Source organism: Mytilus galloprovincialis, chromosome 5, assembly GCF_965363235.1.
Source record: "Mytilus galloprovincialis chromosome 5, xbMytGall1.hap1.1, whole genome shotgun sequence".
Taxonomy (NCBI): domain Eukaryota; kingdom Metazoa; phylum Mollusca; class Bivalvia; order Mytilida; family Mytilidae; genus Mytilus; species Mytilus galloprovincialis.
Genome location: NC_134842.1, coordinates 82,626,714 through 82,871,288, shown reverse-complemented (window position 1 = coordinate 82,871,288; position 244,575 = coordinate 82,626,714). Strand labels below are relative to the sequence as shown.

The 244,575-nt window shown below is 32.3% G+C and overlaps 3 protein-coding genes and 2 long non-coding RNA genes across 14 annotated transcripts; 3 read left to right on the top strand and 2 right to left on the bottom strand.

Moving 5' to 3' along the window:
* The first annotated feature begins 14,097 nt into the window (after positions 1-14,097).
* Positions 14,098-28,494, top strand: LOC143076529 (uncharacterized). Of its 5 annotated transcripts, none has more exons than XM_076252355.1 (5): positions 14,098-14,272; positions 17,460-17,517; positions 20,237-21,600; positions 27,214-27,336; positions 27,949-28,494. In XM_076252355.1, exons 3-5 carry the CDS (start codon positions 20,256-20,258, stop codon positions 28,122-28,124), a joined length of 1,644 nt encoding a protein of 547 aa, XP_076108470.1. In that variant the 5' UTR covers positions 14,098-14,272; positions 17,460-17,517; positions 20,237-20,255; the 3' UTR covers positions 28,125-28,494. The 5 variants fall into 5 exon arrangements, with proteins under 5 accessions (XP_076108470.1, XP_076108467.1, XP_076108472.1 ...); XM_076252352.1 differs by having other exon boundaries at positions 17,454-17,517; XM_076252354.1 differs by lacking the exon at positions 14,098-14,272 and adding an exon at positions 15,310-15,374 and having other exon boundaries at positions 17,454-17,517.
* An 80,866-nt stretch (positions 28,495-109,360) lies between these two features.
* Positions 109,361-153,968, bottom strand: LOC143076527 (GPN-loop GTPase 1-like). Its single transcript, XM_076252351.1, has 12 exons — positions 153,804-153,968; positions 146,463-146,556; positions 143,953-143,992; positions 140,477-140,543; positions 139,581-139,618; positions 138,894-138,972; positions 138,086-138,226; positions 137,189-137,335; positions 136,353-136,435; positions 135,387-135,493; positions 133,281-133,367; positions 109,361-109,529 (listed from the first exon to the last, which is right to left on the bottom strand). Exons 1-12 carry the CDS (start codon positions 153,930-153,932, stop codon positions 109,408-109,410), a joined length of 1,134 nt encoding a protein of 377 aa, XP_076108466.1. The 5' UTR covers positions 153,933-153,968; the 3' UTR covers positions 109,361-109,407.
* LOC143076528 (uncharacterized) lies at positions 120,333-122,932 on the top strand. The gene is made up of 3 exons (XR_012978682.1): positions 120,333-120,788; positions 122,159-122,273; positions 122,763-122,932. It is a non-coding gene; the product is annotated as an uncharacterized LOC143076528 (long non-coding RNA).
* Positions 129,000-131,617, bottom strand: LOC143076526 (uncharacterized). The gene is made up of 2 exons (XR_012978681.1): positions 131,507-131,617; positions 129,000-129,969 (listed from the first exon to the last, which is right to left on the bottom strand). It is a non-coding gene; the product is annotated as an uncharacterized LOC143076526 (long non-coding RNA).
* Positions 153,969-154,111: 143 nt separating the features above from the next.
* On the top strand, positions 154,112-235,199 carry LOC143076525 (serine/threonine-protein kinase 36-like). 6 transcript variants are annotated; one of them, XM_076252344.1, is made up of 36 exons: positions 154,112-154,233; positions 169,828-169,927; positions 170,643-170,783; positions 172,765-172,842; positions 177,998-178,177; positions 179,079-179,146; positions 179,533-179,759; positions 180,792-180,952; positions 182,119-182,142; positions 183,379-183,558; positions 184,089-184,109; positions 192,953-193,138; positions 193,879-194,099; positions 195,542-195,641; positions 201,279-201,376; positions 202,244-202,349; positions 203,056-203,206; positions 206,094-206,111; positions 209,185-209,315; positions 209,864-209,971; positions 211,181-211,279; positions 212,457-212,551; positions 213,529-213,592; positions 214,555-214,665; positions 219,842-219,916; positions 221,083-221,310; positions 223,444-223,547; positions 224,148-224,261; positions 224,884-225,043; positions 225,378-225,516; positions 225,771-225,894; positions 229,035-229,095; positions 229,780-229,909; positions 232,470-232,542; positions 233,011-233,107; positions 234,238-235,199. In XM_076252344.1, the coding sequence occupies exons 2-36, from the start codon at positions 169,844-169,846 to the stop codon at positions 234,424-234,426; spliced, it is 4,146 nt and encodes a 1,381-aa protein (XP_076108459.1). In that variant the 5' UTR covers positions 154,112-154,233; positions 169,828-169,843; the 3' UTR covers positions 234,427-235,199. The 6 variants fall into 6 exon arrangements, with proteins under 6 accessions (XP_076108459.1, XP_076108463.1, XP_076108462.1 ...); XM_076252348.1 differs by lacking the exon at positions 182,119-182,142; XM_076252347.1 differs by lacking the exon at positions 184,089-184,109.
* The last annotated feature ends 9,376 nt before the right edge of the window (positions 235,200-244,575 follow it).

Below are 244,575 nucleotides of genomic sequence, written 5' to 3'. Positions count from 1 at the left end.
GTTTTGTACTAGTTTTGGATAATTGATATAGATTAGATGTCTTCAAAAACCCTACTTCCGGTAAAATCCAAGATGGCGGACATTGTACTAAAATAAGCTTATTTTTAGGAAGGGTAATTGAAATGTGTTTTAAAGTATTGCTACTATCATTATATTGCGCAGGAACCTTTCTTTGGTGCTTTTCATGGATACAATGTATAAAACATATGTCTTTAAAACCCCTACTTCCGGTTATATTCAATATGGTGGACATAGAATGTTGATAATTTTTCATTTTAATGTTCAACTTTTTTCTCAATTTAGAGAAAATGTATTTTTTAGCTGGTCATTTAACTTTTGGCTTTGAGTCATCCTCAAAACTACTAATTCTATTCAGCTTAGTATGTTTAAATACAAAGCTATCACTTCCGGTAAAAAAAACCCAATATGGCGTAAATTAAAAAGATGAGTCCTCAATCCATTCCTTCGATGTGGAGTTTTTGAAAAGATTGATTAAACCAAAATAAAATCACTAAAGTTCTTAAACATCTTAAGAATGACTAATTTATGGCCCCAAATACATGTTTATTCACAATCGGAGAGCTTATTTTCCAAATTTACAAAGATCGCGGTTACTAGTGTTTCTTACATCTATAATGTACAAGCTCCTGATAAGATGAAGAGGTCTCACAAAGAGTTGTCCAAAAGGGTTCTCATGTATCATATTTTTCCCTTTGCCATTCATAAGCGTTTGGACTAGTTAGCATAGGAACCAATACCAAGCTTGTTACTCATTCGCACTCGCCATGGTATATTGCACGTTTTACTTGTTGAAAAAGACTAGACCGAGTCGTGGGAATAGCCTCAATAAGTATTTCCTCTTCTAAAAAACACATGTTTTCTGGCTTCGTTAACCCCATTTGATAAGTTTGTTCGATCTTACAACAAAACCACGTATCGTTCTATCAATGACATTGTCAAATCCATATCTGGTGATGTTGGCTGATCAATCATCATTCTGAATGATAGAGTCACATCTTCAAACACCATCCATGTCACCAACGCAGTTCCTTTTCCAGCAAACGTGTAATCTCTCAATGCCTAGTGTATTTTAAAGGTCATTGATAGAAATATATCTGAAGCTTTTTCAACTTCCAAATTCAATCCAAAGATTGTCTGCCCCTATGTCACTGATTAGCGAAACAGCAATGACAGCAACATCAGTATCGACTGTTCGAGTCATGTTTCACTGCATCAGACACATGCATCTTGATTCAAGTGTCAGCCTCTTCATGTGAACATGGTGCTAAGCTTGAAACATCATCATGTGGTGGATAACACAGAACATCCTGAGCAACTGTTACTACAACTACCTTTTCCTCAACATCTATTGAGCAAGCGAATGAAAACATAAAAGTTCTTTCTTATTGTCGTCATTTCTCAGAAAACTTTGCCTATTTTGAGGATTTTAGTTTTGACTCTGGATTCGTCTGTGTATTCCCTTTTTCTAAAATGTAGCTCTTGCTTCTTATAACAAATGCTCAGGATATTCTATCTTATCAACCTCGTGATGTATTTCACCATGTTCACATTAAGAGGCTGACAATAGAATCATGGTGCATGTGTCTGATGCAATGAAACACGAACTTGTACGAGTCATAATTCGAATAGTCGTTACTGATGATGCTGTCATAACTGTTTCGCTATTCCGTGACAGGGGTAGACGAACTATGGATTGTGTTTGGAGGGCAACAAGCTTTGGATAAATATATATCAAAGACCTTTCAAATGCAACTGGTAATGAGTGATTACACACACTTATTGTGATCCATGTCTTTAACGGTTGTGATATGGTTCTCTGATGGCTTGCAAAGGAAAAAAGACTGCGTGGAAAACATTGATGGCAATTGAAGATGTGACTTTAACATAAAGAATGATGATTGATTAGCCCAAATCATCGAGGTTAAACTGTAAGATCGCACAAACTTATCAGATGGGGTTAACATTGTTAACGAATCAAGAAAATAGCTATTTGCGCAAAAGGGAAGACTAATTGAGGGTATTCCATCAACTTGGTCTAGTCTTTTCCAGCATGTAAAACGTGCAGTATACTAAGGCAAGTGTTTAGGGGGACGAGCTTGGAATTGGCTCTTATGCTACCCAGTTCAGGCGCTAATGGATGGCAAAGGGACAAAGAGGATCGCTTTTAAATAACTCTTTCTAAGGCCCCATGATTTTGTCAGAAGCTTGTACATTATGGATGTACTGGGGAATGCGGTTCAATGCCAAAACATGCTACATCCTAAGCATCAGAAACAAAAGCCATAAAATCTACAGTTTGAATTGACACATACTACAACAAGTCAAGCATAACCCGTACCTAGGCCTACAAATTTCGGAAGACCTCAAATGGACTATCCACATATTAAACGTGGCAAAGAAAGCAAATTCAACACTAGGCTTTCAAGGAAGAAACTTGTAATACTGCCCACAAGATTGCAAAAAACAGCTTACATCTAGCCCGTCAGATCAACGATGGAATATGGAGTCATAGTACGGGACCCCTACACGGTAACAAACATGAATAAGCTACAAAGGATACAACGTCAAGGGGCAAGATTTATCACCATAGATTACAAGTCAAAAGAGGACGGGTGTGTCTCCAATATGCTTGCCCAACTGGAACTGCAAGACCTCAAGATAATTGCAAGACGAACAAGCTAGAAGTTGATATTTATGTACAAAGTGATTTAGAGGCTGATGCACGCTATTGAACCAGACGAATTTCTATAAAAGCACGTCCTGAGAAAAACATAACTGCCAAGAAGTTCGAAGAATGGAGAGGGTCAATCTGCTCCTACGCCTCGTCAATAAATCGGCGGCGCTCTCTCAAACCGTCATATTAAAGCCAGAATTGGTTTCGACAAAGTATTCATACAGATACAGGATCAGAGAATGTCGCGGTCGTCGTAAATGTGGTAAATCGGGTCTCCCGTGCACTGCTTTGTATGCACGTGGTGGTCACTGTGAATAAATATGTATTTTAAGCCGAATAGTAGTAATTTGAAAAATGTTTAAGTACTTTAGTAATTTTGTTTTTTTTAATCAATCTATATAAAACTCTTAATCAAAGATATGGATTGAGGACTCATTTTTAAAATTTACGCCATATTTTTTTTTTACCGGAAGTTTTATTTGAAAATTTACTACAGAATAACATTAGTGGTTTTGAGGATAACTAGAAGCCAAAAGTTTAATGACAAGCAAAAAAAAAAACCCAACAAAAAACATTATCTTTACATTTTGAAAAAAAGTTGAATATTAAAATAGAAAATTGATATTTCTATGTCCGCCATTTTGGATATTACCGGAAGTAAGGTTTTTAAAGAGATATGTCTTATACATTGTATCTATGAGAAGTACAAAAAAAGGTTCCTGCACAATGTTATGATAGTAGCAATACATTAAAACACATTTCAACTACCCTCCCTAAAAATAAGTTTATTCTAGTACTATGGCCGCCATGTTGGATTTTACCGGAAGTAGGGTTTTTGAAGACATCTTATCTATATCATATATCCAAAAGTAGTATATAACAAAGGTTGGTACCAAATATTATGTTAGTAGAATGATACTAACACCTTTTCACATACTAGCCGTCGATATTGGGCTGATTTAAGTATGATGTCCGCCATTTTGGATTTGACCGGAAGTGAGTTATTCATTTCAAATGCCTCCCTATCTGAAATAAAAGAGTAATAGTTGAGGAAGGTATATGCCAAATTTCATGCTTGTAGCAGGATGTGCACAATTCGTCTGAAATATGCTTGTAGCCGCCGGACTATCCGTCTGATTGACCAGAGAAAATATATGATGTACATGTATGAGTGTATGTGTGTAATTTTATTCTATGTTGTAAAAAGAAATTTTGTATATCTAGTCAAACTGGTATTCAGGGCTTTTGTGTATTTTATTTCGTGTTTGTCTCACTATATGTTAATGTCCCTTCTATGAAAATATACAACTTTGATTTATTTACACATAAAAATGCATAATTACATCAGTTTCATTGCTCAGTTCTATCCTTGTTTCCACACCAAAAATATTCAAATATGGCATATGCTTTTTATTAATCTGTTAATTTTTCAACGTTGTGTTTTTTTTCGGTAACGGATTTGTCTAGCTTGCAATACATCTTGTTATGGAAAGCAGTAAAGAAACGGGCAATACAATTCGATGTGGCTAGGACAATAAACACAATGATGATATATCTTTGATTGTTTTTTTTAAATCTTGTTTTTATATTCTAATTGATACCTCCATTCATATATTGTAATCTCGTGAAATCCTGACCCGTATATTTCATGGAAAAATCATAAACCATTCATATATTCCTCGGTTTTTACTTGATTTTAAATGATAAAACAGCATTTAAACAAAAATCTAATCAAAAGATGAAAATTATTGGACCATTGAGATATTACCTTGGTGAAATCTCAACCCATTGATATATTTGATGTGTCAAAAAAGAGACCCATTCCAGCGGCACATCTGTATATATCTTCATATAGGAAGAGACCCCCCCCCCCACCGTGCAGGATATCTGTCTTACGATCATGACTGTGTCATACACATTGTGATAAAACAAGTTAAGAACAATACAATTTGAACGTGTTCTGAAATTCCGACTAGCAAAACACCACATAATTCAAACTCTTTCTTCGTGAAAACAATAATAGATTGACAACCTTGAAGATACAACAACCAAACGACAGAAAATGACAAAATAAAGTCTAGAAGGCAAATCATAGTGGTAACTGTTTGCTTTTATAGTGATTAAGAATTTAGATATGACACAATGCGTACGGCTTTATCCATATTTTTGACATTTTTACCTATTATGTCTGTTTGTTTTTCTGACACATTGTTGTCAATATATTGGAATTTTATGCGACCGTCATACAAGTGAAGGGTTTAGAAATCCATACTTCTAGTTTCAATCCACCATTTTGTACATAAGAAAATGCCTTTACCAAGTCAGGAATATGACAGTTGTTAACGATTCGTTAAATGTGTGTTTTAAAGCTTTACTTTTTGCTATTTTATTTTGGAGTCATGGGACTTTCCATTTTAAATTTTCCTCGGAGTACAGTATTTTTGTTATTTTACTTTTTATACAGCACTTTTCCTTTTATTAATCCTTACTAAGCCGTCTGATATTTGTCGGGAAAAGAATGTAAATCAACCATGAAATTCCTAGCATTTTGAAAGTCAGATTTGTCAAGAGAGTAGATCATCTCCCAATTACATTTTACCCTTATGGCTGTCATATTTGAAGGCCATGGAGTGATTGAAGAAGCTCAAATGGCCATTTAATGTTACTTAATCTTTAATATTCTATTCCGTGATGTGTTTTATATAGGTTTGTTTGTCTTTCGATTTTGTTTGTTTGCAATTTCGTTGTCAGTTTATTTTTAATTTTTTTTTTTATCAATTTTGTATGTCCCTTTGGTGACTTTTGCCTCTCTTTTAATGACCATCGTAGCTTATTACTTTAATACTGAGGTACCGCAACCAACCAAATTTTCCCCACAAAACTGCAGGGGGAGAGGGGGCTGGTCCACTGGACTGCCCAATAATCCTCCTCTGACAACATATGTAGATAGTGAATGTGGGCGCGTATTCTGCTGGATATGATATGACGAAGAAGGACAAACATGTTGTCTTTCAGGGTTGTTTCGTGTTGGTTCAATTCAGTAATTCAACTTCACCATTACAACCGAACGAAGCTGTTCATTGCATCGCCTGTTCTGTTGACTAGAGAACATCATTTGGTGAATTTGGCTCGCACGCCCCCGTTACATGAACCCATATTCCCAAATACATGTAAAACCTCGCCTGCTCTCAGAACTCGCCCATGATTTCTGTTGGTGCTCAATTAACAACAACTTGGAGTAGAGAAATTTTTGTGAAGGATAATTAGTTTGTCCCCCTCACCAGCCCCCCCCCCCCCCCTTATGTGAACTCGCGAAATCGCATTTAAAAATAAAAAATTGACAGTACTGTTATGGAATAGTAACGACATGTAAGATTTTACCGAAGATCAATTGACTAACCCACAAGAATTATTGGGTAAGAACTGACGCGCTTTAAGAATAATTTATACCTATATTTTTCATATCATCAAATTAAAAAAAATAGAACCCATATTTTTCTATTTTTTATGTTTTTGCCGATTGTTTTCTATTCTGTAAACCTGTAAACCCCATTCGTATTCTCTCACCACCTTTTATTTAAGAATTGAATGCTTCTACATTTTATTTGTAACTTCATTGGGGTGTAAAAGTGTTGACCGAAGTACATTTTGTATGAAGCGCTTCATTCTAAAAATGTGAGCACGGTCAACGCTTTTAAAACCCTATGAAGTTACAAAAAGAAGCATTCAATACTTATAATTATAGTTTTTAGCTATGTTCATGAAAACACGAATTTCATAATTGTTTTATTTAATTCACCTGTGCCCTTTATTGTGGGACCACGTGTTATCATGAATGATAAGTTTTATTGACTAATGCAATTGCTTATGGTATAACACGTGATGTGTAGTTAGCCCATCAGAATAAAGTATTATAATGAAACATACATCTAATGTAATCATTGATATATCAATAATTGCATGACCGTGACTATTACAGTAATTGGTCGTGTTTTCGTACGTTGTACAATACTGATTATAAATATTACCGTCAAATTCGTTTCGTTCACGCAATCCTTAAAATAAAGAATCGGCACATATATTTGAAATAAAATGGCGTGAACAAAATGTTTGTCAACTGAGGATAAAAGTGATGGTTTAAGAACATTATTTTAAACTATTAATGCGGTAAGAAGTTACTTTCATTCATATTTAGGTTGTTCCTAATAGTTTTATTTGTTTTGGCAGTGGATTATTAATTATTTTTTTGGCTACGAGAAAATGGATGGTTGTTATAAGACGCTGAGGTTCAACATTGATAGTAAAAAAAAATATCCGATAAAAAACGTTGAATGTAAATGATATGAACCCGCAGAGTCTTATACTATAGGACTAACTGTAACCTGAACATGATGACACTGTTCGAACTACAGTTTTTGTTGATTATTAATACTGATCAAAGCAAAACACAAAATGCTTTTAAACTTTATTCAAATATAGCATGTTATACTTTGCTGGACTCTATGTTAGTGTAACAGTGTAATGCTTACACCCAAAAGTAAATTATTTATCAGTGAAAAACGAGAAAATATGTTTGCTTCTGTCTTCAAGTATTACCTCGTGATCAAGTTACAGTCAAAGAGTGTTAAAGTCATTGATGTAAAATTTATACTGCACTCGTTCTATTTGAGCAGTCAAAAATTAAATGCATTGAGTCATATACAGTCACTGACCTGATATCACTTTTCCTCATGAATATTTAAATAGAAATTTACGAAATTATAATTAATTATTCATAAGACCTATCCAACCTGTTCTTGTTTCCAATGTATACAACGACTAAAACTTATGGCTTTTGCAATTGAAAAAAAAACATATTTCACTTCTTAATATTTTTGGTTTGCCAACTATAGATAAAATAAAATAAATAATCTTTATTTCAAGAGGATGATCCCATTAGTTAAAACTAATCTTCCTGAGAGTCCTCAAAATAATAATAACATATTTATAAGTACATAGAGTATTATAAAGTTATATTATACACAATATACAATTGTATTTAAATAATAATGAAAAAAGCATATTAATTTGCACAATTGATGAAAAATTTGTAACATTTTGTTTTAAAAGATACAAGTGTATTACCCATTTTTATTTCATTTGGTAAACTGTTCCATATTTGAGAACCTGAATATGTAAATGTTATCTTTAAAAAATTTGTTTTTGGTTTTGGAAGATTTAATAGTTTTTCATCAGCTGAACGTAAGTTATAATTTTGATTATCAGTAAAATGAAAATTTTCTTGTAAATAGTTAGGAACCATACCATTTAATGATTTAAATACAAGTATTGCCTTTTGGTATTGAATGCGTTTTTCCACATTTAACCAGTGTAAACTATTAAACAATAAACTGGATGATGTCAATATGTCAGCTGCTACTATAACCCTAGCAGATTTCTTTAATAACTTATTAAGTTTATTTATTCCACTTTCACAACAACTTCCCCATACATTGCAACAATATAAGCATTAAAATAGATAATACGTATATGCATAGGTAAATATTTTCTTATCTTTTGTAATAAATTGATTCTGTTTGATATAGTACATGACATTTTATCTATCTGCTGATTCCAATTTAGGTTTTTGTCAATATATAAACCAAGAAGTTTTTCACAATCTATATTTTCTATTTGTTCATTTGAAATATTGATATCTAAACTGTTTCCAGTTGAACAAAGCCTTTGTTTTGAACCAATAATTATTGATTTACACTTTTTGGCATTTAATTTCATACAATTTTGCGAACACCAGTTTTCAATTACATGAATATCATTTTGAAGGTTAGAAGTTAACTGAAGTAAATTATTACCTTTACAATGTAATGTAGAATCATCTGCATATAAATCTATTAATGAATGTTCTATATTAAGTGGTAAATCATTGATATATAAAATAAATAACAGAGGGCCCAGGATAGAACCTTGTGGTACCCCAGTTTTTATGCATTTAGTATTAGACATGACGTTATTGACCTTAACTTGTTGGCTTTGTTCAAACAAGTATGACTTAAACTAGTCTAGTGTACAATTTGAAACATTATAATATTCAAGTTTTTTCAATAAAATTATATGATTAACCAGATCAAAAGCTTTCTTTAAATCTAAAAATATAACTCCGTTTTTCTCTCCATTATCTATATTTTGCTAACCATTCATCTACTTATTTAGTAAGACCAGTAGTACACGAATGTTTAGGTCTGAAACCTGACTGTGTAGTATTAAGAAGGTCATTACTATTTAAAAATATATACAAACTATTAGCTATATGTCGTTCTATGATTTTTGAGAGACAAGGCAAAACTGCTATTGGTCTATAATTATCAGGATTACCATCTTCGCTAGCCAAGGGTTACGATCCACTCCCGTGAAGAGAGCGGGAGTGGATCGTAACTCTTGGCTAGAGAAGATGCAGGATTACAGGCATCGCCACTTTTAAAAATTGGACAAACGCTTGCAGTTTTAAAAATACTTGGAAATTTACCACTTTTGATGCTTAGATTAAATATATATGTCAAGGCTGGTGCAATGACATCGCTGCACATACTCAAAATATTTGGTCCGACATCATCTAAACCAGTTGCTTTAGACTTGTCAAGTTTTTTTTAAATACATGTTAACATCTAAAATACTCATTTCTGGTATAATGAATTTTTCACTACCCGTTTGTAACTTTGATTTTACAAATTTATTGAGTGCATCAAAATTGGCACCATCATCATTATTACAGTTTTTATTACATAATTTGTTATCAACTATACTTTCAGCAATATTTGTGAAATGCACATTAAATGTATTTGCTATATCAACATCATTTTGAATTACACTATTTTTATATTTTAAATGCGTGATATTATTATGTACTTTTTTAGGATTTAGACTTTTGACATACTTCCAAATAGTTTTACTATCTTTACAATTTGAAATAGCATTGTGGAAATATTTTTTCTTTGCCTGTTCTACTAAAAATGTAACCTTATTACGCCAAGTTTTATAATTATATATATCACCAATTCTTTGAAAATAATCTCTTTGGTGTCTAGCGCTATTTATATCAGAAGTCCACCACTCTGGTTGTTGGGTATTTTTCACCCTTTTAATTTTCTTAGGAGCATGTTTGTCTCGGGTGCTCAGAAATAAATTATACCAATAATTAGCTGATTCATCAACATCTCCAATCAATCGATTCAATGAGATAAAAAGGAGTATTTGTTAAATTTTCAATAAATTTATTTTTATCAAATTGTTTGAATAATCTATATTCTATGGACAAATGCTCAATTTTTGATATTTTGGTGTTAAGTTTTCTTGTTACGCAAACACTGACAGCATAACTAGGCACCTTTACTTCTATAATATGGTCTACATCGGTCGTATATACATGGTCTATGGTAGTTGCACATTTATCTGTTACTCGTGTCGGTTTATGTACAATTTGTTGTAAACCATACAAATTAATACAGTCCTTCCATTTTTGATTTCCGACAACTGTAGATTTATATGTGAAAAGTTTATATTAAAATCTCCTAAGAGGATAATTTCTTTATTTTCTGCAGACGCTTTATCTATTTCTTTTTTCAGCTAAATCAATCCAAGATTGAAATGAACTCGGTGGACGATAAAAAATGCCTATTAAAATAGAGTTTGTGTTTGGAAATTTAATTTCAATCCATAAAGATTCAATACTACGTATTTCTAAGGCAGCAACCATTTGATTTTCGGGGGAGGGGGGGAGGGGCTATGGTTTTTTTTGGAAAAAAAAGTTTGTTTCCAGTTTTTGGAGAAAAAAATAATTTGTTTTTGTTTCTGAGAAAAAAAAAATGACTTGTCGCGAAAAAAATAGATTGTTTTTCGCCGCTAAAAATTTGTCCAGAAAAAAAAAACCATAGCCCCCCCCCCCCCCCCCAGAAAATCAAATGGTTGCTGCCTAAATCGATTCTTCTCTGTATGGTTAATTTTTGGTCAAAAATGGTTAAAGGGGATGATAACAGGATTGCTAAAATACTATACAAATACGTGTTCTTGAAAAATTCGGACAACCAATTTAGGTCAGATTGGTTGAAATGCATTAAAGATATATTAGATAAATGTGGATACAGCAATATATGGTTGTCACAAGGAAATTTTAATTCTAAGTGGTTGGGTATTAGTTTAAAACAAAAGTTATTTGATCAGTTTCAACAGAAATGGAGAGCTGATATTGACTGTTCGCCAAAAGGTTTGGCCTACAAATTGTATAAACAAAATTTTGAATTTGAGGAATATCTGAATATTTTAAATGATAAAGATAGAATAACATATTGTAGATTTCGTACGGGTAACCATAAGTTACCCATCGAAACTGGTAGATGGAATAAGATTGAGCGAAACCTTAGATATTGTAACTTATGTCATTGTAACGAGATTGGTGATGAATTTCATTACACTTTGCAGTGTAGTTCTTTGGCAAATTTTCGAGCACAATATTTGGATACTTTTTTCTTGCACAGATGTAACATACTAAAATTTGAAAAACTATTTCAGTTAAAAATTAAAAATAAGTTGAAAAAGCTGTGCAAATTTATCAGGGTTATAACTTTTCAAGTGAGTCTTCCTGGTTAATCACCACTCTTCTTTACTATACTGTTTATCATGTATTATTTGATATTTTCATCTCATCTTGTCATGTGTGTTTGTGTTATGTTATATGACTTTTGATGAACTTCTTTGTACCATTGTATCTTTATGGTGTTTAAGAAATAAAAAAGAATCTTGAATCTTGATGACATACACTATGACGTATGTACGCAATCACACCTCCGCCATAATTAATAGCGTTTCTATCTTTTCTTTCTATTTTGTAACCTTCAATTTGTAATGTTTCGGTACCAATTTCATCATTTAAAAATGTTTCTACCATACCAAATATATCAAATAATTGTTCAGATTTTAATAGAAATGTTATTTCTTTAATTTTTTATTGTAAATGTTGAATATTTAAACAACCTAGTTTAAACCCTTTTTTAAACAACCAACTTGCTTCATTATTTCTACTTTTATTTACAGAACTAGGTGTTTTACTTTGACTCTTTCTATGTCTCTTTTTAGATTTTCTCCAATTATTATTATTACTGATGTTTTTATTATCAATGTGTATATTACTGTTGTTTTTATTATCAATGTCATTATGTTTTATGCTTATTGTTGATATTTCAGTTCATTCTCAAACAAATTCGTCCCCCATCGAATGTGGGTTTCAACAGGTAATGTACATTTCATTGTGTTGTTTATTTCTCCGCCTGCATGATATGAGGCCTTTTTATAAAAGGGGAAATTTTCCCAATAATTAAATCAAACACATTAACCATAATTGAAAATGTTTTTTTTTAGATTGCAGTATAAAGACAATAATAATGCATTGACTTGACGTATCAACGATATAAGGATTCGGCCCGAAACGGGGAAAAAGCTTGGCACAGCCTCGCATTTCCCTGTTTCTAAGCCTCATCCTTATATCGTTGATATGTCAAGTCAATGCAGTATTATTGTCTATATATTACCCCTAGACACAAGGATTGATATAAAAAGATAAATCCTTGCTAGACAATATGTAAATATTAACTGGAAAAAAATAAATCCATCTGTCAAGGACATTACTGAATAAAAGGCTTCGCTGAGCGCAGCAGAGGTGGAACTCGGAACAGTTGGGCCAAATGTGGACACAATATTCCAAGCTTTATACTGTCTGAATTTGGATTGTTATCAAATTTTTGACATAGGTTTCTGACACAAAACAAATATCAAGATCTTACAAATCTATTGCGCAATACTGTGGAATTACAGATTTCTTTTTGAAACTTTATAAAAATTTTGAGAAAAATAGAACCCCTTAAAAACATTTGAACCCCCAAAACATTTTGAATCCCTCCTTCGAGCAATTACCCCCACACTCTATCCATGCCTGTCCTTTGTAGTATGGAACCTTGTAGTACAATTTCAGAGAGATCCATACACTTAAACACAAGTTATTATCTGAAAACGATTTTGGCCCTTTTCTGGCCCTAATTCCTGCATGAATTGGACAATAACCCCCACACTCAATCCCAGCCTTCCTTTTGTGATATGGAACCGTGTGGTATAATATCAGATAGATCCATACTCTAACATACAAGTTATTGTCCAGAAACTACAAAAAATGCTTGTTTTTGGCTCCTTTTAGGTCCTTAATTCCTAAACTGTTGGCACCATAACCCCACATACTTGTACAGAAGTTATTATCCTGAAAGTAGAAAAATGGTTGTTTTGGGCCCATAATTCCTAAACGGTTAGAACCATTATCCCAAAAATCAATCCAAACCTTCCTTTTTTGGTATTGAACCTTCTTATTAAATTTCAAAGAGATCCATTCACGCAAACTAAAGTTATTGTCCGGAAACCAATGTGTCTTTGGACGACGCAGATGACGACATCATACCATTATACGATCCCAAATTTCCTTTTGCGGTCGTATAAAAATGACAGACATATATTTTCTTAATTTTAAAAAAATCGTCACTTTTTTAAATTGTTTTATGAAAGCTTTACAAAATAATTAATGTCTGAAAAAACCCCATCCAGACTGTATCTAAATGGTAAACATAAAAGATCATAAAACATAAATGAATCCATTTATCAGTAAAGGTGGAGAAAATGAAATATGATATTTTTGAGATTTTGATTTTGATTTGATCATGTGAAGAACAAATACATTTTTGCAAGTTATCTTTCCACGAAGGTTTAACAAAGACGTTGGTGTCTAAAACACTGTTATCTCAGACTTTCTGCCAAAAACAAACAAATATCATCAACATATTGAAAATTGAACAATCAAATTTAGCTAGACTATTTAACTTTTATGATGACGACACGGACGCTGACGCAGACGAAGACAGCTGAATGTAAGACCGTTATGTTCCTTCCTGGATTATCGTAGCAAGTTCTACAATAAAACACTTATATAAAGTTTTCAATTGTGTTAAGCCTGCTTGAATCTAAAGCAAAATGATAATACTAAAAAGATGACATTGTATATTGTAACCTTTATGATGATAATTTTATCTCAATCACGCCTTCGAACATAGTTTTTAAAGGTAAATAACGACAGTCATACCGACTTACGGATAGTATTATACACGCACTGGTAAAATAGTGTAAGATTTTAAAGTACTGATAGAACTTTAGATAACTTTTCAATACCTTCAATAGGTATAGTGCTTTATAAATTACAATTTGATAGATAATTTGTGTATTCAGTTTGCCATTTAAACTCATTATCACTATGTTATAACAGTAAAACTAATATACATGTTAACAACCTGTAGTGTATGTAATGTAAGTGTTACTATTCTGTTTATTTATACGGGATAATTTTGTGACAAACTAAATATTAAAAAAATCCTGTTGCCGATTAGATTCACCTTAAAGTTTCGGTAAATATACTGATACGAATGTTTGTCTTGAGAGGGATATGTTCAGTGGCCAGATAAAATACAGATAAAAAGAGACGTGTGAATTCTTAAGGTAAGTCGGGTTATTTTGTATTCGAGGACAAGAACATGATTACTATATTGCAAGTTTTTTTTATTTTGATTGGAAATCAGGGCGGATCCATTGGACAGATCCAGCAATTTTAAAAGGAAGGTCTCTACCCAGTATAAAAGGGGGAGGGGTTTAAACAATATGTCCCCCAAAAAATGAGGGGGTTCTAACCTGCGGACCGCCCCATGGATCCGCCACTGAAAAAGGATGCTACCGTGGTTTTTAAGGCAGATCTTTGACATTTACGACAGTCAAGTTCTTGTACACTTTTTCTTTACTCGGATGAGTCTATAGGTTCACTTGTGTAGCAAAGAGGACTGGAGGCGCGGTGACCCAGTGGTCGAAGACATTCATATTCATTGACCCAAGACAAGACTGTCTACTTTGAGGTTTTGAGTTGGAATCCCGCTCTTAGAGAGGTTTGTTCGACTTGAATCATAATTGACAAACATTGCCAGATTTTCTGCTGAAGGTCTTTCCTTGTAAACGGACATTCCGGTTTTCTACACCAATAAGGATTGTCGCTATGATATAACAAAAGAAAAAGCTGAAAGTGTCGTTAAACACCAAATAATTGTTGATAGCATGTGCAAATCTTTTAAACATCTTTTGGTTTTGAACGTTTTTGCTTGTTTTTACTTATTGAATGTTGTATTTAAAGTCAGAAACCTGATGTTTAGTGGTTGTCGTTTGTTGATGTGGTTCATACATGTTTCTGTTTTTTTTTTACATAGGTTAGACCATTGGTTTTTCTGATTGAATGGTTTTACAATACTCAATTATGTGCCCTTTATAGCTTGCCTTAAGCCCATTTGATCCAATGCTCATTGTTGAAGACCGTAGTGTACTAGGCTATAATGGTTTACTTTTTCAAATTATAACTTGGATAGAGAGTTGTCTATTTGGCATTCATTATGACTCATATTACATCTTCTTCTGTCTTTTTATCATAATTCGATCATTGGGTATAATTATCTTTCCTGATCTATATGCTCTGAATTTATGTGTGTGTTTTGTAGTACAAAAAGATGTAGTATGATTGCAAGTTAGAACATTTAACAGCATAGTTCAAAATGTCGTAGATGTAAGTAACAATAGATCCTCATGCACCTTTTTAAAATGAACATCATCCATATGGTAAAGTGAGCACTAAAAGACTCAAACAAAACAAAATGATAAACAATTCAAATGACAAAACTATAGCAGCCTGTTATAAAAACAATAAAAGAACACAATACGACAGACACAACCTACACACCACTAAATTACTGGCTGCTTACGAAACATCAGCAATCGTTTCATTTTTAAATTCTTTTCATAAAGTGATGTTTATCTCAAGTACAAATAAAGTTTACTATGGTTGTTTACTTTTCAAACCTTTTACGTTTTTTTATTGGGTAGTTTCTGTCAATGATTCAGTATCAAACGTCTCAGTGTATCATAGGTTAACACTGTATTCATGATAGACGACTTGTTGAAAACCATGTCAGCAATCCGATATCTACCATGTCAGAAGTAAAGACAAATATTTGGCTAAATGTCCGAAGAGTTTTTATAATTGTGTCAGAGAATTGGCACGAGGAGCTCAACTGTCTCTCCCACACCTTGAGACGTGTTAAAAGTTGTACAAAAACCCGCAAGATATTGATCTACAAATTAAGACATATAATTACAAATGGTTTGATTTATCTCATATCTTTCGTCCTTATGTATGATTTGGTTGTACACGTAGTTTAATTTAAGCGTGGATTTTTTTTTACGATTTCTTATCATTGATAATAGCGTTGTGATTTACTAAGACGATAATTAAAAAAAAAACATGAACTTTTTCATTTTGTGAGATGCAAATTGGTGGTGTTTTTTTTAATAAAAAAAAAAGTATATTTGGTTTTATCTTGATAGATAATCACATACAAGTATTGTTTGTGGGTCTAATGTATTGATATTATTTGTCATTCTATGTTGTTAGGTTACCCTCTTTTAGAGGTAAGCACACATTGTCCTTCCCCACCACAAAATAAAAAAAATGTTAATCAGGTTAGAGAACGACAATTTAACTTTAAATAAAGGAGAAAAGAAGAGTATGTTTTTTTTCGTACCACGCAAGCATCAAATATTTATTAACAAAAAAAAAATAACATCATATTAAAAGGAAAAAACTTTCAACCAAAAAAATATTTTGCCCTTCCTGCTGATAATTTATTTTTAATCAAAAGAAGAAAAAATAAACAAGAAAGTTTCCATAGTATACGAATACCTCACTCGCACTATCATATCTATCTTCAGTGGACCGTAAAATTGGGATCAAATCTCTAATTTGCCATCAAAATTAGAAAGATCATATCATAGGAAACATGTGTACTAAGTTTATCGGACTTCAACTTCATCAAAAACTACCTTGATCAAAACATTTAACCTGTAGCGGGACAGAAGGACAAACGAACGAACGGACGTACAGACCGAAAAACATAATGCCTCTAGGTGTGGCCGACCAAAGCCAAACAACAAACACCCCTTTCTTAGAGGTTAATTGCTTTTCCCTTACCTTTTCAAAACAGTTGTCAAAAGTATTGATTGATAGTTTTTGTATAATAAAAATCTATTTCATAATGTTTTCACGGTAAATGTGAACTGGGTATAGTTACTACCTGTTAATGTGCAAATAACAGCAGGTACAAAGCCATGAATAGATTTAAACTATCGACGTATCTATAAATCTTTATAGCAATTGATTTGATAATTTTGTTCTATTCAATATTTATTTTACAAAAAAGAAACTCTCATTCAAACACAATTTATCTATATAGGATTACCATACTTTAGAGTAGACATTTTCAATGGCAGATTCTAATAAAATAGGCATTATCGATGAATATTTCATTCATTGCATGACTTTAAAGATTTCAAAATCTCCAGGTGAACGTATGGCAAAGTCTATTCCTGTAATTGCAGAAAATTTTCAACATGTAACTAGCGTACTTTAATTAACACAACTTCAATAGACTGTGTATAGGCACTTCAGTAGTATTTAAATTCGATAAGTATTTATTTTTCGGCTTTTTGAAATTGACTGTAGTTAAACAAGTAAGCTACCAGAGTACAGGAATATTGACATTAGTAAGATTGTACACTGGTAAGTACAATACAAATATTCTAATTATAGTTTCAGCAATTTATAAGTTTTCACCACACGGAACACATAGTGTAGAAGTCAAAGTACATTGTCAGTAAGTTATTAAGTTAATTACTAGTATATGATTAGACTTGTACACATTTATCCACATTTAATTACTATAGTTTTAGTTCTTTTCAAAATCTGTATAAAAATAAGGATATTTGGTATAAATGCCAATGAGAAAATTATTCATCAGAGACCAAATGAAATAACAGTAAAGGAGCTACCATTTGATTTTTATGGGTGTGGGGGGGGGGGGGCTTTTTTTTTTTAGTTTATCCTGACTTTTTTTACCTAAATTGTCGTCCTGACTTTTTTTTTTGCAAGTGTCTCATCCTGCTTTTTTTTTTCCTCAAAACTCCTGTCCTGCCAATTTTTTTCAAATTTCATCCTAGCCCCCCGCCCCCCCCCCCCCATAAAAATCAAATGGTAGCTCCCTAAATATAGGTTTCCGTATTCGGTCTGCAACAATCAGCAAAACCCATACCACATAGTCCGCTATTTATAAAAGATCTCGTTTATTATATGGTTACAATTGTAACAAGTTTGTTTTTCTACGCATTGTTAAAATGTTGCCAAGGAGAGCACGTGCATTCCTATATAAACATAAGAAGATGTGGTATGAGTGCCAAATGCCGTGAGACAACTCTTCATCCAAGTTACATTTGGTAAAAGTAAACAATTATAAGTCAAACTACAGCCTTCAACACGGAGCCTTGGCTCACGCCAATTAGCACGCTATAAAGGGCTCCAAAAATGTATGTTTTATTTATAACGAAAATAAAATCTAAATTTTTGAATGCCTCGGCCAAATTTAAATTTACATAGTCGCAGATAACAATACAGTATTTTTCATAATATTCTAGAAACGGTATTATAATGTAATTATTGGTTCAAATGATTTAAGGCTAGTTTTAATTTGTCAAATATCAACGTGAGGAAGCGCTTGTCAATACTTAAGAAAAATCAAACTGAACATAGAGGATTAAGCATGGTTATATTATATGCCATTAACTAGGTGTTCTTTTATGTGCTACCCTTCAGGAAAGTTTCATGGTAGAACTTGTTTATTTGTACACGGACAGAAGCAAAACAACTCTATCGAAGGCTATATTGCTTCTTGCTTCTCCACAAAATATAAAGTATGATCTAGATGGTGTTTACAGAAGAGAGAATAGTGAGCAAAACGTGTGTTAATTGCAAAAAAGGGGGAAAAGGAGGGAAAATGGCAAAATTTAAAAGAACAGAGAATTATAGGGTGCTAATATGTATTATCTATAATAATATTTCTAAGGAATAAAGAAAAATGGTACAAAATTTATATAAAAAAACTAAATAAAGGATACGTCTTACACTCTCATAAATATTTAATTTTCAATCTTAGCTACGGTTAATTCAAAAGACACAAATCGATTTTTCCTTTTCCAATTACAGAGAGTAAATGTCGATAATAATGAAGTCTTGTACGACTTAACAAGAAAGTGTAGCGGATAAAGATCTGAAATAAAACATTGTGCATTTTGATGGTTAGTGATGATACAATCTTATTAATATGTATACAGTTGAAATCTTAAATTTTCAAACGGTATGAAATACACCTTTAAGAGTACAATAAATGAAGATAGAAGCATCAATAGAATAAATTTAAAAGTTTAAGTGAAGTTCTCATTAAGTGCGTCAGTATTATACATGAGGGTCAGTATGGGGGGAGGTCTACATTTCTGTATTCTATCATTTTATGGGCTGGTTTTCTCCATTCTTTATGTATTTTGCCTGTTATTCTGTGTTCTTTATACTGAAGCCTCAATTATTCTCTAGTCTGTTTTATCTAGACCCTCATATGTCATTGTCATATTGCCAATGCAATCTATTCAAAAGAAAATACATATTTTTACCGAACTTTCTATATATCCTGTCAAATATAGATTTAATTATTCGTCTGGCGTACATGTATATACAAAATTTAGTCCTGGTATCTATGATGAGTTTATTTATGCCGATTTCTTTTTCTTCTGTCTTTGCTTGAGGGTAACAAGACTTAATGGTTCCAATTAACATTTATAAACAGTTAATTCACAGAAAATGAACATATCAACACCTTCACATGTCAACACATAAGTGCTGACCATTGCAATGGTGACAACCGAGGGAACGAACGTCCATAAAACAATAACAGCAACCAAGGAAACCTGTTTCATAGCTGGTAATTTGCTGGAATCATTTACTACCCCTCAATTTAAAATTTCTGAGGTAATGTAAGGGAAATATTTTTTTTCCATAAATATCTTATCACATTCCCGTCCTCCATTTCCCCGATGTGACCTACATAATTAGACCTACCACTGGGTTCGATCTTAGGGAGCCTGATATTCTTACCTTTCCGGAGCACCCGAAGTCACCCACTATTTTTGGTGGGTTCGTGTCGCTCATCATTTGGTTTTGTATGTTGTGTCTTGAACACGGTTGTTTGTCTCTTGGTCTTTTGTTGCCATGTTGTTGTCAGTTTATTTTATACTTTTATACTCCCCCATGGTGTTTCGTCTGTGTATACAGTATGAGCCAAAAAAATGCTAAAATCAATCCACCAAGGATAATGTATATTATTATCTATGCAACTAACTTATAAATAGTAAACATGTATTACATAGCCATCCACTTAATTCCGACTTTGGTAGATAGTTGTCTAATTGGCAATCATACCTCATCTTCTTACTTTTTTTTATGACAATGTTAACAAATAAACATGTGATACTATGATTACAATGTTACAGATGTCATAGATGATAAATAATGCCGTTAAGGAAAGAGGAAACGATCATAGAGAGCAAGGGATTCATTCGGTATCAGAAGGGACCAGTTTCGTTAGAGTCAGAGAGACGCAAAGCTATAATTCTGGTGGAGGAAGTAGAGAAAATTGTCAGCCATTTTAAAAACAAGTGGTTGAAAGACGCAACAGACGACCATGTTGATTCGTGGATTGACCTTATTGCACTCGCTAAAGAGCATGCCGGGATGCCAAAGTGTAAAACTGTTGAGGAGTTTGGACAAGAACTGACTAAAATCCGAAAACATGAAGCCATGTCTGAAAATAAAATATTATTAAATGATATGTTGAAAATTGCAGAAAGAGCTAAAATGTTTGATGGAATGATTCCAGATATTCACAATAAATTACAAAGGGCATTTGAAAGGGTATCAAAGTATTGTATTAGTTTTTCGTTAGAAGCTGAAAATCAGGACATTAGAGCAATTCAGGATTATGAAAATAATATACTGAAATGGGAAGAGGATATTCCAAATGGGTTAGCAGAAGTTAACAGAAAATACCATGATTACTTGGAAGCAAAGAACATTTCAATGGAAGCTTATATAGAGACGTATGGAAATATACTTCATAATATGACTTACACACTGGAATCTCTTCCAAAAATTTGTGAGCCTATGAGAGACTGGGTGCTAGCAGACGAAACTTATCCAAGAAAAATTATGCAGGAAATTAGAAAAATTGAGAAGAAAAAAGAAGAAGTTTCCGAATCACATCGGAGACAGTTTAACCGGAAGAATGAAGATAGTTCCCGTGTTCAGAGAACGATTTATAATTCGAAGAAAGTCAAGGACCAGTTACAAAATGCAATGTATGAACGTAAACAATGTCGTAAAAGGGAAATGGCGGTACAAGACAATATTGATATCATCCAAGAGGACATGGATGAAAAAAAGAAAGAGTTAGATGAAACTCTTAAGCAATTTAGTAACAGAAAATCAAATTCTCCTACATTATTTGACGTTTTATCTACGAAAGTTGATACTTTGCACGACGAAATACAAACATTGGAAAATCAGATGAAAGTTCATAGAAGGAACATGAGTAGAATGAAAGAAGATCGTCTTAGAGTTCAAAAAGATATTCATACATGTAAGAAAGTGCACGAAAAAACTTTAAAAGATACCCAGAAAGTATATGAAGTACTCGAACGAGAGGAACTCAATGCTAAACGTTTGGCAGACCAAGACGCAGTGTTAGCAGCGAGAATCAAAGCTGCTTATCGAGTAAGACAGATAAAACTTCATCCTTTGACAGTGAAAAAAATTTACCTCGGCGGATATGTGCCAGGTCAAATGAATGGAGTTACAGGTAGGTTAGAGCTAATTTTTCTAATGCATGTAAAGTAGGAATTTGGTTAGCTTGCTTGCGTTGTTTGTATATTGTACCATTGTAATTGGGATGACGTCTAATCAAATTTAAATATAATTATACAGATCTACTATTATACCTTTCTATGTTGTTTACAGGTGTCTATCTAAATACAATGCTTGACCAAACGTTTATACAAACAAAGCAAGCAAGCCAATCAATATTCTACCCTACAAGCATTAGGAAATTAGCTTTAATGATATATGTTAACAATATGTCTGTAAGATGACCGAATCCAATAGGCGCCAACATGAATCTTCGCCGTTCTTTGGCAAAGAATTAGTGATTTTGGTGATTTTTATTCTGATATTTGCCTGAGGAAAGATTATCGGTCGGTCATTTCATTTTAAAAATGTAAACTTATTGTGGTTTTCGATACTTGTAATGATCAGTAAGATATATATGTCCACGTGTTATATACCACTTGTGTTTTGCTTGTTGTCCGGAAAATCAGATTTATTATATATTATTTATTTACTAAAAAGGGTTAAAAAATATTTCGCTAAAATGGGCTTTGGCAATTTTAATTTTCGCTAAAATGGGTTAAAATTCTGGCACTCAAACGGGTTCTACTTTGGCGCTCAACCCTCTTATTTTTTATGCTAAAATGTCCTATCAATGCGCTCAAATGTCCTCCGCCGGTGTTATCATAATTACATCTAGATGTTAGGGGACAAAACGGCCGGGTCATTTTGACGGAAACTAGTAACTTAAGATTAGAACGAATTAGAGTTTGATATATGTACGGACAAAACATTTATTTATTAGAATGTTGGTATTTATATTTCCCTATTTTATTGGTTATGGTTGTTGGGTTTCTGAATGGTTGACATGATATACCCGATCCTATTACTCCTGTGGTTGGGAGAGTTATGCATCTCAAACTAAGTATTTGCAGCGACCTCTACAATGTTGATATATGTAATATGGTAATAAGCTAGAAATAGGCGAGAATTAACTTTTCACGAAAATGCATTTTATTCATACATGTTTTGTTGAACTCAGGACTTATTCGTACTAATAAGTGAAAAAAGGGACCCTCATGGGGGGGTCCTAGTAATCACATAATCACCATTTTTTTGCCAATATAATCACATAATCATTAAATATTTGCTTATCTTTAGTAATCAAATAATCATAAACTAAAAATACAGTCCTAGGTAATCAAATAATCATGAAATATTTGGCTTAATACTCAAATAATCATTAAAAAAACGGCCAAGTAATCACATAATCAAAAACCCCATGAGGGCCCTCAAAAAAGGGACCAAGATTAAATTCGACAGCTTTACACGGTATTATATTACACAAAAAAATGAATAAAATATTTTAATTGATTAAAAAAATTAATCGTGCTTTAATACAGAATTATTATGATTTAAATATTCAACATTGAAATAATTGTAAGGACAACTTCTTTCCAACAAAAAGCGGCCTTCAGTATTTTAAATTTTAAAACCATTTCAGATTTTTAATGAAGTATAATTTAAAGTAAATTTGCTTTGACGCAATTTCATGTTTTTTTCTATTTGCTAATAATCGAAAAAGTGTTATAATCTTTGAATATACTTTCTTTAACAAAAGAGCATTTTAGTAGACGAACTTATTATTTGTGATTGTGTATAAAGCAGTTGAGAAGTAAAATTTTTAAATTACAAAAAATGCACCTGAGGAGATACTTAGCAATAACAAATATTTTAACACATTATCATATTATTTCCATTACTAAAACAAATATTTCCATTTCACTTTCCTAAAGGTTTAATACACTCGTTTATGTAAAGTTTAAATTATAATAAAATATTTCCATAAAGAATTTTATTTCAAACAGTTAATAAGTTATATACATGATAAATCGTTCATATATGTGCGTGTTAAAATGTTATTTTCATTTTTTGGTCAAGTTGAAATATATAATTTTTTGGACAGTATCCAGGTTCGTTATTTATATAACAAATATTAAACTATCTATAGATGTATCATATGAAGGTGTTATCTTTACCCCCAGTGGCGAACTGCTACCCGAATAAGAAACAAATAAAGAATGTTACCTGTTACACCTGTAATAAACATTTTAAATTTTACGTTCTAGCTGTATGTATAAAGTTTAAAAAGAAATATTTTTGACGACATCATATTGGTATGAAATTTATTAAAGTGTTTCTTCTTAAAATTTCACTTGTATCCTTGTTCCAGCATATGTTTAAGAATTAAATGCTTCTTTTTGCTATTTTATTTATGTGTTAGTCATGAATGTGGAAATTTATTGAGAAATACAATCTGATATTGGAATACCACGCGATTGCTTTCAGCCAATCAAAAGTACAGATTATAATGACACGAACATTCATGTAATAAAATAATATCATAATGCTGGACTTCAATCGGGTGAAATTATTTCATTCTGTGAATTCGACACATTCAGCTTTTTTCGTTTAAATTGTTTTACATTTGTCATATTAGGGTTTCGTTTGCTTTTTTTAATGGGTTTTGATCACTGTTGAAGGTTATAAAGTGACCTATAGCTGTCAACATCTACGTCATTAGTTCTCTGGGGATGGTTATCTCATTGGTAATTTGGTGATCATACCTTACGTGTATTATATGTTGTATGTACATCGCGGTTTTTCACACCTTGTCAACTTTCTGTTGTTTTGTGGATTTTTCCTATTGTTAACTTTCTGTTGCTTAGTTGATTGTAATTAGTGATCTCTCTGTTATTGTATCATTTAATCGTCTTTGTTTCATAATAGGTGTTTCCTATCCAATTTTTGTGTGTGAGGTTGATTAAAAAGGATAAGTTACTCCAAAAAAGTTGATTTTATTTTTAAAATTGGTATGGTGCAAATGATAAATTGTCAAAATGATATGAAAATCGCATCTCTCATATGTGAATCGAACGGAGCAGCACAATTTAGTACTTTCAAAACCCCAGAGCCCCTTTCAACATTGAGAAGTGCTTATATATTTGTGGCCTAGCTTTCTTTAAATTTTTTGTAAAGTCTTACATGCTTCGTTTACATACGAGTTCAGTAAGGCGCATATCTATTATATGTATATGTATATAAATATTTTTTTATTCCTTGACCATAGACCAATCAGAATTCAAATGGTCTCAAAAATTAATGGAAGAAACAAGCTATAAAATTTATTTCTAAATATAAAAGTATTGTGTCGTTTATGGAACCCTACATGCTTTCCTCTTGAACAACAGATATTGAGAATGCTCGAGAATCAAAATTGTAATAAAAAATGATTTTTAGTCCCAAACGACTAAGTGTTTTTTTTTTTTTTAGATTACGCGATCTTTATAAATAGCCTAAGAATGACTACATGCGTAATATTGAACCGAACAACCACATTGTTTGCACACTAGCCTTCTCGCTATTTCATGACAATCGAATCAATACTCAGTATAGAAAGTTATTCATACCTTCATTAAACTTTGTTGATATAAATACTGTATACAGATGGTTCCTTGCTGGTGTGTACTGTTTGTACTGTTATAAATCAAATACAATAATGATAAGCGCAAACGGAGAGGACAAACACACTTGTCATATAATATTCTAATTATCATCTAATAAATGTTTGTATATATAAAAAAAATAAAGAAAGATGTGGTATGATTGCCAATGAGACAACTCACCACAAGAGGCCAAATGACACAGAAATAAACAGCTAAAGCTGAGGGATTTAGATAATTTAATGAATATGCATCGTTTTGTAACTGTATTGTGGTGTAAAGATGTTGACCATAGCTTGTTATACGTTTACCGGAATTTAAAGAAAATTCTCTGTTACGAGCAATATTTTCTGTGTCAAATTTAGCAAGGGGTGTTCTTCATTTATACTATTTCGAAAATTCGAAAATTCGAAAAACTGTTGAGTTACCATAAAATGCCAATTTTCTACCCCAAAAAAAAGCTGAGGCACCATACATGTATGTGTTTTGCAGTTTCAATTATACCCAAAGGTGTTAATAATTCAGAATTCGACATTTTTTTTTTCAATGGATCTTTGATAGCTTAAACGCAGGACCAAAAATGTTACCATTGTCGTCTATGTAAATAATTACTTCCTTGTAACCGTATGAAAGGATATAATCATATGTCAAAATGATGTTCTTTTTCATGTTTATAGGTTTATCTTATAAATAAAGAACACCATTCTGACAAATGATCATATCAGCTATATCCGATTATCATGTTCTTTAATAATAAGATTACATAAAAAATTCTTACGATTCTGCAATTTTTGACAGACCGAAGCCTTCCAAAAACTATATTTTATTTCCATATAAAATGCAACGTCAACTACTGCCCGTGCTATCTGTGATGTTAATTAGTGCATAGAAATAAAATGAAAGTTTCGAATTATCTCGTCATTTCATGTTTGCAGCATACACATGTAATTTTTTGTGATATCCTATTTGAGATTGTCATATAAGGTTGTGTATACGGTAAACGTGAAAAATAGCTTTGGTCAACACCTGCATGCATATTCAAAAACAGGTTTTTCGATTGAACTTGAAATAAATCATTTGTCTCGAGAAAAAAAACCAAAAAAACAATGCCTCTCAAAATCTAGCAATTGTAGTCAGAAATACACAACGCAAAATGTTACGATCTATATGTGTCAACTAAAATTATTATCTTAAAAGTAATAACATAAACGGTACCAATTGTACTGCACCAGATACGCATTTCTACCATTAATGTTTCTTCAGTGATGTTAGAGGCCAAACTATTTGAAAATCTTATTCTTATTCATAAATCCAAACAGAACAAAAAGTAACATAGCCAAAATCATGGTATCTTGACCATTAATCATTGTTTTTAGTACATCATATGTTTACAGAGGAGTATTGTTGTTAGTACATCATATGTTTACAGAGGAGTTTGCTATTAGTTGTTGGTGTGATTTGTTATATTAGTCAATATGTTTGTCTATTCCCGTCATCTTTTTTATGCCCCATCTACGATAGTAGAGGGGCATTATCTTTTCTGGTCTGTTGGTCCGTTCGTCTGTTCGTCCGTCCGTCCGTTCGTTTGTTCGTCCGTCCGTCCGTCCGTCCGTCCGTTCGTTTGTTCATCTGTCCCGCTTCAGGTTGAAGTGTTTGGTCAAGATAGGTGTTGATGTAGTTAAAGTCCAATCAACTTGAAACTTAGTACACATGTTCCCTATGCTATGATCTTTCTAATTTTAATGCCAAATTAGAGTTTTTACCCCAATTTCACGGTTCACTGAACATAGAAATGATAGTGCGAGTGGGGCATCTGTGTACTTTGGACACATTCTTATTTTATAATATTTAGAAAAAAACGTTAAACGAAGTTTCCTTTTTAACATGTCTAAAAGCTACTATATACGTGATACATAATAATTTTTCATCATGGAGTTTAGAATGTCATATTTATCAATCAAGATGGCGGCCTTAGACCTATGACTCTAAATTTAGCCAATCAAAACAGTTTGTTACATGAAGATTGCATTATATTAGTTTATATTTTCAAAACATATTTGACACAACCATAACATTGTTGATTACAGATCATTTGGCTGAAGCCCTAAGGGTAACAGCAGCAGAAGTGGGTAAAAATTGGACGACACTTTACCGGAAGTTGCCATTTAATCCACCACGTGACAAGTCAAATCTTGACTATGACATTGAAGGTAATGGTTTGTAGAGGGAAATATAAATCTTTGCTTTGATAAATTGTTTATCTTTTGAAATATCTTGCATTATTTTTTTTTTTTAGTTTATTGATATAACAAAAAGACATATATATGCAGTGTCATGTATTAAGCAACAATATAGAGCTTTCCAACATCGATATCGTAAATTATTACCCGCGACTGAGTCCCAATGTGAAGCTTTTTGGCGAGTCAGCATACATTTGTACTTACTGTTGTCATGTGTTTGCAAAATTCATAAGATTTGTTGTCCTTCCTGAGGTAAACATAGCTGTTACTCCGATGATAAATACCCATCTATAAGATTATAACTATAATCTGAGCAAGTTGATATGGAATTTTAGAAGAAAGACAATACCTTAGATTAGCAAATCCATTAAAACAGTATCTGTTGAAATGCACATTGTAATTCTCCGAAGTGTATAAAGTGCTGTAAATTGTTTTTAAAGGGAATTCTACTAAGTAAATTTATTCATCTTCCCGCTCACAAGATACTAGTATCTCTATGAAGAGGAGTAAAGAGAGTAAAATAAATTGACTGATGCATACTTGAAGATTTAAGATTTTGATTATATTTTATTTTATTTATAGCAATTGACTGGACCCGATCGACAAACACAGAGTACAAAGACCTAGCCTACAAAGGCCTTGAGAAATGGAGAAAACTTAGCAACAAAGCCTCTACAAACGCCCTTATCAGGACCTTAAATAGTATGAAAAAACAGTCAATAGCTCAACAGTTACAAAGAACTGTCATTATAACATGACAAAAAGACATAATGTCAATGTTAATACGATGTGCTTTATTATACTTTATATCTTAAATAGTATGGAAAAACAGTCAATAGCTCAACAGCTACACAGAACTGTTATTATAACATGACAAAAAGTCATAGGGTCTTGTTAACACCATTTGCTTTATTATACTATATATTTATAATCACTGTTCAGCTACTTACCCAGACCTATTGTTTGAAGCATTGCTTTAACCACTGTTTTACATTTGTAATTAAAAAAAACCAGGCGTCTTTCATATACCGGTAGACATGTATCCATAGTTTCGACTAAATACTATGTATATTATGCTATTAACCATGTACCAACAGTTATATTACATAAAGTTGTGTTTATCCATAACTCACTTGATTTGCCATTAATTGTATTGTGTGTTACAAAATTATAGAAAACTACTCATACTTATTTCAATATAAAATACGTACACAATCCTTCTTTGATAATATTTAGCCACATTCCCGCTCTCTCCCCCCTCGTTTTGGACTCTCGTCAAATACGACTTACCACAAGATCTCTTTTATGAAATGAACAAGTCGACTAGTACCATTAGTTAAGTAGGAATAGTTTATAAATGCAAACAATACAATTGAGCTGACTTTACATTATATAATATATCATCGATAAAGTGGATTTGGGAGTTTAATGGTACATAGTGCTAGGTTCGATTTCATTCTACTTGTAAAATGTTATACTTGTCACGTGGTTAAAAAGTGGGACAAAAGATACAAGAAAGACATTCAAACTCATAAGTTGAAAATAAACTGACAACGGCATGGCTAAAATCATGCCAGAAGTCTGTTATAAATAAACTGATAACGGCATGGCTAAAATCATGCCAAAAGTCTGTTATAGATAAACTGACAACGGCATGGCTAAATCATGCCAAAAGTCTGTTATAGATAAACTGACAACGGCATGGCTAAAATCATGCCAAAAGTCTGTTATAAATAAACTGACAACGGCATGGCTAAAATCATGCCAAAAGTCTGTTATAACATACACTCATCATAGATACCAGGACCAAATTTTGTTTATACGCCAGACGCGCGTTTCGTCTACAAAACATACACTCGAAATGTCTTCATAATGCAACAAAAACTCGATAGATACAATAAGTACATTCAAACTCAGAAGTCGAGAATAAACTGACAACGCCATGGCTAAAAAAGAAAAAAAATAACAATATACAAAACACAACATAGAAAAGAATGAGAAACACGAAACCCACCAAAAACCGGGGGTGATCTCAGGTGCTCCAGAAGGGTAGGTAGATCCTGCTCCGCAAATGACATTCATCGTGTTGCTTTTGAAGTATAAACCGGGTCACATTCGGGGGAAAAGGCCGGGATTGTGTTATTGATGATTGAAACATATTCTTCTTCATCGGTGAAACAGATAATCCATACTGGTCAACCGTGATCATCCGTGAAAGAAATTATTTCAACTTTATCACTTGGATTGATTGATTGTTGGTTGCTTAACGTCCAGTGGCACATCACTTGGAAGTCTTGTTAAATAGCTTTATTTTGAGCAGGAACAGAGCAATCAAGTAAATCATGAGACACATAGTATGGCACTGCATCGTATGGCGCTGCATTGTATTGCGCTGCATTCCCTCATCGTATCATCGTATTGCGCTGTATTCCCTCATCGTATCATCGTATTGCGCTGCATTCCTGCACCGCTGGCCCTGCTTAAAGGTTGCTATAAGGAATTGAAAACATTAAAGAAACGTCAACACATGAAGTATATATCTCCCTCATGATACTATATTCAAAAGCTTCCGTTTCGTTTCATGATTTTTTTTTAGAGAGTTGCTACTTTCAAAGAAGTAATGTACCAGAGATTCATTTGATTAAACTGAAAAATCACCATAAATTTCATGATTTGGTTGACCATTATGGAATATCTTTATCCCAATGACCACGGATATATTTCAATTTCCGTAGCAAAAATCTTGTGCTCTTTCCTACTTTTAAACAATAACTGAATGCGACTAATCACATGTTTGTTTAGGCCATGATAAAAACTATAGGTACCACTAGTGGACTAGGGTTTGCTTATCCTACCGAATCAAACTTCTATTCTTGGAGGGGTTCTTGTTTCGGATTCTTGTTTCGGATTCTTCATCGTTCGGTGTAGTGTTTTGTAGACTTTTATTTGCCATGACACGTTCTGTTTATATGATTATGGGATTGGAAAATCTGCTGCAGCAGGATAATTCGGACTCCATTAACAAAACGGAGTGATCCTTACATAAAATAAGATGCTGCAGGATTATTCGAACTCCACTAAAACGTGTGTAATCCTTACTGGAAACCGGATGTTGTAAGTTTATTCGGACTCCATTAAAACGTGTGTAATCCTTACAGGAAACCGGATGCTGTAAATTTATTCGGACTCCATTAAAACGTGTGTGATCCTCTCAGAAAATCTGCTGCAGCAGCAATATTATTAAGTAGAACGAATGAAATCTGAACTTCATTAACTGAACGTTGTGTCTATGCTTAAAATCACAAGGAACTATTGATTCGCATGTCGTGTACTGCATACATAGCAGGGGACGCTTAAATAATCAACGTACCCGGTCGCACCCCATTTTGAATTGATTTGATCACTCAGGTTTTGTGGTTATCTGAATTTGTATATTCAAAATTGTTTTTCGAGATTTAAGCTTTTGTTGATTTTAATCATAAATAGTCATATCAATTGGCTCGAAAAAAAGGAAGGATTTCATCGTGCCCGTAGTTGTACAAAACATTTTTTAAAAGAATTGAGTTTTCAATAACGAAAAGATCAGTCGACATTCAGCCTACGTCAGTGTCTTGTTTATTAAAAAGCTAGGACACTTTAAGACTTTATTAAGGTGAATCATTGGTATATATTTCCTCAGACAGAATTTTCTCATACTTTAATAGAATGATGATTTTACTATGCTTTATTCAAAAATATTTAAAAGATATTGGTCACCGTGCTATGTTTCAAGCTACAACACGTGCAAAGTTGTTCAAATTTGTATAGATTGTTCATGAATAAACTCACATTTGTGAATAAAAAGAAATCTATGAAATCATGGAGATAGAATTTTGAAATAAAATACTAGAAGATAGGTTTTATAACATGCTTTATGCTATATATGGTTGGGTTTTTTTTCGTTCCATTTTCACGAGTATGACCTACTGAATTAGACTATTTACCAGATTTGTTATAACGAGCAACACGAAGGGTGCCACATGTGGAGCAGTAATTTATTTAACATAATTGTTTTATTAGACAGTATATTGATTTTTTTTTCTAGGTTCTACAAAAGAATTGGATAACATACAAACTGTTTTTGTTTATGTTAATTACTACAAGGTCAAAATTTGTAAGATGTATATTATATAAATTGAATCTAAATCTTAAGACAAATCTGCTACACTTTTATAAAATAAATTATGAACTCTATCATTACATAAGTTTGTACATTGTCAAGGTCACGCATTTATAAAAGGAAAACCCGCAGAAAATCATCACTCCGAAATGGCTTCATGACAAGTAGAATTGTCTCCCTTTAAGGAAGAAATCAATTTCAATAAAAAATCATGAAAATATTATACTACAATTACTCAATGCAGAAATATAGTTACATAAAAAGAAAACAAAATTAATATTTTTGATTTAAAATAAATTATCAAAATGAAGAAATAACTAACCAACAACCAAGTATATAACATTATTACCAGTGTTAAAGGACATCTAGTCCTTTTTTCTTAAAAAAAGTTAACCGAAAGTTATCATGACCTTGTTGATAAATATTCTGCATCAACTTCCCAGATAAAACGTGATGATCTTCAAGAATAATTAAAGGTACTGGCGTTATTGGTCATTTAAATTACGTGTTATAGTGTTCTTTTATTTGTCTTTATAAGTAGTTACCATTCCTGTTAGACCTTTTTGGTAATATCCCTTTGGCGATGCTCGGTACCTAAAGATCTCATCATTATGTTCAATTTTGCTTCTCTTCCATTTGCCTATTTGACATTTTGTTTTTTCTTTTATTGACATATTTGTTTGTTTGTATGGTTATTAAGATAATAACACAATGTTGACTGCTGTACCCTAATTTTTGACATTTTTACCTATTATGTCGGTTTCTTCTGTTCACACATCGTTGTCAATATAATGGATTTTTGTGCGACTGTCACACAAGTGAGAGTCTTTAAACCCTGGTTTTAGCCACTATTTTCTATATCAGGATATTTCTGTAACAAGTCAGGAATATGACAGGTTTTTTTCCATTCGTTTGAAGTGTTTAAAATTTAATTTTTCCATTTGATAAAGGCATTTCCGATTTGAATTTTTCTTAGAGTGCGTTTTTTCTCCTCGTTATTTTACCTTTTACTTTTTAATCCTTAAGTTCTGAAATATGACTTACTAGGAAAATCGAATTAACTGCCACTGACTTCCTCATCCGTTTTCTAATCAACCACAACTATACTTAATCAGTATCAAACAGCTGCTTTGATTAATGTCATGATTAGAAAATTCCATCTTGGGACATATCGTGACAGTTCTCTCATAGAACTGTATAGGTATAATGTTATGTAACGTAAATATTTGCATGAACGTTTGGTGGTTTTTAGTTATGTTTAGTATTTTACAATTATTTTTATTAATAAATAAATATGGTCAATTTTAAATCATACATACCTCCACTGAAAAATATAAATAATGTTTTGTTGTTGAATGTATGCCATAATATATCTAAATAGCAGCAAAGATTTCAAAGACGGAATTAAAATACATTTGGATGTTTAAGAACATGTTCAATTTTATGCTAAGTATACCATTAGCAAAATGAAATGGATACTTATCAATTGGTTAGTCTATACGTTAAATATGTATGTCAATAATATCTGAAATAAATGGTCATCATTATCTATAACATGATATATACATTAGTTCAACCTATCTTATCACTTTAATAATTATTGAAATTTAAATTATTCAACATTCAAGGAATATCCCAGAAATCGATTAAATCATCCTACTTTGATGTCTACATTTTATAATTGCTGAATGAAATAAAATGACTTAACACCGAATAAGTGACGTTATACATCTGTGTTGTTCTTGTTGGTATCGATGTCTATCATCTCGAAATCCTTTGGTTTTTTTTGCCATGTCATTGTCAGTTTTTTTTTTTTTGCCATGTCATAGTCAGTTTGGTTTTTTTGCCATGTCATAGTCAGTTTTTTTTTGCCATGTCATTGTCAGTTTGGTTTTTTGCCATGTCATTGTCAGTTTTTTTTGCCATGTCATAGTCATTTTTTTTTATTGCAATGTCATTGTCAGTTTGTTTTATTGCCATGTCATTGTCAGTTTTTTTTGCCATATCATTGTCAGTTTTTTTTTGCCATATCATTGCCAGTTTTTTTTGCCATATCATTGTCAGTTTTATTTGCCATGTCATTGTCAGTTTTTTTTGCCAATTCATTGTCAGTTTTTTTTGCCATGTCATAGTCAGTTTTTTTATTGCCATGTCATTGACAGTTTTTTTGCCATGTCATCGTCAGTTTGTTTTATTGCCATGTCATTGTCAGTTTTTTTGCCATGTCATTGTCAGTTTGTTTTATTGCCATGTCATTGTCAGTTTTTTTTTACCATATTATTGTCAGTTTTTTTTGCCATATCATTGTCAGTTTTTTTTGCCATGTCATTTGTCAGTTTGTTTTATTGCCATGTCATTGTAAGTTTTTTTTTGCCATGTCATAGTCAGTTTTTTTTATTCCCATGTCATTGTCAGTTTGTTTTATTGCCATGTCATTGTCAGTTTTTTTTGCCATATCATTGTCAGTTTTTTTTTGCCATGTCATAGTCAGTTTTTTTTATTCCCATGTCATTGTCAGTTTGTTTTATTGCCATGTCATTGTCAGTTTTTTTTGCCATATCATTGTCAGTTTTTTTTTTGCCATATCATTGCCAGTTTTTTTTGCCATATCATTGCCAGTTTTTTTTGCAATATCATTGTCATTGTTTTTTGCAATGTCATTGTCAGTTTTTTTTTGCCATGTCATAGTCATTTTTTTTATTGCCATTTCATTGTCATTTTTTTGCCATGTCATCGTCAGTTTTTTTTTTTGCCATATCATTGTCAGTTTGTTTCTTTTGTCATATCATTGTCAGTTGTTTTTTTTGCCATATCATTGTCAGTTTTTTTTGCCATGTCATTGTCAGTTTTTTTTGCCATGTCATTGTCAGTTTGTTTTATTGCCATGTCATTGTCAGTTTTTTTTACCATATTATTGTCAGTTTTTTGGCCATATCATTGTCAGTTTTTTTTGCCATGTCATTGTCAGTTTTTTTTGTCATATCATTGTCATTTTTTTCCATATCATTGTCAGTTTTTTTTGCTATATCATTGTCAGTTTTTTATGCCATATCATTGTCAGTTTTTATTTTCATGTCATTGTCAGTTTTTTTTATTGTTATGTCATTGTCAGTTTTTTTTTGCCATGTCATAGTCAGTTTTTTTGCCATATCATTGTCAGTTTTTTTTTGCCATGTCATGTCATTGTTAGTTTTTTTTGCCATCTCATGTCATTATCAGTTTTGTTTGCCATGTCATTGTCAGTTTTTTTTGCCATGTCATAGTCAGTTTTTTTTTGCCATATCATTGTCAGTTTGTTTTTTTTGCCATATTATTGTCAGGTCTTTTTTGCCATGTCATTGTCAGTTTTTTTTGCCATATCATTGTCAGTTTTTTTTTTTGCCATGTCATTGTCAGTTTTTTTTCGATTTACGCTTCTCTTTTCTAATGCACCACTTTTTAATTGAAAAAAATATTTCCATATCTCTATTATTTTTAAGTGTCTCGAATGTTTGAATCACAAGCTTATTTTATACACTGATTACTAATAATATTTAAACTAAAATGAATCGAAAGAAAATATTCAAACCCTGCTATTTCTAATAATGTCAGGTTCCAAATAATGTCTAAGTATTATCCAGTATTCATAAAGGTCATTTTCTTCTTGGAATGTGTTAATTTCGTTGAATTAAAGTTCTCGATAAAGTATGTTTTAAAAAACTTTTATAACAGAGTGCAATATTTGTTGGACCGAATAAATAAAAAACGATATTCTGGAAAATGACACCCCTATTGTTGTACAGCAGAAATAAAGGAAAGAATAGCGGATAACTTTAGGCAACAACATTTAACTAATGTTCAAATCTCCTCAATCTATAAAGATGATGCAAATCGAGTTAAGGTGGTACCTAACACTACAGGGAGACAACTCTGTAAAATCAGCAGAATGTTTTAATGACGTTGTGTTCTCAAAGGAATATTAAGCTTCTCAATGATCAAAACAAGTTTTTGTCAAACTGCTATATAACCAGTGTATTTTTTCTGATTAAACGGTTGGTTCAAATTTTTTGAAATTTTTATATTTTTGTCAAAGGTTCAAAGTAAATACTTTATCAAAATTTTAAGAAAATTAAACGAGCCAAATTAATTTAAGTAAAGGTGTTAGGTACCACCTTAAGGTAAAATCTTCTGCGGGATGCGTATGCACACCAGTGGAGACAGGATTGGGTGAGTCAACAGGGTAAAAAGTAAAAAACAATTGTGAAAAAATTCAAAACGGAAAGTCCCTAATCAAATGGGAAAATCAAAAGCTCAAACACATCAAACGAATGGATTACAAATGTAAGCATGTCCTGCTATGGGAATCGTAAGATCTACTGCTGGATGCCTATGTATACACGCCAGGAGAAACTCGACCGGAAGAGTCGATAGGGTAAGCATTCCCTGCTATACGTACAAAACTCGGCATGAGAATTCACACTCATTCAAAATTTCACAGTCGGGAGAATGACACAAGAGGTAAAATTACAGATATACGACTCTTCTTGTATCGTAAGGTCTAAGACCGCGAAAATATATCGCCATGGAATTGACACAGAGACATCGTATCATTAACGATCAATGATGATGATCGTTTAACGATCGGCATTTTTAACTCATCATGTTTTTCTTCTCACGACAGCATTCTTTATATCAAGTTCACTGGCATATAGGAGATACAAGCACAAACTGCAATGTGAGTTTTTGAGTTACAGGATATCATCAATATATCTAAAAATGAAATGAAAGACCTTTGTAAGCTGTTTTTTTGTTGTCTAACGCGGGTTGTTTTCTGTGTTATCTATTGTTTCTATGTGCATGTATTTTTGTATATCCTTATACACCTATTCTGTTCTACCAGTGTGTTATTTGGTTCTAATACACCTTATCGCTATTTGTCCGCCATTACTGGACATCGCAAAGGTCCATGTAAAATTTTGACGCCACAATGGAAAAGTGATTGTTGTATAACGTCAAAAATTCAACTGGCGCAGATTCTCCGGTCAAGCGGAACAAATCTCCAAATAACGATAAGGTGTATGGTTTGCCTGTCTTTGTTTGATTGTTAGTATGTAGTTAATAATCTCATTATTGCACTGTCGATAAAATTATTGCAAATTAAATCATGATTATTGTTTGTTAAACGTCCAGTGTCAAAAAAAAATATGTAAATTCAGGGACAAGAACAAGTTATTGAACTAACTAGAAATACAATTTGCAGGTTCTGCAACAAAGGTGGACCAGAATGAACATCAGAATCTTGGACTGACACTGGAAAGTTATATTAAATAGAGGAAGAAATTAAATGCACTAAACGACTTACTCAGTGTAGAAACATAATTGTTGTGAGATGCCAATTAGGGATAAAAAATGTTGCAAGAGCAGATGTTCTTAAACTTAAGTCACTTTTGAAATTAGTTATCAAAGGTACCAGGATTATAATTTAATACGGCAGACGCGTGTTCCGTCTACATAAGACTAATCAGTGATTCTCAGGCCGAAATAGTTATAAAGCCAAAAAAGTACAAAGTTGAAGAGCATTGAGGACCAAAAATTCAGAAACGTTTGGCCAAATACGGCTTATAATCTGTTCCTGGGAAAAGAAAATCCTTAGTTTTTCGAAAAATTCAAAGTTTTGTAACAGTCTGGATGTTTATTAAAGTGACCATATAATTGATATACATGTCAACACGGAAGTGCTGACTACTGTTAATTATACCTTATTATCACATAATTATTAATGAGGTATATGAATATGATGAATTAACCAACAATATTGACTATAATAATTAACGGATGCTCCTACAATATATTTTTTTTTATGAAATACTAATTGATGATATAATTACAAGGATTAATCCGACACTGAAAAACATATACAATAGCATCATTCAATTATAATGATATATTGCAAACGTCATGGGTCATATATTCAACCCATTATAGCATTCTAACCAATTAAAATATTGGAAATACGGTTAGCATTGACTGATCACTTTGGATTCGAAAAATTTATACAGTGGACAATCTTGATTGTAAAGGAAACACACAAAATGAGGTAAAATAGATTATTTGATCCTTGAGCTAAAACAAACGAAGACATTTCATTGAAACGCTACAGTAATGACTAAACGTGTTGTTTGAATCAACAGGAATAAGGTAAGAAATTAAAGGTAACTTAAAATTTAAATGAATATATGTAACTTAGATGGAAATGTTAAAATAATGAAACATTATATCGCAGAGGACAATGATCAGAATACTTCAGTTTGAGGCCACATTATAATGTATTTGCATCTCATGAAGAAAGGAGTTAATAAGACGAAAGTACGTTTCCGATGTTGAAAAAAAAAATAAATAAAAAAATGCTACACTAAATAAAATCATTCTTCGTCAGAGTATTGTCTTGTAAAACTATTTATTATCAATTTCGTTTCTTTTATTTGACTAAATATAACTCAAAATTAATGAGATTCGATGCCTACTTACGCGTATAAAATGGCATACATGTATTTATATTTTCTGTTTCAACTTGCTTTTTGAGTGCGCGCATTAATTACTAAAAAAATCCAGATTTTATGGAAAAAATTATAAATTTACATACTGAACTATTTACATAATTGTACTGTCATTCAATACGATATAAAAAAAAAAATAAATCACCAGACGCCAAAAAAAAAAAGATGGAAATCTATTACACCTGACAAAATCAAACAACAGGAACAAAAAAAAAAATGTCATATACTTAAAATGGTGAGGCATTTTCCGAAGACAAATAGCCTGGTTGTATAGCTATCTAAACCACCCTCTTATATGATGGATGTTTTTTTTTTATAAAAACGAGGCAATACTAGATGAACATTAAAACTTATAAGTCGAAAATAAAGTGACAACACCATGGCTAAAAAAGAAAAACAGACAAACAGACAAACAGTCTTACACAAAACACAACATAGAAAACTAAAGACTGGTCTTAACGAACACGCAAATGTGTTCAAAGACAACAATAACCAGGTAAAAGTATTCCCAGATCATTTTATATTAGCAATGGCATTTCGAAATACCTCTGTTGTTCGAATGTTAGTCTCCATGTTAGAGGGTATCACCAGTCTAATGACCATTACTCTAGTAATGACATGAAACTACGGATACGGTGTTACCTAAATTGCTATTACACAATGTTGGAAATTATTTTAAATTAAGAAATATATCTCCCTCATGAAAAGCTCTGTACCCGTGAGCGAATTTGGCTATATTTGTTGTCTTCTTTGGTTTTAGCAGCTCTTTGTTTTTGAATTTTCAAATATTTTGGATCGAGCATCACTGAAGTTAATTCTTGTCTACATGCGAATCTGTTGCAGTAAAATTGATGCCGTCAATATAATCAGACCTAAAATAAATTGATATTAATCATAACTCGTTAGATTACTGTTCCGTTAATATTACATTATCAATAAAGGCAACAGTAGTACATTACTGTTAAAATGCCATTAATCGAATGAGAGAAAACAAATCCGCGTTACAAACTAAAACCAAGGGAAGCACATCAACTATAAGAGGAAAACAAAGGAACTACAGGAACACTGAAGTGCAGCAAAAACAAACGCCAACATACATAGAAACGAACTATTTGATAACAACTGCCATATTCCTGACTTGGTACAGTACATTTGAAGAATAGATTTGAACCTGGTTTTATGGCTAGCCAAACCTTCCCCTTATATGGCATTGACGCTAAGTGACAGAAATACAGCACAAACATACACAAGAACACTCATTACAGAGAAACGGACAAACACATAATATAAAAGTGGACACAACATGCAAACCGAAGAATAACAACGAACATATTCCATCAACGACAGAGAGCACAGGACAACACAAACAAGGACACACTTATCAATTAATTTTACAATACCAGACCAAACAAATTATCATTACAATGACGAAATTGAAAAGGCTATTTTATAATTATTTGGACTATAAACGATAAGACATAGCACATTATCCGACTGAAACCACAACAGAAACATCAAAAGTCAATACATGAATGTTGGATGTATAAAATACAGAGACACGTCGTATAGCAATGCAAATTAACACTCGGTAAAACAGACACATTCGGGAAAAGGTCACATTCGGTACTTAGCAGACAAAAGTAGAATATGAAAATACTGAAAATATGGACGAGAATCTCAAATCATAGAAAAACAAATAATCTGTTCACTTTATACTATATCATATTGCATAACAATACTTATTAGATCATATAAGATATAGTTTGTTTAATGTTTTACCAGAAATAGATATATAAATCTAATTATTTTTACGACTTGGAAACTATTAGAGGACATATAACTATATATATAAAATCAGATTAAATCCACCTTTTTCTACATAAGGAAATGCATGTACCAAGTCAGGAATATGACAGTTGTTTTCAATTCGTTTAATGCGTTGAGCTTTTGATTTTTCCATTTAGTAAAGGACTTCCGTTTATAAGTTTTCTTGGGGTTCGATATTTCTGTTATCTTACTTTTTTATAAGTAACAACGACAATGTATATAATACTAACCCCACTCAACCACAGCTATCTTTTAATTGTCGTAGTCACAATCCCGATCTCTTTTCCTTCCTTGTGACATCAATGATTTAGACTTATAACCCAAGTTGTTCTCAAGAATAGAGACAAAATGGTTGCAACATATAGAGCAGGATATGTTTACCATTCCGGATCACCACAGGTTCTATTTTGCGTTCGTGATGCTCATACTTTAGTTTTATATAACGCGTTTTGAAAACTGTTTTCTTAGTCATATTTATCTTTTGTTTTTGTTTTTGAAGGATAATATTGACAGAAAGAGAACAAACAGATGTAAGGAACACTGGTCTATAGAAAGTATCTAATGAAAATGCAAAAACATATTCATTTTAACTTATTGCGGAAATGACCATATGATGTGACAAATAAAGCAACAAACTAAATTATCTGAAAGCAATCAATATTAAAGATAAAACAGAAGGGAGAGGGTATAGACACAAAATATTTATAATAAACTATAAAATTGAAAGTAAGTTAAAAACATCTTGAAGACATTGAAACATAAAGATGAATAAGATGAAAATATGTTTATTACAAAATAATTGTAATTCAAAATAGTTTCATAACCAAGGTATTAACAAACAATTAAGGTTAGTTTGAAGCAGCATCACAAAGCCCTTTGTAAGCGGTGTTTTGGATCTTTTAGACATCTACTCCTTACTTTCAGAAAATTTGAATAAGAGTATGTTTAACACGACATCGCGTGCGTTTTTGTAAAACATATTTTCCCGTATGACTAATAAAACAAATATGATTTGCTTATAAAACAATCATTTGTTCACGTGACTAATAAAACAAATATGATTTGTTTATAAAACAATCATTTGTTCACGTGACTAATAAAACAAATATGATTTGTTTATAGAACAATCATTTGTTCACGTGACTAATAAAACAAATATGATTTGCTTATAAAACAATCATTTGTTCACGTGACTAATAAAACAAATATGATTTGTTTATAAAACAATCATTTGTTCACGTGACTAATAAAACAAATATGATTTGCTTATAAAACAATCATTTGTTCACGTGACTAATAAAACAAATATGATTTGCTTATAAAACAATCATTTGTTCACGTTATTGTTATTTGTATTCGTTATGATTGATTTTTTTAAAAGAATACTCTATATTGTTTTAAGCATAACAGTGACTCGTATTTGCTCGATGTAGACAGTCATTATATTTGTAGCTTATTACAGGGGTACTTTTATTTGACAGTTTAAGACATTTGTAAATGCTAGTTGTAACACGATTTCTTTTCCATTATATGGTTTGTTCTGTTTCAGACAGTGACTGTTTCTAGTTAAAATCTAAAATGCACTAACCTGGAACCAAAAAAACTTTGAAGAAGAAGAAAGTCCTCTTTGAAGATGTCAACGATTCAGTTTAATTCAACTGTTAACACGTTAGCAAATATAACATTAAATGTAGCTGAAAACAGAACAGGAGTTTTTGTAATCGCCATAATAGAAGCTGTCATTATAATTCTACTCAACGTTTTATTACTTGGATTATGTATAAAAGTACCAATACAAAATCGGAATCAGCTGCACATAATTTATACTTTCCTTGCAGCATCTGATCTGATAAATGGAATTTATCTTCTGCCGATTTCTGCTACATTCTTCTGTGTCCAAACCAACATATTTAGATACTACTACGTGTGTTTATCTATTATGACAATGAATTCAGTTGGAACTTTAACCACTGGATATTTGCTGTTGTTACTGACGGCAATTAAATGTTTTTCGATAGTCTATCCTCTTAAAAGTCTGCTGTACATTACGCGTAGAGCTGCAATCTGTCTTTCGGCTGCAACTTATATTTTTTCCTATGTCATCATCATAATTTCATCAATAGTTTGGGGCAGCGGAACAGTTACGTTTATGCTCGAGGAAGAGTGCGATATCAAAATGGCATATCGCGATAATCACAAACAATTTTTAACTTTGGCATATGCACTAAGTGGAGGTTTTGTAGCGGGAGTTTTGGTGTTAAATTCGATTATTTTAATAAAGATTGCAAAACGGACCAGGATTGGAGTTCAGGAAAACAGCAATAGTACAGATATCACATCAGTCGGATTCCGACGGTCCAATAAACCGTCTGAAGAAAACCGAACATTTCCAATAAATGAAGTTCCAAATACGACAGACTTAACTGGAAGAATTCCACTGAAAAATAGTTCGGGAAAGCCATCAGCTACGAAAGCATGTTGGCAGAAAGAGGCTCGTAAATATGATTTTAGGAAATCTAAGAATTTTAAGGCATATTTGACGGTCCTAATGCATGTAGGAATCTATTTGTTAAATGGATTTCCTTTTTTCATAATTTCAGTTAACAAGAACCTGAAAGTTACCTTTTACGATAATGACAGAAACGTTAGATTTGGATGTAATTTACTCTTGTTCCTGACATCGCTTACAAATCCTATTCTGACAATACTCAGAGTTCCTGGGTTCAACAAAACTCTGCGGCAAATACTCAGTAAAATCTTTAAACCAAAACAGTAGTTAATACAATATTATTTTCGTTTTTGAGAAGTGAATATCAGTTTTTCAAAAGTCAATAAAACCCCATATTTACCGAAACAAAAGACAGTAATTGTTTTATTCCATATTCCGAGAAAAGAAAATGTATTTAATGACAAACATATACTAAAACAAATTTTACACGAAACATTTTACCATAACGTTGCATGTAAAAGCGCGTGACGTTTAGCATGGTGAATAATACTTTCTCAGGTGAATATGCTTTTTTATTCAAAATCCAATTCATATAGAGAAACCTACCAAAATAATTTCAATATAGAATAAATATTTATATTCAAATAGCATGAGTTATGCATGAATTCAAAGCGTGGCATACTAACCATATATGTATACTAATATAAGCACTTTTCGAGTTAGTCACTGGTCAATATAATATCAGGAAGGGCCGACGATGAGAGTCGCCGCTACAGGTACTTGTAACTTTATTTATTCTTTTAGTCATGTTTAAATGTTAAATTAAAGTAAAGATATTTTGGTATTTCAAATATAGAATTGAGTTAGGCTTGAAAGCCGCATTTTGGTATATTAGGAAATGTCAGAATAAAGCTCCGTTACATGCAAATATTTCGGTTATGCATATTGTTCATATTTATTGGAACACATTGTAAACTTGGTTTACAATTTATATATTTACAGATTCATATAATAAAGTATTATAACTGGACGACTCGTTTAATGCAGAAAATGGCCCACAATTAATACCACGTCTTAAGTCTTTGTGGTTTCTGGTGACTTTATCTTCACCCAGTTAGGAGAAGATTGGTGTCCCATTTTTCCTGCGACATATAGATATAAGAAGATGTGGTATGAGTTTCAATGAGACAATTCTCCATCCAAGTCACAATTTGTAAAAGTAAACCAGTATAGGTCAAAGTACGGTCTTCAACACGGGGCATTGGCTCACACCGAACAGCAAGGTATAAAGGGCCGACAAATGATTAGTGGAAAACCAACGGTCTAATCTATATAAAAAACGAGAAACGAGAAACACTTATGAACCACATCAACAAACGACAACCACTGAACATCAGGTTCCTCACTTAGGACAGGTGCAAACAAATGCAGCAGGTTTACACGTTTTAATAGGTACCAACATTCACCCTTACCTGAAACAATAGTGTAACATCACAACATAGAAAGACAAATAGAAGTCAGAAAATAAGCCAATTAAAACTTAATGAAATTAAGTACATAAAACGTAAAATTATGTATGATCCAATGACATGGAGGGAAATAACTACAGATTAAATATATGGAGGCGTTGTTCGAGTGCCAAAAAGACAAATATCAACCAAAGAATACTAGAAAAGGATACAGAATATAGAGTGTAAATGAAACAAAAAGGTAATATAGACTAAACGGACCAGAATGTGTAAAACGGAGATGTGTATGTTGATCCGATAAATCAAATAAAGACAAAAACAAGGATATTAACTACAGTGTAGGTTAAGGATGTTATATGATAGTCTATGAGACAGCTATCCACCATAGGCACAAAACAAGTATGTAGAATGAGGAGAGGTGGTATGATGATCAATAAAACAACGATCCAACAAGACCAAATGCAATAATGCAAAAAAAACAACGGGTACCGTATGATCATGCCAAATGATTTAAACCCAAACCGTATAGTAAGATATACAGGCTTCGAGATTAGAATTTGAAACATTTCAAAACAGAAAACCATTGGCATTAACATACTAAAAATCAGCGAAGGCAGACAGAAACCAACGACAACTGCTAGTTAGCAGGATCCTAACTTGGCATTAAACATATAAAGAATATGACTTGTTTCATATGCTTGTTCAAAAAAGCTCTCGAATATACCTTAAAACAAATCGTTAAAGGGGCACTAGCTACGAGATACATATAAAATTTTGATTATGTTTCTTTTTGTTCAATCATTAATGAAAGTGAAATAGTGAAATAATAATTAAGAAACATTGATGATGAATTATTCACTTGCAAGTCCCTCATTGTATCCATATTCATGAGAACTTCAATTTAACCCCTTAGCTAGAGATTAATAATTCTGCGTGTTGAGTTATTCAAAGGGAAAGAATGTCAACATTGAAAGTGAAACAAAGGTAAATCAATTAATTGACTGATTCGATCCACAAAACATCATTCTTATACAGGTAAAAACGATGATTAACAAATATTTTAATCTATAATATGAAATTAAACAGACCTAGAAAAATCCAATTACACGAGTCCACTTTCTATTAATATCTATATTTATGTTTATATCACTTATGTGACCATCGGAGGTCCTCGGAGGTCAACTCGATAGTTAATAAGATGGCGTCTAGACTAAATATACTCGAAACGAAGTTACATAATCTCGAGCCCATGCCCTGAAAATTGTTTACTTTTTTTATTCTTTGGATAAATGTTATTCATTGTTATAAATCAAAAATGAGAATTTCAGTCAAATCGGTTAACATGAAGTTGACAGCTAGTGCCCCTTTAAAATAAGTTGTAAAGAGCTTGACTTAACCGATCAATTTTAAAATAAAAGTAAAAAGATGTAATGTTACCTGTGGAACAATTATCATTCTAAACAATGTAGACGGTAGACATCTTAGGTCATCGAATGACCTTCAACAATGAGCAAAAACCTTAATGCATAGTTTTGATTTTTCTACCCTGTATACCACATTGCCTCACATTCTCATTAAGAAAAAGTTCACACATCTAATTAAATGGGCATTTGAAAAGTCAGAATGTGAATATATATGTTCAAACTCTTTTAGGTCATTTTTTAGTAGCAATAAACAAAAAAACTATGTCAATTGGACATGCTTTGATACTATATATGCCCTTGAATTTTTACTAGATAACATTTTTGTTCGCTTTAGGGATTCCGTATATCGTCAGATTATCGGAATTCCAATGGGGATTAACTGTGCACCACTTATGGCGGACCTGTTTTTGTATTGCTATGAGTTACAATTTATGACAAAAATAAGCAAAGACCCATCGAAACAACATCTGATAAACAAATTTAATAATACTTTTAGATATTTGGATGATATTTTGGCTCTCAATAATGACGACTTCAGTATGTATATTAAAGAAATTTATCCTGTTGAACTTACTTTAAATAAAGCTTATACTAACAATGACCACTGCCCTTTCCTTGATCTTGATATCTATATCATTAACGGAAAGCTAAATCCTAAAATTTATGATAAAAGAGATAATTTTTCAATTCCTATCGCTAATTATCCATTTTTAGATGGTGACGTTCCCTTGTCACCATCTTACGGTGTTTATATATCTCAACTTGTACTATTCGCTCGTGTATGTAACAATGTTTTAGATTTTAACGAGAGAAATTTATGTATTACTGAAAAATTATTACACCAGGGTTTTCGATATCACAAACTAGTCAAAACTTTTACTAAATTTTATCATCGGTATAAGGACATCGTAAATATAGCTCAACATGCAGACTTCTTATACATTCAGGTATTTCACATTCATTTTTTTATGGAAATATTCTTTATAAAGCACAAAGGTGTCAGTATTCACCTCAAAAACTAACAAAACCTTTGAATAGACTTATTAAGAAGGGATACAGTTACAATACTGTTATCAGGTCATTAAAGATTGCATATTTTGGCGTTAATATTGATTCACTTATAGGGTCTTTGCATCGGAACTAAACACATATATTCAAAAACCAGTTGTTGGCATGACACGGGTTATGTTCTTCTCATATATGTTATGATGGTATGATACTAAGCCCCTAACGGGAAGGATTGTGCCTGATGTTCATATGATGAAATCATAATCTTTCAGTCAGTTTAATTGAAGTCTGGAGCTGGCATGTCAGTTAACTGCTAGTAGTCTTTTGTTGTTTATGTATTATTGTCATTTTGTTTATTTTCTTTGGTTACATCTTCTGACATCAGACTAGGACTTCTCTTGAACTGAATTTTAATGTGCGTATTGTTATGCGTTTACTTTTCTACATTGGCTAGAGGTATAGGGGGAGGGTTGAGATCTCACAAACATGTTTAACCCCGCCGCATTTTTACGCCTGTCCCAAGTCAGGAGCCTCTGGCCTTTGTTAGTTTTGTATTTTTAATTTTAGTTTCTTGTGTACAATTTGGAAGTTAGTATGGCGTTCATTATCACTGAACTAGCATATATTTGTTATGGGGCCAGTTGAAGGACGCCTCCGGGTGTGGGAATTTCTCGCTACATTGAAGACCTGTTGGTGACCTTCTGCTGTTGGTTTTTTCTATGGTCGGGTTGTTGTCTCTTTGGCACATTCCCAATTTCCATTTTCAATTTTATAATCTATAAAAGGTTTAACATACATTTAACCAGTTTAATTCATACAATTGATACGCTGGTTAATTTTAATATATAAGTGAACAGGCTTCAGTTAAGCCTTCCAATTGATATTTTATAGTATGTTTTTTCTATGTTGTGATATTATACTATTGTTTCAGAAAAGGGAGAAGGTTTGGTACCATTAAAACGTTTAATCCCGCTGCAAATGCTTGCACCTGTCCTAAGTCAGGAATCTGATGTACAGTAATTGTCGTCTGTTTATGTAGTTCATACGTGTTTCTCGTTTTTATATGGATTAGACCGTTGGTTGTCCCGTTTGAATGGTTTTACACTAGTAATTTTTGGGATTCTGTTCGGTGTTAGTCAAGGCTCCGTGTCGGCCGTACCTTGACCTATAATGGTTTACTTTTATAATTTGTTACTTGGATGGAGATTTGTCTCATTGGCACTCATACCACATCTTCCAATATCTAATTACCTTTCTTTGATTAAAATTAGCATCATGGGAGTAAGCCAGCCATAGTTACTTCAATAATTATTTAACCAATTAATTATTCACAATCCTAGTAATGCCCAGAATTCTTATCACACTTTTATCCTTGTTTGATTACGTAGCTAATCATTGTGCGAATAATATAATGAGATAATTCTATAAATTATGTACTGGCTTTATGTTTCCGAAATAAGAGCTAACCTTTTCTGAATCTATTATACTCACGATAACAATGGCGAAAGAGTAATCGGTTAATGACAAACATTATGCTAATAATGCAAATGATATCAGTTGACGTTACCTTCTTATGTGTGTTTTAACTTTTATAGCTATAATTCTCTATGGTGTCGATGAATTGTTGAATTTGGAGGTAGACTTTTTCAACATATTTTATGCAAACAGTTGGGAACGTACTGTGAAGCTCTCCTTGCCGACCTCTTATTCTTTATGAGTCGATTTCCTTCAGATACTTGTCAACTATAAGAAGATCAAGGAAGCCAGATCATCTAATTTCACAACCAGATAAATTGATGATGTTCTTTCCATTAACAATCAAAACTTTTCTTATTTGGTTAAATTAATATACCCCCAGACAACATGACACAGTTTCCTCCTCTCCATTTGTAGACTTATACCTCGAGTTTGACATAAGCGGTCTTAAATTCTCCCTCGCCCTGCTCGTCCGAATTTAAAGTATTTAATCTCTAAATTCAATAGGCTATAAACAAAACAAACACAGATATAGGATTAGTTGCTCGCAGTAACATCCGCAGTAACATATCATTTTCTCTTGCGCTACAATATTTTATTTTACTTTCTTGTACATATTTCTTCGATTCAAACCACTGACATATAAATCCATTACATATAACATTGTTTCTCATTCGCATATTTCTTTTTCCTCGGTTAATACCGCCAACGCCTGTACGTATGTAATAAACATAGCAGCAACTGTCAATATACCAATGTGACCAACTTCAATTCTACGCAACTGCGAGCAACTTCGATAATATTACATTTAAATGCCAAACTTTATATAGTACCATTAAATTCCACCCGTAGAAACCGCCAAAACTTTCCTCGTGCATTATACACCCGACATCAAACTCTATAAATAGTACATACTGTTGCAGAACTAGTTATACTAGTCCCCATCTATAAATAATAACCACTAATAGCAAACGGGAAAACACCAATTTCAAACGAAATAAAATATATATCTCGGTACCAGAATCTATAATAAACAAAACAATTTTAAGTTTGAAATTATAAATTTCCCCAACCTTAGCAGCAATTAACCAACTTCACCTGCATCGGTATTCAAGAGCTTACAGCTGCTTCTCATACTTTGTAAAACGTCATCAGTGTCTCAATAGAAAGTTAATAAACCCGGGTTATGTCAAAGAACGTCTCGTCCATTTAGAAAATAAAGTTCATCGGAAGAAACCAAGAACTTGTTGGTAAGTATTTCGTATAAACTTCACCAATATCACTTGATGGTCTTGAAGTGTAGACTTCAAGTACTGATGTTGTTAATTATCTTAAATATGTGTAATTGTGTTTTTTTATTTGTCTTTTTCTCTATCAATACCGAGCCACGCCTAAAAGATATTACTGAAAATGTACTAAACATTAAAGGTTTAAAATATACATACATGCCATTTTGTTAATACTTGTTCACATAGTTGTTTGTTTTTAGTAATTCAGATTATAACACCATGTTGACTGTTATACTCCAATGTTGACCGCTATACTCCAATGTTGACTGCTATACTCCAATGTTGACTGCTTTACTCCAATGTTGACTGCTATACTCCAATGTTGACTGCTGTACTCCAATGTTGACTGCTGTACTCCAATGTTGACTGCTATACTCCAATGTTGACTGCTATACTCCAATGTTGACTGCTATACTCCAATGTTGACTGCTATACTCCAATGTTGACTGCTATACTCCAATGTTGACTGCTATACTCCAATGTTGACTGCTATACTCCAATGTTGACTGCTATACTCCAATGTTGACTGCTATACTCCAATGTTGACTGCTATACTCCAATTTTTGACATTTTTACCTATCGTCTGTTTGTTTTGCTCATACATTGTTGTCAGTATCATGGAATTTTGTGCAACTTTCATACAAGTGAGAGGTCAAGTAAGCTTTAAAACCATGTTTAAAACACCATTTACTGCAAATTTTGTGCGACTTTCATACAAGTGAGAGGTTTAGCTAATTATAAGACCAGGTTTAATCCACCATTTTCCACATAAAGAATGCCTCGGGAATATGACAGATGTTTTCTATCGTTTGATGTGTTTGGCCTTTTGATTTTGCCATTTGTTAAGGGAATTTCCGGTTTGAAATTTTGCTTGGTATTTTCAATCTCGGTTTATTTCTGAAATTTATTCTTATATACCTTTGATTTTTTAACCCTATATGCTAATATTGCCTATGTAAATTTTAAAATTGTTTGTATGCACATTGAACGACAAATATATGTGACGTATACAATTTCCTGACGTTAGACACACAAATCAATGAATCTGTTTGCAGATAGATGTTTTTGTGTACTGTTAAATTGTTCCTTTTAAAATTGTTATACGATGATGACTGATGTATCCATATTTTGACTATTTTATTTATTGTGTCTGTTTAGTTAACGCATCAATATAAATATAACAGAATTTGATGAGCCTGTCATCAAAGTGAGAGGGTTAGCGCTATAAAACCAGGTTTAATCCACCCTTTTCTACATTTGAAAATGCCTGTACCAAGTCAGGAATATGACAGTTCTTGTCCATTCGTTTTTGATGCGTTTTAATGTATTTCAGTTGTTTCCTGTAATTAGTTAATACTTCAGTTTTATCATGTACATCTTTTGAATATTCATTTTATAACATTTACTGTTTGCAAAAGTATAAATTATTCTAAATTATAGGGATTTTCTGGTAACTAACAGAAAACCCTTGCCGTTTTTGGCACAACCTTTTTGATCTTTTGGTCCTCGATGCTGTTCCACTTTGTACTCGTTTCGGCTTTCAAACTTTTGTATCTGGGCGTCATACGTAGGTCTTGTGTGGACAAAATACACTTCTGGCGTATTAAAATTTTGAACTTGTTGCCTTTTGTTGGCTGTTGTTCGTGTGATTCTTTGTCAATTGTGTTCTCCAATTTATTTATATTGTAGTCCTGTGTTGTCATTTTGATGTTATATTTCACATGGCCATAAAGTGCGAGGTTTGGCATGCCACAAAACCAGGTTCAACCCACCATTTTTTCCCTTTAAAAATGCCCTGTACCAAGTCAGGAATATGGCCATTGTTATATTATAGTTCGTTTCTGTGTGTATTACATTATAACGTTGTGTCGTTTGTTTTCTCTTATTTTTGAGTGTAAATTCACATTGCGATAAGACGTGTCACGGTACTTGTCTATCCCAAATTCATGTATTTGGTTTTGATGTTATATATATATGTTATATTTGTTATTCTCGTGGGATTTTGTCTATGTGTGTTACATTTTAGTGTTATGTCGTTGTTCTCCTCTTATATTTAATGCGTTTCCCTCGGTTTTAGTTTGTTACCCCGATTTTGCTTTTTGTCCATGGATTTATGAGTTTTGAACAGCGGTATACTACTGTTGCCTTTATTTGTTATTTGATTTTGCCATGTTATTATGGACTTTCCGAATTGAATTTCATCTAAGTTCAGTATTTTTGTGATTTTACTTTTTGTTATTACTTTTTCCTAACAGCAGACATTTCCACTTACCTGTCTTTTCAAACCCGTGTTTACTTTTTCAATAGAAAATGAAACTGTATTTTTGCAAAGAGGAATTCAAGAATAATGGTTTGGATGCAATCAATAAAGGCAACAGTAGTATACCGCTGTTCAAAACTCATAAATCCATGGACAAAAAACAAAATCGGGGTAACAAATTAACAGCAAACATTGTAAAGAAAACAAGACGTAGTCAATAAAACATGTCTTTTTCGATACCTAAAGTAAACCCAAAGTTAATTCAAAACCCCTGTCCTGCCTTTTTATCAAATTTCATCCTAGCCCCCCCCCCCCCTAAAAATCAAATGGTAGCTCCCTCATTCTATAAAAATAAATTCATGAACAGGATTGACATAGAACTGAAAGAGCTTCTTTGTAAACAAATTAAAATGAACAAAATTCTTCAAGAACAAGTCCGGAGCACCTGAGATCACCCGCAGTTTTTGATGGGGTTCGTGTTGTTAGTCTTTAGTTTTCTATGTTGTGTCTTTTTCTTTTGTAGCCATGGCGTTGTCAGTTTATTGTCAATCTATGAGTTTGACTGTCCCTCTGGTATCTTTCGCTCCTCTTTTAAACATAGCATGTCCGTTGAAGCAGGTAATATGAATTAATGTTGAAAAAAGTAAATACAGAATGGAAAGTGGTTCTTTATTGACGAGTTTCTTATAAACAGAATTTATAAAATAATCTTTATGAACACGATACGCTCAAATAAATACAATATATGTTTTGGAGTTAAGTGTGACGTCCATTTTCACTGAACTAGTACACAATTTTGTTTTGGGCCAGCTGAGGACCACCTCTAGGTGCGGGATTTTCTCGCTGCGTTGAAGACCCATTGGTGGGTCTGATTTTTGGTCGGGTTGTTGTCTCCTTGACATATTTCCCATTTCCATTCTCAATTTTAAAAATAGCATACCGCAGCAAAAGGCAAAAATAGAAAGAAGCTCTTCATTCGCCATATGTTTAGACAGAATTAAACACATACTTCATGAACACTTAAAATAAAGTTAAACATTTAAACAGAAGTTGGACATATTAATGTTTAATGACAATTTAAAGATTCCAACTGACTTTGCAAAGTTGACTATATATAATAAACGTATTTCCATTTGTATGCAAACTTGTCCACCATTACTTGAAATTACCTAATTTCCACTAAAACGGACATAAAAATTTAAAGATTTGACGTCAAAATTAAAATGTGATTTGCCTGACTTTCAAATGTCATTCGTAACCAACCTGATGTCATTCGGAGATAAAGTTCATCTTAATACCAAAACTGTAAATACGTGTATATGGTGCCTGTAAAAACGTTTAGTCCCACTGCGTTTGTTTGCAACTGTCCTAAGTCCGGAACCCTTCTGTTGTTATGAGTTTGCCGTTTGTAGATGTGGATCATAAGTGTTCCTCGTTTTAAGTTTTTATATAGATTAGGACGTTATTTTTCCTGTTTGAATGGTTTCGCACTTGTCATTTTGGTGTTCCTTATTGTTTTCTGTTCGGTGTGAGCATAGGCTCCGTGTTGACGACAGTACTTTGACCTATCTGAATTACGTTTTACAAAGTGTGACTTTGATTGTCTCATTGGCACTCATACCACATCTTCTTATATGTATAATTTGACTATTTCATTTCTGGTCCTAATTGGATATATAGCTGCGTTCCGTTCTGCGTTTGATCAAACAGAGGATTTAAAAATCTAATCCCAACGGCCATATCTTTCTACTAAAATTTCCGAACACGCAGATGGACCCGCACTTGGCAAATTCACGTGTCGTTCTGACGTCACCAAGATGACTATAAGTCCAGTTAACCTTTGTGAAAAGTTAAAACACACTATTGAGGCAAGGTTTTGTATAGTAAGAAGGATTCGAATCTCATGGACTTTTGTATAGACTGTATTATAATATCTTATGCAGCGCGAGATTCCGATATCGTAAGTGGTAGTGGCGAGTAGCGAACTCTCGCCGCGTAAGAGACAACGATAAACCACGAGATTCCAATCCTTCTTACTATACAAATCCTTGATTTAGGGCAGAATTGTCATCATCGATAGGTACGTTTATTAACACACTCGTTGGATTATGTAGTCTAAACGAAGGTAATTGTTTCCATCGGAAACAAACATTTATCTGAAGTAATTCCTAGCGTATGTAGATATATTTACTTTTTTATAAGAGAAAACAGAAAAGATAGAAATAATTATTTCCTATGACAATGCATTAAGGGATCCAATTTAAATTCAATGAAAGTATTAGCAATGCATTTTGTTTTGTATATAATCACGACTTCCTTCGCTGTAGAAAACATATTTATAAAGAGAATCGTGGTTTTTAAAAATAAGAATCGTCAAACCAATCAGATTTCCAAGACTTCTACTGGTTCTCAAACACAAAACAGATGTGAATAATCAATAACTTTGAAACATAAAGCGTAAATTTTGTATACAGTTTCTTTTTAAAGTTTTATACTAGGACGACTACTTTATAAACATATCTTGAAATCAACATAAAATTAGATAAGATATTTATCGAACGATGATTGCGATTAAATTGAATTCAACCGAGGACGACTTTTCTACTAATACAACAGTGAATTTAATTACAAACAGGACTGGGCTTTTTGTAACAGCTGTATTGGAAGCTTTTCTTATTATTATTTTTAATTTACTACTTCTTGGATTATGTGCTATTATACCGGCACAAGCCCGAAATCAGCTGCACATATTTTATACTTTTCTTGCTGCATCGGACCTCCTAAACGGCATTTACCTTCTGCTACTCTCTGCTTCATTTTATTTTGTAAATACCAGCCTATTCCAATACTACAATGTATGTTTTTCTGTCGTGGTAATGACTTCCACTGGACTATCGACCACTGGATATCTTCTGCTGTTATTGACCGCTATGAAGTGTTTTTCGATCGTTTGTCCACTTAAAAGTCTACGGTTTATTACGCGCAACTCTGCAATATGTCTATCCTCTGTAGTTTGGAGTTTTTCATATGTTGTTAATGTTGTTCCTTCAATAGCCTGGGCTAGAAAAAAATCCTTTTTTCTAAACGAAGAATGTGGTGTTAAAATGGTATATCATGATAAAGTTAAACAGTTTGTAAATTTAGGATATGCGCTAAGTGGTATTTTTGTGGCTGGAGTTGTATTGTTCAATTCATTCATACTAGTAAAAATAACTAAAAGGAATGAAGTAGGAGTCCAAGAAAATTCTAAGAGTAATACAGATATTGAAATGCGTCGGTATGGGAAATCCACCAAAGATACATCAGGAAAAAATAAAATCCAAGATATTAAATCCGTAAAACAGCATGTAAAGGAAAATATTTATCTAAAAGATGGAAATAAGTACGATTTCAAGAAATCGAAGAATTTTAAAGCATATCTGACTGTTTTGATGCACGTAGGAATATACACGATATGTGGATTTCCTTTTTTGTTGATTGTAGCGAATAGGGACCTTCACAAATATTATTATGATGATAGAAGTGTAAGGTTAGGCTGCATATTGTTTTTGTATCTCACATCGCTTATTAACCCTATTCTGACAGTTCTTAGGATCCCAATATTCAAGAAATCTCTGTGGAAATTATGTCGTAAATATGTAACCAAAGCCAGGTCATAAAGCACTATTTCCGATGTTTTGGTCTTGAAATACATAATGCTTGTGATTTCATTACAATGCATTATAATAGTTATCTAAATGAAGATTTAGTTATTGTTAAAGAAGTTACTAATGATTCACTGTTTTGATCATTTCACTAATAATTACATTGCATGTATGTTCCGTTATGATATGTTATTTTGATAGGCAATCTCGCGTCCTTCTGAAATGACAAGAAGAGAAAATGTCTTGATATGTTCTAAAAAAAAAAACAGTCAATCAAAGTGCATCGTATATTAATCTTAATTTGTATATGTGATTAGAGTTAACACATCAAGAAAAACCTTGAGATGGTGTAATGAACTTCGAAAACACGAACCAGATGAGTTCAAAGACATCTTCTACTTAGCAAGCATAACCGTCCATGCAAATTATAAGAGCTAAAATTGACACAATATGAAAAAGGACACATTTGGATGGATCAAACGATTAAATTCATGTCTAGAAACACGAGTATTAGCTCTGTTCTTTATTGTTAGTAATGTATATTAACGGCTAGATGGATACAATAAGGAAGAATATCAAAGTAGCAAAGCCTTTAAAAAAATCAGTTGATCTGGAGATTATTAAACAGCCTAAATGAAAGAACTGATTTATAATAGAATTAAGAACATTTTTTTTCCAAACGGTTATTGATGTGTAAACTGGGACGATTAACTCACAAACTGAAGAAAACTATTCATGATCTATCGTAGGTGTATCGAAGAATTTTTTTCTACAGAAATAATAAGAATTCAATGTTAAAAATAAGGTTAACACAAGTTTGTTCAGTCCAACTTAAAATAGACAACCAAAACCAATGGAATATATGAATGCAGACTAGCTCTCTTGCGTACGGATAAAACATATAAAGCGGTTGCTTATCCTAGCCGAAGTCGTGTTCAGTAATGTACTTGTTTACCAGAAAATTCAAATTTCGAGGTAATTCGATGCATTTTGTGAATCTAACAAACATTTTCGTAGAAATGAAACCTTGTTTCTGTTAGTTCATGTTTGTATGGAATTTATTCTCTCGATTTAAATTTAATATGTATAAAACATTTTGAGCACTTTGAGACACTTGTAATAATAATTATACGGGCTGCAAGTGTGGCTGGATGACTCAAAGCACTACAATTTATATCAACTTATCACCACTGCATTTGGAGTTGTAGACTATCGCCGATCATTGGCAAATAATAATGTTAGTGATATTTTGTCATTTAATGGCCAAGGTTATTGGTATCGCCCACTCACATGTTTTGTTTTGTGAATACGTCTCTAATGCTGTTACTCATTTTATTTTTCTTGCAAATAAAATATTTTTCAACAGAACTCCAATATTTTGTCAATCGATAACGTTTACATGAATAAAGGTCACTGTAGTATACCGCTGTTTAAAAATCATATGAACAGTTCAAAACTTGGTTTATTTTTATATTTTACTATATTTGTGATAAATATTGCTTGCATTGAAATCTTTTTATCAATTCAAAATTATATATCCCTGTAATTTGTTGTCAATATTGGGTTTTTTTTTCAGGCAATACACTATGTTGCAAAAAGAAGGTTACGGTATGATAAGAAGTGTTTTAATGTAATAATCAAAATTTTAAAGCATACATTTTGAAAATCGGATGCAATAAACTCATCATAGATAACAGAATTAAAATTGGTACACCAGTCGAGCGTTTCGTCTATTAAAGACTCATCAGTAAAGCTCAAATAAAAAAAGTTAAAAATGCAAACTAAATGCTGTTGTTTTTTTTCTATGGTAGGGTTGTTGTCTCTTTGGCACATTCCCCATTTCCATTCTCAATTTTATTATAAACTAAAGTACGAAGTTGAACAGAAATCTTTTAACCTATTTTTTTCTTCGCAGATCATATTTATTTGGTTATGGAAGGAAATACTTCCTATTTTATTTGGACAGCAACGATAAACGGTCCAAAAAGATATACAAGGGTTCAAATCAGATCTTCCTCAAAAGACTGGTGTCTCTAAAACATGTCATGATCTGGATCGCACCGAGTCTAGAAACGTAGGGATATTTAACAGGAATTATAAAAAATCTGTAATCAATATCTTATTCCACAAAATGTATACTTTTATTAATTGAGTTTTATGACTGCTTTGTTTCAAGCGCCACTGATGAGTCTGATTAAGACGAAATGCGGGTATTGTGATACTTAATTTAAAGCCTGGTACTGTTAATAAGTCTTTGTAACCCCAGCTGGGACGGACGATGTCACTGTGGATAGAATAATAGTCGCCTTCAAGGGATTCACCGGCCCAGTATTCATTACTTCTACACTGACATAAAAATATCATAAATAATGTCTAATTAAAAAAATATACTGTTTACAAAATTGAAAAACAGTTGAAACATTATTAGATTTCCAATCCAGGCGTGGATTACTAAAGGCAGATTGGCCAAAACATTTTGGAATTTGGGATTCCAATGGTCTTCAATTGCTGAATTTGTTTAAGTTTTCAACTCTTGTGATTTTATAGCCACTACTGATTCTCATGTAGACGAAACTCGCACCTAGTGTATTAGATTAATATATTTGATTGTGGGCGTCCGATGCGGTGTTATTGATTTACCTTCACCATGAAAACTAAACAAAAAATAAGATAACCTAGCATGCATTACTACTGGAATACATAAGAAATTTTGACTGAAAGGAATATTAAATGAAAAGCCAAATATTCAATGCGTCAATTTTGCATGATTGAGTTGAACCTTAGTTTCTTGATAATTCCTTAATAAGTGAAAGAAGAATTTCAAAAATTGTATGCTATAAATCATTTCACAATGTTTCAGTGTAATCGGAAAACTGACTACTGATTCGATTATGATATCGAGCTGCAACCCACGATCGGTTGCAGACGTTGGCGATGCCCACGTTAGACAATGACTAGAACATAGCTACTTGCCTGGGAATACTCGCTTTAACTCCACTTATAAAATTAGACACAAGTCCTATGCAGTAGTTAACAATTTATTGATTCAGGATGGAATACATGTACTTTAACAAATGAGCGGATGCTGTTAGTGCGAATGCTTAACTCCCACTGAAGTAAGAACTTCAGAAAACATATTTAAATCAAGAATTTACAGGTTACAATTTCATAATAGAAATGAGATTACCGAATGACAATGAAATAATACAATTAGCACTTAGAGGACTATCAAAAGAATATTACAAAACGAGCTTTAGGTTGAATAGCACTATCAAAAGAATATTACAAAACGAAAACTTAAGAACTATGTAAAGCTAAGACTTTATCACAAGTATTATCTTGAAACAAATTTCGACTTCGTGAACATATATTGACACTTAACTGTTACTAAGAACACAAAAAGCTTTTAAAAGAAAAATCGTTACATGATAAAAAAATTACTTGGACGGACAAATATTGTAAATAAAATGATTTCGATAAAATAATAGTAAGTTTGACAATATAATGAGAATGCATGACCAAAAGTCAGTGTAAGTCCAAAGATATCAGATTTTAGAAAACTAATCTTTTTTAAATAGTTCCAACTATTCAATTTTAGAAGACACGGCTAAATCCTTTTATCTTTAGAAACAGAAACCCGTTTTTACTTACATTTCAAACAGAACGAACAGTCGTTCCTCTTTTGAAAATCGTTTTTAATATCATGTTACTTTTAGGCAACACCTGATGATGTTTGATTAAATTCTTAACAATTGATAAAGATTTTTTTAACCTTTTGATGAGTTCTTTATTAAAATGTGTTTTATGTACACATATCATAAGTATGATGATAAAGACAAAAGGATCAGTTGTTGATATTTGATTTCATCTGACGTACGTTCCACATCAAACGTGACATTTAACTTCACGCTACGAATTATTATCATCGCTTCTGGTTATTTCAATACATTAATAAAGAGTTTGTATTTTCTAAGATTATCTTCACGCTACGAATTATTATCATCGCTTCTGGTTATTTCAATACATTAATAAAGAGTTTGTATTTTCTAAGATTATTTTCACGCAACGAATTATTATCATCGCTTCTGGTTATTTCAATACATTAATAAAGAGTTTTTATTTTCTAAGATTATCTTGTTTTCACCCTTTTTTATGCTTATGATCATCTTCAAAGGTATAGTAAACATAACATTGGCTAGTACGTTTTACAGTGTATGAATAACTAAATTGGTGTATATACAAAATTTAGTCCTGGTATCTATGATGAGTTTATTCACAACCACTGGGTCGATGCCACTGCTGGTGGAGATGTATTTCCCCGAGGGTATCACCAGCCCAGTAGTCAGCACTTTTGTGCTGACATGAATTATCATTGATATGGTTATATTTATAAATTAACTGTTTACAAAATTTTGAATTTTTGAAATACTAAGGCTTTTCTACCTCAGGCATAGATTACCTTAGCTGTATTTGGCAAATGTTTTTAGGAATTTTGGTCCTCAATGCTCTTCAACTTTGTACTTTATTTGGCCTTTTTAACTTTTTTGGATTCGAGCGTCACTGATGAGTCTTTTGTAGACGAAACGCGCGTCTGGCATATATACAAAATTTAGTCCTGGTATCTATGATGAGTTTATTTAATTATATTGTAACTAAAATTGAGAATGGAAATGGGGAATGTGTCAAATAGACAACAACCAGACCAAAGAGCAGAAAACAGCCGTAGGCTCGTTTTCAACAGAGCGAGAAAATCCTGCACACGAAGGCTGGCACCTAAACAAAAATGTGTACTAGTTCAGTTATAATGGACGTCATACTAAACTCCGAAATATATGAATGAACTAAAATTAAAAATCATACAAGAATAACAAAGGCCAGAGACTCCTGACTTGGGACATTTCTGACTTGGAAAAAAAACAGTATTTTAAGGAATTGTTAGTAATTCTCTCAGGAGGACAAAACATATTCAGTAAAAAGTGTGTAGATAGATAAAAATACGTTTTTACACAAGTTTAATTGAGGAAAGTATTTTGTCAATACTAGATTATGATTTAGAAGGTCCAGAATAAGTAACGTAAGAACTGAAAGCAACTGCAATACACTGTACATTAAAAATACATATATACCTTAGAAAAATTATCAGTACAGTCAATGAGTCATGTCAAGAAGAATACAAGATTAACCTTTCTTGGACCATAATTATTGTTAGTCGTTGTTTTTGTTAGTAAATGGTAGATGATATAAAAGCTTAGTTTTATAAGGCTGCAATGTGTTGATTCACAAAGAATCTAAATTGCATTTACGTTGTTGAATCATCAATTGTTTAAAAAAAATAAATGGTACCATAAGTACACGGATTCTAGATTATTAAGAGAAAAAGAAACACATGATAGTGTCTGTGTATTGGAAGGAAACACATTGCACAGAGGAATAATATTTAATCATTGATGGGTTTAGTTCCTTAAATTTAACAAGGAAAAAAGTGAGACTGATATGAAACATCAGATTGAATTTCAGTTTTGGTAAAATAAACCTTGAAACAAGGGATACCATTATTAGAAGACATATTTCGTTAAAACTTAGTACATTATTTTTTACAGCGCAAGTGAAGGTATACACCTTTGTTCAATCTATAACCCTCCCCCTCTAACTCATCATCAAACAATCTATAACCCTCCCCCTTATAACTCATCATCAAACAATCTATATCATTGTCAGTTTTTTTTTGTCATGTCATTGTCAGTTTGTTTTCGATTTACGCTTCTCTTTTCTAATACACCACTCTTTAATTGAAAAATATATTTCCATATCTTTATTATTTTTAAGTGTCTCGAATGTTTGAATCACAAGCATATTTCATACACTGATTACTAATAATATTTAAACTAAAATGAATAGAAAGAAAATATCCAAAACCCTGCTATTTCTAATAACCAGCTATGTCAGGTTCCAAATAATGTCTAAGTATTCTGCAGTATTCATAAAGGTCATATTCTTCTTGGAATGTGTTAATTTCGTTGAATTAAAGTTCTTGATAAAGTATGTTTTAAAAAACTTTTATAACAGAGTGCAATATTTGTTGGACCGAATAAATAAAAAGAGATTCTGGAAAATGAAACTCCTATTGTTGTACAGCAGATTTAAAGGAAAGAATAGCGGATAACTTTAGGCAGCAACATTTAACTAATGTTCAAATCTCCTCAATCGATGAAGATGATGCAAATCGAGGAAAGGTAAAATCTTCTGCGGGATGCGTATGCACACAAGGGGAGACAGGATTGGGTGAGTCAACAGGGTAAAAAGTACAAAACAACCGTGAAAAAATTCAAAACGGAAAGTCTCTAATCAAATGGGAAAATCAAAAGCTCAAACACATCAAACGAATGGATAACAACTGTAAGCATGTCCGTCTATGTGAATCGTAAGATCTTCTGCTGGATGCGTATGTATACACGCCAGGAGAGACTCGAACGGATGAGTCGATAAAGTAAGCATCACCTGCTATACGTGGAACACTCAGAATGCGAATCCACACTCATTCAAAATTTCACAGTCACAGTCGGGAGAATGACACAAGAGGTAAAATTACAGATATACGACTCTTCTTGTATCGTAAGGTCTAAGACAGTGAAAATATATCGCCATGGAGTTGGGACACAGAGACATCGTGTCATTACCGATCCATGTTGATGATCGTTTAACGATCGGCATGTTTAACTCATCATGTTTTTCTTCTTACGACAGCATTCTTTATATCAAGTTCACTGGCATATAGGAGAAACAAGCACAAACTGCAATGTGAGTTTTTGAGTTACAGGATATCATCAATTTATCTAAAAATGAAATGAAAGACCTTTGTAAGCTGTTTTTTTTATGTCTAACGCGGGTTGTTTTCTGTGTTATCTATTGTTTCTATGTGCATGTATTTTTGTATATCCTTATACCTATTCTGTTCTACCAGTGTGTTATTTGGTTCTAATACACCTTATCTCTATTTGTTCGCCATTACTGGACATCGCAAAGGTCCCCGTAAAATGTTGACGCCACAATGGAAAAGTGATTGTTGTATAACGTCAAAAATTCAACTGGCGCAGAGTCTCCGGTCAAGCGGAACAAATCTCCAAATAACGATAAGGTGTATGGTTTGCCTGTCTTTGTTTGATTGTTAGTATTTAGTTAATAATCTCATTCTTGCACTGTCGATAAAATTATTGCAAATTAAATCATGATTATTGTTTGTTAAACGTCCAGTGTCAAATATTTAATGTAAATTCAGGGACAAGAACAAGTTTGCAGGTTCTGCAACATAGGTGGACCAGAATGAACACCATAATCTTGTACTGAAAGTTATATTAAATAGAGGCAGAAATTAAATGCACTAAATGACTTACTCAGTGTAGAAACATAATTGTTGTGAGATACCAATTAGGAATCAGAAATGTTGCAAGAGCAGATGTCCATAAACTATTCACTTTTGAAACAATATAATCACATAATGTATTATGAGGTATATAAATATAATGAATAAAGCAATCAATAGTAACTATAATACTTAATAAATGCTTCTACGACATTTATTTTATGAAATACTAATTGATGATATAATTACAATTATTAATCCGAAACTGACAGAGACATATAATATCATCATACAATTATAATGATATCTTGCAAACGTCATGGGTAATATTGTGTTTTTATATTATAATATATTCCACTGATTATAGCATCCTAACCAATTAAAATATTGGAAATACGGTTAGCATTGAATGATCACTTTAGATTCGATAAAATTTATACAGTGGACGATCTTGATGTAAAGGAAACACACACAATGAAGTAAAATAGATAATTTTATCCTTAAGCTAAATTAAACGAACACATTTCATTGAAAAGTTACAGTAATGACTAAAAGTGTTGTTTAAATCAACAGGAATAAGGTAAGAAATTAAAGATAACTTAAAATTTGAACGAATATGTAACTTAAATGGATATGTTAAAATAATGAAACATTATATCGCAAAGGACAATAATTAGAATACTTCAGTTTGAGGCCACATTATAATGTATTTGCATCGCATGAAAAAGGAGTAAATGAGACGATAGTAGTTGTCCGATGTTGAAAAATAAATAAATAAATAAATGCTACACTAAATAAAATCATTCTTCGTCAGAGTATTGTCTTGTAAAACTTGTTATTAAAAATTAGTTTTCTTTTATTTGACTAAAATTAACTCAAAATTAATGATATGCGATGCCTACATACGCGTATAGAATGGCATACATGTATTTATATTTTCTGTTTCAACTTGCTTTTTGAGTGCGCGTATTAATTACTAAAAAAATCCAGATTTTATGGAAAAAATTATAAATGTACATACTGAAATACATACATGATTGTACTGTCATTCAATACGATATTATAAAAATAGTATTGACAAAAACACCGGACGCCAAAAAAAAAGAAGAAAAAAATGGAAAAAAGAAGGAAGTCCATTAAATCTGACAAAATCAAACGCTCGACTATATCAAACAACAGAAACAAATAGAAAACAAATGTCATATACTGAACTATATCAAACAACAGGAACAAACAGAAAACAAATGTCATATATTTAACTATATCAAACAACAGGAACAAACAGAAAACAAATGTCATTTACTTAACTATATCAAACAACAGGAACAAACAGAAAACAAATGTCACATACTTAACTATATCAAACAACAGGAACAAACAGAAAACAAATGTCATATACTGAACTATATCAAACAACAGGAACAAACAGAAAACAAATGTCATATACTTAACTATATCAAACAACAGGAACAAACAGAAAACAAATGTCATATACTGAACTATATCAAACAACAGGAACAAACAGAAAACAAATGTCATATACTGAACTATATCAAACAACAGGAACAAACAGAAAACAAATGTCATATACTGAACTATATCAAAAAACAGGAACAAACAGAAAACAAATGTCATATACTGAACTATATCAAACAACAGGAACAAACAGAAAACAAATGTCATATACTGAACTATATCAAACAACAGGAACAAACAGAAAACAAATATCATATACTGAACTATATCAAACAACAGGAACAAACAGAAAACAAATGTCATATACTGAACTATATCAAACAACAGGAACAAACAGAAAACAAATGCCATATACTGAACTATATCAAACAACAGGAACAAACAGAAAACAAATGTCACATACTTAACTATATCAAACAACAGGAACAAAGAGAAAATAAATGTCATATACTTAACTATATCAAACAACAGGAAAATAAACTGACAACACCATGGCTAAAAAAGAAAAACAGACAATCAATCTTACACAAAACACAACATACAAAACTAAAGACTGAGCAACACCACCCCATCAAAAACTGGGGGATGATCTCATGTGATACGAAAGGTAAATATATGTTGATAGTTTCGTTGTTTTCATAAAACATATGATCGTTTTCGTCATCTCCGTATATATCTTTTATCTGCATAAAGCTGGTTCATAACACTTCAGGGAGATAACAGCTGAACGTTTTAATCACGTTCAATTGTTACAGGAAAAATTAAGCTTCGAAATGATCAAAATTAGTGTTTGTCAAACTGCTATAAATCCAATGAAAATTTTCCGATTAAGTGTGTTGTTCAAGTTTTTTTAAATGTTTATATTTTTGTCAAAGAGTCAAAGTACATATATTTTGTCAAACTTTATAAAAATTAAACGAGCCAAATTAAATTTAGTCAAGGTGTTTTTTACACCATTACATCTACTGAAAGTTGGCACATTGTCAATCGTTTAAATATGACAAGTCATGGCTAAAAAAAGACCTATAGACTAACATCAATACACAAAACACAACATAGAAAACTAAAGACTGGGCAACACGAACACGCAGATGTGTTCAAAGACGGTAATAACCAGGTAAAAGTTTTCCCAGTTCATTTTATATTAGCAATGATATTTCGAAATACCTCTGTTGGTTGACTGTTAGTCCCGAGGTTAGAGGGTATCACAAGTCCAATGACCAGTAATCTAGTAATGACATGAAAATACGGATACGGTGTTATCTAAATTTGCTATTACACAATTTTGGAAATTATTTTAAATTAAGAAATATTTCTCCCTCATGAAAAGCGCTGTACCTGTGAGCGAATTTAGCTATATGTGTTGTCTTCTCTGGTTTTAGGAGGTCTTTGTTTTTGAATTTTCAAATATTTTGGATCGAGCATCACTGAAAATAATTATTGTCTACATGCGAATCTGTTGCAGTAAAATTTGTACCGTCAATGTAATCAGACCAAAAATAAATTGATATTAATCATAACTCGATAGATTAATGTTTCATTAATATTACATTATCAATAAAGGCAACAGTAGTATACTACTGTTCAAATGTAATTAATCGATTGAGAGAAAACAAATCCGCGTTACAAACTAAAACCACCAAGGGAAGCACATCAACTATAAGAGAAAAACAAAGGAACAACAGGAACACAGAAGTGCAGCAAAAACAAACGCCAACATACATAGAAACGAACTATTTGAAAACAACTGCTATATTCCTGACTTGGTACAGTACATTTGAAGAATAGATTTGAACCTGGTTTTATGGCTAGCCAAACCTCCCCCTTATATGGCATTGACGCTAAGTGAAAGAACTACAGTACAAACACACACAAGAACACTCATTACAGAGAAACGGACAACCACATAATATAAAACTGAAGAACAGCAAGGAACATATTCCATCAAGGACAGAAAGCACAGGACAACACAAACAGTGACACACTTATCTAACGAATATGTTATCTTGAACTTTAGACAATTATTTTCACAATACCAGACCAAACAAATTATCATGTCAATGACGGAATTGAAATGGCTTTTTTATAATTATTTGGACTACAAACGATAAGACATAACACATTATCCAACTGAAACCACAACAGAAACATCAAAAGTCAATACATGAATGTTGGATGTATAAAATACAGAGACACGTCGTAAATCAATGCAAATTCACACTCGGTAAAACAGACACATTCAGGAATAGGTCACATACATTACTTAGCAGACAAAAGTAGAATATGAAAATACTGAAAATATGGACGAAATCTCAAATGATAGAAAAACAAATGATCTGTTCACTTTATACTATATCATAATGGATAAGAATACTTATTAGATCTTATAAGATATAGTGTATTTAATGTTTGATCAGAAATAAATATATAAATCTAAATATTTTTACGACTGTAACACAAGTGAGAGCTTAAACTAGCTATGCATAAAGGAAACAGTAGTATACCGCTGTTCAAGTCAGAAATAAATTGAGAGAAAATAAATCCGGGTTACAAACAAAAACCGAGGGAAACACATTAACTATAAGAGGACATATAACTATATATAAAATCAGATTAAATCCACTTTTTTCTACAAAAGGAAATACATGTACCAAGTCAGGAATATGACAGTTGTTTTCAATTCGTTTGATGCGTTGAGCTTTTGATTTTTCCATTTAGTAAAGGACTTCCGTTTAGAAGTTTTCTTGGAGTTCGATATTTCTGTTATCTTACTTTTTCTAAGTGACAACGACACTGTATATAATACTTACCCCACTCAACCACAGCTATCTTTCAATAGTCGTAGTCACAATTCCGATCTCTCTCCCTTGTGACATCACTGATTTAGACTTATAACCCAAGTTGTTCTCAAGAATGGAGACAAAATGGTTGCAACATATAGAGCAGGATATGCTTACCATTCCGGATCACCACAGGTTCTATTTTGTGTACGTGATGCTCATACTTTAGTTTTATATAACGCATTTTGAAGACTGTTTTTAAGTCATAATTATCTTGTTTGTTTGTTTTTGAAGGATAACATTAACAGATATAAGCAACACTGGTCAAACTATAGAAAGTATCTAATGAAAATGCAAAAACATAATCATAATAACTTATTGCGGAAATGACCATATGATGTGACAAATAAAGCAACAAACTAAATTACATAAAAGCAATCAATATTAAAGATAAAACAGAAGGGAAAGACTATAGAAACAAAAGATTTACAATAAACTATAAAATTGAAAGTAAGTTAAAAAAAAATATTGAAGACATTGAGACCTACAGATGAATAAGATGAACATGTGTTTATTACAAAATAATTGTAATTGAAAAATAGTTTCATAACCAAGGTATTAACAAACAATTAAGGTTAGTTTGAAGCAGCATCACAAAGCCCTTTGTAAGCGGTGTTTTGGATCTTTTGGACATCTACTCCTTACTTTCAGAAAATTTGAATAAGAGTATGTTTAACACAACATCGCGTGCGCTTTTGTAAAACATATTTTCCCGTATGACTAATAAAACAAATATGATTTGCTTATAAAACAATCATTTGTTCACGTGACTAATAAAACAAATATGATTTGCTTATAAAACAATCATTTGTTCACGTGACTAATAAAACAAATATGATTTGCTTATAAAACAATCATTTGTTCACGTGACTAATAAAACAAATATGATTTGCTTATAAAACAATCATTTGTTCACGTGACTAATAAAACAAATATGATTTGTTTATAAAACAATCATTTGTTCACGTGACTAATAAAACAAATATGATTTGTTTATAAAACAATCATTTGTTCACGTGACTAATAAAACAAATATTATTTGTTTATAAAACAATTATTTGTTCACGTGACTAATAAAACAAATATGATTTGCTTATTAAACAATCATTTGTTCACGTGACTAATAAAACAAATATGATTTGTTTATAAAACAATCATTTGTTCACGTGACTAATAAAACAAATATGATTTGTTTATAAAACAATCATTTGTTCACGTGACTAATAAAACAAATATGATTTGTTTATAAAACAATTATTTGTTCACGTGACTAATGAAACAAATATGATTTGCTTATAAAACAATCATTTGTTCACGTGACTAATAAAACAAATATGATTTGTTTATAAAACAATCATTTGTTCACGTGACTAATAAAACAAATATGATTTGTTTATAAAACAATCATTTGTTCACGTGACTAATAAAACAAATATGATTTGTTTATAAAACAATCATTTGTTCACGTGACTAATAAAACAAATATAATTTGTTTATAAAACAATTATTTGTTCACGTGACTAATAAAACAAATATGATTTGTTTATAAAACAATTATTTGTTCACGTTATTGTTATTTGTATTCGTTATGATACTCTTTATTGTTTTAAGCATAACAGTGACTCGTATTTACTCGATGTAGACAGTCATTATATTTATAGCTTATTACAGGGGTACTTTTATTTGACAGTTTAAGACATTAGTTAATGCTAGTTGTAACACGATTTCCTTTCCATTATATGGTTTGTTCTGTTTCAGACAGTGACGGTTTCTAGTTAAAATCTAAAATGCACTAACCTGGAACCAAAAAAACTTTGAAGAAGAAGAAAGTCCTCTTTGAAGATGTCAACGATTCAGTTTAATTCAACTGTTAACACGTTAGCAAATATAACATTAAATGTAGCTGAAAACAGAACAGGAGTTTTTGTAATCGCCATAATAGAAGCTGTCATTATAATTCTACTGAACGTTTTATTACTTGGATTATGTATAAAAGTACCAATACAAAATCGGAATCAGCTGCACATAACTTATACTTTCCTTGCAGCATCTGATCTGATAAATGGAATTTATCTTCTGCCGATTTCTGCTACATTCTTCTGTGTCCAAACCAACATATTTAGATACTACTACGTGTGTTTATCTATTATGACAATGAATTCAGTTGGAACTTTAACCACTGGATATTTGCTGTTGTTACTGACGGCGATTAAATGTTTTTCGATAGTCTATCCTCTTAAAAGTCTGCGGTACATTACGCGTAGAGCTGCAATCTGTCTTTCGGCTGCAACTTATATTTTTTCCTATGTCATCATCATAATTTCATCAATAGTTTGGGGCAGCGGAACAGTTACGTTTATGCTCGAGGAAGAGTGCGATATCAAAATGGCATATCGCGATAATCACAAACAATTTTTAACTTTGGCATATGCACTAAGTGGAGGTTTTGTAGCGGGAGTTTTGGTGTTAAATTCGATTATTTTAATAAAGATTGCAAAACGGACCAGGATTGGAGTTCAGGAAAACAGCAATAGTACAGATATCACATCAGTCGGATTCCGACGGTCCAATAAACCGTCTGAAGAAAACCGAACATTTCCAATAGATGAAGTTCCAAATACGACAGACTTAACTGGAAGAAATTCACTGAAAAATAGTTCTGGAAAGCCATCAGCTACGAAAGCATGTTGGCAGAAAGAGGCTCGTAAATATGATTTTAGGAAATCTAAGAATTTTAAGGCATATTTGACGGTCCTAATGCATGTAGGAATCTATTTGTTAAATGGATTTCCTTTTTTCATAATTTCAGTTAACAAGAACCTAAAAGTTACCTTTTACGATAATGACAGAAACGTTAGATTTGGATGTAATTTACTCTTGTTCCTGACATCGCTTACAAATCCCATTCTGACAATACTCAGAGTTCCTGGGTTCAACAAAACTCTGCGGCAAATACTCAGTAAAATCTTTAGGCCAAAACAGTAGTTAATACAATATTGTTTTCGTTTTTGAGAATTAATATTCTCAAAAACGAAAATGATGACATGTTGAAATTTTTAATATACGAGGACTTCATGCGATCTCTGTTTCGTGTGACTCTTCTTGTCGATGGACCTGTTATGTTTTAGATATACTATTATCAAGTTAAGCATATTGTTATCTGTCTGTTTAACACCGACATGTTGACTACTGGGCTGGTGATACCCTCGGGGACGAAACGTCCACCAGCAGTGGCATCGACCCAGTGGTGTAAATAGTTATCAAAGGTACCAGGATTATAATTTAGTACGCCAAACGCGCGTTTCGTCTACATAAGACCAAAACGTTATGATTGGTTAAGAACGTCATAAACAAGGGAAATTCGATCAATGACGTAACGTTATTTTCATTTTTGGGTACGAACAATTGAATTACCCATAATACCTTAGTTTCTGAAACGGCCAATTGTAAATGTTGGAGCTGTTGTATGTTTTATTTCAAGATATTTAATGCTATAATTTTTTGATACAAGGTAAGTATTTCAATTAATTCAAAGTTTATATGTCACCGGATATATGTATCAATTTTGTTCCATTTATTAAACATATTATGTTATTTGTGTTTCAGTGTTATATGTTCCACATTCATATCATATTCATATTTCATATTCATGTGTCTTAAAGATTGACGACAAATGTTTTGCGCTGCGTACTTTGAAACAAACTATAGCTTTGTATGCTTTGTTTGGCTTTACATACTGAATATTTCAATTAGTACAATAGAAAGTTATTTATTTAAATGATATATATTTATATTCAAATGGCATGAGTTATGCATGAATTCAAGGCGCGGCATACTAACCGTATATGTATACTAATATAAGCACTTTTCGAGTTAGTCACTGGTCAATATAATACCAGGAAGGGCCGACGATGAGAGTCGCCGCGACAGGTACTTGTAACTTTATTTATTCTTTTAGTCATGTTTAAATGTTAAATTAAAGTAAAGATATTTTGGTATTTCAAATATAGAATTCAGTTAGGCTTGAAAGCCGCATTTTGGTATATTAGGAAATGTCAGAATAAAGCTCCGTTACATGCGAATATTTCGGTTATGCATATTGTTCATATTTATTGGAACACATTGTAAACTTGGTTTACAATTTATATATTTACAGATTCATATAATAAAGTATTATAACTTGGACGACTCGTTTAATGCAGAAAATGGCCCACAATTAATACCACGTCTTAAGTCTTTGTGGTTTCTGGTGTATTTATCTTCACCCAGTTAGGAGAAAGATTGGTGTCCTATTTTTCCTGCGACATCTAGATATAAGTAGATGTGGTATGAGTTTCAATGAGACAATTCTCCATCCAAGTCACAATTTGTAAAAGTAAACCAGTATAGGTCAAAGTACGGTCTTCAACACGGGGCATTGGCTCACACCGAACAGCAAGGTATAAAGGGCCGACAAATGATTAGTGGAAAACCAACAGTCTAATCTATATAAAAAACGAGAAACGAGAAACACTTATGAACCACATCAACAAACGACAACCACTGAACATCAGGTTCCTCACTTAGGACAGGTGCAAACAAATACAGCAGGTTTACACGTTTTAATAGGTACCAACATTCACCCTTACCTGAAACAATAGTGTAACATCACAACATAGAAAGACAAATAGAAGTCAGAAAATAAGCCAATTAAAACTTAATGAAATTAAGTACATAAAGCCTTAAATTATGTATGATCCAATGACATGGAGGGAAATAACTACAAATTAAATATATGGAGGCGTTGTTCGAGTGCCAAAAAGACAAATATCAACCAAAGAATACTAGAAAAGGATATAGAATATAGAGTGTAAATGAAACAAAAAGGTATTATAGACTAAACGGACCAGAATGTGTAAAACGGAGATGTGTATGTTGATCCGATAAATCAAATAAAGACAAAAACAAGGATATTAACTACAGTGTAGGTTAAGGATGTTATATGATAGTCTATGAGACAGCTATCCACCATAGACACAAAAACAAGTATGTAGAATGAGGAGAGGTGGTATGATGATCAATAAAACAACGATCCAACAAGACCAAATGCAATAATGCAAAAAAAAAACTACGGGTACCGTATGATCATGCCAAATGATTTAAACCTAAACCGTGTAGTAAGATATACAGGCTTCGAGATAAGAATTTGAAACATTTCAAAACAGAAAACCATTGGCATTAACATACTAAAAATCAGCGAAGGCAGACAAAAACCAACGACAACTGCTAGTTAGCAGGATCCTAACTTGGCAATAGACATATAAAGAATACGACTTGTTTCATATGCTTGTTCAAAAAAGCTCTCGAATATACCTTAAAACAAATCGTTACAGGGGCACTAGCTACGAGATACATATAAAATTTTGATTATTTTATATCGGAACTAAACACATTTATTCAAAAACCAGTTGTTGGCATGACACGGGTTATGTTCTTCTCATATATGTTATGATGGTATGATACTAAACCCCTAACGGGAAGGATTGTGCCTGATGTTCATATGATGAAATCATAATCTTTCAGTCAGTTTAATTGAAGTCTGGAGCTGGCATGTCAGTTAACTGCTAGTAGTCTGTTGTTATTTATGTATTATTGTCATTTTGTTTATTTTCTTTGGTTACATCTTCTGACATCAGACTCGGACTTCTCTTGAACTGAATTTTAATGTGCGTATTGTTATGCGTTTACTTTTCTACATTGGCTAGAGGTATAGGGGGAGGGTTGAGATCTCACAAACATGTTTAACCCCGCCGCATTTTTACGCCTGTCCCAAGTCAAGAGCCTCTGGCCTTTGTTAGTCTTGTATTTTTAATTTTAGTTTCTTGTGTACAATTTGGAAATTAGTATGGCGTTCATTATCACTGAATTAGCAAATATTTGTTATGGGGCCAGTTTAAGGACGCCTCCGGGTGTTTCTCGCTACATTGAAGACCTGTTGGTGACCTTCTGCTGTTGTTTTTTTCTATGGTCGGGTTGTTGTCTCTTTGGCACATTCCCCATTTCCATTCTCAATTTTATAATCTATAAAAGGTTTAACATACATTTAACCAGTTTAATTCATACAATTGATACGCTGGTTAATTTTAATATATAAGTGAACAGGCTTCAGTTAAGCCTTCCAATTGATATTTTATAGTATCTATGTTGTGATATTATACTATTGTTTCAGAAAAGGGAGAAGGTTTGGTACAATTAAAACGTTTAATCCCGCTGCAAATGTTTGCACCTGTCCTAAGTCAGGAATCTGATGTACAGTAATTGTCGTCTGTTTATGTAGTTCATACGTGTTTCTCGTTTCTCGTTTTTATATAGATTAGACCGTTGGTTGTCCCGTTTGAATGGTTTTACACTAGTAATTTTTGGGGTCCTTTATAGCTTACTGTTCGGTGTTAGCCAAGGCTCCGTGTCGGCCGTACCTTGACCTATAATGGTTTACTTTTATAAATTGTGACTTGGATGGAGATTTGTCTCATTGGCACTCATACCACATCTTCCAATATCTAATTACATTTCTTTGATCAAAATTAGCATCATGGGAGTAAGCCAGCCATAGTTACTTCAATAATTATTTAATCAATTAATTATTCACAATCCTAGTAATGCCCAGAATTCTTATTACACTTTTATCCTTGTTTGATTACGTAGCTAATCATTGTGCGAATAATATAATGAGATAATTCTATAAATTATGTACTAGCTTTATGTTTCCGAAATAAGAGCTAACCTTCTCTGAATCTATTATACTCACGATAAGAATGGCGAAAGAGTAATCGGTTAATGACAAACATTATGCTAATAATGCAAATGATATCAGTTGACGTTACCTTCTTATGTGTGTTTTAACTTTTATAGCTATAATTCTCTATGGTGTCGATGAATTGTTGAATTTGGAGGTAGACTTTTTCAACATATTTTATGCAAACAGTTGGGAACGTACTGTGAACCTCTCCTTGCCGACCTCTTATTCTTTATGAGTCGATTTCCTTCAGATACTTGTCAACTATAAGAAGATCAAGGAAGCCAGATCATCTAATTTCACAACCAGATAAATTGATGATGTTCTTTCCATTAACAATCAAAACTTTTCTTATTTGGTTCAATTAATATACCCCCAGACAACATGACACAGTTTCCTCCTCTCCATTTGTAGACTTATACCTCGTGTTTGACATAAGCGGTCTTAAATTCTCCCTCGCCCTGCTCGTCCGAATTTAAAGTATTTAATCTCTAAATTCAATAGGCTATAAACAAAACAAACACAGATATAGGATTAGTTGCTCGCAGTAACATCCGCAGTAACATATCATTTTCTCTTGCGCTACAATATTTTATTTTACTTTCTTGTACATATTTCTTCGATTCAAACCACTGACATATAAATCCATTACATATAACATTGTTTCTCATTCGCATATTTCTTTTTCCTCGGTTAATACCGCCAACGCCTGTACGTATGTAATAAACATAGCAGCAACTGTCAATATACCAATGTGACCAACTTCAATTCTACGCAACTGCGAGCAACTTCGATAATATTACATTTAAATGCCAAACTTTATATAGTACCATTAAATTCCACCCGTAGAAACCGCCAAAACTTTCCTCGTGCATTATACACCCGACATCAAACTCTATAAATAGTACATACTGTTGCAGAACTAGTTATACTAGTCCCCATCTATAAATAATAACCACTAATAGCAAACGGGAAAACACCAATTTCAAACGAAATAAAATATATATCTCGGTACCAGAATCTATAATAAACAAAACAATTTTAAGTTTGAAATTATAAATTTCCCCAACCTTAGCAGCAATTAACCAACTTCACCTGCATCGGTATTCAAGAGCTTGCAGCTGCTTCTCATACTTTGTAAAACGTCATCAGTGTCTCAATAGAAAGTTAATAAACCCGGGTTATGTCAAAGAAAAGAGGGACGAAAGATACCAAAGGGACAGTCAAACTCATAAATCTAAAACAAACTGACAACGCCATGGCTAAAAATAAAAAAGACAAACAGAAAAACAATAGTACACACGACACAACATAGAAAACTAAAGAATAAACAACACGAACCCCACCAAAAACTAGGGGTGATCTCAGGTGCTCCGGAAGGGTAAGCAGATCCTGCTCCACATGTGGCACCCGTCGTGTTGCTTAAGTGATTACAAATCCGGTAAATAGTCTAATTCGGTAGGTCATATTCATGAAAGGGAAGGGGATTGTAGTTACGACGTAAGGAACATATCCGATATCATTTGTGAAACGGTTATTCCATAACGGTCAACCAACTCGTGATGGCGTCCGTAAAATTTACGAAGGGATGATTTCAACTTCACCATTTGGAACTCTTGGTTTAATAGCTTCCTTGTGAGCAGCAAACCTCTATCAAGAAAATCATGATAGGAAATGCAAGCACGGGAATATCGTATCAATTGGGAGATATATACCCCGTATGCAGGTGCTGCTGGAATGTTGCTACTTAGAAATGGAAAGTTCACAATTGGAAAGCTGAAATCATCCCTTTTGTCGTAAAGTTTTGTTTTCAACCGACCCTCATTGTCAATTTCTAGATGTAAGTCAAGATATGAAGCCGACTTAACTGTATCTGTAGTATCCTTTATCTCTAGTTCGATTGGATAGATGCGTTCCACATAGTCACCAAATTTTGAATTGTTTAGTGAAAGAACATCATCTATATAGCGGAAAGTAGAGTTAAAGGATATTGCTAACTTCTTATCTTTCTTCCTAAGAAGTTCCTGCATGAAGTCAGCCTCATAATAATAAAGAAACAAGTCGGCGAGTAGAGGGGCACAGTTTGTTCCCATTGGAATGCCGACAGTCTGTTGAAAAACACGTCCTCCGAACGTAACAAATATGTTGTCAATCAAGAAATCAAGCATCTTGATAATATCAGTTTCAGAGAATTTTTTGTTTGAATCAGAGTGATTCTTTACAAAGTAGGATTTATCCCTCCCTAAGACAAGATACTTGTATCTACGTTGGCCATTCTTTTTTATGAAGCAAAGTAATATCAACTCTTTCAATTTGTCTTTTAGTTTGGAATGTGGAATACTTGTGTACAGGGTAGAAAAGTCAAATGTTTTAATACTGTTACAAGATGAAAGAGAGTTAGATTGTATGTACTCTAAAAGATCTTTTGAATTTTTAAGTATCCACATCTGATTCACGCCACCTCTAGAATAGGCAGTTTCACAATAACTTTGAAGCCCGTCTTTGATTGCTGATAAAATAGATGTTAATAATTTAGAAAGAGGTTTCGTGGAGCACTTGGAAGACCCAGCAATATACCGTTGTTTGTAAGGACACTTATGTAGTTTAGGTATCCAATACAGTGATGGAAGATCCAGTTCTTCATCTTTGGTTGAAATTCCAAAGGAACATAGAACAGACCTATGATTATCCAGGATTTCCTCTTTGGTAAGTGTCGTGAGGGTATATGTTGAGTTACCAAGTGAATTGTCAATACCTAATTCGTTTATCAAGCAGTTGATGTAGTGACTTTTACACACAAAAACGATGTTATTTGGGGCTTTATCTGCGGGGACAACAACATATTTGTCATGGAGGTCGGATAGGTGTTTTGCAACATTTGGGTCTTTAAAGATTGACGTAGCATGGGCATTGATGGACCCATTCAGTTTCTTAATTCTGATTTGTATCAACGACCTCACTGCCTTAATCCATTCGGAAAGAGTGTCTACGTCTTCCTTCTCGCGCTTAGCCCATTGCCTGGCATAATCCTCGACTGAATCCATCAAAATTTTAAAGTTGTATTTCCAATTGATGGATTTAGGCTCACAATATTTGGGACCTTTCGATAACACATTTCGTAGAGAAGTGTTATTAACAATGTTAAGGTCACCGGTAATAACGTGGCCAGCAGGATTATATGTGAATTTGGAACTAGCACAAGTGCAATCAGGAGGTTTAGACTTGAAGTCGTCAATATCGAGATCCTGCAAAACGCGTTTGTAATTGAAAATTTTAGTTGCAATAGGTTTGGTATAGGTATAAGAAATTATTGGTACAGAACGGTCTTTGAAATAAGGAGGTATTTTCGATTGCACTAATTTATGATGAAGGATATTGCCTAGGTTGACGCCATCGAGACCTTTGTTGGCAAAGGAAAGATTAAGAAAAGATCTTTTCTCTTTTTCATCTTTTCCAATGCGAACTGGCTTGAAAAGTCTGTGACTTGCAATATCCGAAATTATAGCTTCAAGTTTGTATTGGTTTGAATGAGGGTTTGTAACAGTGGATTCCAAACATAAATTGAACAGAGAATGAAGTTTCGAAAGGGGTAATGCATAAAGTTTCGTGCGAATGTGATGAATACCTAACGGCTTTTGTATGAATGGCAGCAAGTCATTAATAGAGACATCATGCAGAGAAGGTGATGTATAATGACGATGACCATGACTGCGTCTACGTCGAGGAGTCGAGTTGAAAATATTCATCACATTCACCGAGTTACACGAAGGACTAGATAGAATACCTATACCATCAATTTTGTCATTGCAGCCATAAGGTGTTGCAGTTCCCAATTGTCTAATCCAGTAGTCTTCTTTTTGTCTACGGAGAGTCGTTGAAAGATTAGGATTGTTAGAGCTATGGTATATCTTTTCGATAATGCGAACTGTCATGGAAACGATGGAATGATCGGGCTGATTGAAATGCTGGTATAGAATGTCGTTAGCATTAAGGTTAATGTCTGATCTATGACCGCACATACGTTTGTTAAGCCTTCCTTTCGTTTCACCGACGTATACCAATCCGCAAAGGTTGCACTCTAATCCGTAGACGACATTTATCGATTTACAATTCAGATCATCGTAACTTCTGGTAAAATATGACTTCTTGGTCAAATTGCTAGTGAATTCAGCATCTGTAATTAAAATAGCACAAGTTTTGCAGCCTTTGGTCTCACATTTTGAAATGCGACAGTGTTGTACTGTGTCATCAAACACCAAAATGTCTTTAAGGAGAACTGAACATGGCTGTATATGTGTAATATTGCTATTGTCACTAGGACGATGATCTGAATGAGTCGTGTTTGAGATATTTGTCATGTCTGGTGATGAGGGGACACCTGCCGTATCAGACGACACCGTGTCCATGGTGACGTCTGTTTCGGACCTTTTTATACTGGGCGACGTCCGAGCCAGTTTCCTGTTTAATCTTCGTAAGTTCATGCAATTGTAGTTTTGCTACTGGGCGGATGATGTCCTCGGGGACAAAATGTCCACCAGCAGAGACATCGACCCAGTGGTAATAAAAGAGGGACGAAAGATACCAAAGGGACAGTCAAACTCATAAATCTAAAACAAACTGACAACGCCATGGCTAAAAATAAAAAAGACAAACAGAAAAACAATAGTACACACGACACAACATAGAAAACTAAAGAATAAACAACACGAACCCCACCAAAAACTAGGGGTGATCTCAGGTGCTCCGGAAGGGTAAGCAGATCCTGCTCCACATGTGGCACCCGTCGTGTTGCTTAAGTGATTACAAATCCGGTAAATAGTCTAATTCGGTAGGTCATATTCATGAAAGGGAAGGGGATTGTAGTTACGACGTAAGGAACATATCCGATATCATTTGTGAAACGGTTATTCCATAACGGTCAACCAACTCGTGATGGCGTCCGTAAAATTTACGAAGGGATGATTTCAACTTCACCATTTGGAACTCTTGGTTTAATAGCTTCCTTGTGAGCAGCAAACCTCTATCAAGAAAATCATGATAGGAAATGCAAGCACGGGAATATCGTATCAATTGGGAGATATATACCCCGTATGCAGGTCTCGTCCATTTAGAAAATAAAGTTCATCGGAAGAAACCAAGAACTTGTTGGTAAGTATTTCGTATAAACTTCACCAATATCACTTGATGGTCTTGAAGTGTAAACTTTAAGTACTGATGTTGTTAATTATCTGAAATATGTGTAATTGTGTTTTTTTTATTTGTCTTTTTCTCTATCAATACCGAGCCATGCCTAAAAGATACTACTGAAAATGTACTAAACATTAAAGATTTAAAATATACATACATGCCATTTTGTTAATACTTGTTCACATAGTTGTTTGTTTTTAGTGATTCAGATTCATAACACATGCAATGGCAGTACCTTTCCAATTACTATTTATGTGTTGCGTCTAAATTTAAGTTGTAACACTTTATAGTGACTGAAAAGGGTATAAAAATTCATCAGATGAGAAAATGCTGAAAACACCTAGAAACAGCACCGCCACCAGATCATTATGTATTGCATCTTATAAAAAGAAACAAACTGAGATTTGGATAGTTTCACTTTAAGGTAAAAATATTTATTTCTTTTGAAATGAACTTACAAAAATATTGTAACACTCGATTCAAAATTTGATAAATTCATGAAGGAAAAAGAAATGCAAGACAAAGAAAATAAAGGTAACTAGATTAACACGAAATATTAGGTATATTAGCTTTATTTTCACACAAATCATATATGACGTTTTTTTCACGTATGAGTTAAATCTCGGAAACTTCATTATAACGATTTATGTTTTGAAATATTGTTTATGTATGTAGCTAATTAATAAAGATACTATTACGTGTATTTCTGTATTGGCCTTGTTATTGGTCCTCGGCCAGCTGTATTGGCCTTAGGCTTCGCCTCAGGCCAATACAGCAAGCCTCGGACCAATAACAAGGCCAATACAGAAATACTTACGTAATAATATCATAATGTTGACTGCTATACTCCAATGTTGACTGCTATACTCCAATGTTGACTGCTATACTCCAATGTTGACTGCTATACTCCAATGTTGACTGCTATACTCCAATGTTGACTGCTATACTCCAATGTTGACTGCTATACTCCAATGTTGACTGCTATACTCCAATGTTGACTGCTATACTCCAATGTTGACTGCTATACTCCAATGTTGACTGCTATACTCCAATGTTGACTGCTATACTCCAATGTTGACTGCTGTACTCCAATGTTGACTGCTATACTCCAATGTTGACTGCTATACTCCAATGTTGACTGCTATACTCCAATGTTGACTGCTGTACTCCAATGTTGACTGCTATACTCCAATGTTGACTGCTATACTCCAATGTTGACTGCTATACTCCAATGTTGACTGCTATACTCCAATGTTGACTGCTATACTCCAATGTTGACTGCTATACTCCAATGTTGACTGCTATACTCCAATGTTGACTGCTATACTCCAATGTTGACTGCTATACTCCAATGTTGACTGCTGTACTCCAATGTTGACTGCTATACTCCAATGTTGACTGCTATACTCCAATGTTGACTGCTATACTCCAATGTTGACTGCTCTACTCCAGTTTTTGACATTTTTACCTATCGTCTGTTTGTTATGCTCACACATTGTTTTCAGTATCATGGAATTTTGTGCAACTTTCATACAAGTGAGAGGTCAAGTAAGCTTTAAAACCATGTTTAAACCACCATTTACTGCACATTTTGTGCGACTTTCATACAAGTGAGAGGTTTAGCTAACTATAAGACCTGGTTTAATCCACCATTTTCCACATAAGGAATGCCTCGGAAATATGACACTTGTTTTCTATCGTTTGATATGTTTTGGCTTTTAATTTTGCCATTTGTTAAGGGAATTTCCGGTTTGAATTTTTGCTTGGTATTTTTGTTATTTTACTTTTTCCTAACAGCAGACATTTCAACTTACCTGTCTTTTCAAACCCGTGTTTACTTTTTTAATAGAAAACTAAACTGTATTTTTGCAAAGAGGAATTCAAGAATAATGGTTTGGATGCAATCAATATTAACATCAAACATAGTAAGGAAAACAAGACTTAGACAATAAAACATGTCTTTTTCGATACCTTCAGTAAACCCAAACTCATTTCATCATTTGGTTCTGATAAGGTCTTGTACTGGGTCTGCTTCATGGGTACAAAATTAAGTCATCTAGATGTAAATAATTAGTACCCATTGTCATATATTTATAGGAACAGATTAATCAAACTGTAGAAACACCTAGCTTCGCTGTAGATTTGTCTTGAATTCCTCCTATCTTTTCTGTTGTTTTTCGTGTTTCGTACATAAAATTTATTGTTCCAGTTTTGTACATTTGGGCCCGTATGCATAAAACCACTTAAGTTAAAAAATGCAATCGTATTACTAATTTATCGTTGGACATGTAGCGAAACTAATAATTATTTAAGTAGCTTTATGCATACGGGCTCTTTACAATACTTTTGTATTTCCATTGACTAACCATGGAAACATCAATAAGTGAGCTACCGTTTGAATTTTAGGGTTGGGAGGGGGTTGAGGGGGGGTGTGTGTGCTAGGATGAAAAATTTTGTCCTGCATTTATTTGGGTTGTAATCTCTGTCCTGCCCTTTTTATTTTTCACTCTGTTCGGTCCTGCCTTTTTTTTTTAGTTTATCTCATCCTTTTTTTTTTAATTCAAAACCCCTATCCTGCCTTTTTATTAACTTTCATCCTAGCCCCCCCCCCTAAAAATCAAATGGTAGCTCCCTAATTCTATAATTCTATAAAAATAAATTCGTGAACAGGATTAACATAGAACTGAAAGAGCTTCTCTGTGAACAAAATTCTTCAAGAACAAGTCCGGAGCACCTGAGATCACCCACAGTTTTTGGTGGGGTTCGTGTTGCTTAGTCTTTAGTTTTTTATGTTGTGTCTTGTGTCTAAACAGAATTTATAAAATAATCTTTATGAACACGATACGCTCAAATAAATACAATATATGTTTTAGAGTTTAGTGTGACGTCCATTTTCACTGAACTAGTACACAATTTTGTTTAGGGCAAGCTTAGAACCACCTCTGGGTGCAGGATTTTCTAGCTGCGTTGAAGACCCATTGGTGGCTGTTGTCTGCTTTTTGGTAAGGTTGTTGTCTCCTTGACATATTCCCCATTTCCATTCTCAATTTAAACAATGGTATACCGCAGCAAAAGGCCAAAACAGATAGAAGTTCTTCATTTACCATATGCTTAGACAGAATTAAACACATACTTCATGAACACTTAAAATAAAGTTAAACATTGAAACAGAAGTCGAACATTTTAATGTTTAATGACAATTTCAAGATTCCAACTGACTTTGCAAAGTTGACTATATATAATTAACGTATTTACATTTGTATGCAAACTTGTCCACCATTACTTGAAATCACCTAATTTCCAGTAAAACTGACAGAAAAATTTTAAAATTTGACGTCAAATTTAAAATGTGATTTGCCTGACGTTCAAATGTCATTCGTAGAAGACCTGATGTCATTCGGAGATAATGTTCATCTTAATACCAAAACTGTAAATACGTGTATATGGTGCCTGTTAAAACGTTAAGTCCCACTGCAGTTGTTTGCAACTGTCCTAAGTCCGGAACCTGCCTGTTGATCAGTGTTTGCCGTTTGTAGATATGGTTCATAAGTGTTCCTCGTATTTAGTTTTTATATAGATTAGGCCGTTATTGTTCCTGTTTGAATGGTTTCGCACTAGTCATTTTGGTGTTCCTTATTGTTTTCTGTTCGGTGTGAACGTAGGCTCCGTGTTGACGACAGTACTTTGACCTATACTGAATTACGTTTTACAAAGTGTGACTTTGATTGTCTCATTGGCACTCTTATCACATCTTCTTATATGTATAATTTGACTATTTCATTTCTGGTCCTAATTGGATATATAGCTGCGTTCCGTTCTGCGTTTGATCAAACAGAGGATTTAAAAATCTAATCCCAACGGCCATATCTTTCTACTAAAATTTCCGAACACGCAGATGGACCCGCACTCGGCAAATTCACGTGTCGTTCTGACGGCACCAAGATGACTATAAGTCCAGTTAACCTTTGTGAAAAGTTAAAACACACTATTGAGGCAAGGTTTTGTATAGTAAGAAGGATTCGAATCTCGTGGACTTTTGTATAGACTGTATTATAATATCTTATGCAGTGCGAGATTCCGATATCGTAAGTGGTAGTGGCGAGTAGCAAACTCTCGCCGCGTAAGAGACAACGATAAACCACGAGATTCCAATCCTTCTTACTATACAAATCCTTGATTTAGGGCAGAATTGTCATCATCGATAGGTACGTTTATTAACACACTCGTTGGATTATGTAGTCTAAACGAAGGTAATTGTTTCCATCGGAAACAAACATTTATCTGAAGTAATTCCTAGCGTATGTAGATATATTTACTTTTTTATAAGAGAAAACAGAAAAGATAGAAATAATTATTTCCTATGACAATGCATTAAGGGATCCAATTTAAATTCAATGAAAGTATTAGCAATGCATTTTGTTTTGTATATAATCACGACTTCCTTCGCTCTAGAAAACATATTTATAAAGAGAATCGTGGTTTTTAAAAATAAGAATCGTCAAACCAATCAGATTTCCAAGACTTCTACTGGTTCTCAAACACGAAACAGATGTGAATAATCAATAACTTTGAAACATAAAGCGTAAAATTTGTATACAGTTTCATTTTAAAAGTTTTATACTAGGACGACTACTTTATAAACATATCTTGAAATCAACATCAAATTAGATAAGATATTTATCGAACGATGATTGCGATTAAATTGAATTCAACCGAGGACGACTTTTCTACTAATACAACAGTGAATTTAATTACAAACAGGACTGGGCTTTTTGTAACAGCTGTATTGGAAGCTTTTCTTATCATTATTTTTAATTTACTACTTCTTGGATTATGTGCTATTATACCGGCACAAGCCCGAAATCAGCTGCACATATTTTATACTTTTCTTGCTGCATCGGACCTCCTAAACGGCATTTACCTTCTGCTACTCTCTGCTTCATTTTATTTTGTAAATACCAGCCTATTCCAATACTACAATGTATGTTTTTCTGTCGTGGTAATGACTTCCACTGGACTATCGACCACTGGATATCTTCTGCTGTTATTGACCGCTATGAAGTGTTTTTCGATCGTGTGTCCACTTAAAAGTCTACGGTTTATTACGCGCAACTCTGCAATATGTCTATCTACTGTAGTTTGGAGTTTTTCATATGTTGTTAATGTTGTTCCTTCAATAGTCTGGGCTAGAAAAAAGTCCCTTTTTCTAAACGAAGAATGTGGTGTTAAAATGGTATATCACGATAAAGTTAAACAGTTTGTAAATTTAGGATATGCGCTAAGTGGTATTTTTGTGGCTGGAGTTGTAATGTTCAATTCATTCATACTAGTAAAAATAACTAAAAGGAATGAAGTAGGAGTCCAAGAAAATTCTAAGAGTAACACAGATATTGGAATGCGTCGGTATGGGAAATCCTCCAAAGATACATCAGGAAAGAATCAAATCCAAGATATTAAATCCGTAAAACCGCATGTAAAGGAAAATATTTACCTAAAAGATGGAATTAAGTACGATTTCAAGAAATCGAAGAATTTTAAAGCATATCTGACTGTTTTGATGCACGTAGGAATATACACGATATGTGGATTTCCTTTTTTGTTGATTGTAGCGAATAGGGACCTTCACAAATATTATTATGATGATAGAAGTGTAAGGTTAGGCTGCATATTGTTTCTGTACCTCACATCGCTTATTAACCCTATTCTGACAGTTCTTAGGATCCCAATATTCAAGAAATCTCTGTGGAAATTATGTCGTAAATATGTAACCAAAGCCAGGTCATGAAGGACTTTTTCCGATGTTTTGGTCGTGAAATACATAATGCGTGTGATTTCATTACAATGTATTATAATTGTTATATATATGAATATTTAGTTATTGTTAAAGAAGTTACTAATGATTCACTGTTTTGATCATTTCACTAATAATTACATTGCATGTATGTTCCATTATGATATGTTATTTTGATAGGCAATCTCGCGTCCTTCTGAAATGACAAGAAGAGAAAATGTCTTGATATGTTTAAAAAAAAACAGTCAATCAAAGTGCATCGTATATTAATGTTAATTTGTATATGTGATTAGAGTTAACTCATCAAGAAAAACCTTGAGATGGTGTAATGAACTTCGAAAGCATGAACCGGATGAGTTCAAAGACATCTTTTACTTCGCAAGCATAACCGTCCATGCAAATTCAAAGAGCGAAAATTGACACAATATAAAAAAGGACAAATTTGGATGGATCAAACGATTAAATTCATGTCTAGAAACACGAGTATTAGCTCTGTTCTTTATTGTTAGTAATGTATATTAACGGCTAGATGGATACAATAAGAAAGAATATCAAAGTAGCAAAGCATTTAAAAAAATCAGTTGATCTGGAGATTATTAAACAGCCTAAATGAAAGAACTGATTTATAATAGAATTAAGAACATTGTTTTTCCAAACGGTTATTGATGTGTAAACTGGGGCGATTAACTCACAAACTGAAGAAAACTATTCATGATCTATCGTAGGTGTATCGAAGAATTTTTTTCTACAGAAATAATAAGAATTCAATGTTAAAAATAAGGTTAACACAAGTTTGTTCAGCCCAACTTAAGATAGACAACCAAAAACCAATGGAATACATGAATGCAGTCTAGCTCTCTTGCGTACGGATAAAACATATAAAACGGTTGCTTATCCTAGCCGAAGTCGTGCTCAGTAATGTACTTTGTACCAGAAAATTCAAATTTCGAGGTAATTCGATGCATTTTGTGAATCTGACAAACATTTTCGTAGAAATGAAACATTGTTTCTGTTAGTTCATGTTTGTATGGAATTTATTCTCTCGATTTAAATCTAATATGTATAAAACATTTTGAGCACTTTGAGACACTTGTATTAATAATTATACGGACTGCAAGTGTGGCTGGATGACTCAAAGCACTACAAATTATAGCAACTTATCACCACTGCATTTGGAGTTGTAGACTATCGCCGATCATTGGCAAATAATAATGTTAGTGATATTTTGTCATTTAATGCCAAGGTTATTGGTATCGCCCACTTACATGTTTTGTTTTGTGAATACGTCTCTAATGCTGTTCATTTTTTTCTTGCAAATAAAATATTTTTCAACAGAACTCCAATATTCTGTCAATCGTTAACGTTTACATGAATAAAGGCAACTGTAGTATACCGCTGTTTAAAAATCATATGAACAGTTCAAAACTTGGTTTATTTTTTTATATTTTACTATATTTGTGATAAATATTGCTTGAATTGAAATCTTTTTATCAATTCAAAATTATATATCCCTGTTATTTGTTGTCAATATTGGTTTTTGCAATACACTATGTTGCAAAAAGAAGGTTACTGTATGATAAGAGGTGTTTTAATGTAATAATCAAAATTTTAAAGCATACATTTTGAAAGTCGGATGCAATAAACTCATCATAGATAACAGAATTAAAATTGGTACACCAGTCGAGCGTTTCGTCTATTAAAGACTCATCAGTAAAGCTCAAATAAAAAAAGTTAAAAATGCAAACTAAAGTACGAAGTTGAACAGAAATCTGTTAACCTATTTTTTTCTTCGCAGATCATATTTATTTGGTTATGGAAGGAAATACTTCATATTTTATTGGACAGCAACGATAAACGGTCCAAAAAGATATACAAGGGTTCAATAGTTATCAAAAGTACCAGGATTATAATATTATACGCCAGACGTGCGTTTCGTCTACATAAGACTCATCAGTGACGCTCAGATCAAAATAGTTAAAAAGCCAAACAAATACAAAGTTGAAGAGCATTGAGGACCCAAAATTCCCAGATCTTCCTCAAAAGACTGGTGTCTCTAAAACATGTCATCATCTGGATTGCACCGAGTCTAGAAACGTAGGGATATTTAAGAGGAATTATAAAAAATCTGTAATCAATATCTTATTCCACAAAATGTATACTTTTATTAATTGAGTTTTAAAACTGCCTTGTTTCGAGCGCCACTGATGAGTCTGATTAAGACGAAATGCGTGTATTGTGATACTTAATTTAAAGCCTGGTACTGTTAATAAGTCTTTGTAACCCCAGCTGGGACGGACGATGTCATTGTGGATAGAATAATATTCGCCTTCAAGGGTTTCACCAGCCCAGTATTCATTACTTCTACACTGACATAAAAATATCATACATAATGTCATATTAAAAAAATATACTGTTTACAAAATTGAAAAATAGTTGAAACATTATTAGATTTCCAATCCAGGCGTGGATTAGTAAAGGCAGATTGGCCAAAACATTTTGGAATTTGGGATTCCAATGGTCTTTAATTGCTGAATTTGTTTAGGTTTTCAACTCTTGTGATTCTATAGTCACTACTGATTCTCATGTAGACGAAACTCTCACCTAGTGTATTAGATTAATATATTTGATTGTGGGCGTCCGATGCGGTGTTATTGATTTACCTTCACCATGAAAACTAAACAAAAAATAAGATAATCTATCATGCATTACTACTGGAATACATAAGAAATTTTGACTGAAAGGGATATTAAATGAAAAGCCAAATATTCAATGCGTCAATTTTGCAGGATTGAGTTGAACCTTAGTTTCTTGATAATTTCTTAATTAGTGAAAGAAGAATTTCAAAAATTGTATGCTATAAATCATTTCACAATGTTTCAGTGTAATCGGAAAATTGACTACTGATTTGATTATGATAACGAGCTGCAACCCACGATCGGTTGCAGACGTTGGCGATGCCCACGTTAGACAATGACTATAACCTAGCTACTTGCCTGGGAATACTCGCTTTAACTCCACTTATAAAACTAGACACAAGTCCTATGCAGTAGTTAACAATTTATTGATTCAGGATGGAATACATGTACTTTTACAAATGAGTGGATGTTGTTAGTGCGAATGCTTGACTCTCACTGAAGTAAGAACTTCAAAAAACATATTTAAATCAAGAATTTACAGGTTACAATTTCATAATAGAAATGAGATTACTGAATGACAATGAAATAATACAATTAGCACTTAGCGGATTATCAAAAGATTATTAAAAAATAGGTCGCTTGAACTTTAGGATGAATAGCGCTAATATTTGAAATGACTAAAAGATTAATTAATCTTAAAATAAGAAAACTTTAGAACTGTGTAACGCTAAAACTTTATCTATTATATATCAAAAGTATTATCTTGAAACAAATTTCCGACTTTGTGAATATATACTGATACTTAGAACACAAAAAGCTTTATACAAAAAAATCGTTACATGGTAATTAAATTACTTGGACGGATAAATATTGTAAATAAAATGATTTCCATGAAATAATAATTAGTTTGACAATATAATGACAATTTATGACCAAGAAGTTTGTCAGTGAAAGTCCAAAGAAATCAGATTTTAGAAAACTAATCTTTTTTAAATAGTTTCAACTGTTCGATTTTAGAAGACACGGCTAAATACTTTTATCTTTAGACACCGTTTTTACTTACATTTCAAACAGAACAAACAGTCGTTCCTCTTTTGAAAATCATTTGTAATATTATGTTAATTTTAAGAAACACCTGATGTTGTTTGTTTGAATTCTGAATCAATGCTAAAGATGTCTTAAGCTCTTTAAAAAATTCTATAATAAAATTCATATTTTGCAAACATATCAAAAGTATGATGATGAAGACAAAAGGATCAGTTGTTGATATTTGATTTCATCTGACGTACGTTCCATATCAAACATGACATTTAACTTCACGCTACGAATTATTATCATCGCTTCTGGTTATTTCAATACATTAACAAAGAGTTTGTATTTTCTAAGATTATCTTCACGCTACGAATTATTATCATCGCTTCTGGTTATTTCAATACATTAATAAAGAGTTTGTATTTTCTAAGATTATCTTGTTTTCACCCTTTTTTATGCTTTTGATCATCTTCAAAGGTATAGTCAACATAACATTGGCTAGTACGTTTTACTGTTCATGAATAATTAAATTTAATTATATTGTAACTAAAATTGAGAATGGAAATGGGGAATGTGTCAAAAAGACAACAACCAGACCAAAGAGCAAAAAACAGCCGAAAGGCCACCAATGGGTTTTCAACACAGCGAAAAAATCCTGCACACGGAGGCTAAAAATGTATACTAGTTCAGTGATAATGGACGTCATACTAAACTCCGAAATATATAAATGAACTAAATTTAAAAATCATACAAGACTAACAAAGGCCAGAGGCTTCTGACTTGAAAAAAACAGGTTTTTTAAGTAATTGTTAGTAAACTCTCAGGAGGACAAAACATATTCAGTGACAATTAGTAGATATATAATAATACTTTTTTACTAAAGTTAAAATGAGGAAAGTATTTTGTCAACACTAGATTATGATTTAGAAGGTCCAGAATAAGTAACGTAAGAACTGAAAGCAACTGCAATACACTGCAATACACTGTACATTAAAACTACATATATACCTTGAAAAATTATCAGTACAGTCAATGAGTCATGTCAAGAAGAATACAAGAGTTATCTTTCTTGGGGCATTATTAATGTTTGTCTTTGATTTTTTGGATAGTTATTGGTAGATGATATAAAAGCTTAGTTTTATAAGGCTGCAATGTGTTGATTGCATTTACGTTGTTGAATCATCAATTGTTTTAAAAAATAAATGGTACCATAAATACACGGATTCTAGATTATTAAGAGAAAAAGAAACACAGGATAGTGTTTGTGTATTGGAAACACATTGTACACAGGAAAAATATTTAATCATTGATTGGTTTAGTTCCTTAAATTTATCAAGGAAAAAAATGATTCTGATATGAAACATCAGATTGAATTTCAGTTTTGATAAAATAAACCTTGAAACAAGGGATAACATTATTAGAAGACACATTTCGTTAAAACATATTTTTTACGGCGCAAGTGAAGGTATACACCTTTGTTCAATCTATAACCCTCCCCCTTCTTACTCATCAAACAATCTATAACCCTCTCCCCCTCTAACTCATTATCAAACAATCTCTAGATGAGGAATCGTTGTTCTTTGAGAAAAAGATACAGAAAAACATTTAAAGTTGAAATTGCAATTTACTCAAAATGATTGTGTGTTTATTGTTTCAGAAAATGTATCATAAAGTACATGACCGATTTGGTAACCTTTCTGGTCATGGTCAGATTTCTATATTAATTAAGATTCAATGTAATATAAAAATAGATAAACGTAGCACTCAGATGTCTCTTATAGTTATACTGGAAAAAAAAGGCTACTGCATCATTTCAGGAAGCATTATCAACACGCATTATAAAGCTAAAAAGAATTAATGTTTTTAAACTGATAAGCATGCTGATAACAAACACATACTTGTGTATTCTTTTAAACTATGCTGGAACTCATATATCTCTTTTTAATTGCTTTCGTGTTTGAATTGTTTTGTACTAGTCATTTTGAGGCTGCCATATGTGAAGCAGGATCTGCTAACCCTGCTGGACGACCTGAGATCAAGTTTCTGGTGGGTTCGTGTTACTTAGGTGTTTTTTTTTCTATGTTATATTTGTGTACTATTGTTTGTCTGTCTGTTTCTTTTTTAACCATGGCATTGTCAGTTTATTTTCGAGTTCCCACTAGTATCTTTCGCCCCTCTTTTATAGCTTTCTGTTCGGTATGAGCCAGGGCTCTGAGTTGAAGGCCGTACTTTGACCTATTATTGTTTACTGTTTACACCCTGTGACTTGGATGGAGAGTTGTCTCATTGGCATTCCAACCATATTTTCATATTTGTACATATGCATAACCTAAGCGGATCATACAACTTTAAACCGAGTAAAAGCATAAGCAATTACCACTTCTTCTGGACCACATCCGGTGTTTTTTTTTGTCACAATCAGCATCTCTACAGTGATGCTCGAGTCAGGATATTTAAAACTAAAAAATCTTTCACTAATTTTGAAGAGCTGATCAAACCAAAAGGGGCCTAAAAAGTAGCCAAATAAAGAAATTCAGCTATATATAGAAGGTTAGGTTCGTCTATCAAAAGCGAATCTATAGAAAATAACAGCCAATCCAACATCGGAGATAATAAGATTTCCTCTACCATGTCTACGTTATACATGTTATATCCATCTATTCTCCAAGTTAATATGCAAATCCTTAGCTGGGGTGTTACCTAGCTTATATCCATTCTTCGTTCGGAATAAAATCTATTGTTGCAAAATTGCCTGAAGAAATAAACGTGAATAACAAGTTCAGGTCTGCAAGATGCAAGAAAAAGTATAACGTTGTTTTCTCGCCATTTAAGGGAATTTATCAAGAGATAAGAAATATCGTGGATTCAACTACGAGTTGGAAGTAAAAACTATTTACAAAAAGTACTGCGCCAAGGTCAGCAAAGCCGTCCTATAAAATACACGTCCATAAAACGGCAGTTCAACAGCAACTTAGACACAACAATCAACATATTACAAGATCTTTGTATCCAATATAAGACGAATTATCCGTTGACCAACTGCCGAGCGTTCGTGGGCCTAACCTTTTCTTATGTTGTGCTTTTACACCCTTGGATAAATAATACGCTAATCAATAGTTTGAAGCAAAAATCAAAAGTTTCCTTTGCTAAACTGTATAGTTTTATATGAGCAATGCATACTATCATATCTTCCTGTACTGGTAATAATTATATATATATATATATATGAAATCAGCTTTGAAAATATTGCTGTAGAAATTATCACTTTTACATTAAAGTAAGGAGAACGGGTGCCTCTTTTTGTTGACTTGTATTCAGCTAACTTTCAGTAATTGGGATTTTTTGAAACACGTATATTTTGTAATTTATGTTTTGTTTTGGGTACTTATTATATTGTTATGTTTTGAGTTTAATTATTCAATTATAAAAAAAAACTAGTTTAACTCAATTTGATAAAAATTCGTCGCTTATGTAAGCTTTGAATAGTTTCAATTTGGGGTCATGTTCGTTTTACTTTTATGCAAATGTTTCTTAATTTGTCGGTACTTATAACCTCTTGCCTTTCAAATATTTAAATATTCAAATAGAGTGTTCCTGTACAAGGTTAATACAGGAAAGCGCTTCAGGCGGTAGTTCGATACTGCTGCTGGTGAGCTATTAGTCTATGATGGTATGATTACCTCAGTAGTCGGTATTTTTATTAGCTCAGTAAACGGTTCTTTTATTAACTCAGTAAACGGTTCTTTTATTAGCTCAGTAGCTGGTTCTTTTATTATCCCAGTAGTCGGTACTTTTATTAGTTCAGTAAACGGTACTTTTATTAGTTCAGTAGTCGGTACTTTTATTAGCTCAGTAGTTGGTACTTTTATTAGCTTAGTAGTCGGTACTTGTATTATCTCAGTAGTCGGTACTTTTATTAGTTCAGTAGTCGGTATTTTTATTAGCTCAGTAGTCGGTACTTGTATAAGCTCAGTAGTCGGTACTTGTATTAGTTCAGTAGTCGATACTTGTATTAACTTAGTAGACGGTACTTTTCTTAGCTCAGTAGTCGGTACTTGTATTAGCTCAGTAGTCCGTTTTATTATTAGCTCAGTAGTCGGTACTATTATTAGCTCAGTAGTTGGTACTTGTATTAGCTCAGTAGTCCGTTTTATTATTAGCTCAGTAGTCGGTACTATTATTAGCTCAGTAGTCGGTACTAATATAAGCTCAGTAGTCGGTACTTGTATCAGCTCAGAAGTCGGTACATTTACTAGCTCAGTAGTCGGTACTTTTACTAGCTCAGTAGTCGATACTGTTATTAGCTCAGTAGTCGGTACTTGTATTAGCTCAGTAGTTCGTTTTATTATTAGCTCAGTAGTCGGTACTATTATTAGCTTAGTAGTCGGTACTTGTATTATCTCATTAGTCGGTACTTTTATTAGTTCAGTAGTCGGTACTTTTATTAGCTCAGTAGTCGGTACTTGTATACGCTCAGTAGTCGGTACTTGTATTAGTTCAGTAGTCGGTACTTGTATTAACTTAGTAGACGGTACTTTTACTAGCTCAGTAGTCGGTACTATTATTAGCTCAGTAGTCGGTACTATTATTAGCTCCGTAGTCGGTACTATTATTAGCTCAGTAGTCGGTACTTGTATAAGCTCAGTAGTCGATACTTTTATTAACTCTGTAAACAGAACTTTTATTAGCTCAGTAATCGGTACTTCGGTACTGACATAATACATAACGTACCTTTCTTAAACTGCACATCCGTTTATAAATTTATAAATCATAAAGAAACTAAGGTTTTAATTCCTTCAGGATAAGTTGAACTTAGACGGAATTGGCTTTCATAGCTTGTTTCCTTTTATCCTTGTGCTTAGGTACTTTTAACTCTTTGACTTAAAAAAATTAGGCTTCGGGCATTCCTAATTGATGTAGATCCAGAAAAATGCTTTGGATGCATTTAACTTTAAAGTGTTATTTTATGATTTTTTAATGCTTTTTGATATCTGAAGAATTTGGGCTTGATCGTAGATCTTTTGTTGTTTTTAATAAAATTACAACTTTCACAGACTCGATCGGCAACGTTTTTGAAATTGAGATATTGCAATGACACATTCTATTGTTACAGACTGGATATATTGCCTTCTGTGTCTGTTTTGGTTATTTTTCTCTTTGGTTTACTCACTCATTATCTACTCGTATTCATAAGTGAATGAATTTTAAAAAAAACATATCAGATTTAAAAATATAAGATGGTAACCAGGATAACCAGGAAGACAACAAAGCAACTTACCCAAGTAATGACCGTAATATTTTTTTCTCTATCTATGAAGAAATAATATAAAAATGTGGTAAAAGAGTGCACCACATTTTTGAGGTTATTTCATATAAATGAATTCTAAATTCCATTTTTAAGGAGTAGATCATGAAAAACGTTAATGAAATCACGGTCAAATGACAAAATTAAATATATATGAGCTGATGGACAAAACACTTTAAGCAAATAAAATTATTGCGGAATAGACGATTAACATTTCATATCAGGTTAAGTACGTTGAGCCTGCTCTCAGTTACTACGAGCGTTCGTTGATATGATTTTATTTGTTTTGTTTTACATGTTCTTTGTGTGTGTGTGTGTGTGTGTGTGTGTGTGTGTGTGTATGTGTGTGTATGTGTGTGTGTGTATATGTGTGTGTGTGTGTGTGTGTGTGGGTGTGTGTGTGTGGGTGTGTGTGTGTGTGTGTGTGTGTGTGTGTGTTGGTGTGTGTGTTTATTAATCAAATCACTTCAATTTATATGAGATTAGTTTTATTATATGTTTCTTATGTACCTTTTGATATTCCATTATAATTGGAGCGAAGACGGTTCAATGACTAGTTTTTACTCACAACGTGTTCATGTCCCAAGTCACGAACCTCATCATTGCTTATAGTAGTACATATTTATATTGGCTATTTATAACTCAACATATTGTACTCCATGACTTCATGTTGTTCTCTTGATATCATTTGTTGTCTGTAGCTACATGTAATTCAAATGCCGACTCTGGCTATATAAAACTTGACATACTTGTAATGTGTAGACACTTTACAACATATTGGTCTCCACATACTATTCGTTTTTGTGTCGTTAGGTTGTTGTCTCATTAACGTATTCTCAAATGGCTAATGTATATCATAATAACTTCTAATTACTACATGCAATTAAATTTAAAAGAAAAAAAAACCGCATGTCAAAAACCTTCAAATTATGATCCGTGGAATTTAAAAAATAGACACACAGTTTCGTGTACACTTAACAGCGTCAGAAAAGTTTTTTTCTTCTCAAACAGTATATTTTATAATCTACAACAATTTAATAATTGAGGATCAAGATTCCCTTTTGTGTGGTTTTACACTAGTCATTTTTGGAGCTCTTTATTGCTTACTGTTCGGTGTGAGCCAAGGCTCCGTGTTGAAGGCCGTAGTTTGACCTATAATAGTTTTTCTATTACAAATTATGACTTTGATGGAGAGAGATGGCATTGTCAATTTGTTATCGACTTATTGGTTTGAATATCTCTTAGGTATCTCTCGCCTTTCTTTTAATTAGATAAACAAAATTTGTGTTTTGTACATGCAATACTGTGAGTGCAGTTCCTAATTTCGCTATAACAAACTAAATGAAATCTGTGCAAGTAGTCATCATGCTCATTGTATAATTCAAAATAGAGAAGAATATATTTGATTTTTATACATGTTATAATAAATTGAGGAAACATGATTTTTTCCGCTTCAAATCAGTAAAAAAGATTCATTTTTTAATAACAATGGATATGTAAGAAAATATTATTTATTAATTTACGAATTTGTATTTACAAATTTAATTCGTGTTTTGAAATCTTGAACAGTCGTATTATAAAAGACAAAGAAGTAAAATAGAATTAGATAATTCGAAATTGGTTGTTTTGTGTTAACGTTGTTTCATTCTTAACAAATTTTATTTGTCCGAATAACGGCATCCAAATAAGGTTTACTGATCAGTAGGCGTTGGATCTTTAGTTTCTAAACAATGTACAAGTTTATCAAAGGATAATATGCAATATAAAATTAACATTGTATGGTGGCCGGTTAAGGCCATTTCGCCCTTCATATTTTATAGGGCGAAAACGCGTAAACGCGAAAAAGCAAAATATTTTTTCTTTCCGATTTCGCGTTTTCGACTTCGCGTTTTTTCGTTTTCGACCTATAGAATATGAAGGGCGAAAACGCAAAAACACGAAAACGCGAAATGGCCTTAACCGACCACCATAACAGTGTGCTAAAACATGTCATTACCGAATTTTGTATTGAAAAGAAACGAACATTGAAATTCATAATCGTTTTGTTTTGAAGAAATAACTCTACTTAATAACCATAGAATTTGTTTTATAACAATCTACATGGGTTGTCATAAGACTTAGTCTTTGAGCTCTTATATTCGAGTTTGTTAGTTTAGAGTTTCACAAAAGGTCTCCCATTTAGTAAAGAGGTTTATTGAGTCAGATGGTTTTTTTTCTTTACTAAACAAATTACTGATTGAAAATTTGGGAATTGAGGTTTGAGTGGTCATAAAACTGTTTTAACTGTACCACACTTGAAGTGCCTGTCCAAAGTAAAATAAAAACTTTCATAGTTTTTCTCTTGCTTCAATGAACAAAAAATATGTTTGAATTTAATAAGAATGAGTAATTACTTGAGATGCCGTGTTTCAAATAAAATGTTGCCTACGTTATAAAGATTAAAGTCCAATAACTTTGGTATGAATTTTTAGTAATGTCAAAATAGAATTAAAATCGAATTAAAATGGAGCTCAATTTTAGAAGTTGTTACATAGACAATTCATGTAACTGAATGATAGCAAACTACAGTTTACCAAACATATGCAGGGAATGACGATCCCGGACTAACAAGTTGAGGCACGGACAGTTGGGCAACTATACCATACTATGGCTTACGTCGATGAGCATATATAAATTGAACGAAGTATATATTAAAAAAAATCAAATTAAAGTGGTATAGTATTCTTCTTACCAGCACACTTGGTACAATTAAAAACCTGATAATAAATTGTTCAAATAATGCCTTCGAAAATAGTGGAATAAATTACTTTTGGAGTGTCAAGAACTCGTTGGAAGTACTTGATAAATTGCATGCTTATATTGGTGATTTTGAATCTGTTCAAAGTTTTGATTTTTCTACCCTGTATACCACATTGCCTCACATTCTCATTAAGAAAAAATTCACACACCTAATTAAATGGGCATTAAAAAAATCAGAATGTGAATATATATGTTCAAACTCTTTTAGGTCATTTTTTAGTAGCAATAAACAAAAAAACTATGTTAATTGGACATACTTTGATACTATATATGCCCTTGAATTTTTACTAGATAAAATTGTTGTTCGCTTTGGGGATTCCGTATATCGTCAGATTATCGGAATTCCAATGGGGACTAACTGTGCACCACTTATTGCGGACCTGTTTTTGTATTGTTATGAGTTACAATTTATGACAAAAATAAGCAAAGACCCATCGAAACAACATCTGATAAACAAATTTAATAATACTTTTAGATATTTAGATGATATTTTGGCTCTCAATAATGACGACTTCAGTATGTATATTAATGAAATTTATCCTGTTGAACTTACTTTAAATAAAGCTAATACTAACAATGACCACTGCCCTTTTCTCGATCTTGATATCTATATCACTAATGGAAAGCTGAATACTAAAATTTATGATAAAAGGGATGATTTTTCATTTCCTATCGTTAATTATCCGTTTTTAGATGGTGACGTTCCCTTGTCACCATCTTACGGTGTTTATATATCTCAACTTATACGATTCGCTCGTGTATGTAACAATGTTTTAGATTTTAACGAGATAAATTTATGTATTACTGAAAAATTATCACACCAGGGTTTTCATTATCGCAAACTAGTCAAAACATTTACTAAATTGTATCATCGGTATAAAGACATCATTCGTAAATATAGTTCAACATGCAGACTTCTAATACGTTCAGGTATTTCACATCCAATTTTTTATGGAAATATTCTTTATATAGCACAAAGGTGTCAGTATTCACCTCAGAAACTTACAAAACATTTGAATAGACTTATTAAGAAGGGATATAATCACGATACTGTTGTCAAGTCATTAAATATTGCATATTTTGGCGTTAATATTGAGTCACTGATAAGGTCTTTGCATCGAAACTAAACACATTTATTCTAAAAACAGTTGTTGGCATGACACGGGTTATGTTCTTCTCATATATTTTATGATGGTATGATACTAAACCCCTAACGGGAAGGATTGTGCCTGATGTTCATATGATGAAATCATAATCTTTCAGTCAGTTTAATTGAAGTCTGGAGCTGGCATGTCAGTTAACTGCTAGTAGTCTGTTGTTATTTATGTATTATTGTCATTTTGTTTATTTTCTTTGGTTACATCTTCTGACATCAGACTCGGACTTCTCTTGAACTGAATTTTAATGTATGTGCGTATTGTTATACGTTTACTTTTCTACATTGGTTAGAGGTATAGGGGGAGGGTTGAGATCTCACAAACATGTTTAACCCCGCCGCATTTTTGCGCCTGTCCCAAGTCAGGAGCCTCTGGCCTTTGATAGTCTTGTATTATTTTAATTTAGTTTCTTGTGTACAATTTGGAAATTAGTATGGCGTTCATTATCACTGGACTAGTATATATTTGTTCAGGGGCCAGCTGAAGGACGCCTCCGGGTGCGGGAATTTCTCGCTACATTGAAGACTTGTTGGTGACCCTCTGCTGTTGTTTTTTATTTGGTCGGGTTGTTGTCTCTTTGACACATTCCCCATTTTCATTCTCAATTTTATTATCGTCCAGAATATGAAAGAAACATTTGTCAAAAAAAACAAATAACAATAAAACAATTCATTTAAAAAAACACAATACAAATAAAATTCAGTTTTCTGAAAATGTAAAAGGCTAGGTATTATATAATCCCAGGGGCGGATCCATCCATTTAAAAAAAAGGGGGGGGGGTTTCCAACTATATTTCCCCATTCAAATTCATTGATCGTCCAAAAAAGGGGGGTTCCAACCCCCGGAACCCGCCCCCTCTGGATCCGCCACTGTAACCACATGTGTGGGGGGATTGTGTGATTCCAAGAACCGTTTGTGATCATCAACCAAATATACCACAATATAAAAGCTTTGACTGATAGATTAACATTGCGTAGTGGGCAGATGGTTTCTCATTGTACTATTGATAAACATTTGAATCGATTTTAGTAGGCACGGCTAAATCATTTTAACTTTTGAAACGGAAACCAGTTTTTACTTATATTTCAAACAGAACGAACATTCGTTCCTGTTTTGAAAATCATTTGTAATATTATGTTAGAAACACCTGATGTTGTTTGTTTGAATTCTAAATAAAAGCTAAAGATTTCTTAAGCTTTTCAAGAAATTGTACAATAAAATTCACATTTTGCAAACATATCAAAAGTATGATGAAGAAGACAAAAGGATCAGTTGTGGATATTTGATTTCATCTGACGTACGTTCCACATCAAACATGACATTTAACTTTACACTACGATTTATAAGAGTCACTTCTGGTCAATTAAATACATTAATTAAGAGTTTCCATTTTCTAAGAATATTTAGTTTTCACCATTTTTATGCGATATATAACGACTATCTGCAAAGGTATAAATCAACATAGCATCGACTAGTACGTCTTACAGTGAATGGATTATTAGAAAACAGCAAATGTGGTGCATTTGTAGATGCTCCAGCGGCGACGTTATCTCTTTCCAAATCAGTAGTTAAAAGATATAGTTCATAGTCTAACGTTTTCATACAGACACCTTATATTTCATCCCATTCCATTTGACATATGCTCATCGACCCTGTCCATCTTTTCATGGTTCAGTAACTACGGAAAATGTTTTTTTTTTTCGTAATTAACAGTAATCGTCTCGATTTTTATCAGTGAAAGAGTGGTGGAAGATACGAAAGGGATATTTTAACTCATATGTGGAAGACATAATATATACATTTATATCTGTTATTGGATGGATCTAATGTCATTGTATATTGGATGGATCTAATGTCATTGTATATTGGATGCATCTAATGTCATTGTATATTGGATGGATCTAATGTCATTGTATATTGGATGGATCTAATGTCATTGTATATTGGATGGATCTAATGTCATTGTATATTGGATGGATCTAATGTCATTGTATATTGATTGGATCTTATGTCATTGTATATTGGATGGATCTAATGTCATTGTATATTGGATGGATCTAATGTCATTGTATTTTGGATGGATCTAATGTCACTGTATATTGAATGGATCTAATGTCATTGTATATTGGATGGATCTAATGGATCTAATGTCATTGTATATTGGATGGATCTCATGTCATTGTATATTGGATGATCTCATGTCATTGTATATTGGATGGATCTAATGTCATTGTATATTGGATGGATCTAATGTCATTGTATATTGGATGGATCTTATGTCATTGTATATTGGATGGATCTAATGTCATTGTATATTGGATGGATCTAATGTCATTGTATATTGGATGGATCTAATGTCATTGTATATTGGATGGATCTAATGTCATTGTATATTGGATGGATCTAATGTCATTGTATATTGGATGGATCTAATGTCATTGTATATTGGATGGATCTAATGTCATTGTATATTGCTGATGTAAATTGAATACCAAGATTTAAAGTATGAAATGTGTGATACAATTAACAAGTACAATTGGAAGGTGATTCTCATAGCTAATCAAAGTTTCGTATATGTTTATCAGTATTAGTTGTTTTTGCCATATGGTTGAAATTTGAAAATTTAATCATGTCTGTACTGATTCATTTTGCGATTGATGCAATTTATAAGTAATTGCTAGTAATTTTCAGAAAGGAAGACGAATTAATTTCAGTAAACATTTTGTAGAAAGATTGTAATACGATTTTATAATAGTTAAATTGGGGAAAGTATTTTGTCATAATAGATAATGATTTAGAAGTTCCATGAAATTAATGTAGGAACACAAAACAAATGAAATACACTGTACATTAAACATACATATATACCTTGAAAAATTATCAGTTTAGTCAATGAGAAATGTGAAGAAAAATACAAGAGTTATCTTACTTGGAGCATTATTATTGTTTGTATTTGTTTTTGTTATCCAATGGTAGATGATATAAAAGCTTAGTTTTGTGATGCTGAAATTTGTTATATACGTTGTTGTAAAATAAATCATTTTAAAAGTAAACGGTACAATAAATACAAGGATTCTAGATTGGTTAGAGAAAGAAAAAACACAGGACAGTGTATGTGTACTAAAACCACATTGTACCCAGGAATAATCTTTAAATATTGACGGGTGTAGTTCGTTAAATTTATCGAGGAAAAAAATGGGCAAAAATATTAAAAATCATTTTGAATTTAAGGTTTGGTAGAATTAAACTTGAAACAAAGAACACCATTATAAGAACACAAAACCAATTACTTTATTTGGTTAAAACTAAGTAGAACATTATTTTTAGGGCGCACTTGAAGAGTATTTACCTTTGTTAAATTTACAACCCGTCCTCTAATTCATCATGAACCAATCTCTAGATGAGGAATCGCTGTCCTTTAAGAAAAAGATTCTGAGAAATAGTCTAAAGTTGAAAATGCAACGTTGGCGGAGGTTGAACTCTATAAATTGTGATGAACAACAAGATTTTATTGAAGACGATTAAAGAAACGACTTGAATCAGATTGTCATAGATTTGATCCTGATTTGAATATACCATTCGTTTTAGACTGGACAAAACTCTCTCATCTTGAGGTAATTATTCATTAAATATATGTATACAAACACGTCATGGAATTCTGAATGTGCAAACCACCGGAGATTCCATTAGCCGATTAACATGTTTTTCTATAAATGTTTCTAAAGTTATTGTATTTGAAAATCTGTTATCAAATATTTCCTATTTTTTAAAGTGCATAACCTATTTGGTACCTTCTGAACATTGTCAAATTTCTATATAATTGGAGATACATTGTAATATAAAAGTAGTTACATATAGCACTCAGATATCTCTTAAAAGCTATAGATGCAAAAAAAAATGTTACTGCATCGTTGCAGGAAGCATTATCAGCACACATTATTAAACTGAAAATAATTGAGTTTTTAAAAAAAAAATAACCATGGTGATATTGATAATATGATCGAAGATTTTAATTGTATGTTCTATAAAGCTATGCTTGAAATCATTCATCTCTTTGTATGATTTTTCCCCTAATCATTGTATGTATGCATGGCCTAGGAGTACTGTAAACCAACTTATTTTCGCGGATACTTTATTTCGCGTTTTACCCTTTCTAGCCCACTTCGCGGCAATTTAATTTCGCGTTTTGTAATTTACCGAATGTAGTTTAATAATGAAAGATCCAAGCTTTACATATTCGCGACGATTTAAATTCGCGTTATTTTTCTACTCGCGAAAGTCGCGTAAATAAATCTCTCGCGTTTGTTTACAGTATCATGCAACTCAAAACCGTGTGATATCATTGACAAGAATATTTGAACATTAAAAACCATTTAAAAATTTTGAAGAGCTGTTAAAACCAAAAGGGGCCTATAGTATAGCCAAATCTGGGAAAGGATTCACAGCTGCATAAGGAAGGTTCGTCTAGCAAAAGCAACTTAATGTACCTCTATTCTCCGAGTTAACCAACTTTAATGATCGGAATGAATTTTCCACACATGAAAAGCCAGATACAAGTTCATAATATTCAGACTATGAACTAGAAGTAAAGCCAATCATGACAAGTGACTTAGACCAGAGTCCTCTAAACACTCCATTATCACAAGGGCATCAAAAGTCTCCAAGAGGCATGTGCACAGAAATTATGGCAGAGATTTGACGAGAGGTATGGTGCACCAGAAATGTAGTCGACAAGAGAAAGTCATGTACATCTCTTTACGTCAAGGCGTGTTTGACGTATACTGAAATAATATTTGATACATCATCTCCTTTCAGATTCTATTAGTTTTATATTTTTATGCTTCATGTTGATATATTACCTAGAAATGAAGTATATTGGTCAAGTGCAATACCTGTCTAAAGGGTCATAATAGCGTAGGCGTGTTTAAATAATTAACGAACAAAGCTTCGTGCTACGACATATGTTAAAATTTGAAATTTATTTGTTTTTTTGTTTACTCATTTTTTAATAAAAATTTAATTCATGAAATGTACTTAAGATAAAAGAAAGTCTGACACATCCTTCAACTTTCCTTTTACTGAAAGCCCTTTACAACAGACTTTTTCAATAGCAATTATTCTCCAACCTCTGAAATAGTTTAATTCTGCCCTTCCACGAAATAGTTAACTAGATTTCTGTCTTTTAAAATACAACTGTCATGCACGAATCATTATGATTTTATGTGGATAATTTCATAGCGCATCATCACTACTATCGCTTCCAGTTTCATGATTGAATAAATTAGGGAGATAATTTTTACGAAGTAGAATCGTGACTGTAACCACTGCCACATTCTATATGGGTCATTATAAAAAAACATGCATATTTCGATGAGGGAAATTTCGGGATAATGATGTCATTGTTTTAAAAATCAAAATGTGTCTTGCTGTTCTATAATATGATAGCAACTATATTCAGAAATATGCAATAGGAAAAATAAAAAGTTCCTTCAATTTTAACAATTTTAGTTCATCCTTTGATAGAATCCTGTCAATGGTGTTACCAATATAAAAACATGCATTTGGTTATTAAAAAATATTTTTAAATACTTAAACAACTGTACCAATTTGTTGTTCAGGTTTAAATCACTACTTATTGACATTATTTTGTATAGGTATTCATTCTATTTAAACATAAATTTCATAATAAATTGTCGTAAAAAAAACTTGGCTGTCCTAATTATGGCCGTTGTTAATATAAAAGAATACACAAAATTGAATATAGGTTAAAAGTGTAAAACTGAATGATTAGATAATGCCTAATCCTTCGTAAACGGCCTAAAAACTTTCATTTGATAATAAAAAATAAAAATTATTGCATTTTTATATAGTAACACCATTGACCCTTCAGTAACTACAATGACACAAAAGTATCACCATTGACAACAAATTTCAAATCTTGCTTTGATTAAGTTGTGAACATAAAACAAAGAACACTAAGCAAAAGAAAAAGAAAAAAAGAATAATTCTTAGGCTGAAAAATTCGAAATTATATAAAATAACATCAATAACTAAAAATGTCTATAGTGTTACTAAATAGTGTCATTGGTGTTACCAGCATACACCAGTTTGTGAAAACTTGGTATATGTAATTCATTACAATCAGGCGCGGATCCAGAGGGGGGGGGGGGGGGTTCCGGGGGTTGGAACCCCCCCTTTTTTTTCATAAAATCTAAACAAACAGCTAACTTTAAAGTTTTAACAAAAATAATCTAAAAATGTTGTTTTGGGGCATTTTGTAAGTTGAAACAGAGGTTATATGACTTTGAAGATAAAAAGTTGTAGAGTGCCTTTTGATTAATTTTTTGTAAAAGTACTTTTCAACAAAGGGCATTGAAAATGTACTTTTTCAACATAAACAAATTAAAAAACTTATTTATTGAAATGTGGATTATTTCTTGATTGCAAAAATATATATTCACTTCTAAAAAAAATTTAAATGACTAAAATCAAGGATTTGTATAGTAAGACACATGCACTATACAAATCCTTGCTAAAATAGACATACTGATTGATGGGGAATAACCCAATAAACAATGGTTTGCTATAGAAATTAAAACTTTTAAGATTTGAAAACTGTTTCAAGCCAATTCCTGATAAAAAAAAATGTGAACTAATATAAATTGTTGATTAATTATAGATGAATACTGGAAATTTATCAAGTAAATTATAGGCCTTACTTGAATACCTTTTATATATATTCATATTTTTATTAAGAGATCTTGTTAATCCTTAATTAATCATTTATCTTTCAGATATAATTTACAGAATCACTTTAAGTAATGTAGATCAAAAGTAATAGGCAATAAATAAATCATCCTTATATATATATCAAACATCTAATATATACATTTGTGTATTCAATAATGAGGTCAAATATTTGTTTATTGAGAAGTATATTGTACACTGTATATTGCATTGGGTCTGTATAATTGGGCGTATGACATTTGCGCCGATTTTGAAAATTTTCATTCTTTCATTTGCGCCAATTTCATTTTTTCATTTGCGCCGATTTTATATTTTTTCCTAATTGAATTTACAGGTAAGTTACAGGTAAAATCATACTTTTACATTGACTGATCACAGAGTATAAAGACAAATCAAGTGACATTGCAATTGGTAAATGGCTATCCAAATGTTTCGGGTAACCGTTCCTTTTCCTAAATGAAATCGATGACTGCTTCACATTTCACATTGTCTGACACTCCTTCTGATGACAAATGTCATACATTCTTAGACAACGTACAAGTACACATTCCATAACGGTCACCCAATTCGTGATGGGGTCCATAAAATTAACAAAGGGATGATTTCAACTTCACCATTTGGAACTCTTGGTTTAATAGCTTCCTTGTGAGGAAATGCGATCTCTAGAAATGCCCCAACCAGTAAGTATGCCAGACAAAGAAAAGATGGCCTTTGTTATCGACAATTACGCCAAATATAGAAGAGACGAAATCATAAGAAAGGAATATATTAGATGTGTTGCCTATACATACTCGGCAAGAGCAGATTTATGATTTGAATGTATTTCGTTTTTATGGATTTGAATGCTGTACATATATTTTTAATTCGTCATTTTAGCATAAACAAAGTGCTTTTATCTTAGGTTTTTACTTCTCGATTTTAAGCAGGAGACAACAGTTATATACATGTTATGATTGAAAATTCATAACATATGTACAACTGGCTAACAGAAGAGGTCTTTAATGATAAATGTAAATAACATTACTGGGATGGAGAGTTGTCTCATCTTCTTATATCATTTCACCTGTAATTTACCTGTTATTTACCTGTAAAAAAATTGGCGCAAATGAAAAAAAAAATTGGCGCAAATGAAAGAAAAAATCGGCGCAAATGAAATGCAGATCGGCGCAAATGCAAAACGCCGGTATAATTATGTAAGACTTAGGTTGATAGGTAATGTGGTCAATTTGATTGACAGTTTAGGAGGTGGGGCATTGTAATTAAAGGTCCACCTTGTCTCTGATTGTTTAGTGGTAATGACAGTTGTCAATCATTCTACTATTGTATCAATACTCAATTAGTTAATCAAACTAATTAATAAACAGTCTGCAAATGAACACACCTTAATGACATACATTCTTAAATGAACTGCTCCAATAATATATTCATTTTTCAGTTTATATAAGCATGGAAGTATTATATTGACAGGAACTCCAACAAACCGACTTCAAACGTTTATAGTGCGATGCCGCAAAATCGTTAAGTATCTGTTAATTAATTTGACATCTTTCAATTAGTTGTATCGATGCATGGGTTCAACGACGTTTTCGGGATACTCGTAATTACGGAATTTACCGAAGTAACCGGATGTATATGTTACAGTGAATTTGTATAATCAGTGATTATGTAGAATCCCTGAAATTTTCAGGGATTATGTAGAATCACTGGCCAGTTTAGGGATTATATATAATCACTAAAATTTTCAGGGATTATGTATAATCACTAGAAAAAAAGTCAGGGATTATACATAATAACTGAAATAGAGAAATAGTTTTAATTTATAAAGAAAATGAATAAAAGTCAAATAATTTATGCTATAAATGATCATAATAAAACAGCATTACACTGTATGAACATAAACTGTAAAATGTTAAGCACAAAATATCAAAATGATAACCCATTTTTTTTAAATGTTAGGCACAATATATTAAAATAAAGGGTGCTATAAACAGTTTCGTATAAAAAACTAGGGGTTATTCCCCAACTAAAAATAGACATGGAGGGAAGTCCCTTTTTATCAACATAATTGGTGAAAAAGTATCATGTTTTTTGTATTTGGTTGTAAAGATATGTTAATTAACTTCAATTAAAGCAGGTTGAATGATTAAAATAACAAATTATACTAAATATACATGTTTTGAGGGGAGACAACACTGTAAACAGTCTGTTTTTTTGGCAGTGAAAATTGAAAACTTATTTACAGCCACTGTAGCCCTTTTCGGAGCAGGCGGACGTACCCTGAAGCATGATTTTTTTGAAAGACCAGGTAAAAATCTATGAAATTCATACAATTTTGATTATGAAAAATGTGCAGGTATCATGTCTTCAGGGGTGTGCACATGACCTGATTTCAGGTTTTTTAAGCTTAAATTAGGCAATGTTTTTCCCAGTTTCTCTGGATAAAACTTTTTTATTCTATTAAAAGTACACTTTTTTTTATTCCATTATAAACTAGAAAACATTCTGATTCCAGTGATATCTAGTTTTATACAAGTATCTTTATTAATCAGTCCACCACTTAGGGTCACTTATACATGGTCCCTCAAAATATGACGTCATAGAAAAAACCTGTTGATTGCACCCAAATGCCTCTCATCTGTTATTACCACAATATCCACATTTTAGAAACCATTTTCATTGACATATCGAATCAGATTTTATGACCAGCTTAAGAGAAATAAAGTTCAGTAAAACATCTGTAGGTACCCCCAAAAAGGGAATTAGCAACACCGATGTGGTTCAAGCAAAAAACCATGTTTTTTGGCCAGGCGATATCCTTTTTCAGACTTTTGGTGAACAATTATCATTAAGTTTTTTGGTATCCCCTTTCCTTTTTTACCCTGTGGAATCATGTTAAGAGAATATTACACCAAATGCCAGCTTCCTCTAAACTTTTGTTCTAATTGTCAATCCTTAGTTTTTCTATACATTTAGATGCGTAAGTTCTCTCTGTTTAAATTTCTTGTTCATTTGAACAAACCCCCCCCCACCCCCCCACCCAAAAAAAAAACCAACCAGATGTTCCATAATCAACAAATAAACAAACAATACATGTAAAGTTATCGCTTTAAAGTGAATCTTGATAATATTAATTTTGAAAGTGTTCAACTTTATCTCTAAACCTTCAGTTGGTTGTATCTTTAAGATCATCCTCTGTGTTAAAAAGCAAAATTATTTCATCTACAAGGAATATGAAAGTATGATTTACGTGTGTCTAATCCATTTTGCTTTAAGTCAGCAAATAAAATATGTTTAAACTAAACTATGAAAGTAAAAATGATGATTAGTCTATATGTATTATTTTTTTTTATCAAACAAAGGATCCTTAAATTATTCATAATCCCTGAAAAAAATATTAGGGAATTTGTAGAATAATTATTAAAATGTTCAGTGATTATGTAAAATCACTGGTCATTTTCAGGGATTATACATAATTACTAATGATTTTAGTGATTCTACATATTCCCTGAAAAATCAGGGATTCTACATAATCCCTGATTATACAAATTCACTGTAACATATACATAAATGTCAAGGATATGACATTTAACGACCATGCCAATATTTGACAGTTGACAATTTATAGTTTTTAGGTTTTCTATGTTAATAAACTATCAACATTTACAAATATTTCACTAATCAATATGGACATGCACGATTTTGATGATGAAGAATTTGAAAAAATTATCGGAGAAGAAATTGAAGAGTTTTATTGCTTTTGTAAATCTGAAACATGTTCAATAGAAAAGATGATTCCGTGTGAAGGACCCGACTGCAAAACAAAATTTTTCCACCACAGTTTCGCCATATCAGTTTACTGAAAAAAAAGTAATGCTATTCTTCATTTGATTCAGTTGTAGTAAAAAATTAACCATCCCCCTTTTGCACTACCAATGTGAAACAAAATCCTTACTGACAACTAACTGATTAATTTCAAACAGATGCCATATGATCCCCCCCCCCCCCCCAAAAAAAAAAACAGAAAAAAAAACATAATCGTTTGCATGGACATCATTTTCAATCGCAAATATCTATTTATTCTTTATATTCGCTTATTTGTTTCTCTGTTATTTGTTTTGTGCATAATCAGGCCAATAGATTTTTTTTCATATATGAAATGGATTTGCTATAATATGTTTAAGGCTGTAAGGTGACCTATAGTTGAAAACTTCTGTTTCATTTGATCTCTTCTGGAGAGTAGTCTTATTGGCAATCATATCTTCTTATTTTTATATTGAATTATAATAAATGTCTTGTGTAAGGAAACAAATAGTTGTAATCTGCATGTATAATTGAGGTTTACTGCTAACAAATCACTTGTTGAATTGTTTACTGAAAGTCCGGTGTCAAATGTTTCATTCATTTCAACAAAAAGAAAATTTTATAAATTTCCCAAAGCAAATCCGTCAGACGCCAGAGCAATCTCGGACCAGGTTGAATTTAAAAAAAAAGCAGGTGTACATGTAATCTGTGTTTTAACTTGATACATACTAGAGACAATCACGGGCGTATAATTATCCACCTCTTAGTGCTTAAAACAATTTCTATAAATATGTTAAGTTACATTTTACGATCGAGAAACTATTAATATTTGTGTTACACTCGATTAAAATTTACAATCTTTAACTTAAAATTTGAGTTATCAGGCGCCATCAGGCACACTACACGGACATCAAATTATTTTTTGCAAACACTCTACTTCAGAGTCATGTAATCTGCATAATCCGATATTTTCCGATTTCCTAGTTCTAGTGATAAAAACATATTAGACAAAACTAAAAATAATCTTATCTTCTTTCCAAATGCAGTTATTTTTCTTTTGTCATTCTGTTAAATATGGACCGATTTTTACGATTGTTTCAGCTGTAGTCTTTTATTATTGAATAGAAACAGGTGTCGTTATTCATGTAGCGATTCGCAATTAGCCACGGGAGTTTCCGTGTTTATTTGCATTGGTAGGTAGATTAGCCCCTCGATAACAGATCACGTGATAAGATCAGTTTCTGTAAACTACACACGCGAGGGCGGCATCGCAGATACCCCACAAAGGAGTTATCACATACTTGACATACTGAGTCGGAACCTTTTATTTTCCTAAAGAAATCAGTGGGGTGCGAATGTGCTAATTTTTCGTTGGAGTTCCTGTCAATATAATACTTCCATGATATAATTGAATACATTTAGTAACAGTAGCTAACCTGTCGTGTTGTTAGGGAGGCCGGTGCCTTAGTAAAGATTTAGAATAAGTTCTAATCTTTCCAAAAACCTAGCAGTATTTGCAAAAATTTATCAGTAAAATTATATCCCACTAGTGTTCAACAAATTCTTTGATTTTATACATAAAAGTAAGTTTTATTTATGTTTTTTCATCTTTATTTTGAGAAATGTCTGTTTTTGTATCACATTTCTGCTGCTGCCTGTCTTTTTGTGCTTGTAGAAATCTTTTAAATGAATGGTACTCTGCTTTTTCTTCTTCATCTAAAAAAAATAAATAAAAGTTGTCAATATGTTGGATTCATATCAGTTCCAAAACCAGAAAACTCTTTCATTGTACATTGCATTTAACATCACTTAATTTTTTTATAGGCAAACTGGATTCCTGCATCTTTGAACTGAAAAGTAAATTGTGCTCACTGGACACACTAGTAGCACGATTTCAGTCTGAAACGGTCATTTTGGTCTGATCACATCTTGATTGACTGGATTTACCGCTAGAAAAAATCGTCAAGATATTTCAGATAGTTAAGTCGCCGTTCAGATCGATAGCCTCATCAGGTAAATCAGTTCGTTAAGGCGTGTCAAGACGGAAAAGACTGAATCGTCTAGCGGGTTGTTTAGACCCGTTAAGACCGTGTCAGACCAAAACAGACCATGGATACAAAAGAACGTTCAAAATTTTCAGACCCTGTTTTGATCCGTTCAGTATACCGGTTTGATACCACGAGTTGCGCCCCTTCTACTCGATAATGCATTTTAGATTAATATATGTATATATGTATTTTATTATTAGAATTTGAAGTATATTTTGATTAATTAAAAAAAAAAAAATTAAATCTTGTGTTAATTCTTTATTTCTTTTCTTGTTTTGTTAAAAACTAATAAATTATTCTTCTATATATATATGTTGTTTATTTTTTAATAAATGTTAGTTTATATAAATATATATTGATAGTTAAATGCAAGGACGTACGTTAATTGTATACACACCAGAATGTATGCCATAAATTTAACCTTGAAATGTTGTGAACACCGGTAAAAATGTTTTTTTGTATTTGAAGATTAGTAACGGAAAATCCTAAACGTAACCTAAAAAAATTAAGGAGATGTGGTATGATTGCCAATGAGACAATCCACAGAAATGCAGCGGAGGCAAATTAACACAGTCATGCATATTTTTGTTTTATGCATGACAGTTTCTTTAATTCGTTTTCTGTTGATATATGTCCTAGTTTACCGTTGAAGCTGTTGCTTTTTTGGTATGTTTATTTTTTTTTGTGCGAGTTACTCTATTAAAGTTGGAAAAAAATATTCCCGACATTCGGAAATTCGAAAAAAGACTTCCCGGATCCCGAAACCTGATCATATACTGCAGTCAGTCTCTGTCGGGACGGTGTTAAAATATCACCGTATACAAATTTTCATTCAAACAATATATCCTTATAATATTTATTTTCTTATCCATATAATATGTATATAGTACTTTGTATATACTTTGTATATATATATATATATATATATACAACTCGTCTATATATATATGGCGTTGATTTGAAATAAAATCTGTTTTAGTTAAAACGGTCGAGTTCAATGGCACGTGCTAGTAATCAACCGGGTCAACAGGTAACAAAATCAATGATCCATAACGTAAGAAAGTACATGCCTATTATATTTTACAATTACTCTCATCATCATTCTTGATAAAAAGGTCTAAACTTTAATAAAGAATGAATGAACACGTATTAGTGATGTCTGACCTTCAGTTTTTAATATAAATTAATGCTTATGTTTTTTTTTTATATTGAGCAAAGTAACGAATGTGAATCTATTAAACGTTAAAGATTCTTACAATATCATATACCAAAAGACCATGCAAAATATTTGAGCGCCGCATGTAAAACCATTAAAAAAACATGTACTGTTAGGAAGTTTGTTTAGTATTCAAAAGAAACGTTTCGCTTCTCTATATAGTTTAGAGAGTATTCCTTTAAATTGTGTCAGTTATATAAAGTAGTGTGTATTTGTATTCTATTTATTCATCTAAATGTATCATTATAATATACATTTTGTATTTCACAACTATATATACTATAAGTTGTAGTGTGATTGATTGTTGTTTAAAGTCCAGTGGCAAATACTTCATGCATGTTCAGGACCAGCTGTAAGTTTATGACATGTATGGAACTCACCGGTGTAGTTTTCACGTGTTATAATAGATAAAAGAATAATTAATTTTTAAGATATCGAAACATGAAGGAGGCAAGGCGCATGGATTACCCGCACTTATCAGTTCTTTTCTCTTTTTTGTCTTAAAAAAAAAAAAAAAAACGATTTTTTTTTTATATGTTTATATAATTTACGATAACTGTGGTGTATACGTGCTGTCAGACGAAAGATACATATGTGCCCTCTAAATATCTTTTTTTACTATGGATTGTTTGCTTTCGTATTGACGTTTAACACACAACTTTAATTACTGACTGGATGTATGTAGAAATTCAAACGTACTGGAGAATGAAGGATGCAAATCCAAGCTTTGAATTAAAATGGTCATTAAATTTGCCACACAAATAAAAGAACAAGTGTAAGTGTTGGAATGACATATACAATATATCAACATGTGCATTGACGGAGAATTTAATTTTGATTTTACTTTGGTAACTGGACAAAATTGAAGAGAGGCAGCCCAATCTTTTCTCCTTCTTGTTACGAGTACAAATAGATTTTATTTGCTTTATAGACATCGAATAGAATTCAGGGCATAACATTACGGAATATGATCTTCAAAATATACTATTTAATACCAATAACATGTAACAAATACATTGTTTTTATATATATATATATATATATAAAAGTAATTTTTGATCATCAGTGCAAGCAGTAGCGTTTGTTTGATTTTAAAACACGAATCGATCTATACTATTTAAAATTACAATACGCAAGCTGAAACCGTACCAAGTGATTATTATTTTTGCACACGACATCTAGGCTGTCGTCCCACCTCTAACCGTAGACGGTTCTCTTGGTGGGGATATTGTGCATTCAACCGTGGATATGATAAAATATATCTGTAATAAACAAAATTGTAATGTTTTGATTGTGTAATGTCTTAATTTTTAAGGTTACGCGGGTTCGGTATTAAGCGGGACAATTGGTATGAACACATTTCGATATACGTGTAAATTATATTAAAAGAAGCTTTCAAACGCAGTTATTTTCGAGGATATTTAAAGATACAAATAAAAAAATCCTTTTTATGTTTTTGAATCAGGCTTTTAATTTCCATTCCTAATTATATATCATTGTAGAAAAAATTTATTTTATACATTTAAAGTACATGTAATTCTTTATGCTAGCTAGTCCATGTATAAAATTGCATAAATCACAAAAACACATTCGGGAATAGCAAGAAAGTTTACCAAAAAAGTAGTGGGAACTTTACTGTTTTTTTTATCATATATATTTCTGATAGTTTTCCCGACCTATTCACCTATTTTCAAACTTGAAAAGGGACCTCTTTCAGCGGCACGAGCCTGGAACATGTACACATGACAGTTGTAAGTAACAGCTATATAAATATACAAGAGAAGATGTGGTATGATTGCGAATGAGACAACTGTCCACAAGAGACCAAAATTACACTGACATTAACAACTATATGTCACCGTACGGCCGTCAACAATGAGCAAAGCACATACCGCATAGTCAGCTATAAAATGCATTTCAAAGATACTATAATTAGAATAAAAGGTTAACGTACTTACAAAATATGTCATCTTAAAGAATGTGATTTCACAAATAAATTATTTTCAAATTCGCAGTCCAAGTCAACCTAAAATCGGTTACACACATTTTTAATGTTATAAATCCATTCCAAGAATATCATTTTAAACACACACTAGCTTGCCTTTTCATTAATTTGAATAATACAAATTCAGCTAAATTTTGTTTATTCCCATCAACAGAGAAATCTCACACTCATCCCAGACGTTAATAATACTCATGCACTTCAATTTTGTTAAACAATTTATTGATACGGATGACAACGCTTTAACATACGGTTACATTAAGGTTAAAAAAAATGTGAACTTGTTTTTAATTGAATTCAAAGATAGATTAAACGGTAGCTTTAGGAAGCAACCATTTGATTTTCTGGGGGTGGAAAAATGTTTGGAAAAAAAATCCCCCCCCCCCCCCAAGAAAATCAAATGGTTGCTGCCTTAATAGTGAAATGAACTATTTTTTTGAAGACTCGCCTAAATGTATGTTGCATAGATGTATTAGATCATGCTGTAAATTATATTTATAAAACCATTTATTTGTAAATACCGCATAAATCAGTCTGTTCACTGTTTGAATATAGAAACTTGTCGATTTTATAATATTGAGAGATATCCGAGATTTTGTAATATGGTGTGATAAACAAGTAATTGAAGATGAATATCATTTTATTTTAGTATGTGAAAAGTATAATGAACTTCGAAAGAAATTTATCAAACCATATTGTTGGAGAAAACCGTCGAATCTTAAACTTTTTAGACGATCAATGCATTTGAAAGGGGGCATATATATACAGTTGGAACTCGCCCCTTTTTTATGCTCGGTTGGGACCCCCTTTTAAAGTGGTTGGGTTCTCACCAGTATCTGTTCAATCCGATTTCAATTATTTCGTAAAATACGTTTTTTGACAGACATTACCTTTATCTGATTATCATAATATTCCCAGTTTAAGGAAAAGAAAAGACATTTTTTCTATATATTTTTTTACAAAGTTGCTAATGGTTTAATTATGTCGTAATTTGCTAGGTCAGTGTCGGATTCCGGGCGACATAGCGTACACTTTCCTTTTAATTTTTAGCGTTATTAATATCGTAATTTTTGTATCCTTGCTATCCTTAAATGTCCGTACAGTGTATAGTAAGATCTTTTTTCCACACATGGACATTTCATTAGTATAGAAAGTTCGCTATAGTGTTCCATCATGGTCTTAGTGCAGTTTCGAGAGCTTATAGTGCACCGAGGCGGCCTAGGTTATTTTTAGACGCACCGTAAAGTCCTAGTCACACCATTGCAACAACGTCCTGTTTTGATAAATTTGTTAAAATGCTGGGACCATGATACTAATAGTATAATATTTCCCTTTTAAGCAGGCTTAATTTTCATATTATATTTCCATATTATAGTTTTGGCCTGAATCTACTGATTTATATCACACCTGCTATAATTTTCAACGATCGAAATAAAAAAAAATGGTACGTGAAATATTTCTACGGAACACTTGCATTTTTGTCTAAAAAAATCACTGCTCCCGTATTATTTAGTCTTGTTGCGGTTTAGGCTTTTTATTCTGTATAGGTTTCTTTCTATAACAAAAATCTGTGTGTTGACTCTTAATGTTTTGATTGATATGTGTCGTTGGGTTGATGTCGTATTAATGTATACCTTTAAAATTGTTTTCAAAACCAAATGATTGATTGGGTATAGAAATATTCACATCTCCCGTTCGACAGTATATCTTTGCTAAAATTGGGTGCGGACGTTTGGTTGTTCGGTTGTATAAATAAGCAGCCGCATTTGGTCGAGAAAAAAAATAGTCTATGCATGGTGTAGTGAGAGTTTCGCGCTATCTATACGTTAAAAAAAAGTGAACAAATCGTTGAAGGGATATACGAACTTTGATTGAAATTTCTAAAAAACGAAAAAGGTCACCTGAATCTCCAAGTAAGCCAGTCGCATGGTTGTCAACTTGAATTTAACACTTTAGAAGAAACGAAACGGCCAAAATAAGTTTAGTCTTATTATAAATTGTTGCCAACTTTTTCGTCCGTTTTTGCTTTTATGACAACTTTACCAGATATATATATATAAAGATTTGACAGTAATTGTTTCACCAAAACGAGCTCAACTACATGTCGTTGTTTTACGCTTCAACATAAATGCATATGTATGTATACAATGGAGACTGTTTTCTGTTCTACTGCCCTGGTCCTAGATTGGCTGTATACAATCTAACCCCCGACATTTTTTAGGTCAGTGTCGGATTCCGGGCGACATAGCGTACACTTTCCTTTTAATTTTTAGCGTTATTAATATCGTAATTTTTGTATCCTTGCTATCCTTGCTAAATCTTCTACTGTATATCACAGCTAGTGAATAAGTCTAAATGTCCGTACAGTGTATAGTAAGATCTTTTTTCCACACATGGACATTTCATTAGTATAGAAAGTTCGCTATAGTGTTCCATCATGGTCTTAGTGCAGTTTCGAGAGCTTATAGTGCACCGAGGCGGCCTAGGTTATTTTTAGACGCACCGTAAAGTCCTAGTCACACCATTGCAACAACGTCCTGTTTTGATAAATTTGTTAAAATGCTGGGACCATGATACTAATAGTATAATATTTCCCTTTTAAATAGTAATTGTTATGAATGATAATATTTTACATGTATGCTGTCTAATTTTTTAAATAGTTATTTGGTTAATATGGTGTCTCGTAAGTCATTTTTGGACAGGATATTTTTGTTTTATAGTGTATGTATATTCTGCACGAATAATTTTTATCGCTATCATTATAAAAAACTAGACCATGTGAATCGTATGAGATCGACAAGACAGCTGATTGGATAAATGGGATGAATTGTTACGCCTACATAAAACTGATATCCAATCGAATGCCAGCAGACACCTGTCAGTAAAAACAAATTGTAAGCGTGGATGGTTAGAGATTTATTTGTGTATTCGATATTTGAAAAATAAGTTAGATAGTCACTATTCGTTTTCCCTTTTTTCAGCCGGATTTCAATAACTGTTTTTACACTTTCTTAATTAACAGAAAGGTATTTAAATAGAAGCGCATCACATGTAACAGAGATTTACAAGCATTTAATATAGCGACTTGTGTTTTCCGGAACGTCCTATTTTCAATTATTCACAGACTTTTGCAATAATAGTAAACCTTTATTTTTTACCTTCAAAAACTGCTCAAACTTTTATTCTCAGACTAGACAGCATGAAAGACATAAACACTTTTATAAGTCAGTGTACACACGGTGTTTTCCAAACTTGGTAATTTCTTCGCCCAGGGATATGAATTTGACATTAAAAGTCCCTCAAAGCTTTACAATACCCGGTCGTGTCATTTCCGTATATTGTAGATGGAACGAGTGATATACATACACCAGACATGCATGTTCCCTTACAGGTAAATTTTACCTTTTTGGAGGACTCCTAAGTGGGGATGCTTTGCATGTGTGCTAATCTAAAAAAAATCCAATCTTTTATTTTTCTAAACTGCGTTACATGCAAATGCGAAATAATTAGTGTTGTTTGTTCAGTCCAATTTATTTATAAATATTAATTTATTCTTTTGAATAAAAAAAACTACGCATGTAAACTTCAATGAATACAATAGTATTTAATACTAGTAGCCTAAATGTAAAACAATGCAGCAAGATTTGAGGTTGAAGCGGCTCGATCAAAACGTGAATAGATGAGAAATTGTCATCATTCTTCTAATTAATTACAAAGTATTTTGTGAGAACAAATACTTATATTTTAGTGATGGTGATTCATTGTTGTTTGCCTCAGTCACCTCCAGTGGCAAATATTTCATTCGTGTTCATAACGAGAACACAAGTTTTAAATATAATAGGAAGCACTTCAAATAGTCGTTCGACAATAAGATTAAAAGTAAACTTGAAATACGGTAACCACTGAATAATGAGAGAAGATTTAATAAGGATAGAAATTTAGCCTTGCAACAGCTCGCTACAGTGGGACCACTAACATCATTGAGGAAGAGTTTTCAATTTGCAGAGAGCGATGGTCCTCTCAATCTACTCTGATGTCGGCCATCTCTATTCATACGTGTAGATACCAACATCACATAACGGTATCTAATTTAGATAAGATCATGACTTTAAAATCGCATTAGTAACGGTGATTATTCTGTTAAACTGTATTGTTTATTATGCTCGAGTTTTTGGTATGACCATGGAAGTATTATATTGACGTCAATATAATACTTCCATGGTATGACTATGCGACCTCTCTACTGGTTGGTCTCGTGAGAATAAGTTCACCTCAACAGCGAGAGGACTTTAGTCCGAATCCCAAACGGGTCTAACAAAGAGTTTTTTTCTTTCTTTCGAACTGTTAGCTTGTGAACTTACACGTTAAAAATCCATCTCAGTGTGTCGGTCTAGTACAAAGCAGGCTTAATTTTCATATTATATTTCCATATTATAGTTTTGGCCTGAATCTACTGATTTATATCACACCTGCTATAATTTTCAACGATCGAAATAAAAAAAAATGGTACGTGAAATATTTCTACGGAACACTTGCATTTTTGTCTAAAAAAAATCACTGCTCCCGTATTTTTTAGTCTTGTTGCGGTTTAGGCTTTTTATTCTGTATAGGTTTCTTTCTATAACAAAAATCTGTGTGTTGACCCTTAATGTTTTGATTGATATGTGTCGTTGGGTTGATGTCGTATTAATGTATACCTTTAAAATTGTTTTCAAAACCAAATGATTGATTGGGTATAGAAATATTCACATCTCCCGTTCGACAGTATATCTTTGCTAAAATTGGGTGCGGACGTTTGGTTGTTCGGTTGTATAAATAAGCAGCCGCATTTGGTCGAAAAAAAAATAGTCTATGCATGGTGTAGTGAGAGTTTCGCGCTATCTATACGTTAAAAAAAAGTGAACAAATCGTTGAAGGGATATACGAACTTTGATTGAAATTTCTAAAAAACGAAAAAGGTCACCTGAATCTCCAAGTAAGCCAGTCGCATGGTTGTCAACTTGAATTTAACACTTTAGAAGAAACGAAACGGCCAAAATAAGTTTAGTCTTATTATAAATTGTTGCCAACTTTTTTGTCCGTTTTTGCTTTTATGACAACTTTACCAGATATATATATATAAAGATTTGACAGTAATTGTTTCACCAAAACGAGCTCAACTACATGTCGTTGTTTTACGCTTCAACATAAATGCATATGTATGTATACAATGGAGACTGTTTTCTGTTCTACTGCCCTGGTCCTAGATTGGCTGTATACAATCTAACCCCTGACATGGACTACTTTATTAAATGTTTACAAACAAATAAATGCAAAGAGAAAGATTCGGAAAGAAATTCTAAAATTTACACTAAAAAATAAAATACACAAAAATGGAAACAGTTTTAGACAATTATCATTTGAGAACTATATATAATTAGCATGCATCACTAAATGAAACTGATAAATTGATTGCTCCCTTAATGTCCAGTGGCAAATATATCACGCATATTCATGACCAGATGCGAAATGGATCGACCTGAAGCAAATGATTGATACATCACCAAGACAGTGAGTTCGCTGAGGTAAAACGTATGCCGTCAGGGGCGGATCCAGGATTTTGGAAAGGGGGGGCGAAGATTTAAAAGATCGCCGAGCGGAGCGAGGCGAAAAATTTTTGGGACTCTTTTTGGGCTAAAAAACATAAAATAAGTGCTTGGGGCATGTATATTTTATAGTTGCTGTAAAGTGTAAGGATTTGACATTTTTTATGCTGTATTCTCCCTATTAATTGTCTATCATAAAATGATAGTATAAATCCAAAGCTATGTACTGATATATTTGATGTAGGACTTGTCAGTAAAAAATTCGACTCAATTTACAATACGACCGACACGAGTTAAAAAAGACAAACAAGCAGTTTTTATCCAAATGTTTGATTGATATGTTTCACCCAACATAACATAGAGAACCGAAGTGAGGGGTTCCAAATCCACAAAAGATAACGAAAGTGTCTGAAATGACAACGAAGTTAGAATGACGGTCCACAAATGGAGACATAAAGGTCACACCCAGTAGGCAGGTTACAGTCTGGTCTTGAAAAAGTATGCAATATATATCAGTCCGGTGAAACAGACATTCCAGTAAGACATGCAAACCCCGGCCAAAAAAAAAATACGTCCGTTTTTATTGATCATGTTCATTTCATGCTTAATAATTTTGTCGGAAATTTTCGTTTTTAATAAGAAAAAAGTGGATAAGATTATTGTTTTCAATCCAGATACGGCCAGAATTTTTGTTTTAGGCAAGAATCAGAGTCAATTTTTTCTCTCTCAAATATCTCAGAATGCCTCCTCAAATCAAATGATTTCGTACCTGAGACTTGAAATTTTTCTAGAGCTAATACTAAAATTGAGAATGGAAATTGGGAATGTGTCAAAGAGACAACAACCCGACCATAGAAAAAACAACAGCAGAAGGTCACAAACAGGTCTTCAATGTAGCGAGAAATTCCCGCACCCGGAGGCGTCCTTCCGTGGCCCTTAAACAAATATATACTAGTTCAGTGATAATGAACGCCATGCTAATTTCCAAATTGTACACAAGAAACTAAAAATAAAATAATACAAGAATAACAGAGGCCAGAGGCTCCTGACTTGGAACAGGCGCAAAAATGCGGCGGGTGACTGGGGATCATTATTCAACTTTTTTATTCATAAAATAAGCTGGGGCATTTGGGGTTAAACATGTTTTCGTAGGTAAATAATTTTGTGGAACTTTTTTTTCATGAAAGTGTAATAGTCTATAGAGTATTTAAGAGGCAATGCCAGAGAAAACCAGGCAGAAGTTAGAAATTTTGTTCAACAACCTTTTTGAGATAAATGTGCTTTTGTATTGTATCCACCTTGTTTTGTTGGGAAATGACATTTTTAAAAGTCATATTGGGTTATTATGTATAAAAAAATGAATTTGATTTTTCACTAAATTTGACTGCTTATATAGGGAAATAGGGGTATTAATTTCTCAACAAAAACAGCCTACAATATAACAATTGATATATATTCTAAAAGATGACCATGAATACAGCAGGAAATGATAATAACATCTTTGGTATCTGTTGATATGTAAATGTTCTAATGCAGTAAACTGTCAGGAAACAGCAGTTTATTTTCGACTTTTTGGTGTTTAGACATACCAAAAGTGATGCTCTTCAATTTAAAAACCAATAAAGGTTGTAATCAGCTGGTAATGTTTTGACAGTAAAATGAACTTCTGTTGTATGTTTTTATACATAATTGAACATTTTGATAAGATTTAATAAAACTACATAATTTTGTGGTGTTGGGAAACTTATTTCCCTCACCAGGAGATTGTTGCATACATGTACGGGTGATCACTTCCAGACAGAGGCAGTTACAAATTCTGTACGGGAATGAGGATTATTTATAAGACTGAAATTATTGTATTATTTGCTGGAAATGTGGAATATGAGGAATTTAAAGCCATCCGTGAGTAGTTTTTGATGATTCAGCTGGACAAATGCTGGAAATCATACAGTTTTCTCCCACCTTAAAACAGTACATGGTATATCATGGACACCAAAAGCAAAGAAAGATCTAAATGCCATAATTTTGGGCATCTTGAAAACTGGAAAGGCGTATCACTTTGAAGCAGATGATAGTTATAGTGTATAAAAGAATTCTTTGCAACAGTTATACCAGTTGGAACAGGTAATAGTTTAAATTATGGAAGTTTAAAATTACTTCTCGGATAAATCATGTGGCCTGTTCAATAATTTTAATAAATCCCCCCTCTCCCCCATATTTTTAGTTACAATGTGAAATTATTCTCTGCAAATGTATGATCTGTGCTGAAAGCAATTTTATACAATTTTATTCATCATGTTCAAGCATTATTTGAATAGGATAATAATTTAAAATAAAAAAAAATAAAACTATCAGACTCAAAAGTTACAAAAAAAAAAGAAGATTTGGTTATGATCATGATGATTACCAATGAGAAAATCACATGTGCAACTATCCTCCATATACACAGCAGACCATACATGTCTGTCACCTTATTTATTATGCTTATCATTAATATGTACATGTCAGTAATGTATGTTCATGTGCCAAAATGAATGTACATGTAAGCAAAATGCAACTACAAATGAATACATTTGCATGTACATGTAGAATAGATAAATGTATAAAAAGATGTGGTATGAGTGTCAATGATACAACTCTCCATCCAATTCACAATTTATAAAAGTAAAGACAATCCTACAGTTATCAGGATAGTCATATATATGTTTATGTCAGATATACATGTAAACAGTAAGCTTAATTAGTTAAAAATCAGGAACGTCAAATTTAAATTTTCTGTAATTTTGATTGCTACATATACAGTGTACCTATATTTTATGACATATGAAAGACACACATATATTGAAAAGTGGTTATCATGCTTGCATATATATTTATTTATAAAAATAAAACATGTATATCAAATCTTAAGATAATTAGATTCTTAATCCACTATTTAGATGGGATCTTTTGGGACGGCAATACCTTTGTTTCATAAATTTGTTGTTTATTGTCCTTCGTGTCCTTAGAAACTAAATCTAGACATATGATTTATACATGATACAATTGCAAGGATTTCAAACTTTTAACATTTAGTTCAAAACTGAAAAAAAAATTTAAAAATAGCTCATTTTGAGATCTTGTCATTATAATTTAGATACATTTGTACATGTACATGTGTGATCCTGAAGCGCATAGCATATAAGGTTAATTTGACTCAAATATATCAAGTAAACTTGTTTAGTAATAAGTTAATCACAATTTACCGTTCTGCTTTAAAGTGTTCATTTAGATCATTTCATACATTAACCTGTCCATTTAAAAATAGAATTATAAATCATACTAAAAGTCTTGTAACTTTGAATGTTTTAATGTAGTAAGATGCTAACAGCTCATTATATATTTTCCACTGGTTCTTAAGATAAGAAAATAACTAATTTGATTTTAAATACAATTTTCCAAATTCAATTCAAAGAATAATTGATCACCTTATAATCTGTTATTTCTTCAAACAGATAAAAGATACATCAGATGACAGACTTACATATAGAGGAGCCTATAGCTATAATTAGAGAAATGGATCAACTTGATTTTGAAGTTAACCTACTGCATTAATATGAAAATTCAAAAGTGAGTACCAGTATCTCTTAAAGTACATTTTTTACATGTTTATCTTTATTTAGATAAAGTACCGTATGAGATAAAGTATGTGAAATCTTAAATCCTGTAAATATACTAGACATTACATCAGTACATAATGTAAATCAGAATAAGAATGCATAACAAATGAATTGTTAAACATTTTAAGATGACCAGTGTCAGCTTAATTTAAGAACAAATTAAAACACAGATAACACACACATAAAAATTAATGAGACCAAGTATTTATTTTCCAGATATGCAAGAAGGGTTTTAATCTCTCACTACAAATGTATATGAAGTCCTGAATGTGAAATCTTCTAAAAAATTATATTCAACTTCAAATATGTGTACTTGAATACATGTATATAATATTAAAACTCATCTTATTTAATATAATTAATTTAAAACATTTTCAAGCAAAAAACTGATGTATAAATGTATACATATGTAGCTTGACTATTCCTTCATTTTTTTCAGGTGACTGAGCTTAAAGAAAAGCACACATGAAACTGTAACCAGTTTGGGAGACTCAAAGTGACCAACAAAACATTTCAATACCTATTAAGTTTTTTAGCTCACCTGGCCCAAAGGGCCCGCCAAGTGAGCTTTTCTCATCACTTGGCGTCCGTCGTCGTCCGTCGTCTGTAAACTTTTACAAAAATCTTCTCCTCTGAAACTACTGTGCCAAATTTAACCAAACTAAGCCACAATCATCATTGGGGTATCTAGTTTAAAAATTGTGTCCGATGTCCCGTCATATCAACCAAGATGGCCGCAACGGCTAAAAATAGAACATAGGGGTAAAATGCAGTTTTTGGCTTATAACTCAAAAACCAAAGCATTTAGAGCAAATCTGACAAAGGGTTAAATTGTTTATCAGGTCAAGATCTATCTGCTCGAAAAATTTTCAGATGAATCAGACAACCCGTTGTTAGGTTGCTGCCCCTGAATTGGTAATTTTAAGGAAATTTTGCTGTTTTTGGTTATTTTCTTGAATATTATTATAGATAGAGATAAACTGTAAACAGCTAAAATGTTCAGCAAAGTAAAATCTACAAATAAGTCACCATGACCAAAATGGTCAATTGACCCCCTAAGGAGTTATTGCCCTTTATAGTCAATTTTTAACCATTTTTCATAAATCTTGGTAATCTTTTTGAAAAATCTTCTCCTCTGAAACTACTGGGACAAATAAAACCAAACTTGGCCACAATCATCATTGGAGTATTTTGTTTAAAAATTGTGTCCGGTGACCCGGCGTACCAATTTTCGTAAAATTTGTAAATTTTCACTAACATTCTCCTTTGAAGCTATTGGGCCAAGTTCATTATAGATAGAGATAATTGTAAGCAGCAAGAATGTTTAGAAAATTAAGATCTACAAACACATCCCCATCACCAAAACACAATTTTGTCATAAATCCATCTGTGTCCTTTGTTTAATATTCACATAGACCAAGGTGAGCGACACAGGCTCTTTGGAGCCTCTAGTTATGTATATGTTTGACTTTTGGTAATATTTTGGAAGTTACTTCAGTAATTGAGAGACCTCAATATTGAAAATGACAATTTTGATAGAGGACAATTTTAAGAATATCAACTTAGTTGTTTATGGATCTTTATCTTTTAAAATATTACTGGGTGTCTGAAAGAATATTTCAAATTTTTTTGAAACTATTTAGATATTTATCATGTTTCATGTGTTTATAGGCAAATATTTATACATGTCATTTATGTTAAGCAAGGGTTTATATGAATTTCTAAAAAGATGTATATGTGTTGATAAAATAAGTTCCAAATTATCATGATTATTACAGATTAACAGAAAATGGGATCAATTTATATTAAAACAAATCTGTTAAAAGGAAATGATAAGTCAAAAAATGTATTTTTTTTTAAATAATTGTGTTAACATTTCTGTGCTATTTAGAAATATGTACACCAAAAAAAAATAAACTTTAATATAAGTATCAATGTAGTATGCCCTTGTTATTTTTTGTTTTGTGCAGTACATGCATTTGAATCTTGATCAAAATTTATGGATTGAATTAATAAACAGAATAAACTAATTGTTATGTTAACACTGTAGCTAAGTATATGTCACATTTAATCAGGCCAAGTTATCCGTCTTATTAAAAAAGGAGATTTGATATGATTGCCAATTTCACGGCTACATGTACCTATCATAGTTCTCTTTAGGCCATAATCATTGTGACGTATGGTAAAAATTCTCTGTTGTCATTATTCTGACTTTTATACAAACCAAGTGATGAAGATAAACGGTGCTTCTATTTCCAAAGGTTTTGAAGAAACTGCTATGGAACACAATAAAAATCAGAAGATGTAGTATAACAGTGGCGGATCCAGAAATGTTCATAAGAGGGGGCCCACCGACTGACCTAAGGGGGGCCCGCTCCAGTCACGCTTCAGTGATTCCCTTTATAAGCCCCCCTGCCCCCCCCTAAATCCGCCTCTGCATAATTGTAATCAGACAACTCTCCATTAAGAGACCATACAATGTAAAAGTTTATAGTAATAGGTACAGCCTTCAATAAAGAACTAAACCACTCTGCATATCATATTTGATTTTGCAAAAACCAAGAGCATGCTTATTTGTAGATTTTGTCACTATCAATTATATACGTGCATGTACTAATGTATTCATGTGGTGTTCGTTCTTGATTTGAAATCCTCCACCCCCCCCCCCCCCCCCCCCAAAAAAAAAATATATGTAAATGGACAAGATCCATGGTTATGATGGTCATGCCAGTTGGGAGTTAAGAATATATAAGGTTGAGAAATGAGGATCTAATCATTTATTATTTTCGACCGCAAGCAATTTTTAGGAATGTATAATGGTATGATGTTGTCATTGTTGTTGTCTGAAGACACATTGGTTTCCGGACAATAACTTTAGTTTAAATTAATGGATTTCTATGAAATTTTGTTATAAGGTTCACATGGTTCAATACCCCAAAAGGAAGGTTTGGTGAATTTGGGGATGATGGTCCTTGGAACACAACAGATTGTCTTGAGGTGCTGCACACATGTTCCTAATATCAAAAGATTTTGTCAAAGGGCAAACAGATCGTGCTCCCGACACAAAATTGTAAACAAAAGTCATCTTTTTATTTTGAGGTCAAAGGTCAAAGTACAGCAAAAATTGTATTGTTGTATCTGTGGCATTGACTTATGATCTAATTGCCAATTCAATGAGAATTGTCTTGCATCTTCCAACTAATTACTTTCATGGTGAAAATTTGTACAAAAAAGGCCTACATGAAATGAATAGTGTACATTTTATGGTTGCTATGCCTATGGCAACCAAAGGAACAAAGTGGCGACAAGACTACAACTTTTTGTCTTTAATTTTTTTCATCAAAAACTATCACTAAAACATAATAAATACAATAAAGATGCAAAAGTTTATGGTATTTTGCAACTTAATCCATGTAATACCATGTTGGTTTGCCAAAGCATAATTTTCTCAATATTACAAGTTTCCTTATTTTTTGCATTTTTTTACTGAATTGTTTGAAAAAGAGTAAAAAAGATACCAAAAATTGTACTTTCATTATTTTTTTAAACCAACTTAGTACTAGACTTCCATATCAGTAGTTAAGTCATAAGTGTTGTTTTCCTCTGGTGATGGATAATTGAAAACGGTCAAAAAACGGCTTTTCTCAAATTTTCTCAATTTTCCCTATTTTAGCATTTTTTTACCTTATTTCTTGAAAAAAATCAAAAAGATACCAAAAATTTTATTCTCATTATTTTTTACACAAACATAGTACTAGACTTCCATATAGATAGTTAAGTCATAAAGGCTGTTTTTCTCCAATGATGGATCATTGAAAACGGTTAGAAACTGGCAATTCCCAATTTTCCTTATTTTAGCATTTTTTTACCTTACTTTTTGAAAAAAATCAGAAAGATACCAAAAATTTTATTTTCATTATTTTTTACACCAACATAGTACTAGACTTCCATATAGATAGTTAAGTCATAAAGGCTGTTTTTCTCCAATGATGGATCATTGAAAACGATTAGAAACTGGCATTTCTCAATTTTCTCAATTTTCCTTATTTTAGCATTTTTTTACCTTACTTTTTGAAAAAAATCAAAAAGATACCAAAAATTTTATTTTCATTATTTTTTACACCAACATAGTTCTAAACTTCCATATAGGTAGTTTAGTCAGAAGGGCTGTTTTTCTCCAATGATGGATCATTGAAAACGATTAGAAACTGGCATTTCTCAATTTTCTCAATTTTCCTTATTTTAGCATTTTTTTACCTTATTTTTTGAAAAAAATCAAAAAGATACCAAAAATTTTATTTTCATTATTTTTTACACCAACATAGTACTAGACTTTCATATAGGTAGTTTAGTCATAAAGGCTGTTTTTCTCCTATGATTGATCATTGAAAACGGTTAGAAACTGGCTTTTCCCCCATACATTTCAATGAAAATTCGCAGTTTGAGCGCTTATATTGAATTTCATGAAAAAAAAAGTCAAATTCACAAAAAATTAAAAAAAAATTTATATATTCCCGGTCAGTATGTTATACTGAAAGGGTAAAATATATTTTTGACCAAATTAATTTTTTTTAGTTGAACAGTCCTGCCTGGTGCTCTCTGACATTGCCTCTTAATATTACTTTCTGTTTGGTAGAATAGTGAAATAGAAGTCAATACGTTCTTGCTCAATCCTGTGTCGCTTTGAAGATTTCCTGATTGTCATGACATCCTCAGCCTAAGCAATGTGTATTACTGTAATTTGAATTTCAAAATGACCGTGTGCCGTTTTTTCAACGCACTGGTCAACTCCACCATAGCAAATCACATGACTTTGACAATCAGTAAATACCAGCGAAAAATATATTGATAAGTAAAGAATTGTCGTATAAAAATTAAATACTCGGGAAATGGCAAAGTTCACTAAGTCTAGTCTGATTAATAATTTTCCAAAAAAAAGGCCGCGCAAAGGGGGGGCGTACGCCCTCTACGCCCCCCTCTGAATCCGCCAATGGCCGTACTAGAATGCTGTATGGATTTTGCTCATTGTTAAAGGCCGTACAGTGACCTTTGAACGACTTTGACCCCCCCCCCCCCCTTGCAGAGCTATAGAAAAACAGTACATTAAGGGGTGTTACACAGACTCTTTTTCGATGATACACAGACTCTTCTTAATTGTTACACGGACACTTTTTATGAATAGAATCACTCGTGCATGATCAGTGAGTTCATGGGCACTTTCATTTTCAATTAGATTTGAACTTTTTGGTTCACCGACTTATTTCCTGTCTTTTTATTGGATAAAATATTTACGTTAGCATCAATATCTATTTTCCGAAACATTTCCAGTAAAATACTATTCATATTAGTACACCAAGGGATTAGACATTTAACTTCAAGGGAGGGGGGGAGGGTATGGTATAATAAATCAAATTGTCATCACTGTTGGGTTTTTCGTCTGAATATTTTACATTAACTGTGTCAGATGCCTCATTACAGGCTGAACCTTTTATAGGGTGCTCATTATAAAGTTTTAGTTTTTGGTCATTGTTGAAGGGTGTGCAGTGACCTATTATATAGTGACTAACAAGTAAATCACTTGGTCTACATGGTTTAAATGGTTGATAGTCGTCTCACCATATCTCCTTAGGCCAAAATAAAAATTGTTTGTTTCCCCTCCCCACACCCAGGTAAAAAATAAGCCCCCTGGGATGGGAAACAGACATTCTTTTAAATGTGGACTTATTCATGATCTTTTTATTGAAATTCTGAAATAAGAAGATTTTACTAGTCTATAAGTATCACATAAACTTTACATTATCAATAATCCATTAAAATGAAGTCCAGTCAAAATAACCATGCCAGACAGATATAGGACAGATAATTTCATGAATTTCATGAATTTTTGAATTTCACAGTTCTTCCATACCCCAAATTTATGGTTAAACGTTTATAGTAACCATAGAAACAGAGAAAAAGACTAAACATAAAAACCATGAAAATGGTGTCATTGTCAGATGAAATAAGCCATTCAAAAATGTCAAACATGTACAACTTACATTTATTCCATAATTATTCCAAAAGTAGTGATCCTATACATGTACAATGTAGCTTATAGCTTATGAGAAACATTGATGACCTTCGGCTATTGTCTGCTCTGAAGTTGGGTTGTTGTCTTTTTTGGCACATTCCCCATTTCCAGTGTCAATTTTATTAGCATGATTAGGAAGTATAAACTGAGAAACAAACCTAACCATGTTAACATTGTATCAAACTGAAATAACCTTAATCACTTAAATTATCCATGAAGGTCAAGGTCAGGTCAACCCAACCTGATAGACAAGTAGATCTTTCAAGATACTCATATACAATAAAATGTATCCAATTACATATATAAAATATACAGTATAAAAGAGCATTTCATAGATTAAGTAACAGTATATTTTACATGCAGTCATTGAACCATGAAAATGGGGTCAGGTGCAATGTACATATAATGGCAAACTGAAACATCATAACATATTAATTACCTACTAGCATCTGAATACAAGACAAGAAACATCCAGCTCTTTTAGCTTTTAAAATGTAAAGCTCTAAAAAATAGCTTACATCATCACCCCAAGACTGTAATACAAATTTCTTGTATACAACCAACTTTCATGACTTTTGTGTAAGGCGAGACAAAATAAAATGATACTTTGAAGTACATGTATTGTTTAATATGTTTGACTACTATTATAAAATGCCAGTTTCAGAATGAACAGTAATTTAGAAGATTATTAAAATACATGTAGATACATTCAGACTATTATAACTATACAGCAAGCTGTCATTCGACTCTAACCAACAACCATGCCAGGGCTGTAAACTAAAGCTTGTCTAGGTTGGTAAAAACTTCCATCATCATGCATATATATGACACTAACCAATAGTGATGGACCGTGACAGACCCTCATGGAAAGTAAAGGAGGTTTAACACTCCCTGGTGGTACATGTAGCCAACAATAGCAATGGCAGCATAGAAACTCTTATTATATCCAAATTCTTATTTCAAATGAATAATTATCCAAGGTGAATCAGATGATGTATGATCATGATGCTGCACGTTTAGTATTGACAATGATTGATATTCACTGAAACTAGAAATTTCCATTATTCCAATTTTCTATTCTTAATGATATAACTATCCAAGATAATCATGGAATTAAGATATGATGCACTACTAATATTCCTAGAAAACTTTAAATTCTCTTTATTTCAAATTGTTAATATTACTTATTTCAAATATATATATATATATATATATCAAAGGTATGCTCTGTCACCAAGTAATGTAGTACATTGTATTTCCTACATTTTTTCTATGAATTGTAAGTTTGCTATTTGTTCAATTCACAATTCTCTTTTTGTCCAATCAGATCATCCCATCAACTGTACATCATGACATAATGCTGTTAGCTCTATCAACGTTATTTCCAAACCAATAAGTAACACAAAATTAGGAATGAATCCACCATTTCACAATTTATAGCTACAGGTACAAATGAGGTACCATATGAGAGTAACTTAGTGACACTATATATTTCCTATATATACATTGATATACATGATATATGCCGCTTCATAATCTGGCTGGGAATCATGCTCAAACCAATGTGATATCTTATCTACAAAAAAAGCATACATTAAGAATAAAGTATTTATTATATATAAACTTGTATAATTTATCTACAAGAAAAACTAGCAATCATAATTTGCTTGACAACAAAGTTTAATGATGTAAAGAAATGAATTTATGACTAATACAATTTAATTGATAAGTCCCTTATGAGAAGAAGAATAAAACCCTTTTTTGAGGTTCTATTTCTAAAACAAAATGTTCTCTCTTTCTACATCAATGTTTTCTTAGGTGTATACTTCATTGAAGGGTTACTGTCTAATAGAGGCTATAGCATTGTATAGCACTATACTTGTTGTGATCAATTTATAATACTTTTTTATTTTAAAATAGAATTTGTTGAATATTACTACCAACGTGACATGGTGACAAAGCAAATAGTATTTATAAGATTCTTCTTCTTCTTTATAATCCATCAACATACTGATGATAACGTGTCCGGCACTTATTTACAGTAACTATGCCGCGCATGCGTGGGATCTAATTTTTATTTAGTCATGACAGTCATGACAGTGAATAATAATTAATATACAAAAGATAAAAATAAAAATTTCAACATAATTTCTTTTTCTTGTTATAACATATATTTAAGTTCTACAAAATTTAGAGCATAACAAATCATTTATAACAAAATAATGAATCATACCCGGTAAAATCTTAAATTTCTTATCACAAAAGATGAAAAGTGTTAAAAATTATTGTTAAGGACGCAATGTCGTCTCATCATTTGGAATCAGGCATGTCAGGGCACAATATCAATATACTCTTTTTTTTGCCCCGGGCAATTTTGAGGTTATTGCATATATATAAACCCAAGCCTTGAACATGTTGAAGGTATTCATAACACATATGTGACAAATTATAATTATTGTACATCACCCACCAGTGGCTATATAAATAGGTATATCATCGTCGTAACTAGTCTGAGATTACTCTGACGTCCAAACGGCTGTTTTGCCAGACAAGCTTGTCTCGGACTACATGGTAACATCTGAAGATTGGTTGGTTATTGGTTAATAAAAAAAAGTGACAAATATTTCATGCAAATTTAGGACGTGACAGTTATCAATACATTAACCATGTTAACATACAATATATAGGATTACTCGATCAGGGGTTTAGGTCTTGTAACTGTTGTATAGGCCATCCCGCACAACCATACCATTGTGAATACCCCACATGTCAATGCATGTTAGGCAATAAACAGGGGTGGATCCCGCCATTTTTAAAAGGAGGTTTAAACCATACTAGTTTATATGTAACTTTTTAAATCATGCATTGATCTTCCAAAAAACATGAAAAAGGGGGGGGGGTCCAATCACAGGAACAATTTTTTAACAAGCCCAAATTCTTACTTTGTCTTTGAACAGGCTACTATCCAAGAGTGTGGAGTATTGGAACGTCGATTCATACCTGTATGCACAAATTTAACAAATGTGAACATTTTTCCTTCAAATTCTTGGGTGATGATCCATAATCAATGATTATTCTGATAGACATGTATTAAAATATTCATTTCTACTCACCAATTGCAATTTCCAGCTCAGCTTATATTGTACTATAGTTTCCTTCTACCATGTCAACGATTTTATGTAAAATAAGTTAGCTATTAGAAGCGCTGACACTGCCGACACACACAACAAAGAGGGTACGGTAACGTTAAATCGTTTACGGGCGAAGAATTATTTTCCGTTTTTAATTAAACTTGTCAGATTTGATTAATTATCGTCGAAAAATGTCCCTAATGGATAGTCATTCAAATTAAACCAGCTTTATTATGCTGTATGCATGTAATATATATGTAACCTGGTCTTTAAATGTACTTTAAGTACAGTGTCTGACGTATTTATAAACATTTTCTTGATTATTTATCCTATTTCAAATATAAATTTGAATGAATTTATAAGCCTTTTTCTGCTATAATATTCAAATTTTATTTTTTAACGAAGGCTTCTGGTATGTAGTTTTTTTTTACAAAAGGCTCTCGAATTATAGACACATTAAAAAATAAAGATGGAAAGTCAAACGCATGAGTCTGGCAAAAATAAAGTTAACGGACAATGTCATGACAATAAACAGAAAACGATAAAAGACAGAGTTATATCTATATATTTTTTTCCCTGCCTCAAATTTACTCAAATGCAATTTATATAGGTAACATAAAAGATAATTTCAAGTGTTCACGGCCGACATCCGTTATTATTAAATAAGGGTGTAAAAATGAATGACAAATTCTTCACCACGTACGGCAGTCTGTAATTGCATATAAAACGTATTGCAATCACTTGTAAACCATTAAATATAAAGGTTCAGGTGCTTATATTCAATAATCAAATATTATTTCGGCAATCTGTTGATTTTTTTTAGTCAATTCGCGGCGATTTGTGCAGCAGTATGACTTTGAGCTACTTTTTTTATTTATATAATTATAAAACAGTGTTAAATAATTAAATAGGAAGAAGTTAGAATTAAAATTGAATATTTGTTTTATTTAAATAACATGATTAAGGGGACGTGGTAGACTTTCAGTTAAAAAAATCGTCTTCTTTCACAGTTTTATTTTATTCTTGAAAGGGGAGCAACCCCTGATAAATAATGGGAAAGTTTCACTCGTTTTGTGTCCAAATTATTAAAATCTGAACACGACTGGACACGGTCTGACAACATCTTGATGTCAGTTTGTATCCATGGTCTGTTTTGGTCTGACACGGTCTTAACGGATCTAAACAGCTCGCTAGAAGATACAGTCTTAAATATCTTGACATGCCTTAACGGGACTAATTTACCTAATGAGACTATCGATCCGAATGGAGACTGAACGATCTGACAAATCTTGACGTTTTCCTCTAGCGGTAAATCCAGTCAATTAAGATACGATCAGACCAAAATGACCGTTTCAGACTGAAATCGTGCTACTAGTGACAGGTGTCTATATTTCATGTTTTGAATAGACAAGAGTCTGCAGTTGTTGTTAATAAATCAAATGTCACAGTTCTGCAATAAATAGAACCAAATTTTACAAATTGCATGCTGATATATTACAGGAGAATGACAAGGTTCCCAACTTGGACAGGCATGTGACATAAGACAACCAATGGCAAGGTTGCTGACATAGGGCTGACTTGTGATAAAAGACAACCAATGACAAGGTTCCTGACTTAGGATAGACATGTGATGAAAGACATCTAATGACAAGGCTCCTGAATTGGGACAGGCATGTGACATAAGACAACCAATGATAAGTGTCCTAACTTAGGACACTTATGAACTTTGAGCTTGAATTATATTTATAATACTGACCTTCTTCTTCCATAGTACATTGTAATTCCTCATCACTATCTTCGTCTTGACATCCAGGTGTTATTGTGATACCAGTACTTAATTTACCTGTAAAATAGATATATATAGATATGTTTCATATCCAAGTGTTATGTATACCAGTACTTTTTAAAAATTACCTGTAAAAGAGTAATCAATATTACTTTGTCATATTTAATATCTGTAATAATGATAAATGTAAACTTATGCCTTATATATTTCTAATTACTTAATGCTATTTTATGAAGTTTTCCTTTGATGTTACAAAGACAATAACAATCAAAACCAAGGAGTAAACAAAGACTAAAAAAACCAAAGGACATTTACATCAACAGTTATCAATAAATAAGAAACAACATGAACTCCACTAAAAACCGGGAGTGAAATCAGGTGCTCTGGAAGGGAATTAATTGATAATTTCCTTTTTCAGTACAGAAGAGTTATATGATAAATTATCACTAGAAATTAAGGGCATGGGTGCAGTTGTCAATGAAATTAACAACGTCGTCATAGGTAAAATAGGAATTAACAGATTATCATTTGTCATTTCAACTAGATTGCTTTTCACCTTTTGCCATCCAGGCTCAAGCTAGAAAATCAATATCATTGATTTGACCAACGATAATCTATAAATCTATTCGACTTTTGTCACTCATACATGTTTAACAGTGATATACATATAACTCATCCAATAAATATACCTGCACTGGTTTTATAAATAGTAAAAAAATTGTTACACAGAATCTCATATCTTTTTTAAGATAATTGTACCTTATAAGTTACCTGTAATTGCTATCTCATATCCAGGTGATATAAACACATTTATATTGTGGATGCTTTATGTTTCATGTGATACTCAATTTCCTTGATTTTGTGGCTATATAAAATGGACCACTATTTAAAGTGTACAAATATCATGAAGACTTGTTATATGAATTTATTCACCAAAATACAATATATATACTCCCAGTCTAAGAAAATTGAAACCAATGAAAAATATCAATTTAACCACAACACTTGAAATACCAGTAAATTAATAGCATTTAGTTCACATACAAGTTATAAATTGTCTAATACTTTGAGACCACCTCAAAGAGATTAGCTCATGTGTTCAATTCTCTCTTAACCCTTTCAACGCTAAACACGGCATATGCCGCGATGACATAAGCCGTCCGCCACTGCTATTCGCGGCATATGCCGCGATGACAACGGATTTTTCATAAGGACTCTTAAACCATTCGGTTTTCATTCGGGTCCTCTCTAATTTTTCCTTGTATGAATCGATGATATGCAAGGTCTCAATTGCGCTTGAAATCCCGGCAATTTTTATTGTAAAATCATGCAGTAGAAGGAAAATTGAAGGAAAATAAAAACAAATATTTTGACAAATGCAAATGGCGGAAATCGGAAACGAAGCTGTAAATATGGAAATATTTCAGCATTTCTATGGCGAAACTGACGACAAGGATTAGTTAAAAGGTTTCTTGTTATCTCAATGTGTTTATTACATTCAATTCGTGTGGGAAATATGATTTGATCGATCATTACGAGACGTAGAAAAAGGGGGGAAATGGAGGTTGACTGAAAATTTTGAGGACGGAGCCACTGATTTGTGCCATGATTACATAATACGTTGTGTATGGTGCAATACGCTACGGAATCGAGCAATTGGTGTCTACTTTATTGTATGGCAGATAAAAAAACTAAATAGATGAAGACTAAAAGTAGTTTTTATTCAAAATTCAACACAAATGTAATAAATTACACCTTTTACCTGTTAATTACCTGAAAATGCAGGTAACCTGATAAAAATTTTACTCAAATAACTGCCTAACATTACAGTTCATACTCTCCTGAGCATTTTTCATGCAATAACCTTTTCTGTATCTCTTATAATAAAAAAGATACAGCAGTCTGAAAAGGAATATACTGTTCTAATGAATGAACACAAAAAAAATGCAGCAGCAGCAGCCATTTTTCTATTTTTTTGTGTAGCGTTGAAAGGGTTAAGTGTGTTGTGCAGTAAAAAGTCTTAGGTTTCTTGTAACTTTAATAACTGTTTACATGATAACATAATATTATTTTTACCTTTTTCCGCCATATCTTTGTTTAACTGTGACAATTGTTCTTGTGTTTGTTTTTGTTTCTCTTCTTCTTTCTCTCGTTTTAATTTTTCATATTGTGGTCTGTAATCCCTATAAACAATAATATCTATTTTTAGTAAATATTTATAATCGGGGACTTGAGTCAAATAAAACTCTTGGTATTCCAAATGCCATATAAGATTAATAGATTATCTGTCTTGAAAGCTGCTTTCAGCAAATCATGGCAGATGTTTTTTATAGGTAGAGGATGTCAAATTCTACAAAAAAGGTTACATCTGACCTTTGGCAGGAAAACTATCAATCCTGATCAATTACAATAGAAATCAAACACACCTGTCCACATGCAGGGTTCTATATCACAATCTCAGTATTGATACTCAGCTGTAAATCAGAGTGATATTACTAAATATCACTATATTTCATAGTGAATCAGTCATCACCAGGAAGAGTGATTTTTCACTTGAAAACCAAGTGTAAACTGTACCTTTCATACTCTTCAGCAGTGATTTTTCAATTGAAAACCGAGTGTAAGCTGTACCTTTCATATTCTTCAGAAGTGATTTTTGACTTGAAACCCTAGTGTAAACTCTACCTTTCATACTCTTCAGAAGTGATTTTTCACTTAATCCTAGTGTAAACTGCACCTGTACCTATCACAATCTTCAGCAGTGATTTTTCAATTGAAAACCTAGTGTTTACTGTACCTTTAATTCTGTAATTAGTAGTGACATTTCACTTGAAATCTTAGTGTACCTTATATACTCTTCAGTAGTGATTTTTCACTTGAAATCTTAAGTGTACCTTATATACTCTTCAGTAGTGATTTTTCACTTGAAATCGTAGTGTACCTTATATACTCTTCAGTAGTAATTTCTCACTTGAAATCTTAGTGTACCTTATATACTCTTCAGTAGTGATTTTTCACTTGAAATCTTAGTGTAAACTGTACCTTTCATACTCTTCAGCAGCATCATCTACTAGTTTAAAGAATTCCTCTATACCTTCACCTGTCACTGAAGACACACCAACATTCTGAAATAAACATATTATTTAAGAATTGAATGCTTCTTTCTGTAAATTAATTGGGGTGTAAAAGCCACCAAAGTACATTTTGTATGAAGCGCTGAACCACTTCATTCTAAAAAGGTTCGGGCGGTCAACTCTTTTACAACCCTATGAAATTACTAAACTTATATCTACAAACAATTTTGGTATCCATGATCTGCCATAATTTTTATTTTAAGCTTGACAAGAATAATGAATTTATCCATAAAAGTATGTAATGAATGTAGATGACTGATTGATTTGGTTTTGTAAGTCAAATCTCAGCACTGACCATGAGGGCAAGTTTTTACTGCTTTGATGAAACTAAGAGTATCTAGTGAGAACCATCTACCTTCAGCAACAAAACTGCTTATACAAGTCCATTTATATAGCGGTAGAATTTGAAATGGTACAAAACAATAATCTCAGTCAGGCACGCATTCAGACCACTGAGCCAAACTGAGGTTGAAATAACCATGATATAATCACATAAGTTTAAAAATTTAAATATTTAAATTATGCTGATTTCCATAGAAGTAGCTTTTACAGTGGAACTTGCCTAATCGGACACACACACAGAAAAAAATGTCAGATTAAGCAGGGTGTAGAAATACTCAGGTTTTACTGCAAGGAAATGCATATTTTAGGACCATGAAAATGTGTCGGTTAAAGCAGGATGTTGGAATATTAGGCAGGTTACACTGGTTATATATCATTCTTTAACATGAATAAAGAACAAACCCGTAAATTATTATAAAACTCGTCTAGCACCAGACTCATGGATCTTGTTAAGTTAGAAACATATGATGTCTCATGTTCTAAAGCTTCTTGAAATGTCTCAAAATCTCTCATCCATTCTACTGCAAAACTATTGTTCACAATATCTATCTGAAAAGATCAAGAGGAAACTGTTAAATATACAGATTTAGGTGATCTTTCTTCTAAAGGAAACTTCATGTTTTTTTTATACACATAACATAGAAATAAACACAGGATTTAACAGATTTTATGTAAGGAAAAGTGTTATTTAATCTATTGTAGTATAATTTTTAATATTTGTTTCATGATTCAGCATGGTGATTGAATAGTTATCTGGACCATGTGTTGTTTGTCTTTGTTTGTCCGTAAAATTGTTTATTTGTTGGAGGAGTTGATTGTTGGTTTATGTGGTCTTTTATGCTGTTTCCTGATGAAAAATAATTTAATGTTCCAAAGCTACTATACATGCAAATTTAGAAATTATTGCATGTATTTATTTATTATTGCGATTTTATAAGAAAGGACAAAAATGTGAGTTTAATTATTGCAATTTGGAGAAAAAATTGCATACTGATCAACATTTCAGTTATCAGAATTCAAGTACTTATTATTGCTTTACTCACTCAGTTCCATTATTCCCATTATAAATAATTTCTGAATTTAAAGTATTTAATGTTTCTTTTATTTTTATGGTTCTAACATTCAGCCATGAAAAGACTTTGAAAACTTTATATCAATTTCTTAAAAAGTGTCTCTTGCTTCATCTCAAGTTTTTCGAACAATCATAGTTGCAAATGTCTATCTTTTTTAAAAATCATGACAGAATGTGAAATACACACCTACTACACCATGTACACCCCCTACTTTAAGACTACTTACTTTGTTCATAACAACTATAAAAGGAAGCTTGGTTTTATACAGTATACTACAGGCATATAACATATTGGACATAAACGTAACAGGATTGACACTTCTGGATGTATCCATACAATAAACTATAACTGTTGGTACAGAGGACGCCTGAAAATAAATCAGAAATGTCACTGTAAGTGCTATTCTTGTTATTGCAGGTCTAAAATTTCGGTGCAGACTGCAGATGAATCAATAAACATGAAACATAGTTATCTTTTACAGTTAGAATTAATTTGAAATGCTAAATCAAATATTTTCATTACCTTACATATAAAAATGATCTATCTTCATATTTGATTTGTAGAGAGTCTTTAAACAACAACACTTTAGGGACTACTGCAGAAATTTTAATGATCGACATATTTCTGTGCTTGGCATCATCATCAGGATAAAAACAATACATAAAATTATGCTGAAGTACAAAATCGGGATCTAAAAATTTAAACTTCACAATGTTACTATGGTTTGTAATTTATATTTAATTGTATACATGTTTACTCAGTATCAATATTTTTGCTGATTAACACATAAGTTCACTGTTTTAATGTGGGTTGTGTGTAAAGGTATGTTTAATCTTGCCAGTACACATTATTCTTAAATTATAATACAATTTGAATTTAAATAATTTTTGTTCCTTATTCAATAGCAAAAACAACAACAACAGCACTACTATGAACTTATGGCCATTGCTATCAAGCAAAAAAAGATTTGAAGGATAACTCCTAAATTTGTTTGCTTTGTGATTAATTTGACCCTATTAATACTTCAAACTTACTAATGTTTCTGTTATAATAGTTCCGGACGCTGACCAGGTAAATACTTCAATCTGACCTGGTGTGTCCAACAGTATATATCTGTAGAAAAAATATATAATAAAGTCAGAAATATGTCACTCAGTCACATGACTATATCATGTAAATCACATCGTTCGATTCGATCAAACATGTCTTATTCAAAAACATGTTGAGTCATGTATATAAAAAAGTATTCAAAATAAAATTTAAAAAGTGGTAATTTTATCTCTGCATTTCATGCATTTGTAAAAGTTACATTTCTTTAGTGAGTATATCACTATATGGATCTGAATATATGCATTACAGCTTACGGTTTCTGAACACAAAATGAGACCAATAATATCTTTAAGTGTAATTTAACAGGCTCTTTATAGCTTGCTATTCGTGTGAGCCAAAGCTCCATGTTGAAGGCCGTACCTTGACCTATAAAGTTTGTCTTTTATAAATTGTTACTTGGATGGAGAGTTGTCTCATTGGCACTCACACCACATCTTCCTATATCTATACATGGTTGTTCATAATACATTTAAGCAGCACGGACAAAATATTTCTACAAACAATAGCAGATGAAGAAAGGGCCATTTTTCATTTAATTGAATTTTCTCATCTAAAAATAATTGATAATCTGAAAATAGAAAAGTTTGTTTTATTCCCAATAATGTACTTACTCTGTTTCTGAACTTTTCTCATCAACAAATTTCATGACCTGAGTGAATAGAAATCGATTTAGAATAAATAGCAAAAAAACAATGACAAATCTGACACAGAATATGTATAAACAGTAATTGTGATGGTCAATATCTTTGGTATGTTCAAATTAATCAATTCAACCAAGTATGTAAACAAGGTATTAATGGTAAGGCCAAATAAAAAAGTATGTGTGGTTCCAGTTACATCTGAAAAAAAGTTAGGGTAGGTAGGTAGGGATTTTTTTTTATTTTATGGTTTTTTTTTTACATTGAGTCTATGGGAGCAACATTCTGACTTTAACAGTGCTTAATGAAAAATGACAATAAAATCTTTAGGGTAGGCTATTTTAAAGCCGAAAAAGTAAGGACGGTAGGGTTACTGGAACCACACATATACTTTTATTTGGCCTAAACATGACAAATTGTGACTTGAATGGAGAGTTGTCTCATTGGCATATATCATTATTTAAAGTGAAAACTTTAATAAAACCAAGCAAATAGAATAGTTAGTCAATTTGACCATTATACCTGATCAGTGTACATACACTGAGTATACACACAAATACACTACATCTCCTTATATTCATACTAATCAAATCTTTAATGAATTCTAAACATGACATTAACATAAACATTAAATATCAAACTTATCAGCAGTTGAAGTACTTCTGCAAAGTCTATGAGCATTTGTTTTAGAATTTAGTCATTAAGTATTGTTTCATTTGTACCTTTTTTTTATATCTATTATACTGCCTATAAAATTCTTAATGTCACATGAACATGATGAATGTATGGTATATGGTTGAGAACTAAAACAAGACAAATACCACATATAAATCCACAACTTATCATAAATATGATATGAACATTCTCACCTGATCAAATCTTGTAGCAAATAAGTTAAGTGAAGTCACTATCCCTCCATTTGGTCCTAAAGAATACCTTGATATTTGTTAAAGAAAATTCACTCAGGTAAAAACATTTAAGAGACAAACTTTATTCATGCGGTGGTTGAGCATGTTTTATTATTTCTTGAACAATTTTGACAAGGAATACTCACAACCAAAAGTTTATAAGACAGCTGATAGTAAAACAAACTAGAGGCTCTAAAGAGCCTGTGTCGCTCACCTTAGTCTATGTGAATATTAAACAAAGGACACAGATGGATTCATGACAAAATTGTGTTTTGGTGATGGTGATGTGTTTGTAGATCTTACTTTACTTAACATTCTTGCTGCTTACAATTATCTCTATCTTTAATGAACTTGGCCCAGTAGTTTCAGTGGAAAATGTTAGTGAAAATCTACAATTTTTTTGAAATTTGTTAAAAATTGACTATGAAGGGCAATAACTCCTTAGGGGATCAATTGGGCCAGGTGAGCTTAAAATGTGCTTCATTGAACGCAGATTGATACAACCACAGAGGTCCAACCATGAACTGTTGGGGCAAAAATGGACACAATATTCAAGCTTCATTTAATAGGTGTGAATTTGGATTGTAATTAAATAATTGACACATTATAGGTTTCTGACACAGAATAAATGAAACTAGAAAAATGCTTGTTTTAGACACTTTTTGGTCCCTAATTCCTGAACTGTTTGGGCAATTACCCCCAAAATTAATCCCAAAATTCCACTAGTGGAACTGAACCTTGTGCCAGTGTGGTGCAATTTCAGATCAATTTAAGAGGGTGTCCATGAAAAAACCAGGCAGTGGATGGCACATGACATATTTTGTTTTCAAATTTTTTTCATTATTTCATATCACAAATTCATTCTTTCTCAAAGTTAAATTTTTTTTTTTTATTAACTGCAACAAATAAAGGGAAATAAAAATACATAGAAAGCACTGAAAATTCATTGAAAAGGGGAGATAACTCTTCATTTTGTACAAAATTTTGTTGCATTGTTAGTGAACTTTGAAATCATTTTCTGATGATTAAAAAATATCTTTGACATATATATCCTTTGTATGATATAAACATTGCATTGGAACCAAAAATTATGTGGGAAGAAAAAATATGTTGTGCCACCCATATCATAGGATTTGCCTGATATTTACTTGGACAGTCTCTTAAATGCTTATACAAAACTTATTGTCCCGAAACAAGAAAAATGCATTTTGGGCCCCTTTTTTGCCCCTATTTCCTAAACTGTTGAGACTATCCCCCAAAAAAATAATCTCAACCTTCCTTTTGTAGTATTGAACATTTAGTTAAATTTTATAGAGATCCATACACTTGTCTAAAGTTATAGTTCGGAAACCATGTCTTTGCACGACAATATGATCACAATATACAAATGCAAATCTTTTACGGTTGTATAAAACAACAACAGGTCTAAATAGAACCACCAAAACCATATAAGATCAACTTTGCCTGATGGAACTGCAATCTTCATTATCTAAGATTTACCACATTTCTTTAATTCTATAAACTGGAAATTTACAGACATTATCATAATAATGTATTTTTCAAATCTTGATATACCAAAGCACAGGTTACTTGTACCTTCCAGAACTGATCACCTATCAGCAGTCGTACCAAATATAGGCAACAGTAGTATACCGCTGTTGGAAATTCAGAAATCGTTTCGGTGTTGACATGAATATCAATTATATGGTCATTTTTATAAATTTTCTGTTTACAAAACTTTGAATTTTTCGAAAAACTAAGGATTTTCTTACCCCAGGAGTAGATTACCTTAGCTGTATTTGGCACAACTTTTTGGAATTTTGGATCCTCAATGCTCTTCAACTTTGTATTTATTTGGCTTTTTAACTAGTTCGATCTGAGCGTCACTGATGAGTCTTATGTAGACGAAACGCGCGTCTGGCGTATAAAATTATAATCCTGGTACTTTTGATAACTATTGAGAAAACAAGAGGCTCTCAAGAGCTTGTGTCGCTCACCTGTTACTGTATTTACTGATGTCGGCCATCTTGGTTGGTAGGCGGGGTCATTAGACACTGTTTTAAAATTGATACCCTAGTAATGATTGTGGCCAAGTTTGGTTAAATTTGGCCCATAGTTTTGGAAAAGAAGATTTTTGTACAAGTTACAAAAATGACGAAAAGTTGTTCAATATTGACTATAAAGGACAATAACTCTGGGGTTCTCTGACAATTTTGGTCATGATTGATCTTTTTGTAGATCTTACTTTGCTGAACATTATTGCTGTTTACAGTTTGTCTCTATCAATAATAATATTCAAGATAATAACCAAAAACTGCAAAATTTCCTTAAAATTACCAATTTTAGGGCAGCAACCCAACAACGGGTTGTAGGATTCATCTGAAAATTTGTAAGGGGATAGATCTTATTCTGACGGACATTTAAATCTTGAAAGATTAGCCCTAAATGTCTTAGTTTCAAAGATATAAAGCAAAAACTGCATTTTACCACTATGTTCTAATTACCGCCATGTCGGCCATTTTGTTTGGTAGGTGGGGTCCTCGGACACATTTTCTAAACTATATACCACAATTTTGATTGTGGCCAAGTTAGTTTAAATTTGGCCCAATAGTTTCAGAGAAGAAGATTTTTGTACAATGACGAAAAAGTTGTTAAAATTGACTATAAAGGGCAATAACTCCTTAAGAGGTTGACTGACAATTTTGGTCATGTTGACTTTTTGTAGGTCTTATTTTGCTGAACATTATTGCTGTTTACAGTTTATCTCTATCTATAATAGTATTCAAGATAATAACCAAAAACTACAAAATTTTCTTAAAATTACCAATTCAGGGGCAGCAACCCAACAACAGGTTGTCCGATTAGTCTGAAAATTTCAGGGGAGATAGATCTTGACCTGATCAACAATTTTCCCCAGTCAGATTTGCTTTAAATGCTTTGGTTTTAAAGATATAAGCCAAAATATACATTTTACCCCTGTGTTCTATTTTTAGCCATGGTGACCATCTTGGTTTGATGGCCAAGTCATCGGACACATTTTTTAAACTTGATACCCCAAGGATGATTGTGGCCAAGTTTGGTAAAATTTGGCACAGTAGTTTCAGAGGAGAAGATTTTTGTAAAAGTTTACGGACGATAGACGCCAAGTGATGAGAAAAGCTCACTTGCCCTTTCAGGTCAGGTGAGCTAAAAACAAATACGGGTTACAAACTAAAACTGAGGGAAACGCATCAAATATATGAGGATAACTACGACACAAAAATGTAACACACAGAGAATTGTACTATAATATAACAATGGCCATTTTCCTGACTTGGTACAGGATATTTTAAGAAAAAATGGTGGGTTGAACCAAGCCAGACATAGAATAAAACTAGTCACATGACTTCAATGCTCTGAAACAACCTATATTTCAATGCCCTTGTAACCAAGGATACTGTTTCATCACTTCTTTGTAATTAACTGTGTCTCGGATATCTGAAAAGAAATTATCAGTTTTAGCATCACAATCAATGAAATTACACTCCATCATTGGGTACAAAAGAAAGTGTTTAATTATGAAAAAGTTGGTGTGTAAAGAGACAACAAGTCAAAAAGGGTCTTTAATAGTGTATATATAAATAAACAGCTGCGCCATGAGCGCATGATCATAAATAGTTTCTGAGAAAGTTTTAAGCAATAACCATATATTGTTTTTGAGATACAGAGGGACATATGAACCCCCCCCCCCCCCCCCATCTTTTTTTTCTTTAAAAAAACTAAATATCACTAAAATAAAATTTTGAATCAAAACCAAAAAGTATACAGATTTTTGATATACGGTGCGACATGTGAAAAAAACACCCCCCTGTTTTAGTTACAAAGTGCCGTAACTCAAAAAGTTTGAATCTTATTTTCACCAAAAAGTATACAGATCATGTGACCATCATAACAAACAACTGTAATAAGTTTCATGAAATTTGGATAAGTCGTTCTCAAGTTACAGTGCGACATGTTTACGCCGGACGGACAGACAGACACCATACATTTGTATAACATAATAAGTCCCGCCAAAATTATGACGGGTATATAAAAAGAGGATGTGGTATGATTGCCAATGAGACATTACTCTCAACAAGAGACCAAAATGACACAGAAATTAACAACTATAGGTCACTGTACGGCCTTCAACTATGAGCAATAGCTGCTATGCTTAATGGGTTTTGCTATAGTTGCTAACTCGTACGTCATTTGACTTCAGGTTGAGAGTTGCCTATCATACCACATCTTTTTAATTTCATATTATGTTACTTTGTTATTTTATACTATAATCATGACAATATATCTAGTGTGTAATCATGTTCATGTTTTATGATCATCAATTTTCATGTCTTCATGGCACATTGTGATCTATAGGGTTCCTTGTAGCCAGTAGCCCTTTTCACAAAAAATCTTTTAAGTGTAAAATAAATCTTACAATTTCTTTGAGACATATGCATGATCCAATGATGATGTGTGAGAGATCAAATTATTATAACTTCTTTCAGTTATTAGAAAAAAATAACCATTTGAAGTTATCTACAAATAAACAGCTGCGCCATGAGCGCATGATACCCCTACCGTCTTGTGTGGAAGTTTTATGCAATAATCATAAATAGTTTCTGAAAGTTTTAAGCAATAACCATTTATTGTTTTTGAGACACGGCGGGACATGTGAAACCCCCCCACCCTGTTTTTTTTTTACAAATATCACTAAAATAAAATTTTGAATCAAACCAAAAAGTATACAGATCTTTAGATTAATATAACAAAGAAGTGTGTACAGTTTCAAGCAATAATCATAAATTGTTTTTGAGATACAGCACGACATGTAAAAAAAAAACCTCCCCTTTTTTTACAAAATACTCAATAACTCAAAAATAAAATTTTGAGTCATGACCAAAAAGTATACAGATCTTTAGATTAATATAACAAAGAAGTGTGTAAAGTTTTAAGCAATAATCATAAATCGTTTTTGAGATACGGCACGGCACGACATGTAAAAACCCCCTCCCCCTTTTTTACAAAATACTCAATAACTCAAAAATGAAATTTGAATCATCACCAAAAAGTATACAAATCTTTAGATTAATATAACAAAAAAGTGTGTAAAGTTTTAAGCAATAATCAAGAATTGTTTTTGAGATACGGTGCGACATGTGAAAAAAAACAAAAACACCCTTGTTTTAGTTACAAAGTGCCGTAACTCAAAAAGTTTAAATCTTATTTTCACCAAAAAGTATACAGATCATTTGACCATCATAAAAAACAACTATATCAAGTTTCATGAAATTTAGATAAGTTGTTCTCAAGTTACGATGCAACATGTTTACGCCGGACAGACAGACGGACGGACGGACACCGGACATTTGCATACCATAATACGTCCCGTCAAAATTTTGACAGGCGTATAAAAAATGTTAGGATGATAACATTTTTCCTCTGACCAAACCCAAAAACTTTAATTTCAAAAATTCTTGTGATATTTTTATATTTGTAAAATTTGAAACAGGACAGATGTCACAGAAATATAATGTTATATGTATTTAAAAATTACAAAAATATATCACATATAAAGTCCACTTAATGAATGGCTATTATTTATTTTGAATTTATTGAACCATAGAATTAATTTTTGACTCTTCACATTGAATAATCCGCGAAGTGGATTATGTAAAATGTGAAGAGTCAAAAATTAATTTTATGGTTCAAAATAAATTATTGCCATTCATTATAAATAAATTTCTATCAAAAATAAGGCTTAATTTTATATTATTTGTATTAACAGTAACAAGTTGGCGTATGAATACACAACGTCAGAGTGAGAGTAAAAGTGGTCGTGTCGCCATAAAAATTGACAACATTGAAAATAAAAGTAAAAATTTTATACAATCAGAAGACAGTAAATACACCACATTTATTTATATACCAATATTTGCTGGAAAAGGTACTTCATGGACTGCAGGATCTAAATTAATGACATAAGGAGGCTTCTTTTTAGCATGAAGGCAAGCTGTAATTCTCTGTAAAATATAATGGTGAAATCAGTTTGATTAAATAATAAATAAAACTAGATGTGTCATAAAGACACAAATGGCCTGTCTCAAAAATTGAAAAATCTGCAATTTCAACAACACATGTGGACACAAACATGATATATAAAATCAGCTCAAATTCTGAAGGTGTTTAGAATCAAAGTGATGGAAATCACTCATGGAAAGATTAGAAGAGTAGTTTGAATTATTTCATATTAAGGTATGGTGGGGGAAAATGAACATTTATAAAGCACTATTGCTGAAAATTGCATTTACAGCAGGTCTTTAGAAGGAAACTTGCTTTTCCAGTATGAGGATAAAATGAGCTCAAATTAAATAATACGGGTCTCTTAATTTGCACAATTTTATTTAAACTGCAGTTTATATCTTATCAAAATTATGTTGCCGGTTCTGAACATGTTTAAAAAAAAACAAAAAAATGCAAAAATTCTTCTAGTAAATGTTACCAACTATCCTTGTAAGACATAAATCTGGACCAACAGCTTAAAACTTTAAAGTGTCAACAAAAAAAATTGAAAAATTTTGGGCATTTTGTAAGTTGAAACAGAGGTTATGTCACAGTGTAGATACTATTCTGTACGCTATCCGGAAGTCGCGATTTTCGAAGCGATGATTTCCAACTGGCTAACAGGACAGTTCTGCCTACCGTTACTTTTCTCATCATTTGTTTAATCCTATATCTACAAAGTGCTTTGAACATCTTCAAGGAATATATAGCATCATAAGTATGAGTAACTGTAACAAAAACATGCATTAGAATATAAAATATATGTGTGCATCACATCAACTTGGTAGAAAAATGTGAAAAAGATGGACAATTTTACTCTCGTAGTACAAAGCAAATAATCTTTTATTGCAAATATTTGCATCAGTTTACAGTTAAGTATATACTGTTTCAATATTATTTTCGTATTTAAGTAGAATATTTGTATTTCCCATAAAAAATATGTTTTCCTTGAGCATGTTGAGGATCCCAAAAATAAATTACTGTACGATCAGTCTAGAACTGACTGTATTCTAGAAGCGATTGCAGATTTTTTTACTGTATGACCAGTCGTGATTTTGAAGAAAAAACAACAGCAATTTGAAGATATATACGTGTATATGTGATATTATGAACTATCTAGGGAACTATAACATGTAATTACTTTCATCAGACAATACAAATATATTTTCTGATGAATTTTTTAGACGACAAAATAATTGTATTTTTGTTCCATCAGTCTTATTTAAAATCAAATACCTAAAAAGTAATACATGATTCGCTTGTGGACTTTGTAATAGTGTATCGTTACAGTTATCTGTTTATAGCTATTACATTTTTAAAGATTATTTACACCGTCCGCCGTTGACCAATTGATGATAACATAAATCAAGCTTGTCTCTTTAAAAATAACAAAAAATGGATAAAGACAGCTTTGCGTAGGGGGATAATTCATGTGATATAATTTTGGTAAGTTTACAGAAATAGAAGGTCCATAATGCATTAATCGAGTAAAAATGGAGCAATTTCAGAAAACTTTAATGATTGGTTTAGGAGGTGTTGGAAATACCTGATGGGTGCCCCCATATAATGTAATGTTCAAGTCCGTATCTTATATAAAGTAACCCCATAAAAAAGATTTTTACTAAAATTCGAAATAGACGGTGCACAATACAGCCATTATCATTTATGATAAGGAAACCGAATAAGATTAGTTAATAGTTATATCAGTGAAGGATTAAAAAAAAGGGGATCCGACAGTTTGAAACCCTTTTTTAACTATCAATGCATTTGTATGGGAACATATATATTTGGAATCCCCTTTTCTCCTGGATTGGACCCCTCTCCATTTAAAAATGGCCGAAACCCCCAATGTATATTAACTTAAGTGGTTTATGAGGAGATGCGCTTACAAAACCGGCGAAACATATTGTACCGGTCCAACGGACGAACGGAAAGACGGATTTCTTTATCACTATAACCCCCGCTTGACAAAGTGGTGTACAATTGAGTGTCAAAGAGACAGCTCTACATCTTAAACAAAGTGAAGGAACTGTGATCAATTATAGGCTACAGTACGGCCTCGAATATGTGTAAATACATGCATTTTTATATAACAACTAAATCTGTGTGTTTGTACAATTTTAAGAATAATGGAGGACATTTCTGAAACTTATATACTAGTATACATCAAACCTTCCTCTTATTTTAGCAACATTTAAACATCCTTATACTTAATGTAGTTAATAAAGTCGAGTACACCCTATCAAGCTAAAACATGTTTCATAAGTTTTCAGGATGTGAATGTATTGAAATATATTTGTGTTATTTAGAAAAATGCCACCTTCTAATGTACTGTAAATAACTTTGAAATCACCACTAGAATACAGTGACATAAAGACTGATCATACAGTTTTAAAATATACAAGCAAGACTGATCGTACAGTGAGAAATTCAAACAAGTGTAATTTTCTTATTTCTGGCTTTAAAGATCTGGTTGAAACTTTTACCACCACTTGAAATATACTTCATTTAGTTAATTAAGTCAGGTTTTTAAGTTAATTTGTACACTAAGAGGGTAAAAAGATTGTTTTTAGGTTCGCCGACTGATTTTTCTTAGTGATGCACTTGAAAATCTCTTGATTAAGGCAAAGATACGAATAATGAATGTGCGGAATTTAATTCTAAACCATTTGAGAATATCGATGTCGGCTGAATAAATCATTAAGCAATGTACAGATGATCAACTTACCGTTTAATTCAGTATACCCATCAAATTTAAAATGTGATCCAAAAAGTTCTCGCTTCGAAAATCGCGACTTCCGGATAGCGTACAGAATAGTATCTACACTGTGTATGTGGCATTGAAGATTAAAAGTTTTAGAGTGCCTTTTGATCAATTTTTAAAGTATTTTTCAACACAGGACATTGAAAATGTACTTTTTCAACGTAAACCAATTAAAAAACTTATCTTATTGAAATGTGGATTCTTTCTTGATTGCAAAAATATATATTCACTTCTAATAAAAATTCGAATGACTAAAATAGATATAATGATTGATGGGAAATAAACTAATAAACAATGGTTTGTTATAATTAAATATTTTAAAATTTTTAAACTGTTTCAAGCCAATTCCTGATAAAAAAAAAAGTGTACTAATTTAATTGTTGATTAATTACAGATGTCAATCATAATTATTGGAAATTTATCAAGTAAATTATAGACCTTACTTGAATACCTTTTATTTATTCATATTTATATTCATATTTCATTTTTTTTAAGATCTTGTTTATATCCATTAATCATTTATCTTTCAGATATAATTTACAGAATCACTTTATGTAATGTAGATCAAAAGTAATTGGCAATAAATAAATATATCATCCTTATAAATATCAAACATCTAATATACACATTTGTGTATTCAATTATGAGGTCAAATACTTGTGTATTAAGAATTATAATTATGTAAGACTGAGGTTGATAGGTAATGTGGTCAATTTGATTGGCAGTTTAGGAGGTGGGGCATTGTGATTAAAGGTCCACCTTGTCTCTGATTGTTTAGTGATAATGACAGTTGTCAAGCATACTAGTTGAATCAATACCCAGTTACCTAATCAAAATGTTTTTTAAAAAGCCTGCACATCAACACACCTTAATGACATACACTCTTGAATGAACTGCGCCAATTATATAGTACCCAGTTTTTTTCAGTTATATGTGTATTATGTGCACATACATGAGAACCATAGGGAACTATATTTCAGTGTGAATACATTTAGTAACAGTAGCTAACCTGTCCTGTTGTTAGGGAGGCCGGTGCCTAAGTAAAGATTTAGAACAAGTTCTAATCTTTCCAAAAAAGTATATATATAGCAGAATAACAGAATGACGGACAAAGATAAAACTATATTTTACAATGTTTTAGTTCATTTAAATGTTTTGGAGTTTAGTATGACGTCCATTTTCACTGAACTAGTTCACATTTTTATTGAGGGTCCAGCTGAGGCCCATATCCAGTTATTGGATTGTCTCGCTGCTTGAAGACCAATTGTGGCTTTCTGCTGTTATCTGCTCTTATTTGTTTAGGCATTTTATCTAAAGCAATTAAGCATGGCACGATACCATGCCAGATTTAGAGCAAGTCAGAGGGGATACTCTCAAATTTCTACTAAAATTAAGGAAGGTATATCAGAGTGTCTTGGTGTAACTCAGTGAATAATTGCAGCTTGTGGAGTTTGGCAACATGTTTGTTACATGTGTTAAACTGTACTGTACTGTTGTAATAAAAAAATTCAACACAAACATCATTTTTTTATAATGGACAAGATTTTCAAAAGCATTTGTATGGGGAGGAAGTCCCCTATTACAGTAGAAAAAAAAATTTAAAAAAAAAATCAGGAAAATTTCCTTAATTTTTCATTCTACTAATGAACTCAAAATATTTAACTTTTTTTTCAGACTTTTTTTAAATCCCTGCATCTGCACAGAAATCTACTTCCTTTTCCGTCTTGTTTGCATCAGACTTTGAATAAAAAATATATTTATCAGTCTACTAAAATATATAGAAAGGAACTCAATACTAATTCATTTTTAAAAATTGATTGTTATGAAAAAAACCTTACCTGATGACAGCGTTTCTTTGTTTACATTGAATATGACATCTTAACTTAAACAACGTCACAACTAAAATCCCTAACAACAGAACCAAAATCGGTATTTCTGTTTCTTTTTTTTTAACATGTTTGAATTAAAAAAATAAATAAATTCATCATGTTCATACAGACTTTGTCCCCTATCACAGGTAATGTCTGCCTCATATTAAGGGGATGAAGTCCCCTATTAAATGTATTACAGTCATGACAGTCATGACAGGAGAAAAATCAATAATTTTTTTTTTTTTTAAATCAGGAAAATTTCCTGAAATTTTTATTGTACTAACATGACTAATGAACTCAACATCGTTAACTTTTTTTGTCACTTTTTTTTTTATTCCTGCATCTGCGCAGAAATCAAATTTCTTCTTCTTTTTTACAAAAATTTTTTTTCGCAAATACCCCTCAAGAACATGCTATATCTGTTTAATTACACTGAATGTCTAAAACGCATTGATGATCGTGACGTTACAGGCTTCCAGTCGGATAGAGTATTTTTTGGCAAATACCACGGCAGAGAGGGTAAAAAAGGCATATCCTTTTTGCATATACCCCGGCAACGTTAAAAATGAACGATATGCATTTTATAGCAGTAAATTTGTGAAAAATACACTGGCTATCAACCAATCAAAACCCAGGATTCTTACATACATGTAAGGTGTAATTATTTTAATAATTCTTTGATATGAAAAAACATTACCTGATGATATCTTTCTTTGTTTAAATTGAGTATGATGTCATAACTTAAATAATGTCACAACTAAAATCCCTAACAACAGAAGCAAAATCGGAAACGTCATGGTATTTCCGTTTCTTTTTTAACAGATTTTGAAGATTAAATATGTTTGAATTGAAAAAAAAATCATACAGACTTCGTCCCCTTTCACCATTGTTCACCAGTCAGGGAACTTACTTAAATAAGTGATTTTTAAATCACTTATTTAAGTCATGTAAGTAGCAAATTCAAAGTTTTGTCACAAATTGGGATTTTGTAGTTTTACCAAAATTTTAAACACATAGGTTTAAATAATATCTTTTCATTAGTAAAATTGAAAAAAAATACCTTTTTGCTTCTTTTAAGTAGCAAGGTTTATGCCTTTAAATTTTAATTATATCATTTAGCTGCAAATTCTATTTTAATTGAAAAAATGCTATAATATTGGCTTTACATAATGAACTGATACTTTGTTAACAGATTTTTCTCAGCAGTGAAGTATTTTTCCTGTGAAGTTCAAGATTTCATCTTTCAGATTATGTAATAAAATTTTACTGTTTGCGATAAAAATTTCACTGTTCGGGGGTGTTGAAATTAGTGGGGGTTATTAAAATAATGATACTTAAAGAAGTGATTTTTGGGAAGGAAATTGAGGTATGATACTTAAACAAGTGATTTTTATGTCATTATCCTAGATTCAGTACAAGGTCATCACCTGAAATGACCTAGTCATCCTATAAACACAGATGTTGGTTCTGATAATTTTAGAAACATAATTAGTCCCTTGATCATTGGTATTCTATATTTAAAGCTTCAATAAAATTAAATCACTTCTTCTAGTGATTAATTTGTACTACTTAAATAGGTGATTATTAAAGAAAGACAACTCTTACTTTCAACCTTTGTGGAAATAATGTTACTTGAATCAGTGATTTAGAAAATCACTCATTTAAGTAAGTCCCCTGACTGTTCACAGATAATGTACATGTAGTATATTTTTTAATACACCTTATTGCTATCTGTCCGCCATTACTGGATATCACACAGGTTCTCGTAAAATTTTGACGTCATACAACAAAATATCTGACGCCACAATGGAAAAGTGATTGCTGTATGCATCAAAAGTTCAAGCGGCCTGTTCAGCTGGGATTAGCGATTAGCCATCATTAGGTGTATTAAAAAAGAAAAAAATAATTCAACATGTTCAAAAGTATTTGTATATCAGTCAGGGGTGGTACTTCGCTTAAACAAAATGATTTCAAAATCACTTCTTTGAGTGATTTTGCCTGTGAAATATTTTAAATTTTCGCACAGACTTTTCAAAATCACTGAAACAAGTAATTTGAGAAGTTAAAATTTAATCACTTCAATAAGTGTTTATAACATTTTTGGGATATTTTTCCCACAAACTCGATTTTTTTATTGGTAAAAAGACCCGATTTACATTGAAAAAACAACTATGTACATGCAGTAATTGTCATTTGCTTGATAAGCTTTAATTCAATTTATTGTGCCATGAAAACTGGAAATGGAGTCTAGCGGGACACGTGAAATTACAAAAAAAAAGAGAATTGCTTACGTACATAGTGTTAGCGGGATATGGGAATCAGACAAAACAGTAAGCAGGATCCAGGATCAGAACCCCCCAATGAGCATGATGAGACCCCTTTGTACATGCAGTTTATTTTTTAATAAAAAAAAAAAGGTACTATAGTTAATTCTTTATATAAAGATTTGCAATTAAGATTGATATAACATTTTTGTATTGTATATTTTTAATGGCTTTGGCTTTGCAGTGGTTTTAAAAATGTGTAAACAAGGCAAAATAAGTGAAATTATTTAGCCGACGACGACTGTCACCTGAACAAATGTTGTTTTTCCAGATCCTGCCATCCCAAGAACTATAATGCAAGTAGGTTTTTTAATTGTATGTGCTTCTGTTCGTGCTTCTGATGGAATTTTATCATCAACGTTTTCACAACATGCCATTTTTCAGAAAATAAGTAGCAAATTAGTTGAAGCAATATTTTCGTATGTTATTGTAAATATCTGTTGAAAATAACAGTATCATATTATAAACTGATTATTATAGATTTAAAATAAGGATTGTTTTTTTGTTCTCATTACTATTACAACTTATCTTATTTTTTATTTTTTTAATACGAAAATAGATGATACAAAGGTACGCAAGCGCTGGAATTCCGGAAGAGGGGAACTTGAAACAAGCAGCAACGATGTAAACAATCTAAAAAAAATCGACAAAACAACAAATTAACTCTTAACCTGGCAGGTAATTTGTCGATCATGCATAAACATTCACCCCAGACACTGGATACATTGTTGTTTCTAAGAAAACGAGGGCTTCACTGGCTCTAACACTAAGGCCGAGTTCACTAGAAACTCTACAAAATTAATCGACTTCAGAGTTAATAGATTATCACGTGAACGCACAAAAGTTGATATTCGGAACAACTCTAAGTAACTCTGATAAAAAATAAGATATTCTCATTGGTTTCATTCAAGAGTTTCTCAAGTTTAACCCTGGCTCGGTGAGGGTTGGAACCAGGGTACGAGGGGTTGACTCAAGTGGTATCAGGTCCATTCGCGCCCAATACACTTTCGCACCCTACACGTTCACACCTCGCACGTTCGCACTTAAGGTCTGTTCGCACTCTACACGTTCGCGTCCAATTTTAATTCAAATTCCAGTTGAATAATTGGAAAATCATGATTGTTGTTTTAAATTGCTTTGGTGTAAATACTGAATGTATTTATAGCTTGGTAAATAAGAGTAAAACATTGAAGATTTTAAATGAAAAACACAAAAGATAATTGTTTTTAACAGCTTGGTCCCTTTGATCTGTAACAATGAAACAATAAAATATAGCAATACACGAATTATAACCAAAACATGATAAAATTTATTCAACACACAAAAAAAAAAACGTAGTCAGAATCTCACTTTATTTTGAAACAAGTCAGTGAAACAAAGTTTATCCATACACTAACCAAAACATGATTAAGAGTTCTTCAACACAAAATAAAACTTTGACAGAATCCCACTCATGACTTTATTTAGAAAGGATTATTATTTTTTTTTAACCAATACACTTTCCGAAACATGATTAAGATTTATTCAACACAAAAAAAAAAATGCTGTCTCACTTTATTTTGAGACAACATGGACAATGACAACAATTATACTTATAAGAATACACTTGCCAAAACTTGATAACAGAGTTATTAAACACAAAACCAATTAAAATTGGGCGCGAACATGTAGGATGTCAACACGACTATGGGTGCGAAAGTGAAAGGGGGCAAACATGAGTGGGTGCGAACGTGAATGGGCGCGAACGGACCCAGATTCGACTCGAGTGTTTCAAGTAAAATCGTTTTGTTGAAACCCGAGTAAGTAAAGTTAACTCCAGAGTTTCAAATGAACTCGGCCTAACAGACAGTGATTGGGAAGACACTGTCACTCATCATCATATCAGTCATGAACTTTAGTATTGTGACAGGAAATATTTCTTTAGCTCAGTCGGTTAATGAGATGCCTTGAAACACAGAGGTTCGTGTTCCAGTGGAGACATGCAACTATTTGACAAGTAAAATCATGCTCTCCGGTTACATTGGTGCAAGTTGTTCTCTTTTTTTTTTTTTGCCATCATGTTTCGACTTATGAGTTTGGTATCTTGGCATTCTGTTTTAGTTCTACTTTTAGTTTTTCCAAATTATCTTATGCATGCAGGCATGGATGTCTTGAATCAAGGCTCGCGCTAGCAGGCGACTGGGGCAATAAATTTGCTTTCATACAGTACAATTTTCGCGAAAGCCATCCCAAACTCCATACACCGAGTTTTTTCCTGGTGTGACACCAGGAAACTCCGACATCACTCCCTAAATTCTCGGAGAAATTTGGGAGTATTCCCTCCGACTTCCGCGTAAATCCGTTACCTTTTGTTTATTGTATTAGCGACATCTCTCCCAGTCTGGAGTGATGCGGTGTCACACCAGGTAATTAATTGCCCTAATCCTTCTGATCTATGCCGGCACGCGAGTCAAGGTATGCGAGATTTCTAATGTAATTAAACAATTGTATTTCCTGTCTATTGATTATCAGTTTATATCCGATTGCTTGAAACAAATGAAAGATTAAAATAAAAATCAAAACGTTGAACATTGTTAATTCTTTTAATTACTCTGTACATTTAAATCAATTTTTAAAAACAGCTATATTTGATTTTGACTTCCGTTTTTTATCAGTAAATAAATATTTAATTTACTAAAAGAGATATAATTGTGTAACAATAAACGGAGAATTAGGGTAGTTTAAAGAAAAGTGACGCGTCTCAAAGTTTTTTATACAAGTAAAAAAGAAAATATTATTCACTATCTGTTATGCTAATAAGTCTACGCCATTTCCATTTTACGATTACAAAATAAAAGTTTTAAAAAGCAAAAGGTTGTTGTTAATGCTTTCAATTGCATTAAAGTTTTATAAAAAAAAATCTATACTTGATTATGACCTCGGTTTTTTTTTATCGGTAATTTATATAACTTACGAAAAAGAGACATAGTTGCTTGAAAATAAACGGAAATTAACGCTGAAGGTATAAAATGTGAGAAAGAAAGAAAATTACGTTTCTTAAAACTTGTATATGCAAGAAAAAAAGAAAATACTTGTCACCATTCCTTATGCTTAATAAGTCCACGGCATTTTCTCTTCACGATTTGTTAGCATTACTTTAGGATAAATAATACATTTCGGCTACAACAGGAATACTTCTATAGCTGCATCAACTCGTCGTTGCATAATATTCATTTACGCACAATGAATGTAAACTTTTGTGTTGTATTTAGAACAGTGATCTTTAAATATTTTTAAAGCAATTAATTGCCGTGGGCAGACCATACGCATCTCAGTGATCAACAGTGCGTAGTTGAACTTGAACTTGACTTTGCTCACAATATTGAATGCTAAAAATAGTGACATCAATTTTGTCCACGAGATTTTTATTTGGCGGGAAATAGTATCATGTAACAGTAAACTCAGGTGACCTTTCTGGATAACCGTGGGAAAATTCATTCAAGGTCTAAACTTGCTTTGTAATGATTGACATAAATTTGTGTGCGTTAAGATTGAGGCTCTAGAAGGTACTTTTACAATTGATTAACCGGATTCTAAATTGTATTCCTTTTCGGAATTAACCAACATCAGCCTTTTATTTTTACGTTTCTCAGTCAACAGAGGACATAAAACCGGACATTATTTATACGTCCATAGTCAACACTATATATTAATGGTAGATGAAAACAGGATGCATGTCGTTCAGTTCCTGATGGACGTTGGTAGAGATCCTCTGTGAAAATTTGCCGATCGTAAAAATCTGATCCACATTTTTTTTTACATGTTTCTTTCTTGTAGAACACGATATAATTTCATTTAAATATTCTATTTTATAATTGTTGAAATACTTCTTTTTATATTTCGCTGAGGACTTTTAACGAGCAGTAAAATACGGATTGCGCCAATCCAATTTTATTTTAAATAATTAAAAATCAATAACAGATCATAACGGATAAAAAACACATGATTTTTTTTCTCCATATAATTAAATATTTAAAGGTTGTGATTATTGTGTTGTGTCTGGGCGGCGAATGTATCTCAGTATTTATGAATATAGGGCTGCCACATTGCATACAAAATTATTTGTCACTTTACAGTTTCTTTTTTAAATTCAAATATTTCAAGTCGGTAATCTACCGAGGTAACGAAACATAATATTTTACATTTCAAAATAAATTGAAAGTAACAGAGTTCACTTGTTGATCCGATAAATTAACTCTTGGGTTTAATTTAGATTGGACATATTACCGTAAAAAACATCATTTTGTTTTAAGCCAGTTGATATTAATTATATAATATTGAACTATTAATGAACCGAATATTGTTCACTGAGTAGGTCATAAAAGGTTCTAATTGTGGTAAAATCGTCTTTGTTGAAAAAACAAAAATTATGACTATAATGAAAATACAAAATAAGTGTTTTATTCGTATTTTTATACGTTTGTACGTTGTATGTCATATGACAATGACATGGGCATATACATACAAGAATAATTATCTTATTTTAAATAAAAATGTCACACTTTTATCTGACAATGAAAGGACATTTAAATAACGTATTTTAAAGCACACAGGTGCAATCAAGATCGATTAAATGTACAAAGGTAATAAATCTGGCTAATCCGATGATGTTGTCACGCGTCATTAATTTTCAGTACATCCGATGGGCAATAAACCAATAAACAGCCACGCGGTGTTGGGAGAGAATCTTTGGAGGAAATTGGTAGTATAATCCGTGATTCGCGGTGTCACACCGCTACACTCGGAAATCGGTGATTAGAGTTCGCGATTACATACTCTCTTGGCGTACTGTATTGGTCACTTTGCTGGAAGTCAAAAGAGAAATATAGTAGCTCAGTTGTTCACCATACTCGCTTTCAGTTGCTATTGTCTTCAGCAATTTATTTGAGACACTTGTATACCATAACATGTGAGTTCAAAACTTTATTATCTGTCAACCTTGATAAATTTCAGGGTATCACACAAGGGTCCGGAAACGGTCATATTTGCCAGTCATGTCCTAAACTGAAACTATTATGTCCTAAACTTTTAATTGGGATTTAGGTCAAATTTTATTTTTCAACCGTAATAATTACTATCACACATTATGCACATTTCACACAATCTCATGACCAAATTTATTTAAGTTGAATATTCATCATGTTCATGTTTATTTTTAGTTGCAGTCTATTATATAAATAAAAACCAGGGTGTGGAAATGCTGTGCTTTACTCGTCTGACTTATTCATTTAAACACTAGTGATACAAGTATTTTTTGTCTGCATTGCGTGTGTACAAAGTAACAAGTAAAAAATTACACTTGATAAAATTGTAATAAGGAACATATATATTACTTTATTGAAGTAAATAAACCATTTTGTAAGACATGGAAGTATGTCTTCATTATATCAACTATAAACACCCTTCTTTTTTCATGTCCCAACTTCTAAAGTACATGAAGTAGAGGGGCATTATGTTTCGTAGTATGTGCGTCTGTTCATATGTCTGTCCCGCTTTAGGTTAAGGTTTTGATTAAGGTACAATGTAGTTTTTGATGAAGTTGATTAAATGTCAAATTAGAGTTTTTACCCCAATTTCAAGGTCAGACCTGCATGTATTGTTATGAGTTACAATTTATGACAAAAATAAGCAAAGACCCATCGAAACAACATCTGATAAACAAATTTAATAATACTTTTAGATATTTGGATGATATTTTGGCTCTCAATAATGACGACTTCAGTATGTATATTAATGAAATTTATCCTGTTGAACTTACTTTAAATAAAGCTAATACTAACAATGACCACTGCCCTTTTCTCGATCTTGATATCTATATCACTAATGGAAAGCTGAATACTAAAATTTATGATAAAAGGGATGATTTTTGGGGAAAGACGGCTTCAAGCCGTCAATTCCCTAATGGGGTTGGCCATAGTATCATTCCCTCACGTCAATCATTTTGTTTTGATAGTTTGGAAACCCCCTCAAAATGTCATACTGAAATTGATGACAAGGATTACCGATTGACTTTAAATACATTTTTTACACATTTCCCTTCCGTATCTCGTGAAATTATCGTATACTGAGCTTTCCCTTACACTATATACGTTTCTTTTACAGTCCGGAAAAATCAGTATTACCAAATATTCTAAATATATCTAACCTAGTGACGTCATTGTTGGAATGCAGACCTACATGTACACAGGGATATCCTTTATTCATTATAAAAATCATTCACAGTATTTGTATGCTAATTTAAAATCCGTATTTGTTAAATGTAAACCTAATGATGTTTGCTGTAGTGTAGATGATTCACACACCAACATGCAATGCTTTAATCTGAGGCTATAATCAGATAATTTGTAGGTCAACTTTCGCGGTAAACAATGTCAATGGGAATACATGAGATAGGGGAGAGAAACGGCAGTTTTCATTGTTTCTGTAAAGTTCTGTTTTTAGAATCTTCCTCCAATTCAGGAGCACCTCAATTGATGAGTAATTATACACTAAAATCAAAGTAAATGTTTCTGAACACTTAAAATGTGACATTTAGTATATGATAAGTAGTCTTTTATATAAAAAAAATTTGTATACCAACATAATTATTGAAATGGTTAAAAAAAAAAAAAAAAATTAAAATGTTGCTTTTTCCTTATGAGATTGGGGAGAGCAACTGCAGTTTTCATTCTTTCTGTAAAGTTATGTTTTTAGAATCTTTCTCCAATTAAGGGGCACCTCAATTGATGAGTAATTACCCACTAAAATGAAAGTTAATGTATCTGAACACTAAAAATGTCCCATTAAGTATATATATGATAAGTAGTCATCAATTAAAAATTCATTTTGCGTACCAACATAATTATTGTAGTGGTCATTTTTTTTTATTTATTTTTTTTGGAAAATGACGCAGTCATTGTTCCATAACTGCCGACCTGAACTTCATTACATTTCTCTGCCTACCGCGCTTGGTTTCGTATTTCCTATTTTCCATACAAACTGGAATCTGCTTGTGTTATCATAATGCTTCATTGTGTAGTATTAATTCAGCCAGGACCCAGTTTACACTGGTTTTTGCTTGTATTCCACTACACTCGAACAAAGTGTTGTAGTTTGACGGGAACCAGTTTTAAAATTTGTAAACTACAAAACGTAATCGGTTATTGTTCATTCCGTTTTGGTGTTTCATACCGACTTATATGGTTTGAATAAGCTTAAGACCCTTCAAACATTAATGTGATAGGTATATTAAAGATTGTTTTACAAAAGGATTGAACTGTTTTACTTTCAAAGTCGTACTATAGGGATATCTGTCATATACGGATTTCCACGCTCACCGGTTAATTTCTTCTTTTACACGTGCTTTGGAAACTTCCTGTTTAATCGCAAGTTTTAAAATTGTTTTTGAGTGAATTAAACTTATTTTAACAATCATGAAGCGTTCCAGAATCATTTTAAAGCAGTTTCTTCTTCTCTTTGATGATGGAAAATATGTTTTCTCAAGAAAATACCGCAAACGATCGCAGAGGAATTGAAACGTACAAGTCAAGTCGGCACCTGGTTAAGGTTCATGTGGACCCTAAGGCTAAAATGGCCGTATTTTCACCTCAAAATTTACTCTGAGTACAGACAAATCTGCGCATCTGTAAAATATTTCAGGCATGGCATGCCCTAGATAAATAAATTTCAAATATTTTTTATGTTTAAGAAAAATAAAAACTTACCAGGATTTTGCCGTGCACTTTTTTTCATTCCTCCAGAAGGTGCCAAAATAAACTAAGTTGGGAAACAGGTTTGAGAACTTCCCCACAGGTAATAATTGAAGTGAGCTGTATTGCTTGACATGGACATGAGATGGACAATAGATACTTGACAATAATTGGATATTTAAACTGTGTACCTGAGTGGACCATATCAAGGTAAACTCAACTGTTTGTTAATTTTATCATCTTCTGCAGGGACGAAAAAAAGTGTACGGCAAAATCCAGTTAAGTTATGAATTTTCTAAATCATACATTGCATTTGAATTCTATTTATCTAGGGCATGCTATGCCTTAAAACTTTTCCAGATGCACAGGTTTGCCTGTACTCAGAGTAAATTTTGAGGTGAAAATACGGCCATTTTAGCCATAGGGTCCACATGAACCTTAAATTGGCATCTAGTCAAATCGGCATCCAATAATATTTGTTATAATATTTTCTATTCAATTAATTAATTACCGTTACCAAGTACATAGTGAATATGTTGTTGTGTATTTTGGTAAACCACGAAACGAAAGTAAATATGTAGTGTATAAAGGTAAACAACGAAGCCCTTACAAAAGCTGTTGTTTGAATGTGAATTCGCATTACTATAAGACGTGTTTCTGTACTTGTTTATCCCAAATTCATGTATTTAGTTTACATGTTTAATGTTATATTTGTAATTCTCATCAGATTTTGTCAAATGTGTTGACGTCTTCTTATTATATATTTAGGTATGACGTATAGAAAAATTAACCACCTCCTCTTTATTAATTATATTAAATTTTGTACGATTATTTACGTTTGAAGTTGGATTCATAACAAACTGGACATATATATATTACAGTTAATTGCTATTAATAAGTATTGCAATATGCATTTTGTTTAAATGAATTATCAGTATTTAGTTCTAAATCAATCCTAATTCTATCTCATTTTTGAATGATAGTTTTTCATATGTGACGTCATGCTGTTTCTAAATTTCATAAATTCAAATGTGGCATAACGTTTCTGCCTTTTCGCCATCGTATGTGACGTCACAATTTTTTTAATTACGTTGACGCTTGGACTGATTCGGATGTGTGTCTATTTTGTGATAAACTTGGGTTTAGTTTTCTGTAATTAGTTAATATTTCAGTTTCATTATGTATATCTCTTTCATATTCATTTGTTAACATTTACTGTTTGCAATAGCATTAAGTATTCTATATAATAAGGATGTTCTTATCCCGTGCATAAAAACAATGCCGTATTTGTCAAAACCTTTTCAACTTTTAATCTTCAGTGCTGTACAACTTTGTACCTTTTTCACGTTCGATCTTTTATATCTAGGCGTTATGTATTCAGGTTTAGTTTTCTGTAATTAGTTAATACTTTAGTTTCTTTGTGTATATCTCTTTCATATTCATTTGATAAAATTTACTGTTTGCAATAGCATGAATTGTTCTATATAATAAGAATGTTCTTATCCCGGGCATAAAAACAATGCCGTATTTTGCGAAACCTTTTCAACTTTTGATCTTCAGTGCTGTACAACTTTGTACTTTTTTCACTTTCGATCTTTTATATCTGGGCGTCACTGGTGAGTCTTGTGTGGGCAAGGCGCGTTTTTGGCGTATTGAATTTTAAACCTGATGCTTTTTGTTATCTATTAATCATGTTTTTCTGTGTCTAATATGTTCTCCTATTTATTTGTATTGTAGTCCTGTAATATTATGTTGTCATTTCAATGTTATATTTAACTTTGCCATTAAAGTGCGAGGTTTGGCATGCCTTAAAACCAGGTTCAACCCACCACTTTTATTCCCCTTTAAAAGTGTCCTGTACCAAGTCAGGAAGATGGTCATTGTTATATATTGTTCGTTTCTCTTTGTGTTGCATTTTAACGTTGAGTCGTTTGTGTTTTCTCTTATTTTTGAGATATTGAGATAAGACGTGGCACGGTACTTGTCTATCCCAAATTCATGTATTTGGTTTTCATGTTACATTTGTTATTCTCGTGGTGTTTTGTCTGATGATTGGTCTGTTTCTGTGTGTGTTGCGTTTCGATGTTGTGTCGTTGTTCTCCTCTTATATTTAATGCGTTTCGCTCGGTTTTGGTTTGTTACCCCGATTTTGTTTTTTGTCCATGGATTTATGAGTTTTGAACAGCGGTATACTACTGTTGCCTTTATTTAACAATTAGACAATTTGTGTAATTGTAAAAACAAGTCAATTATTAAAATAAAATGGAAAACTATGAGTCCCTTTCAATAAATCAAACTTTCATGCCAAATAATTAGCAAATTTAAGGTGTTTGTCTTTCAGTAAAGTTTAAACAGCATTAAACCAACAATCCTGTAAAATGCTCAACTGGTTGAAATAATGCAGAAAAATACACAATATCTCATGTATTAGTCCAAATAATTATGACGTCTGGCAAGGCTATTTTATTATTTTTCTGGGACGCCTTCCTACGACGTTCGTAGGAAGGCGTCCCAGAAAAAAAATTAACATAGCCTTGCGGTTATAGGAAGGTGTTCCAGAATAAAATTAAAAAGCCTTGCCAGACGTAATAATTATTTGGACTATTCATATATATATATATATATATATATATATATATATATATATATATATATCATTAAAAATACACCAAAAAAGTCATTAGTTGAGAAAAATAAATATATACAAAATGTACATGAACACCCAAAAATGTGAAAGTTAGTATTTAACTCTTTTTGCTTAAATACTTCTTATTTTTACCCTATTGCGTAAAATACTGTTAAAAATATATATTTAACATGGGTGACGAATTGACTATATCAGGTGTCGATTTTAACCAGGTGCTGATTTGTCCAGGTGCCAATTTAACTAGGTGCCAGTTCAGGGCTCACGCTACCAGGCGACTTGGGCGAAGAAGTCGCCTTCCCGACCGTCACTTCGCTTTCCCCGACCCCCAAAAGCGAAAACAAGTCGCCCTGTCCCTCGCTTTCAGTCGCTTCCGTCATCGGACATTTTCAATTTTTACCAAGTTGATGAAACATCAGTTTTTTATTGATAATTAAAGAAATTCAGACATAAACGATTCATTATCTTTAGAAAAGAGGTTGAAGCATTGTCTTCGCAGTGTGTAGCAGGTTATTTGATAAAAATACAACTTTTTATCACTTCGTGCATTTCTGCAAGTTCCGGTGCTTGTTACTCGAAAACGTACATCAACCTAAATTTCGGCGGCAAAATAAGTTTATTACTTTTAAACGTGATAAAAGTTGCCTCTTGTAAATTTTTAATCCATTTATTGCATTAAAAACGTCATGTTCCTTTCCAAATAACTTGTCAAACATCGTTTATTTTTGTAAATTTTCTTGCATTCGTCCGCCATTGACCGATTTCTAAACTACGGATCTGAACCGGAGCAGCTATGACCGAAATCCGTACTTTTACAATAATTACTACGGACGCACGGATGGAACAGCTGACAGAAGAATATTGACCCCAAAGGGAAAAATTACGCATTCCACACGCATAAAGAGACTTTTGGTTACATCTACATGATCTAATTGATTGGTGTATATAATTCCCTATATTTTTTATGGATTGTTTCAAACTATTGATTAAAGTTGCTTAACTCTGAGACTATCATACTAATATCAATATATTATGCCCCAGCTTAATAACTTTTATATTTTTTTATTAGAAACACTGAATTTCATACACAAGATCATTTTAAATTAAATTGTAATTGATATATAATAATTTCTTTACATTTTAAAATTTTTTTTTTTTTTTTTAGTGCTAGATATTTAGTTGGTAGTTTTTCACAAGAACTTTAGTAAAACTTAAACAACTTTTAATTTCAAATGTAACTTTAATTGTAATTTTTTTACTTAGATATGAATTGAACAATATAAAAAGAACATTATTTACATATTGCCCTTTATACTATTGTAAAATCCAAACATTGTAGCGCACCGCGCGAATGAGCACTTCTCTTTCAAATCTCACCACTTCTCCCTATCAGTTTCAAAAAGAGAAGTCACTTCTCCCTATAATTCTGAAGTAGTGTGAGCCCTGCAGTTTGACTAGAATTCTTTGACAAATGTTTGAAACTATCTGAGTTTCATTAGACCTTTGATAGCAGTAACAAAAAGATTATTTACTTAATATTTTGTGGGAGAAGGGGGTTCAGACTGTGTGGTATCAGGTCTGTTTGTGCCCAATACATTTTCGCACCCTACACGTTCGCACATTCACACTCTACTCATTCGCGCCCAATTTTAATTCAAATTCAAGTTGAATAATTGGAAAATCATGGTTGTTGTTTTAAATTGCTTTGGTGTAAATACTGAATGTATTTATAGCTTGGTATGAGTAAAACATTGAAGATTTAAAAGGAAAAAACACAAAAGATAATTGTTTTTAACAGCTTGGTCCCATTGATCTGAAACAACGAAACAATAAAACATAGCAATCCACTAATATAACCAAAACATGATAAAATTTATTCAACACGCAGAAACAAACATAGTCAGAATCTCACTTCATTTTGAAACAAGTCAATGAAACAAGTTATAGCAATACACTAACCAAAACATGATTAAGAGTTATTCAACACAAAATAAAACGTTGACAAAATACCACTTTATTTAGAAAGGATTATTATTATTTTTAGCAATACCTTATCCAAAACATGATTAAGATTTATTCAACACAAAAAAACATTGCTGTCTCACTTTATTTTGAGACAATGACAACAATTATACTTATAAGAAAACACTTGCTTACAGAGTTATTAAACACAAAACCAATTAAGATTGGGTGCGAACAATGTAGGGTGTGAAAGTGACAGGGGTGAAAATGAGTGGGCGCAAACGTGAATGGAAGCGAACGGACCCAGATTCAGACTATGTACCAGTGAGAAATATACAAGCCTTTCTACGGTATTTATTTGTACAATTCAGCTAGTCTTGACCTATTCATTTGTCTTAAAAAACCAGCCAGTTGTCACCTTCACTTCACACACACACACATATACGAATATCAATTATATGCTCACGATACATGTTGCATTGTTAAACTAATTACGGTATGTGAAAATCAAGACTTGCATAAAAACTATCCCAATATTAGAGACAGTGGCGTCATTTTTCTTCAGAGCTTTCAGCTCTTTGATTTAAATATTGCTTTTAAAGCTATTTATTCATGAATTTTACAGATATATCAAAATGTGGGATCTGGAAACAAGCTTCACACAGCTTATATCAATCATATTTGATTTTATAAGTACATGTATCCCTGTGATAAGAGTTGTAACTGGGAAATTTATCAATGGAAAATTAAAACTGAATAGATTTTTCAGTCCTCACTTTCTTGAGAAAACTGTCACAAAAAATTGAGAATGGTCTTAGCCTGCCGTTCAGTTGTACATAATTAAAATTCTAAAATATATTGTAGTAGTTGTTAAATTCAATTGAATTATAGATAATTAACTCCCAACTTTAATTAAATGGTTTGATTAAGAAGGTGCAGATCTCATTGGTCCAAATTGTCTCTATGATGAATTCTTGACTAAGGAAATGAAATAACAATAAACAACAATTAGTTTAATTATTGTCAGCGTCTCTATATGTTCTAGCTGTTCTTTTGCTCATTCTTTGTATGTAGACTATCAAAAGATACCCCCCTAAAAATTGAAACAATGGCCGTCTTTTCCCTCAGAGCTCTTCAGCTCTTTGATTCATTTCCTATCGTTAATTATCCGTTTTTAGATGGTGACGTTCCCTTGTCACCATCTTACGGTGTTTATATATCTCAACTTGTACGATTCGCTCGTGTATGTAACAATGTTTTAAATTTTAACGAGAGAAATTTATGTATTACTGAAAAATTATTACACCAGGGTTTTCGATATCACAAACTAGTCAAAACATTTACTAAATTTTATCATCGGTATAAAGACATTATTCGTAAATATAGCTCAACATGCAGACTTTTAATACGTTCAGGTATTTCACATCCAATTTTTTATGGTAATATTCTTTATAAAGCACAAAGGTGTCAGTATTCACCTCAGAAACTTACAAAACCTTTGAATAGACTTATTAAGAAGGGATATAATTACGATACTGTTGTCAAGTCATTAAAGATTGCATATTTTGGCGTTAATATTGAGTCACTGATAAGGTCTCAGGGCTCACACTACTTCAGAATTATAGGGAGAAGTGACTTCTCTTTTTGAAACTGATAGGGAGAAGTGGTGAGATTTGAAAGAGAAGTGCTCATTCGCGCGGTGCGCTACAATGTTTGGATTTTACAATAGTATAAAGGGCAATATGTAAATAATGTTCTTTTTATATTGTTCAATTCATATCTAAGTAAAAAAATTACAATTAAAGTTACATTTGAAATTAAAAGTTGTTTAAGTTTTACTAAAGTTCTTGTGAAAAACTACCAACTAAATATCTAGCACTAAAAAAAAAAAAAAAAATTTTAAAATGTAAAGAAATTATTATATATCAATTACAATTTAATTTAAAATGATCTTGTGTATGAAATTCAGTGTTTCTAATAAAAAAATATAAAAGTTATTAAGCTGGGGCATAATATATTGATATTAGTATGATAGTCTCAGAGTTAAGCAACTTTAATCAATAGTTTGAAACAATCCATAAAAAATATAGGGAATTATATACACCAATCAATTAGATCATGTAGATGTAACCAAAAGTCTCTTTATGCGTGTGGAATGCGTAATTTTTCCCTTTGGGGTCAATATTCTTCTGTCAGCTGTTCCATCCGTGCGTCCGTAGTAATTATTGTAAAAGTACGGATTTCGGTCATAGCTGCTCCGGTTCAGATCCGTAGTTTAGAAATCGGTCAATGGCGGACGAATGCAAGAAAATTTACAAAAATAAACGATGTTTGACAAGTTATTTGGAAAGGAACATGACGTTTTTAATGCAATAAATGGATTAAAAATTTACAAGAGGCAACTTTTATCACGTTTAAAAGTAATAAACTTATTTTGCCGCCGAAATTTAGGTTGATGTACGTTTTCGAGTAACAAGCACCGGAACTTGCAGAAATCACAGGAGGTTGAAATCCTATCAATGAGGGTCTATAAATATGTCAACTCGACTATCACAGTAGAGCTTCTCTCGTAGAGAGAAGCTCTCTACGAGAGAAGCTCTACTGTGATAGTCGAGTTGACATATTTATAGACCCTCATTGATAGGATTTCAACCTCCTGTGCAGAAATGCACGAAGTGATAAAAAGTTGTATTTTTATCAAATAACCTGCTACACACTGCGAAGACAATGCTTCAACCTCTTTTCTAAAGATAATGAATCGTTTATGTCTGAATTTCTTTAATTATCAATAAAAAACTGATGTTTCATCAACTTGGTAAAAATTGAAAATGTCCGATGACGGAAGCGACTGAAAGCGAGGGACAGGGCGACTTGTTTTCGCTTTTGGGGGTCGGGGAAAGCGAAGTGACGGTCGGGAAGGCGACTTCTTCGCCCAAGTCGCCTGGTAGCGTGAGCCCTGGGTCTTTGCATCGGAACTAAACACATTTATTCTAAAAACAGTTGTTGGCATGACACGGGTTATGTTCTTCTTATATATGTTATGCTGGTATGATACTAAACCCCTAACGGGAAGGATTGTGCCTGATGTTCATATGATGAAATCATAATCTTTCAGTCAGTTTAGTTGAAGTCTGGAGCTGGCATGTCAGTTAACTGCTAGTAGTCTGTTGTTATTTATGTATTATTGTCATTTTGTTTATTTTCTTTGGTTACATCTTCTGACATCAGACTCGGATTTCTCTTGAACTGAATTTTAATGTGCGTATTGTTATGCGTTTACTTTACTACATTGGTTAGAGGTATAGGGGGAGGGTTGAGATCTCACAAACATGTTTAACCCCGCCGCATTTTTGCGCCTGTCCCAAGTCAGGAGCCTCTGGCCTTTGTTAGTCTTGTATTATTTTAATTTTAGTTTCTTGTGTACAATTTGGAAATTAGTATGGCGTTCATTATCACTGGACTAGTATATATTTGTTCAGGGGCCAGCTGAAGGACGCCTCCGGGTGCGGGAATTTCTCGCTACATTGAAGACCTGTTGGTGACCCTCTGCTGTTGTTTTTTATTTGGGCGGGTTGTTGTCTCTTTGACACATTCCCCATTTCCATTCTCAATTTTATGGTCTATTGAACATATAAAATGATAGTGCGAGCGGGGCATTCCTGTACTAGATGTATTATGGACACATTCTTGTTTTTTTTCTTGCTTAAACTACTGAAAAAATCATTCTTTAGTATTTGAGATATGGAGAAAAGCATACTGGTATGCATTGATGTAAAGTACAAGCACATTAACATTGTCATTAGCTACAGATTAGATTACCTGTTGAAAAATTATAAAATCTGGAGTCAAAAAATTAGAAATATGAAAATAGTTTATTACAAACATTAGTTATCAAAAGTAATGCAATACATGTACAAGTAATTATAACCTTTTTTCCAGAGAGAATAAACAGAAAATGGACAACTATCATGTTCTGGAAATTATTGGTGAAGGATCTTTTGGTAAAGTGTATAAAGGGAGAAAAAAGTTTTCATCACAGGTAAAAACATGTCTTCAGTACACATAAAAATCATGCACAACACGTTTCCAAATAGAAAATGTGTGTGTCAATGTAAGAAAAGGCATGACGTAATTATTGCAAAAATGTATCAACTGCATCTTTTTTTTATACCTTTTTATATTTAAGGTTTGTAGAGCAATGCAAATGCTTGTGGTGGATGATTTTGATTATTTTTTTTAGTTGGAGAAAAGCATATAACATGATGGAATGATGCAAATAACAAGCCCATGTTTGAAGATATAAAATCATTAGAAAATGAACTTTATCCAAGCAACAATCAATCTTCTTAAGGTGGTACCCAACACCTTGACGTATATTAATTTGGCTCGTTTAATTTTGATAAAATTTTGACAAAAATATAAAAATTAAAAAAAAAATTAAACCAACCACTTTATCAGAAAAATGTCTTTTGTTATACATTTGTATTATAATTTCACAAACACTCATTTTGATCATTGAGAAACTTAACAATACAATGTCATTAAAACGCTTAGCTGATATTTACAGAGTTATCTCCCTGTAGTGTTAAGTACCACCTTAATTATTTAAAAAAAAAAAGGGAATAAACCATGCATACATTATTGTACATTTGAAATTATAAAGATAGAAGAGCTTCCAAACTTTTCTACTTTACAATTTAAAATAACAATTATGTAGTAATATCCAGTAAAATAATATCTTGTATTTATTTTAGGTGGTGGCCTTAAAATTCATTCCAAAAGTAGGAAAACCAGAAAAGGAGTTAAGAAACTTACGAAGAGAGATAGAGATTATGAGAAACTTACATCATACAAATATTATTGAAATGTTGGACAGTTTTGAAACTGACAAAGAGGTATGATATTAATATTATATTAACATGTTCCTGTTCTAAATATGCATATCATTTTTTTCCAATTTGTGAAAATTGATTACTAAGGATTGCCACTGTCAGTAAGGGGTTCTACTTGTACAAGTAATTTTTATTTACTTGAAGAAGTAATATTAATATACTTACATTGTATATAAGTAAATTTGTATGATATTTACACAAGTGAATTATATTTACTTGTACAGTACATTCCGGTTATTTGCATAGCCTATTTGTCAGACGAAATTATGCAATAAAGCGGAGTATGCTTATATCTGAAATGCCAAAATACGGAGTCAAATAACATCAATAGTGCTGATCAGTAAAGAAAATCCTGAAGAAAGATGAACGTCCATAATCCACTTACAACATATTGAATGATTATTTATTCTAATAAAAGTTATTTGTCTAGTGTCATGCATTTTATTCTTTCAATAAAGTTTATAAACACATTTAGTTTTAGTTTATTTATGTACCGACTTTTCTTTTACCTGAGATACGAAAATAAAAATTTTCTAAAAATAGATTGTTTCTTTGACCCGGATGTACAAATTATATTGTTACGCTTTGATTAAAACAAACTGTTGAACAATGCTACACAGTTCATAATCATTTGATGCAATAAATGTGTAATGAACTGCCTTTAATATGCAGTATTTACCGATTGCACAGTGATGTAACACTGTTACTTTAACCTCGTTAGTTTCGTATATGCAAAGCAGTTAACAGGTAATGGGGCCCTGCACGGGTTATTTGCTGGTCACGAGTGTTGAAAGTGAGAAAATATGATAATTTTAAGTTTAATGTTCTTTTCAAAAAATATTAAAAAAAAGATTGATGTATGAAATTATTCAACCATATATAAATGCCCTGTAATATTTAACATAAATGTAGATCACCCCTAGCCAAATTACGAGATTGCACATTGGATAATGACCGATAATTAGCAGGCGTTATTGTTTTAAAAATACACCCAAAATGTAATCTATGAACAATATTGTTTGAAATGCAATCAATAATTAACACCTTTTGAGATAGATCATAGAATGGTTGTGTTTTTACAACAATCAGCTGATTGACATTTTTATGACCTCGAGGCTTAAAATAGAATATGGGAAACTTTACCTGTATACACATCGAGGCCTTTTTTATAACCATATAAACACGAAAGAAACTGTTTTAAAACTTTATTTAAATAACACAGAGGTAAATGTGAAATAATATGAAAAATTATGATGCATTCAAGAAAAATATACTTACCAAATTGCTGTTTCCGGTCAAAAATCTCGTCAGTTTTAACTAAGCATATCTAGCTAGCGATTATTTTCTATGCAATTAACTGAAATGCCACTTGTGGGGCTATGCATATAACCGTACAATTTAACATTAGATGAATGGGAAATGGTTTTGTGCAGGAGAAAAGTATGCAATTAACCGAATTATGCTATTAAGCGGTATGCAATTATGTGGAATCGACTGTATAGAAAAAACAATTGGCTTAGTTATGTCCCTTAGACATTCAGTCAAATTTTTTTACTTATATAAGTGAAAAAGTCATCCTACGATGTATCTTCATTTCTTGAATTCTTATGATTTCTTTGCTTTAATAGAATTTAAAATTTTCTGCCCTTTGCACATGTCTTGAACTTTAATAAAAAATTATGAGCTACATTGGGAAAAATCATTAAAAGCATGTTTTTACATCTCAAAACTTGATAATTTTTATGGGATTGTAAAAATAATTCACTTTAATATACAAGTGAATTTTTGAGAAAATTAAGGAGATTATTCAAACATTTTAATTAACTTATATAAATATATTTTTTTTTCTTCTTCAAGTAAATTAAGATGACTTGTACAAGTAGTACCCCTGACTGACTGTGGAAAATCAACTGTTTAAATATGAACTGATTGTTATAATTTGATTATTGATGTAAATAAATAAGTCTTTTTCACCTATCTACAGGTTGTAGTTGTAACAGATTATGCTGAAGGAGAATTATTCCAGATTTTAGAAGATGATGGAAGTTTGCCTGAGGAACAGGTATTTTCTTAAATAACATATTTAGATGCCAACCAATTTAATGTTCCCTTAATTGTTACAAATTTTGGATAAAAATTTTGACTAAAATTTACGATGTTACGATTAAGAGTCTATATTTAGTTTACAGATTTTTAAGGTTCGTTACCTGTCCAAAATTGTTCTCTGTTTTAAGGGTTATATGGGTCATTTTCAAAAAATGTTGAAATTTTGAAATTGAAAAAATTATTAAAAGTGACTTATTCAAACAACCCTCTACATAAGCAAATCAAAACAAACAGTACTTTAAGAACAACATATTAAAAGATGCAATCTTAATGATGTCATACAAGAATATCTTGAAACATTTTTTGATCGGTGGTACAATATTTTGTCTATTCTGTTACCATTTTCAAAAGAAATTTTGGGTCATCAAGAAAAGTTTTAGATAAAATGTTAAGCTTGTTTTACATAGCCAATTAGATGGTTTTCAAGAGAATAAACTTCTATATATATTCATTCTGTAATATAATAGATTATTTGCCAATTTTCCAGGTTGTACTGAAAAATGCCTCTGTAAAAATTACCACCAGTAATGAAAGTCTAAGATAGCAATTTATATTGTTCGGCATTTTTTCACCCTTTTAAATCAACCCAACATCAAGTGAATCCCTCATAAGTTAGTTTACTTTTCTCTTTATTTCGTTGGTAACAGGAACGTACGTTTCTGATATATCACTAAATAAAAGTCTTTCCTGTTACCTTTTTGTCTATCCTGTTACCGATATCAGTATTGCACCTGCAAATGCTTAATTGGGAAGATTAAGGTCAAGTGACAGTAAATGAACGCCATCTAGCGGATCCCGCGAAATATTGCGACGTTTTGTACGAATTACGTCCCTTTGACCAGATTTTGCAATGTAAAAATTGCACACGGCGACTGTTCGATGGGACAACGTCAACGATTTTGACGGAAAGTATGTAACTTCTATGAGAAAGAACTTGTTTTTCTAAAATTAAAAATTGAAAATGAATATGAAAACAGTCCTGAAGACGATCTTCAAAATGAAAATCAGGACGTAGGGTGGTAGAATTTGTATATCTGCCGACCAGTTAAACATGTTAAAACAAGTGTGAAAACTGTTGCTCACCACTATTTCTACATAATTGTGATGAGAAAAAACAGTGTGGTCTCGTTTAAGGTCCCCCCTCATTTGTGTAGATTGACTAAATAACAAAACACAATATTACCAGTCATGTCTCAGCCTGTGTGTGATTATTTTTTTCTTGTTTTTTTTTTTTCGGTTTGGGGGGGTATTTTTGTAGGCATATTAAACATAAATATGTACATCTGTTTTTAGGTCATATCTCAACCTCCGTATATTTGTTTTTACACGATGTATTTTCTGGAAAATACACTGTACTACAAAGACCGTGCAATATCTTGAAAGAAAGCGAAATTCAGAGAGAGAAGCACATTAATTTATTGTCACATATAATTAGATCTCAAAGGGAGTTGCAGAATAACAGATACTGGCGAATGTCAAAAATTGAACAAAAAAGTTTGCAAAATTATAAAGAATAACAACGGAAAATAAAATAATTATTAAAAGATAAAAAAATATAGCTTCAATTACATCTTTTATTGCGTCAACTTGTTGACAGTAACCCTGATGATTTCTATTTTTAAGTTTTTACCATTTTTGCGTTCATGTACTTACAACGTATTTTTGTCTGAATTAGTAATTGTTTTAGGTATGTATATTAATAATGAACATACATGTAACACATTTTTTACAACGTATAATTTTTTTTTAACATGTTCCATAAAAGAGGGGTTAACGGAATACAGAATAATGGGCAAAAATTGCAGAATAAAATGCAAAAAAGAAAAAAAAAAGAAAAAGTGTATACTGGGGTGCTAAAATATAAAGAATAAAGAATATTGGTAATACTAAATAAAAATTTATGATAATTATCCAGACTCTTATGATAAAAAGAATCTATCAATACGAAACACATAATCATCGTGCATATCAACACGAAGAACGTTGGAAATTATAAGCATGATAACTTGACGTTATGTAATAAAAATTACGACGTCACGAATTTTGATGGTTTTTTTTGCCAAAATGTTGTGTTTGCGTCGCTTCTACAGGGAAAACGAAGTCGGTGACCATATTTTTTTTTAATATCATCTAGTTCGTAAGACAAAGAAGAAAAAAGTATTGATTTAAAAAAAAATTCTATGGAGCGGTTCTCGTGATTTATACCAGAAACCGAAAATTGTAGAAGGAAAATATAGATTTACCCTATATATTCAATGTAATTTCGTACTCTCTGGAATCATATTAAAAATGGATTTTTCTTGAAAACGAAGTCGGTGACATATACTTTTTTTTACATTTTCTGATGTATATTTTCAATATCTAATAGAGTTCTAAATTTTAAAAAAATCTATGGACTAGTTTATTTACTGATCCTTGACCTTAAGACGTTATAACCTTAAAATGAGTTCAGACAATGAAATATTTCATTCGTTTTGCACCTATATGTTAAGATAAAAAATTTAACGACGTTTTTGTCTACAATTGTCTATCCTGTTACTGTAACCATAGCAACCATAGTAACAGGATAGACAAATTTCTTCGTTTTTGATTGCTGTTGTGAAATAACTACTCCCTTTGGTGAAGTGATTATTGTTTTCTATTGTGAATTTGGTTTCCAACACGTTATTGCACTTTTTACAAGCATACTGTTGGTGTAATTAATCAAAATGGTTGGTAACAGCATAGACATGAAAAAAAGTACACTCTATTTTTTTCACTAAATGTCTTGAAATTTCTTTTCTCAACACTGTCGCTCAAGAAACGAGGCGTTTTAAATGTAAAGATTACTTTGCACTTTTGAGATCAACATTGACTGATTCAATATTCATAGGGAGAATAATTTAACGGCTGATTTAAGTAGCAGTAACAGGATAGACATGAACATCCCCTACGCTGATTCAATTTAGTTTGTAGATAATATGTTAAATATTCACCTCAGAAACTAACAAAACCTTTAAATAGACTTATCAAGAAGGGATATAGTTACGATACTGTTGTCAGGTCATTAAAGATTGCTTATTTTGGCGTTAATATTGATTCACTTATAGGGTCTTTGCATCGGAACTAAACACATTTATTCAAAAACCAGATGTTGGCATGACACAGGTTATGTTCTTCTCATATATGTTATGATGGTATGATACTAAACCCCTAACGGGAAGGATTGTGCCTGATATTCATATGATGAAATCATAATCTTTCAATCAGTTTAATTGAAGTCTGGAGCTGGCATGTCAGTTACCTGCTAGTAGTCTGTTGTTATTTATGTATTATTGTCATTTTGTTTATTTTCTTTGGTTACATCTTCTGACATCAGACTCGGACTTCTCTTGAATTGAATTTTAAATGTGCGTATTGTTATGCATTTACTTTTCTTCATTGGCTAGAGGTATAGGGGGAGGGTTGAGATCTCAAAAACATGTTTAACCCGGCCGCATTTTTGCGCCTGTCCCAAGTCAGGAGCCTCTGGCCTTTGTTAGTCTTGTATTTTTTTAATTTTAGTTTCTTGTGTACAATTTGGAAATTAGTATGGCGTTCATTATCACTGAACTAGTATATATTTGTTTAGGGGCCAGCTGAAGGACGCCTCCGGATGCGGGAATTTCTCGCTACATTGAAGACCTGTTAGTGACCTTCTGCTGTTGTTTTTTCTATGGTCGGGTTGTTGTCTCTTTGACACATTCCCCATTTCCATTCTCAATTTTAAATACAATGATAAAGAAGCTACGATTTTTCGTTAGAAATATAATTAACGTTCTTAAAAAGTCCCTTTTGCAGATATCAAGGCGATCAGAAAATCGGAAAAAATCATTTGAAATGTGTTTCTGACACTGTACGCACACAAATACCCCCAAAATTGGACTTAAATGCAGTTTAATCTTATCAAAATAAATGTAAGGTGTGTTTATTATTAATGTCCTGAATCACAAATCTGACAAGCTTTCATTTAAACCATTACAACTGAAATTTCCATTAGAAATACAAATTTTAGCATGGGTGTACTGAAAATTCGACATTTTTTGAAAATGACCTAATATGAAATTTTTATCATTGTGACGCTTCATTTTTGGGGAATAGAAATATGGGTCTTCTAACAACCAGCAGTGAAATCCTTACCAAGTGTGCGTGAATTTGACTAAAGTATACAAATACGCAGACATTTCCTGTCAGACGTTAAATTGGATGCCTTGTGTAGAGTGAGTGTCATGCTCTCTGCACAAAAAACTTTGTAACATCTCTTTGATGGGTCCCTTGGCAAAATTTCTTTAGATTTATTTACGAGTAAAAAAAAACCAGCATAGAATACAGACTGTTCTAAATCTGATGTTTGGTTTGGGATTATGCATGTGTGTTTATAGTTAAGGGTGACATTGTATTTAATACAGAAACAGAATATGATATTTGATTGTCTTAGGATAGTTCTAGTCCATCAAAATAATAAAACATACACGTAACATTGTCACAGATAGCATATGCAATCTTAGATTTTGTTTTTTTTAAGGAATAAAACATGTTATTAAACCTCATGTTAAAATGCAGGTGTGATTGGCTAATACAAGGGAGATAATTTATTTATTCCATGGCTTATAAGTGGGATAATATTTTGTGAATGTCACCCTCTTGTACAGACCAACCAAAAATCAAAAGTTTAAAGGACAATAATTGAATTAACACTGATAAATTAAAGACAATACTCAAATTCTACGCTTTGGTATCAGAACTTTTTCATAGACTTTTAAAATAAAAAAAAATATTTTGGTTCACTTCTGTTGTTTTTCTAATAACTGTAACTTTTATTAAAAATATTATGTGTGTGATGTCATTGTAAAGTAGTTTCCATTTGAAATTTAACAAGACAAGACAATAATGATTATACATTCAGTATAATAAATTAAATGACACATCTCCTCAGTTGACAAGGTTTTCTCATGGTAACAATGTGCTCTTTCACCCTCTCATCTATGTGTTATTTATATAATATTGGAATGCCATGTGATTGATTTAGCCAATCAAAATGAGGGATTCTCATGAAACATACATGTAACCTAAATATTTTTTTTCCATTTCAGGTACAGGTTATAGCCTGTCAGTTGGTATCAGCTCTGTATTATCTTCACTCACACAGGATACTCCACAGAGACATGAAACCACAGAATATCCTACTGGGAAAAGGGGGGATAATCAAGCTTTGTGATTTTGGATTTGCCAGAGCTATGAGTTTTAACACCCTGGTTCTAACGTCCATTAAGGTGAGCCCTGCTCTGGTAACCATTGAATGATACTTTGATAAACACATGAGCAATTTTTAGGGCTGATATACATTTATGGAGTCTGTATCTTGACAAATTATGTCTTTGTGACCTACATTTTCTTCTTCATTGACTTTGATTTGTCTATATTTCCAAGATGATATCTCAGTCACTGTGTTAAGAAGTGTATGAGTAGAAAAAGGATATGGGGTATTCATCCATAACACAACAATCAGTACATCCACAGCAAAAACCACACAAAAAGCAAAGAAACAGTGTTTATAATTGCTGTTCTTCATCTCTAAGTCACAATGAGGCCCTCAACACAAAGCAAAGATTTCTAACCCAATTGAAAGATTTTGAGAGACCACACCACCAGTTGATCAGAATTCTTTGCAAAATAATTCAAATAGACTTTGGAATATGTAATACCACTAAATTGGGAGTGTAGGTCAGTATAGTATCAAGATAAAAGTCACTGTGACCTACATTTGTCAATTGAACTACTTTGGTTTGGGATGTGTTGGAGTTGAATTAGCAAGTAATTTAAGAATAAACTTTAATTTCCATTTTCTGAAATTGATTTATTTCTACATCTTATGTAGTACAAAACCATCATTGGAAATGTATACTATGTATATAGAAATAAAAAAATGAAGAAAATGTGATAGGATTGCCGACGAGACAAATTGATGTAGAAGTGAGCAGCTATAGGTCATTGTTTGTCCTTCAACTGCGCGCAAAATTGAAAAGGCCAAGCAATGTTTGTTTTAAGTTCACCCATTACACATAGCCAAAGAAAAGGGAAGATTTAGAAAAATATTAACTATTCAATTACAAGTTTTTTCGTGTGGAATAATGTTTTTTATTTTATCTTATTTTTTGTCATGCTTTGTTTCAGGGTACACCATTGTATATGTCACCAGAACTTGTCGAAGAGAAACCTTACGATCATACAGCTGACTTGTGGTAAATTTGTATTTTATAAAAGTGTACTTTTTAAGTGTTAAAGATAGGCTATATTGTGCATGGATGTACAAGAGATTTAAAAAAAAAATGAATGCTTCATATTACATTGTATTAATTGAAAAATAAATAGAAATACTGTGAGCTGTTAAGACCTTATTTACCAATCAAAGACCCCCCCTTTACAGTATGTCAAATGACTGTAAGAGACTGGCAGAATTTATTTTAGTGATTTGTTATATTCACGAAAAAATAAGCGAAAAATTTACACCAAGCTAAAAAAATGCTTTACAGTATATTGGACATTTAGAAGAGCATGTTTATAGATATGGACATACATTAATAGAATGGTATGAACTCACTGTTTACACAATTTGCATATTTTTCAGGGCTTTAGGTTGTATCCTGTATGAGTTGTTTACTGGTACCCCACCCTTCTACACTAACAGTATATTCCAGCTAGTTAGTCTGATCATAAAGGATCCAGTCAAGTGGCCTAAGAACATGTCATCAATATTCAAGGACTTTTTACAAGGTCTTCTGACAAAGAATCCAAGGTCAAGATTGGCCTGGCCAGATTTACTGATGCATCCGTTTGTTGGAGATGGAGTTACAGGTATAGTAATTTGTCTGTCTGTTTGTCCTTCTGTCTGTCCCGCTTAAGGTTAAAGTTTTTGGTCAAGGTAGTTTTTGATGAAATTAAAGTCCAATCAACTTGACATTTAGTAGTCATGTTAGTTATGATATGATCTTTCTAATTTTGCTGCCAAATTAGAGTTTTTACCCCTTATTTCACAGTCCACTAAACATAGAAAATTATAGTGGGATTGGGGCATCAATGTACTATGGACACATTCTTGTTTTAAAGATTTTTATCGAATAAATGGGAATAATCGGAATGGGTGAGCATTGCAATAATAAGAAATCACATTCTGAATTTGGTACATATCTAATGCATATATCTATGCTGATTTTCTAGAAATCGCAAAAATAAATCTTGCATTTTTGTCCTTATTAAAAAATCACAATAATAAATGCTCACAATAATTTCTACATTTACAGTTTTCACTGAGAACCTGTTTATTTTCTTTGGTATTAATTTTTGTTGAGTAAGGTGATTATGTTTCTGTGGTTTTAACTTATTCTCCTAATAAGTATAATCAAAATTATTATTTTGTCAACTACTGAAATTGACGGTTCTTCATGCCCATGAAAACAAGTGCCACATGAACAATAATAATGAATTTACATTATATGATTTAAATTTGAATGATTGAAATTGAAGCTATCTTTTCTTTGTACAAAACACATTAATTTTAATCCGCTACTTACATTTCTAAATCCAAGAAGCATTAGCAATGTAGAGGGAGGTAGGAGACGATGTCATTCCTAACTTCCTGAAATAAATGCTAAGTCCTAAATTCCTGTTAAACTGAAACATTCTTTCCAGGATCACAGAGTTTTGTTAAGTGTAACTCCTGAAAATCTGCAAAAGTTAGTGTTCAATCCTGATATCACAAAATCATTCTGTCTCATTCTCAGTGTAATACCCTGAAGCACTGCTTGAGATATATACCAATTACCATATTTAATTGACTCTGAATTTAGTTGGATCTTGTCTTGAATTTACATTGAAAATCCTTTCCAGTGAAAGACGAGGACACCAAGTTACCAAGTCCCTTTACACAGCCCCTCACTGCGTCTATGGTCTTTAGAAAGGAGAAGCAGGCACAAGAGAAAGCACATCCACCAGGAACTTCTAAAATACTAGCTAAGGCTCGTAAGAAGGCTATGGAGGAAGAGAAAAAGGTATGGGAAAGTATCAAGTTATGTTCATCATACAGGTTTTATAATCCAATTTTGATATTGAATATATTTGGAACCTGCTTAAAAGAAATCCAACAAACACTAAATTCTATATTCTTTGAAATTGAAAATGTAAAAAGTGTCAAATCATTCAACATTATTTTAAACCTACAATTGTAATGAGAAGAGCAGCAGTTATCTTTTGACCTTGACTTTCCTTTGATTAGCCATTTAGATTGCAGCAGTTATCTTTTGACCTTGACTTTCCTTTGATTAGCCATTTAGATTGCAGCAGTTATCTTTTGACCTTGACTTTCCTTTGATTAGCCATTTAGATTGCAGCAGTTATCTTTTGACCTTGACTTTCATTTGATTAGCCATTTAGATTGCAGCAGTTATCTTTTGACCTTGACTTTCCTTTGATTAGCCATTTAGATTGCAGCAGTTATCTTTTGACCTTGACTTTCCTTTGATTAGCCATTTAGATTGCAGCAGTTATCTTTTGACCTTGACTTTCCTTTGATTAGCCATTTAGATTGCAGCAGTTATCTTTTGACCTTGACTTTCATTTGATTAGCCATTTAGATTGCAGCAGTTATCTTTTGACCTTGACTTTCATTTGATTAGCCATTTAGATTGCAGCAGTTATCTTTTGACCTTGACTTTCATTTGATTAGCCATTTAGATTGCAGCAGTTATCTTTTGACCTGGACTTTCATTTGATTAGCCATTTAGATTGCAGCAGTTATCTTTTGACCTTGACTTTCCTTTGATTATCCATTTGCAGACCTGGTCTTACTTTTGAATGGCCATTAACTCTGCAGGTATCTGTTGACATCCAGCTTACTTTTGATTTGATTGACCATTTAGATCACTTATCTGTTGATTGCCAGCTTGCCTTTGAATGACTGATATTGTCATAACTGCAAATGGCATCTATATTTTTCACTCTCTGTCAATCTATATATAAATAAGTAGAAGTGGTATGATTGGCAGTGGGACAACTATCCAACAGAGTCCAAAGAAAGTTGACGTAAACAATTATAGGCAATGTATACTATTCTCATTTTTACTGGAAATGGATATTTACTTGAATTTCAAAATACAGAATCACAGCCCTTGTCTGGTTACAATAGATATCATTCTACTAATTAAGTTATTCCTTATAGTCAGACACAGAAGGACAACTATATGTAAGTACAAATTGTTTTCCCCTGCACTACTAACATGGCTGACATTCTGAAATCTACATCTGTTGGATAATTATTTTTACAAATTTATCAGTTTTTCTTATATTTTACACCACAATTTTGTAGATTTTTTTCATCTGCAATGGCATTAGGGTAACAGTAAAGTTTCTAACAACTTTTTTAAATAAGCATAGTTTTTTCTATCATGTCAATCATGAAAAAATAATAGTGAAAATATAGAAATATATTTGATCCTATAATTATGGGCAACTACACAGGGTTGTCCTTGTGATTGATATTGAAAGGCCAAAGGTCAACACAAACCTGATATAACCATCTCTTTACACTTTGTTATCACAAACTACATCATTGGTATGAGGTTGTTACTGAAAAAAAGAAAACTAACACATCATAAATGATTTATTTTTCAATTGATAGATAGGTCTGTTTCTGTATGCTTGTTTTGTGAAATTGAGACATTTTGAAAAAGGAGTAGGTCTGGTAAGGGCAGATTTTGGCCTCAAATTCCAGGTTCATCTATCAAAAGATTTTGGACACTTTTTAAACATTGAAGCGTCTATTTCAATTGATTCAAATAGTTTATGTGAAAGATTTTAACTAATTTAGCCATTATAAAGGTGCCAAACAGGCTTAAATATGTCAAATTTATCAAATATGCCAAAAAAAACGTCACTTTTCAGATGGTTTTTGTCAAAACCGAAAGTGGCCACATCTGTGTTCATCCTCAACCTTCATATATGTTTTGTATTATCATCAAATACAACTTACATTTCCATATTATGAATGAACACAAATGCGGCCACTTTCATTTAAGATTGAAACCGCCTTAAATTTAGCTAAAATGCTAAAATTGTGAAGATTTCAGTAACTTATCATGACTTAATGATGCTAGTACCCTATATATGTGCATTGTTTTGTCAAAAACAGCCCATATTTATGTAGCAGAAGCATTCTACTTTCCGGTTAATAGCTAAAAGATTACATTTTCACAATTTGGTAAAACTGCTATATTTTGGGGCCAAAAAAGGGTCTTACTGAACCTACTCCTTTGAATTTAAGGCAATAACAGATGTCTCTGAATTTTTCATATAAAATATATGGGAAGAAATTAATGTCTTTTCATACACTTAGTATTATTTACCTGAAATTTCCAATATGGTGAAGATAATGGAAACAAAAGTATATAAACATAACAGATATAATATTTGTTTTTAACAGAAAGGTAAAGAGCCACCAGCACCAAATGGAGAAAAAATATCATCTAGTAAAGAGGCATGGGGTCCAAGTAAAAAAGGACCAGAGAAAGACAAAATAGAAAAAGAAAAGGACCCCACTCCCCCACCTCAGGAACAAGAAAGACATCACTCCGAGGAATGGCAGGATGCTAGTCTTAGTGAGGTAGGTTCTATTTTTAAGTATATTAGCTTTAGTTATAAAGTTAAGGTTATTCCATTAAAATTGGTGTGGGAAGCTAGGGTAGGAAGAGACTTTTTGGTACATATCCCTACACACATCATACTTTTAAGGAATGTTGCATACATTAAATGGACAAACAACCAGACATGAGCCACAAACACTGTCAAAAATTAAACTTCCTTTCCCCCTTTTCCACAAAATTTTTAATGGAATAACCCTGTGTATTTCTAATTCTGACCTAATTTTTAGTACAGCAATTTGCACATGTTGCATGCTTATAAAACTGACATATTGTAGAGTATTTTATAATAATTTGAAAATTCATTCTTATTTTAATTAATATCTCCTAAGCATTTATAAGCAAGTTAGTTTTTTAGTTTTTAATTTGATTTATATTTGAGACTAAAACATAATTATCAAAGATTAAGCTTTATTTGAATAACAAATCATAAATGTTTTGTGTTGTGTTTAAAGTTTGAAGTGTAAACTAACAATAACTATTTGTTTAACAGGATAAAGAGCCAGACATTGAGGTAGGTTTTATCATTTAAGTAATCCTTTCCTTTCTTCCCTTTAAAATGAGGTTATTCTGGGCATGGGCAGTAAACTTGCTAATAATTATACATGTTATATAAGATAATGACACCAACATAAGGTCTAATTGGTTCTATTATCTTTGGGTCAGGAATAGATGAAAACCTTGCAGAATTTGCTTCGATGGTAGAAATTTAAATTGGTTTTTTTTCTTTAAAAATTAATCACTTGCAGACTTTGAAAGTGTTAGAACTTTTGAAATATGTTTGAATTTCTGATACCTACTTCCTATGTACGTTACTTTGAATATTTCAATATGATTAATGAACTCCAGTGCTACCTACCAGAATTACTTCACATTTGGTCAGTTGCTTATGAGCCAGTTTGCCATAAAACCATGCAAAATCTCAAATTTCGTCCAAATTGGTAGTTATAACTGGGCAACATTATATATATTTCCAAAATCTTTGGGTATTTAGGAGTTAAGATAAAAAAAAATTTTTTTGTAAATTCACACTATTTTTCATTTAACAGCCTTATTTGCATATTTGTGAATTATTGAAAAAAATGCAAAAAAAATCACCATATTTAGGTACTTTTTAAAGGTCTGGATAATAGATATATCTCTTAAATATAGCATTATCTTGTTATATTTTGCAAAGAACATTATAAAAAAAAGAAAAAAATGCATTTTGACATTTTTTTTTACCTTTTGGCAGGTTGCCAGAGAGGAATATGCAACAGATGTATTAGATAACTTGCATGTAGTACATGTACTCAGTAGGTGTTTTCTCTCAAGATCATATTTATTTTTTTCAACTTTTAGGATTTTTTTAAAGGTGCATATCAGTTCTAAGACAAGTAAAAAAAATTTAGCCTGGCAAATATTGGGAAATTGGTAAAATAATGCTCCCAAATATCTATAAAATGCACTAATTGTAATAGTTTTTGCCCCTTAATATTTTAACTAAAACTGATCAAAGTAGACTTATATTCCGGACAATAACTTTAGTTTAAGTGTATAAATCTTTATGATTTTTTTTTCAGAAGGTTCAATACCACAAAAGGAAGATTTGGATCGATTTTGGGGATGATGGTCCCAACCGTTTAGGAATTAAGGGCCCAGAAGGGGCCCAAAACAAGCATTTTATAGTTTATGATAATAACTTTTGTTTAAGTATTTCAATTGCTTTGATATTGTATCACAATGTTTAAAACCACACGTAGAAGGTTTGGATTCATTTAAATGGGTCATGGGTTCAAAGTTAGGGATTAAGGGCCAACAAGGGGGCCAAAAAACAAGCATTTTTCTAGTTTCAAGACAATAACTTGTGTTTAATTGTATGGATCTCTCTCAAATTGTACCACAATGCTCCATATAACAAAGGGGAGGCTGGGATTTAGTTTTGGATTAATTGTCCAAAATATGTAGGAATAAGGGGCCAAAAAGAAGCATGTTTCTAGTTTCCAAAGAATAACTTGGGTTTAAGTATACGGATCTCTCTGTAATTGTGCTACAAGGTTCTATACTTGAAAGGAAAGGATGGGATTGTGTTTAAGGGTTATTCCTTAAAGGGGGTTTCAATAAATGGGGGGGGGGGATTTATAAACAATTTTTTAAGGGATTTCTTTTTTTTTCAAAATTTTTCAAATTTCCAATTTTGAAAATTTTCAAGAAGAAATCTTCAATTGCACAGTATTGTGCAATAGATTTGTTGATCTTTGATCATATTTATTTTGTAACAAAAACCTTTATTTTGTCAAAAATGCAATCACAATTCAAATTCAGACAGCATCAAGCTTGAACATTGTGACCAACTTTAATTTGCCCCAACTGTTCAGGGTCAAACCACTGCGGTTGTATAAAGCTGCGCCCTGCGGAGCACCTGATTTTCACATACTTTCAATTGATGACAGTCTTTTAAAAAGATTGTTATATGAAACAGAGTTGTGAACATACTTGTACTTCAAAAAATCTTCCTCTTTGAAACTTTTGATTGGAATGCAACCAATTATAGGGGCAATCACTCATTGAGTGTCTAGATTCGAAATCTGTGTCTATTAGAGCGTATGTAAAAAATGTGGCCATTTTTTTTCATCTACGAAAAAAGTTTATATGTGCATATATAATGTGCCATATAAAAGTTTTTGATTTATATCTCAGATTAAATAAAGATAAAAGAAAGACATTTGAGGTGACCCTACTTCTTCAAAAATCGAAAGCTTTTCCAAAATTATCTTGAATGTTCCCTCTCCAAATAGCATCTCTTTCCTGTTTGTTGATACTTTGAGATTTTGATTTTAAGTCCCCTAACGGCTAACGTCTAAGTGGACTTAGGTTTGCACTGCGTTTGTCTGTCTGTCAGTCTGTCTATCTGTCATTTCGGCAAATCAAGACTTTTTGTGCTTGTAGATTTTGATTTGATATTTGGTTTATTGATTTATCATGACAAGTTACAGGTCGAATTCATTATTCATGCTTTAAGCTTTTCTCTTTGTTCAGTTGAAGCATTTTTTCTAGAATTAAATTTTTGATGAAATACTTATTCATTAGAAAATTTCTGTTCAAACGGAAATAACTCATTTTTTTAAAGACAAAATGGCATTTTGAATGTTTTTCCTTTTCTTTGGTATTTGGTGATTCAGTTTTGTTCCAGTCTGATATTTGTGTGCAGAGTTGTGGTCTTTGGACATAGGAAATTCACTTAAGATAGTCAGAATTCAACAAGTTTTTTTTTGTTTTGCTTGAAGATTTTGTCTCGATATTTTTATGTAGTTTACACCATGACAAATTATAGATCAAACTAAAATTGTGTTCCATTACAATGAATTTGTAACGGGTTGGGGACTATGTATTGTCATGTATTACTCACAGAATGCTTGTTTTTATCCAAAAAAAATCTGTTGCTGCAAAATTGTTTAATACTTAGTTAAAATAGATATTGATGACTTTATTACATTTTGTATGTTAAATTTTTTCAGATCTATCAAACTTTTACTTTTTTTTGCTAATACCTTCATCATGTTCATTCATGACTAAAAACTTGTATTTAGACCATTTTGCACGTTTTTCTTTACGGTAGACCACCATAATAGTACATGTATAGAAACAGTAAAATCTTACCATTTTAATGACAATATAAAAAAGAAGATGTGGTATGATTGCCAATGAGACAACTGTCCACAAGAGACCAAAATGACAAAGACATTAACAACTAAAGGTCACCGTACGGCCTTAAACAATGAGCAAAGCCAATACCGCATAGTCAGCTATAAAAGGCCCCGATAAGACAATGTAAAACAATTCAAATGAGAAAACTAAAGGCCTTATGTATATAAAAAATGAATGAAAAACAAATATGTTACACATAAACAAACGACTACCACTGAATTACTGGCTCCTGACTTGGGACAGGCACATACATAAATAATGTAGCGGGGTTAAACATGTTAGCGGGGGATCCCAACCCTCCCCTAACCTAGGACAGTGGTATAACAGTAAAACATAAGAACGAATTATAAAAATCAGTTGAAAAAGACTTAACTCATCAGATGGACAAAAATACAAGTGGACGTGGCCGGGTAATTGTATATCTGCTCAACAGTTTAACCATTTATCTGTGTATATTTGTTTTTATACAACCGCAAAAAATGAAAAATTTTGGTCGTATATTGGTATGACGTTGCCGTTGACATCGTCGTCGTCATCCAAAGATATTTGGTTTTCGCACTATAACTTTAGTTTAAGTAAATAGAAATCTATGAAATGTAAACACAAGGTTTATGACCATAAAAGAAAGGTTGGGATTGATTTTGGGAGTTTTGGTCCCAACAGTTTAGGAATTAGGGGCCAAAAAGGGTCCCAAATTAAACTGAGTGATTTCATCAAAAAATGAATATTGGGGTTCTTTGATATGCCAAATCTAACAGTGAATTTAGATTCTTAATTTTTGGTCCTGTTTTCAAATTGGTTTACATTAAGGTCCAAAGGATCCAAAATTAAACTTATTTTGATTTTAACAAAAATTTAATTCTTGGGGTTCTTTGATAATGCTGAATCTAAAAATGTACTAAGATTTTTTATTATGGGCCCAGTTTTCAAGTTGGTCCAAATCGGGGTCCAAAATTAAACTTTGTTTGATTTCAACAAAATTGAATAAATAGGGTTCTTCAATATGCTGAATCTTACCATGTATTTAGATTTTTAATATTTGGGCCCGGTTATCAAATTGGTCCACATTGAAGTCTAATGGGGTCTAAAATTGAAATTATTTGATTGCATCAAAAATTGAATTCTTGGGGTTCTATGATATGCTGAATCTAACCATGTATTTAGATTTTGGATATTGGACCATAATAGGTAAATGTCAAATTAAATTTTTTAAAGTTTTTAAGTTTAAGTTCTTAGACCACACTCATTCTGTTGTGTCAACTATTTAATCACAATCCAAATTCAGAGCTATATCAAGCTTAAATGTTGTGTCCATACTTTGCCCCAACTGTTCAGGGTTCGACCTCTGCGGTCGTATAAAGCTGCACCCTGCGAAGTATCTGGTTATTACATGTGGTTATGAAATAAATTTTATTGCAATTTGAAATAGTTGTGTTTGTCTCAGCTGGTAGTAATAGGCCATCTGTATTTTACATGTCTTATTCCCAAGCCTCAAATTGCTAGAGATTACATTCTAGGAGGAAACTTAACATAACTGTTATGTCCACTGTTCTCCCAGAATTGACATAGGTATAACGAACTGGTTTATGTCAGCGTCACAAAATTTCAGTTTCAGTTTTATCAGGAACTACTAGGAGTAGTCTTTTTATATTTGACATAAAGCTTTATCACAATATACAAAATATAGCACTTTTCTAGGTAAGAGGCACAGTTCTATGAAATTCACAAAACTATTAAATCTTCATCTTTTCTGGAAATAGATAACATGGATGTACAAGGCTGCGCAGTTTGTACAATTTTGTCTACATTTTCATACTATTTTAGAAAAGAAAATACCCCGATTTCATCTGAAGGAGACGTGCTTAGAATTTTTAGTACTTTTATGATAGTATTTTTGTCTAAATTGCAAGGGGTTGCATTCATGTTGAGTCTCTTATATGTTAAACAGTTTTATGAATCATTATCAAATACAACATGTTTTAAAAATTTAAGACTGAACTCAATTGTGGCCAGTTTGAATTTAGACAAAAAAGCGTCTAAAAACTAGACTATTATAAAATGCTAAAATTGTGAAGAACTCATGATGATATTACCTGATGAGTGTGCATAGTATTGTAAATAAAACAGCCCATTTTAAGTTACTAAAGTAATTTACTTTTGAATAAGTTAAGATTTTAAACATATGGTAAAAATGCTCAGTTTAGGGGCAAAAAATGCAAAAAAGCGATTTTCCCGGGTTTACTCCTTTAGTATATTTTATAATTCAAACTAAGTTAAACTTGGTTTATTCAATTAATATAACCAGTAAACATTAGTCTAGTCATTATTTTTCTTATATTTTGACTATTACATACTTTTAAAAAGTTTCTAATGAAACAGATAAAAAAAATAAAAAATCGGCAAAATGGCCATCACGCCTATCTTTAATTATTATTTTCTCGTAAGAAGGTATCATTTGCCGAGCACCATTTTCTTGCATTTTGTAGATAAATGTATAAGCTTCATGAAATATTACATTTTATTGAAAATAAAACATGATCTTACAAGATTCAAGCCTTTAAAAATATACAAATTTTGCTGAATCGGCACTTTTTCAAAACCATGCAATTTCAACCTGTTAGTAGGGGTATTGAGAAATCTCACAACTTTTTGAAATATCATAATTTCCTTTCATTTTAAGTTGTTAGATAAGATATTTGTTATCATTAAGCTGTATTTTTTCTATAAAACAAAAAAAAATCAGGTCAAAATACCCTAAAATAGGCTTGAAATGGCCATTTGTCAGTACAGAAATAGACAATTATCGAATGTTCGGCATACACAAGTAATGGCTGAATATTTTTTCAAAATATTTTGCACAAATAGTTATTACATATAAGGTATCTAAAATACAAAATATCAGTCTGATTGGAATATTTTGGATTTGGACCATTTTGCATGGTTTTATCACAGACTGGCTCTTAAATAAGTGATAAGGTGTTAAGTGTGGAAGCTTTTCAGATCTGTTAGACACGTTATTCCCCCTTTCCAATACTTTCAAATACCAGTATGGAATCACTAATACAACAAACAATGCATTCTTATTCTATTTATAACCTCATTCTTTTAATTGTCAAATATTGACATGTTTTGTCATGATTTTCCCTCTGAGCACAGATACATTTCGATTCTACTATCACATCTAAATTGACCTTAAAGTAGTAGACAATCATATAAAAAAACTGAATGTATGATAAATAAATTTATAACCAACCTGATTATAAATTTTATACTTCATGTGTGTTTATCCTTCACTATGTACACATGTATACATATATGCACACACACACACACACTATATTATTAATTATATGATTTTAGTTGAAGAAGAATGATTCCTATCGTGTAAGTCTTCATGCACTCACAATTTGTTGTTGTCATTTTATGGCTGACTGATTTAGATACAATGTGCAATTTATAAATAATAGATATGCAATTGGAATTGCACATGACGAATTTAAAGAAGCACCTGTCAGCTTTGTAGACTCAGATTGAATGAATGATATATATATTGTAAAAAAAAGTGAAAGAATTTTACATTTTGAAATTTTAATCAAGTTTATAAGAATTGGTGGAGGCAATTAAAGTAGTAAGATTTAATTATAGAATTATATACAACATTAACTTGTATTCATTTAAAGTCAACAGCTTTCAAAAATGAAATTTATTATTTAATATACCTAGATGAACAATCTTAGCATTTAAAGGAAATTTTCTACCAATTTTGAAATGTAATTTTACTCATAATAAGTCTATTTAAATTATCATTTTGCTAATTAGATTTTGAAATACTATTCAAGTGTTTGTTTAAGATTGTTTTTTATGTAGGAAAGGCTAGTTTTGTAAAGTATCGATTCATGTTGATGTCTAATATTATTTATATTTGGGAAAGAGACAGGGACTGCGCTGTGCATTACCAATGTTGCAATTTGCGCTTTTTTTATTTCATCTGGGGACAAATTACATTGTTGATCATATTTACTTCTTCTATGTACTGTGTATAATGCTTCAAAGAAGGAGCACAACCGAACAAAGAAAGATAACCCAATTTTACTTTCTCCTATCATTGAGATACCTACTTAAGGTGAGACCTAACACTACAGGGAGATAACTCTGTAAAGTCAGCTAAACGTTTTAATTACGTTGTGTTGTAAAAGAAATATTAAGCTTTTCAATGATCAAAATTGGTGTTTGTCAAACTGCTATATAACCAGTGTAATTTTTCTGGGTCAAAGTAAATACTTTGACAAAATTTTAGGAAAATTAAACGAGCCAAATTAATTTTAGTGAAAGTGTTGGGTACCACCTTAAGACATGTCTATATAATTCTGGCTTTAGAATTTATATGTTCAGGTCTTTTGAATTATGGCACTAGTTGAAGAGGGTAGCTTTATGGGTAGGATGCCTTTTGTCATCTTTTTCTGTATTCTTTTTTTTTAAATCAAATTTTCGATATTCTGTAATATAAACACCTCTTATTTTGTTTTCTTCATTCAATTACACATCATTTTTTTTTATATTTAAATTTAAAGTAATTTTCTCTATTCTGTACCATATACAGACCAAAAGCAAATTTGTATTCTTCTACAAAAGAAAATAAAGTACACATAATGTTTTGTTGTATGTGTGTACACCCTTTGCAATAACTTACTTAGTGTACATGTTAAATGATGAAAAGTGCAGGCTGAGCGCATAAGAAATGTAAATTAAACAGTTTAAATTTTGGTAGAAGAAATAAAGACTAGCTGGTTCTAAAGTTTGCTCCAAGTTTTCAAAACTGGCGACAAAATATAGGAGCAGGCAATTTTTCTGGCTGCAACTTTTTGGGAGCCAGAGCAGCCCCTGAATAGTGGCAAGCTTTGTAACATTTCTGTATATAATTGTAAAACAAGTTCACATTAGACATGTTATCTGTTTCACCTAATGGTTCAGGGAAGATTCACCAAGATCTACTGTGTACTGTAATGGCTAGCGTAGTATTTAAATTCTAAACTGACATGATATAGATATTTGTATGGAACAGGATATACCTAATTCTAAAACTAAAATTAAAAAAAACACATGTGGAAACTAAGGATATATATTTGATTCATGCAATATCTGTCTTTCTTATAGTTATACATGTGTTACCTTTATCATTTGGTATAACGATTTACTTGACAGAAAACAATTTCTCTCTACATTTGCTTAAAAGTGATATTATTAGGTTAGGATAGTAAAACTTATTAAAACTGATGATTTTCATACTTATAAACATAAATTTTGTTTTAAATGCCTAAGGGCTGTTCCAGAATTAAAGGTATGGGGGCAAAGGAACACACTTATTTACGACATCAACCATCCAAGAAAGGAATATTTTTCAGTTTACTTATCATTCTTATAAATGCAACCATCCATATAATATTTAGTTAATACGTGTGCCTTCATCCCCCTTCCTGACCCCACCAGATAATTTGTGGAACAGCCCTAATAATATGTTCATCATATGTCTTGATAAAAGAAAGAAGTTCACTTTAAACATGTTTCCCTTTCACACAGGGTTAATAGAAGACAGGTTTCACTGTTTGTTGAAATGCTGTATTTTACATGGGAGGAATGTTTCACTGTAAAATATTACTTTGATTTTGACAGAATATAAGTCCAACACCGAGACCAGATAGAATAAGTAAAGACTATGAAAAAGAATATCCCAGTATAGAGATAGAAGGACGTACAACAGTACGCAGGATTCCTGAGAGAGAGAAAGATAAGAATAAAGAGAAAGATAGGAATAAAGAGAAGACTAAAACTATTGAAAATGTTAAACTGGATGGAGAGGTGAGTCCATAATTAAATGTATTAAAGGGTTTTTACAGTCTTCGCCATGGACTGATTTTACCACAGGTTGGCCCCTTATGCTTAAGAAATAATTCGTGGCAGCCATAGCTTTGTTTTCATTAACCATGGGTTGGGCATTTATATTCGATTATTTTGCCCTGAGCGTAAGCATTGGTGTACATAAACCGAGGGTTTTAATATCGAAATTTAATAATATTAAGCAGTATAAATAAGTTGGTTGTAACGCTGAACAGCCATGTTTGTATATTACTGCTTTTGCGCTAAAGATAGATATATTGTGATTATACTGGTAGACGATAATAGGTTGTCATATTAAAATAAATATTTTACCACGAGCACCAGTGTCCCGTAAATAAGGACACAATTACATTGAAGTGAAAGAACCGAGCAAGCTGAATCTGTGACATACAATATAGATTTTGATAAATTTAAATGACATTTTACGTAAAAAAAATAGAGAAAAAAAAGAGAGGCTTATATCACATTTGAGCATCAATTGTTAACATTTCCCTGTTGTGATATCGGTTTCACAATCATGCATTTTCCCTTAAAATGCTTATATTCGTATGTCATTGTTCAATGACTTCAAGCAGCCCATTAGTAAAAATGCATATCTCGTGGGATTATAATTGGAATAGCCCAAACATTGAATGTAAAGTTTCTTTTCAATGTCCAGTGCGCAAAATAAAAAAAATGATAAGAAATGTTTGCTGTTGTAGGAGGTTTGTAGTGATGATGAATGGGAGGGACTGATTGATGCTACTGATCAGGAAGGGGATCCAGAGCAGGCTATACAGATGCTTAAAGATAGTAAATTCCACGCTCGACTGAATACCAGGATACAGAATAGTTCTACACAAGTTTTAGATGGCATGCTGGAAGGAGCAGCTAAATTGAAATCAGTTCTCAGAATTATAACTAATTTAATTACACTGAAATGGTTAGTATATATAAAAAAGAAGATGTGGTATGATTGCCAATGAGATGACTCTCCACAAGATACCAAATGACTTAGAAATTAACAACTATAGGTCACCAAATGGATAAAGCCAATACCGCATAGTCAGCTATAAAAGGCCCTGAAATGACAAATGTAAAACAATTGAAACAAGAAAACTAACGGCCTAATTTATGTACAAAAAACAAACAAAAAATAAATATATATGTAACACATCAACAAATGACAACCACTGAATTACTGGCTCCTGACTTGTGAGTATAGCTTATTTCAAAATGTCATTGCATGAAATCTTAATCATGTTACTGATGTTTTAAAAATATTTTACTTGCTCTTTTAGAGTGGCATCTATATACTGTTTTGCAATAATGCAGGATTCACACATTGCCGATTATTGCTCCCGTTTGAGATCAGACAGCGATACGACACGAAAAGTGAAAAAGTCGGATTAGTATCCTCAATTATCTGGAATGTCCTATTATTGTCTGAACGCAGTCGTTTTAGTTCGTAACAGATTCCTACTGGTCGGGAAGGGTCCGAATAGTTCGGCAAAGCACCCCGACAGTTAGGTGCGTCCCGTAACATTCGGGGAAACTTAGCCGATTTTGTCTAGTCAGATTACAATCGTGCCTATGTCGTGACAGTTTCTGCTGTATCGGATCGAATTCCTAACAATGTTCTGTGTATTCGGGACGGTGTCCTGTGGAACGGGAATGATCTGGAGAAGTCCCGACAATAACAGAATACAATACGACTGAGACACCAGACAAAGCCGTTTGCAATGCGATAGAGCGGACCGTGATAGGATTACGTTCCGACAGTACCTGATCATCCCGATTATGCCGACATTTTTCGAACGGATAACTTCCGTCAGCGTCGGTTCACTGTCTTGTCACTATCTGATCTCTGTCGGATTACATTCGGTAGAATCGGGACGCAGTCGTGACAGACTCGGTCGAATTTTACCTGGCGAAAGATACAAATCGAATTTCCATCCACGATTCACAGGATCTTGATCAGACTTTTGACAAATTTTAATCGGGAATGGTCCTGTCAAGGACGGCATTAAAAATCGTGAATGTGTGACCCCAGCTTAACCATTTGAATTAATACTAGTTTACTATATTTGAGGGATTTATTATATACTGCAGTTACTTATAGGGAGTATGTTGGAGTACATACGTTCCATAAAAAAGGGGGCTGTCACTTTTTCATTAACCAAATTTTAGGTAAGATAATGGTTTACTTTTTTTAAATTGTTATTTGGATGGAGAGTTGTCTCATTGGCACTCACCACATCTTCCTATATCTATTATGTTTAAAATTATAATACAGTGATTCAAAGGAAACTTTTTTTAATGGCAAATTGATTAAGATATTTTATTGCATCAAAAATGAAATATTTAAATGATTTATATTTTCAGTGACTTGAAGTGGATCTTGACTTTTGTGAAGGCTTTATCAATTCCTCAGCAGCCACTTAAAATGATTCATAATATTCTGAGTAAACCAACAGTCAGACAGGTTAGTATTTTAAAGTACCAGTCTTTGTAAGAATCAGGCAATTTAGGTAAAAATCAAAACATGATCAGAAAAAACCCATCGAGCTAATCATGCTATTTAATACTAATCATCATCCTGAGTTAAAAATAATTGGTCTTTCATTTGTGTGTGTCTGGTAATATCAAATAACTTGATTAGAAAATTGGTTAGAATGATAGCAAATTACAGAGTTATCTCCCCTTATTCTTTATTTTCTAGTGCATTTCAACCAAATTGTATCTTCTATTACCAAAACAGAAAACAGAAATGAATGTTATTTTTGTGCATAACTACATTTTATGAACTGAAATCAATGTCAAATTGGGTGGGTTTTTTTTGTCATGTTTTCACCACTGCCTGATTCTTAGTCAGACTGGCACTTAAAGACTGAAGTACTGAAAAGCAAACTATTTTCACACTCTGATACTTTTTAATGTTAAGCCTTTTCTGGATGACTTTCGATTGTTCACGCATCGGTGACAATATAATGGAATTTGATGAAACTGTCATACAAGTTAGAGGTTTAATTAGCTATAAAATCAAGTTCAATCCACCATTTTCTACATTTGAAAATGCCTGTACCAAGTCAGGAATATGACAGTTCTTGTCCATTCGCTGTTGATGCGTTTTGTTATTTGATTTTGCCATGTGATTATGGACTTTCCGAATTGATTTTCCTCTAAGTTAAGTATTTTTGTGATTTTACTTTTTATAGCAGTTTCAGTGTTCTCCCCAGGATTTTTGGATAGCGCTGTGGTAAGCGCATAATTTTCGACAATTCTCAGTAACTTGATTGTGGTGCGCGTTTTGTTTGTAATTGATTTGATGTGTTTTTATTATATTATGCTATTGATGTTTTCTCTTGTAATGATGTCCTCATCATGCTCATGATAGTTACAATGTACCCCTTTGTTTGTTAATGTTTTTGTCTGGATACACATGATATAGAAGAAGAGTCTTTTTTTTCCTCCATTGTAAATTCATATATTAAATCCTCATACTATCAGTGTATAAAACTGAAGGAGAAGTCTTTTTCCATAATGGGTCTACACCAGACTACCTATGTGAAGATTTCTTAGCACTAACAGGTAATGTTGCAGAACATGTAGGACAAACAATAAAGTCATTGTCAGCTTCTGTTTGGTTTTGTAACCCACTGTAGCAGTGTACAGTTTACCTTACGACGTTTGACAGGAATTGACATTTTTTTAGCATAAAGATTTCTCATTTTTCTGAACTTAACGTTTTATGATATTTAAATGGCCTCATCCAACTGAACATCGAGAAAGTGAAATTTCTCAAGTCGTATCAGCTTGGGGTTTGTTTTTCTAATCATATCCTCTCAATTGTTTTCAAATGGTAGAATTTCTGACTAAACAATTATAAGTTTGAATAGGTGATAATTAATACTTCAAAGACTTGCTCATTTTTGGGGTTCGTATGGATAGTAAACATGGTAAACCCGGCAAATAATTTGTAACAAACCCCGGTGTTTGATCACAGGCACTTGTTTCTATACTTTGGAAGACCCACTATCGACGTATATTTACGTAAATATACGTTGATAGTGGGTCTTCCAATGGATAGAAACAAGTGCCTGTGTGTTTGATCATTTTTAAAATCCTCGTTTGTTCAAAGTTCGTAAAACAAGTTTGTGAGTGTCGTCGGGATATGCGGTCAATTCATTTCATCTCATTTCATTCATATATGCCTCTATATATTCTTTTAATTGAAAAAATAGATGTCAATGTCGAAATCTTTGTTTATTTTGATCTTTCAAAGATGCCATTTTTATTAGACTGGTCCCGCGGAGTTACTTTAATATAATATAATTCATTCAAAAATCGTAAACCAGTCAATCACGTGATCCGAAGAGTAAAATAAGCGGGAAATTTGAAAAAATGAGAAAAAAAATAAAGCGACACGGTTGAGTGGGATAGCGCTGCGGTAAGAGCAATTGGACAGCGGGAAATTGAAATAGCGCTGAAAATCGCGGCGCTAAAATGGCCTGGGGAGAACACTGCAGTTTTACAATTTTTTTATACGACCGCAAAATTTGAAAAAATTTTCGTCGTATATTGCTATCACGTTGGCGTCTGCGTCGTCGTCGTCGTCGTCCGGCGTCCAAATACTTTTAGTTTTCGCACTCTAACTTTAGTAAAAGTGAATGGAAATCTATGAAATTTTAACACAAGGTTTATGACCACAAAAGGAAGGTTGGTATTGATTTTGGGAGTTTTGGTCCTAACATTTTAGGAATTAGGGGCCAAAAAGGGCCCAAATAAGCATTTTCTTGGTTTTCGCACTATAACTTTAGTTTAAGTTAATAGAAATCTATGAAATTTTGACACAAGGTTTATGACCACAAAAGAACGGTTGGGATTGCTTTTGGGAGTTTAGGTTTCAACAGTTTAGGAATTAGGGGCCAAAAAAGGGCCCAAATAAGCATTATTCTTGGTTTTCGCACAATAACTTTAGTTTAAGTAAATAGAAATCAATGAAATTTAAACACAATGTTAATGACTACAAAAGGAAGGTTGGTATTGATTTTGGGAGTTTAGGTCCCAACAGTTTAGGAATAAGGGGCCAAAAAGGGACCCAAATAAGCATTTTTCTTGGTTTTCGCACCATAACGTTAGTATAAGTAAATAGAAATCTATGAAATTTAAACACAAGGTTTATGACCATAAAAGGAAGGTTGGTATTGATTTTGGGAGTTTTGGTCCCAACAGAATAAGGGGCCCAAAGGGTCCAAAATTAAACTTTGTTTGATTTCATCAAAATTGAATAACTGGGGTTCTTTGATATGCCGAATCTAACTGTCATGACTGTGTATGTAGATTCTTAACTTTTGGTCCTGTTTTCAAATTGGTCTACATTAAGGTCCAAAGGGTCCAAAATTAAACTTAGTTTGATTTTGACAAAAAATGAATCAGTTAGGTTCTTTGATATGCTGAATCTAAAAATGTACTTAGATTCTTGATTATTGGCCCAGTTTTCAAGTTGGTCCAAATCGGGGTCCAAAATTAAACTTTGTTTGATTTCATCAAAAATTGAATAAATGGGGTTCTTTGATATACCAAATCTAACTGTGTATGTAGATTCTTCATTTTTGGTCCTGTTTTCAAATTGGTCTACACTAAAGTCCAAAGGGTCCAAAATTAAACTTAGTCTGATTTCAACAAAAATTGAAATCTTGGGGTTCTTTGATATGCTGAATCCAAAAATGTACTTAGATTTTTTATTATGGGCCCAGTTTTCAAGTTGGTCCAAATCAGGATCTAAAATTATTATATTAAGTATTGTGCAATAGCAAGTCTTTTCAATTGCACAGTATTGCACAATGGCAAGAAATATCTAATTGCACAATATTGTGAAATAGCAATTTTTTTTTTAATTAGAGTTATCTTTCTTTGTCCAGAATAATAAGCAAGAAATATCTAATTGCAAAATATTGTGCAATAGCAAGATTTTTTTTTTAATTGGAGTTATCTTTCTTTGTCCAGAATCAACTTAAATCTTTGTTATATACAATATACAATGTATATTCACTTTTTACTACCAACTGATAAATTATAATAAATAACATTCAGTGATAACAAGCAGTTTTTTTTACATCTTAATATTTTATGATGTATTTAAATGAGTAGTTATTGTTGCAAACTCCATTAGAAATTTTAATTGAGATTAGTTTTGGAATAAGGGAAAGGGGGATGTGATTAAAAAAATTGGGTTCAATTTTTCTCATTTGAAATTTCATAAATAAAAAAGAAAATTTCTTCAAACATTTTTATGCCCCACCTACGATAGTAGAGGGGCATTATGTTTTCTGGTCTGTGCGTCCGTCCGTCTGTCTGTCTGTTCGTTAGTCCGTCCGTTTGTCCGTCCGTCCGTCTGTCCCGCTTCAGGTTAAAGTTTTTGGTCAAGGTAGTTTTTGATGAAGTTTAAGTCCAATCGACTTCAAACTTAGTACACATGTCCCCTATGATATGATCTTTCTAATTTTAATGCCAAATTAGAGTTTTTACCCCAATTTCACGGTCCACTGAACATGGAAAATGATAGTGCGAGTGGGGCATTCGTGTACTGAGGACACATTCTTGTTTTGAGAGGATTAATATTCAACAGCATAGTGAATTGCTCTAAGAGAAAACAAAAATTTTAAGTTCATTAGAACACATTCATTCTGTGTCAGAAACCTATGCTGTGTCAACTATTTAATCACAATCCAAATTTAGAGCTGAATCCAGCTTGAATGTTGTGTCCATACTTGCCCCAACCGTTCAGGGTTCAACCTCTGCGGTCGTATAAAGCTATGCCCTGCGGAGCATCTGGTTTCATTTGCTTTCTTGTTGATAAGTTCAAGAAACGATCCATTAATGACATATACATTTTTAAAGGTTTTTACTGTATAGTATTGCATAGGTAAACTGCTTTAGAATATAAATGGGTTAAAGTATTTGATGTGAATTAAATAAGATTTGCAATGAAATTGAAACTCAGCAAAATGAAAAAGAATCATGTTTCAATTGTTGAAAATTTAATGGAACTTTTATGTTAATAATGAACATTGGTAAAATTACTCCTTGACAAAATCAGATATTGGAAAAAAATAATGTTATCATTACTTCTTGTATTAAGAATAAGAAGATGTGCTAAGAGGGATTGTACCTGATATTCATATGATGAAGACATAATCTTTCAATCAGTTTAATTGAGGTCTGGAGCTGGCATGTCAGTTAACTGCTAGTAGTCTGTTGTTATTTATGTATTATTGTCATTTTATTTATTTTCTTTTGTTACATCTTTTGACATCAGACTCGGACTTCTCTTGAACTGAATTTTAATGTGCGTATTGTTATTCTTTTACTTTTCTACATTGGCTAGAGGTATAGGGGGAGGGTTGAGATCTCATAAACATGTTTAACCCCGCCGCAATTTTGCGCCTGTCCCAAGTCAGGAGCCTCTGGCCTTTGTTAGTCTTGTATGATTTTAAATTTTAGTTTCTTGTGTATAATTCGGAGTTTAGTATGACGTCCATTATCACTGTACTATTATGCATATTTTAGGGGCCAGCTGAAGGACACCTACGGGTGCGGGAATTCTCGCTACATTGAAGACCCATTGGTTGCCTTCGGCTGTTGTTTGCTCTATGGTCGGGTGGTTGTCGCTTTGACATATTCACCATTTCCTTTCTCAATTTTATGTCAAAAGATTTGCTATGGTTGCGAATGAGACAACTTTCCTCCAAAAACAAAATGATGTCAAACTATGGTTATCTGCTCTTTGTTCGGGTTGTTGTCTTTTTGACACATTCTCCATTTCCATTCTCAATTTTTATAACAGTATGGCCTTGGCCAATTAGCAAAAGCCATAACCCATATAGCAAAAAAAATGTAAAATAAGAAAAACAAGAAAGCTGATAACCTGAAGTACATAAAAGCAATAAATAAAAACCAATAAGATTTACAAGTAACAAATGACAAGCACTGAATTACAGGCTCTTGATTTCGGACCAACACAGAATGCAGCAGGCTTTTATCATGTAATTTCAGGTTTTATACTATGTTATACAATTTGAATCACAAAATTCACATACCACACTTTTTCTATTTTTAGCAACCCTGGTGCCAGCAGATACTGATAGACTTAGTGATAACAGTTAATGCCTACTTTGCTAGTGAGGTCAGCTGGAACGAGGACATAGATAAAGAAGTGTAAGTGTTTATCCCTCTGTTTTAATTTCAGTGAACACAAGAAATATAAATAATTACATTTATTTATCTACTTTTCTTTGTATGATGAAACATTGATCATTGGCGGATCCAAGGGGTTCCGGGGGTTGGAACCCTCTTTTTTTTGGACGATCAATGCATTTGAATGGGAGCATATAGCTGGAACCCCCTCCCCCCTTTATTCTGGGTTGGGAACCCCCCCCCCCCCCTTTTCAAAATGGATGGATCTGCCCCTGTTGATAGAGTTTTCTGTTTCATAGTTAAAATGTTTTTGTTATACCTTTGTATCATTATTAGTTGAGAAGGGGAAATGCTATATATATAGCATGCAAGATTATAGGGAAAGTGCCATTTTACAAAATCTTATAAGATTTTAATACAATGCTATAAAAATAAAATACAGAACAGTTTCTAGGTAGATTTTGGTTTTGACATTAATAGTTTATTTTTTTCTCTGCATTCTAGTTGCTATTAATTTGTAAGGTTACAAGTCTTAAATCATTCATTCAAAATACTAGAAAATAACATTTTTTTTCCACTTAGAACTGCAATTGGTGACAATAACGTGTTTTTTCTCCAAAAAACAGGAATAAAATGTACACAAAACCATCAAAACACTGATCATTCAAAACAGTTTTTGTGCACAAACTATGAAAAATAAAAGCAAAAGATACCAGAATGACATTCATCAAAAATGTTTCAATGCTTGTGAACAAACTATGAAAACAGCAATCCATTAAAAAAGTGTATGTGCACAAACAATAAAAATTGATTTTTCCAAGAAAAAATTTTTGAAACAGTATCTCTTCCTTGTAAACAACAGTTTCTATGCATTTTCCTTTTATACAGAGGACAACTGTACTTAAATGCCATGACAGAATACATGTCTTTAGTTCCAAAGTTACTGAATGTGTCATCAGACGAAGATCTACGCCTCAGAGAACAAGTTATTTTGGTAAGTGTCAACTACTTAATCATGTTGATTATAAAAAATTGTGAACAAAGTAGTTGATACTAATAGGTATAAGGTTTGACGGCTACATTTAGTAAATATTTTCTCAGTTGAGATAAGAAAGGACTGAGATGTTTACAAATATTTTACCCATAATTGTAAAATAAGTGAATAAGAAAAGTAATTGTTGGCCACTATAAGTTACATCGTAATTTTTACACAGACAGCCTTTAGTTATGAATAAGGTAGACTTTTTATTTGTTTAATTGTAAAATAACTTTGACTTACATTTTCTCCTGTTTTGACCATTATTTTGACAATGTTCAATTAAACAGTATTGCAATATAAACTCTCAAACATCTTTCACATGTAATGACTCCGTGTTAAAAGACAGTACTTTGACCTATAATGGTTTACTTTTACAAATTGTGACTTGGAAGGACAGTTGTCTCATTGGCACTCATACCACATCTTCTTATATCTAATTATAACTGCAATGATTCAAACATGCATGTAGCTTTTGACTTGTGTGAATTAGCACTTGGCATATTGTGTATTGTAACTCAGTGAAGTTTGTGTCTTAGATGTTTTTTGGTTATCAACGTGGTTAGGTTGCTGTCTTATTGAAATTTATACATTGCGACTCTTTTTATTAGTTTTTTATAATACAAAGCGCATGCAATACTAAGATGTTTTATTTCACTTGCAGTGCTCAATGTATACATGTGAGGCAATGGAAAGAGACAAATTAAAGATTGGGAACCAGTATTTTACTCATCTGGCTGCTAAAGAAACTGATGCTATTGATGCTATACTTGCTTGCTGTAAATTAGAAGAAGCTCGCTTAAAAAAGTTAATAGGTAAAAAAATCTTTACTTTTATAGAAATATTTATCTATATAGCTAGTTACTGTTTTGTATATGTAGCAAATAGATAACTATTTTGAAAGTTCTGGCAGTAACAGACTGGATGTAGACACATATAGATTTTGATGCTATTTTCTGATGTCCGCAATCTGTTTTTAAGCATAATTGAATAATTGGCTACTTTAATAAGAAAAGAAAATATAAAGTTTTATTTGTTCAAGAAGAGTTGACTTCCGTTAATTCAGAAATTATTGTGTGCATTTTTTATTGCCAATTTTGAAGAAAGCACTAAAATGTGAGATTAAGGTGGTACCTCACACTACAGGGAGATAACTCTGTAAAGTCAGATAAACGTTTTAATTACATTGTGTTGTAAAGGAAATATTAAGCTTCTCAATGATCAAAATTGGTGTTTGTCAAATTGCTATATAACCAGTGTAATTTTTCTGACAAAACGGTTGGTTCAAATTTTTTTTTAATTTTTAAATTTTTGTTAAAGTGTCAAAGTAAATACTTTGACAAAATTTTATGAAAATTAAACGAGCCAAATTAATTTTAGTGAGTGTTGGGTACCACCTTAATTATTGGGATTTCAGGAAAAGTTACGTATAGTCTTATGTATCTCATACCAGAATGAGACATCTTATATTTGGGATACTCTCAAAGTCACATAAATAAAAACCATGCAATGATTTGTGAATTTACCGGTACAATCTTTAGAAATAGTTTTGTAAATTGTAAACTTTTTGAGTTATGCCATATTCACCTCCGAGAACTTATAAAAATATCTTTCATTTTAAAAAAATGTGACTTGTTTTCAATAAATCTACTATGTACATTCACTTCTGATCACTTTGGATGGGTCATCCTTTCTGGCTTGATGGTAAGTTAGATTCAGCAGTGTGGAAAGGAATTGAATTTTGATGCCCCGCCTAATAAGGGTACTATTTTTTTCGGTTTGTTCATCTGTCCTGCTTCAGGTTTAAGTTTTTGGTCAAGGTAGTTTTTGATGAAGATGAAGTCCAATCAAATTGAAACTTACTACACATGTTCCCCATGATATGATCTTTCTAATTTTAATGCCAAATTAAATTGTTTACCCCAATTTCACGGTCCACTGAACATAGAAAATTATAGGTCGAGTGGGCATCTGCATACTATGGACACATTCTGGTTTCTATTTATTTGTTTTCATATGAGGGAAAATTAGTATGAGAGGTTAGAGTTTAAATTAGATGTAAAAGAAAGAATGAGTCTTCACAAATTGAGGTGGTACCTAACACTACAGGGAGATAACTCTGTAAAAGCAGATAAATAATTTAATCACGTTGTATTGTTAAGGAAATGTTAAGTTTCTCAATGATCAAAATCTGTGTTTGTCAAGCTGTTATCTATTCAATATATTTTTTCTGAGACAGTGTGTGGTTCAAGTTTTTTAAAATTGTCAGGGATCTCCATGGCCTGTTTAACGATGGCGCCCCGCCATTGTTCAAATGTCATGCGCCATCGTCAAATGACTCGCGCCATCGTTAATTTGTCTTGCGCCATCGTTAAATGTCTTCCGCCATCGTTCAAAACTTCATCTTTTTTGTAGCCCGACGCCATTTTTTTTACCAATTATAATCAAATGCATGTAATTGAATAACCCTTAGGCTTTTTATGTTATAATCCAATACAGTTCTAATGCCTGAGGAATATATGGATTAAGATCGCTAATCACTTGTACCTGAGCTTGTACAGGTAGATCAACAAACCAGACACGAGAATACTATCTGAGGATAGAGGATTCATTTGTCAAAATGATCAACTAAGTTTTAGCAAATGATTATGATAATTTAGATTAAACAAATAAATTAATAATCCAGTTACAAAGAAAACAGTTTAACAAGTCGAACACGTGCTTTGTTTTGACTTACGCAATCAGCATCCCCCTTTTTTAAGAAGTACAAAATAAGACGCAAAACAGTAAATATTATTTCAACGCAAATAACTCGAGTACTGCTGTAACGATAATTTAGAATTACTTTCAAAGTTTAAAAGTAAAAACTTTAAATATTTCCTGTAAAGAAATATCGTATCGTAATTCCGAATTCATTTCGTATATTACAATCAAATTGATACATCCGCGTTTCCGGTTTCTATTCAGACTCGAAAGATACATGTTGCACAGCATCAATTTGCCAGATAAAGTCATTAAAAACCTTTTCATTTGTCAACGTTTGCTTTACAAATCTCTTTAACCTTTTATATAACCCGTACGAATCGTTTTGTTGTTGCTGCAAATCAGCCATACCGGTAATGGGTTCTGAATTTGACAGTGTCCATGAAAAATAAGCTCCACATCATATGATTTTTAACCCCCATAACAATTACCAAAAATACAAGAAATCTACATGGGGACCTTCATGACAGCTTTTGGTCATTCTCGACTAAGGGCTTGGCATTTGAATGGTTAAAAACGGCAATAAATGAAAATATTGATACTTCTAATTCTAAAATGAAAATTCAAATAAATATAATTGAAATAAGCAATGAATTAGCATGTTCACCATTCCTTGTATGGAGGGATAAAATACTTCCGATCGCGCTACACTGTACAACGTAGACACGATTTGTAATGGTGAAAGTTCCTCCATGGTTCAATTTTCATCCATGGAGATCCCTGATTGTTATATCAAAGTAAATATATTTTGTCAAAATCATATAAAAATTAAACAGCCAAATCCAATTTGAGTCAGGGTGTTTGGTACCACCTTAAGAAGCTAATAGAACGATTCAATGTAAAATCAACATTAAATTATTTTTGAGATATGGAAAAATTTACACATTTTTTGTGTTCTAATACTTATTATGCTGATTGTAACTAAAATGATTTCTATAGAATGGGATATACTAGAAGGTAAGACGTTATTGCACCACATTTATTATTACTGCATTCTTAAATTTAGTTATTACATAGATAAACAAACTTATGATAACTTTTATTAAACTGATTATGAATATGGAAAAATGATTTGAGACTCAGTTTACTCAGTCATCTAAACAAGATAAGGTACCATGTTATTATTCCAATTAAAGAGCCCATGGAGATTCAAGTAATTTATTACAATAATTTTGTATTAGCATTAGCATGAAATGCATTTTTATGAACAGGCCTCTTTTTAATTTTGATGATGGTGTATAAATCTATGTAATAAACAAATTAATTTCTCTTTGACCAAGTTTAACATAGACCTATTCCATTAAATTATATTGGAAGTTTTAAAATTACTTTTTAATATTTCAGCATGGATGGTTTCAGTTAAAATAACATTCCTTGCATATTTGAATACATTTGCATGGGTGTTGGATATTATGAAAAAAAGCCTTATTATTTTACATGCAAGTTTTTATCTTGAATAGTCTGAAATACACTGTTGAAAATCATTATCAGACTCAAATGTGCATGGCACAGTGTAGTGTTCCACGATTAAGTACAGTCCAATAATTGAATGAGAAACTGCTGAAAAATAGTTTTTTTTAAAGTCAATAAAATGAAGGGGGAAAAAAATTTATGCAGATATTTACTGATAAAATTTCTTGATTTTTTTTGTAATGTAAATAAATTAAATTACAGTAGACTAGTTTTTTCTTTGATTTATAAATGAAGATATGAATGATTTAGATGCGTTTTGAAATTATGTATTTTACTGTTCATTTAAACATTAAGTTAACCCTTTCATCCATGGATTTTTTTTTACATACTTGATTCGCATAGGATTTTTTAAATATAAAAAAAATCATCAGGTTTTAAAGTCCTAATGCATTGGGAAAACAAATATTTCATCAATAAAATTCCAGTAGGATATTCTCATGAATATGCTTTATAAATTAGATACAAATTTTTATTAACTCTGATACAGATTTTTAGTAGGAGAACATTTTAACTGAGGCACCACACAGGCGTCATTATGGAGTAAAGGGGGTGGCGTCAAAGGCGTCATTTTGGAGGAAAGGGATAACAAAGCATATTAGGTGTCTAATAAGGTGAAATTCAAGTGAAGTACAAACTAACCTTTATAAATATCTGTTTATTGGTCTGAGGAATCCATTTGTAGATTAATGTGTGATAAATTTTATTGAACATCCAAACTTGTATAAAATTATCTAACTAACACTTATTATATTCTGTTTCTCATTCAACAGATGAGTATTTACTTCACATTTAGATTCAGTACTTCACCTTTGACCTTCAGTGCATGGCCTTTGACCTTCATAGCTTTGCCTTTGACCTTTTCTTGATCCTATGCCTTCTATGGAAAAAGGTGAACCTGTTCACTTCAATATACTTTACAAAAGCATTGCTTACCCGCATGCATTATTAGAATTTCGTTGATGATTGAAATGTAATGAAAAACCTTGAGAGTATACAAGTCAGTTGTTAAAGATCTGTTGTTAAAGATCTTGAAAGCATGCAAGCAATGTGTGTAAGAGATAAAACCCCAAGAAAGCATGTAAGCAGGGACTTGATGCTTAACTTTATTTTAATACTTGATAGGTTTTACTTCTTAAATGTCTTGAAGATGTTTGCTTTTCTATTTTCCATGCTTGTGTTGCTTTTTAAATTTTTTAAGATTTCCTTGTTTTTGCCAAAATATCATTCTGCAACAGTATAGGTGTTATAAGAATTGTTTGTGAGAGAAAACAAATTGTGTGTTTGTTTGTATGTTGGTGTTTATGGCCACTTTCAGTATTCTTGGCTTTATCATCATGGCCAGTTTTTATTAATGGAGAAGACAGAGTGCCTGGTCAGAGACTACCAACCTTCAGCAGTTAAACAGACATTCCTTTGTCAATTAAAATTGTGTGGTTTAGAAATCACAACCTCAGAGGTTGACAGACTCAATTAAGATTGTGTAGGTTAGAAATTACAACCTCAGAGGTTGACAGACTCAATTAAGATTGTGTAGGTTAGAAATCACAACCTCAGAGGTTGACAGACTCAATTAAGATTTTGTAGGTTAGAAATCACAACCTCAGAGGTTGACAGACTCAATTAAGATTGTGTAGGTTAGAAATCACAACCTCAGAGGTTGACAGACTCAATTAAGATTGTGTAGGTTAGAAATCACCTCAGAGGTTGACAGACTCAATTAAGATTGTGTGGGTTAGAAATCACAACCTCAGAGGTTGACAGACTCAATTAAGATTGTGTAGGTTAGAAATCACAACCTCAGAGGTTGACTGATGAGTGAAAACTGTAAATGAACTAGTCTATTTAGACTGCTTGACCACTAAGGCACCCTCATGGAAACAATCAGAGGTGGTCGTTCATGAGACATGAGTGTACCAGAAAATAATTTTTATATCAAATGAACACAGCTTCAACTTCTACCCTTCATATAGACAGTAAATTCGTTTGTTGCATACCAATATTGTTCATTATTTGAAATTGGTAAATTGGGTTCTGTAGATTCATCATTATTAATCGTGACTTCGTGGAGTACTTTTTGTAGATTTATTCATTACAACAAATTTACTGTTCAACGAAGTATTTAATTTAATTTATTTTTGGTGTCTGATTACCACTTTTAAGCACTGCATTTAGGCTATCTCGAAAACAACCGACCTTCGATAGGAAGTAACAATCCTAGTCAATTAAGATTGGAGTCAAGTGCAACCGCACACGCTGGTTGAACTCACAATCTCAGTGTTGACTGGCTAGTAATTACAGTAGTAACTAATTAGACCACTCGGACACCAAGGCCCCCTTCAACGAAGTAAATATATCGTATAGGTTGTCAGCTGATTTTAACATAACCAGAAAATATCCATGAAAACACAATTTTTCCAAAATCCACGAAAAATTGAAACGGTGCCTAGGAAAACAGTATATATTGTGTCAATATGTTGGTGTTTCATTTGAACAAACTGTACAAAATGGTGTTTATAGACACTGGATAAAGATATAATATTGATTCATTTTCTTATAGAACTTACTGATGGAAATGAAGATATGGCAGGGGAAAGAATGGACATGCTTATCTCCCTTGGTGTGACCACAGTGGCTGCCATGGTTAATCTGCCTCTAACTGCTGATGATGCTGTTGATGGTCGTAGAAAGGTAAAGTTATCTCCCTTGATGTCAACGACACTAGAACCTGTGATTAATCTGACAAAATAACGTCAGACAACAAGTCTTTAGTTACTACAATAGGGTTGTTCAAATACATTTGTCTTCTGATGTAATCTGTGAACAAAGAGTGAAACCTATGCCATGAACCTAAAATAAAGAGCAAAGGGGAGATAATGTTATATGATGGAGTTCAAATAAAGGGCAGAAGGACGCAAAACTAAATTCATGAATAAAAAAAAGAAATAAGGGAGCTAAACTTCACAGAGTTTAGAGAAAGGACAAAGGGGGACAACTTAAACATATTGAGTTCTGAAAAAGGTCAAATAGTTAAGCAAAACAAATAAAAGAGTGGTACTGTTAGTTTATGCTGGATTTATTGACTTGACTTGCTTCACAAATATTTCATGCTTATTCATGACGAATATATGCTGGTAATGTATGTCCTTTAATTCCTCTTACAACTTTTCATAGAATTGAGAGTGAAATGGGAATGGAAAAAAGAGACAACACATGATTTTTTTTTTTTATCATTTTAGATTGGACATTATTTAGGAGACAAGATGGCATGTAAAGGGAATGAAAAGCAGACAGATGAATTCTTTATGTTACTGAGGCATCCCCTCTTCTGTACAAATGTACTTAAAGTAAGTGCTGGGACTGGAAATATGATATACAGTCGACTCTCGTTATGTCGAAGTCAGCCGGACCAGATAAATATTTCGAGATACACGTAGTTCGACTCAAACGAACACCGGAAGTTCGACAATCTAAGGGACACAACTCTTGCTTAGCTTGGTAAAGCTAAAATAAATCCGGGTGAATATGGCAAGGGGATCGATATTCTAGTTTCAGATCTATGTATTTGTATGTCACAGTCTTTTATTATTATAATGACATTATTTTTACTTATTCAATTGTTTCAATTAAAAAAAAATCCTATGGCTTTTCCAAGAGTGTAAATTCCAATCGATAGTTTCGTTATTCAGGTCGGTTATAGCTGACAAAATTGTTTATTCTCGGATACAAAAGATTTAAGAAAATTTTGATTTCTATTCATTTTGTTTTATCTCACTCTTTCTTTTCAAAAGAAAATATAACAAGATCAAAGACGCCGTTTGAGTAGTTTTTAGGTGATCATCAACGGAAGCCATAATCCTCACTTTATACACACCCAAGCTCATTAGTGTAAATCACAAATTAATTGTTTTGTAAACATTTTAAATACTTTTTCATGAACATTAACAATGTATCACTAATTATTTATCAAAATTCTTTAAAACATAAATATTTGAGGTGGTTTTTGGTGTTGATTTTTTTATTGATATTTTCATTAGATTGAAGAACAAGACACCTAGCTATGTGGCTATTTTAGTGAATACTGTATTGTGGGTTTCACTGGTGTAAAATTTCACAATTTTCATTGAATAAGGTATATGAAATATTTTGGCAGTTATTATATTGGCGGATTCAAAACTTTTATCAATACCTTTGCATGTAACACTTTTAAATTGACGGAATTTATTTTGGCGATTTTGTTCTATATGCGAAAATAAGCAAAAATTTACACCCTGCGAAAATAACCAGCTATACGGTAACAATGTAAAATGGCACTTTTATTCTAATTACTAGGTACAAATTTTACGATAAAAAAAATAAATTATTTATTGATTATTGTTAGTCAACTCAACAAGGGTTGATTTTCTTGCTAGAGCTGGTACAGTTAAATTACAAAATTTGGTCTTGTTGATTTTAATGTATTAATAATATATTGTAGATATATTTCAAACACAAGGTTACAAATTATTATCATTTCAATATTCAAGTTCTTATTATTTCCCTTTTGTGTATTTCAGATAATGTATGCCTGTTGCCAAGTGTCTACCACATTGTGTTCATATATTTCTAATCAAGTGCAGCATATGGATTCTCTAATGGGGATCCTTATGGGAAAGGTAATTATTTAGCTGCACATGTTGATTTAGTTTTTTTTCTCATTTTGTATTTTCCCTTTAGTAATAGAAACTACAATAAAGATAATAGGGTTACAGTAAACACAGATATAAAAAGCAAAAATAAGATTTTTTTACCTTTTACAAAATAAAGGCAACAGTAGTATACTGCTGTTCTATAGTCAAAAATCAATTTAAGGAGGTAGACCTAGGTTAAGGGAGATAACTCTTAAAATCAGTCAAGCGTTTGTTAAAGTCAAGTTCACCAATGTATTTTAAGCATTTACCTGAAACAGATTGAAAATAATTTATGTAACCTAGAAGCTTATAATATGTTTTTGAAAATAGTTGACACAAACATACTGATGATTTTAAGAGTTATTTCCCTTAACCTAGGTCTACCACCTTAACTGAAACAAATCCAGGTCACATACCAAAACTTAGGGAAACACATCAGCTTTACAGCTAATTTCTTAATGCATCTAAAGCAAGACTTTGGTTAGCTTGCTTGCTTGCTTGCTATGTTTGTATATTATACAATGATATTGGGATAATGTTCAATTAAATTTAAATATAATGTCTGCAGGTTTAACTATGTCTATTTGTGTTGTTAGAAGATGTCAATCTTAATTACAGGGCTTGAATAAACATTTATACAAACAAAGCAAGCCAACCATAGTTTAACTCTACAAGCAGTAGGAAATTAGCTGTAAAAGGAAGAAAAAAAACAAACAACAAAAACACTGAACTGCTACAAAAACAAACGCCAATAAACATAAAAACAGACTCTTTGAGAACAACTACCATATTCCTGATATGTTACACAACATTTTAAGAACAAAGGGTGGATTGAATCTGGGTTTATGGCTAGCCAAACCTCCTGCTCATATGGCAATGTTGAAAATGTTAAAAATACCAATGTCAAAATACTAACATTGTTGCCCTAAGAAGGTCCAATACCAAACTATTGACCTTCTTCACCTAAAGGAGTGTCTGTACTTGAGGGTAAAGGTAAGGGTTTATATGTGGTTAAGATTAGGTAATTTTTTGGTTGGGTATAGGTTATGGTTAGGTTAGGGATAATGTTTAGCTCTAGTATAACTCTATATTGGTTGGGACCCCTATTAATGTAATCGAAGGTCAAATAATTATTTTTAATCACATGACATACTATTTATAGGTTGAGATCCAAGACATGGAAGTTAATTCTGTAATAGAGATGATTCTTCACATATACAGTACTATAGTCATACAGTTACAGACCATGCCAACAGCGTAAGTTGTTATCTTTTATTGCACCGCTGGTAAATGATCATGTTGTGATTGGTTTAACACCATCACGTGGTGACCCCCTATGAGACCTAAGGGGGTAGTTAATTTCAAAGACGTTTAATGACACTTTAATGTTGATGTCATCCATTAATGTTGTTGTGTTTCATTGTTTATTTTTCAACAAAACGCAGCAGAAAAAGTCAAGTGTGAGATAATTTAGTTATTAACTACTGACCCCATATGGACCATAGAGGGCAAATAAAATCCATAAGGGATTCGGCCTCCGGCCTCACCCCTATGGATTTTACTCCCCCTCTATGGATCTGTTGGGGGTCAGTAGGGAACCATATAACTTATATAATTGGAATTTACTTAAGATTTGAATGCTTCTTTTATATATTTATTGGGGTTCAAAATCGTTGACCGAAATATATTTTGTAGGATTGGCTTCATTCTAAAAATCTGGGCATAGTCAATGTGTTATTCAATGAAATTCTTTATGAAAATTGATCTGGGGTCAACCGATGTAACTCATTTATAAATAACAACTGGAGATTGGTGTATAATCATTGATATTTGATTTTGTTGTTATAACAAATGTCCGTACAGGCATATAACCTTTATTTTTTTACATAAATAAGGCCGTTAGTTTTCTCGTTTGAATTGTTTTACATTTTCTTATCGGGGTCTTTTATAGCTGACTATGCAGTATGGGCTTTGCTCATTGTTGAAGGCCGTACGGTGACCTATAGTTGTTAATGTCTGTGTCATTTTGGTCTTTTGTGGATAGTTGTCTCATTGGCAATCATACCACATCTTCTTTTTTATATTTACCCACAAAATCCATGAAAACAAATAATCCATGAGTTATACTTATTCTGCAGTCACAGAATAGGGATTGTTTTATTGTTAGCAAATTTGGGACGTTGAAATAAAAGGTTTCTTAAACTGTTATAATATATTTTGTTTGTATTTTGTAGAATAACAGATGCAGCTAGTGTGATGATCTCAATCTTCCTGGAGTCTACAATAGCTAGTCATACAGTAAGTTTTTTTTTACTCTATTATTTTTTTCTGGTAACTTTTATTTTTTTCTAAAAGGGGCAAAAATGAACATTTGTTTTTTCAGCACTGTGTCCGATTCAAGAACACTGGACATATTGATTATAGAGTTGTTTCTGGAAAAAATATGTTAGTTCATGATCTGTAAGTGTATTCACAATTATTTATTATATACATTTGTAGAATGGTATTATAAATGCTAACATAATGGGCAAGTGTTACTCTTACCATATATTATTATTAATTTTCTTATTCATTGGATACCAATCTTTGTGGATTACAAATTTTCAACCAATGAATACTTTTTTAAGAGGTGTTTATTCAGACTTTGGCAAAACCACAAAATTAAATATCCACGAACATGCAAGTTTTCCCACATCCCCCAAAATTGGTACCCATGAAAATAATGAATCAATGGTAGTGCTTCCCTTAACTAGCAGGTAAAATTAACCTGAGTGATCATATTACAGGCCATTCATTAGGAGGCGCTACCCGGTACTTTTACCCTCCTATGCTATTGACAAGTACCGCCTAAATGTAGGAATTTTTATATAAGATATTCATGGAATAAATTGAAAAGTACCACCTAGAAACATGGAAGTACCAGTCAACATGAAAGATAATGAAACCCCTGATATTAGGATGAATGCTGGAACATTGGAAAATTGGAAAATTCTTACAGCAAATGTGCAGTAAAGAATTTGTTACGTTAAAAACCTGACCTTGGTTCTTTTTTATAGCAAAATATACATAACATTTCTATGTGTGTACAAAACCTGTTTCAAAATAATACTGTATTTTGATTTTGCAAGCTTAATATAAATAAATAACAGAAAGAAGAGGATGAGAAATTCATATACCGGTATAGACATGAGGAAGCAAATTGAATATTGATTTGAAAAAGGGATAAGAGTATTAAATATTTGTCATATTTCATTTTATAGGCCGCTGCAGCTTTGGTATTTAGTCAGATGATATACTGTGGACTGACTGTAGAGGTCCAACCTGAGGAGATGCTACAGGCATGTCTGGCTGTGTTTACTGATCTACAACAGGTAAATATATATTATTTTCGGGAAAAATGAATAAAAATGAAGGGAGAAGTCTTATTTGAAATAGAATGATCTGGAAGAATTCCAGGGTTGAGGGGTAGGTGAGAGAAAATATAAGATTATTGAGAATGCAACAAATGAAGAATGAAAGGGTAGGAAATATGAAAAATTAAGTAAAAAATAGTTGGAAAATATGAAGGAAGATGAAATGTTGTGGGGGAAAACAATTGTTTTTTTCTTAAAAGAAATCAGTCACTGTAAATACACAAAATTCTGAAAATTGGGCATCCATTTATTATTTTGACATGTAATATTGTTGAACAATAGATTCTTTATTGCAATAGACAACTTTCGAGCTTGATGCTTTTCCGTCAAAAACTCTGGTTTTAGTGAACATCATTCGTGCGTTTATGTGCGTCGTCACTTCCGTTCCAATGTTGAGCGAGTGGTGGGAAACTTTAACTCTATCTTGTACGAATTATGCGGCAAATATTGAATTCTCATAATTAACAATCAGCACTGCTGTCATTAGGCCACGGTTTTTTAATTTGTTGGTTTAGGGATTTTCTCCATGAAAAAGTCGGGTCGGTCGGTCGGGAAAAAAATAAAAAAAATATCTTTCAAGACAGAAAACTGATATGCAAAATAAATATATATTTCACCTTTCTATAATAATATGTTTGTTATCCTATTTTGTCATCATTTCTTAAATTTTAGTTTAATGAAATATTATTGCTCAGTTGTAATAAAAATTGCATGACATTGCCTAATAGTTTCCCGTAAAAAAGGGGGTGCACGGACAAAGACGTAATTAAATTTCATAAAGGAAGACAAATTCACATAGCTCTTAATCAATTCCAGAAAACTTGGTGAATAATGATCTTCAAGAACGAAAACTGATAAAGAAATAAATGTAAAAGCGTGGTAAGAAAATAATTTTCAACACAGGCGTCAAAAACGTAATAGATTATAGACTCGTCCACTGGAAAAAATGAGAATATCGGGTTAATCTGTTTTCACGCATTCCCGTTTTATCCAAATGGACGAAATTTTTTTATTATCTATGATACAAGAAAATTTTAAATGATCTGTTAATATTCAGTAATTTAACTTGATGTCCTGAACTTCCACCTGTCCACATTTGGACAAGTCTATTTCTACGAGAAGATGCATCTTACGGACTGTTGACAAATAAGAGATACGAACTTATTCTGTAATTGGTTTTAAACACGGGTTTCGTTCCACAAAAATATTTGTCCAAACGACATGTCAAGGTCATTAATAATTGATTTATCTATTTTTAGAAACGTAAACTGGAAGTTTCTTTTTTTCACAACAGAAAGTGTTATCAATTCTGTTAGTGATTAATGCATTTCATTTTATAAAAAAAGGATAATTTATTTATTTTTCAGGGATAATGCATTTGTTAGGGTCGGCGGGAATGAAAAAGCATGAAAAGTCAATTTTATTTTTATTCTGGAAATAGACAAAATCAGGTCGGCGGATCCGTAAACCAACAAATTAAAAAATCCTGGCCTTAGGGAATTGTGATTAAGTACCTACATAACAACCATTATTTCTAGTTTATCCTGCACAATGATGATCACTAAGAAGCTTGATGAACATTAATAGTGCAGGGATACAGGCAATCCCCTCTATCTGGTAAATGACATCACAAAGGGGCGCGTAATCCCGTTCCAATGTTGAGCGATCGGTTGGAAAACCTTAACTCTATATTGTACGAATTATGCGGCAAATACTGAAATCTCATAATTGACAATCTGCACCACTGTCATTAGGGAATTGTGATTAAGTACCTACAAAACTCCTATTATTTCTCGATTATCCTGCACTCAAAAGTGGTCTATTCCAGGAAATTCTATACAAATAATGCTATCAAATTTTAAAAATAAGATTTATGGTGAAAACTATATATGTTGCAATTTTTGCAAATTAAAATCCAGCATTAAAAATTATTCTAAATTTATTGTACTGTGGAATCATTTATTTTAAGAGAGTAACATTTTTATGCCCCTCCTACAATAGTAGAGGGGCATTATGTTTTCTGGTCTGTGCCTCCGTCCGTCCGTCCGTCCGTCTGTGCCTCCGTTTGTCCATCCGGTTAAAGTTTTTGGTCGAGGTAGTTTTTGATGAAGCTGAAGTCCAATCAACTTGAAACTTAATACACATGTTCCCCATGATATGATCTTTCTAATTTATATTTAAATTAATCAAAGCTTTATTGCACTTTTGCTGTTAACAATTTAAATGTTTAACAATCACAAATTTTCCATAAGTTTGTTTGCAGACTTTGGCAAAACCACAAAATTAAATATCCACATAAAACAGGTTTTCATCAGTCCACAAACAAGAATGTGTCCATAGTACACGGATGCCCCACTCCCACTTTCATTTTCTATGTTCAGTGGACCGTGAAATTGGGGTCAAAACTTTAATTTGGAATTAAAATTAGAAAGATCATATCATAGGGAACATGTGTACTAAGTTTCAAGTTGATGTAACTTTAACTTCATCAAAAACTACCTTGACCAAAAACTTTAACCTGAACTTTGCACTATCATTTTCTATGTTCAGTGGACCATGAAATTGGGGTTAAAACTATAATTTGGCATTAAAATTAAAAAGATCATATCATGGGGAACATGTGTATTAAAATTCAAGTTGATTGGACTTCAGCTTCATCAAAAACTACCTCGACCAAAAACTTTAACCGGATGGACGAACGGAGGCACAGACCAGAATACATAATGCCCCTCTACTATCGTAGGAGGGGCATAAAAACAACATTTAAAGTCATGGGTTAAGGAGACTCGAGGGTATAACAATTTCAGAAAAAAAATAAACATTTATTTTTCATAACAAACTTTATTTATTATCCTTAGTAGTTGTTACTTTATCATATGGTACAAAAATCATTAAAAAAAATCAATTCTTGTTGTCCCTAGATGACTTTTAAAATGTATATATCATTGAGAAAGCTCCAAATTATCTCCCTTTGTTGCAAAAATGCCATTTTTTGGCATTAAAATTGAAATATCTTTTTTAACTCAACGGTGACCTATATTTTTTATTATAATTTTCAAATAAGCTGTACTTAAACTAGACTTTTTGTAAAATTTGAGCAATTTCTGTATTTAAGTTCTTTTTTATTTCGATATTACCTCTATTTTTCCTATCAGTTCAATAGAAAAAAAGTGCCTCTACGAAAATGTATGCTTCTTTTGAAGCCAGATTGTGAGCGTAAATAAACGGTGACCCAATGTTTTTATTTTATTTTTATACCAAGTATAAGATAAAGCTTTTTTATAGAAAAATATATCAAAATCCTAGAAAAGGGAAAAAAATGATTTAGACCCGCAAGCCCCCTTGACAGTCAGTACCCACATAATCCACAAAAATTGGTTTCCAACATTTAAAAAGGAGGAAAGTGAATTCAGTCATCAAATACACAGTTTATGAATGTTGCAATGTACAATGATGTATTAACAAAAAGATAATCTACCAACAGGATGAGGTAAATCAATATAGGATACCCTGGTGCAGTATAATTACTCATGATTACATTCTTGCTTTTCTACAGGAAGTAGTTATTGTTGCACGCCTGTCTTGGTAGTTTGATGTTTATCTTTAGGGCATGTTTACATTGCAGCTTCCTTCATCCTTACCTGTTTTGTTATTGATTGATTGATTGTTGGTATGTTAACGCAAATTTTAAGCGCTACTTTTGGGCTATTTTGTGGCAGTCAGTTTTTACAGGTGCAGGAAGCCGGTGCCCAGTCTTGTTTTGTTAGATTTACTGGAATGATACGGAAAAACCAGGGGCAGATCCAGCCATTACAAAAAGGGGGGTTCCAAACCCAGAGTAAAGGGGGGGTTCCAACTATATGCTCCCATTCAAATGCATTGATCGTCCAAAAAAAAAGGGGGGGTTCCAACCCCCGGAACCCCCCTCCTAGATCCTTCACTGGTAAACAAATAGACTTCATCAGTGACAAAACATAAATACATAATGATTTCAGAGCTTTGATGCTTTCATGCTGATTTGTCAAAAAATTGGAATTGAGATAACCAAATGTTTTGAATGTTGTACACTTAATATGGATGACTGCTTAGCGTCCAGCAGCAAATTAAAATGCATTTTCAGGACAAGAATATGATAACATAATATGAATATTAACCCTGCTGTGTATGAGACAGACATGCTGAGCAAGATTTTTTACGTACTAGTTCACAAGGTAACAGTCCACAGGAATACATGTCACCTTACCCAGACCTTATTCCGACTCCTGAGTCGACCAGTCTTTGCTCTCATTCCTCATATCTTGTGGGGTTCAAAACCCACAACCTCCTGAGCTGAACTAGAACAAGTGAACATGAGACCACAGAGTTGTTTTTTTATTATTATGAAAATAAATCGACCCTTTGAAAAAGGGTTATGAATAAAACCGACAACCTTCAGCATGAACACTGGCAAATTCAGTTAATTTAGATTAGTGTCAAACACACCTTGCTCAGTACCTGGGTTGTCCCAACTCACAATCTCAGAGATGACAGGGTAGTTATACTATAGATGAACAACCTCCACCACACAGCAACTGAGCCTCCTCTTTCAACTAGACATCACAACTGCATTATCATATAAGAACTCAGACACCTTTTCTTTTAGTGCATGTTGTACACTCTTTGTTTTCAACAAAATTGATGAATTTCTAACTGTTACAATGTAAATATATGTCTAATTTTATATGTTGAGAATTTTTTGTTCATAGTTGCTGTTAGCTGTTAAAACCATCTAATCATATAATGTTGTATTGTTAATATGTTTTCTTTTATCAGTAAGTAAAACTCTCTGTTAAAACTCTATGTTGAAAATCTATAAAAATTGAAATGTTTTACTTTATGCTTATAAAAATGTTAAAGGAACTGCACTTTTTTTGCATGTTTGGTTGCTTTTTACATGTTTAAAGTGGTTTCCATTTTTTTTTATAATTTTTGCTTAAGAATATTTTGCTTGGTTTTTGTGTTTTGTGTAAATAATCAATCAGCAGACTAGCATTTATATATGAAAAAAAAAAACGTTTTCATTTTGGATAATCACTGTTTTGAAATAAAATGTTTTTGAATTTTGTTGTCAATGTTTTTTATTTGTATTTTTCAGATATGTGTCAGGTGTCCATTTGATTATGGAGTATTAGATGGACTATTATTGTTACTGTGTGAAATGTTGGCACAGGTAAGTGAGTTTGTACTGTAACAGAGTATTAGATGGACTACTATTGTTACTGTGTGAAATGTTGGCACAGGTAAGTGAGTTTGTACTGTAACAGAGTATTAGATGGACTACTATTGTTACTGTGTGAAATGTTGGCACAGGTAAGTTAGTTATACCCCCGCTTTAAAAAAGGGGGGGTATACTGTTTTACCTCTGTCTGTCAGTCCGTCCATCAGTCCGTCAGTCAGTCCGTCCCATGAAACTTTCGTCACATTTTTCTCAGGAACTACACATCCACCCTTTCTGTAATTTGGTATCAACATTTATATATGTCAGCCATACCGTGTGATGCGTTTTCAGATTCATCACTTGACAACTTCCTGTTTACCGAACACTTGTCTGATTTTACACATGATAGCCAAGTTGAAAATTTTCGTCACATTTTTCTCAGGAACTACAATACAAGGATTTCTGAAATTTGGTTTCAGGATTTATATAAGTCAGCTATACCGTGTGATGCGTTTTCAGATTCATCAATCGACAACTTCCTGTTTACCGAACACTTGTATGATTTTACACATGATAGCCAAGTTGAAAATTTTCGTCACATTTTTCTCAGGAACTACAAAACAAGGATTTCTGAAATTTGGTTTCAGGATTTATATAAGTCAGCTATACCGTGTGATGCGTTTTCAGATTCATCACTCGACTACTTCCTGTTTACCGAACACTTATATGATTTTACACATGATAACCAAGTTAAAAATTTTCGTCACATTTTTCTCAGGAACTACAATACAAGGATTTCTGAAATTTGGTTTCAGGATTTTTATAAGTCAGCTATACCGTGTGATGCGTTTTCAGATTCATCACTCGACAACTTCCTGTTTACCGAACACTTGCATATTTTTACACTATTAATATTATCCACTTGCCGCGGGGGTATCATCAGTGAGCAGTAGCTCGCAGTTTCACTTGTTTGTACTGTATCTTGATAGCCAAGCTTAAGTGAGATCATAAATGTATAAATTAATGATTAAAGTTTGTTTCCATCTTTTTTTAAAAAGTGCAAAAATAGAAAAATATATAATTTTTGCTACTGATCAAAGTTCTGATCTATGCAACAATTAAAGAAAGATGTTGATCCTTTATCTTTTTTTAACTTTAATGAATGAACTATATTTCAGACTGAAGGTCCTGTAGCTCAGATGTACATAGAGACTGGTATTTGGGGTACGTTGTGGCACCGTGTGGCCCAGGCCTTACAGGTCATCAATCTAGAGACAGACACCCCCATACACGATATAGACCAAGATGGGGAGAATGTAGTGGGATTCAATCCTCCTGATTGGACTCTTGTCTCGCCACAAGGTCTGATGGCTGTTCTTCAGATGGCTGTTACTGTATTTACTAAGGTTGGTACTTTGAATTATAATGCTTAGATTAATGGACTAGAGGCTCTCAAGAGCCTGTGTCGCTCACCTGAATCTACTTTGGTTTTGGAAATCATGTAAAAATAGATAGAAATCATATAAGATACCCAAGTAATGATTGAGGCCAAATTTGGTCTAATATTGACCCTGTAATCAATTAAAAAATCCTGGTGGCCATTTGGATGATGGATCAGCTTCAAAGTAACAACACTTGGTCAGCACCTCAAAGGGAATATTCATGCCATGTTTGGTTTCATTCCATTCAGTGGATCTCTAGAAGAAATTCGAAATTTAAAAAGTTAATGACTACGACGGAAGATGACAACAGACACCAAGTGATGAGAATAGCTCACTTGGCCATATGGCCCAGGTGAACTAGAAAGGATGGGTTGATTGTGATAGGACGTGCCTCTGGAATAGGTCACATTTTCAAACTTGAAAATATATAAATAGTTGGAAATATATCAGAAATATATGATTAGGTCAATAAAGTTCCTATAACTTCATTGTCTCTCATCTTTCTTGGTGTTTCAAGCTGTTTTTATCAACCAATTTTTCTCTGTTGGCACTTTGGTAGTCCACGCTAACATTACAGACCATTAAGGAGACTTGAAAAAGTGTTATTTACTTTTCTCAGTCTAGTGCAATAGTTAAAGCAAAACCTAGTCAGCTTGGAATAAAATGATGTGTACATAAAGGGTGACATGTTATCCTACCTACTCCTACATTGTAAATAAACATGCTAAAAATCCTGCTTACCATTTCCATTTAGTAAATTGCAGGGTTCATACTCATATCTTGTTATTATGTTCTTGTCCTGACTCCTGATCATTCTACATACCTGTCAGCCTGTGACAATGAAAATGCAGGTCATGAACTGCATTGAAGAATGAAATCTCAGGTCACAACATGTATGAACTTTTTCGAGCTGAAATTCAGTATTTAGGGGACATTTTTCTTTTATTTAAATCTAGGTTTCCAAAACGTGTTCACTTGGTTAAGTTAATTTAATTTTACTATTTATTATTTCATTACACTTTTAAAGCTTTTGATGAGTTTGTGTAACGCTACTATATGTCTGCTTCTTTTATTATTGATATTTCAATAAAATACTTCATCTGATGCATTTCAGCCTCACATACAAGCACTTAGATATAATCTGCAAATGAGAATATTTTTTTTTTTGTTTATTTTATCTTGACGGAATATTTAGTGTTTGAGACCGGTTAGTCTGTCTTTGGACTTCAGCAACAAATGAAGTTTTTATCGATCTTGGCTGGCTATACAGCCCATGCACAGTCGAAAAAAAACAGGTTTTGTTAAAAGAGTACATTAAAATAAAGTTTAACAGTTAAAGGAAGTTGAGATGAAAAAAATAATTTTCATCTTTTTTTTTGTAATTGTATTAAGGTATGAAAATAATAAAAATTTATATTTCAATATGTATTTTAATTCTATTTGTTGTAGATTTTATCTTATTTACCCCAAAAAACGTAAAGATAAGGAACAATTTTGAATGGTGACAAAAAAGGGGTAGTAACTAAAGTTGAAAAATATTTGTAAAACAACATTGAAATTTATTTACAACCTAAAGCTAAGGTAATTGGTGTTAATTAACAGGTTGTTTGACACCACAGTTGTCAAGTGAAGCCATGCACTTAATAGGTCACTTAATTTGACAGTTACACAGCTAGCTGAACTTCCTGTTCATGGAAGATTTACGAATTTGCTTGTATTCAAAGGAAAATCACTTATAAAATCAATCTCAAGGCTAAGAAATCCAGGTGAAAAAGGGTCATTCTCAGAATTCCCGGGGTTATTCAATGACCTGCCTGTTGTCCTGGGTGATCCCTCAGAATTGTGAAAATCTCGGGTCACACCTGCAGAATACTGGTCAGTTGACAGGTATGCTCCTGATAGACATGTCCACTGGAAGTTGAAAACTAAAAAATGTTAATTATTATCATATTAAAATTTAAAAAAGTCTATAGTTTCAGCTTTTTATGATATTAATATGTGTCTGTTTTGCATTTAATTTTACAGGAAACTAATCAGTGTATCTTAACCTGGCTGTCCCAGATAGTATCATACTATTAACTGTTTTATATATTACAGGAAACTAACCAGTGTATCCCTAACCTGGCTGTCCCCGATAGTATCATACTGTTAACCATAGTTCATCTGTTACACAAAGACTTCCTATCATCTGTCTATAATGGGTAAGTTAAGGTAGATCTGTAATGTTGATTACATATAGATACCATCACTGAATCAAGTGTGGTACCATATTTCTCTACTTGAAACAGTTAAATTTCAATATTTAAAGGGCAAGACTTGCAGTCTCAGCTTTTTAAATAATTAGAATGTAACTGTTGAGAGTGCAGAAATATCATAATACACAAGTTATAGTGATGGAATCTGTTTCTCTAATGACTTTTATCCTTCCTTTTCAAAGATTTGCAGAAAGTTGTGTTCTTTATATTTGTCATTATCAGGACTGATTATTTACTTGACACAAAATAACAAACAGAACAAAACAAAACTTATTTTGAAGAACACAGAACAAATGATACTGTTTAATTCATATGAAATCCTTTAAAAATGCGAGTTCAAATTATTGTGTTTACAACTCTGTTGCATTTTTCGCAATAATAAAAACCTTGCAATAATTTCTGAATTTACAGTATAGTATTTGAGGTCACACATATGTTTAACACATGTATATTGCATTACAGGTTTCACTTCAACGGTCCTCAGCTGACAGCTGACATTATACTAGAAGTCTCACCTATGTTTAACACATGTATATTTTATTACAGGTTTCACTGTGACGGTCCCCAATTGACTGCCGATATGATACTAGAGGTCACACAGTTATGTTGTTTTCCATTTGCTGTAGATATTGCAGAGGAGCTGCTTCATCAAGTCCAACAGTCAGTAACTTTTTAATCCTTTTAATATACCTTATTTGAAAGCATTTAAGAACTGGAAAGTGCTGTTTTTATGCCCCACCTACGATAGTAGAGGGGCATTATGTTTTCTAGTCTGTGCTTCCCTTCGTTCGTTTGTCCGTCCGTCCGTGCATCCGTTCAGGATAAAGTTTTTGGTCAAGGTAGTTTTTGATGAAGTTGAAGTCCAATCAACTTAAAACTTAGTACATATGTTCCCTATAGTTTAATCTTTCTAATGCCAAATTAGATTATTACCCAATTTCACGGTCCATGGAACATGGAAAAGGATAATGCGAGTGGGGCATCCATGTATACTTTGGACACATTCTTGTTTGGTTGAAGAATTGGACTTTAAATGGTAATTAAATTTTATATGAATGTGATGTGGTATGAACTTTAAGAGACAGTAATCTCAACTACATAAGTTAACCACAAACGGTGGACAGTTTTTGTATAAATTCAATTGAGAATATAGAAGATGTGATTATCAATACAAAGTTATATATTTCATAAATCATATTACATTTTGTGTAGATAATTTTAATTTTGATTTTCTTTATTCATCGGCATTATATAAATACATGTATTTTATTTTATTATTTAGGTGTTTATTTAATGCTAGCCTCCTTCCCAGACTTATATTTTGTTGTACAAAGTATCTGAAGAATGAACAACTGGAAATCCCTATCAATCTGATGTTACGACTGGTTCTAGGCAGTCAGCAATTCCTCAAACAATTTTGTAAATGTGTCAAAGAGCAGAAGGTAAGAGGTCATGTGTACTTTCTTAAATATGTAGATTAATATTTGGAGAAGGAACTAATTCATTTCTGATTGAAAAAAAAAGTTTAATGCATGTATTATGGTTTTGGTAAAGTTCTAGAGTTATATCCCTTTTAAACTTTGTAAATTGCAAAGCTTGAATAATAATATATTCAGATACATTCTCCTTTTATCTTTTCTTTAAGGACTAATATAAAAGCATAAAAAGAAGGATGTAGCATGTCAAAGACTTTCTTTTGTAGTCATAGATTATTAAAATTGAATATCTTGCATTAAAAAGTTAAAAAGAATAATCATTTATCCTTTATTTTGGCAGACCGTATCCTTGTTAACCCAGTGTACACAGTCAACCTCCTCAACTGTGGTCAGTGATGTAGTGTCTATCTGTAGCCATCTTGTCAGAATGTCACCCCAGCATGCACCATTCGTCAAGTCTGTGTTTCATGGCAGTAAAGGTAAGATCCAGAGAGGTACATAAAGGGTCTCCTCTGAAGTGCATAGGGTTCTAGGTGTGTTATTTGTTTTTAAAAGAATCAAAATTATAATAAACATGTTTTTTTCTGATGAATAAAAAAATATATGTTTGTTTTCAATCAACAAATGAAAAGTTAAATTGAATTAAGTTATATGGTTATTTGACATATGTTATGACATATGATTAATGGAATAATGAAATGGATATTCATCAAAAGCTTTTGATTAATTTTAGGAGATTATGATCCATTGTTGAAGCTGATCAAACATAACTCAGCAACAGTCAGATCTAGAGCATGCAGTCTTGTGGGGAATCTCATGAAGCACAACAGTCATATGTATGGTGTACTTAAACAAAGGTAGGGACACAACAGTCATATGTATGGTGTACTTAAACAAAGGTAGGAACACAACAGTCATATGTATGATGTACTTAAACAAAGGTAGAGACACAACAGTCATATGTATGATGTACTTAAACAAAGGTAGAGACACAACAGTCATATGTATGATGTACTTAAACAAAGGTAGGGACACAACAGTCATATGTATGGTGTACTTAAACAAAGGTAGAGACACAACAGTCATATGTATGATGTACTTAAACAAAGGTAGGGACACAACAATCACATGTATGGTGTACTTCAACAAAGGTAGGGACACAACAGTCACATGTATGGTGTACTTAAACAAAGGTAGACACAACAGTCATATGTATGATGTACTTAAACAAAGGTAGGGACACAACAGTCATATGTATGATGTACTTAAACAAAGGTAGAGACACAACAGTTACATGTATGGTGTACTTAAACAAAGGTAGAGACACAACAGTCACATGTATGATGTACTTAAACAAAGGTAGGGACACAACAGTCACATGTATGGTGTACTTAAACAAAGGTAGGGACACAACAGTCACATGTATGGTGTACTTAAACAAAGGTAGGGACACAACAGTCACATGTATGGTGTATTTAAACAAAGGTAGGGACACAACAGTCAGATGTATGGTGTACTTAAACAAAGGTAGGGACACAACAGTCACATGTATGGTGTACTTAAACAAAGGTAGGGACACAACAGTCACATGTATGGTGTGAATTGAATTTTTACTAGATAACATTTTTGTTCGCTTTGGGGATTCCGTATATCGTCAGATTATCGGAATTCCAATGGGGACCAACTGTGCACCACTTATTGCGGACCTGTTTTTGTATTGTTATGAGTTACAATTTATGACAAAAATAAGCAAAGACCCATCGAAACAACATCTGATAAACAAATTTAATAATACTTTTAGATATTTGGATGATATTTTGGCTCTCAATAATGACGACTTCAGTATGTATATTAATGAAATTTATCCTGTTGAACTTACTTTAAATAAAGCTAATACTAACAATGACCACTGCCCTTTTCTCGATCTTGATATCTATATCACTAATGGAAAGCTGAATACTAAAATTTATGATAAAAGGGATGATTTTTCATTTCCTATCGTTAATTATCCGTTTTTAGATGGTGACGTTCCCTTGTCACCATCTTACGGTGTTTATATATCTCAACTTGTACGATTCGCTCGTGTATGTAACAATGTTTTAGATTTTAACGAGAGAAATTTATGTATTACTGAAAAATTATTACACCAGGGTTTTCGATATCACAAACTAGTCAAAACATTTACTAAATTTTATCATCGGTATAAAGACATCATTCGTAAATATAGCTCAACATGCAGACTTCTAATACGTTCAGGTATTTCACATCCAATTTTTTATGGTAATATTCTTTATAAAGCACAAAGGTGTCAGTATTCACCTCAGAAACTTACAAAACCTTTGAATAGACTTATTAAGAAGGGATATAATTACGATACTGTTGTCAAGTCATTAAAGATTGCATATTTTGGCGTTAATATTGAGTCACTGATAAGGTCTTTGCATCGGAACTAAACACATTTATTCTAAAAACAGTTGTTGGCATGACACGGGTTATGTTCTTCTCATATATGTTATGATGGTATGATACTAAACCCCTAACGGGAAGGATTGTGCCTGATGTTCATATGATGAAATCGTAATCTTTCAGTCAGTTTAGTTGAAGTCTGGAGCTGGCATGTCAGTTAACTGCTAGTAGTCTGTTGTTATTTATGTATTATTGTCATTTTGTTTATTTTCTTTGGTTACATCTTCTGACATCAGACTCGGATTTCTCTTGAACTGAATTTTAATGTGCGTATTGTTATGCGTTTACTTTACTACATTGGTTAGAGGTATAGGGGGAGGGTTGAGATCTCACAAACATGTTTAACCCCGCCGCATTTTTGCGCCTGTCCCAAGTCAGGAGCCTCTGGCCTTTGTTAGTCTTGTATTATTTTAATTTTAGTTTCTTGTGTACAATTTGGAAATTAGTATGGCGTTCATTATCACTGGACTAGTATATATTTGTTTAGGGGCCAGCTGAAGGACGCCTCCGGGTGCGGGAATTTCTCGCTACATTGAAGACCTGTTGGTGACCCTCTGCTGTTGTTTTTTATTTGGGCGGGTTGTTGTCTCTTTGACACATTCCCCATTTCCATTCTCAATTTTATTTGTACTTAAACAAAGATAGGGACACAACAGTCATATGTATGATGTACTTAAACAAAGGTAGGGACACAACAGTCATATGTATGATGTACTTAAACAAAGGTAGAGACACAACAGTCATATGTATGATGTACTTAAACAAAGGTAGGGACACAACAGTCATATGTATGATGTACTTAAACAAAGGTAGAGACACAACAGTCACATGTATGATGTACTTAAACAAAGGTAGGGACACAACAATCACATGTATGGTGTACTTCAACAAAGGTAGGGACACAACAGTCACATGTATGGTGTACTTCAACAAAGGTAGGGACACAACAGTCATATGTTTGGTGTACTTAAACAAAGATAGGGACACAACAGTCATATGTATGGTGTACTTAAACAAAGGTAGACACAACAGTCATATGTATGATGTACTTAAACAAAGGTAGGGACACAACAGTCATATGTATGATGTACTTAAACAAAGGTAGAGACACAACAGTCATATGTATGATGTACTTAAACAAAGGTAGAGACACAACAGTCATATGTATGATGTACTTAAACAAGGTAGGGACACAACAGTCATATGTATGGTGTATTTAAACAAAGGTAGGGACACAACAGTCATATGTATGATGTACTTAAACAAAGGTAGGGACACAACAATCACATGTATGGTGTACTTAAACAAAGGTAGGGACACAACAGTCATATGTATGGTGTACTTAAACAAAGGTAAGGAGTCACATCAGTCACATGAACAAGTAATGACAAATTGTAATCAAATGTTCATTGTACACACACAAGAAGAAGATAAGACAGTCAAATATGTGAACAAACTAACGATCAGATAATCATTACAGTCATAGCTTTAGAAAATACTCATTGAACAATTTTCTTCTTTTTTTAAACAGGGAAAAGTTATTAAATGGTTTAATAGCTGGTTTAAAGGATGAAGATCCAAATGTTAGGAAGGTAAAGTAGTTACAAATCAGTATAATTTAACAAAATCTACTCAGTACATCAGTATAAATTTGTCAAGGGATTTAAAAGGGTTGTGATGGGGGAGCCTTCACGACAAATAACGGTAAATATTCTTGCAAAATGACATAACTGTAATTTTTGGTGCAAGACAATAAAACACTTTTGATTAGACAATAAAAAGATCAACTGATTTTGACGAAACATGTTATCTTTTCCCAAAATGACAGTAACATAATTATTTGAGACCTCGGATGAATCACGATATGATATTTTGATAAAACAAGGTAAAATTTCTACCAATTTGTCACAAATGGTATCTGAAAAAGACTGTTTCATACCTGACGGTAAAGGGCATTACTACCCTCATTTAACACAACAATAAAAATATACAAAAATAAGAAATTGATTAGATCATTGCTGCAAAGGAATATTCAATCAAAAGTGATGATGAATTATAGAATGTAAACTATTTTCCTTATTCAAGCATAACTGACTTACCTGGTTCTTGACTTGGAACCAGAAAGAGACAGGTTGATATGATGGACCTCAATTGCTGATTAGAATTTAAGTGATTTTGAATGCAAATTTTGAATTGACACCTTCAATAAACTTTGTCCAGATACCTATTTTTCTGGACTTGTAAACTTTTAAATAGTATTTTAACTTTTCTTTTAGGGTTCGAGTTATGCCATAGGTAATGCAGCCTATCACAATGGAGACCTTTATGTAAAGTTAAAACCATGTATACCATTGTTAGTGGAACTTCTGAGAGATCCTGTCTCTAAAACTAAAGCAAATGCTGCTAGTAAGTAAAGAATTAGTACTGTAAAAATTCTTATTTTACAATGTACAGTGAAAGCTGTTATCACCAAACCCCCTCAGGACTGAAGAATATGACTGGTTTAGACTGGTGTTCGGTTTGAATGTGTTTGAAATATATTAATCTTGTTAAAAAGGGTCTTAGGAGGAAATCCAGCTTAGAAAGTTTTTCTGTTCAGTCTGTTTTGTTTGATACAATATATTAATAATATATTACGTTATTTTTTTGGGGAAAACGGCTTCAAGCCGTCAATCCCCAATGGGGTTGACCAGAGTGACATTCCCTCACATCATTCATTTTGTTTTTATAGTGTGGAAAACCCCCCAACAAATCTTACTGAGAATGATGAGATGGGGAGACACAAATGAATAAATTGACTTTAAACACTTTTTTTACACATTTCCCTTCTGTTTCTCTCGAAATTATCGTATATCGAGCTCTCCTTTACACTATTTACGTTTCTTTTACAATCCGGAAAAATCAGTATGACGAGATATTCTAAATATATCCAACCTACATTATATTTTATAGTGACGTCATTGTTGGAATGCCACACTACGCATAAGCAGGGATATCCTTCACTGGTTATTTAAATCATTCTCAAAGATAGTGCACTTATTAAAAAATAGTATTTGTTAAATTTAAACATAATGATGTTTGCTGTAGATGATTCAAACATCAACATGCAATACTTTAATTTGTAGGTCAACAACTTTCAAAGTAAACAGGAAGTCCGAGGGGCTACATGAGATCGGGGAGAGAAACGATCTTTTTCATTTTTTTCTGTAAAACTCTGTTTTAAGAATCTTCCTCCAAATCAGGAGCACCTCAATTTCTGAGCTAATTATCCACTAAAATAAACACTTAAAATGTGACATTTAGTATATGATAAGTAGTCTTCCATTAAAACTAAATTTTGTGTACCAACATAATCATTGTAATAGTTACAAAAAAAATTACAAATGTAGTTTAAACCTATTTATTCATGAAATTTTACAAATATTTCAAAATGTAGGATTTGGAAACAAGCTTCACACAGTTTACATCAATCATATTGTTATTTTTATTAGTATCTGTATCCCTGTGATGAGAGATGTAACTGGGAACTTTATCAATGGAAATTTAAAACTGAATATATTTTTCAGTCCTAACTGTCTTAAGAAAAAAATTAAAAATCTTAAGAGTACTGTCACAAAAAATGGAAAATGACCCTAGCCTGCAGTTCAGTTGTACACTATTTAGATTTCAAAAATAATTGTAGTTGTTGTTAAATGACAGAATTCAACTAGTTGAATTTTAGATAATTAACTATCAACTTTAATTGAATGTTTAGATTTAGAAGATTCAGATCTCTTCCATTGGTCTAAATTGAATCCTAAACTAAAGAAACGAAATTACATTAAACAACAATTGATTCCAATAGTGTCAACCTTACACATGTTCTAGCTGTTCTTTTTTTTTTTCATTCTTTATATGAAGACTATCATAAGATACCCCCCTGCCTCCCCAAAAAAAATGAAATAGAAACAAGGGCCGTCTTTCCCCTCAGAGCTATTCAGCTCTTTGATTAACTTGATGCTATTGAAGGTGTTAAACCTTAAATATGAGAAAAAGATTAACATTTATGTATTGGAAGAATTAACCATTTTGTCTTTTATTCCTTTAAAATTTAATACCTATGAATTTTTCCTCCTCATGTTGAATTTGCTTTAGTTTATATTGTAGCATACAACTATATTCTGGGGTAAAAATGTACATTTATTTTTTATGTTTTTATGCCCCACCTATGCCCTACGATAGTAGAGGGTCATTATGTTTTCTGGTCTGTCCCTCCATTTGTTCCTTCGTCCGTTCGTTCGTTCGTCCGTCTGTCTGTCTGTCCCTCCCCAGGTTAAAGGTTTTGGTCAAGGTAATTTTTGATGAAGCTGAAGTCCAGTGAAATTGAAACTTAGTACACATGTTCCTTATGATATGATCCTTCTAATTTTAAAGCCAAATTAGACTTTTTATCCCAATTGCACGGTCCAATGAACATAGAAAATGAAAGTGGAGAGTTTCAGGTTAAAGTTTTTGGTCAAGGTAGTTTTTGATGAAGTTGAAGTCCAATCAACTTGAAACTTAGTACACATGTTCCTTATGATATGATCTTTATAATTTTAAAACCAAATTAGACTTTTGACCCCAATTTAACGGTCCAATGAACATAGAAATGAAAGTGAGAGTTTCAGGTTAAAGTTTTTGGTCAAGGTAGTTTTTGATGAAGTTGAAGTCCAATCAACTTGAAACTTAGTACACATGTTCCCTATGGTAAGATCTTTCTAATTTTTATGCCAAATTAGATTTTTTATCCAATTTCACGGTCCAATGAACATGGAAAATGATAGTGCGAGTGGGGCATCTGTGTACTTTGGAAACATTCTTGTTTATAATGCTATCCAACATTTTATTTTTTTCGTTCACAGTAAAATAGTATTTATGATTTTATCCTCACTAACATAAAGAAATAAGATCTACTACACATGTTTCTCATATCTTTGTTTTACAGGTGCTTGTGGTAATTTAGGTGCACACTCTAATGTTCTATGTTTAGAACTAAAGAAACAAAAAATCATTCCAAGGTAAGATATCCATTTACACATAGTTATACTCATTAGATACTCATAGTAATATATTAGATACATATAGTTATGTTAATTATATACATATAGTTAAACACATTAGATACAAATAGTTATACTCATTAGATAAAATTAGTTATACATATTATATACACATAGTTATTATATTATATACACATAGTTATTATATTATATACACATTGTTATTATATTATATACACATAGTTATACTGTTATATTCACATAGTTATACATATAAGATTCACATAGTCATGATAGTACATTTTGTAATACACATAAGTTCACATAATAATGAAGTACACATAGATATACAAATATAGAGTATTTGACAACCTTAGACTACCCATGAGGTAAAAATATTTACCACACACCAAATGATGTCGATGTAAGCATGGTAAGCAAATAAAGATAACCATATATGCCAATATTTTCTTCTTTATTTTGTAGGTTATTAGATCTTGCATGTCATGACCAAAATCAGGGTGTACAAGTAAATGCCATACTCGCATTACGTACCTTGTCTCAACAAGATGAACTTAAAAAGGTAATAGTGATCATATTTTATAACATTTCTAAAAATAAGTCAGTATCTGCATTTTTTTAAGCATAAAAAAAAATAATATTTTCTATGCAGAACTTTGGATTTTTGTTACCTGAAAAAGAGTTTTAAGTTATTTGCAACTAACTGACAAATATAAAATACCATTGGGTATTATATTTGGTCCATCATATTTGCAGTCTCTATCATTCATGCACACAATGTCTTTGTAATACAGTAGATCTTTGAAAAAGGTCTTAAATTGGAACCCAGAAAACAAGTCATCAGACAAATAAAGGCAACAGTAGTATACTGCTGTTCAAACTCATAAATCCATGGACAAAAAACAAAATCGGGGTAACAAACTAAAACTGAGGGAAGCAGCCCTCAACAGTAAACCAGAACCAAGTTAAATCTGATTGATTCTGGGGAATCCTTTTGATTAATGTTTCTCTGTAACATGTTTTATTGCTGTCAATTCAACACCCAGATGTATAATAAAACATGCTTAACGTTTAACCCAGCCGCATTTTTGCGCCTGTCCCAAGTCAGGAGCCTCTGGCCTTTGTTAGTCTTGTATTATTTTAACTTTTAGTTTCTTGTGTACAATTTGGAGTTTAGTATGGCGTTTATTATCACTGAACTAGTATATATTTGTTTAGGGGCCAGCTGTAGGACGCCTCCGGGTGCGAGAATTTCTCGTTGCATTGAAGACCTGTTGGTGACCTTCTGCTGTTGTCTGCTCTATGGTCGGGTTGTTGTCTCTTTGGCACATTCCCCATTTCCATTCTCAATTTTATTGCATAAAAAAAAAGTTTCTTATCAGAATGTAAAACTGTCAGTTCATTGGATCATATCAATAGTAGAAAGTTATTTCAATCCCAGTATTCTGACCAAATTTGTATTCCTACATTCTCAAATGAATACCTTTATTGGCTTGAATGATTTGTTATAAAGTATTAAAAGAGTTTATAAACCAAGTTGCGATAAAAAAATCATAAGGTGGCTCCATTGTTTTGTGAAACCTTGATCACTGGATATAACAATAAGTCCAAACTATAAAAAAAAAAACATCCATGATCATTTGTATTCTAACAAGGATATAACAATAATTTACTGGGTATTTTATTTTTCAGGAAATGATGAATCAGAAGGCTGTAGATAAACTAAATGCCATATCAGTTGCCACAACACCAAGACCATTGTCAAGGTCATCTAAAAGCCAAAGTTTGTTGATAAACAGTTTCCATAGTAACAATGGATCGAGTAGTGTTGTGTATTCACATTGTAGCAAACTTGTCAGAATGTTACAAGGGAAAGGATGATTCATACAGAAAAATAGGTTAAAATTGCACATAATGAATAATGAATCGAATGATTATATCATTCGACTGACATGTGATCACCTTGGAGTAAACAAAACAATGAGTGTCACATAGAAAGATGCAAGACCACCGGACGCTAGAAGATCTATGCAAACATTTAAATATCCATCCAATCATTGTTGTATTGTTAGTATATGAGAAACCGTCCATCATACAAATTTCTTTTTGTTGTTCACATAAGACATATTTGTGTGATTGTAAGATACCGTCCAGTCTCTATCTTTTACTATCACAATACATATCACAATGTTGTTATATTATGTTAAAAAAACATGTTTTACAAAATGGTAAATGGGATGTTTTTGGATTTCAATATCACTTAATAGTTCTTTTTCTGATGTAATAGCTGAAATTGTTTTTGTTATGTTATTGTTATGAATATTTATCTTTTTTAAAGCTTTTTTCATCCTCATTTTTTAGAACCACTTTTACATAATACATTGTATTACTAAATACAAATAATTCATTAGACAGTGCATTCTGTAAAATACTACCTACTGGACACGAAGTGACTTACAGCTGATATATGAGAATATCATTAAAATGATATATATGTTTATCAGTTTGACTTTCAAAAGTAACTTACTATTTGTTGGCAGCATTTTTTGTTATGCTTAAAAAACGTAATTTTATTTACCTCATTGATTGTTTTTATTGTCCAAATACAAAATAATCATCGTATTTTTTCATATATTAATAAACAATTAATTTATCATACTTTTGATTTATTTAACTGAAGCAGTCTACTGATTGAATGTTAGAAAATTTAATTGCAGTAAGATGAAAGGGTGTCTAACCATAATAAAAAAAATCAGTTTATTTAATTTGTGTATAATTTGAATTAAGATACAGTCAAAATAGCTATTTTGTTTTTATTTTGAAGTTTATGATGTAAATACCTGTCTTGAAAAGAATAGTCAAGTTTACTCATTCCATTAGTATAATTGATGTCATAAATAAAGGCAAAAGTAGTATACCACTGTTCAAAATTCATAAATCTATTGAGAGAAAACAAATTCTGGTTAAAACCGAGAGAAACACTTCAACTAAAAGACGAAAACAATTAAATAACAGAACACAGAAGTGTAACAAAAAACAAACATAATACATAGAAACGAAATATTAGATAACAACTGCCATATTCATAATTAGGTACAGGACATTTTAAAAAAAATGGTGAGTTGGACCTGGTTTTGTGGCTAGCCAAACCTCTGCGCTTTATGGCAATAATAAAGATGCCCCTAAAATGACAACATTACATGACAGGAATACATATAAATACATGCAAGAACACCAAAGACGGATAAATACATAAATAAATAATATAATAATACATTTCAACATGTTAAGCAGGACAAAGATGGCTTCCGATAGGAAGCAGTATGCATAAATCATGACAGAATCCTTGTTAGATGTACAGTATATGAGAATTATAAAAAAAAACATACCCATCCATATGGCTACTCAAAGACGGACTCAAACTTTACACCACATGATAAGCATGCTTAGTGGTGCTTAAGATATGATTTTCGTCTGACTACAGGTAACTGTTTGACTGCTGTGAAGTCATTGACATGTATCCCATATTGATAACAAATTGCAATACTGCTACTTATTAATTCTACATGTACAATAAAAAAAGAACATTCATGTATTTAATAATGTATCTTAGTATTCATATAGTAATAGGAGAAGTGATGGCGACCTACTTTCTTATATAGGAGTAATTGCTCGCTCCTTGATTTACGAATTATACAAAATAAAAGGAGTTAATATTCTCTTACAAAATTCATAAATCAAGATAATCTACATTTCAATCTCAAAATATGACTACCATATAAATACAATATACATAAGACTTCCTAATAAAGACTCAGCTCAACTTTAAGTTACATTTTGGTTCGATTAAGACTTAACATTAACTAAATTCCTAAACAAGTTGTAGCTAACTGATTACAACTTAGGCTTCAAGAGCCACACTATAAATGTCAGTAATGCACATGGAATTGATTTTGAACTCGGTGTAGATAGCTACAAGAGACAAAAGGAAGGTCATATTATACTCGGTGTAGATAGCTAAAAGAGACAAAAGGTAGGTCATATTATACTCGGTGTAGATAGCTAAAAGAGACAAAAGGAAGGTCATATTATACTCGGTGTAGATAGCTACAAGAGACAAAAGGAAGGTCATATTATACTCGGTGTAGATAGCTACAAGAGACAAAAGGAAGGTCATATTATACTCGGTGTAGATAGCTACAAGAGACAAAAGGAAGGTCATATTATACTCGGTGTAGATAGCTACAAGAGACAAAAGGAAGGTCATATACTCGGTGTAGATAGCTAAAAGAGACAAAAGGAAGGTCATATTATACTCGGTGTAGATAGCTACAAGAGACAAAAGGAAGGTCATATTATACTCAGTGTAGATAGCTACAAGAGACAAAAGGAAGGTCATATTATACTCGGTGTAGATAGCTACAAGAGACAAAAGGAAGGTCATATTATACTCGGTGTAGATAGCTACAAGAGACAAAAGTAAGGTCATATTATACTCGATGTAGATAGCTACAAGAGACAAAAGGAAGGTCATATTATACTCGGTGTAGGCAGAACTACAAGAGATAGAGATGCATTTCCTCAAACTAATTTGGATTTAGATAGCAAAATAAACGCTAGACAAATGTAATTGTCCATTCAAACATTAATGTGCATTGCCAGAAATGAACTACAGAATTTTGGGGAATTAATGATTATTCCCATTACCAGAGTAATTTAATTAATTCGGCCAAAATCCAGATTGTTTACATTAATCTTATGTCAAACCTCTGCGCTTTATGGCAATAATATATATCATGCCGAACTCGAACCAAAATGTAACTTAAAGTTGAGTGAGTCTTTATTAAGAAGTCTTATGTATATTGTAATTATATGGTAGTAAAATTTTGAGATTGAAATGTAGATTCTCTTGACTTATGAATTTTGTAAGAGAATACTAACTGCTTTTATTTTGTAGTATTCGTAAATCAAGGAGGGAGCAATTACTTCTATATAAGAAGCATGCATGCAGTCTGAGATCCCAATTTAAGTATTAACAAGAGTGCACACGCTGAAATGTCTCACCTTCTATACTAATCATTGATATTATGTTGATAGTCCTCAGTATAAAGCTAAGCTTTATTACAACTGTCACATAAACTTAACATTAACCAAGATACCTAAACAAAGACCAATGAACCTTGAAAAAGAGGTCCTAATGATGAACCATGCCAGGCAGACAGGTACAGCTAACAATGCTTCTATACAACATATATAGTTGACACATTACATATAGTTTAAGAAAAATAGACCAAAACACAAAAACTTAACACTGTGCAATGAACCGTGAAAATGAGGTCACGGTTAAATAAAACCTGCTCGACTGACATAAAGATCATAAAATTTTTCCATACACCAAATATAGTTGACCTATGGCATATAGCATTAGATAAAAAGACCAAAACTCAAAAACTTAACTTTGACCACTGAACCATGAAAATGAGGTCAAGGTCAAATGACATCTGCCCGCTAGACATGTACACTTAACAATCATTCCATACAACAAATATAGTAGACCTATTGCATATGGTATGAGAAAAACAGACCAAAACACAAAAATTTAACTATAACCACTGAACCATGAAAATGAGGTCAAGGTCAGATGACACCTGCTAGTTGGACATGTACACCTTACAGTCCTTCCATACACCGAATATACAAGCCCTATTGCTTATAGTATCTGAGATATGGACTTGACCACCAAAACTTAACCTTGTTCACTGATCCATGAAATGAGGTCGAGGTCAAGTGAAAACTGTCTGACAGACACGAGGACCTTGCAAGGTACGCACATATCAAATATAGTTATCCTATTACTTATAATAAGAGAGAATTCAACATTACAAAAAAAATGAACTTTTTTTCAAGTGGTCACTGAACCATGAAAATGAGGTCAAGGACATTGGACATGTGACTGACGGAAACTTCGTAACATGAAGCATCTATATACAAAGTATGAAGCATCCAGGTCTTCCACCTTCTAAAATATAAAGCTTTTAAGAAGTGAGCTAACGCCACCGGATCACTATCCCTATGTCGAGCTTTCTGCAACAAAAGTTGCAGGCTCGACAAAAATGAAAAAAAAAATATAAAAGTTCTTACAAATTCTGTTTAAAAGTACTAATGAAGTTCTGTTTAAAAGTACTAATGAAGTTGTAAACATCTTTTTATGTTTTTATGCATGTTAAAGATAAATTATAAAACACAAAAAATGTATACGGTATCTGCATAATGTAAATAGAGTGTCTAAAGCTACATCTATATGTTGATTTATACCTTGTTGAAAAAATTAACACATGGCTACAGAATTTCGCGCTAATTTTGGTTCAGATCTTGAAGTCTAAATATATATCTACAATACGCATCTAACTACAATCTGCTCAAAACTTGAATCAAAGGATCTTCAAATTGAGTAGTGACAAAAGCCAGTTTAGTATAAGAATAATAACTGTTCCGCCATTTAATACAGAACATATGCCACTCTTAGGGGGCTATGGGTATTAATGTGAACGCGTCGGATATATCGGATTTACACATTATCGTATTGAGTCGAGTGTAAAGAAATCTGAGACTCTTCATATTTAGTAGGAACATCTATGTTGCGATTTTAATTTTCAAAGTGAGTCCATGACATAAATACTGCACACAGGATGATAACTTGAATCTTGCTTAAACTTGTCTACATTGATAGAGGTTTCCACCTTTATTTTGATAACCAAATATAGTCACTTACTGTCGTTTTCTGTGTTTTTAATTATACACATGTTTTCCCCATGGTTATTTGAATAACAAACTGAAAAAAGTGTTCATAGTGGCAAGGTTGTTTGTCACACGTTTGTTGATTGAAGTTTTTGCACAGCTCTTTGTTATTATGCATAACTCCCATACCTATCAAAATCGTTCACACCAATACCCCAAGATAATTTGAATGGTTAGGCAATTTCATTATTCCTTTTTAGGGCAAATGCAGACATGTGCATGGTAAAGGAACAAAGAGAGTATTTTGATCTTGACATTCCCGGCAATCATTCTGAGCATAGTTTGATCTTTAATCTACCAGTCAATTCTACTGTTACAGTTTCGCTAAGCTGCTACTGTTCTTTTGAAAAATGGACAATGATTGTCATAGCATTTAGCCCATATACATTATAAAAATTGATTATATTCGCTTCGTATCTATCGTGTTCAACTCTCCTTTTCAGACATTTTGAACTCATTACTCCTTTGTAATTCTTTTAAAAGCAGTTATGAATTCACTTATGGTCAATGACTTGTGTTATCTTGCATCTTCATGATTGGAAAGAGTCGCAGTAAAGGTACCATTCTCTTGGACAATGTTTTTTTAAGCCTTTTATTCAGGGATCAAAAGAGCTGCTAGATTACAATTTTCCCTCCCTGGTACGTTTTTATCCGACACAATGTCAACGTGATGGTGCATTTTGATGGTACTCAGAACACGGAAATTTGGAACCGATACTCACAATTTCTAAATTTAAAATTAAAATGCTGCGCTTAATTCAGCTAGTGTGACTACGTTACTTTTCATAGCTGCATAAGCAGTTGAAAGGTTTATGCCTCAATTGTTTGTGTCTCTGTTGGTTGGTTTGTTATTAATGTAAATATAAAAAAGAAGATGTGGTATGATTGCCAATGAGACAAACCCGTTTAGTCCCTTACATTGACAACATGGAATTCTACGTTCCCATCATTACTATTTTGAAATTTTGAAAATGTATTTATTTTCCCTTATTTTGGTTTTTATACTTGTTTGGCTTTCTAACTATTTTTATCTGAACGTCAATTATGTAGACAAAACGCGCTTCTGGCATATTAAATTATAATAGATATAGGAAGAGACGCACGCTTTGGAACTCTTGTAAAAAGGTCTGTGTGGTTAAACAATACTCAGAGCTAGATAATTTGCATTTACAAAAAGCGTGAGACTATCAATTGCACCTATATATACTTTTATCCGACTCTTTGTCTAAAATTTCCTGTTCTCACTGCTAAATGCTGCGTATGCGTTTAGATGCAGCCAATATAGCTATTTTAAATTTTGCTAAAGTCTTTTTATTGACTCAGCAGAAGATTATAAAGGATATTAATCTTTGATAAAACAAAAAATAAAAAAAGAGGCCTAGCATGTACGCGTGAGAGCGTTTCCACCTGAAAACCGAACGGACGAATGAACTCTGTGAGTATCGCAATATAAAGAACTCGAATTTCCCTATATATAGATCTCTATGCAGATTTTCTTGAAATCGAAATAATGAATCTATAATTTTTGTCCACGCTTCAATAATTGCAAAAATTACCAATAATGAATATTAAATGCGCGCAATGATTTTGGAATTCACATGAACGAGACAAATAAAACAAACGTAACATTATATGTTTCTGACCGTAGATATGTATTTTAAAAATTTGTCACCAGTTATTATATCTTCTTAGACTAGAACAAACAATAGAATATGTACTAAAAGCACCTCTGATCCATCTTATTAAATAATCGTTGTATGATGTATATAAACTATGATAAATGACTTCTTCATAATTTATAATGTATCATCATATATCTTCGTTTGTTTCAGAAAATAATGAACCTAATTAACCTTATTGTTAGGAACACAAGAAATAATTAAAGAAATTAACTAAGAGCTGGTCTCTTGTGTGAAGGGATCTCTTGAAAGAAAATGAAAATATTGTTTGTGTTTGTGTGTGTAGTTGCCCTAAAATGATTTAGAAAAGGGTTTAGCACTAACAAACCTAGTTATATTTTGCAATATGATAGGTATTATAAACGGTATTTATTTTCTTCGTATTTTATGGTCTTTTGAGAATAAGATGTTTGTATGGGTTATAATTGAATAGTTAGAATTTTCTTTTGGGTTGTATGCATATAATAACTTCAGGGAGGTATTAAAATAATAATCATACTAAATATAACCTGTCTTTGTCATGTGCTTATTTATGGCTCCACCTGTCAACATTTCATGACGACACTAAGATGCATTGTTTATTTACAGAATAATTTTGAAAATTTGGAAGCAATTCGCACTAACAGGTTTGTCTACTAATTTAAATACCCTCTTAATTTAATATTCAATATTGAATATATTATTTAATCGAAGTAACATTATCAGGGTTCTCACTAAGGCAAGTCCATGAGTCCTGGACTCATCAAAATCTGTCTGGACTCACCATTTTCAAAACTGGTGAGTCCACAGATGCATCAAGATTGAAATATTTTGTATAAACTGAACACAGTTAAACACAAATATCATCATTTTATAGCAAAAGTTTAAAAGTGATCAGAATTTTAATGTCATTTATATTGCTCTGTTAGGAAATAGAGACTAAAATATTACATTATATTGCAATAAAATATTTTCTTCTTTCTTTTCTGTTGAACTCATCATGGCTAAAAATGACGAGTCCCTGGACTCGCCTTCAAAAATCCTCAGCGAAAACCCTTACATTATACATATCAACACAATGAATGTGTATCAAGATTAACTTTTCTCCAAAGTGTAGGCATATACTTGGGTGTATTGTTTTAATTACTGATCCAAGAATTGTGTATCAAGATTAACTTTTCTCCAAAGTGTAGGCATATACTTGGGTGTATTATTTTAATTACTGATCCAAGAATTGCGTATCAAGATTAACTTTTCTCCAAAGTGTAAGCATATACTTGGATGTATTATTTTAATTACTGATCCAAGAATTGTATATCAAGATTAACTTTACTCCAAAGTGTAGTCATATACTTTGGTGTATTATTATAATTACTGATCCAAGAATTGTGTATCAAGATTAACTTTTCTCCAAAGTGTAGGCATATACTTGGGTGTATTATTTTAATTACTTATCCAAGAGGTTGAATATTTCTTTTATGTTAAAATATTTTGGAGTAAATATATTTATATATGCTGAAAAGTTGGGTGGCTTATATGATATTAAAACATCGGCCTTATAAATGCTGAAATATTACGAAAGTTTGGGTAATTCCTTCTTCCATTTTTAAATTATTTGACAACACTGCTGATGGATTGTTAGACTTTAAAGCTGACATCAGTCTTTGCAATAAATTCTTTAAAACAGACACGAAATACGTTGACTGAATTTAATTTCTTTTGTCTTTGATTGGAAGGACAAATTTCCACTCTATTTGTTTCACTGGACCTGAAAGTTATTAAAACTTGCATTGGAAAGTTAATTGAATATTTATCACACAAATCATTAACAATTTACATATTTCATTTAAACAAAACTGTTATTCAGCGCTTAAACAATAAAGACTAAATTTTCCGCTATTTTTAAAAATGTCTCTTACCAAAATGAATTAGCGTGTTATCAAAGGACAAAATACAGCTTTGCATCAACCATAACTAAGGCTTTTCTACATCAGGAATAGATTACCTTAGCTGTATTTGGCAAAACCTCTAGGAATTTGGTCCTCAATGCTCTTTAACTTCATACTTTATTTGGCTTTTTAAACAATTTTTTGATTCGAGCATCACTGATGAGTTTTAATGGACGAAACGCGCGTCTGGCGTAAATATAAAATTTTAATCCTTGTATCGATGACGAGTTTATTTAGTTTATTTTCATGAATTCTTCAAATTTAACAGAAGAAGTGCCCAATACTTAATTTAGATGTCATACATATATGTCTTGAGTCCTATATGTTTTGCCTCCAACTCCATTTCAATGTTTTATTAACGTGAGTCATTGCCATTTCTGTAGAACCTGCGATTTTTGTCGCAAATGCGACACAAAGCGGTCTTACATTCCGCCGTCGTCGCCGGCTTCCACAAATATTCCCTCTGCGGTTAAAGTTTTTGATATTTTACAAACTTTCTAAAACTATCCTCGATTTCCACTAAACTTAGACAGAAGTTTGTTTATGATCATAAGAGATTTTCCAGAAGTAAATTTTGTAAATATTTAATTCCTGTTTTCAGAATATTACTTATAAATGGATTTAGTTTTTTCCTCCAGTTAACTTAACATACAGTCAGCAGTTAGATTTCTTAAATCATTTATTAGATTCATAAACCATCCTGGATTTTTACAAAACATGGACGGAAGCTTTGTACAATCAAACGATAGTATCTAGAGTAAAATCTTTAATAATTCTGTTCGCCATTTTTGATGAGCCTGCGACCAACTTCAAAAGTAGGAGAAACGTTGTTTATTTGTTGGACATGAAGAATAATATGTCATACTAGTAATGATATGATGTTTTCTACCTCAGGAATATATTACCTTGGCTGTATTTGGCCAAATTTTTAGGAATTTTGGTCCTCAATGCTCTTCAACTTTATTTAGCCTTTTTAACATGTATGATTCAAATGTCACTGATGAGTCTTTTGTAGACAAAACGCACGTCTGGCGTAAATATAAAATCCTAGTATCTATGATGAGTTTATTTGCAACCAGTGGGTCGATGCCACTACTGGTGGAGTTTCAATTCCCCGAGGGTATCACCAGCCCAGTAGTCAGCACTTTTGTGTTGTCTTGATTTATCATTGATCTATCAATTTATTCTTCAAAATGTAACCCTTTAAGTTGAATGGTCGTTCCCTAAATAAGATTTAAAAAAAAACATGAATAGCAAAATGTTCATAATTAAAAATTAACTGAGTGTTAACAAAACTTTGAATTTTTGAAATAATAAGGCTTTTCTATCTCAGGAATATATTACCTTAGCTGTATTTGGCATAACTTTTATGAATTTTGGTCCTCAATGCTCTTCAACTTCGTACTTTATTGGGCCTTTTTTTCAAAACATTTTTTTATTCGAGCGTCACTGATGAGTCTTTTGTAGACGTAACGCGCGTCTGGCGTAAATATAAAATTTTAATCCTGGTATCTGTGATGATTGATTTGTAGGTTTCCAAGAAGGTTATCAAATATCATAAACCCTTTTCCACATAAACATAAAACCACCGATAATATTAATATTTGTTACCTCACAAGATGAAT

What these genes read in the sequence shown, in the direction of transcription:
- LOC143076529 (XM_076252357.1), top strand. Translation starts at nt 20,256, where the DNA reads ATGCCGTTAAGGAAAGAGGAAACGATCATAGAGAGCAAGGGATTCATT. An exon ending in TCAAATGAATGGAGTTACAG is followed by an intron (nt 21,601 to 27,213) that starts GTAGGTTAGAGC and finishes TGTTGATTACAG; the next exon opens with ATCATTTGGCTGAAGCCCTA. An exon ending in TCTTGACTATGACATTGAAG is followed by an intron (nt 27,337 to 27,948) that starts GTAATGGTTTGT and finishes TTTTATTTATAG; the next exon opens with CAATTGACTGGACCCGATCG.
- LOC143076527 (XM_076252351.1), bottom strand. Translation starts at nt 153,932, where the DNA reads ATGGCATGTTGTGAAAACGTTGATGATAAAATTCCATCAGAAGCACGA. An exon ending in GAAAAACAACATTTGTTCAG is followed by an intron (nt 146,557 to 153,803) that starts GTGACAGTCGTC and finishes TATATTTTACAG; the next exon opens with AGAATTACAGCTTGCCTTCA. An exon ending in GAGAAAAGTTCAGAAACAGA is followed by an intron (nt 138,973 to 139,580) that starts GTAAGTACATTA and finishes TTTTTTCTACAG; the next exon opens with ATATATACTGTTGGACACAC.
- LOC143076525 (XM_076252344.1), top strand. Translation starts at nt 169,844, where the DNA reads ATGGACAACTATCATGTTCTGGAAATTATTGGTGAAGGATCTTTTGGT. An exon ending in GTTTTGAAACTGACAAAGAG is followed by an intron (nt 170,784 to 172,764) that starts GTATGATATTAA and finishes ACCTATCTACAG; the next exon opens with GTTGTAGTTGTAACAGATTA. An exon ending in AATGTGTCAAAGAGCAGAAG is followed by an intron (nt 225,044 to 225,377) that starts GTAAGAGGTCAT and finishes TTATTTTGGCAG; the next exon opens with ACCGTATCCTTGTTAACCCA.